The sequence below is a fragment of the Haematobia irritans genome, chromosome 2 (assembly GCF_050003625.1).
Source record: "Haematobia irritans isolate KBUSLIRL chromosome 2, ASM5000362v1, whole genome shotgun sequence".
Classification (NCBI taxonomy): domain Eukaryota; kingdom Metazoa; phylum Arthropoda; class Insecta; order Diptera; family Muscidae; genus Haematobia; species Haematobia irritans.
The window spans coordinates 1,644,091-1,894,540 of NC_134398.1; the positions used below are offsets into that span (position 1 = coordinate 1,644,091).

General features: G+C 33.1%; 11 protein-coding genes, 2 long non-coding RNA genes and 3 other non-coding genes across 17 annotated transcripts; 6 read left to right on the forward strand and 10 right to left on the reverse strand.

Annotated features, from left to right (window-relative positions):
* Positions 1-28,635: 28,635 nt before the first annotated feature.
* LOC142223188 (cytochrome c oxidase subunit 5B, mitochondrial-like) lies at positions 28,636-30,220 on the forward strand. The gene is made up of 3 exons (XM_075293051.1): positions 28,636-28,832; positions 29,606-29,779; positions 29,841-30,220. Exons 1-3 carry the CDS (start codon positions 28,751-28,753, stop codon positions 29,945-29,947), a joined length of 363 nt encoding a protein of 120 aa, XP_075149166.1. The 5' UTR covers positions 28,636-28,750; the 3' UTR covers positions 29,948-30,220.
* Positions 30,221-32,857: 2,637 nt separating this feature from the next.
* On the forward strand, positions 32,858-34,363 carry Trmt6 (tRNA methyltransferase 6 non-catalytic subunit). Its single transcript, XM_075293048.1, has 2 exons — positions 32,858-33,892; positions 33,954-34,363. The coding sequence occupies exons 1-2, from the start codon at positions 32,971-32,973 to the stop codon at positions 34,337-34,339; spliced, it is 1,308 nt and encodes a 435-aa protein (XP_075149163.1). The 5' UTR covers positions 32,858-32,970; the 3' UTR covers positions 34,340-34,363.
* A 1,213-nt stretch (positions 34,364-35,576) lies between these two features.
* Phf5a (PHD finger protein 5a) lies at positions 35,577-36,291 on the forward strand. The gene is made up of 4 exons (XM_075293052.1): positions 35,577-35,755; positions 35,814-36,004; positions 36,060-36,145; positions 36,208-36,291. Exons 1-4 carry the CDS (start codon positions 35,704-35,706, stop codon positions 36,212-36,214), a joined length of 336 nt encoding a protein of 111 aa, XP_075149167.1. The 5' UTR covers positions 35,577-35,703; the 3' UTR covers positions 36,215-36,291.
* On the reverse strand, positions 36,276-37,381 carry epsilonCOP (coatomer subunit epsilon). Its single transcript, XM_075293050.1, has 2 exons — positions 37,307-37,381; positions 36,276-37,251 (listed from the first exon to the last, which is right to left on the reverse strand). Exon 2 carries the CDS (start codon positions 37,215-37,217, stop codon positions 36,321-36,323), a length of 897 nt encoding a protein of 298 aa, XP_075149165.1. The 5' UTR covers positions 37,218-37,251; positions 37,307-37,381; the 3' UTR covers positions 36,276-36,320.
* Positions 37,382-38,259: 878 nt separating this feature from the next.
* On the reverse strand, positions 38,260-43,255 carry Daxx (Daxx-like protein). Its single transcript, XM_075293053.1, has 4 exons — positions 43,114-43,255; positions 39,997-41,715; positions 39,705-39,933; positions 38,260-39,637 (listed from the first exon to the last, which is right to left on the reverse strand). The coding sequence occupies exons 1-4, from the start codon at positions 43,153-43,155 to the stop codon at positions 38,643-38,645; spliced, it is 2,985 nt and encodes a 994-aa protein (XP_075149168.1). The 5' UTR covers positions 43,156-43,255; the 3' UTR covers positions 38,260-38,642.
* An 8,667-nt stretch (positions 43,256-51,922) lies between these two features.
* On the reverse strand, positions 51,923-52,425 carry LOC142227609 (uncharacterized). The gene is made up of 2 exons (XR_012719925.1): positions 52,194-52,425; positions 51,923-52,136 (listed from the first exon to the last, which is right to left on the reverse strand). It is a non-coding gene; the product is annotated as an uncharacterized LOC142227609 (long non-coding RNA).
* Positions 52,426-53,005: 580 nt separating this feature from the next.
* On the forward strand, positions 53,006-107,061 carry LOC142223197 (carbohydrate sulfotransferase 4). 2 transcript variants are annotated; one of them, XM_075293054.1, is made up of 5 exons: positions 53,006-53,162; positions 54,468-55,397; positions 100,603-100,782; positions 100,843-101,044; positions 105,972-107,061. In XM_075293054.1, exons 2-5 carry the CDS (start codon positions 54,490-54,492, stop codon positions 106,092-106,094), a joined length of 1,413 nt encoding a protein of 470 aa, XP_075149169.1. In that variant the 5' UTR covers positions 53,006-53,162; positions 54,468-54,489; the 3' UTR covers positions 106,095-107,061. The 2 variants fall into 2 exon arrangements, with proteins under 2 accessions (XP_075149169.1, XP_075149170.1); XM_075293055.1 differs by having other exon boundaries at positions 53,012-53,133.
* LOC142227467 (uncharacterized) lies at positions 79,670-80,523 on the reverse strand. Its single transcript, XR_012719846.1, has 3 exons — positions 80,093-80,523; positions 79,933-80,025; positions 79,670-79,862 (listed from the first exon to the last, which is right to left on the reverse strand). It is a non-coding gene; the product is annotated as an uncharacterized LOC142227467 (long non-coding RNA).
* A 1,316-nt stretch (positions 107,062-108,377) lies between the features above and the next one.
* Positions 108,378-110,757, reverse strand: LOC142223198 (zinc finger protein weckle). Its single transcript, XM_075293056.1, has 4 exons — positions 109,582-110,757; positions 109,337-109,523; positions 109,117-109,282; positions 108,378-108,956 (listed from the first exon to the last, which is right to left on the reverse strand). Exons 1-4 carry the CDS (start codon positions 110,680-110,682, stop codon positions 108,560-108,562), a joined length of 1,851 nt encoding a protein of 616 aa, XP_075149171.1. The 5' UTR covers positions 110,683-110,757; the 3' UTR covers positions 108,378-108,559.
* Positions 110,758-110,987: 230 nt separating this feature from the next.
* LOC142223199 (uncharacterized) lies at positions 110,988-113,978 on the reverse strand. The gene is made up of 3 exons (XM_075293058.1): positions 113,845-113,978; positions 113,264-113,787; positions 110,988-112,340 (listed from the first exon to the last, which is right to left on the reverse strand). Exons 1-3 carry the CDS (start codon positions 113,896-113,898, stop codon positions 111,206-111,208), a joined length of 1,713 nt encoding a protein of 570 aa, XP_075149173.1. The 5' UTR covers positions 113,899-113,978; the 3' UTR covers positions 110,988-111,205.
* A 3,713-nt stretch (positions 113,979-117,691) lies between these two features.
* LOC142223200 (uncharacterized) lies at positions 117,692-120,383 on the forward strand. The gene is made up of 4 exons (XM_075293059.1): positions 117,692-118,074; positions 118,127-119,669; positions 119,731-119,896; positions 119,959-120,383. Exons 1-4 carry the CDS (start codon positions 117,886-117,888, stop codon positions 120,152-120,154), a joined length of 2,094 nt encoding a protein of 697 aa, XP_075149174.1. The 5' UTR covers positions 117,692-117,885; the 3' UTR covers positions 120,155-120,383.
* Positions 120,384-121,428: 1,045 nt separating this feature from the next.
* On the reverse strand, positions 121,429-125,141 carry LOC142226487 (uncharacterized). Its single transcript, XM_075296541.1, has 5 exons — positions 124,768-125,141; positions 123,091-123,638; positions 122,455-122,994; positions 121,666-122,156; positions 121,429-121,602 (listed from the first exon to the last, which is right to left on the reverse strand). The coding sequence occupies exons 1-5, from the start codon at positions 124,935-124,937 to the stop codon at positions 121,462-121,464; spliced, it is 1,890 nt and encodes a 629-aa protein (XP_075152656.1). The 5' UTR covers positions 124,938-125,141; the 3' UTR covers positions 121,429-121,461.
* A 3,705-nt stretch (positions 125,142-128,846) lies between these two features.
* Positions 128,847-128,918, reverse strand: TRNAD-GUC (transfer RNA aspartic acid (anticodon GUC)). Its single transcript has one exon. It is a non-coding gene; the product is annotated as a tRNA-Asp (tRNA).
* A 10,189-nt stretch (positions 128,919-139,107) lies between these two features.
* Positions 139,108-139,180, reverse strand: TRNAM-CAU (transfer RNA methionine (anticodon CAU)). The gene has a single exon. It is a non-coding gene; the product is annotated as a tRNA-Met (tRNA).
* Positions 139,181-145,531: 6,351 nt separating this feature from the next.
* TRNAL-CAG (transfer RNA leucine (anticodon CAG)) lies at positions 145,532-145,614 on the reverse strand. The gene has a single exon. It is a non-coding gene; the product is annotated as a tRNA-Leu (tRNA).
* Positions 145,615-160,625: 15,011 nt separating this feature from the next.
* On the forward strand, positions 160,626-222,374 carry LOC142226513 (uncharacterized). Its single transcript, XM_075296571.1, has 3 exons — positions 160,626-161,458; positions 219,630-220,338; positions 221,982-222,374. The coding sequence occupies exons 1-3, from the start codon at positions 160,710-160,712 to the stop codon at positions 222,366-222,368; spliced, it is 1,845 nt and encodes a 614-aa protein (XP_075152686.1). The 5' UTR covers positions 160,626-160,709; the 3' UTR covers positions 222,369-222,374.
* The last annotated feature ends 28,076 nt before the right edge of the window (positions 222,375-250,450 follow it).

A 250,450-nucleotide genomic window follows, 5' to 3' on the forward strand; every position in this document is an offset into this window, starting at 1 on the left:
AAAAAAGATTTCACGCTTCAGCCACGAAATTCCAATCCAATCAATCCAATCAATTTTTTAATTGAAATTTCTTCAATCGCGGAAGTTATAGCATCAATCACATAATTAATTACAAATAAAAATATACTTAATTAAAAAATTAATTGATTTTTTCGGCACTTTCAGTCAATTCAATTAAAAATTTAATTGGTATTGCTAGAAAACTTAAATTTTAACTAAGGCAACCATTTATTTATTATGTATACCCGCGAAAATGATAGTATCGGTCACATAAGTAATTACAAATAAACATATACTTAATTCAAAAAATTGGTTCAATTACAAATTTAATTGATATTGCTCAAAAACTCAATTAATTTTTAATTAAGGCAATCAATTATTTTTTAACCCTACCAAAATAAACCTAATGTTAAAAAACTTTTATTTTTCTTCTGTTTTTACTTGTACTAACATCATGTAGAACAAAAATTGTCATTTTGAAAACCTACCTCAATTACTTCAAGAGCTATATGAGCTTCTTCTGAAAACTTAATTCTTGAATTGTGACCAAATGGCTTTACGGAAATAAGCGCTATTTGGCCTATATCTTTCAAAGTGTGAGAAAAAATACAAAAAAGAACCCGAAAAAGTATCAGCTATAGTTTTTGTATAAAGGGTTAATTATTTACTTAGGATAATTAATATTTTAAATAAATGTAAGCATGTTTAATTATAAAATTAAAAATGCAAACATCCCTGCAAAAAAAAATTTGGAAGTTCTTCGAAAGACACGACTTTACAAGGATTTCCAAAAATTTCCTCCCAAAGATGTTCTTCATTTTAACTAACATATGCAGGAAGTTCTTTTAATTCAATTTTTATAATTCGGGTTTTTTTTTCAAATTTTTAATAGGTAATTTTAACTGTTTTGTTTTAAATAGGGTAAAAACGGAATAAGAATCAATAAAATAGTACAAATTATTCAAATTTTATCGAAAAAAAAAAGATAAATCCATTCTAGAAAAATTTGCGAATTTTTGGAAATATTTGAGGTCAAACGTTTCAGACAAGCGTTAGGATTCATTAAAAATCATAAAAAAGTAAAAATTATTTATTTGGCAAAATATCATAACATTTTTTAATTCACATCCAAAACACTGAATTCGGATCACATCTTAAGAAATGATGCAAATTCAGTGCAACAGCTGTTGAAATCTTGTCATAGGACAAGCCCATGTTAAATTCATCTCTTCTACCCCAATTTTACACCATTTTAGCATCCATTTTCAGTACTTTTTTTTTGGCGACGGTGGGATGTTAACTGACTTTATTTTTTAAATTTTAGTATTTTTTAATTGATAACGTTTTCAACTTCAAGGTTTTTAACTGGAATCTTGTTATATATATGAATAGCGAAAATGTGACTCTTTGTTCACAAAGCGGGTCTTTGTAAACAATTCCTTTGTCTTTATTTTCCCTCAAATATTATGCATTTGGTCTAATTTGAAATGAGCGGTATACAATATATTAAAAGCTGGTCATGAAAGTAATTACATTTAATTAAAATATATTACAATTTTATTATTTGATTTTTATTTAGAATTTTATGTTGGTTGTAATTTATATTTCTTAGCGATTTGATATATTCGATTATAAGCATTTACGAGGCACTAAATGTCTGACAAAATAAATACTATTGATAACCTCACTCAATCCCACCTCCTCCATGCTCTAATCATCTGGTACAGATCGTTGTGGGATGGAGTTTAGGGCGACGATAAAAAGTTAATACAATACAACCAATAATCTCGTACATATCTCAATGATCTCTGGATATCAAATGAATGGAAATGTCGATGTAACGTGTTACCCTCGAACTTGGAAAGAAAATAACCATCCAATTACAATTGATGATCGAAAATCACCAACTATGACTGACGAAAAGGCATGCTACAAATCAACACCAAAATGACATGTCAAAATACACATTTGTGGCCGCTGTTATTCCTATTCCTTTTGGCTCATAATGACCTAAGGGCTCCCCCTCTTCTTATAGCTCAGGCATTGAATATTGGTGATGTTGAATTGAATTCGGATAGAAACGAAACACATCGATTTTATAACCGAACATATCAGTTCTAACCGTTTAAAAAATCCAATATTGTGAAACATTCAACCTATCGGCTGACTCTCGCAACCGGATTCAAAAAGAAGTTAACATGTATATGTAGATTTGATTTAGAAGAAAATTGAATGGACAGACAAATGGATCTTGTCTATGGCTTCAGGTGTTGTGATGTTAATCTATCGTTTCATTGTTGTTTTGTCATTTTATTATTATGATGATTATTTGTTACTGTAGTTCTTGTTCTTTTTTTTTTGGGGTTTCATCTTTATTGATTCTGAACCTCAGTGAAAAGAATTAATCTTAAGCCTGTTAATTGATGGTTATATTTTTGGGTATTTCTTTGTATGAGGGTTTATTCTATCGCACTCCCTCTATTCAAGCGTAGAATATACCTTTTTGTTATGTGGTTTCTAAAGGTGTTTTACCTCTTTTGGTCTTTTAAAGCATTGACATTTTCTTAGTAACGTTTTAATGCTGGCTAAGCAAACCACAAGATGGATTTGTAAAGCGCAACAAGATTTTTACTCTACCAAGAACTTTTTCACCTTTTCCATTTGTGATGGGTGACACTTTTCGTTTCTTTACCAATTATTTAAAATTTTCTTTTTTCTAGGTTGACCTTTTTCAATAAAGTATCCTATTTGTTGTATTGCTTTCTAGCGAAGCATAGGAAAGGATTTTGAGGTACACCGGAATGCTGTTTTAGGTGATATCAAAAAGGAATCAGGAATGATGTACATGGTAAATTTCAAGCGATTGCAAAGTTGTGGTAAGAATAGCCATACATTAATCAGCATAAAGTGTCTACATATTTTTGCTGGATTTAGCTTCTTGTCATTATGGCAGATTACACTTGACTCATATGCTATTGTGGCAAATTCACCAAAATGCATTTGAAGCCCTGAATTTAATAGAAGAATTTCAAGTAAATTTGATGGAACATATCCCTTTCTAAAAAGAATCGGTTCATGTGCACTGATAAAAATATTGACCTAATATGAAAGATTATGCAACCTAAATCACACAATTTACACAATATTAAGGACAATTTTTTTTTTTTTGGGAGCCACCGTGGTGCAATGGTTAGCATGCCCGCCTTGCATACACAAGGTCGTGGGTTCGATTCCTGCTTCGACCGAACACCAAAAAGTTTTTCAGCGGTGGATTATCCCACCTCAGTAATGCTGGTGACATTTCTGAGGGTTTCAAAGCTTCTCTAAGTGGTTTCACTGCAATGTGGAACGCCGTTCGGACTCGGCTATAAAAAGGAGGTCCCTTGTCATTGAGCTTAACATTGTCATTGAGCAGCACTCAGTGATAAGAGAGAAGTTCACCAATGTGGTATCACAATGGACTGAATAGTCTAAGCGAGCCTGATACATCGGGCTGCCACCTAACCTAACCTAAACTAAGGACAAATTTCTTTAACATAAAGACATTTTAATTAAAAGGAAGTTTATAATCGTTGCTTTAAAGTTTTTCCTTTTTAAATTTAGAGCACGAATCTTTATTACATTAAACTATATATTATGATTTGAATGGGATTGCAAAAAGAACATAAAAATTCGATAAATCAGATTATTAGCACAAGTTTAATTTTATATAGCCGAGATTTAAAGACAAATAACTCCCTACAAATTGACTTTATTTTGAAGAAGCCGCATATTTGCCTCAGAATGGGCCTTAAGGGAAGGTCAAAATCTTTGGATTCAAGTAAACTTTGTTTTTTGAGTGTGGTACGGTTTCAGAAGTTAAATTTGAAATTTTTAACATTAGCTTTTAGTAAGGTTTGTTTTTGTTTAATTTGTATAAGGTAACTGCTTTGGATCTAACATACGTCAAGATTTTAAATATCAAGCAAATCGGATGAACATTGTGGCTCCATATGTTCTATGAAAATATTGCTGCGGCTTGCATGGTATCGAGAATTCAAATCGGTGACCGGGGGCCTATATCAAAAAATGGACCCATACATACAAAATTTAGCATATCTCTTTACGGACCTAAAACAGGAAAGTAGCGGCGTATATATGCTCAAGAAGACAGATCGGAGGATCGGTTTATATGGGGGCTATATTGAAACATGCACCGATATTGCCCATCTTCGAACTTGACCTTCCTGCAGACGAAGAACGAGTTGTAAAATTTCAGAAAGATAGTTTCATTATTAAAGGCTATGACGAGATTACAATAGACAGACAGACAGACGGACATGGCTATCTCGTCTTTCACCTTGATCAAAGGTACATAAGCTTCATATAATATGAAATCAATATTTCTATGTGTTACAAACGGACTGATGAACTTTTTATACCCTCATCACCATCATTGGTATAAAAAGAAACTAAGAGCACATGTATCGATGACTTTAAACGCACATATGTTCCAAGGGCGACTCGGACGAAAAATACTGTTTTTTCATATGGTTCGGTGTAAAAATTATATGTTTGGAACTCAATTTTTAAGCACATCACACTAGCATAACATGTTTGCGATATATATGTTAATATGTTAGAACATATTATGTTGGGTACATAACCTTTTTTATACCCTCCATCATAGGATGGGGGTATATTAACTTTGTCATTCCGTTTGTAACACATCGAAATATTGCTCTAAGACCCCATAAAGTATATATATTCCGGGTCGTGGTGAAATTCTGAGTCGATCTAAGCATGTCCGTCCGTCCGTCCGTCCGTCTGTTGAAATCACGCTAACTTCCGAACGTAACAAGCTATCGACTTGAAACTTGGCACAAGTAGTTGTTATCGATGTAGGTCGGATGGTATTGAAAATGGGTCATATCGGTCCACTTTTACGTATAGCCCCCATATAAAGGGACCCTCAGATTTGGCTTGTGGAGCCTCTAACAGAAGCATATTTCATCCGATCCGGCTGAAATTTGGTACGTGGTGTTGGTATATGGTCTCTAACAACCATGCAAAAATTGGTCCACATCGGTCCATAATTATATATAGCCCCCATATAAACCGATCCCCAGATTTGGCTTGTGGAGCTTCTAAGAGAAGCATATTTCATCCGATCCGGCTGAAATTTGCTACATGGTGTTGGTATATGGTCTCTAACAACCATGCGAAAATTGGTCCATATCGGTCCTTAATTATATATAGCCCCCATATAAACCGATCCCCAGATTTGGCTTGTGGAGCCTCTAAGAGAAGCATATTTCATCCGATCCGGCTGAAATTTGGTACATGGTGTTGGTATATGGTCTCTAACAATCATGCAAAAATTGGTCCACATCGGTCCATAATTATATATAGCCCCCATATAAACCGATCCCCAGATTTGGCTTGCGGAGCCTCAAAGAGAAGCAAATTTCATCCGATCTGGCTGAAATTTGGTACATGGTGTTGGTATATGGTCTCTAACAACCATGCAAAAATTGGTCCACATCGGTCCATAATTATATATAGCCCCCATATAAACCGATCCCCAGATTTGGCTTGTGGAGCCTCTAAGAGAAGCATATTTCATCCGATCCGGCTGAAATTTGCTACATGGTGTTGGTATATGGTCTCTAACAACCATGCGAAAATTGGTCCATATCGGTCCTTAATTATATATAGCCCCCATATAAACCGATCCCCAGATTTGGCTTGTGGAGCCTCTAAGAGAAGCATATGTCATCCGATCCGGCTGAAATTTGGTACATGGTGTTGGTATATGGTATCTAACAATCATGCAAAAAGTGGTCCACATCTGTCCATAATTATATATAGCCCCTATATAAACCGATCTCCACATTTGGCTTGCGAAGCCTCAAAGAGAAGCAAATTGCATCCGATCCGGCTGAAATTTGGTACATGGTATTGGTATATGGTCTCTAGCAACCGTGCAAAAATTGGTCCACATCGGTCCATAATTATATATAGCGCACATATAAACCGATCCCCAGATTTGGGTTGCGGAGCCTCTAAGAGAAGCAAATTTCATCCGATCCGGCTGAAATTTGGTACATGGTATTGGTATATGGTCTCTAGCAACCGTGCAAAAATTGGTCCATATCGGTCCATAATTATATATAGCCCCCATATAAAACGTTCTCCAGATTTGACCTCCGGAGCCTCTTGGAGGAGCACAATTCATCCGATCCGGTTCAAATTAGGAACGTGGTGTTAGTATATGGTCGCTAACAAACATACCAAAATTGGTCCAATCACACAAAAATTGGTCCATATCGGTTCATAATCATGTTTGCCACTGAGCCAAAAATAATCTACCAAAATTTTATTTCTATAGAAAATTTTGTCAAAATTTTATTTCTAGAGAAAATTTTGTTAAAATTTTATTCGGTTCATAATAAAATTTTCATCATTGTCAAAATTTTATTTCTATAGAAAATTTTGTTCAAATTTTATTCGGTTCATAATTATGGTTGCCACTCGAGCCAAAAATAATCTACCAAGATTTTATTTTTATAGAAAAATTTGTCAAAAGTTTATTTCTATAGAAAATTTTGTTAAAATTTTATTTCTGTAGACATTTTTGTCAAAATTTTCTTTCTATAGAAAATTTTGTGAACATTTTTATTTCTATAGAAAATTTTGTGAAAATTTTATTTCTATAGAAAATTTTGTCAAAATTTTATGTCTACTTTGTCAACCTGAATTATATACGTATTGGATCGATCTTTTTTTTGATTTAATATATACCACGTATGGACTTACATACAATTTAGAAGACGGTGGGTTTTAAGATACCTTGCCATCGGCAAGCGTTACCGCAACTCAAGTAATTCGATTGTGGATGGCAGTGTTTAGAAGAAGTATCTACGCAATCCATGATGGAGGGTACATAAGCTTCGGCCTGGCCGAACTTACGGCCGTACATACTTGTTTTAAATATAATATGTGTGGATGCAAACAGATATTAATTTAAAAATTGCCTATAAACATATAAGGGCTTAGAAAGAGTATGCTGCAAGAAAAAATGGAAGTAACCAATTGATGCCTTAAAAATATATACACACAAAGAAAATTTCATTTATTACGCCATTCTGGAAAAATTCTTCTTGCAAACGGAAAACACAAGAGAACTAAAAAAACAATAATTGTGAAAAAAACCAAAGTAACCACCTTTAAAGTGGACACATTTTCCACAGACGAAATTGTTTTTCACAAAAATAAAATTTTTCTTTAAATAACACGAATTTTAATTTAAGACATGGCACCGGCATGCTATCCAGCTACAACTGTTTATTGTCATAGTGAAAATGGAATGTGTCTACTTTCGCCTCTTCGTTGTGAAAACATTGTTATGTTGTTCAAGCACTACACATCTGAGCGGGGATTTAACCTGTTAAGATGTGTTGCATACAAAATCCATGTAACCATTAATGAAATTATGTTAACATGCCCGATTTCATCAGGCTTCTCAGAATTTCATTCATGAAGAGCAGGTTAATATTGCCTATTGTGACTTAGGGTTAAAAACGAACCATTGCCCAATTGCCTTGGTGCTTTGGTGCGCTAGTACCATATATTCCTACATATTGAAAAATTTTATAATTTCTGTGTATTAGGATTAGACGGTGACGAACATTTGTTTACCTGTTAGGGGGTCCCTCCCTTTGTAGGAATTTATAGTGGCCATGGATATTTAACGAAGAAATTTATTAGCCTTTTCAATAAATTTATTAAGTGTGAGGGGACATTTTAAATAGAAATAAATTTTATTTGAAATTTGAGGTGGTTTTAGCGGAAACTTTTAATTAATCATTAAGAGAACATTTACTATGTTTAGGAAAACGTGTGCCATAAATATTAAAATACAAACGTTGTTTTAAGTTAAAAAATTGATAAGATTGTTTGAAGAAGAAATTTTTGAAAACAATTTTAATATTTCTCGATTTTTTTAATGATATAGATTTTCCATTCTTATTTTACATTATTTCATTATTGTTATTTACTACACTGGTAGAAAAATATGTTTTTCATATGCTCCGATATAAACAAAATGTCTTTCGGGCACAATTTTTAATCACAATATATTTAAGAGCAAACATGTAATGTTCCTAAACTAACACTAAATGTTTGGGACACATATGTTAGAATATATTATGTTTGGGACATGAATGTTTCATAAAAATAATATGTGTGAATGTAAACATATATAAATTTACAAATTTCGAGTAAACATATATATGTTGTGATGTTTCATTCAGAGAGCGACAGAGAGAGAGAGAGAGAGTATAGAGAAAGAAATAGAGATGGAAACCGGGAGAGTTGACGAAAGATATCAACATAACACAGCGAAAGAATCAAAAGAGAACAATTTCTGTGAAACCGCTTGTATGTTGTTTCGGAAAACTGTTTTATGATAAGGCCAAACATTTGATATGCTTAAGTCTAAATATTATTTAATTTGAATAAAGAGAATAGATATTCGGAACCAAGAGAATATACATTTGAAAAACAAACAGCATATGTGTTCGCCTTGAGAGCAGCATTTTATGTATGTGTGGACATGTGTTTTGTTTATCATTTTGGCATTATGGGCACAATTTTTTTCTTGGTTCGTTAAAAGAAATCAGGGGTCTTCATAAAAATAACGAAAGGGCACTATACTCTTTTTAGAGTTGGGACAGTAAAATAAAATAAGGAGGAAATAGTGAAAAATTACACAGTAAAATGTATAAAAACAAAGTTTAGTTCCTCTTTATTAATAAGTAGTCCACGAGGAGTTGACGGACACCTTCAAATATAAAAGCGGGCATTAAGTTCGAGTTTTGCAGCTAAAACAATTTAAAAAGTATTAAAGAAAAACAAAAACAGTTTTTTGTTACAAAATTGTTATTTTTGCAATAAAAAATAATATTTTATCCAAAAATCAGTCAATTTCGTTTATATCAAGCACTGTTACTGACTATAAATCTTTAATAACCCACATTTCGAAGTTTTATTATAAAAATTTAATATAGTATAAATATAAATGTGTAAATTAAAAAACAAAAAAGTGTTCGGTCGGAGCAGGGATTGAACCCACGACCCTTTGCATGCAAGGCAGACATGCTAACCACTGCTCCACGTGGCAAACAAATGTATGTTTCTGTTAAATAATGTTATGTTTGCATGGGCTCGTGGGCGCTGCAAACTATGCTATATAAATGTAACTTATAACGATAATTATCTACTGGTGACTATAACAGCTACATAGCCCAGTGGATAGTGTGTTGGCTTACAAACTGTATGGTCCTCGGTTCGATTCTCCGTGCAGGCGAAAGGTAAAATTTAAAAAATTTATAAAAGTGAATAATTTCTTCAACATTATTTGTATTACAGAAAAAGGTGCCAAGAACTAAAAAAATTCGTGGAAGTGAAAATTACGAGTATGTTAGGGAATGAGCACAATCGTCTTTGTGAAAAATTCTTCCAAGCATATACTATTTTTGGGCTCAAATATGTTCACATAAAACAAACATATTAATATTTCGGCAGTATCCAATAATATATGTGCTTCCTGCAAAATATGTTTGGAACATATGTTAAAGAAGCGATTTTTTTTGAGGGTGTACCTCAAGAAGAGCCTTTTTGAGAATGGTGTCTGAGACCACATAAACTTCAGCTAAATCTTAAAAAAAAAATTAGTAGAACTTTGGTTTATAACAAAATAAACAAAAATACTTTATAGTGTAGCATTTTTAAAATAAATAAATAAATCCAAAGATCCACGCTCAGGATCGTTCATACATTTCAAATATGTTAAATCATTTTTATATCATTCATTCATTATCATATTAAAAGTTCATAGCTCATATGAACCCGCACACACAACATTACAATTTTCAAGCATCATCCCTTACATCATGGTAATTTCCAAAGCCAATTTTTTTTTGGCCACAAACTTAATTCCGCAAGCGCATATTATCACTTAATGACTTAATTTGTTAGCCAGTTATAACCAATTAATTTTACATTAATTTTGTTTAAAAACAAAATCATTTCTAACAAAAAGTTCAACTATGAAGAGCGTGTGACAGAATCGATCGCATCGAAACATTCATAAAATTGTATATGGGAGACGCAACAAAGATGAGACTCATAAAACACATTTCAATGGAACGACAGTTATAAATTTGACCACCATCATACAAGAAATTCATTCGACTGTCACAAGAGAAACCCTGTGGAGATACACAAAAGAAGTCAACTAAAACAAAATAAGTTATGGTTTTTACATGTGGCTATCTGGGTGAAAAAAAAAAACCAACATGTTTCTTTATAAATATTATAATAAAAAATAACTACAAACGAAATGCCCAAATAAATGTTTGGTGTTAATGAAGTGTTTTTCTTCCAAAATGATTTATGAAATGATACAAAGCGCCACAAATATTTCACATAATGATTTGAGACATTTATTATTTAGGAAACCCTTGTACTAATGTCAGTATAAGTTAAATCCGATTTAACTTCTAATTACAGATACGAATATACATTTTTCAGAATTGGTGCCCAAGTATCTAAGTATGTTGTCGTGGGGCCAAAAATGTCATGTCCTTGAAATAAAGGGTGATACGGTCAAAATTTGGTCAAAGGAAAACGCGTCTAAATCGGTGAAATCGTTTATTTAAAAAATCAAATTAAATTTCTTTTTCAAGTTCAATTAGTATAAATTTCAGGAAAAATATTCAGTTAGGCTTTCGCTTTTCCAAATCCGAATTGCCGGGCCTCACGCTTGACACCTGTCATCAGATTTTGTACAGCCACCTTGTCCACCTTCTTCGCCGCAGAAAGCCAGTTTGCCTTGAACTGCTGCTCGTCCTTAGCAGTTTTTTGGTCTTCTTTAGGTTCCGCTTGACAATAGCCCAGTATTTCTCAATTGGGCGAAGCTCTGGCGTGTTGGGAGGGTTCTTGTCCTTCACACAAAAAATTTTTTTTTCCGATTCAATCACGAAATTAATTGATCCAATTAATTTTTTAATTGAAATGTCTTCAATCACAGAAATGATAGTATCAATTAAAAAATTAATTGACAGTCAATTAAAAAATTAATTGATCCAATTAAATATTTAATTGATACAATTAATTTGTGTGATAGATTTTTATTTCAATTAAAAAATTTGTTGAATCAATCAAAATTTTTAATTGAATATTTTTTTAAACTCAATTAAGATTTTAATTGGAAACATTTTCGTGAAATTTTTTCTGTGTTGGGAACCACCTGCACGTTGTTGGCGGCGTACCACTCCATGGCCTTTTTACCGTAATGGCAAGATGCCAAATCCGGCCAAAACAGTACGGAACAACCGTGTTTCTTCAGGATAGGCAGCAGACGTTTATTCAAACACTCTTTCACGTAAATTTCTTCGTTGACAGTCCCGGAAGCTATAAAAATGCTGCTATTCAAGCCACAGGTAGAGATCGCTTGCAAACCAGATATTTCTTTGCGAACTTTGACAGTTTTATGTGCTTGAAAATATCTGCTACCTTTCCCCTTTCTTTTGACGTATAAAACTCCTGTCCCGGAGCTGCTTGTAGTCGGCTTTGACGTAGGATTCGTCGTCCATTACCACGCAGTCAAACTTCGTCAGCATCGTCGTGTACAGCCTCCGGGATCGCGCTTTGGCCGTCGTATTTTGTTTATCATCGCGATTTGGAGTCACTACCTTCTTGTAAGTCGATAGACCGGTTCGTTTTTTGGCTCGATGCACGGTTGTAGACGATACACCCAGCTTATTTGCGGCATCTCGGAGAGAGGTTAGGGTTTCGCTTGAAACTACCGGCAACTCTCTTTGTCGTCTCAGCGGCTTCCGGTTTTCGATTTCCCCCGATCCAAACTTCCTGGCTGTCGACAAACGTTCCCCAAACACTTTAATTACATTTGTAACGGTTGATTTGGTAACTTTTAGCGATTTTGCCAGCTTTGCGTCCGAGTAGCTCGGATTTTCGCGATGTGCGAGCAAAATTTTGATACGCTGCTCTTCTTTCTTGGACGGCATTTTGACAACTGAAGGTGAATTCCAAATTAAAATAGGAGCAACATTCTACACACACACACCTTCAAAATGAGGGGTGTTCAGGTTTTTTAAATGCAAAATTTAAAGAAATACGTCAAGTTTATATTAACCAAATTTTGACCGTATCACCCTTTATAAAAATACTTTTTTCTCCGCAAAAAAATAAAAAAATTGAATGGTCAGGACATGATTTTCCCGACCATGTAATGGTCTCAAATACTATCATTTAAATAATAGAACATTTGAGAACCATTTAAATGCTTATTGCCAACATATATTTTTCTCCGCTCGAAAATTATTTTTACAAAGACAAAATACATGGTTTTCGCGACAATTACCTGCTCTAGATAAGCATTAAATGGATGCGGCAACCATGTCCAAACATGTTTTTTCTAAGAAGCAATTTTTAATGTTTCGTTTTTTCAGCTTTTATTCTTCATATGCTATTAAAGTCCTTTAAAAACGAGTTAAAGACAACTTTTTTTTTCCAAATTCAGACTCGACTTCCAGTAGAAAGTAAACAAATGTCTTTAAAATAAAGTGATGAAAAACATGTCAATATTTGAACGATTTTTTGCTTTGTAGTCAAGATGCAAAAAAGACAACAAATTTAAAGACAATTTCATTAATTTTAAAGAATTTTTCTGAATTATTAAAGTCAAGATGACCTTAGCCCAAAAATTGTTTCATGTTATGATACACATATTTAAGTCAAATCACTTAATTATAAGGACAATACGACTTCATTGAAAAGTTTAGCTTTATGTTAGAGAAATGCATCTTATATGCTAAGAAAAATTTGCATTTGTATTTTAAAGACATGAAATCTTTGACCTCACGACAATATTTTTTTCAGTGCACGTTTTACATATCCTAAAAGCACAGACGTCGTGGGTTACCATTTACGTGTTATGTTTGTCTATGACTACAAGCCTGGTCAAAGGAACAGCTGAATAATGATTCAGTCAAGGATTGGTCTGTATGTATTTAAAAGGGAGCACCCAATGCAAATACTATAAACAGGACACAATATGGTTGTTTGGAAAATGTATCCAGTGTCACAAAGAAGGTAGACTTGATATTATGAATTCCATTTTGTGCCTTTTTCTTTAAAACGAGCGTTTCACTTTTAACCCTTTCACTACCGATGTCCACTTAGAAGGACATTCGAAACAGACGCCAAATTCTATTTTCCCACTTAGTTTCGATTTTTTTCTCGATGTCATTTTAAAGTAGAGGCTTTAATCTAAATAAGCTATAAATATTTTCCATATTGGTGAGCACTAAAATACTTTTTTAAAAACTTCTTTAACAATAAACGAAAAATACGAAAATTTGAGACAATTTTTCCACTGCATGTTTCTAGTAGATGGACATTCATACAAAAACTATAGCTGATACTTTTTATACCCTCCATCGTAGGATGGGGGTATATTAACTTTGTCATTCCGTTTGTAACACATCGAAATATTGCTCCAAGACCCCATAAAGTATATATATTCTGGGTCGTGGTGAAATTCTGAGTCGATCTAAGCATGTCCGTCCGTCCGTCCGTCCGTCTGTCCGGCTGTCCGTCCGTCTGTGGAAATCACGCTAACTTCCGAACGAAACTAGCTATCGACTTGAAACTTGGCACAAGTAGTTGTTATTGATGTAGGTCGGATGGTATTGAAAATGGGCCATATCGGCCCACGTTTACGTATAGCCCCCATATAAACCGATCCCCAAATTTGGCTTGCGGAGCCTTCCGGAGCAGCAAAATTCATCCGATCCGGTTGAAATTTGGTACGTGGTCTAAGTATACGGTCTCTAACAACCATGCAAAAATTGGTCCATATCGGTCCATAATTATATATAGCCCCCATATAAACCGATCCCCAGATTTGACCTCCGGAGCCTCTTGGAGGGGCAAAATTCATCCTATCAGGTTGAAATTTGGTACCTGATGTTAGTATACGGTCACTAACAACCATGCAAAAATTGGTCCATATCGGTCCATAAATATATATAGCTCCCATACCGATCCCCAGATTTGACCTCCGGAGCCTCTTGTAGGAGCAAACTTCATCCTACCCGATTGAAATTTAGTACGTGGTGTTAGTATATGGTCTCTAACAACCATGCAAAAACTGGTCCATATCGGTCCATAATTATATATAGCTCCCATATAAACCGATCCCCAGATATGACCTCCGGAGCCTCTTGGAGGGGCAAAATTCATCCGATCCGTTTGAAATTGGGTACCTGATGTTAGTATACGGTCTCTAACAAGCATGCAAAAATTGGTCCATATCAGTCCATAATTATATATAGCTCCCATATAAACCGATCCCCAGATTTGAACTCTGGAGCCTCCTGGATGAGCAAAATTCATCCGATCCAATTGAAATTTAGTACGTGGTGTTAGTATATGGTCTCTAACAACCATGCAAAAATTGGTCCATATCGGTCCATAATTATATATAGCTCCCATATAAACCGATCCCCAGATTTGACCTCCGAAGTAGAGGTGTGCACGTGACACGAAATTGTCGTGACTCACGAAAATTTTCGTGGCTCACGCGTGAGCCGTGAGTCACGCTCATGGCAACGGCGTGAGTGTGCGTGAGCGTGATTAACATACCAAAATGTCGTGCGTGAGCGTGAGTCACGAAAATATTATCTTCGTGAGTGTGCGTGAGTAAAGATTTACGCTCACGAAAATAATCCCGCTCACCGACATAAAACGCTTAAGACTTAAATTCATTCACAATTTTAGTGACACCTGGGATGTTAAGAGTGTAATAACGCTCTCGATTTTAATAATGCTCGTGTTTTCAGTCACGTCGCTAAGGTAAATTACTCAAAAAATTGTTCGTGAGTCACGACATTTTTCGTGAGTCACGATATTTTTCGTGAGTCACGGTATTTTCGTGAGTCACGACATTTTCGTGCGTGAGTGTGCGTGAGTACACATTTTCTCTTCGTGAGTGTGCGTGAGCGTGAGTCCTACCAAACAATATCGTGCGTGAGTGTGCGTGAGTAAGACTTTTCCATCGTGAGTGTGCGTGAGCGTGAGTAAAATACTACTCACGTGCACACCTCTACTCCGAAGCCTCTTGGAGGAGCAAAAGTCATCCGATGCGGTTGAAATTTGGTACATTTCGTTAGTATATGGCCTCTAACAGACATGTAAAAATTGTCAAATTTTATTACTATAGAAAGTTTTGTCAAAATTTCATTTCTATAGAAAGTTTTGTAAAAAGTTTATTTCTATAGCAATGTTTGTCAACATTTTATTTCCATAGAAAATTTTGTCAAAATTTTATTTCTATAGAAAATTTTGTAAAAAAATTATTTCTGTAGAAAATTTTGTCAACATTTTATTTCTATAGACAATTTTGTCAACATTTTATTTCTTTAGAACATTTTGTCAACATTTTATTTCTATAGAAAATTTTGTCAAGTTTTTATTTCTATAGAAAATTTTGTCAAAATTTTATTTCTATAGAAAATTTTCTCAAACTGAATTATATACGTATTTAATCGGCCTTTTTTTGTTTAATATATACCCCTTATGGACTAACTTACAATTTAGAAGACAGTGTTAAAAAGTTTTACGATACCTTGCCATCGGCAAGTGTTATCGCAACCCAAATAATTCGATTGTGGATGACAGCCTTTAGTAGAAGTTCCTACGCAATCCATGGTGGAGGGTACATAAGATTCGGCCTGGCCGAACTTACGACCGTATATACTTGTTCGAGTTCTTTTTTTGTATTTTTTCTCACACTTTGAATGATATTATAGGCCAAATAGCGCTTATTTTCGTAAGGTCATTTGGCCACAATTCTAGAATTAAGTTTTCAGAACAAGTTCATATAGCTCTTGAAGTAATTGAAGTAGGTTCTCAAAATGACAATATTTGTTCTACATGCTGTTAGTACAAGTAGAAACAGAAGAAAAATTAAAGTTTTTAGCATTAGGTTTATTTCGGCAGTGAAAAGGTTAAAATGTACACATAAAATTTTGACAAAATTTTCTATGGAAATAAAATTTTGACAAAATTTTCTACAGAAATAAAATTTTGAAATTTTGGTAGATTATTTTTGGCGATATGGACCAATTTTTGTGTGATTGGCCATTGGCTATATATAACTATAAACCGATATGGACCAATTTTTGCGTGGCTGTTAGCGGCCATATACTAGCGCAATATACCAAATTTCAACCGAATCGGATGAATTTTACTCCTCCGGAGGTCAAATCTGGGGATCGATTTATATGGGGGCTATACATAATTGTGGACCGATATGGACCAATTTTTGCATGGTTGTTAGATACCATATACTATCACCACGTACCAAATTTCAACTGGATCGGATGAATTTTGCTCCTCCAAGAGGCTCCGGAGGTCAAATGTGGGGATCGGTTTATATAGGGGCTATATAAAGGGTGATTTGTTAAGAGCTTGATAACTTTTTTTTAAAAAAAAACGCATAAAATTTGCAAAATCTCATCGGTTCTTTATTTGAAACGTTAGATTGGTCCATGACATTTACTTTTTGAAGATAATTTCATTTAAATGTTGACCGCGGCTGCGTCTTAGGTGGTCCATTCGGAAAGTCCAATTTTGGGCAACTTTTTCGAGCATTTCGGCCGGAATAGCCCGAAATTCTTCGGAAATGTTGTCTTCCAAAGCTGGAATAGTTGCTGGCTTATTTCTGTGGACTTTAGACTTGACGTAGCCCCACAAAAAATAGTCTAAAGGCGTCAAATCGCATGATCTTGGTGGCCAACTTACCGGTCCATTTCTTGAGATGAATTGTTCTCCGAAGTTTTCCCTCAAAATGGCCATAGAATCGCGAGCTGTGTGGCATGTAGCGCCATCTTGTTGAAACCACATGTCAACCAAGTTCAGTTCTTCCATTTTTGGCAACAAAAAGTTTGTTAGCATCGAACGATAGCGATCGCCATTCACCGTAACGTTGCGTCCAACAGCATCTTTGAAAAAATACGGTCCAATGATTCCACCAGCGTACAAACCACACCAAACAGTGCATTTTTCGGGATGCATGGGCAGTTCTTGAACGGCTTCTGGTTGCTCTTCACTCCAAATGCGGCAATTTTGCTTATTTACGTAGCCATTCAACCAGAAATGAGCCTCATCGCTGAACAAAATTTGTCGATAAAAAAAGCGGATTTTCTGCCAACTTTTCTAGGGCCCATTCACTGAAAATTCGACGTTGTGGCAGATCGTTCGGCTATTCATGATGAAATGTCAAAGCATACTGAGCATCTTTCTCTTTGACACCATGTCTGAAATCCCACGTGATCTGTCAAATACTAATGCATGAAAATCCTAACCTCAAAAGAATCACCCTTTATAATTATGGACCGATATGGACCAATTTTTGCATGGTTGTTATAGACCACATACTAACACCACATACCAAATTTCAACCGGATCGGATGAATTTTAAATATGGGGGCTATACGCAAAAGTGGTCCGATATGGCCCATTTGCAATACCATCCGACCTACATCAATAACAACTACTTATGCCAAGTTTCAACTCGATATCTTGTTTCGTTCGGAAGTTAGCATGATTTCAACAGACGGACGGACGGACATGCTCAAATCGACTCAGAATTTCACCACGACCCAGAATATATATTGTATGGGGTCTTAGAGCAATATTTGGATGTGTTAGAGCAATATTTGGATGTGTTGTATGGGGTCTTAGAACAATATTTGGATGTGTTACAAACGGAATGACAAAGTTAATATACCCCCCATCCTATGGTGGAGGGTATAAAAAGCACCCAAATTCCGAAAACATAAAGACTTATGAAGGTTTGTTTTAATATACAAATGCTTATTAAAAGAAATTTATATTCCTTTCTTTAAATTATCCTTGAAATTTGCGTCTATCGGGTATATTCCGTCTTTAAAATCCAGAAAATATTTTTTACATTGAAGTGTCTGTTATAATTTGAATAACTTCCTGCTTCGACCGAACACCAAAAAGTTTTTCAGCGGTGGATTATCCCACTTCAGTAATGCTGGTGACATTTCTGAGGGTTTCAAATAATATAAATAAATATATTATTTAATGAAATTTTCTTTGTGTGGATATATTTTTAAGGCGCCAATTAGTTACTTCCATTGTTTTACTTGCAGCATACTCTCTAGGTCTTTCTTTCTAAACACATATATGTTTATAGGCTATTTCCAAATTAATATATATTTGCATCTAAGCATATTATATTTACAAACATTTTATGTCCCAAACATTATATGTTCTAACATATTAACATATATGTCCCAAACATGTTATGCTAGTTTATGAACATTATATGCTTGCACTTAAAAATATTGTGTTAAAAAATTTGAGTTCCAAACATATAATTTTTACACCCAAACATATGAAAAACAGTCTTTTTTGTCCGTGTGGACTTTTGAAGGTGAATTCAAATTGTAAAGCCTAACAAATTGCCCACTGGATCGATACAATCGAAAAACAAAACACTCACAAATACTTTCCATTAATATGACGAATATTTTCAATTTTATGAATGGGATACTGAAGAAAACCTACAAATGTCAATACAGACAATAGATACAACCGTCAGAAAGACAAATAGTAGTTGTACTTTTGCACATCCAAACAAAAACCCATATGTTGCGATTGTATTAGTCGAACAAGTATATGTGTGAGTCCGTTTTGAGTGAATGCATTCAAGGTAACTTCCTTTGAGTGTCATATTACACTATCTTTCACTTTGTCATATACTTTCCATTCATTCATAGATGCATATATTGCACCAATTCCTACGAATTTATATCGAAGAAAGAAATACCTTTTGCAAATGGGATTTTTTTTTTAAATACGAAAAAGGCTAATCTCTTTTAAAAGAAAAAGCCAATGGGAATGCGATCGTTATTTCAATTGAGAATCACTTGGTGATTATAGAAACGTTTATACATCAAAGATATCATCACTTTATATATAAATTTCCGATACTGAAAAAATGTCTTTATTATCAAAATTTTCGCCCCTTTCGGAAAATATGGTCGCCAAATCCACCGACCTTAACGATATCGCATGAAGTATATGTGCTGAATTTCGCACTGAATATACTCTAAAAAAATCGTAGTTAAACTAACGCTAAATTTAACTGGTTTTTATTGCAAAAATAATTTTGGACCATTCAAATCCCCCGGACCTGATGGAATTACTCCGGCGGAGTTACAAGCAGTGACTGACAGAATTATACCCTGGTTGTCGGCGATATATACAGAATGTATCAACTTAGCATATATTTCAGGAAAGTGGTGGGAAACAAAAGTCTTTTTCATACCTAATGCGGGAAAAGCCTCTCACTCGAGTGCGAAGGATTTCCGACCAATCAGCTTATCCCCATTCCTACCTAAGACTCTGGAGAGGATGATAGATATTTATCTCAGAACTAGGGTCGATTCAAGTTTGCTCTACTCGAAGGGCAGGTCTACTGAGACCGCATTACATGAACTAGTCAGCTTTATTGAAAGCTCACTATCAGTCAATGAATACACAATCGTGGCATTTCTAGACATCGAAGGGAAATTCAATAACGTCCATCCGAGCTCGATATTAAATGGACTGAGAACTCTGAATGTTGATTCAGGTATACTTAGGCTGTTAGACGAACTTCTAATGAGGAGACGTATTTCAGCCACACTAGGACAAGCAAACATACAAAGGTATGTGAACAGTGGCACTCCCCAAGGAGGAGTTCTATCACCTCTTCTTTGTAATGTTGCTATAAACAACCTTCTGGTTTCCATAGAAAAAGAAAGGATAAAAGTGATGACATACGCAGATAATGTGGCTCTAGCAGTCAGGGAAATTCCCATCCACAATCTGCTATATTATACAGAGTGCCCTCCGGATAACTGAGAAATGAGCGAAAGAAAATGGTCTTGGGGTAAATCCTACAAAGACAGAACTAGTCATGTACTGCAAAGATCGCATAACTCCCACGTTTAAGCCCGTATCCTAAGGAGTATTGGTGAGTGTGCATTTTTACTATTTTTTGGAATTGTACGAAAATTTTCATTTTCTTTAGTTCATAGTGAACTTAAGTGTGCCGTCATTGAACTATATACCCACGATTAGTTCATCAAATTTTTTGAGGGACTCTTAAAAAAAGTAAAATATCAATAAGCTGTGGAATTTTTCAAAAAAAAAAAAAAAATAGTAAAATTTAACTACTAGCAAATAAACTTTTTCCAATAAAAATAAGTTACATTTAGGGTTAGGTTAGGTGGCAGCCCGATGTATCAGGCTCATTTAGACTATTCAGTCCATTGTGATACCACATTGGTGCACTTCTCTCTTATCACTGCGTGCTGCCCGATTCCATGTTAAGCTCACTGACAAGGGACCTCCTTTTTATAGCCGAGTCCGAACGGCGTTCCACATTGCAGTGGAACCACTTAGAGAAGCTTTGAAACCCCCAGAAATGTCACCATCATTACTGAGGTGGGATAATCCACCGCTGAAAACTTTTTGGTGTTCGGTCGAAGCAGGAATCGAACCCACGTGTATGCAAGGCGGGCATGCAAACCATTGCACTACGGTGGCTCCATTTAGGGTTAGGTTTAGTTAGGGTTAGTTTAATTACGGATTTTTTTTTTCTGTGTACGAACCCGAATAAAGAGAGACAAATTGCCTCCAATGTTATTTTAGCATTAATAGAAATTATATTTGGATGTTTTTTATTAAGATGGAATTAATTCAAGTTTTGCCGATAAAATCGAAAAATAAATCTGTAAAAGCAGAATAGAATATTGCCAAAAAAGTAAATTTTATTATAATTTGATGAAGAATGATCCAAAGCAACTATAGAGTAGTATCCTGTTGTTGTATTATTATAAAAAAACAGCTGATCTCATACAAAAATTTTACTAACCGGAGGTCTATAAGACAGCTGATCCCATACAAAAGTTTTACTAACCGGAGGTCTATCCACCGGTTAAAATTAATCGGAGGATGAGAAACTGGCCATTAGTATATATATGTTAGAATTAAGAGAATTGTTTTTAGTAGTTTTTAATATGTTGTTTTAAGTAACTGACAATAAATTAAATTAAAAGTTTATTTAATTTAATTTAAAGGAAAGAAAAAGGGTTATTTTAACATGATAATGCGAACATAATCGCATATTGCCTATCTGTTATTTATCAGCAAATATTTGAACACATTTTTAGCATATATTTATATCATAATATTTTTATAACATATCTCGACATTTGAAATCCATAATAACTAAAAATTTATGTAATTGTCAATGTTTTTACCGGCAACATATCCTGATATAATTTTTGAAACAATTTCCGCTTTCAGCAAAAAAAAGGTAAACAATAATCCATTTAATTATTTCTTCCCACAATAATTTGTAGTGGCATTTACAAGCGATCCAATTCACACAGAGTCATTCCCTCGTCCCCGATAATTTTCTAAATTGGTTTGAATTTTTATAATTTATGTCGTACGACTTGTCAACACATTATTAGTACTTCACCCACATAGAAGAGGGAATGGTTCGTTTCCCCCTCACAAAGCAAGAAGAACCAAAATACCACGATTTAAAATATAAACAACATATTGGGTTAGGGTTCTCCTACATCATCCCCCATTAGTAACGAGGCGGGCGCTTAGACATTCACTTAATAAAATTTACTACGGCCGCTATACGATTTTCCTCGTATCAAGTGTATTTTGTCTGGTAGCATCTGCCATATAGGATGTATATAGCCGCACATATGCATTTAAGTGATAAACTTAAATTGATCACCTTTCTCTGGAGACTTGTTTGAAACCGAATTCTCTTAAATCTCAAATAACGAGAGAACCACATACTAAATATCGTAACATTGAAATATTGTGTGAAACATATTTTATGAAATTTCTTATAAATTAGTGGAAGAGAAAAATATTTCGGAGTCTTTCGATTATTGATTTAATATTTTCACTTCCCACAAGTTTTGAATTACGTGAAGCTTCAACTGCGATGTTCTCATGGACCATGTTTAGTTTTATTTTGTATATGGATAAGGATTAGAATGTCGACTTTAGTGATTTGAAGTAGTAGGTAGAAAAATCAAGCCGCCAGTTCATACCGAGCTTTCTAATTTTGGGAATTTATCTTTTATTTATTTCTGTGTCTACGGAATAAATCCTTACAGACTAGCAATATATACTTATTCTAAGATATATTTTGCCACCTCCAAAACTCTCCGCCCTTTAATAAAGTACGATAAAACACACATATAAAAGAGAGATATATGACGCTTCGTTCCTCTGGAGGCGGTATATTTTTAACACCTGTAGTGGTAGCTTTATGGACGAAGGAGTTCCGTTCGATATAAGCTGGTTTCATTTGAGTTACACTGTGGAAGTAGTATACATAAAAATTCAAACTCTATTCTAGCCTTCTGGTTAATAGAGTTAAATATTTTTGTGCCATTAGGTTCTATATACCAAATAACTATCGACCACATATTAATCCGCTTTAAGCTCTGCATTCAGAACTCGTAATGGTTTACCGTACTTCAAATGAATTTGAATCCAAAACACGTTAAAACAGATTGTTTTACTTTACAAAATCTAATTTATCTATACAAAAACATTTATAATTTTTTGTCATCGTTCAAAATCAGTCTGATTTTAAACTATGAAAATAATTTGAGTACTTTGACTGTCCTCCACCTTCTTCACTTCACTTTATGACAAACTAGTTACAAGGGACAAACATTGCACCAGACGGCAATGAAGAATGTGCAAATCAAAGCAAATTAGAAATTTTAGGTACGTATGCCTTTTTTGTAAAAAGTGAAATTAAAAACTTTAGTTTTTTTTTTCTATTTCATAATACATTCACACGAACTTCTAGTGAATGGAATGTCATCGAAACCATGCTATGAGGTCAGACAATTTAGATAATTTTTCCAAAATATATTAACCAGGCGCACAAAAAATTAAATTCTTGTTTCTTATAAAGTATTTTCTTTAAGAGAAAATAAAGCCAAAATTTAAAGAAACATTTTTAGCGACAAAAGAAAACTTCACTTGTCTAAAATTTCGTTAAAAATAAAAATCTTCAATCAGTGTAGAAACTGGGAGGCAAATACTTTATTATTGTTGTTTTAAAAAACCATGTGTTGACTAAACCACAAGGGTAGCTTAACCGACAGAGGAAAAGTATGTTTGTCAAATTTATTTGGGCAAAGCTCTTTCGGAACTACCACATTCTTCATCAGCATCCTCTACTTGCAGAATCAAAATAAATCCGTGTAATTCACTAAGCCCAAAATGAATTGTATTTGAACCTGCCGAGAAAAAGTTTTTTGATTGCTAACTACTAAAGTTTCAACTAATTGATTCATTAACATTTCGTCTACTTTGAAAAAATTAAACAAACAAACTGATTTGTATTCCGTCCGAAAACCGATCATTGTACCCATCTTTTCTGCCAAAAATTTGGCAATCGTCAATTGTGATAGGAAATATACTGAAAACCCTTGAAAGCATTTTGCCATTGTTATTTCGATTAAAACACAACTCTTTAAATTAATAAATTTGCGTGGTATTTACAACTTGTCAATAGTGTCAGTTTTTTTTATTTAAATCGTTTTAGTTAATCGTTACTGAGTTAATAAAACCCATAACATCAGCTTTTGAAAATTCCCAATTAGTTCACGACTGATTATACACTGATAATAAATGTTTGTTCAATCACGAAATTAATTAATCCAATTAATTTTTTTATTAAATTTGCTTCAATTATGAAAATGATAAGATCAATTACTGAATTAATTAGACAAAAAATTATTGATTTCATCGGCACTTCCAACTAAATTTTTTATCGACATGTGGTTTTCAATTGTTCTTTGTGCAACGATGTTCGCAGTCAGTTGGAATAAATTACTGCTATTTGGAGTAATTTATTCCAACTGACTTCTAAGAAACCCCCCCCCACGTCAAAAACAGTCGTACACGATATCCAAAACTCGTCGGAAAAACTCCGTCACTATTGAGAAGTTGTGTCACGCCAAGTTACTATATTAAAGGATCGTTGGAGTGCATTTATTATGTTCCTTTTTTGATACATTTAGAACGAATCGTGGTCAAGTAAAACACGATTGTTTACATGTTTATTAATTTATTTTATTTATTTATTCATTATAATACAAAAGCCTTTTGTGAATAAAAATAAATATATTCTTCATGTATCACATTAAACATAATATTTGACATTAAAGGTGGGTATTAAGTTCGAGTTTAGCCGCTAAAATCGTCATTTTTTTCACGATTACTTTTCTTTAATAATCCATTTTAAGAAATACAAACTTTGTGAAAATTTGCTTTGGGCTATTCCCCGTGGCTATTCCCAGTGGCGATTTTACAAGGAAAATGTTGGTATTTTGAACATTTTTGTCGAAATCAGAAAAACATATATATGGAAGCTATATCTAAATCTGAACCGATTTCAACCAAATTTGGCACGCATAGCTACAATGGTAATTCTACTCCCTGTGCAAAATTTCAACTAAATCGGAGTTAAAAATTGGCCTCTGTGGTCATATGAGTGTAAATCGGGCGAAAGCTATATATGGGAGATATATCTAAATCTGAACCGATTTCAACCAAACTTGGCACGCATAGCTACAATGCTAATTCTACTCCCTGTGCAAAATTTCAACTAAATCGGAGTTAAAGATTGGTCACTGTGGTCATATGAGTGTAAATCGGGCGAACGATATATATGGGAGCTATATCTAAATCTGAACCGATTTCAATAAAATTTCGCACACTTGACTACACTACTAATTGTTTTAGCCCAACCAAATTGGGGTAAAACTCTGGCTTCTGGGACCGTATTAGTCCATATCGGGCGAAAGATATATATGGGAGCTATATCTAAATCTGAACCGATTTCAATAAAATTTGGCACACTTGACTATAGTACTAATTGTTTTAGCCCAACCAAATTAGGGTAAAACTCTGGCTTCTGGAGCCATATAAGTCCATATCGGGCGAAATATATATATATGGGAGCTATATCTAAATCTGAACCGAGTTCTTTCAAAATCAATAGGGTCCTATTCTGAGCTAAAACACATACTTGTGCCAAATTTGAAGTCGATTGGACTAAAACTGCGACCTAGACTTTGATTACAAAAATGTGCTCACGGACAGACGGACATGGCTATATCGCTTCAGGAGCCCACCCTGAGCATTTTTCCCAAAGACACCATGTGTCTATCTCGTCTCCTTCTGGGTGTTGCAAACATATGCACTAACTTATAATACCCTGTTCCACAGTGTGGCGCAGGGTATAAAAATTAAATGGAAACTTTAGGGAAGTCACTAAAACCTCTTTGCAGAAACTAAAATCTTCAAAAATTAATAATTTAATTATATTTGCTTAGTTCGGCTTGAGGTCATGTGAATAAAAACAGATGTTGTTGTTTTTTGAGTTGTATTTTTATATTTAAAATTTTCCAATATTTCGAGACATCTCCGATGCTCGTCTTCAGGGAAATTACTTTAAACAAAAAGAAAAAACATTTAACACATTAACAAAAAAAATATATCATTACATGAAAAACACAGATAATTACATTTAAATTTAAAGAACAGTGAACTTCTTTACAAGGGAGTATATTTACAACTAAAAGCTAATCTGTCTTTCTATATTTTTGTACAATATTTCTATAAATATGTGCACAATGGTCCGTATCAGTCTTAAAATTCATTCGTCTTTCTGCAGGTACATTTATAATATGTAGCATCTCCAGAGTAAATCTCCTTTTATAATTGGTTTCTTGCGTCAAAATATCTACGTCCTTAAAGTTTGGTTTGTGTCCTGTTAAAGTGCAAGACCGATATGTTCTTCAATAAATTCCCCCTCTTATGAACTATCAAAATATATTGTAAATATTTTGAAAAATTTGACGAAAGATTCCAAATATAATGTAAAGGACGCAATTGAATTTAAGAATAAAACCAGTAATATTAAGATTGAGGACAATGAAACAATGATCTCGTTTGACGTAGTATCTATTTTTCCAAGTATTCCAGTAAATTTGGCGATTAAGATTATAAAATAAAAATGGGACGAAATAAAGGACTATACGAAGATACCGATGGATATTTTTATAGAAATGTTAACTTTTTGTATAAAGGACTCAAGATATTTTGTATATGATGACAAGGTGTATGAGCAACGTAAAGGAATGCCAATGGGATCACCAGCTTCACCTATTATCGCCGATATTGTAATGGAAGTACTCTTGGACTCAGTATTGGAAAAATTGACTATTAAACCAAAAATAATGACAAAATATGTAGATGATCTGTTCTGTATTTTGAATAAAAATGACGTTCAGGCCACTTTATCAGCTTTAAACGCCTTTGATAGACAAATTCAATTTACGATGGAAACAGAAGAGGACAACAAGTTACCATACTTAGATACCATAATTCTAAGGCACAGAAATGGAATAAAAATTAACTGGTATCAAAAGCCAACAGCCACAGGACGATTGATAAATTTCAACTCCAAACATCCTAGACGAGTTATAATGAATACGGCTACAAATTTTATAAGAAGAGTACACGATATCAGCGACAAAATATTTCATAAGGACAACGAAGATAAGATAAGGACCATATTGCGATTAAATGATTTCCCGAATAAGACGATTGACGACCTAATACAACATGTAAAAGAACAACAACATATCAAACATGACGAAATTGAACCCAAAATTTATAAACCCTTGACATATGTCCCCCAATTCTCGGAAAGATTCAAATCATCTAACATGCTAAATAAGGACAAATTTCAAATTGCACAAAGGACTCATAATACAGTAAATCAATTCTTCAGCAAGACAAAATCCAAAATTAAGAAAGAAGACAAGTCAAACGTAGTATATAAGATCAAATGCAATGGAAATGACTCTGATACTTGCCAAAAAGTATATATTGGTACAACGAAAACCAAATTAAAAACTAGACTCTCAGGGCATAAATCTGATCAGAAAGCCACTGATAAGCCCTTGGAGCAAAAGACGGCACTTGCAGCACATTGCACTTTAACAGGACACAAACCAAACTTTAAGGACGTAGATATTTTGACGCAAGAAACCAATTATAAAAGGAGATTTACTCTGGAGATGCTACATATTATAAATGTACCTGCAGAAAGACGAATGAATTTTAAGACTGATACGGACCATTGTGCACATATTTATAGAAATATTGTACAAAAATATAGAAAGACAGATTAGCTTTTAGTTGTAAATATACTCCCTTGTAAAGAAGTTCACTGTTCTTTAAATTTAAATGTAATTATCTGTGTTTTTCATGTAATGATATATTTTTTTTGTTAATGTGTTAAATGTTTTTTCTTTTTGTTTAAAGTAATTTCCCTGAAGACGAGCATCGGAGATGTCTCGAAATATTGGAAAATTTTAAATATAAAAATACAACTCAAAAAACAACAACATCTGTTTTTATTCACATGACCTCAAGCCGAACTAAGCAAATATAATTAAAAGTTTAAAGGTCAACTAATTAAAACAACAATTAATAATTTATACAAAATCCCCAGAGTTTGACTTTCATATAGAATAAAATTCAAAATGCAAAAATATTCGCAACAATGTTCATCTTTGTAGTTTGCCCCACATAGAAAACTGTTTGAGAAAATATTTAGTAGCGAGTTTAGTCGATAAAACCAAAACTAAATCTGAAAAAAAAAAAACAGAATAAATATTATATCTTTTAGTTGCGAATTTTATTACAAATTGATGGGGAATGATCCAATGCAAAAATTGTAAATGTTAATTTTCGGTGAAATGAATTATTGAAGAAAAGTACCGTTAAAAAATTACCAATTTAGCGCGATAATGCCAACTTAATACTGGCCTTTACAGTTGCGAAATTGTGAAATTGCGAAAATGTGTTGAATTCTACTGTTGAGTGTAATGTCTGTTTTTTGTTCAGAACGCGATTTTCTCAATTTGTATTTTACCCTAATCCTTTGAAAAAATGTTGTAAAAGTAATGAATTTTAGCATTTTTCAAACGTTTGTTTTTATATGTTCACATGCAACACAATATCAATTTGAACCACATTCTCAACACAATTCAATTGGACTTTGCTTGCCTTCAACACATCCTCTAATGTTTTAGAAGTTGTTGGTAATATATTAGGAAGTTTTTGTCAATGTATTGAATTTTACTGTTGAGCGTAATGTCTGTTTTTGGTTGAGAACACGATTTTCACTACAATTGAATATTAATTAATCCTTTGTTTGAAATAGAGTTGAATTTAAGTATTTCTCAAAGGTATGTATTTATTGGGAAGCGATGATAGAGTTTACGTTACACCGAAGATACGATACGTCTTTCAATGATTAATTAGACGTTGTAAATCTATTGAGTAATCAATGCAATAGTACTCACAATAAATATGCTATAACGAGTACTTGTAGCGAAATACTCGCTCTTTCCCCATCACTACCAACTAGTGATTTTTTCATCGTTGCCGTGATCCGTGCGTGGAAATTACGAAATTGTAGTCTAAATAATTCTTTTTAAAAAATCCGCAAAATTAGATAAAAATGGCTTCGGTCTGTGGACGCATGGCTATCCGTGCCGCTGCACGTCAAAATGTCACATACACTCCAGTTCGCTTCTGCAAAAGTAAGTTTTTGTTTTTCCGAAACAAGGTTATTTTCTCAGACCCGAAAAAACGAGGCTCTCCCACTTTCTGACGGCTTTTCTGTCGCTGGAATCTAAGGGGTGAAAGATCCAATATATTTGTTACGTAACCGTCAAGGCAGGAAAGTAGTCAGAAAATGTCAAAAGGAAAACATAAATGAAAAAGGAATCATTTTAGTAAAACTAAGAATGGCTGATTGGATTTATGTAACAATTTTTTTGTTGGCGAACAATCACTCACACTAACAGTGCTTTGTGCAAATTGATTTCTGTTTTTAGCCATTGCTGACCAAGTGCAACCATCTTATGTTGCATTATTGTTGAATATGCTTACACTCATTTTTTTAGACGTTTATGTCCACTATGTGGCATTACTATTGAGTCCTTAACAAATTTTCTGCATTTAGTATTGTATGTTTATGTAACATTTTTATCACCAGCCAGCAGATAGCGTCAAAGCAGTCTTACCTGTCATACACCGCTCATATGATCCCCATTGTTTTATTTTCCTATATTTTTTAAGAGTAACGGAATGGTATGTTACACCAAATATGGTTCCATTGACAAGAAACTTATTTGGTAAACATTTTAAATATGAGAGGAATTCGTTTAGATGTCGAACATTTTTTCAATAATGAATATGCATATGTGTGTTTCCGTGTAAGGAAACAAGGGATATTGATATTGTTTCTTTAAATAACATAACATTTGTTATTGCTTTATACTTACAAATTAAAATATTTATTGCTTTTCAGTGATGAATGATCCCATGGAACACGCTACCGGTATTGAAAAGCGTGAATTGTTGGCCAAGGCTGCCGGCAACGATAACCCCTTCGACATGAAAGTGTTCAAGCGTGGAGCTGGCACCAAGGAGAACCCCAATCTGATACCTTCCGCTTTCGACGCCCGTATTGTCGGCTGCATCTGTAAGTCTATTCAACAAATATTTTAAAAGCCAAAACTTATTTGAAAATCATTTCCTAATAGGCGAAGAAGAACAAACATATGTTCAATGGATGTGGCTGCAAAAGGGAACACCTAAACGCTGCGAATGCGGTCACTGGTTTAAATTGATCGAAAAGGCTGCTGTCTAAAGAGTGGTAGTTTGTTTGTAACATCCTTTAAATACCTAAAGTTTCGTTCTGTTTTCAAAGATATTTAAGTAAAAAGTAACCTTAAACACCAATAAAATATCGACTGGATTATTTCGAAATGAACACCCAACAACTACAACATAAAAAGGTTACTTTTTCCTTTTGTGAATCTAGGAAAGAAACAAACCAAATGTGCAACATGGCCATTATTTAGTAAAGTGAAAGAACACGCTTGTTATGTTTAAGCATAAATAAAGTAAATATCAAAACGAAGTTTGAGAGATTTATATTGAGAAAGCTCAATTGCTATAAAGGAATAAAAGTAGCCAAAGACAAAATGTATTTAATATTAAAGTGGTAATAGTGAATTAAAATTAAACCATACTCTCAGAAAATATTTTCTTTGAATTTTAAATTTTCTCATGTTCGCCATTGTATAGGGGCTGCTTTACCTTAAAAAAAAACTTACAATATTATATATAGCTCAGATTTTCGGCCAATATTTAATACAAATAATTGAACATTTTTGAAGATTATACACACACTAACGTTTTTTTTGGCAATTTTGCTTCCAAACCACGAAGCCGTTGACGTGACATGTCGTCCATTTCTGAGACGATTCTAAGACTTTCAATAGTTTTGAAATATAACAAATAATCAGTTTAATATCCGTAGTGAGTGCCGTGTAAAGCGACTTCATTAAGAATCGCACAAATATAGTTCTCATTCTCCATATAAAACAATTTTCAAATTGCTGAGATCTATTACCCAGTATTAGTATCTGATTTACCTGTTATTTGAAAAAAGAAAATATTTTTAATAATACTCTGGCCTCCCGATATCTGTCATTATGCATACAGAAATCGCATTCTTTATCCGCTTTGTCTAAAATTTGAATAAAGGCGTTCTTTGAGATTTAAGGTCGGTATTATGTTCGCATTATCGTGCTATATTGTCATTTTTTTCACGTTTACTTTTCTATAATAGATAATTTTAAAGAATATGAACATTTGTTGCTTTGGATCATTCCCCATCAAGTTATAATAAAATTTGCCAAAAAAAAAATAGCTATTTTGATTTTACAGATTTATTTTTGATTTTAGCGGTTAAACCCGAACGCAATACTTACCTTAACGACAAATTTGCATTTATAGATACAAGATTTAATTTCGGTAATAAGGGGGCTTAACTTACATTTTATATTACCCCTCTCGTTAGAAAATGTCCACTACGGTTACCGATTTTCGGCATTCAATTTGTTGAGTGTCTTTTTTTACATAAAGGTGGGTATTAATTTCGAGTTTAGCCGCTAAAGTGAAAACTAAATCAGTAAAAAAAGGCATAATATTAAACATATTTGTTGCAAATTTTATTATAACTTGATGGGGAATAGCCCAAAGCAAATTTTCACAAAGTTGGTATTCCTTAAAAAATGGATTAATGAAGAAAAGTAATCGTGAAAAAATGACGATTTTAGCAGCTCAACTTGAACTTAATACCCACCTTAATATAATATATGTACCCAATTTGACTTTATTTTCCAAGCTAATTTTTGGCGATGTTTTTCATTATGTTTTCATCCATATTGTTTAAGTTCAAATGATGCACTTTAGATTTTTTGCAATGAGGGGATTTAATGTTTAATTTATATAATTTCAAAAAGGGGATTCAACTGACAGTTTATTGATATAGCGTTAGAAAATGTCCACGTGTACCGCTTTTCAGTCCATAGTGTATCAAAAGTATAAATATTGTAAATTCCTTCAATAAATTTAGGTTGTATTGATAGCTTAAAGAATATAGATTTAATAAGTATTTTACTCTGAAAAAGTTTGATGAAGTTATATAAAAAATTGCGAAAACCGAACATTGGACAATATTGAAGGATTTTTTAATGAAACGGTTTTTTTCCAATCAGCAATACAAAGAAATGTTTATATTTGCACCATAAAGGGGAGTACTAGATTCGAGTTTGGCCGCTAAAATCAAAAATAAATCATTAAAAGATTTAAACTTGTACTTCTTTGATGCAAATTTTTTATAACTTGATGGGGAATAGCGCAAATTTTCTAAAGTTTATATTCTTTTAAATAGATTTTTAAAGAAAAGTAATCATGAAAAAATGTGGATTTTAGCGGCTAAAGGTGAGTATTAAGTTCGAGTTTAGCCGCTAAAGTGAAAACTAAATCAGTAAAAAAAAGGCATAAAATTATACATATTGCAAATTTTAATATAATTTGATGGGGAATAGCCCAAAGCAAATTTGCACAAAGTTTACATTCCTTAAAATGGATTATTAAAGGAAATTAATCGTGAAAAAATGACGATTATAACGGCTAAACTCGGACTTAATACCCACCTTAAACTCGAACTTAAAGGTGATTCTAGTTTAGCCACTAAAATCTAAACTAAATCGGTAAAAAAGATAAAATTATACCTGTTTACAACTTTTTGATGACTTGATTGCGAATAGTAAGTAATCATGAAAAATGACGATTTTTAGTCCACCCATTAGCGTATCTAAACAATTTGTAAGCACCTATCTAACATTTAGTAATAATACATAGTTGAAAATTGTAAATAGGGTTTCAAATTCTCGAGAGTCCTTTCTTCACTTATGGGTTTATCTCATTGGCGTAAGTACGAAAATTATTGTTAGTTAGACCATGAATTACAAAAATATGCCTTTTTGCTGACTTCTAATGAGTTTAAATATTTTTGTTGTAAGGTTCGAGTTTAAGATGGGCACTAAGTTCGAGTTAAGACGCTAAAATAAAGTTTATATTCTTTTAATGGATTATTAGAGAAAAATAATAAAACTTGATAACCACCTTTAGGTACATACCCCGCGTTACGTTATATAGACACCGTCAAGTCACGTTCTTTTATTCACGTATTTCAAGCAGAGTTGCTCTTTCAACACGTGTTACTGTCGGATTGTTTTGTTTACCTTTTGCCTTATAATTGATTTTTATTTCAAAGAGGTTTTCCAACAATTTAGTGTTAAGCCAAATAAAGTAACAATGACGACTATCGAAGAACAACCTAAAATAAAGCTTGGTGATTACATTATCATACAGCGCCAAAAGTACACGAAACTTCAGAAATTCGGCAATTTAGATGCAACCGCAATTTTGGGAAAAGATCAGTTGGAGTTAAGAGGTTTATTGGATCAGTCGTATGGATGCACATTTAAAATGTGCCCTAAGGAGGAGCTAGGGAAATCTCATAGAGGACGTCAACGCCTACATCATTTGGAGCTGTGTAGCGAAGTGGAAATGAGAAATATAAGAGAGGTACTAGGCATCTCAAAAAGTGGAGAAGACAATCGCCATATAACAGACGACGGTGACAGTCAATCGTTAAAGCCAGAGGACATTGAACAATTAAGAGATGAATGCAACGAAAGCACAAAGATAATTGAAAAAATTGTCGAGAACTCGAAGACGTTCCATTCAAAGACAGAATATTCTCAAGAGAAATATCTGAAGAAGAAGGAGAAGAAATACTTTGAGTTTGTGCAAATAAGACAACCCACTATACGTCTCATTACGGATATATATTACAGACAAGATGCTGAAAAGGTGATGGGCATTAGAGTTGATACACTTTCTCAAATATTATCGTATTCAGGGATATCTGCGTTCGGTAATTACCTTTTGTATGAAAGTGGGTCAAATGGACTATTGCCAGCTGCTTTCCTAAATTCAATGGGAGCCAATACTGAGGCAATGTTAGTGCACATGCATCCAGGTAATGTTCCCCAAAAGCAAGCTATTTTGGCCCTAAATTTACCAGAGGAACAATTGAATAGGTGTATATCTGTTAATATATATTCTGTACTAAGAGAGTTTTATCAGGGTACATCGGAAAATTCAAGGGAAACTGAAGTATCCGAACCAAGTAATAAGAAACAGAAATTGGATGTTGATGTTGAAGAAAAAGGTATACACTCAATTCATTTCAAAGTGATCAGACAATTTCTATTTAACTCTTTGTTTTGTAGATTCCAAAGAAAGCCAAGGCGAAAAAATTCCTGAATGTGCAGGCAAACCGCAACAACAAAAATGGCAATTGGAGAATCAACGTGCTGTTGATTTAATACATGCAAAATTTGATTCTCTGGTGATTGCTTCTAAGGAACATCCATCCAACTTGGTTAGAGAATTGCTGCCCTTCGTAAAAGCTTCACGGCCTATTGTCATATTTAGTTTATCAAAAGAAGTGTTAATGGAACTGTATGTAGAACTGAAAACAGGCTCAAAAGTTACCAATCTACATTTGACTTCAAACTGGTTGCGTATGTATCAAATACTACCAAATCGTACGCATCCCGAAGTTAATATGCAAGCAAATAGTGGCTATTTGCTGACAGGTTATACCCTTGGATAATAATAAAGTCAGTTAAAAACGGTACATGGCCTACTTGTCTATATTGAGGGTTTGAAAATATGAGATTTTAGCTACAATAAGTTTGTTCTCCATACAATACTAGACAACACAATTTGCAATAGTTATAGACGACAATATACTTTTAGTAAGAAAGTATTCCTTAAGAACTTGCATCAAAAATGTAACAAAATTTTGAGATGTGATTACAAGTCCAATATAAATTTTCTTTTTCCTATGGTATTTGCTTCCTCGTTCAAGAAGATCTGGAAAAACTAACTTAAAAACTAGGTCTGTCACCCGGGATAAATCGCGCTCCGACATCACGGGATTTTTTATTTTGCATCCCGGGATTTTTTGGGGTCCCGACAAAATAATTCGTGGCTTTTTAGCACTAATTATTAATAAATTTAATCAAAAATCGAATTAAACGATAAGGTTCTCCTTTGAACAATGAGTTCATGTAAAAGGGAATTCGTGGCACATAACATAAAAAGCAATGATAAATTGTCCGCCGACAAGATGGTGTTTATCTGATAAAAATTTGTATGCCTTGATATTTTTAAGAAGTTACTTAAAACGAGGAAAAACAAAAGGATTAACGTGTACGAAAATATACCTAATCTAATCATAATCCTTAAAATGTTTTGCCGAGTAATACGCTTTAGAGACTACCAGTTATTCCGGACGGAATGTCGGTGTTTGTAAGGAATCGGTGTTTGTAAGGAATCAGTATCGATTATGCCTTCGGACTTAACTTATAATTTGCACAATATATGGGATATGTTCGACACGAGCACTGTCGTCCGGAATAACAGATAATCTGTAAAGCGCATAATATAGCGACATGACATTGCTTTTTATTTTTTTTTTCATATTGTTGAGTTCGTTAAGTAAGATAGCAATTTGAAATTGCTTTTTAATTTACTCTTATGTTCTTTTGTTGTCTTTTGTTAATAACATTGAATTAAAATAAACAATTTTTTGGCGCTATAGATTGTTATTACATTTTGAAATCCCGAATGACAGCCCTATTAAAACCAAACATTGTCATATTCACGAAACTCGGAGATGGATATTTGAAAAACGTCAATGCTAGCTACTTCATAAAATTCAACCATGTTTTCAAAAATTTGAGCGTTGAGATTTTTGGGGAAAACTTTTTCAAATCGTGGCAATACTCATTCAGATATGTTTTTCTGACGGTGGTGCTATGTTATCAATGCAAGGTACTTTAGTAAATAGAAGACAGTGACAGATACACATGCCGTGCGAAAAACGTAAACAATAGCATTTCTACTTTCGCTTATATGTTTTGATCAAAGTTGTTTTTATTTATCAAATATTTAAACAAATAAATATATCAAATGGCGAAACATCATCCCGACTTAATATTTTGCCGAAAACAACCCGGTGTAGGTAGGTAGTTTGCCTTATTTAACCACCATCTATTCTTCAGTTATTCTATACCTTTCAGCTATTGGTCGCTTGTGTGAAAAATGTGATGGAAAATGCGTTATATGCGATTCCTATGTCCGGCCATGCACATTAGTCCGAATATGCGATGAATGTAATTATGGTTCATATCAAGGGAGGTGTGTAATATGTGGTGGTCCTGGAGTTTCAGATGCCTACTACTGCAAGGAATGCACAACGCAGGAAAAAGATGTATGTAGTAGCTATATAATTTTTCTTGCCTCTGACTAACTAATATAAATTATAGAGAGATGGATGCCCGAAAATCGTCAATTTGGGAAGTTCTAAAACGGATTTGTTCTACGAAAGAAAAAAATATGGCTTCAAGCAGAAGTAAGTAACTTTGAAAATAGTAGCCAAACGTGTATGTTTTATCACATCTTTATTCTTTTCAGTTATTAAATATCTACTGGGAAAACATTTTCTATTAAGATCTTTTATACACAAAATAAAAAGTCTAAAGTTTTTGGAATATTAAAGATTTTATTTTATTTAAAAGAATTTACATCTATGCGGCGCTATCTATGGAATATTTCAAGCAAAGCTTATCAAATTCATCCGACTTTTTGTCAAAGTCTTTGACGAACTGGCTTTTGGGATAAAATTGACGGAGTTGTTCCCAATATCTTTGTATAGTTTCTTGGGATTTACCAGTCAAATGGGCAAGGACCATCATATTGATTAATGTATCGTAATCGTTGTGTTTCTTTGTCATAGATTCACGCAATACTGATTCTGCTTCCTCGTATCTTTCTAAGCCCAAATGAACGACAGCTTGACCATTCAAAAGTAGCGGCGTTGGTTTGTATTTCTCGCAAAATTCTTGATAAATATGGAATGCATCTTGCATGGATTCTGTTCCCGATGATAATGCAACCCAAGCTTGGGCCAATTGAGTTAATGTATGGTCATCTGAAATTTCTTGCATTTTTGCTACCAATTGCTTGGCGAGGTCTATTCTATTCAATCGCAACAAACACTGTACCGACAAAGCCATCGATTCCAAATTGGTGGATCCATGTAGAATTTTAAGAGCATTTTCAAACTGTTCGTCATAGCAATAGACAATTGCTGTGGCTATGCGCCAAATGTTAGTTTCATCCTCCTCTCCGGCTACCTTATCGGTTAGTTTGTTCAATATATCCTCTACCTTGTTTGGTTGCTCAAAAGCTTCGTGAATATAACGCAGTGCCAAGAGAGGTGTATTGTTATTTTCCTTGATATCATTCGCTATCAATCTTCCAGAATCCATAGCCAAATAAGACAAATACATATAAGACAAAAGTTCGGATCCCGATCCCGATGATTCAGGCAAAACGAAATTCACAGACCCCATAAAGTTGCCAATGTAATACTCATTTCTGGCATAAAAAAGAGTTGAATTGGTATCTTCTTCCTGGGACATGTTGCTCTTATTACTTGTAATAGGTAGAATATAACTAGAAATGCAGAAGTTTACAATATGAAAAGAACAAAATATTTTTACTTGTGTACTTCTGAATAAAACGATATGACGTGACGTGTTATGTTAAATGACAGCAACGCTTAGATGTGTTCAGTGATGTTTTTATTGTCATTGATTAGTGAATTTTTATATTTGTGTAACGTTATGCTTACGTGAACAACCAAATGACGTAAATATTATACAATAATATCTCGCGTAAAAATTATTAGATCTCTAAATTGGCCTTTTAGATCAAAGCAGATACACCTGGACCTCGGTTTGCGTTGTTTCGAAGTTGCGTCGCTGTTGAATTAGACTAGTTTTCACATTGCGTCGTTAGATTTTCAAAGTTGCGTTATTATCTATCTCCAATCTTTGCATAGTTTGCCATAGAAACTCATAATTCACTTTGCGTTGTGGTTTTTTGGAACGTATCTGCGAAGCAAAGCGAGGTCTAGGTGTACACCCAAATGTGATAGAATTAGATATAATTGTATATAAATCCATACATGACGAGATCTAACACCAGTAATTAAATATGATTAGATCTTACCATTTTTTGGATCTACTCATATCTAACCGTATCAAATTAGATCACTTAATTTTTACTAGGGATGCGCTATAACTGAGGTGATGGTAAACTTGACCCCTTTAATTTTTGAAAATTTTGGCTAAAAATTAATAATATTTGCTTTTAATATGAGTTCCATAACAATTTTTTGGGTAAATTAAGAATTCAAAGCTATCAGATTTGTATTTAAAGAAAACAAGGATTTAAGAACTCGCCTAATTAAAAATCCAAAAACAGGGGGCCAAATTTACCACTATCACAGTAGTTAAAGGTTAAAAAAATTCCATTTATTTAAGTCAATAATTTCTGCACCTATTTAGCCAAAATAAAGCATCTACATCCTTTGAACGATGGCTTCAATAAATCTCAATTTACTTGATTGTTGTTTTGTTTCTTCTGGTATTTACTGCATATTTGAAAAGATAAACAAACTTTTTCCATGATAATGAGATGATTACAAAATATAAATTTTATTTATATTCATTTAGTGTCGCCGGTATACTTGCAGTTTATGTAAGTATGACTATATATAAAAGACTTCAATGATTATATTATGTACACTTAAACGCAGTTTCTGAGAAAACCTCAATCTTATAAATGGCTTAGATTGCTAATTAGATAATAGGAATATATACAGCTTACAAAGCCATACCTAAACATGATGTTAAATACGTACAAGTAAATAAAAAATATATATATATAGAACACATCTTAATTGAAACAATTATAAATACAACAAAAACTATTTTTCTAAAATTATAGTAAACAAAAATAAATAACTAAGACAACTTAGGCATAGATAAATCCAGTAAACACTATGACTCCTCGTCGGAAATAACAATTTCCTCCAAAGATTTATTCCCACTTGGGTTTGGACTTATTTTCGCATTACATTCACTGTTCGTAATAGATGTTAGATTCTCCGTATTTAGACTAGGAACAGGGACGATCTTCAAATCCGCTATAGCGGTTGTGGTAGCGCTTGTATTACCCAATATTAGGTCAGGACTGTTCGGAGAGTTATTACAAATATTTAATTTAGTCGACTCTTTTAGTTTTCCATTAGGCGGTACCATACAATCCTTAATTTCCGCGTGATTTGAAGTCTTCGTTGCTTGATTTTCGATATTGTTGTTATTCTCGACATTTGATGTTGGACATTCTATTTCTAAGTTATTTTCTTTTGTTGCATGTAAGCTATCTGTTATTGTAGGAATCAAACCTTGGTCGGTTTGATGTTGCTCCGGGACAATATTGGTTACAGTAACATCTTGCTTGTCATCCCCATTATTTTCATTATCCGATTCGTTATCGGAAACTTCGCCATTAGCCAATGTCTCTACTTGTTCCTCGAGATTTTCATAATCATCTTCATCCTCTTCGTCCTCATCGTCGCTATCGTCAAGCCCAGTTACAACAGTTTCTTTAGAAATACCATCACTATGGTCAGAAACTTCGGGCTTGTTTAAATTTAAATCCGAGACAATTCCGTCCCCTTTTTCTGTGACCTTTTCGGAAGTTGTTTCTTCTTCCTTTGATGTGGACGTTTCTTCGCCGGCTTTTGTTTCTATATTTTCAGACTTGTTCTCATCATCCTCTTCTTCTGGCATATCTTGTTTGCGGGCATATTTTTCCAAAATATCACTAATTTTCTTATGGTTCTTCTGATTTTCACTTAATTTTGCAGCTAATGCGGGATCACTTTGGGCCGGATCCTTAGCATTTCCACCGTAATGTGTAACAGTCTCATACAGTTCCGCTTTTCGCCTTGACTGTAAAAGTTTCCCAACTTTAATGAATGCATCTTCCGCTAAAATATAAAAATAACATCAGATTAAATTCCTATTTGAAAGCAATCTATAACTATATCACCTCACCTATATTTTTCATTTCGAAATTGACCAAACCCAGACTGTAGGTACGATTGCAATGTTCCAACATGCGAAGGACATCATAATAATCTGGAAATTCTTTTGTGCGGTTTATAAAAGCTTGCAATGTTTTATTGAATTGTGGTATGCGGGTCTCGTTGAATTTGATAGGTTTTTTCACTAACCGACGAGCACTTTTACTCTCTCCCGTTAAATCGCAAATTTTTTCGTAAATCTACAAGAAGGGATTTTCTATATAGTTTCAAACAACATAACTCAATGTAATTGATCCACCTACCTGACATGCTCTTTTCTTGAATCTCTCCACCTGGAGAAAACTTGAATCATCGTCATCCCATTCAACTTCCGTTTCTTCTAAAGCTTCAATACGTTTGGTCAATACGTACAAGGCTTTATTAAGTTTTTTGATTTGTTCATCCAACTTTTTACTTCCCGTTGAAATGTTAGTAATCGTGGCTTCCTTGTCACCGCTATTAGCTGAAGTTGATGGTGCTTCTGGTGTCGAATTGGTGTCATTATTAGTTATTGCCGACGTTGTATCTTCAGATTTTATTTGCGGTGTCGGAGGAACTTCTACTATCTTAGCTTTACGTCTAACCTTAAGTTCCTCTACTATAGTCTTTAAGTTATAGTATACTAGATCTGGTTCCGCTCGTATAGCTTCCACAACCTTCCGAATACTCTTGCGAAAACTTTTTGATCTCACAAAGTCTTCGTGGACATCATAGTAGTACTTGATGAGTTTGTTTTTAATTAATTTTTCCATATCATCTGACTTATCGGCTTCCCGGCAAACTTTTATGAGTTCTGCGTACTCAGGTTCGAGGGGCCGCTTTGGCGGGGGTTTCAATTTGGCCTCACTCTCCTTATTAACATCTGGGGACTGTAGGCCTTTGCCATTGGTGTCTATCTTAACCTTCTGAGACGTATTATCACCATTTTTCTGTTTATCAAGGGATGTGTCTTCCAGTCTGCTTGGCGTGTCCGTTAGATTTATAACCTTATTTCTTTCGGGACTGTCGGTAAGATCCAAAATATCAGTCGACGGGGATTTATGTGACTTAGGAGTGGAAGGTGATGTTATGGGCGTTCGTTGGGGTCTTGCTGATGATTTCGGAGATTCCATAGTCAACTCTACCGTTTCATTGCCACGTTTATCCAACTGTGAATGTAGTTTGTGCCGTTGTTGCAACCAAGCTTCGTCTGATGGCTTCAGTACGGTCGTTGGTTTTATACGCCTCGAAGGTTTATCTGTGCGTGGCACTTGTGACGGACCAAGTTGGGGCGAAGGAGTTTTTGGAGCCGCAGACGAAGCAGGTGATGCAGCCGGCGATGGTGTTGTTGCAGTTTTAGGTGGCAAATGTATTTTAAAATTATTATTAAGATTATTTTGATTTGGATTGCTATTGGAGTGAGCTGTGATTGTGGTGTTTGGTGGTAGGTTTGTATGGAACATATGAGGATTTAAAAGCATCTGTTCATTCAAGCCAGCAGCAAAAGGTCCCAAATTATGGGGAGGTGTAGCCATTAATTGTAAAGGTGGGGTAGCACCAGCGGCCATTGAATGAACGCCTGTTATCATAGGCATAATGGGTGGCAATGGCGACATGGTTGTTGCTGCTACAGCTGGCGACATGATATTAGATGCATTCATATTGGCAAAAGACTTCGGGGCCAATCTAGGAATGGGTTGAGGAGGGGTTGGGGTCTTCCTTCTTCTATGCGCTTGATTAATCGAATTCACCTGTGCTTTTGGAGGTGTTGGTGTCTGTCGTTCATCATTGTATAAATGATTGTTTGCATGATTTACCCTGGCTCCTGGTAATGGTGAAATCTTTGGTTGCGCTGCAGCATTTACTGGGATTTTTGAACTCAGAGCTACTGGGGTTGTTCGGGGAGTTACAGTTATGCCACTGGGAATTCTTTGTTTTGGACATGCAATTGCCGATGAATGTGATGTATCAGATGACTTCAAGTTAGGCTTTTTCGGTGGACTCTAGAACGAGAAATTACTTTTAGTATACCAATAGCCTATAAATTTTAAATAGCCTAAAAGTTGTTCAAATGCGAAAAAATACGTTCGATGGCCATAATTCAGGAGTACGTGGTCAAGAAAAAATTATAATTTTATTCAGACTAATTCAACAGTTGGTTTTAGTATACCTTAAATGAGCTTTGTGGATTTTTTTTTTCAAATTCGACTCCTTCGAAGAACGAGTCGAGTTATTTTCATGCAAATTTAGTTATTCATTCCGATCCTGTAATTAGTGCGACGTCTGAATTCGACATTTTTAAACTTTTAAAAAGTCGGGGATTTAATGTTGTTAGGAAGACGACAACACTAATGTTGCCGTTTGACCACACAATTCTAATGTTGTCGCATGGAGACGATAACGTTAGTGTTGTAATTTGAGAGGTAACATAATTTTGTCGCACACTAATGTTGTCGCTTCGAGATAACAACGTTAAAGTTGTCCTCTGGCAGACGACAACAACTGCGCCACAAACATTGCTGTTAAAATTGTTTATTTCAAAAAATGAAATAAAACGCGGGAACCCATCACTAACAGAGCTATGTTAACATTTTGGAGACTTTTGCAATCTCCTTTTTGTACATTTTTCTTCATCTTGGTCTAGATTCATTCATTGCGATGTCTAGTCTATTAGACACACCACCAATTGCGTGTTATTCAATCACATTTTTTGGTGTAAACTGTACAACAAAACAACTCAGAAGAGTAATTAACAATAAAAAGGCAATACTGCAAAAAGCACTGTCACACTCCGCACAGAAAACATCGCTCATTGTGAATGTGTAAGTTAGAAATATGTATAGAAATGCATAGTACACCGACACAGATTAGCACACACACTACCACAAAATAAGATTTTACATGTTTTGTTTTTATATGTTTTTGAGTTGTGTAGAGTGAGCGCGTTGTAGACTTTGGTAGCAAGAGAGCATAGTGATGTGCACACTCGGATTGTTGCAGAAGATAAAAAGTAGTCACTTATTAAAGCGCAACAATTAGACCACAAAATGTCCAACACTTTTTTCCATTTATTGGTAGTTTATTAAAATGGAAAATTTTACAATATTTGCAATGTTGTAGGCTATTGCGAAGAGTTATTGGTTCACTTTGCGCTATTTGTTTTGATGTCTAATTTCGCAACAATGACCCAGTACAATTCTTTGGGACTCGGTTGTACATCACTAAACCACTCGAAGCAATCGCGCTCTCATTTAATGGCAAAAAGTAATCGTTTTTTTTAGTTTTAAAGCACCTATACAAACAAAAGATAAACACGCACACATACTCATCAATAAAACCCCACATCATACATTAAGCTCTTTCTTTTTTCATTCATTTTCTTAAACTTTTCTTGCTTTTACCTCATCTTCATCGGAAGAATCCAGCACAATTATTGAACTCATTCTTTTATTTATACAAATGCTATAATTATCTTTTATTAGACGGACTTTTTCGATAAAAATATAGAATTTTTATTATTTCTTAGATTTTTTCTTGTTATGACGGGCGGCACTTTTATTCTACACACATTAACTTCAACCTCTTCTTTCTCATAAACTACTACCACGACGATGAACGACGGCGACGATTATCTGCATTTTTTCCACTAAATATTGAGAATTGAGCGTAAAACATGTGAGTTGACAATTCTTGACATATAATGGGTATTTTTGTTTACATACCTTCTGCACACAAGAACCGGTTACTCCACTAAATACTGTAGAGGGTTGCCGAAGCAATTGTATGTTGTGGAGAGAATGGGGAAGCACCTTACGAGGGTTGTTGTTTAAGTACATACACACAGAAAACGAAATACCTAAGTTGATTTTGTAAAACTTTGTTATATTGCTTAGTATTAAGTTCGTTTCTGCGAAAAACGAATATCTGCATCTATCTCCGTAAATAGGATCTCAAACCCAGGGATGTTAACTTATTTTTTCATTCGAAAAATCCAGGATTGTATAAATATGTGTTTGAAAATGCTCAAAACAAAGATTTCGTATTTAAAGGTGGGTACTATGTTCGACTTTCGAGTTGAAAATCACTTTATTTTCGCGATTACTTTTCCTGAAATAATCAACATTATAAATTAAAACCAAAATATTCCTGTAAAGTCTTGCCGAAATCTAGGGGAACAAGAAACTGCGCATCAATTGAATTAATTTATCTGCTTCATATTGAACTATTTTATTAAAGTAACCGTGAAAATTTCAACTCGAAAAGCGAACATAGTACTTACCTTAAGGTAGGTACTATGTTCGGTTTCCGAAGCGAAATCCCATACAAAACCAAAAATGCGAAAAACTACCGAAATATTTTTTCATTTGTGGTACTTTGTTTTTTTTCGAGTTGAAAAACTGACATAAAGTGCATAGTCCCTAATTAGGTCGGCTTTAAATCCTTCCATATGTTGAGATTAGTTAGTTTCAAAACATGGCGCCATTTGTAATGTGAATTAAGAAATAATTGATTTATTCAAATGATTTGTGTTAAATTAGAATACAAAAGTGGTTCGCGTTGTTATTTAAAAATGCAATTAGATTGACGAAATAAAAATAACGGAGTGCTATATGTATATAACATATATAACAGCATCTGGTTCTGTAGCCGTTTCTGCCACAGTAGCATCTGCCCTCACATCCCTGACACCCACAATTGCAGCCACTACATCAGCTACAGTGAACAACTCCAACATAGCACCCTCAACACCTGCCACGACCACAGTGGCTGTGACCGCAAATATTGTATTGCAACAACCAAATACAACGGCCGCCCAAGTAGTGAGTGGTCCCATTGGGGTGGCAGCAAATACTACTCCAACATTAGCCACTATTACTAATTCTTCAAATGCAATATCGACTGTTGCTGCCGTTAGTAATACAAATGCAATACTAATGCAATGGTGGTTTCACAATCATCCACAATAGTATCACCAGCAGCTGGATCGAATGTTGTTGTTCCCACCACTACAATGGCTTTAGCAGGAGCTACCGTGGGACTTAAGTCTGGTCAGATATTACAATGACATTGAACCGTATAAATACGGCAGAGAATGAAGTTGATGTGGAGGAATGTTTACCAGGTGATGTTGTTAAATTGGATTTTGCTGGCGAAGAAGTGGCCGGGTGAAATTTTACCCCTAAGGAATGTCTTCTAGGAGTTTCCAATCGGCGACCGGTGCCCGTTGGAAACTCCGCCTATTACAACAGTACCATCATCGCTTCAGCCATCAGCAACAATAGCATTCCATCAGCGTCATATTGTAGAGATACAACCAGGCCACCATTTATCATCATCCCCTGCTAATTTAGAATTGACTAATGTTATGCAACATAATGTTTGCACAGAACACGAAGAAGTAGAAGAAGCTAATTGTCATAATACTGCAGATGTAATCGATGAAGATTTCTTTTTTAAAATATGCTTAAAAACGATTTCGTCTTATCTCTGTAAACCCAGTGCTTCTACATTCAACACCCATTTTTTACAAAGAAATGAATTGTATTTTTTTTTTATTATTTTACCGCTCCTCGTAATTGCTCCCTTTTCTATTTGTTAAGCGAGCTCGTTTTTTGTGTGTAAGAGGCGTAAATGAATGAGAACTGAACAAAAGAAATGTTAATGCAATTTTAATTTTTAATGGAAACAACATGAAAGCTAAATATGAGAAATGATAATTAAAATTTTTTAAATATAACAATATTAATGAAAGAAAGCTGATAATCCAGAAAAGAAAACATTGTGTTCTAGGGTCTTTAATTAGTGTATAAATGTACAAATTAATAAAAAATCATAATAAAATTATAATCGAACTTGTTTTATTTTTATATACCGGGGTACAAGTAATTGGGTGGTCTTATACGTTTTATACTTTTTAATATAAAATTAGTAAATTTTTCTGAACAAAGTTATATCCAAAATAAATGTTTATAGCAAATAATTAAATAATTTTTATTTAAATAGCAAAATAATTTTCTTGTATTCATCATTTGTCCAAAATGATTGCGATAGGCTGGAATGAAACGATTTAATTTCGTTGTGGCTTTTAAATTTCAGTTAGCGGCATTCTTGCATTTTATCAATTCAAAACACTGGTTGAATTTCATAACGTGACTGAAATAGTTATTGGAACTTATACATTGGGAGAGTATAACATCCTTCAGTAAACCAGCCAATTGCTTCTCAATGTATTAATTTCAGTCAACGAAGAGTCTGGTATAGAACACTAACATCCCTTTGTGACGAAATATAAGTCGGGAACAGTGACTTTGGCTTAGGAACTACCCTTGAACTTGAGTTATGGGCTTAAGTTGATTGTTCCCCCCGATGTAACAACATTGGCAAATGAAATGGCGTTATTATCCTTTGTGGGAACCGTGGTGGTGACCACTGGATTTGAAATTGCTAGTGAGGCGGCAACAGCATGGTATTGCAATGCGATTGTGTAGATATTGTGGACACCAACGAATTATGTTTGTTGATGAATGAGTCCATTGCTGCGCATGATGTAAAAGTTAGCATAACACCGGAATTATATGTTTTTTTGATGTGCGTTACAAATTGACGGTATCCATTTAGAAAAGCTGAAGAAGACAATGTACCACATGTTGTAAAAGCTGTTGCAGAATGTGGTAAGACACCAGGAGTAGAGCGGCTGGAGCTTTATTCTTAACAATTATTAGTGTCCAGTGCTGTATGAGATTTTTTTGCAAAACAATCCAAAAACTGGTAGAAAAACACTTTTAAAAACAATTATCATTAATGCGTGTAAACAATCAGCTGCTGCGTATGTTAAGTAAAAATAGTATGACATTTGGCGATGTTGTCAATTAAATTGCGGAGAAATAAACGCGGAATAGCTCCAAAATAGCTGTTTTCTTCGTTCGAAATGTATTGTCAACACTCTCATTTTTCAACGCGAAAGAATGGTTAAGTGAAGTTTTTTTCGTGCCAACAAACATAGTACCCACCTTTATTCCGCACTCACGTTTTTTGTATGGAGTATAATAGTTTTTCGTGCGAAAACGTGATCTTAGTATTAGGCTTATGGAGTTCAATCGATTTATACAAGCCTATTCGAATATTTTACAAAGTAAACTTAGTTTATGCTAAGTTTTTTAATCTTTCATAATATTATGTAATTTTACATTTTTAATCGTTTATCCCTACAATGAAATAGAGAAAGAAATACAAGAACATAATCAATTGACATATTAATGATGTGTCATCTTTTCGAATTACCCAACGTCAAAAGAAACTCATTAAATTGTATAAGGCAATACACATTTTTTAAAAAGAAAAGAAGAGAAAGAACTGAAGTAATTTTGTGAAGAGTAAATGGGTTTTTGATTTTTTATTAGTTTGCTTCGAAAAAGGTAAGTTCCTTGGTAAAACAAATAGCTAGTGTCTTTGATACAAACGTCATAAAAAAACAATGTTTTACTACCGTTTTAAGACAGTACCCAATAAACACAAACGTTTGAAAAATACTAAAATGCAATAATTTTTCAAACATTTTTTCAAAGGATTAGGGTAATATTCAAGTTGGGAAATTGTTGAGAAAATCGCGTTCTCAACAAAAAACAGACATTACCCTCAACAGTAAAATTCAACACAATAGCAATAATCTCTCAATTGTAATCCTCAAATTGAAATGCATTGCTACTCAATAATTTCTCAAACAGTTTTCAATGTGAGACAAATTAAAAACTAATATTGCTGCGAATATTTTCTAACCACAATTTGCATGAAAGTCAATCCCAGTTCTTACTGAAAGTCAACACTAAATTTCTAGTGATTTTGTACATTTTATTAATTTTTTTCGTTAAAAATATAATAATATTAAAAATAACATTTACAATATATAAAAATAATAATATGTTATAATACCAATCAAAACATAATTATCTTCTTAAAGGTATTAATAACTAAAACTATCAATACAACTTTAAATAACTTAAACATTTTTCATGTATAATTTCCCCCATAATGTTGGTGTCACATAACTATTAATTAATTAATTATTAATTAATATGCTGACAATTTCAAATAATTACTATCGAGGAACTTGCTGGCCTGCGTGTTAGAATAGATTCCATCAAGAGGAATTCACAAAATATCAAACTGATGACGGAATGTAAATTGATGTAATGCACATTTTCATCCAGAAGTTCTTGATTTAGGAACTGTTGCACTTTGTTTTAATTGGTTGCACTTTGTAAGTTTTCTGGAATCTTTTCTTTGTTGTTTCCTCCATCATTTTTTCACCGGTCAACATCTTCCAAGAATATAACATCCAATGATTTTAGTTTTCTGCAAAACAATCGAGTTTTGTGATTTCCATTACGTTTTCATTTCACTTTTTATTTTGACTTACCAATTATAATTACCGTTTTGGATTAATTTCAGTTTTATGTCAATAAAAATAACTGACCACGTACTTCGTGGCACAAAATGTATTGAAACCCACAAAATTCCTCAAGAACGTTGGTGTCACAAAATTCTTGTAAAACTCATTAAAATTCGGGAAATTAGCAAGGAACTTGATGACTAGAGAGTTAGAATAAATTTCCAGCAATTTCAATTCACAAAATATCAAATTAAACCGATGATGCCATGTAAATTAAACTATAGGCGTGATGCGAATTATCACCCAGTAGTTGATATGGAAAAGCATAAATACCAAGTTTAGTTCATTGTACTTTGATTTATGGAAACTTTCTCTTTTCGATAAGCCACCATCATTTTTCATTGGTCAACCTCTTAATGTTTCCAAGAATGCAGCATCCAAATGTTTTAGTTTTCTGCAATGAGATTTAAATTTAGTGACTTCTCCAAAGTGTTGATTTAATTTTTCATATTGACTTACCAATTATTATAAACTATTTGAAGCAGTTCCAGTTACTTGTCCAACATTTTTTCATCGGTCAGCTTTTTAATGTTTTAAAGAACGTAGAATCCATAATTTTAGTTTTCGGCAAAGAGATATAATTTAGTGTCTTCCTTAAAGTTTCATATCATTTTTTTATTTTCACTTACGTATTATTAGAAACTATTTGGAGTAAATTCAGTTTTTTGTCTAAAATGTTTTTTATTTCTTTCAATTGACCACGAACTTCGTTGCACAAACAAGTATTGAAAACCACATGGTTTTTTCGTTGCATTTTAGGGTAGTGTTTTGTCAAAGTTTTCTCATATTATCTTCAACCCCTTTTCAAAGATTTCGTCAACATTTTGGCAAATTGGAAGTAATTCGCAAACAATTTGAAGATGTATTGAATATGGGCTGTTTCAAGTCAAGTTGAATTTATGTTGATAATTATAGTTACCCTCAAACTGAAAAGTTGTTGCATTTGAAAAACGCTCATCCTGTGTTTATTGGGTAGTAAAAGAATTATTGTGGTCAAGTAAAACACGTTTGTTTATGCGCTTTACAGACTCAGTTATTCCGGACGACAGTGCTCGTGTCGAACATATCCCATATATTGTGCACATTATAAGTTAAGTCCGAAGGCATAATCGATACTGCTGCATGTTTATGGGATTGATAACACATTTACCGATTATTTAGTCATCGCCGACAAGTCGTATTGATCCGACACACTGTAAGATTCTTTACAAACACCGACATTCCGTCCGGAATAACTGATAGTCTGTAATGCGCTTTATATTCCAAAGCAAATTATCCTTAAAATGGATTATTAAAGAAAAGTACACCCAAAGAAATTTGTTAGTAGGGACAGCAGAAAAGTCTGCTGAAAAAGGGACAGCAGTCACTGTTTGCTGAAATAGCAAACATTTCTGCTATTTTTTAAGCTCGATTGCATATTGAATATTTATCGAATTAAGGCATAACAGCAAACAAAATGTTTGCTGATCGTATTTAGGAGCTTGTAAGTATATTACAGTACAAAAATATACCAAAAACTACTTTTGGTTCTTAAATATGCTTTGAGGAAAAATTTACAACCCAAACATTTTCTAATTTGTTGTTCATTAGGTCCTGAAGTACAAAAATATAACAGCAGACATCGACTGCTGTTTTTAGCGGACTTTTTTCTATGAGTGTAATCGTGAAAAAATTGAGATTTTAAGGTGGGTATTAAGTTCGAGTTTAGCCGCTAAAAACGTCATTTTTACACGATTACTTTTCTTTAATAATCCATTTTAAGGAATACAAACTTTGTGAAAATTTGCAACAAAATTGTATAATTTCATGCATTTTTCTTACAGATTTAGTTTTCACTTTAGCTATTTTAGCGTGTAAACTCGAACTTAATACTCACCTTTAGCGGCTAAACTCGAACTTAATACCCACCTTTAAGGTGAGTACTATGTTCGGTTTTTTCACCAAAACACTAAGTTAAAACTACAAATATATTTATGAAGACGATTATATTTTGATCGAGTATTGCCAAATAATGGATGGAAAAGATCCAAGGAATTGATTGCAAATAATTTTATATTTCTAAATTAGTTAATTAAAAAAAGTAACCGTGAAAACAAGCTGGTTTTCAGCTTGAAAACTGAACATAGTACTCAGCTTTAAAGTGAAAACTAAATCAGTAAAAAAACGCCATAAAATTATGAATATATGTTGCAAAGTTTAACATAACTTGATAGGGAATAGCCCAAAGCAAATTTTCACAAAGTTTGTATTCCTTAAAATGGATTATTAAAGAAAAGTAATTATGAAAAAATGACGATTTTAGCGGCTAAAGCTGAGTACTATGTTCAGTTTCCATCCATTATTTGAAAAGACTTGATCAAAATATAATCGTTTTCATAAATATATTTGTACTTTTAATTTAGTGTTTTGGTGAAAACCCCGAACATAGTACTCACCTTAAAGCTGAGTACTATGTTCAGTTTTCAAGCTGAAAACCAGCTTGTTTTCACGGTTACTTTTTTTTAATTAGTTAATATAGAAATATAAAATTATTTGCAATCAACTCCTTGGATCTTTTCCTTCCATTATTTGGTAAAACTTGATCAAAATATAATCGTCTTCATATATATTTTTGTACTTTTAGTTTAGTGTTTTGGTGAAAAACCCGAACATAGTACTCACCTTAATCTCGAAATTAATGCCCACCTTAAGGTGGGTACTATGTTCCTGTTTTCGAGTTGAAAACCACTTTATTTTTACGATTACTTTTTCTTAAATAATCAAACTTATAAATAAAACAAACATATTCCTGTAAAGTCTCGCCGAAAAATTTTTTTTCTTTGAACGGTTCCATCGCCCACTGAGGGCCTCGTCCCCATAACGTAGGGACAGCGTACACCATGATCCGGACCATGGCGGAGTGGAGGCAGAGGGATGTAACCAGCTACAGAAATATAGAGGAACAAGAAACTGCACATCAATTGAGTTAATTTATCTGCTTTATATTGAACTGTTTTAATAATGTAACCATCAAAATCCCGTTATTTCTTTACGGGATTTATCCCGAATGACAGCCCTAATTAGGACATTTGTATTCCTTGGTGAAAGTACATACCCTGCCGGGTACTTCAATACACTTTCGATAGAAAATGTTTGCAGGGATATACCCTGCCAGCATTTCAAAGTTCCATTTCATCCTCATCGCTACCACAGACTCGTAAGTGACACTGCAACAATCGCCAACTGTGATAGTATTTTGGCATCACTATTCGCATGAAAGTATTTTGCCATCACTATTGTTACAAGAGCCATTTTATATTTTGTGAAACACCAAGCACAACTAGCTGCTTATAATTTATTTAAATAAAAATCATAATGAAGTGCTGAAAACATAGTTATCTGGCTTAAAATTGTGAAAGGTATATTGGTGAACAATTTTTGACTTTCAAATGGAATAAAGTGATAGTTTTTCAAATATTTTCCAGACACGCTGCCTCCATTGGGAATAAAAGCACTGGCTAATAGACCCCTGCCAACATTTTTTGAATTTGGGGACTCTTTTGAGAATCCCCACTACGTCGAAAACAATCATATACGACATCAAAAACTCGTCGGAAAAGCGCCGTCACTATTGAGAAGTTGTACCACGCCAAGTTACTACAAAAATGTTTCGCATGAGTGCAATTATTAGGTGCCTTTGTAGATCAATTTAGAACGACGCCAATAAGGGACCCTCCAAACAATCAGAAAAAGTGCATTTTAAGATAGTTGTAAAAGAATCATTGTGGTCGAGTAAAACACGTTTGTTTAGATATTTATTAATTTGATTAAACATTTACAAATTCTTAAAAATATAACATTTATACCACTATCACATTACATTTAACATAATTTTTGGAATTAATGATGATGTTGAGTTACAAGTAACGAGTTACATGTTGCTGCGTCTATCAACCAGTGTTTTTATTCCATGGAGGCAGCGTGTCTGTAAAATATCTGAAAATCAATCACTTTATTCCATTTGGAAAATCACCAAATTGTTCACCAATATACCTTTCACAATTTTAAGCGTATAATCTATGTTTTCAGAACTTTATTTTCGTTTTCATTTAATTAAAATATAACAAGCTGGTTGCGCTTGGCGTTTCACAAAAAAAAAATGGCTTTTTTAACAGTAGGGATGGCAAATTACTTGCATGTACTTTTTGATGTACCTTTTCATGATGGTTGAAGTGACATTTACGAGTCTGTGGTAACGATGAGGTTGAAATGGAACTTTGAAATGCTGGCAGGGACGCTACAACATGTAACTTGCAACTTGTAACTCAACATCAATCTTTTATTAATGCATAAAAATGTGTTAAATGTGATGTGATGGTCGTATAAATGTTATATTTATGAGAATTTATAAATGTTTAATAAAATTAATAAACATCTAAACAATCGTGTTTTACTTGACCACAATGATTCTTTTACAACTATCTTAAAATGCACTTTGTCTGATTGTTTGAAGGGGCTCTTATTGGCGTCCTTCTAAATGTATCCAGAAGGGCACCTAATAATTGCACTCATGCGATACTTTTTGTAGTAACTCGGTGTGGTACAACTTCTCAATAGTGAAGGCGCTTTTCCGAGGAGTTTTGGATATCGTATACGACTGTTTTCGATGTAGTGGGGATTCTCAGAAGCGCCCCCAAATTCAAAAAATGTTGGCAGGGTAGTTACTGGCTATGTAACGTAACAAACAGCTGACACTCTACGTCTACTGTGGAGGTGTTGTGGAGCAATCGGCGTCATTATTTGGTTAACCGGCTTTTTACTGCTATTAAACGCCGTCATTTAATTGTACCCCGGCTTAGTTTGTTTAGTTTTGCATTTCCATTCGTTCGAAATGGTTGTTTTGGTCGGGTTCGTGAGTTGGTGTTTTCGATTTCTCGGAGCTCAATAATAAAAAATTACATAAATACAATTTAATAATATTCCCATTACTAAAGTAATAGTCATATATTGATTATTTAAAAGGTAGCTTGCCAATATCGCGAAAAAAAAAAGCTCCGAAAATAGTACAAATTTGTAAATTTTATTGTCGATGGACATGATTAGGGATGACACTGCAGAACTTCGAAAATCCGATTTATTAAAAGATAGGATTGTTTTGATGTGAAGAAGTCAGTAGTGAAATCCATTGCAAATATAAAAAATTGTTGATACAATGCTATTACAAAAGTTTTGGGACATAGTACGCGAACTCTGTCTGGAAACACTAATAATTGAATTAACAAATCGTCCAATCAGCTTGAATAACATAAAACGATTTTTTAGGAGTTATGTGATAGCCCCTAGAAATTGTTGTATGAAACCATGAAAGGAAAATAAAGAATACCACACAAATTACAAGTGTTAGACATTTTTACTTCTCATCCAGTCGACGAAGCCAGTTGTCCCTACTCAATGAGTTCAGTGTGAAGTGTCAAGTCTGTTGGTTTCGAAGGACACGCTAAGAGATGTCCCGTGTATGCCGACAATTCGGCAATCATCTTGAATTTCTGGCTTTAGATATGAGATGTAGCTGTTCAAATACCTAGATATGCCTGATCTTAGCTATGATAGCAACGACCTGGTTTCCATAGGCAGTTGTCTCTCGTTGTCGCTGACATGTGATGGTTTTCCACCCAGAACAACGCTGTACTAACAGGAAGATATTGCATTGATAGGAATACAAGTATCAGGAAATTGTTCAAGCCATTCACAGTATAGATGGGGCAGTATATCTCGAATTCTGGCAATGAACTTTATGGAATTATTTCGGATTTAGATTCTACTCATCGTGCCCTAAAATTTGGTATATGGGTGTATACTGCCCCCTCTATAGTTTTTGCACAATGATCGTTTTCTTATTTTAACTATTTGTTCTTTTTAAAGTTAACTTTATTTTTCTCTGTTAAGCACTTAGCAGAGCTCTGTTAACACTCTGTTAACGTTAAGACAATGTTATCATAAATTTTAAAGTTAACTTTATTTTCACGGACATCCAATGGATGGCTATAGATTTAGAAGTTGGTACTGGGTCTTCTGACTGAAGGACGTTAGAATTGGTTAAAGGTGGAATTGTCGACATTTCTATTTTTAAACATTTTGTATAGTTGAGTAATGCTTAATTCTCTCCGGTTACGGTTTAATGCTATCATTGATTTTATCAATACTGCGAATATAAATCTTACATAATTCCATTTTAAACCACTAATAAGTCTTTTAACACAAAAACATTCGTAATACCGAAAATTTCCGATTATATTCCATTCGATTATTTCACATTCGTTTTGTTAGATTAATAAGCCCGGTGATCTTTATGAGCGCTTATGAGGAAACGGAATCAGCGACAACCTCGCTTTTGACGGGTGTGGAGTTGGATGGGAGTGCGGCAATACATAAAAAGGTATCTCTTCCGGCACGTCGATCCCAGCGTCAAGCATTGTCTGCAGGTCTTGTAACAAAACGGAAAAAAATGTCACGAAGGGCAAATGTGATTGGAATTTGTGGTGTCACTTGTTTATGTATTTTGCTGTTGATCGCTACAACTCAGCATAGGCCGATTCCTGCCTCATTAGTTTCATCTTCATCCGGTTCGGTTGGTGCTATGGATAGTAGTGGAGGTAATGCAGGCCAGTCTAATGTTTATGCTCCAAGTGGAAATGTTATTGGACCTTCATTCACTAGTACTGCCACGATTGCCGAGGTTGTTGTACAAGAAAGATCAAAAATTGCTATGGAAATGGAGAATTTTGAATACCCCGCTGGTCGGTTTGGAGTGGATGCGGAAAAACTTTCCGATTTAACACCTGAAACAGAAGGTACTCCAGTTCGGAGTATGGTTCTTACTACTTGGCGATCCGGATCGACTTTTCTGGGAGATATTTTAAACTCAATGCCTGGTAATTATTACCACTACGAGCCCCTCCTTCATCTCGGTATAAAACAAGTTCGTGAACCTGCGGAAGAAGAGGAAGCCATAAAACACCTAAAAAGTCTATACTACTGTGACTATCACAATGATATGGATGAATATCTGAACTATGGCAAAAAGAATGTGCATTTATTTCAACACAATAAGAGGCTGTGGACTCTGTGTAAAGAATATCCGCAATACTGTTGGCGGCCTAAATTTCTTACACCCATCTGTAAACTATTTCCTTTGCAAAGTATGAAAACTGTAAGACTGAGACTAAGCTCCGCTGAAAAATTATTGGAAGATAAAAGGTAAGTTTTCCCCTTTCGCAGCACTTGATATTGTAGTTATTTTAATTATGGGTTTACGTTTCATCGAATTCCCATTCGATAATATATTTCTGAAAAGGAAACTGATAAATTTCTTCATTTGAATACACAAAAAAATATATCACCAATATATTTTCAATTTAAATTTAAATTTAAACAATTCAATGAAAACAAAATAATGTCAATCAAAAAAATCAATTATATGATTTGTTGTTTTTATGGAAAAAAAGAAAATGATTCATATAAAAAAGGTACATAGAGTTATTTCTTTTATATTGTTTCAATGGTGAACAAGTAACTGTCGATAATTTCAACCAATTTTAGTATGTGTAATTTAAAATAGTGTCAGGCAGGTAATACAAGCGAAAGCTAAACATTATCAAACTAATCCAAAAATGCGACCTCTACCTATCCCTACTTATTCTATAATTTAGTTTATAAACAACTACTTTATACCCTTTACGATGTTAAACACCGTTTATTTATTTATCAATAACAACAAGAATATTTGTCACAACTAGATAAGCGAAGCCCAAGAAATACATTATGTTATAAATTTGATTGATCTGGGAATAATCAAAAAATTGGTAGGCAGTGTTTTAACATACATGTGTTCAATAAACATTGCATGAGGAACCAGCAAGAATATTCATCATAATGATAAGAATTTTGGTTTAGCTTATTTATTTCTCTTTTTAGTTTATGCAATTACATTGCAAGCACACAAAAATAATTTAAGATTTAAGAACTCGTTCTCATATTGTTGCAATTTTAATTGGAAATAATTGTGAAATAAAATAGAGTTAATTCGTACTTTTTAGTGAGTTCTAACTCTATAGTAATAATATTAGAAGAACAAAAAACCTCCATATCCCTTGATAGCGAACATTTTTTTATTATAAACTATGTACGAAGGTTGTGTGAATGAATTACAACAATTGAATTCAACTTATTCATAAGGTACACGAAACCAAGACTCTCTATTATCTCTTATTTTATACTTTGTATAACAATATGTCGATTAAACGTATAATCCCATACGAATAATGACAACTTTTCATGCGTCTAAAAAAATTAAAGAAATCTTAGCTACATTAAATCTGTCTGACTATCAATGTTTTCTGTTGTGTTTTTGTACTTTGGTTGTCCCTAGCCATATATAACTTGTATTTGGCTTCTTCAACTTTCTTTCGTTTAATGGTTTTGATATGTTGTTGCTTTGGTTTCATACACTTTTGCTCCACCATCTTTCCCTTCAGTGACAGATAAAACAAACGCTCGCACTTCTGAGTGAGAGATTTTATTCATTCAGTGCGAGGGGACATACAATTTCTCCATTTCACTTTTTCAGTAATGTTTGCTTTCATTACATGCTGCCATAAAAACATGTTTTATGCTTTATCTTTGGAAAGCATATGGTTGTGGAATGCTTTTGTTGAGAAGTTAGTCATTTATTCACATCATTTTATATCTGCAAACATGATTACTTCCATTGCAATTTTTAACTTTTGTTTTTTTTTTGGCTAGGGCTATGGTTCAATTTCAAGGAAATCGAAGGATAGGCCCACACTAATGGTTGCTACCGTTTGCTTCCAAAGAGGGTTTCTCCAAATTTAATATCCTAATATGTAAAAAAATTTATTTATTATGAATATCCTAATTTACTGTTTAATAGTGGATTTCTGGACTGCATGGTACAACTCATATTTTTTGTAGACGGCTCACTTTGTGCTTTGTTTTTAGGTATATTTTGTTAGGCGATTTTTTTTTTGAAATTAAAATCTTTTTCGTTGATCAAAATCAACTTTTTAATAATAAATTTTAATGATGAAATTTTAATGCCGCGAAAATAGAAAAATGAACTTTAATGTATATAGTTAAAATTGTAGTGTCATTTAAAATAGTAGCGTAAACGATTTATAAAGATTTAAGGGAGTAAGAATATAGGATTTGACATTAATCATGTCGAATTATTTAAACGGTAGTATAAAACTCGATTGAAATACGTTAGCCAAATATAAAGATTTGATATCGATTTGACATGTGACCACAAGTGAAAATCAAATTCAATCAAATTTTAATTAATTAAAAATATGTCACAGGAATAATTACTTATTGCGACAGAGATTTCTATTCCGTTAATGTTGATCTGACAGGATAAAATTACGTTTCCAACTGCATATGTGTTGGCTGAATGATACAACTGCATTCTCTTTTGCTCGTTGTGTTTTTTGTTTTAACAAAAGGACCATTAATGCTGGCTTCATTCTACCAAGATTAGGACATGTATTGCAAATTCAATAAGTGTTGAAGTTATTTTTTGGAGAAAAGTGAAATCACTATTCGGAATTAATCGATATTTTTAAGTCATTAGAAACGACAATATAATTACTTTAAAATGGACATTGGAATTCCAACATCAAACGTAAATAGGGAAAATTCCTACTAAGTGACAGTGTGCAACTTCTCAGTTTCGTAAATGCGTGATTAATTCTTGATGTCAAAGGGTTAAAATTAAGAAGACAGGTCATCAAAATTTTGAAATGCGGCAAAAAATACACAATGTCTGGATAATAAATGAAAATTATTTATTTATTAATGGACCTAGAAATTCATTTATATTGTTACAAGTGAGCCATTCTTCTTCTTGAACATTGTGTTCAAAGCCAGTCTTTCACCAACATTAAGATGTTTATAATTTTACCATACATTTACAAAATGTGTACTCATTGAGCTCCCACATATTTAACAAATTATCGATATGTTACCAAAATTTTCGCTAGAACTGCACACTTGCATTAAAAACACAGGTATATATGTTTGGATTTAACATTGGTTGCTAGTAAAAATGCCCTCAACATTGTGAAATAACAAGCGATTTTCTTTTTAACATAGAGGCTCTTGACCCTGTCCAACATTTCACACTTATAGCCAGTCTCAATGTGATGACATACTTTAAAGATACGGCAGAAGTGCATACATTTTATAACATACTAATAGCAACAATAATGTTAAATATAAGTATTCGTTTTTTTTGCCAATTATACCATCAAAGGTAAATGAAATCTCTAAGGGGTTACTATTTATGTAAGGCTATGTCATTCTATACAATTATAATCATGGATGTGATATTAATCGCCAGATTTTCCACCATGTCAACTTAAATCATTTATTCTGATAAAACATTTATTAAATATAAAAATTAATAAACGGTTGAATAAAGAAAATATAAAAGCATTTCAATGAGATGGAAAATCGCTGAAAACCATCTTACTTTTTTGAATGAATTAATTTCATAAGACAAAATGTTATTTAATCCATACTTTAACATTTTTCATCCATGATTTGATACGTTTTCAATAATATATAATCGTCTTCATATATTTTTGTATTAATATTTTTAAAAATATTGATGTGAATATGTGAAGCCTCATGGCTTTGACAATTATGAATTATTAAAATGGATCTTTTTAAACTCATGTGAAAAATCATGAAATTTCCATAAATTAATGTGAATATGTGAAGCCTTATGGTTTTGACAATTATGAATTATTAAAATGGATCTTTTTAAACTCATGTAAAAAATCATGAAATTTCCATAAGCGTAGATCATGAAAATACATGCAATTTGGAGAAGAATTTACCTAAAATTTTACATTTTGGTACCAAAATGGTGTTAAACGTTCTAGCTTGTAAAGGGTGATTCTTTTGAGGTTAGGATTTTCATGCATTAGTATTTGACAGATCACGTGGGATTTCAGACATGGTGTCAAAGAGAAAGATGCTCAGTATGCTTTGACATTTCATCATGAATAGACGAACGATCTGCCACAACGTCGAATTTTCAGTGAATGGGCCCTAGAAAAGTTGGCAGAAAATCCGCTTTTTTATCGACAAATTTTGTTCAGCGATGAGGCTCATTTCTGGTTGAATGGCTACGTAAATAAGCAAAATTGCCGCATTTGGAGTGAAGAGCAACCAGAAGCCGTTCAAGAACTGCCCATGCATCCCGAAAAATGCACTGTTTGGTGTGGTTTGTACGCTGGTGGAATCATTGGACCGTATTTTTTCAAAGATGCTGTTGGACACAACGTTACGGTGAATGGCGATCGCTATCGTTCGATGCTAACAAACTTTTTGTTGCCAAAAATGGAAGAACTGAACTTGGTTGACATGTGGTTTCAACAAGATGGCGCTACATGCCACACAGCTCGCGATTCTATGGCCATTTTGAGGGAAAACTTCGGAGAACAATTAATCTCAAGAAATGGACCGGTAAGTTGGCCACCAAGATCATGCGATTTGACGCCTTTAGACTATTTTTTGTGGGGCTACGTCAAGTCTAAAGTCTACAGAAATAAGCCAGCAACTATTCCAGCTTTGGAAGACAACATTTCCGAAGAAATTCGGGCTATTCCGGCCGAAATGCTCGAAAAAGTTGCCCAAAATTGGACTTTCCGAATGGACCACCTAAGACGCAGCCGCGGTCAACATTTAAATGAAATTATCTTCAAAAAGTAAATGTCATGGACCAATCTAACGTTTCAAATAAAGAACCGATGAGGTTTTGCAAATTTTATGCGTTTTTTTTTAAAGAAAGTTATCAAGCTCTTAACAAATCACCCTTTACAATATGCTTAATATATAACTCGTTAGGGTATTAAATTTTGGTATTAAAATTGAATAGGGAATGAAATAACATATTCGTCTGATAAGAGTGGATTTTTTTGTACATTTGTGCTTTCTAAATGGAACAATACACTAAATACCGAAAACAATCCCCCAGTTCTAGTTTACGAATTCGCAAAATACAAAATTTTTCTCAATCTTTATATTCTGGACCACTACAATATATAATAGAAAATTTTTAGAAACTGTTCCTACCGATAAGGAATTCAATTTATAAAAATTTCATGTCTAAAGATGTATCGGTTGTCGAGTTATTGGCAATTCAAAATTTTGCGAATGTCGGTGAAAGCATTCGGAAATTACGAATTATCGGCACTTATCCCAAACTAAAATTCTGTATAAAAAATAACAAAACTCTGTAGCCTGGAATATTTATATACAAACGGTTAGCAAAAATGAAAATGACTTAAATGACTTAGACCGGCCTAATTACAGAAAGACCGAATTCAACATGGGCTCAGCTTTCTCAAACGGCTATAACAACATTGAAATTACAGATTTTGGTTGTTAAAAAAAATATGAATCCTTTGTTTGGGTTTTGATTGGCTAAAATGAGTTGTTAGTGAAGTTTATTTTTTATATCAAACCGTTCACACATTTCTCATAAAATGTATATTTAGAGATTTGGACTGAATTTCATTAATTTCGTAAAAATTCCTCTATGATATTTATCATATTTCGAAACATTAATCACATTTATCTGTTTTGAATATGTTTGTGTGCACATGAATTGATTTTTGACAAATTAGGCTTTAAAGTAGCCTAGCCGCACGTGTATAAAATTTTGCATAATGTACACTTTATAAATTTTGTTTCATACGCCATAGTGAAAGATACTAGCCAAGTTTTGTATGTACATACATATTTAGTATCGCTGTTGAAGCAAGTTTAAGGTACAAGTTGCATAAATACTTAAAAGTTCAATTACAACCTTAATTATTGTGAATTTCTTCAATATACATTTTCGTAAGCCATTTTTTTTTTTACTATTTTCGATTTCAAATTCTGGTGTAAATTGTGTATTATGGTATTTATATGGTAGCAAATCTTTGAAACTATGATCATTCGTTCCGATTTAGAGCTTTGAAACTGTAGAAACAGACAGTATAGGTAATGTAAAAGTCACTGAACTTTAACAGTCAGGAACAAAAATGAGAGAAAAATAGCCCATAATTCGTTGGTGTTTTTAAGTCAGCTGCCATATGCTTAAAAATGCACTCATACCGGTACCGGTAAACAGCATATTTGTGCCGTATCAATATTCATAGAGGGGGAAAGTGGTATGGTGGCTGTGGTAACTGTGCTGCTACAACCAAAGCCAGTTCTATCGCTTCTTTTGGAGTTGGCCTGTTGGCTAACTAGCACTAAGACTATATTGTGTGGCTTGGATGGTGGCATTGTATTTGAATCCCAAACGTTTGGTCTTTATGGTTTTAAGTGAAAAATTGACATTCACGTCGATGCCTAAACCTCATAACGTGGTAACTTGATAGTTCAAGACTTAACTTGTTTTCGTATTGAAATACTTTTATTATAATTTTCAAATGGATTGGAAAGAATTTTAAGTATTAAATAGAAATATTTTGCGAAAATTGCGAGTCAATTTTGGAGAAATTCTCCCAAGTCGACTTAGTTTACTACAGAATTAATAAACAACAATATTTTACTTAGTCACACATGACGACATACAGACATTTTTTTATACAAAGAGGATGATTACGACGAATAATAGTGAAAGTGATTGATTTTTACATAGCCCGCTTGCGGTTATAACAAATTTCATAGCTGTTGATCCAATAAGTTCAAATATTGCTAGCTATATCTTTATTGACACACATTTGTTCAAAAGATAAGTAAAATAAATGAAAGTGTCTGAACAAAATTTAATTACTACTGAAGAGTATGACACTTCTTGTCTTTTTGAAGGAATTATGTGTGATATATTCGACAGGAGTTCAATCAATATTAAAGTATTTAAGAGCCTCAATGAGACGGCATTTAAGTGGATTTTCAAAACAAAACTTTTTACAATTTAATTGATCTTAAAAACAAGAAAAAACAACCCATATAAGGCTTTGCCGCATTAATTGGATGTAGGAATTTTTTTGTAACTATTTTAAGAGTTTTATTAGTAGGCAAAAATATTTCTTTATGATACTCATTGTTCGAAAAGTTGAAAGAAAATCTGTTCACGTATGAGAGTGGATAGATTATAGATATTAAGTCAGCCCTCCAATATTGAGAAAAACTACCGAATGTCGTTATGTATTTAAGAAATTGGCTGTTATGTACTAATTTGGAGACCTTACTGGGACCTCAATTTTTGAGTTTAAGAAAATTCTTTCCGATGTAAATTGTAACAGAAATTTTTTACACCATTACGATGATATTGTATTTTAATTTTTAATTTCAATATTACGAACTCCGTAGCTAAAGGTGCACAGATTTATGAAAAATCCATTTGTGGGACACGTATTTTTTTTTTTGTTTTGCTTGAGTCACTACGGTACAAGTGTCTATCTAATGATGATAATAGCCGGCATGTAAACAACCATAACGAGTACTCACGCTTACAAAAACGCAATGCAGTATAAGCACTTGAAATTCTCATTGACCCGATTCAAAGTTTTCCTTCTTCCATTTTAAGACAGCAGCCAATAGAGAGGAACAATTAAATTGTTGGGAATGAAAAACACTACCATCGTTTTAAGTATAAATCACATAGCTAGTTGGTGTTAGTTTCAGCTAACAGCCATTAACTGGTGTCTCACTGGGACACTAGAATGAGGTGAATTTCGGTTTTAAACGGGAAATTTGAAGCAAATGACGAAGAGAAGAAGAATGTATAAGGGAAGACCTACTATTTGAAAATGGCAAATGTTTCCGGAATATGAAACCACCATTTCCAATTCAACACTTGCCACAAATTTCATGCATACATTACTCTGTCATAGAACGTTATTAGAGTAGAAATTTGAATAGTGTTTACTTGGGCATAACAATCACAGGCGAGAAAATTAAAAATAACTATGAATGGGATACCAATGCACGGGCAGAGACAGACATTGTAGTAGTATGTATAGTTGCAAGCAAAAATTCGATGTTTGAATTAGGGGTTCCTTCTAAGGGAGTACACTTATTTATTGCAACTGTTGCTTTCTTAAACTTTTCAATTAATTCCATATTGTATCTTGCAACAGTCATTGGGGGAGTGCGATTACTCTAATTATGCATTTTTTATATTTTACACATCTTCTAAATTTCACTATTTCCACATACTGCTCTCCATTGCAAATGTAGTAAAGTTTCTACTATCTGTCCGGGTATTTAAAAGGCAATAAAAAGAAGAAAGTATCTCATTTGCTGTGGTTATTATTAAGAAAAGAAAATCTTAGAAAGCTCTTTATGCTGCATACAAAATAATACCTCATACTTAAAATAGGGATGTCAAATGGGATACCTGAAATTTATATTTCCTATTTTAAGGAAATTTGTAAACATGTCCAAAATTCGAAGGTCGAAGTCGACTCCTTTGATTTTGGCTAAAATGTTATTAATTTTTTTTTCATTAATTTTGGTTATTTTGCTACCATTATCCACTTTTGATTCTTTTCAAAATCTGTCATTTGCATAATTGATAAAAGCCCAAAATTTAAAAACATTTTCAAATGCCCATTTTTTAAACTTCGGGGACGTCCAGTGTTTGACTCTGGATGATAAAATAGTTAGGTTTTATAACACAAAAACAAAAAAACTATATGTTGTTGCCGGGTCCGATTCCTGGTCGGGTGGCACTGGTAAACAATTTGCATGCGTAAATAAATAAAAACACCAGTTTTTCGCTTGTCTGGTGATACATTTACAACTGGCCGCACTTCCATTCTATAAAACAAAAGCAAGACAAAATAGAGGGGAAATACAAAGCCAAAATCAATAAATAGAAGTAACCAGCAGCGTCTCTAATGGAAAATAGTGGCGAAATTCAACCAACACCAATTTCTTTTCACTCACTAACAAAACAGCTTTTATGTTAGTCTAAATTTGGATAATATAAACTGTGAAGTAAAAACAGGCTCCCACTATAATCGGCTGTGCTGAAGTCGGAGCTTAGTCAAAATATGAACTTATGGATTATCACATCAGTTTTCCAATCTGTTACAACAACAGGTGCATGCTTAAAGTCTCTTTATTTATTTATTTTATATTATTGTGATAGTACTTTCAACCAAGTATTCTATTTAAAACAATTTTGTTGTCTTAATTCATGTTTCATTAAAAGTTTCCATATTTTATGAAGCCCGCCTAAATGAAATAGAGGGTTAAGATCCCAGTGACATAGCCGTTAATCGAAATTTAAAAATGTTGACTTTTTTAAATAATCTAGAATGTCGAGATAGATCGTTTTAATGACAACATAACCCGGATGTATATATGGTATGGGAAAAATTAAAATGTTGTTTACTTTTCTACTTGTAGCAAAGTTTCTCTAAGTGGTTTCATAGTTAGTGTGCCACATTGTCCGTATTCGGCTACAAAAGGGAAGCAAGATGTTCGATTTTTTGTCTCTTTCTTTGCAAATGAATGGTTGACCTTAAATGTGTTTGTCGTAGAATCTACCTATCCCATTATTTGAATTCTTAATATATTCAAATCATATATCAAATTTTTGTTTGTTTTTGGGAACGTAAGTCATAAAAATACTTTAGCTTGGAGTTGTGTTGGTAATCATTTTAATGGCTTTCTGATTGAAATGGGTGTTCCTAAATTGATTTGCAGCAACAAAAAATGGCTCATATAGGGAAAATGGTGCGTATTTTTGTCGAGATGATATACATTTTGTATCATTATGGTTTTGTTGCCAACAATATCCTTCCTTTTGTAATATCGTAACACACATGAGTACTACATGTTATGACATTTTGGACACAAGTAATGGTGGAACACACATATGTAATATATGAAATATTCATTAAAGGATATCTTTTTGTTTAATGTTCTGGTCTGTTTCTATGAAAATAATCTAATCAATCAAATGCTGACATTAATACATCGTAAAAAACTTAACCCTCCTCATCTTCATCTAACAAAAGAATGCTAATTACCAATAATGGAATAGAATAAAAACACAAACAGTTTTTACATAATGATTAATTATGTATATATTTTTTTATTATTATTTCTCACGTAGTACAGTCAATAATCTTTAAAGCGGGTATGATTCGACACAGAGGAAACGCTGCAAAGATAAAAGTGTGAATATAAATTTGCGGCCAATTCCTCAAGAATGGTTTCTAAGATATAGGCGATCCAATATCGGGGCTATACATAGCCGATATCTGGTGACGCTCTATCTCAAACACTGTACATAAGACTTTTTAAGTTATTTAAGAATCTTATTTTCGTACCCATTAGATGTTTCACGACATATTGACATTTTTATACGACTGAAGAGTTAGTAGGAATTATCACTAAATTGACTTTTTATACCAAAATTGGCTTTTGGAATTTAAATTCGTCCACAAATTTGAATTTTGCTTAACTCGAGAATTTATCTTTACACCCTTACCATTGATGCTGAACATTCTTTCCAATATCTGTATCAAGTAGAGTTTTGGGCGGTGTAGAACAGAATTCAAGGGACGGATTTGTTTTACTCTCTTTCTTTTGAAAGTGAACACAGCCTTTTATGTTTGTTATTTATTTTTTTATAGTCCAAAAATGTAGGTTAAAGATTTGTAGATATCTCCGGCAACAAACCCCACTGTAGACCATGCAATCTCGTGTGGCATAATCAAGGACAATGAGTAAAGGATAAAACAGCAACAAACTTCATGTACGAAGGTAAAGTAGCGCTAAATAGTGGTATTTATATCCACAAAGGAAAAAGCCTGTACGTGATTTTGTTGATAAATTGCTGACATGCAAGGGAGGTATATGAATTTAGTTGGTAGGTAAATAGAGTTAGAGTACTATGAATTTGGCCAACCATTGAAATACAAAATTACATAATATTACAAGTTTCTTTATTTATTTTAAGAAAATGATTTTTAAAATAGTTGTGATTTTGACTCTTTATTCGAAAACAACCCCATAATTAAAACTCCCGCTTATATTCATTAACGAAAGTGTGCAATTTTGAGATCGTTTTTCTACTGTATGTTTCTATTAAATGAGTTGTCATACAAAAACTACAACTGATATTGTTTCAGCTCTTCTCCTTTATATTTTTTCTTATAATTAAGAACTCGTATAGTCGTTAAAAAATCAAAATTAATAGGCTCTTAATTGGTACAAGTAAATAAAACAGAATAAAATACACTTATTACAACATGTAATAACTGGCCAATTTGTTTTTATAAAAAATATTTTTGCTTAGGTGAAGGCAAGTCCGAGTACACAAAAATTCTAATGGGAATAATGATTCAATACTTTCTTTTTTTATGCGTTAATAGTATGAAAAAAACTGGATTTGTTTAGGACCAAATAAAAGAACAAATAAAGCGAAATATGCAATTATGTCAAAATGCAATAAGCAAATAGAATACTGGGGGTAATATAACATCAAATAAACAATGCATAAGAATACCGAATGACTTTGCATTTGATGATAATCCCAGGCAAATGACACAACACTATGTAACAATACGCCGTATCGACGAAAGCTGACGGTAGTGTTCAGTGGCATTGGCGGGGATGCAGATGTGACATAAATTTCAAAACGTTAACAAAAAAATGCTGTCGTCATCTAAAAATATTTTAGGTCTCGATGTTAAATAAATGTTTTATTATTTCAAACATACAATATAAAATCTGTAGTTTTAATATTGGCTATGTTTATGCTTACGAGACTTTTTAATGAATTTTAATACTAATATTATAGATTTATATTCTATCTTGACAACACACTTTCAATAGTAAAATCTTTCATTTGTCTTTGGTTTAAATTGTTTTGGTTTCCAAGCAAAAAAACGAGATTATTATTGTCACATATCGAAAAAACGATCCAGTATAGGGGGACTACGTAGAGAAGTAATTTTTTTTTGGGTTAAAATTTCCCAAAGGCTATGTCATAAAAATTACAATTGTGTGCAATGCATAAAGAAAGGTACAAGAGGCAAGTTTTAGGTTTACATATGAAAATTCACGTTGCCTTTTTGGATTTCAGCCAAATATGTCAAACAGGGTGAACTATACACATACACGCAGCCTGCAAATGATACATTCAATGGCACGTAAACCATACATCGCGCTAAGAAAAGGTTTGCTGTAGTCATTCGAACAAATCTCTATAACACATGCATACAGTGAATTCCATAATTTTTCAGTTAAGTTTGGATAAACAGTAAAATTCTAAGTTTATTGCACTGCTAAGCAAAGGGAATTAGGTAATGTCTTTCAGAATAGCCAACATCTCAATTGTAATAAAGCTAATAATAGAATTGTAGGTGCTTTATAGCACGTACATTCCTATTTATAGATTAGAATCTCTACACACGGACACTATCCACAGAGCCATGACTATCATGTACTTTTTCAGACAAATATCTTTATAGCCACAGTCAAGCAATTCTATTTATATACCAGCTTGTTGGGCATACACAAGCCGATTTAATTAGTGTTAAAGAAACCACAAATGATGTACCAGTACATATTTTGGATTATATGTAATTTTATATATATTCCAAAAATGTTCGCAAGATGATGTTTAGCATTATTACATATTTACTACGAAACCTCAAAATGTATCACACGTGAAGAAGAATGAAAGAACAGTACTTAATATAAAATTAACTGGATGCAACAAAAAGCATGTTTGCAAAAATAAACTGCAAAAATAAATATTTTGTAATCAAAAAATATCTTTGGGGGATATTTTAGGTTAGGTTAGGTGGCAGCCCGATGTATCAGGCTCACTTAGACTATTCAGTCCATTGTGATACCACATTGGTGAACTTCTCTCTTATCACTGAGTGCTGCCCGATTCCATGTTAAACTCAATGACAAGGGACCTCCTTTTTATAGCCGAGTCCGAACGGCGTTCCACATTGCAGTGAAACCACTTAGAGAAGCTTTGAAACCCTCAGAAATGTCACCAGCATTACTGAGGTGGGATAATCCACCGCTGAAAAACTTTTTGGTGTTCGGTCGAAGCAGGAATCGAACCCACGACCTTGTGTATGTAAGGCAGGCATGCTAACCATTGCACCACGTTGGCTCCCCTTTGGGGGATAAAATTTTAAACTTTTCGAAGTGATTCGAAATAAACTATAAATCATCGAAATAACAACGTTTGCAATGCCCGTTTTTCAAACGTTTTATTTCTTTGCGTGTATGTTTAATTGAAAACTTTCATTTTATTACTTTAAATAAGTCCCTTCTAAACTTTGATTAAACCAAGAGAACATTTTTAATTTCTAAAAGCTTATTAGGTACCATTAAAGACATTTAATCACAAAATGTTGCCATATCTGTTTTGGTTTTTAATGGATTTCTCTAGAACTGTTTTTTACATACATATATACTATCCCAAATATTCATATCTAAACCATTTTATTACGCGTTTTTGTTCTATACTCATAGTTTTAATAGCTTATCCTAATCAGCCACACGTAATCCAATATCTTATACGTCTTCTTTCTATTTATAATAAATTTAATTGCTAATTAAATCTTGGGTTTTTATACAATTTATACTACACCCAAAATATTAAAACTGCTGTTAGGATTATTCGCATTTTTTTAATATTTTTTCTTCAGATAATGAACGGATTTCAATCCGTTTTCGCGCAGCAAGCATTTGTGCCATACCCGCAGCAATACTGAATGCTTGAGAATAATGACTTATCATCTCACATCAAATTTTCATGAGTATTACAAAGTAGCCAATATATTTGTTGTTTATTTCTCAAGCATTCAATTTTTCTCGTCCACTCTTAAAATTTAGCTCTTGATAACGCTGCAGAGAGATAATTTCCATATAATAGTAATTACTAATAGTAATTACTTACAACGATTATTTGATAATCAATGGTTTTTCTGGGTGAACTAAAAAATCGAAGAATATGTACTCCAAAATTTTCAACAGATTATAAATTTTTGGATAATTTTTTTATGTTAGTCAAACCTAATTTCTTTGAGTGTATATGTTTTTTCTAACTCAAGGAAGCATTCGTTAAAAAAAATATTTCCCTTATGTGCCGTCTACCGATAAGATTGCGGGTCAACGTTTTTTTATTTTTACACCCAAAAAAAAGTGGCCCCACCGTGGAAGAAAATGTAGGTTTATTTTAGAAAATTTTAATTAAAATAGTTTTCTAATTGCAACATGTTACAAATAAGTTAATACGTTTGGTCAAATTGAAGAACATTTTTTAAAAATAATTAATTTTTTTCTATTGTTTAAGAAAATTCCATATGTTGGAAGAAAAAATTGGATTTAAAAATTATTAAAATATCTTTAGCGCTGTACGAAGTTCGAGACAGGTACAATTTTAGTAAAAGAGAGACTTATGAATTTAATTTAAGCAAACTTCTGCCATTTTAGGAAAATATGAACTATTTTATTTTTTAGTAAAATTGTGCACTATATTTGTATACAACGTTTTTTTTCTTATTTTTAGTTCACGTCATTAAAGTTAGCAAAAAATTATTCAAATAAGGAACATTTACTCATATTGTGCAAAATTTAACTAAAATCAACTAATCTTCATGAACTAAAATAAAGTTCAGTTGGCATTAGAGCCCCTTTTTTTCTGGGTGTATGCTGTGATTGGAGACATTGGATATTCTGTGGGCAATGTTTGTCGCAAAATTGCTTTTGGACTATTAGACTATTTTTGTGACCACTGTAAAAAGCCTCCAATGATAAAACAAATGTGAAAGAGAATGACATTGAAAGAAAGTCCATTTAGTATATGCGTTCTTGTGACATGAAAACGTGTTACAAATCCCAAAACTATATGGAAGGCATATCCTTGGAATCTGACATATAAAATAAAATGCCAAATAGGTAAACATATTTTGTTTTTGCAACTTTGGTATTGAAAGTAAATAGCTTTTTATGGAATGATTTGTAAATAGAAATATATTTGTACTCGCTTTTATATTGCATGTATTATAAAATGGAATTGTAAATAAGATGAGTCGATCTAGCCATGTCCGTCTGTCCGTCCGTCCAATCGACTTAAAGTTTGTCGCAAGTTTTTGGTCAGAATAGAACTTTGTTCATTTTGGAAGAAATCGGTTCAGATTTAGATATAGTTTTCATATATATGTTTCGCCGATATGTACTTATTGTGCTTTAAATAATGCAAAAAGAGTACAAATGATAGTGTCGTAAAGTGTGCCAAATTTGTTTGCAATCGGTTCAGATTTAGATATAGCTCCCATATATATCATTCACTCGATTTACACCCATATGACCGCATACGTCAAAGTTGAAATCCGATTTACATGAATTTTTGCACAGGGAGTAGAATTAACATTGTACCATATCTATGCATGCCCAATTTGGTTGAAATCGGTTCAAATTTTAATATAGCTCATTTATACTCATATGACCAGAGACAAAATTTTAACTGCGATTTTCGTGAATTTTTGCACAGGGAGTAAAATTAACATTGTAACTATACATACCAGGTTTGGTTGAAATTTATAGCTTCCACATATATCTTTCGCCCGATTTTCACTCATATGACCACAGAGGTCAAAGTCTCATAGTAATCCGATTTATGTAAAATTTTGCACAGGGAATAGAACTAACGTTCTTGATATGCATGCCAATTTTGGTTTTAAATATATGTATATGGGAAATATATATGTATATGAGATAGTACCAAAAATGTAGATCTACGAAGTGGTGCAGGGTATATTAAATAAAGACGGTCCGTCCGACTTTAGACTTTCCTTACTTATTTTATTTTATCTCTTTTGTACAGCCCAGTGCAGTTTCCTTATCCCATGAACTGAACGTGTGTATAAAATTCAATGACCGTACAAATAAGTTCAATGCAAACTAAAACACCAAAAATTGTTCGTACGATTCAACAGTACGAATGAACTTCTTATATGATAAATATTTCGTAAATGCTTATGCTTATTTTTAGAGTTTTCATTAATAAACGCAAATTTTAAATTTATTTGCATATAATTGTATTTAATTACAATTTACTGTGAGTCTGTTTTTTAATTTCGATTTTTAACCAGGCATTTATAGTTTTCTTAATACATACATATATTAGAAAAAAACTTATATTTATAAAATCATTATTATTATTTTTGAAACACCGCGGCTTTGCCTCGTAATCAAAACCATAAACCTTCATCTTCGTATCCAAATTAACAGAGTATATATTATTGTACATGTTATCACACCTATTATTGATTTTAAAATGATTATTATGTTAGCGTGGGATGCTTGTTCAACATGACACGTGACGTTTGATGTTATTTCTCCACGTTTCAGTTTAAAAAGTTCTGAAAGGAAATTCCGTTCGGTCTATTTTGCAATTCTAAATGATCATGATGAAATGAACGAGCTTGTACAAGGGTGTGTTAAAACTTGGGAAAACCTCGAAGTGTTTTAGTGTATTTTGTGACATCATTATTTGCTTGATCCCACAAATGCAATTTGTAGATTGTTACAAATTCCTTTTTCCAAAAGCTGTGCGCTCTGTCGGCGGGACGGCTCGAGAGAAGAAACCATATACTAAGATAACATTATTGCAAACAAAAAGTATAAAAAATTGTTGGTGTACATACTGAAGAAGAAGGGCCTACAAAAATTCAAAGATTTTGTTTTGAATTTATCGCCAAAGATGCGTTTTGAATGCAATAGATACATATGTATGTACGTACTCGTTGCTTTCAAGCAAATTGGGAAATGGTTATTACTCAGGTCTGAGAGAAGAAAGATGTTTGTCAAAAATTCTGTATATATTTGAAAATTGTTTGAAATAACCCATCATTGTAGTTGACCTGTCTTCGGATTAAAAACTATTTGTAACCAATTTTGTGACTACTATGCAAGTATATGACATGATTTCAGACAGTCACGGTCAATAATGTACTTGAGACATTATACTTATAGATAATTTGGAATTCATAGTTGCCACGATTATGAAGAACATTGTAGATATATGAAGGAAATAACTGATAAATTTGTATTTCCATCTAAAATATACGAAGACGATTTGAGCGTCCATGGTACGATTACTTGAGCCTTTGGGTCCAAAATATGCAAATATTTATATAAGACAAATTTTTTGAATCTGAGTACGATTTTGTAGTGTAAACAGGTTTACAAACATCATTAAACATTCAATAATTTCGGCGATCACCTATTCATTGCAGCCAAATTTTTTCCCTGCGACCATCTTTTTGAGGTCTGAGTACAAGAAAAAGTCGCTGGGGGCCAGATCTGGAGAATACGGTGGGTGGGGAAGCAATTCGAAGCCCAATTCATGAATTTTTGCCATCGTTCTCAATGACTTGTGGCACGGTGCGTTGTCTTGGTGGAACAACACTTTTTTCTTCTTCACAGAGAACTGCAACCGGTGCCTTTTTTTCGTATTGCAATCTTACCCACAAAATGTCGGTGGCAGTGAGTAAGACACCAATTACCATGCGATCTTTTATATTGATACAAATGCGAGTATAAAAACACCACTAGTATATAACAATGTATGCAGTGTCTTGCAATCTTAAACCAATCGACATCGTAACAACGCTCGGTAAACAAAAAACGACTGTGGCACTTAAGTGTGATCGCATTCAACAACAACAATTACCAGCAGTTGGCATTAGCTCAAGAGAATTGAGAGAGTACCATATAAGAGAATACCAAACTGCTGAGATATGGGTAACCAATTTGTGTGATTGCTTTACTGCGGTGTTTTCGAGAGACCAACACTCATACTAACAAACACCGACAGTCGTCGGTTGTATTGGATATTGGTGGTTGAAATTCTTTTTACCAATTGGTGTTTTAAGATTGCAAATATTGGTGTTTACTAAATACACTGGTCGGTTGCGGTAGATCGCAGCCGTTTTCTGCTTCTTCATATGGGGACGTTTTACCGCGATTTCGACCAATAACGCTATATAATAGTCACTGTTGATGGTTTTTCCCTTCTCAAGATAATCGATAAAAATTATTCCATGCGCATCCCAAAAAACATTACTTTGCCACCGGACTTTTAAGTCTTTTCACGCTTCGGAGACGGTTCACCGGTCGCTGTCCACTCAGCCGACTGTCGATTGGACTCAGGAGTATAGTGATGGAGCCATGTTTCATCCATTGTCACATATCGACGGAAAAACTCGGGTGTATTACGAGTTAACAGCTGCAAACACCGCTCAGAATCATCAACACGTTGTTGTTTTTGGTCAAATGTGAGTTCGCGCGGCACCCATTTTGCACAGAGCTTCCGCATATCCAAATATTGATGAATGATATGACCAACACGTTCTTTTGATATCTTTAAGGCCTCTGCTATCTCGATCAACTTCATTTTACGGTCATTCAAAATCATTTTGTGGATTTTTTGATGTTTTCGTCGGTAACCACCCCTTTCGGGTGTCCACTGCGTTCACCGTCCTCCGTGCTCATTTCACCACGCTTGAATTCCCTGGGGCAGAGTCCGGAAAATCATTATCAAGCCAAGTTTTTGCTTCCACCGTATTTTTTTCCCTTCAGAAAACAGTATTTTATCAAAACATTTTTTTCACAATAACAAAAGTTGCTTCACAAAAGACGCTCTATCTCACAAACTAATTGACTTACAGACGTAAAATTTTGACACGAATCATTTGAAGGTTGGTACTATATAAAAATAATATGCATTTAATACCAGCGACGCCATCTATGTGTCAGACCGGGGACTTATCAGCCAACCTGTTAAAACGGTTAACCCGTTTTATTTTTTAGCTAAACATTTTTAATTCAAAATACTAACAACTAATTATTTTGCAATGTATTACGTCGGTTACTATTTTATCAGGATATGGAATAAATTCATTAATGTTTCATATATATCTTTTTTACCCAATTTTCTACCGTAATCAATTTAATCTCTCTTTAAAAATATAATTACTAATAACTGTAATAAAAAATTAAACATTTTTTAGTTGTTGTCTGTATAATTTTAATTATTCATGTTGCACAAAAAAATTTATTCATGATTGTTGGCCAAAATGATTTAATTCAATGTTGTTTGTTTTGTACTAATAAAGTATGGTTGCTGTTTTTAACACTTGGCATATAAACCAGTATGACTATGCTTTATCTGTTATTTGACTGTGGCTCAGGGGAATTCTTCTGTGACAGATAGACATGACACACTTAACAATAGAATCTTATTATGGTTTAGTGAATTTTGGAAAGCTTTTCAGTGATTGAGGACAAAATTTAATGGTAAGGGAAAAGTAGAAGTACAGTATATGAAACTTCAATATATGAAATTAATTCATTTTTACAAAACTAAAGGGTCTGAAATGTTTTTTGTAACATGTTGTAGCAAATAGTATAAAGGATTTTTCCAGTTTGGAAAATTAAAATAACTAATGGAAAGTGCATTAATAAACCGAAGTTTAACACCTATTTTGTATTACGACACATATTTTCACCCAGCAAAAAAAGCGTCGCCAAAAAAATAGTGAATATGTTCTTTTTGGATCCGGAAGTAGTGCAAAATTGGAGCAGAAGCGATAAATTTAACATTGACTTGTCATAGGACGGATGTCCACCATTTCAATAGCCGGTGAAATGAATTCGCACCACTTCTTAAGGTGTGATCCAAATTCAGTGTTTTGGATGAGAATTAAGAAAATGTGTGATATTTTGACAAAAAAAATAATTTTTTAATTTTTTTTATGATTTTTAATGAATTATAACGAGTGTCTTGAATGTTTAAAATCAAATATTTTCCAAAATTCGCAATTTTTCTGGAAAGTATTTTGCATTTTTTTTTGGGAAAATTTTAATAATTTGTACCATTTTATTAATTCTTAATCCGTTCTTAATCTAGAAGTGCCCATATGTAATAGGTACTTTTAGTTAATGTGGTATCACAATGGACTGAACAGTCTAAGTGAGCCTGAATCTTAATCGGGCTGCCACTTTAACCTAACCTAACCTAATCTGTTTTTAACGCATTTGAAACAAATTTTTTTAAATTTCCTCTTAAAAATATGAAAAAAACGAATTATAAAAAAATTGACTCAATTGAACTTCCTCTACAGTTAAAATAAAGAACATCTTTGGGAGGACATTTTAAATTTGTGCCTTTAGAAGAACTTCCAATTTTTTTTTTTTTGCTGGGCAGTGTATGATCAATATATTAAGAAAATGATTCACGACTAAATTATAACTGTATTTGTAGTAAAACATAATTAAATGCTTTTGATTTTAGCGAAAGGGTCAAGGACAATATTATAAGATTAACTAAAAAATCTAAGTTAAATAATATTGTTTTAAGTTAATTATATTTATTTAGTTATTAATTAATTAAATAAATTTTTTTATTAAGTTGGTATATCTTAGCTCTGGCATAACTCATAAATTCACTTTGATATTTTAAAAACTTTACCCAAATCAGAAAATTCAGATATCCACGAAGACAATAGTATTCAGATCAAAATTCAACGATTTCAATTGGCCTTGCTTGATCCCTTTTTGCTTTTCATAATTATCTGGGCTGGTAATGCGAGAACCACACTTTTATTATGGTAGCATTTCAGTTAATCTTTCCATTGTTTTTAACCTTTACTTGACAGTAGTCGTACAAAAAGTATATGTCTTCCATTTGTTTTTCATTTTCGCACACTGTCAAGTCCAGTGATTTGTGCATAAAAGAGAGCACTATAATCTTTTTTCATTTATTATTCTTTAATCTTACATGTAGTTTAGTGCAGGGAAAGTTTTTACATTAGGAATAACTATTGTACACATCCCACAAATAATGATCTCTAAAATAATTAATTTGATCAAAAAATGATTCATTCACGGAATGTCTCATCTTTTTATATTTTGTTAAAAAAAAAAAAAACTTTATACTAAAATTCTTTAATTTGTCATTAGTTTACACTATCAATCCTATAAAGATTTGGATGCATTTATCATTTTTATGCATTTATCATTCTGATATGCATGCCATTTGTTTCATTTTATATTTTTTCCTAAAACCAAGATACAAGACTTGATTATGATTGATCTTATGTCATTTTCATAAATAACTAATATAACTCACATCTTTCTCACAAAAAATCGCTTCTGTAACATATACTCCCAAACATATTTTGCTTCAAGCATATACATTTTTGGCTATTGCCCAAACATTTATATGTTTGATCTCTTCCAATATATAATATGTTTGAAAGCATATTGGTCTAAACAATATATGTTTGGGTAGTCAATTTCCAAACATTTTGTATTTTTGCATCCAAATTCAATAATGTTGTCTTCCAAAAGGAAGCATTTTGCACCCAAAAATATTATATGCTTAAAAAAATTCTCCCAAACAATATTGTGCTCAAAATTTTATTTATTTATTTATATATTTACAATCATAATGAATTATGAAAATAAACAGGTAATATAGGTGCTAACAACATAGGTTTTCGACCTGAATGCTCCAAATTTTGTTTCTGCCCAATTGTATATTCCCCCACATCTTTCTCACTTCCACGAGATTTTTTAGTTCTTAGCACCTTTTTCTGTAATACAAACATTATAGAAGAAATTATTCAATTGTATGATTTTTTTTATTTTAATTTTACCTTTTGACGGACGGGGATTCGAACAGCGGACCACACAGTTTGTAAGGATCAAAGAAGTAGCTGATCAATTGCCCAAGGAAAAATAAAATGTTAATTTTGTAATAACAAGCAACAACCACCAACTTAATTCAATATCGCTCCCTGTTAAATAGCGCTCCAAGCTACTAAACACATATATGTTTATAGGCTATTTCTAAATTAATATATGTTTGCATCCAAGCATATTATATTTAAAAACATTTTATGTCCCAAACATAATATGTTCTAACATATTAACATATATGTCCCAAACATGTTATGCTAGTTTATGAACATTATATGCTTGCACTCAAAAATATTGTGTTTAAAAATTTGTTTTCCAAACATATAATGTTTATAGCCAAACATATGAAAAACAGTCTTTTTCATCCGTGTTGATAAGACATTTTTCTGATATTCTTTGACCATTTTTGACCAAGTCCAAAAATGTCGTCTGAAAAACATGAAAAGTTTTATTAATAAAAATTTTGTACTTAATTTCGAATAACACATTACCTTGTTGAATGTTTACACTCTATGATACTTTACCTGATTTGTTTTTTTTTTCATATTTCCTCTCCCTGTAACCCTTAAACAGAGAAGAAGTTCTAATCTTTTGTTCTTTTTAGGTGTAAAATAATCTTATAATATTTAAACTTAAGCATACCAATTTTTTGTGTGAACCTTATTAAAATACCAAGCCTAGAGCCAAAATGAATGCACTCATACAAGCATAGTTATCCTCAACAACCAGTTGCACTCATTTGATTCACTCACTGTATTATGTTGATGTCTTTCGTCAAGTCTCTCTATCTGTATTTCATTCTTTTTGCATTATATCTCTTTCTCTCTCTCTCTCTGAATAACATATCGGAACATATATGTTTACATCCACACATATTTATGATAAAATTGATGTCCCAAACACAAAGCATTCTAACTTATGCTCTTTTGTGTCCCAAACAGTTTATTCTAATTTGGGCATATTATCTTTTTGCACATGGAAATATTGTGTAAAATGTTTCGCCAGAAACAAACTTTTTACCCGAAACATATGCAAAATATACGTTTTTCATTAGTGTGTATTCATATTTGGAATATACTAATAGAGCGATTAATATATAAAGATGAGATATAAAAATTAAATTATTGCTGAGTATTTGTAGTAGATACTACCATTTTTATACCCTGCTCCACACTGTGGAACAGGGTATTATAAGTTAGTGCATATGTTTGCAACACCCAGAAGGACACATGGTGTCTTTGGCAAAAATGCTCTGGTTGGGCTCTTGAGTCGATATAGCGATGTCCGTCTGTCCATGAACACATTTTTGTAATCAAAGTCTAGGTCGCAGTTTTAGTCCAATCGACTTCAAATCTGGCACAAGTATGTGTTTTGGCTCAGAATAGATCCCTATTGATTTTGGAAGAAATCGGTTCAGATTTAGATATAGCTCCCATATATATCTTTCGCCCGATATGGACTAATACGGTCCAAGAAGCCAGAGTTTTACCCCAATTTGGTTGAAATTTTGCACAGGGAGTAGAATTAGCATTGTAGCTATGCGTGCCAAATTTGGTTGGAATCGGTTCAGATTTTGATATAGCTCCCCTATATAGCTTTCGCCCGATTTACACTCATATGACCACAGAGGCTAATTTTTTGCTCCAATTTAGTTGAAATTATGCACAGGGAGTAGAATTAGCATTGTAGCTATGCGTGCAAAATTTGGTTGAAATCGGTTCAGATTTAGATATGCTCTAATATATAGCTTTCAGCCGATTTACACTCATATGACCACAGAGGCCAATTGTTTGGTCCGATTTAGTTGCAATTTTGCACAGGGAGTAGAATTAGCATTGTAGCTATGCGTGCCAAATTTGGTTGAAATCGGTTCAGATTTAGATATATCTCCCATATATAGCTTTCGCCCGATTTACACTCATATGACCACAGAGGCCAATTTTTAAGTCCGATTTAGTTGAAATTTTGCACAGGGAGTAGAATTAGCATTGTTGCTATGCGTGCCAAATTTGGTTGAAATCGGTTCAGATTTAGATATAGCTCCCATATATATGTTTTTCTGATTTCGAAAAAAATGGTCAAAATACCAACATTTTCCTTGTAAAATCGCCACTGCTTAGTCGAAAAGTTGTAAAAATGACTCTAATTTTCCTAAACTTCTAATACATATATATCGAGCGATAAATCATAAATAAACTTTTTCGAATTTTCCTTAAAATTGCTTCAGATTTAAACGTTTCCCATATTTTTTGACTGACATTGTGTTCAGCGTTGCCACACCGAAAAAAAAGTTTACTATTGTTTACGAAAAATGAACTAACCCATAGTAAGAATGACCATGATTTGGCGCCAAAGATTTTTTTCATCTAGATAAGTTCATGATTTTCTTATAAATAAGTTTATGTATTGCATCGTATTTTAGTTCATTCTTACTACGCTGTGGGAAGAATGTACTTACACTCATTCAAAATATTCCTGCTATCCGGAAAAATGAACAAGTTTTTGGGAATCCTATATTTAGAAATTGGTTTCAAATAAACTGTTTATCAGTATAATTTTCAAAGAAGCAAATAAATTGAGGAATTAAAGGTACAACAAGCCTGTATACAACTAAGAAATTTTTCGTACAACATAAGACAATTTTTCATAACTACCAGTATTTTATTTCAAAAAATTATTATTATATTACATAAAACTATGGCTTATGATATACAATAAAAGAAATGTTTTTATTCGTACGCTGTATGCTGTTACTTTTCGGTAGTAATTGCTTCTTCAAAAGAGTAATATTCTATGTTAGTAGAATGAAACTAATTAATATCAATTTCCATTTTCTATCCATATGAAAGATATATGCCATAAGTTGCTATTTTCATTTCATTTTTGTCCAATTTCACCGATTTCGCTAGGTTTTGTTGTGTGGATTTGCGTCATAAGCCTCTGAAGTTAAAAAGGTATATAAAATATAAAAATATTATCAAATTCTATGGTATTTTGATCTTTAACTTACAAGAGAATTTTCTTAGAGCAAATAGGGATATCAGCTTAGTTAGCATTAAACAGTAAGAAGATTCCAAAAAATACCATTAGATTTGCTGTCATCCTGCAAATGAAAATTATTTTTAATAAATAGAAATTTTGGCTTTATTACAAATGGACGAAAAACTTACCACATTGAAAAAAATCATCCAATTACTACATTAGTGGAATCATATCCATGCACAAATGGGACATTTTTGAAATCCTTCTCAGAATATAAATGAAATAAAAATATTATAAAATTAGATATAATTTCCACTTGTCAATATAGCATTTAGTATTTATGGTGGATATTAAGTTCGAGTTTAGTGGCTAAAATCCCAATTTTTCATGATTAGTTTTCTTTAGAAATACATGGGAACAAAATTGAACCGTTTTTGTGTTCATTTAAAATTTATATCAAATTTTTAGTAATTTGAGGTCGCTGAATCCAAATTTACACTTGTTTTTTTAAGAGCTCGACTTTTTGAGATATACGGTTATGTTCAAAATTAAGGCACTTCCGCTATATATATTGGAATAACTTGAAAACAATTCATCATATTAAATTAAAAAAACAGCGTTCTACATAAGCTTAAAAACGAATTTCTGTTCTTAATCGTGTAATCCATTTAAAGAATATAAACTTAATAAAAAACTTGTTTCGAGCTATTCTCCATCAAGTTATATTTAAATTTGCATCGAAGGCGTATAATTTTATACTTTTCTTACTGATTTATTTCTGATTTTAGCACCTAAACTCGAACTTAGTACACACCTTAAGGACTCGCTATAACATAAAAATATAGACTCAAAAAATTGTACTGTGATCCAGATGTAGAGTAAATATAGATCATTTTATTACCACTCATTATGAATATTTTTATGTAAACCAATTTAAAACCGCACTAATTTTAAATTATTAATAGAAATATACAGTTTCTTAATATGTGATTTATTTTAGAGTTATTTATTTTTTATCAATATAAAGTGTTTTTGTTTTCTCTAACATCACACCATTCACTTATCAGTTTCTAAAATGTTACGAAATAAATGTATTTTTATTAATAAACACAAATACCGCACGCAAGCGCACCACGTGTGCGCTTCATAAATGCATCAACAGAACTGAATGCACCAATAAAACTCAAAGCCACAAATAGTCATAAAGGACACATATGTAAAGAAAAACAACTCCACACACACATGATCCCTTTCTGATCTCGCTATTGCAACAAAACAACTATCACCACAAAAGATACCAACAACACACATTCCATAACATCATCGCAATAACAAACACAAACAAAAAAAAAAGATGATGCAATAATTTCATAATTTCTTCTCACTTCAATTTCCAGTATCACGTTTATTGATTAGTTGGTATTCTATCTATAGGATAAGGTAAAATATATTCAAAATTTACGAGGAATCCATAAAAAATTATAACACCCGTCAAGGATTAAATTAACTACTTTTTATTCTACTTTATCTAAAATTTTCAATGTGAGGAAATATACTCCAACTTATAGTAAAAACCGAAATAAGCTGTAGGAAGCCGCCATACGAATCGGTACTGTGGTTAAGTTAATTTTTACTACAAAAATTTTTTCCATACAAAAATTTTTCTTAGTAAATTGTCCACATTTCGTAGTAAGATTTTTATATTGCCTATGTCTTTTTATAATACAATCAACGATGCATTAACTATTGTATTGGAAATTTATTTAAGGAAAAATCCGTCCCATTCCGTAGTTAGTGAACTAAAAAACATTTACTGAAGTTTTATAAGTTTTCCTTTAGCTAAGTTAATTTTCGCAGTGGTTACGAAAAATGAACTATATTACAGTAAATTTTTTGAACTATGTGGAAGTTAAACTGGTCCTAAAATTAACAAGACACCTTTTTTTCTGTGCAGAATTGTTTCACCAAAAACCGCTAGATTTGCCCAAAAAAATAGCTAAAGAAAGCTAACAAATGCTAAAAAATAGCTAGAAAAAAAGCTAAATTTTTTGTATTGAAATTTAACAAATTTAAAGGCTTTATTTTACTTACAATGCATATTATTTTCATTTTAATTCCACTTCTGTGAGACTGTAATAATATCTAAGGCATATTAGATCTGTTTGCGTATTCGATACATTTTGATTACTATCACAAATTTTTTACTGGAAGTCCTTCGTTTTGTGGGAGCTACCTTCCCAACACCTCTATTTTATTTACTTGTTATTTTAAAATATTAAATAATCTAAGCATGCTTTGGATTTGGTAAAAAAAAAAAATGATTTGTCATTTTTTTAAATAAAATTTTAGTTTGGATTTGAAATTGTGAAAAATTCGAAATACATTACTTTTATTTAAATTGTAGAAAATACCTATAGTTTACATTTCCCAGTAAAAACATTTTCCTTTTCTTCATGAGCTATCAAAGTGCTTTAAAAACGTGCTAACGCCAACTTAAATTTCCAAATTCAGACTCGACTTCAAGTAGAAATTATTGTATATATACGTTTTTAAAATAAAGTGTTGAAAAACATCTTCTATTTTTGAACGCTATTTTGGTTTGTGGTTAAGATGCAAAAACTCCTCACATTTAAAGACTATTTCATTAATTCTTCCTTCTTTCATGAAAACATACCCATTTTTAAGTTGAATCACTTAATTATAAGGACAAAACGACTTCATCGTCTTTTGGACAAGGAAAACAGTTTATATAAAAGAAATTCACAAATGCTATTATAACCAAAATTCGCGTTCGTATTTTAAGGAGACGACAATATTTTTTCAGTGCACAAAGCTATTCACATCTACTATTTTAATTTAGTAATATCGTAATAACTTTAGAATATTATAATAACATAAAAAGGATAAACGAGTCAAATGATAATATTCCCAATAATTTACTGACAGTTTATCTAACAAATTTGTATGGTCATAGTAGATTTAAAGTTTACGATAACTTTTATGTATATAATGAGAAAACTTTACAACAAGGTGTACTTGCTACAAAAATGCCCGCATAATGGCTGGACTCATTATTAATGTTTCAACTGAGCTTTGAAATATGTGGAAACCCTTATACTTGCAGCAAGGCTTAGATAAAAACGCCGATTTTTCCATATTTCAATAGAAACATGTCGAAAATAAAAAAGCCAAAAATAGCTAAAAGGGTCATGAAAAAAAGCCAGAAAAAAAGCTAAAAGCTAAATGCATTTTTTTCCCGCTAAACGTCTTCAAAAAAAGCCAAATCTAGCGGGAAAAAAGCTAAATTGGCAACGCTGATTGTGTTCCACCCTAGTGCATTAGCCGACTTAAATGTTGAGTCTATAGATTTTGTAGAAGTCTATCAAATTCTTCCAGATCGAGTGATATTTAAATGTATGTATTTGGGACAAACCTTTATATATAGCCCCCAACACATTTGACGATGTGATATGGTATCGAAAATTTAGATCTACAAAGTGGTGCAGGGTATAATATAGTCGGCACCGCCCGACTTTAGACTTTCCTTACTTGTTAAGAAAAATTTTAGCTTAATGAGGCATAGATTTTTTTAGTAGTTAGATTAACCTGTTTATTAAGTCAATATTTTTATATATTAGTTGTTTTATTTTATTTTTTTTTAATTTGAACATGTCACATGTCTTGTCAACCACGTTATGCCTCATGTCAAATTATTTTCATATTAAATTAGGAAATGTAATGCTTAAATAAAAATCATTCATGTCAACCTTTATCAAGTTTTCCCGCCATTTTCGTTCCGTATCGAAACCCTTGTCATTATATGTAACACAATTCCATGCCTTTCACATGTTTTGGTGAAAGTGCTGCTAATGTCCTTTGATTTGGTTAAGATTTCTCAAGCTGTGATATATTAGGTGTAGTTAAAAGGAATCTATTTTATATTAGCATTGTAGAAGTGTGATCGGGTTTCGCTAGATGGCGTTCGAAAGATTAAATTCCTTTCTAAAAAAAATGTCTCAGTCCATACGGACACTAGCAAAGAAAAAAGAAGTGCAGGTTGTCTTCGTTCAACACGATTGTTTTGGCTTGATGTTGTAGTAAGTGACCAATCTTTCATCACCAGTCACCAACCGCTTCCATCTATTGGAAACATAATGGATTTCTTTTTACTACACCGAATATTTCTCTCTATATCTATTTAAAACTTTTACTTGCACTATACAGCAATTTTAGGCATACAACAACGTGAAATTGATGTACTCCATTAAGAAAATATATCTATATCTATACATAATGCTACATATAACTATATATGGAGGATGTATTGATTTTATTGTTTTGTTTTCTTTCCACATCTATAAAAACGTATGTTGGAAACATTGTGCAGCACATGGACTGCAGTGTTATGTTAGTAACGAATGTTAGGATGGTACGATTTCATATAAAGGTAAGTACTATGTTTGGGTTTTCCACAAAAACACTAAATTAAAAGTGCAAAAATAAATATGAAGGCGATTATATTTTAATCAAGTCTTGTCAAATTATGGATGGAAAAGATCCAAAGCATTTTATATTTCTAAATTAATTTAATTTAGTTAAAATATAACCGTGAAAACAAGCTGGTTTTCAGCTTGAAAACTGAACATAGTACTTACCTTTACGTACAAAACCCTAGTTTTAACCAAGAGAAAAGTTTCACTAGAAAAACTTTATTATTTCCTTTTGTCATTGAAATTTTGTATTTAAAGCCATGAAATATATATTTACTTGGAATTGATTAATTGATATTCTACACCCTCTCACTATCGGACATTTATTATTTACGAGCACGCAATAAAATCATTTGCACTCGTATAATTACCAATGAAAATAAAATAAGTAATAGATTTCACAGCCGTTTAAGTAAATTCTATTGAAATCTTCATTTTTTAAATTTATGAGTAGTAAAAAATAGTTTTTTTGTATTAAGTTTTTATTTCACCTTATCACGGTTATTTCCATCGTATTCTACAAGCCAATAGCGCTTGGTACGTAGTTGAGGTGAAAAACAGCATACTAAGAGCATATATCACTTACAATTTAGCTCTAGGCATGTTGAAAAGTACGTTCCTAAAGTAAGCAAGATTTCCATTTAATAGTAATAACTTACTAAGTTACCTACAAGATTACTTGGTAATGAGAGATTTTGCTGAGTGTATCAAAACAGTGTTATATGTGCAGCGATATTCTGCATGAAGAAACCATGCAGTAGAAGACATTCACTACTACACGGATGAAAAAGGCTGTTTTTCATATGTTTGGCTATAAACATTATATGTTTGGAACACAAATTTTTAAACACAATATTTTTGAGTGCAAGCATATAATGTTCTTAAACTAGCATAACATGTTTGACACATATATGTTAATATGTTAGAACATATTATGTTTGGGACATAAAATGTTTGTAAATATAAAATGTTTGGATGCAAACATATATTAATTTAGAAATAGCCTATAAACATAAAGGGTGATTCTTTTGAGGTTAGGATTTTCATGCATTAGTATTTGACAGATCACGTGGGATTTCAGACATGGTGTCAAAGAGAAAGATGCTCAGTATGCTTTGACATTTCATCATGAATAGACTTACTAACGAGCAACGCTTGCAAATCATTGAATTTTATTACCAAAATCAGTGTTCGGTTCGAAATGTGTTTCGCGCTTTACGTCCGATTTATGGTCTACATAATCGACCAAGTGAGCAAACAATTAATGCGATTGTGACCAAGTTTCGCACTCAGTTTACTTTATTGGACATTAAACCAACCACACGAATGCGTACAGTGCGTACAGAAGAGAATATTGCGTCTGTTTCTGAGAGTGTTGCTGAAGACCGTGAAATGTCGATTCGTCGCCGTTCGCAGCAATTGGGTTTGTGTTATTCGACCACATGGAAGATTTTACGCAAAGATCTTGGTGTAAAACCGTATAAAATACAGCTCGTGCAAGAACTGAAGCCGAACGATCTGCCACAACGTCGAATTTTCAGTGAATGGGCCCTAGAAAAGTTGGCAGAAAATCCGCTTTTTTATCGACAAATTTTGTTCAGCGATGAGGCTCATTTCTGGTTGAATGGCTACGTAAATAAGCAAAATTGCCGCATTTGGAGTGAAGAGCAACCAGAAGCCGTTCAAGAACTGCCCATGCATCCCGAAAAATGCACTGTTTGGTGTGGTTTGTACGCTGGTGGAATCATTGGACCGTATTTTTTCAAAGATGCTGTTGGACGCAACGTTACGGTGAATGGCGATCGCTATCGTTCGATGCTAACAAACTTTTTGTTGCCAAAAATGGAAGAACTGAACTTGGTTGACATGTGGTTTCAACAAGATGGCGCTACATGCCACACAGCTCGCGATTCTATGGCCATTTTGAGGGAAAACTTCGGAGAACAATTCATCTCAAGAAATGGACCGGTAAGTTGGCCACCAAGATCATGCGATTTGACGCCTTTAGACTATTTTTTGTGGGGCTACGTCAAGTCTAAAGTCTACAGAAATAAGCCAGCAACTATTCCAGCTTTGGAAGACAACAGTTCCGAAGAAATTCGGGCTATTCCGGCCGAAATGCTCGAAAAAGTTGCCCAAAATTGGACTTTCCGAATGGACCACCTAAGACGCAGCCGCGGTCAACATTTAAATGAAATTATCTTCAAAAAGTAAATGTCATGGACCAATCTAACGTTTCAAATAAAGAACCGATGAGATTTTGCAAATTTTATGCGTTTTTTAAAAAAAAAAGTTATCAAGCTCTTAACAAATCACCCTTTATATGTGTTTAGTAGCTTGGAGCGCTATTTAACAGGGAGCGATATTGAATTAAGTTGGTGGTTGTTGCTTGTTATTACAAAATTAACATTTTATTTTTCCTTGGGCAATTGATCAGCTACTTCTTTGATCCTTACAAACTGTGTGGTCCGCTGTTCGAATCCCCGTCCGGCAAAAGTTAAAATTAAAATAAAAAAAATCATACAATTGAATAATTTCTTCTACAATGTTTGTATTACAGAAAAAGGTGCTAAGAACTAAAAAATCTCGTGGAAGTGAGAAAGATGTTGGGGAATATACAATTGGGCAGAAACAAAATTTTGAGCATTCAGGTCGAAAACCTATGTTGTTAGCACCTATATTACCTGTTTATTTTCATAATTCGTTATGATTGTAAATATATAAATAAATAAATAAAATTTTGAGCACAATATTGTTTGGGAGATTTTTTTTAAGCATATAATATTTTTGGGTGCAAAATGCTTCCAAACATATTATATGTTCACATAATAACATATTGCAAAAATACAAAATGTTTGAAACTTAGACTACCCAAACATATATTGTTTAGACTAATATGCTTTCAAACATATTATATATTGGAAGAGATCAAACATATAAATGTTTGGGCAACACCCAAAAATGTATATGCTTGAAGCAAAATATGTTTGGGAGTATATGTTACAGAAGCGATTTTTTGTGAGCGTGTATATACTCCTAGTATATAATGCAACGAAGTATTCTAGCTCATACAAAAGTTGCTTCCATTACTAAAACTCCAGAGATATTTTGGTTTCTACATTGAAAAAGATATTAACCAAATAAATGGTTTATATATTTTCATTTTTTATTAAAAAAAATGGAATTTTAATTTACATTAACGGATATTGACGTATTGTGTAACAGGTAGGCTGATAAGTCCCCGGTCTGACACATAGATGGCGTCGCTAGTATTAAATGCATATTATTTTTATATAGTACCAGCCTTCAAATGATTCGTGTCAAAACTTGACGTCTGTAAGTCAATTAGTTTGTGAGACAGAGCGTCTTTTGTGAAGCAACTTTTGTTATTGTAAAAAAAATGGAAAAAAAGGAATTTCGTGTTTTGATAAAATACTGTTTTCTGAAGGGATAAAATACGGTGGAAGCAAAAACTTGGCTTGATAATGATTTTCCGGACTATGCCCCAGGGAAATCAACAATAATTGATTGGTATGCAAAATTCAAGCGTGGTGAAATGAGCACGGAGGACGGTGAACGCAGTGGACACGAAAGGGGTGGTTACCGACGAAAACATCAAAAAAATCCACAAAATGATTTTGAATCAAAGGAACGTGTTGGTCATATCATTCATCAATATTTGGTTATGCGGAAGCTCTATGCAAAATGGGTGCCGCGCGAGCTCACATTTGACCAAAAACAACAACGTGTTGATGATTCTGAGCGGTGTTTGCAGCTGTTAACTCGTAATACACCCGAGTTTTTCCGTCGATATGTGACAATGGATGAAACATGGCTCCATCACTACACTCCTGAGTCCAATCGAAAGTCGGCTGAGTGGACAGCAAGCGGTGAACCGTCTCCGAAGCGTGGAAAGACTCAAAAGTCTGCTGGCAAAGTAATGGCCTCTGTTTTTTTGGGATGCGCATGGAATAATTTTTATTGATTATCTTGAGAAGGGAAAAACCACCAACAGTGATTTTATATGGCGTTATTGGAGCGTTTGAAGGTCGAAATCGAAATGAAGAAAAAAGTGTTTTTCCACCAAGACAACGCACCGTGCCACAAGTCATTGAGAACGATGGCAAAAAAGCATGAATTGGGCTTCGAATTGCTTCCACACCCACCGTATTCTCCAGATCTGGCCCCCAGCGACTTTTTCTTGTTCTCAGACCTCAAAAGGATGCTCGCAGGGAAAAAATTTGTCTGCAATGAGGAGGTGATCGCCGAAACTGAGGCCTATTTTGAGGCAAAACCGAAGGAGTACTACCAAAATGGTATCAAAAAATTGGAAGGTCGTTATAATCAATTGACAAAAAAATGTGTTTTTCTTTATTAGACCGGGGACTTATCAGCCAACCTGTTAATGATCAGTTGTGCGATTGAAGTTCGATTATGCTTTTCTTGATACGATAGTAGTTTCTTCCTGCCGGGATGATGTTCATCAACCAGTTTCTGCACCGTCTGCATTTACGAAATACATTCGTTGCATCCCAAACCACAACTATTATCTTCCTTTGCTTGAATCACAATAGCCCCCCGTTATAAAAGCCCATTGTACCTTGCTTTCGAAAATATACAAAAGATATATTTGATTATAAAATCTATGAAAGGTTCTCTGTATTGCATAGATAACAGCTAATTTCCAATTATTTAGTTTATGTGCCGCAGTCAATGTACCATGGAACAACAACACTCAGGGTATCGCAGCGTATCGGAATTTCGTTGCTTTTTGTAATGTAGCGGATTTTTTTGAGATGCTGAAGAGTGCAGTCACCGTTCATATCTGACAGCATCGGTAAAAGAAAATAATATGGACATTATTCTATTAAGGTGCATTGTGTAGTAAACCTTTGGGGTTTCTGCTTGGCACTTCACCATAGACAGTACGCCAGAGTGAATTGTAAGTCCGTCGTTCAGTCAGCTTGTCATGCCCACAGTTGGCATGTCGAGATTCAGTCAACAGCCAGAAGGTATATCCATACTTTGGCCAAGCATAGCTAGCACACAATGCACTTTCGAGTCTTTAATGTGGAAAGTGAAGAGTACAAAACCGTATAAAATATGTATCAATGTTAGGCTTATAGGTGAAGGCACGAGTATACGACCATTACAATCCTAAAGCATTTACTGAATGAATCACTCAAAGCACAGTGGTTAATTTAAGGATTTAGTCCCATAGATGTTGGCCTTAACTGTAAATTTAACAATACTTCTAAGTTAAATTTAACAATACTTCTAAGTTAAGTTAATCAATCTTAATTCCAAGGAATGAAAATCTCAGTTATATTAGGGATATTTCTTTAAACCACAAATAGTTTTCTTTACATCAATGATCATTGACTTTAATTTAAAATTATACGATATTTGTCAGAATTGATTTTTTATTAAAAAAAACTAAGGGTTTGAAGATAAACTCGAGAGTTTAATTCGTTGTTTGTGTCTTAAAAAAATTTGAGACGAATTTGTCTTTGTAGGATGAATTTAACTTGTAGAACGCATTCCACAAACCATGCCTTTCTTAAAAATAGACATTTCAATGTTGCAAATTGTTTTAATTTGACTTTAATATTGCGTAACATTTGTGTCAATAATTTTTCCGTGATTAAGAAATACAAATGGCTGTCTTTAGAATGATTTTGGTATTGATTCCTAGCGAAACCTCCGGATAATCGCACAAAGGGTGCATATATAATGCAATTCTCTTTTGAGTTTTGCATACTTGATACTTTGCATTTATTTATTTTAACCGAATTTTTTCGAATTTAAGGACGCTTTCAATAATACCGATGATATTTTTCCGATTTTTTTTGGACTAATCAATTCGAAGGACAAGAAATCCTTGAACTCACGACAATATTTTTTCAGTGAACCGACTTTAACGCTTCCATTACCACTGTTTTCGCACGTGTTTTTTGTATCCCCATTGCGATGATGAAGTCGAAGCTTTGTACAGCGAGCCTTTTAAGTTCACCGTGGCACATAATTGCAAAGCATAACTTAATAAAGCAATTTTCCATTAGAAGGGGAAAACTACAAAGGAAACAATTGCACCTACCCTACATACCGCAATTCTAATTCCTTAGTTCACAATAGCAGAAGAACGTTTCCGTAATCAGTTGAACTCTAAATTCAATCATCACAAGTTACGCAGTATAAATGAAAAAAATGGCATAACAAATTCGTTAAGTGTTTTTTTGTTTAGCGCATGTACATTGCGTTATGTTCGTTCGTTCTTTGATAATTTTTGTACATTCTAACCAATTCAAACGGAAGTATTTTTTTATTTTATTTTTTAGTTTCCTTGTTTATTAGGATGGGGTGTACTTTATGATTTAAAAGAGATGTTCGAAACAAAAAAAAAAAAAAAAACAATAATCGAAGGGAATAAAAACATTATTTTAAGTTTTTTGTTGAATTAAGCAGCAAAATTGGGTCTTATATGTTAGAATGAGGGCAAAATATTTGAATCATTTCTGCTAGTTTTAATCCTGCAAAGACTCAAACCAAAGTTGTCTTGAATAAAAATATTTTGGCATTGATTCTGTTCCTTTAGTCTAGATTTAGTTAAAATAAAATTAGGATACAGATCTCATTTATCACATTTTCAAGTTTATTTTTAAGATATAATAGCAAACTATTACACAGGAAAGAGTCCGTTGTTTAACTGATTGTAAAAATAACTTATTTTTATTGGAAAAAATATTTTGTTGTTTGTTTTTAACAATTTTTAAGAAATTTTCCCCAATCCAATGAAATTTTCTTTATTAAAAGAAACCTTCCAAACATACTAAACAGGGTATAAAATTCAATGACCTTGTGCGGTCGTTGAATGCTAACTAAAGGTGGGTGGTTTGTATTCCTTAAAATGGATTATTAAAGAAAAGTAATCGTGAAAAAATGACGATTTTAGCGGCTAAACTCGACCTTAATACGCACCTTAAAGCAGAATAAAACTTTAGACGCTCCTCAAAAACAGTAAGAATGAACTATGAATCTGTTAATTAAAATATAATTTATTACGGCCATTTTCATGTAGTTCCGTTAGGCTTTAACTGCCAGTTAAAAGAAATTAAATTGCAAATATCTTCTTTCCCGTTAACTTTAACCGAACAATTTTCAACTGTAAGGTTCCTAACTGCCATATGGAATATATACACTGAAAAAGCAGTGAACCCTCCAGGAAGAAAACTTTCGGTTAATTTTAGAAAATTTTGAATACTTTAGAAAATTTTAACTAAATAGTATTACAAACGCTGGCATCACGCCAATATCATAAAAAAAGTAATTATTTTTCGACAAATTCAAGAAAATTTATTAGACATAATTAAGTTTTTTCACTTGTTAAAGAAATTTTTGTACTTTGAAGGAAAAAATTGGAGTTGAAAATTGCAAGAACATCTTTAGTGACATACGAAGTTCACGATGAACGCATTTATAGTAAAATTTACAAATTTAATGAAATATTGAACTATTTTGTAGAAGACACGAATTTAGTTAATGTTTATGCTTCATGTGTGTATATTTTTGTCCTCGGTGTTAGTTAATTTAACTAACGTACGCAAAAAATTATTAGAGTAAAGGAAACTTTCTCCAAACATAATAATTCCATGAACTAAAATAAAGTTAAATTGGCTTTAGTGAAATAGAGAGTTCACTTTTTTTTTGAGTGTAGAGAAAATGACAGATATGTTCATAGAGCGGTTTAAAAGTGCGTTAGCTAACGTAACACTAACGGAGCTTCATGAAAATAGGGGTTAGAATCAAAAATATTTTCTTTAATTATGAGCACTCTGCCTTATTTCATTGATATATGACACGCAAATTTCTAAAACAAGTATCCTACACAGAAAAAAAATATTGTTTGTCTTCAATCACGAAATTAATTGATCCAATAATTTTGTAATTGAAATGTCTTCAATTATAGTATCAATCACCAAAGTCAATTAAAAAATTAATTGTTCCAATTAAAAAATTAATTGATACAATTAATTTTTGTGATAGATTTTTGTTAAATTCAATTTTTAATTGAATATTAAAATCAATTAAAATTTTAATTGGAAAAATTTTTGGTTATATTTTTTCTATGCACATTTATAATTTTACATTATATTTTTTGCACGAAAATCATGAATTTGGGAATACACGTCCATTCAAATTTTGTGCTTCCGTTAAAATCTTATGTCTTTCTAATAAGTCATTTCATTTCATTATAATTAACCCAACCTAATATTGAAATTTATTTTTATAATACCATTCCAATTTTGTTAATAATATCCACGTAAAAGTTGATGTATTATTAGCTTATCTACTTCAATTTCAGTTTAATCTAATCTTTGTTCTTTTCTGTGTTATATGATCTAGTTAACCATATTAAATTAGCAATAGGAATGTGAAATAGGCTACTGTTTGATTGTTACGATGAAAATACATGATATGGGAAATCTTCAGAAGTTGATTGGTACTTTGATAAGAGCTTGTATATTAATTGTTCCTAAATGTTTTTTTGTTTGTTTTTGGCATGTATAACAAGCAAGTATTTGATAGTACAATAAATGTGCATTGTAAAATTAACAACCACTGCTACCAACCAATTTATTAAAAAAAACGTTATTCGTACCCGAATTCACTATTGTGACTGTGCAACGCACCATATATAGTTTTAAGTATACTGCACGCAAAAGGATTTGAAACAATGAACAGTCACCCGAATTGATTTTTCATCTCTCAGTCCAAAAATCATCGAGAAGACGCCGAAACTATTGAATACAAATGTCAACAATTGTATGAAAGTCCATAATGAATTGGATTAATTGAATCAATTTCAATTAACATTTAATGGTAAAAATATTACCCATTCAGATTATAAATTTCAGTTCAACATTTGGGCTTCTTCAACATTGTATATTTACTCAGTTGTTTTTTCGAGTCTACTTCTCTTTACTGTACATGCCTATAAACAGTATTCAGACTTGTCTAAATATTTATAATATTTGCTTAATTTGGCCTTGTATTTCCACAAACTCATAAGTACGGATGTCTTTTCTTCAAATGAAATAAAGAATGTATGTTGTTACGTTATAAATAGTAAGGCTATTATTCTCCAATGACAAATATGAAAATAAGGCCATACATTTCATATTTAAAGCTTCAGGATTGCCCACAAATGCTGAAGGCAAATTAAATTATAACATCTTTGACTAAAGAATAAAAGTAATATAACAATATCATAAAATTTAACAATTATTGTCCAAAGGACATGTTTTCTGCCAAGGAAGTAAAGAGAAACAAGCCAGAATGTGAGAGCGAAAAGAAGACAATAATTTAACACACAAAAAAATAAAGGATATTTGACTACATAGGTTTGTTTTGTGTTCGCTATGCTCTTGCCACTAATGTCTTTTATGGAACATTTTTTCCCTGGAGAAGTACATAGATTCAAGGCTGGACAATAGCGAGCTTTGATTACCGTACATTTCAAATGTTTGGACAGACATTAAGGTTTGAGGCCATTAATATCTACACCGCCATTAAGGCATACCGCCATTAGGCTTCTCGAAAAGCATACAGACGTACATACACCAGTTAATACTAATTCTATGAGTCTCTTTGCATATACAAATAAAACAAATGGATTATTCAAAAAATATTGTCTGATTTACATGATACAACTGATTGACCAGGTCAGTGAAAGAGTATGAAAATAAGAACAAATTTCTTACATGCAAAAATGTTTTTAATAAAAAATTATTAAAGTATTAAATAATTTTGCAATATATTTTACTTCTGTTAAGGACAAACAAATTTCCGTAATGTATTCCGCATCAAAAATCCAATATAAAACTTATCGATATTTCCAAATTTGGGTTGTAAAAATACAATATTGAAAATAGTTGACTATTACAAAATCGATAATTAATGCTACTTGTACAAACCACACCCATTTTCTCTTAAAAATTGCAATCATATATCTTATATCAATTATGATTACTGAAAAATAATTCGCTATTTTAGCGCTACTCAATTAAAATTTTTGGACATATGGCTATTTTTTTTACTAAAAACTTTCAAGCGTTTATATCTGAATTGCATCTCCCACCATGGAAATTTTCCACAGATAGATATTTAACACTTCACATTATACAGTTTCTAACATTTGTTTAGATTATATTAGAGAAATGTCTTACCAACTATTATTTTTCCAAAGAAATTTGCACACATTTGATTTGAGATAGTGTGAAAAAGTACATATGAAATCAAGATAAGAGTGTTGTAAATATGCAGCAAGTTTTCAAGTACACTTCATTTATATAATATTTGAATTCAAGGTCTTTTGAAAATTGTAAGTGAAAGAGTTTAAAATGGTACTATTGACATTTAACAGTCTTCACAAGTTAAGCCTTTTCGTCCGATGGCAACTATCTATACCACTATACCACACAATTACGTTCCATATTCAATGGATCCACTTGAGATATTTGAGTGTTAAGAAGAGGAAAGATTCATATTGTAAGTAAAACTTTTTAAATTTAACTCATCAAAGCCAATTGGTTGAAAGGGACAAAAACAAACAATAGATTTTAGCCTTTAATATATTAGGGATTCCATTCTTGATAATTTTTTTATTTTGCTATATAGTCATTGAAATGTCAATACATCACATACACCATAAATTAACTGAAATTATGAATACATGGATGCGCTTCAAATATAGGCTAAGATTTATTTTAAGGGTGCTGAAACACAGAGTTTTTTTAATTTACAATATTCTTATACCTCCAAAACATTAGGCTCGTAATCTATTAAAAGTGGATTTGAAATCCTCTATTTTTAAGGCTAATGACAGTTGAAATCTAGCTAAAGTGGATTTTGGAAGTATAATGTGAATGAGGATTAACTGAAATTTTTCTGTTCGTGAATAGTTTTGTTTGTAGTAATATATCAAAACAGAATTGGAAAAATGATGATATAAAATTATAATAAATGATATAAAATTATAATTTTAAGATTTGTTGCGTCCCCATTTTTTTAAGTTGCGTGCTTGGCTCATAACCGATGCCAATTGATGCCTTAATTGAGGGTCAAAATCTTTGTATCCAAGGCTATTTTTTCGCTATTCATTTAAAAGTTTTGTTTTAATACCTAAAGTGGAGGTTTCGTCGAACCCGTTGAATCCGAAGTGCAAACCCTAACAACAAATACAAAGTAAAGAAAAGCGGTCTACTGTAACATTTCCATATATCCTTTTTAAACGGGAGTTATAGTTACTTTCAATGAATTTGCAAATTATTTGGGCGACCTACATTTAAAATGTAAATTTATACATTTTATATGGTTTAATTAAGTACATTTTGTTTGTTGTTTTGGAGTGAGTTTGTTATTCCTCCCTCTTATAGAATCGTAAACCTGGGGTTTTCATCCTACATATTTAATTAACCCATGTTGACACTAAAGTTACTATGAGCAAAGTGTTCAAATACTGAACACAGATTAACCTCATATGCTTGTATTTTCAGTGATTTTAAGTGAAAAGCTAACGAAAATGGAAACCTTGCACTGAGAAAAATATTTTTCTAGGCAAAAAGATTTCTTGTCCTTAAAATACAAATGCGATTTTTGCTTAGCATAGAAGACGCATTATTCTGATACAACGATTTTTTACGTGACCAAAAACTGATAATCTTCTAAATAAACGCGCTTTGTCCTTAGTGTTATTGAATTCGGCTGTCAGCTTAAACAATTCTTCAATATTATTGAAATTTAGACGAATAAAAAAAACATACAAACATTTTAAGGCGTCTTTCAAAACTTTGTTTTAAAAACGCTTTTTATTATTGTAGTTGTAGTCGATTTTTAATTTATAATTTTAAGTTGAGGTTAATACTTTTAGGTCTTTTAAGAACTGTGTCCTAGTAGCAAGTACGCTAAGCTTAGATTTAAAAGTGATTTGGATCTTACAAGGTATCCTTAGTGTAATTTCTTCTTCGTCTTCTTAGCATCGGAACCAACACCAAAATTATTACATTACAGACTAAATCATTGGAACTATCTACGCTTTTTTCATTACAGATAAAATCATTGGAACTACACACGCTTTTTTCAGTGTGAATTTTCTCCAGTTTCATAAATACAAATAGTAAAAAATTTCATCGTTTTGAAGGTTAACTGCTGCTATCAACTTAAATATTTTCTATATATTGTATTATACACTTTGCATGACAATATCACCAAATCACAACGACTATCTAAAATCTATTCTGTGCTAATTTTTTAATTAATTGTTTGAAATCATCATCAATAATTGTTTTTTTAGTAAGTAGTTTGAGGCGATGTGAGAAGAATGACGCACCCATCTTACTATCTTCACGTTGAAAGATTCATTCTACCTACTTAAGTTTTAGATAAAAATAATGACTATATGTATGTGCAATGTCTTTTGGCGCAGTAGTACTTATACACATACAATCGCCCAAGTTAAACAGTCGGTTTCACATATTGGTCTTTTGAACTCGAGATTATTTTACAATTGATTTTATGAAATAATACTTTATACATTTGGTAATATGTAGGTACACAGCAAACATTATTTATGAAGGTTCTGTATGCACCAGAGATAGTCCGAGTAGCATTCTTTTTGGTTTTCTACCGTCAAAAAGTTGTAAACGTCGAAAATCATATACTTGTATAAAACGTGGTAAATGTCAAAAATACTTACAGGATAATTAGATTTGATTTCGAACTATTTTTAATATGCCTTAGTATGAAAACGACATATTAAAGAACTTTTAATACAAAAATTTTGAAATTTTTATTCAATGGTAATTTGCAATTTCAAATTGTTGAAACTGTAAAAATTGTGTAAATCGGATTTAGATACAAAATGTGGGCATACAAAATACCACAACATATATTTCGTACGATTTTCATTCATATGGTTATGTGAAATCAAACTGACAATAGTACGTACAAATATAAAATTTGACACAAAGTTTGCCTTTGTGTATTCCAATATTCGACTCTGGCCGATATTAGCATTTTCTTTCTAAAAAGAAAAGGTATTCGTAAACACAAAAACTGTAAATGGAATAAATACTTCTAAAAAACTTATACTATTCAAATTCTTAGTTTGTTAAAAACTAAGTAAAGGGTGATTCTTTTGAGGTTAGGATTTTCATGCATTAGTATTTGACAGATCACGTGGGATTTCAGACATGGTGTCAAAGAGAAAGATGCTCAGTATGCTTTGACATTTCATCATGAATAGACTTACTAACGAGCCACAACGTCGAATTTTCAGTGAATGGGCCCTAGAAAAGTTGGCAGAAAATCCGCTTTTTTATCGACAAATTTTGTTCAGCGATGAGGCTCATTTCTGGTTGAATGGCTACGTAAATAAGCAAAATTGCCGCATTTGGAGTGAAGAGCAACCAGAAGCCGTTCAAGAACTGCCCATGCATCCCGAAAAATGCACTGTTTGGTGTGGTTTGTACGCTGGTGGAATCATTGGACCGTATTTTTTCAAAGATGCTGTTGGACGCAACGTTACGGTGAATGGCGATCGCTATCGTTCGATGCTAACAAACTTTTTGTTGCCAAAAATGGAAGAACTGAACTTGGTTGACATGTGGTTTCAACAAGATGGCGCTACATGCCACACAGCTCGCGATTCTATGGCCATTTTAAGGGAAAACTTCGGAGAACAATTCATCTCAAGAAATGGACCGGTAAGTTGGCCACCAAGATCATGCGATTTGACGCCTTTAGACTATTTTTTGTGGGGCTACGTCAAGTCTAAAGTCTACAGAAATAAGCCAGCAACTATTCCAGCTTTGGAAGACAACATTTCCGAAGAAATTCGGGCTATTCCGGCCGAAATGCTCGAAAAAGTTGCCCAAAATTGGACTTTCCGAATGGACCACCTAAGACGCAGCCGCGGTCAACATTTAAATGAAATTATCTTCAAAAAGTAAATGTCATGGACCAATCTAACGTTTCAAATAAAGAACCGATGAGATTTTGCAAATTTTATGCGTTTTTTTTTAAAAAAAAGTTATCAAGCTCTTAACAAATCACCCTTTATTTTACGAAGGTTTACGACGTTTCTGGCGAAATACCTTACAGTTTACGACATTATGTGTGAATAATTTAAGGAGAAACTATCCAAAAATTATTCTTAGATATACAAAGGCAAGATCCTTTGGTGGGTGCTAAGTTCGAGTTTAGTCGCTAAAATCAAAAATGAATCAGTAATCAGTTAGAAACTAAACTACAGTACAGTGAACCCACCAGGAAGAAACATTTTGACTAATTTTAGAAAATTTTAACTAAACAGTATTACAAACGCTGACATCACGCCGATATCACAAAAATAAATAAATATTTTTCGACAAATTCAAGAAAATTTTTAGGCATAATTATTTTTTTTCACTTGGGGAAGAAAATTTTGTAGTTTTAAGGAAACATTTTTGAGTTCAAAACTGCAAGAATGTCTTTAGTGCCATACGAAGTTCAAGATGGGCGCATTTGTAGTAAAATTATAAAGTGTACTACAAATGAAACAATTAACCATTTTGTGAGAATTGCGAATTTTGTAAATGTTTATATTTCATTTGTGTATAATTTTTTCTCGTTTTTTGGTTCATTTAACTAACATAAACAAACAATTATTAGAGTAAAGGAAGCTTTCCCCAAAGATAATAAATTAATGAACTAAAATAAAGCTATATTGGCTTTAGTGAAATAAAGGGTTCGCTTTTTTTGTGTGTAAGTTTAAAACATCTATAATTTAGGTTTTTTCAATTACTTAATTTATTTATTTCTATATATGAACATGTATATATAAATTTCGTCCATACTAATCCATATAAAGGGTGGTTAAATTTCAAGAGCCGATGTTGATTTTGAATAAAACACAAACTATTTAGGAAATTATTGTAATTTTATTTTATTATGATATATTGGTATTACTCAATTATGTTTCGGCCAAATGGGCGCCGCGACCTCGGTGGCACACCTTCATCCGATGGTCCAAATTGTCGATGACGCTGAGGCATAATGGAGGTTCTATGCCGTTAATGTGCCGAATTATCTCATCCTTTAGCTCTTAAATTGTTGCTGGCTTATCGACGTACACCATTTCTTTCAAATAACCCCAAAGAAAAAAGTCCAACGGTGCCAAATCACATGATCTTGGCGGCCAATTGACATCGCCATTACGTGAGATAATTGCGCAAAAGAGCCATTGTTTCGTTAGCTGTGTGGCAAGTGGCACCATCCTGCTGAAACCACATATCGTCCACATCCATATCTTCCAATTCGGACCATAAAAAGTTCATTATCATCTCACGATAGCGATAACCATGCCTGACCGGCCTCATTTTGGAAAAAATACGGCCCGATGATGCCGCCAGCCCATAAACCGCACCAAACAGTTACTCTTTGTGGGTGCATTCGCCCAAAAGCGGCAATTCTGTTTATTGACGAATCCACTGAGGTGAAAATGTGCCTCATCACTGAAGATGATTTTCTTCGAAAATTGATCATCCACTGTTGCCATTTCTGCCCATTCACGACGTTTGGAATGGTCAAGAGGCTTTAGTTCTTGAGCCAATTGCACCTTGTAAGCGTGTAAATGCAAAACTTTATGCATAAAGTTCATCAACGACGAGTGTGAGAGGTGCAATTGTTGGGCACGACGACGAGATGAGGTGGACGGCTCTTCAGCCACACTATCGCGAACAGCAGCAATATTTTCTGCAGTACGAGCTGTACGAGCATGCACTGGTGTTCTCACATCTTCTACAGACCCGGTTTGCTCGAATTTTTCCACGATTTTTGCGTTTGTACGCACATTTGGACAATCAAATTGACCAAAAAAATCACGAAGTGCACGATATGCATTTTGATTTGAACGCCATGGTTCAAATTGAGTATGTCTGAAATAGAGAAATGTCAAATAAAATTCGGAAAAAAACTTGGCGTTTAGGTGTGGTTCACATTCAACATCGGCCCTTACAATTTAGGTATTTTATTAAAGTCTTCTTAAGATACTCTCAGAACTATTTAGTATTGAATTTAGGCTCATTAGCGTCAGCAGTTATAAATCCATCTTTAAATATATAATTTTAAATACATCATTCTAATTGCTTTTTATTTCTTTAAAATTTCAGCCTAAATATACATATTATCTTGTTGGTGCGTGATCCAAGAGGTACAATGCAATCCCGGCGACATAGAACTTGGTGTTACGACAACGCTGATTGTGATGATCCAAAAATATTATGTCAAGATCTGGAAGATGACTATAATTCAGCGGTAGATTTATTAAAAAAATATCCTACAAGATTTAGGTAAGTAAAATCGAAAATAATGTCGCTATGAAAATGATCTAATTTATGGCCGTTTTGCAGGACTTTAAGATACGAAGATTTATCTCTTGATCCTTACGATATGAGTCAAGAGTTATTGCAGTTTTATGGCTTGCCTTTTGATCCTTTAGTCGAAGAATTCTTAGATACCCATACTAAAGTAAATATAGGAGGTGTCAGCTCCACATTTCGGGATTCCAAATCAGCACCATTCCATTGGAAGCAGGACTTGAGCACAGAGGATGTGAGTATTTTCTAATATTTATAGTGAAACCGGAAAAACAAATACCATTTTAACAACAGAAATGCTCGACTTTTCAAAAGTTTGAAAATTTATTCCGAAAAAAAATGTGACAGACTGATCAATCGAAATGTTGTCCATGGTTAGCCACTACTTTTCACATCTTTCCGGCAACATACGGAAACCATTTGGGCTATAAGTCAGGCGCGGTAGGACGCCATTTGATAGTTTCCACATAAGTTTTTATGGGTTTTGCGGTCGAGCGTTATCGTGCTTACGCCTTGTCGTTCCTTTCCAAATATTGTGATCGGCTCAAACGCATCAACTGAGTTCGATACAAAGCTTCTGTGATCGTTTCACTCCGTTGCAGCATAGTATCCCACACCCACCCAGCAAAAAATGGAGCACTATTTCAGCAAGATTGTAAGGGAGAGAGGCAGTACCAACCAAAGACAATAAACTCTAGGAAGATAGGAAATCGGCTACTGAGGAGATCAAACCATTTACCGTGTTAGTTTCATACTCGAACCAAACGCGTATACGACAAGACATAGCATTAAAATGCAAATAAAAAGAAATACATTTCCATAAAGGGGAAAATGTAATTTTTTTGTTGTTGCCTAAAATTTAACACTGTTTCATTAAGAAATTTAAGTTTTTCATTTAAAAAATAAAAACGAAAAACAAATAAAAAAAATTACGCAACATTTGGTATGACGCAAGCCAATTTCCTATCTTCCTAGAGTTTATTGTCTTTGGTACCAACTGCTTACAAAACAACCGAATCAACGCTGATTTTTGTGTGAGTCCCGATTTAGAGCAGCTTCTACATAGCGCTGATATAATTGCTCATTTTAATAGAAATATTGCCCAGAAGTGATATTATATATCACTCAAGATTATCATGCCTGTTCTGGGTCACACCGCATTGTGCACCACACTATACACTTTCTACACACCACACACAAAGTTAGTTGTTCTGAGTCACACGTGTGAACACTTTTTTCGGACTTTTAATCGAAAAATGTGACAGCTGATTTTTTCTGCAAGCCATATTATTTGCAGACAGAATTTATAAACAAAACATATTTTGCCGGTATAAACATAAAAAATTAAAAGTAAGTGCGTAATTAAAAGCCATAAAATGCCTGCCGGATTTTTGTTAGCAGTGAATAATGTAAGGACAAGAGCAATTTATCAAGAACAAATAAGAAGGCGATTTCTACCTTTGTTTTGATTTGTTTTTTCTATCCCTCCTCAATGTTACTCATGAACAAACGATCGCCGTGTCGTTCTCGTTTTTGTTTTTGGCGGCGGAGAAGTTTTTATTTTGGTTTTGGTCAAACAGTTTTTAACATCCATACATTAAAGGAAATTGAATTATAGTGCGCATAATTAACTATTCTGTTAAGGTTTTTCTCATTTGTATTGCTTAAATATTTACAATAATATTGAAAACAAATTTTCTATCGTGGCGGCCTCCATGTGCAGAAAGATATTGGCGGCGTTAGTTTTTTTTTAATTTGCTCAGTGATTTGTGCACCAAGAACACTTTGCAGAATTGAAAATGCCATATTTTTCATGCAATAAATTTGGTAAAATTCACTTTTCTTAGCCCATTGATTTTGTAAAAGTTATAATTTAATTGCCTTACATTTTCAAAAAGACCTTTGATTTGTTTAGGAAAGCGGATAGTATTCACAAAAATCAAAGATAATTTTGCTTAAAACTTTTTTGTGTTAACTTTTAAAAATTGTGGCAACATTATACTTTCGAACACACTGAAAATCAGCTGATTAAAACAACCCCAAAATTTATACACCAATCAGAGGAAATTTCGGTTCAAATTTTAGATGGATTTTTAAAATCGTGGTTTCTGCCATATATAAGTGACTTTCCCAATAAAATTTGCAAATATTTATAAAAAACATATTAAAGTTTCAGAATCTGTTATTTATTTGTTATAAAAACTTCTAACTTTGCATACGATGGCTGTACACTAAGCCTACACAAAAGAAATGTTCGTGTACATTTTCAGGTCTATGACGGTGTATAGTGTTGGCCAGAACACCTTTTAAGTGTGACACCATACGTAACTTGTACATGTGTGTACCAGAACAGACACGTATATCTTGAGTATAGCATTTTTGGCGTGAAGTAAAACAGCACAACCTTTCATGTGTCTATACTGAATGAATTGGTTGTAATAACGTAAACGAATGATCATAGACTAGTTTGATTACTAGTTTACGTTATTGCCACCGATTCATGCAGTGTGGATGCACTGCCTACTTTATTGTATACCAAAAAGCGCAACTAAACTTTTACTGCTGAAGTATTTTTTGCTGGGCAGCTGATCTCACCAAATGGCAGCATAAGCTTCGTTCCATGAATATTCGGTTTTGCCGTCGATATTGAGTCAAGACCGGGGTAATAATAATTTTACGATTTTTTTCGCTTTTACTACTAAGCAAACTTCTTTCTCCCTTTTAGAATGCAAAAAATTCATATTTTTTGGTATTATGATAAAGAATTCAAATCTTTAAATATTGACTATTCGTATTCGTCAAATGTGTCACTTAAAAAAATATTGATGACATTTATACAAATTCTTGCATATGTGATAAATAATTTAATACTAAACGATATATTTAATACTAAACGATATATTTGTCTGACCAATTAACTATTCGACTGCTTCAAATGTGCCGCTTAAAAACAATATTGATAACATTTACAAAAATTATTGCCTACGTGATAAATAAAATAATTTAATTCTAAATATCTATCACATATAGTTGGTTGGCCAATATTTGCCAAAATGAGCAACTGTTCCAAACATATGTTTTACTATTTTATTTTTTGTATACATATCATTTGAACTAAATTGAATATGTATTTGTTTAATAACATGTTTACAAATTAACATTTAGAAAAAATATTTCCTATATGGTAAATAAAATAATTTTGTTCTAAATATCTACCACATACATTTGTTTGGCAAATATTTGCCAACACGAGCAACTGTTGCAAACATATGTTTTACTATTTTATTTTTATATCATTTGAACTAAATAGAATATGTACACATTTAATAAAAGTTTTGCAACTAAAGGGTGATTTGTTAAGAGCTTGATAACTTTTTTTTTTAAAAAAACGCATAAAATTTGCAAAATCTCATCGGTTCTTTATTTGAAACGTTAGATTGGTCCATGACATTTACTTTTTGAAGATAATTTCATTTAAATGTTGACCGCGGCTGCGTCTTAGGTGGTCCATTCGGAAAGTCCAATTTTGGGCAACTTTTTCGAGCATTTCGGCCGGAATAGCCCGAATTTCTTCGGAAATGTTGTCTTCCAAAGCTGGAATAGTTGCTGGCTTATTTCTGTAGACTTTAGACTTGACGTAGCCCCACAAAAAATAGTCTAAAGGCGTCAAATCGCATGATCTTGGTGGCCAACTTACCGGTCCATTTCTTGAGATGAATTGTTCTCCGAAGTTTTCCCTCAAAATGGCCATAGAATCGCGAGCTGTGTGGCATGTAGCGCCATCTTGTTGAAACCACATGTCAACCAAGTTCAGTTCTTCCATTTTTGGCAACAAAAAGTTTGTTAGCATCGAACGATAGCGATCGCCATTCACCGTAACGTTGCGTCCAACAGCATCTTTGAAAAAATACGGTCCAATGATTCCACCAGCGTACAAACCACACCAAACAGTGCATTTTTCGGGATGCATGGGCAGTTCTTGAACGGCTTCTGGTTGCTCTTCACTCCAAATGCGGCAATTTTGCTTATTTACGTAGCCATTCAACCAGAAATGAGCCTCATCGCTGAACAAAATTTGTCGATAAAAAAGCGGATTTTCTGCCACTGATTTTGGTAATAAAATTCAATGATTTGCAAGCGTTGCTCGTTAGTAAGTCTATTCATGATGAAATGTCAAAGCATACTGAGCATCTTTCTCTTTGACACCATGTCTGAAATCCCACGTGATCTGTCAAATACTAATGCATGAAAATCCTAACCTCAAAAGAATAACCCTTTACTATGAATATGTTTTTATCTTATGCTTAGTACTAAGTTCGTTTCTGCGAAAAACGAATATCTTCATCTATCTCCGTAAATAGAGTTTCAAACCCAGGGATGTTAACTTATTTATGCGAAATAATATGCCTGCCTATTTTTTCGTGCGAAAAATCCAGGGTTGTATAAATATGTGTTTGAAAATGCTCAAAACAAAGATTTCCCATTTATTCCGCACTAACGTTTTTTGTATGGAGTATAACAGTTTTTCGCGCGAAAACGTGATCTTAGTACTAGGCTTTACGGGCCAATCGAGAAAAATTGAAAATTGAAAGTTCGATCGATGAACCAAATTGTGGACTTTACATAAACTCAATGAAAATAAGATGTGCGCTAGATTTATAGTATGTAATTTATTTTCACCATGATTTTATGTGAAGAAAAAAATTAAAAGCAATGCCTAAACATGTACAAGAGTCTGAAGAAATGTTTGCTCGAATTTTAAATATTTTCTAAATCGTATTTCGCTCCATATGCATTTTATTGAGCAAAATCGATAAAATGTGCAACAAATAAAAAATGCACATTAGAGTTTCAGAATCTGTTTTTTATTTGTGTTAAAAATGTTCTAACTTTGCTGTACACTTGCTGCCCCCGCAGAAAACATGTTCGTGTACATTTGTGAAGTGTAGTCCGGAACACTTGACACCTCACGAAAGCAATACATGTGTGTACCAGGCACGAATTATTTAAATTATTTTTAATGAGTATAGGTTCCATAAGAAAAACGATTCATAAGTAAAAGAAAAAAGCTTTCATACAACACATTCTATATGTATATACTATGCACATTTACATTGGTTCAATTCCTAAGAGAAATACTAACTTCAACTTTTTATTTACAGATAATACATATACAAAAATCATGCACAAAAGCTATGGATTTGTGGGGATATCGAAAAATTGAAAACTTCACCGATTATGCCCGCAGTTTCGATCCAATTATAATGCCGCCTCCATTTACGTGAGATTCTTATGATACATTGACGTTAACAGCGATAGCACATTAATTAATCACTTACTACACTTTCTCTTTGTCTAACTACACGTTCGTCGCAAAATTGTGTGTGTTTGTTTTTAAAGAACGTTGGCAAGTATGAACTCTTGCGTAGTTATTGTTTGTTTAGTTTTGTCAAAACGGATTTTCATTTTTTGTGACAAGTATCTCAGATTTATTTACAATGAAAGAATTTAAAAACTACTTGCAAAAAATATATATCACAACATATACACGTAGTAGTGTATATGTGCCCATCTGTAGATTATTCTACTTATGCTATAATTATTTTATAGCACTTCCTTTTAAATTAAAATATAAAAGCAAATGTAATTTTTACGCAAAACGTAATAACTATAAGGTGTTGATAAATGTGAAATACATCACATAGAATGATATACTAAATAGGTATTAACAATTATAAAGTTTTAATTTAAATAACACTTAGAATAGTAATGTTATAAACGAATTTTAAATTATAAGCTTTTAGATATATATAGCGAACTAATAAAATACCTTACATTGTCTAAACATAGGGCTTTTTACACTTTTAGTATGTAATTTTTTAGACCGATAGATATATGTGAGTATATTATTTGTTTATTTGGATGAAGTAATAAGTTACCACTCATTGAAAAATTCATTCGTTATGTTTTAAATACGTGTACATAAATTGCATACATATTTGTTTTGTATCAAGATAAAAATTTATTTGTAATATAAAAAATCGATTGTCTAGAAATAAGGTCCACAAAATAGAACACAGATATTGTTAAAGAAAGTATATACCAACCACACTGTGCTTATATTTGCAAAAATTAATTGATTTTGAACATTATTAGATATGGTATTTGTTAAAACGGCAAACTTGAAAGAAAGCAATGCGATACTCACATTTCAAATTATATCAAAATAAATTTAAAAATTTTAATCTGCAACTTTTGTGTATTTTTGTGAAATGAGTTTATCTAAAGGTAAGTTAAAGTAATTTCGTTATACCCACCATCATAGGATTGTAATGTACCGATATCCGCTTTTATGTCAGCGAGTCTTATTCACCCAATTCCCTTCAACCCATGGCTCCTATCAATTCATGTTTTGATTAGGTCCTATATAAGCCGACCGCATCTTGATTATGCATTATTTGCTCGAAAATACGAAGTAGATTGTATTTAATTTTTATGTACCCTTCATATACACCAATCTCCTAGCTTTATGTGGTTGTCGTGATTTGTTTGGATATAGGCTCTATATAGTCGGGTATAACGATGTAATTTCTTGAGAATAACATTAAGATTATTAAAATTTGTAGGGCCGGTTTCTCGTGTGGATAAAACAGCTGATCCCATACAAAAATATTACTAACCCGCGGTCTATCCTCCGGGTATGAGAAACTCTCCATTAAATTTATAGACTGAAGGTATTTTATATCGGTAATTTTTTACACCCATCTTGATCATCTATAAACTGACATTTATATGTTGTTGTTGTAACAGTTTTTAATGTAGTTTCATCCATGAATTGAACTACATAAGCATAGAACAATGCTTATGTAGTTCAATTCATTTCATTTATTATCGTACAAAGTGATACAAAAGTCAATAAATAGACCTAAATCCTGCATCACACAAAATTGTAATAAAATATAAACTTCAACATTTAGTAACTTCAGTAATTAGTAGCCAGCTCAAGGAACTCTGCGACAAGGATGGGGTGTGTCCAGAGTGATCTGGTGGTGAGACGGGTAGGCTTAGCTGGGCAAGCGAAAAGGTGACGAGTGTCACGTGTTGTTTCGTCCTGACATTTTTATCAGCATTCTTAAATAAAACTGGACTATACTTTTTACATTTTTTTTAATTAGAAAAAAGTTAACAAAGCGATATTACTACCGTTAATGCAAAGTTGCAAAGGATTGGAAAATAGGATTACATTGCTGGTTCTCAAAAAAAAAAAAAAAAAATCGCGAGATCAGTACATTTATGTGCTGTATCAAAATAGGTGAGTTTTAGGATGGAAACGATATTATTCTTAGCAACGTGGAAACACAAGAATTCTTCGAATTCTTGAAATCATCATAAAATATCCAAATCACTTTCTCTCATGCATGCAGTGAACAAGTCGTAAGGTAATAGAAAAAAATGTGTAAGATTTAACGTTATTTAGTCTTTCTAATATTTTTTGCATTGATAGTCAATTTATTAGACCACATTTCTTTAAGTAATTGGTTTACATTAAAGGAATAAAAAAATAGTAATAAAGTCCAAATTGCGGACTACGCCAAACATCATTTCATTCTCTTTATTTTTCTGGAAAATCATAAAAAGTCGTTCATTAGGACATTTTTAGAATTATTAAAAAAATAATGAAACAGAATTTTGAGCCGATTTCTGTACTTCATCGTTGGCAATGTTGTTGCTCCTCGGGTGTTAAATTATTTTATTGGGCCATCTCTTCGTTAACATATGATGAATGGCTTGCAGAAAGCGCAGAACTATTTGGAGATGACGAGTGTGAAAGCGATAAAGGAGGTCTTTTTATATGTACTTCATCACTCGCCATGTTATGCTGTTTCATTAATAGGTGCTGATAAATGTTATCAAAATTTGGTATTGCTGCTTCTGCGTCAATTTCTATGGAAGAAAATGGTGGCTTACTCTTATCGGCCTGCGATGTGATTTGTGAATCTGATGTTTTATTGCCTTTTTTGGACTTTTGGAAATTATTCGATGGTTTGGACATCTTGGATTCCGAATACAACTTTGGCTTACGGCCAAATGCAAAACATCCACTGAATTTTGTCACTACTGGTGTTAAATTGTCTACCGCTTTTGTCCTAAAAAAATTTGCATATTAATATTTTATTTGAATCTTCTATTTTATTTTGAGAGGGGTGATTTCTTACATTACATATTACTTCACACATAGTTTCGACATACATGCAAAGAAGAAATAACCACTTTCGAAAAAATAAGAAAAAGCTTCGTTAAACTCACACTGCTTTCAATGTTTCCAATTTTGGTATATTTGTAGCAGGCATTTTATTTCCAGTAGCTTCTAACTGGGCCAATTCCTCGGGATGCATTTTTTTCATATGACTTCGGCAATTTGACCCATTCGCAAAAGTCCTATCACAAAACTCACATGAATATGGTTTCAGTCCTGTCAAGATACATAGTTTAAGCAAGAGTACTTTGATTTCTGCAAACATTTCACCTGTATGTAAAAGTAAGTGATTCTTTAAAGCCTTGGCACGTTTGAAAGCCCTGCCACAGTAATCGCAGTTATGTTTCATTCTATCGTCGTGAACTAAAAAGTGTCGATTTAATGTGGCTCGCGAATTTAATTGCAGTCCACATTTTGGACAAATGTGCTTGTTCGGGCTATGTGTATCCATATGAATCTGTAAAATGAGATACATTATGAGTGTTCCCAAAAAGAGATCGGACTGTTGAGCAAACCCTTAATCGCGAATTATTTTTGAATTTCTTGTTGCAAACTTCACATTCGTATGGTTTGAGATCGGTGTGGGTTAATAGATGTTGCCTCAAATTAGAATTCGTCCTTAAACAAAGGCCGCATTCCTCACATACAAAGTTTTTGTCATTTTTGTGCTTAAAATTAATATGAGCCTCCAGCTGGGCCTTTGATGAAAACCGGGAATCACATTCATTGCATTTTATAGTTCTTCGCTTCTCCACCGGCATGTGTATTCGAATGTGTCTCTCAAAATTATACCAGCTTTGAAGAGTACGATCGCATGACTGAACAGGACATTTCCATTGTTTATTCTCGTTCTTAGTGCCATGTTCTTGTTTCATGTGTTGGCAACATATAGAATATGATTGAAGACTTTCTCCACATTCCTTGCAATTTCCATCCAAGACAAAATCAATTAGAACAATTTCCTTTCTTTTGCAAATTTTGTCTTTATGGTTCTTTCTTTTCCGTTGGTTATTGTTTTTAGGTTCATCGTTGCCGAGCGATACGATGTCCTCGTCTGTGTGATCTACACACGGTTCGCCGCTATCAGAACAACCATTATCATGTTCGAAATCAAAAGGGTCACCTTTGCCCCTTTCATTATACGCAATCCCACCAGAGTACATACTGTTGCTTTTGGGCGATTCAATGAAACGTTCTAAACTAGCCTCAGAGATGCACTGGTTTTCTGGTTCTTCTTTGATATTGTTTCCATAATCCGCTATAGAGTGAGCTACTATACTAATTTGATCAAACCAATTTCGATCTTTTTCAGCCACACCAAACTTCCTTCTTATATCCTTTAAATCGTATGATTGTTCGTTGATGAGAAATTCATACATTTGCTGCACTTTTTCCACACGTTGATTGAATTTTATTATTGTTATTACCAGTCGGTAACAATATTGGCATAAAACTTGTGGCATATCTTCTAATGATGTGTGATCCAAGAAATATTTCTCCAATATTTCATTTAATGCTACGTAGCCTTTATCATGAATATTAATGGAATTGTCATTTTGTTCATTGGCACACAAGCGACACCAACTACTCCATGGCTGATATTTGGAAGGTTCCATAATAAATCTGTCTAAAAAGTAAACTTTTGATATATGGGAGGTATAGAATCCGTTCCTTAGAAAAAATAATTGTTTTGATAAGTAAACAAAGCTGGTCTAAAATCAGCTGTTGAGCATTGGAAATCAGAGAAGTTGGGTATTGGTATTTAGGCTATAGAAAAGTTAGCAAAATGCTCGAATTCAACTTAACTTCACACAACCATTCAATAGAAATATTTATAAATTTAGCATTGTTTGGTTAGAAATGTATATTCTTCACCAATATATTTACAAACTAAAAAGGAAATAACAATTTGCACTATGAATTCATGGAAAACAATTCATTTCATTTATTAAATAATTTCCTAATGCATCGCATTTTCAATGTACTACTTGATACTTTCTAATTCAGCCTAAAAATAATTTACAACAATTTAACCTATAACTTATGCTATATTACGACAATAAATATTAATTTATTTTTAATTGTTAAGGAATATAAAATCGAATTATATACTTTCATGTTATAAAACTATTCACATGTTCATTTAAAAATGAACTCTAGTTGCCAAAAACAGTACTTCAGTTTAAAATTGAATTTTTTCACCAACATCATGGATGCATCATCCATATGTATACTAAACAGTTCATTCGTGCAAATCGAAGAAACGCGTTTTTCACCTTCCTCTGGCGAGAGTATCTTCCTATTTATTACACTCCACATCGAAGTATCGAGATTTGAATTCTGTTTCTCCAAAAGATCAAAAATATCAAGCAATTTTTTAGAACTGGATATCATAGGTATAACGACTTCGCATAGATTTCCTTCGTTTAATGATTTAATGTTGTACGTTTCTGAATATGTATGCAAACATGATGTCACCCAATCGAAGGCACTTTTATTTAAACAACATATCCATATTTTCCCCTCAAAGATATTTACAGCATCATTATTAAACTTTAATTCGTTAGTCCCGGTTTGTTGAAATCTATGGAAAAACCAATCCAGCAGTTTTTCGCAATGGGAATGGTTGCTGATAGGGGAGGAATCACGAGATAGAATTATTATAAATTTGCGAATTTCGGGATTTACTTTATAACAGGGATGGGAGATTTCGGTAGTTGTGCTAGAAGGGGAATTTTGATTATTAGCAGAAAAAACATTTTGAGATGAAATGTTGCCTGTTGCGACTAAATTGTTTTTTTCATTATCTTCAGATGTGGGAAAAGAATTTTCTTTTGATTGAAAAATTTGTATGCGCAAGGATTTATCTTTTTGGGGCGTGTTAGTAGTTTCAGTTACACATTCCGATTTCTTAGGCGTATTATCAGATTCTCCATGGTAGTCATTGGAATTCGTAACTCCATCTAAGTTCTTGCGTATTATTTGAGGAGGTCCAGGAATAACATTTGAAGATGAACTGTTGCCACCATTTTCGACGCCTAAAGGTCGAACACTTTTTCTTGTAATTATATCATTGGCATCCTCATCTTCAGACGTAGATGAGGAATTCTCATTTCTGCGGGTGTTATGCATTGACTGTTTTTTAGTAGTTTCATACATGCAATCAAAGTTCCTAGATTCGTTATTATTTTGACAATCGTTTGTATTTGGAAATTCGTCCAAGTATTTGCGCATCGTCGAAGAAGGTGTATCCATAACTGGCGTAGGTTTTAATCTATTAAAAGAATTTTTATTAAAAAATTGTTGAATGTGGTGTCGGAATAAATAAAATAAAATTCAAAGTATTTTCCAGAAAAAAATTCCAGAAAATTTCCAGAAAAAAAAATTAGCCGAGATACAAACCACCAACAAAAATGTTTTTCGAATTTGTATTTTTAGTATCATTAGAAAGGGCTTGACCTCAGTCTTTATAAGAAAAGTATTTGTGAAAAGCGCAAACTTGAAAACAACATTTTCAACAAATTTTTACAACGGGCCCACTGTGTCAAAACTAAGCCGGGTGCGGTATAGAGACTAGGTTCATTGGAAAGGGCTTGAGCTCAGCTTTCATAATCACAAAAGTCTTCATTAGAAAAGTATTTGTGAAAAGCTCATATTTAAAAATCAAATTTAATCAAATAAAAAAATAAATTCCAATTATATATATAATCGAAAGTTTCATAAGGTAAAATTCTTCTTAGATACTAGTGGTCTATTTCGTAAAACTTTGTTTTCCTATTGTATGTATTGTAGTCGTCCGTTGCCGTAAACTAACTTTGGGTATTAATCCATAGAGAATTTTCGAAAGTGGTATAGTATTTGTTCCACCATATCTAATAACACAACCAGGGGGATGTACTGTGTTTGATACCAACTACATAATTATAAAATAGTTGGAAATAGGTCAAGGTACCAATTTTCGGCATGATCAGCAGTATGTAACATTTTTAAACCATTGTGGCTACTTATGTAGGACTGTAAGCTGATAAATTCCCATATTCTCCGTATTCCAATTATAATTTCATTCTATGTGTAGGCCATGTTCACACCCACCACAGTATGTTATATAGTATCACAATTAATTTCTGTAATCTTAAAGTTTAGTTCTAATACAAACATGGTCTTGACCATCATATACTTTCCAAAATAAACACTTACCTTTTCGGATTGTTTGGACTTTTAAAGATTTTTTTATGCTTTCTATTAAACTCCCCTGATGATTGCGATATATTTGAATCATCACTACTACTACTGCTGCTTTCGGTTTCACTCCCTGTTTCCGAATTGGAATCTGAATCGGACTCATCCAATAGAGATACTGTTGATGTTGGCTTCGAAAATTGTTCACCCATTTTCTGATGTGAAGGTTTTATAACTTGTTTTTCCATCTCCTGTTGCCGTAGCCCATCTTCGTGACTGTAAATCTGAAGAAAACATACAAACTGAGGACTCTCATAGTCGCAAAACTCATCGTATGCTGCATACAGCATCAAAAGTGAAGAACCATTCTGGGCTTTACAAATATCATGAACTTTCATGTAACCTCGACTTTCATAGGATTCTGCTACCGCACGTATTATTTGTCTTTCTGGTGGCAAATTAACATACGGTTCTATCTTACGTTTCAATTGACTAAAAGTAATGTCCTCCTCGATCGGTATAAATTGATTAGTTGTATTTTTCTAAAATAGAGATAAAACAAAAGTTATGCTTTTGATACCCAATTTTTTAACACTAACCTGTAGGGAGGACTCTGATGAGGTTTGAGGTTCCAATTTAATTTTTACGAACATTCTATGGAAACTTAATTTCTTCAATTCCTCGTTGTCCGTTTTCTCAATTTGTCCGTTATTCCATAAAAACAAAAGGCGTTCCATCACCACCCCGTAGTGTTGGGAAAGTAAGTATATATTAAGGCCGGTACTCTGTTCGGTTTTCGCGTTGAAACTCCATACAAAATTAAAAAATGCGAAAAACTAGCGAAATTTTTCCATTTGTGGTACTTTGTTTTTTCGAGTTGAAAAACTGACGTTTATAGCATGGCGCCATTTGCAATGTGAATTAAGAAATAATTTATTTATTAAAACTATTTGTGTGGGTTTATAACACAAACACGGATTATATTTTTGTTCCGAAACTATACAAAGGATCAAAGGAGTAGCAGATCAATTGCCCAAGGAAAATAAAATGTTTAAATGCTAAAAGGCCGGTACTATGTTCATTCTTGCGAAAAATTTTTATGGAAACCATTATTTCGCACATAGAAAGCGGCGTTTTTTAGGTAGCTTGGAGCGCTCTTTTACAGGGAGCGATATTGGATTAAGTTGGTGGTTGTTGCTTGTTTTTACAAAATAACATTTTATTTTTCCTTGGGTAATTGATCTGCTATTCCCCTGCCAGCATTTCAAAGTTCCATTTCATCCTCATCGCTACCGCAGACTCGTAAGTGACACTGCAACAATCGCCAACTGTGATAGTATTTTGCCATCACTATTCGCATGAAAGTATTTTGCCATCACTATTGTTACAATAGCCATTTTATATTTTGTGAAACACCAAACACAACTAGCTTCTTATAAGTTATTTAAATAAAAACAATAATGAAGTGTTGAAAACATAGTTATTTCGCTTAAAATTGTGAAAGGTATATTGGTGAACAATTTTTGACTTTCCAAATGGAATAAAGTGATAGTTTTTCAAATATTTTTCCAGACACGCTGCCTCCATTGGAAAAAAAGCACTGGCTGATAGACAACATGTAACTTGCAACTTGTAACTCAACATCAATCTTTTATTAATGCATAAAAATATGTTAAATGTGATGTGATAGTCGTATAAATGTTGTATTTATGAGAATTTATAAATGTATAATAAAATTAATAAACATTGTGTTTTACTTGACCACAATGATTCTTTTACAACTATCTTAAAATGCACTTTCTCTGATTGTTTGAAGGGGCTCTTATTGGCGTCCGTCTAAATGTATCCAGAAGGGCACATAATAATTGCACTCATGCGATACTTTTTTGTAGTAACTTGGCGTGGTACAACTTCTCAATAGTGACGGCGCTTTTCCGAGGAGTTTTGGATATCGTATACGACTGTTTTCGACGTAGTGGGGATTCTCAGAAGCGCCCCCAAATTCAAAAAATGTTGGCAGGGTCCTTTGATCCTTCGTATAGTTTCGGAACAAAAATATGGTCCGTGTTTGATTTATAAACCCGCACAAATAGTTTTTAATAAATAAATTATTTCTTAATTCTCATTGCAAATGGCGCCGTGCTATAAACGTCAGTTTTACAACACGAAAAAATAAAGTATCACAAATGGAAAAAATTTCGCAAATTTTTCGCATTTTTTGGTGTTGTATGGAGTTTCAACGCGAAAACCGAACAGAGTACCGGCCTTTAGACAAAAAACAAGTGAGGAAAGTCCGGCGGGGCCGACTAAATTGTACCCTGCACCACTTTGTAGATCCACATTTTCGATACCATATCAAATCCGTAAAATGTGCTATATATAAAGATTTTTGTCCCAAGTACATATATTTAAATCTGACTCGATCTGGACGCAATTTATTAGGCTCCTACAAAATCTACAGACTTAAAATTTAAGTAGACTAATGCCCTGGGGTGCAACACAATGTTAGTAAAAAAATATAGCAAACATTTAAACCTGAAGCAATTCGATATATATGTATTAGAAGATAGGAAAATTTAAGTCAGTTTTACGCGTCTTTGATTTTACAAGAAAAATGTGGATATTTTGGCCAGATTTGAAATCGAAAAAATATATTTATCTGAAATGATAAACTATAAATTGCACTCCTTGTGCAAAATTCAAAGCATATCTGTCTGAAATTCTGGCTTTTGGGGCCGTATTAGTAGATATCGGGCGAAAGATATATATGGGAGCTATATCTAAAACTGAACCGATTTCAACCAAATTTAGCACGCATAGCTACAATGCTAATTCTACTCCCTGTGCAAAATTTCAACAAAATCGGAGCAAAAAATTGGCCTCTGTGGTCATATGAGTGTAAATGGGAGCTATATCTAAAACTGAACCGATGTCATCCAAAATCAATAGTGTTTTATTCTGACAAAAACGATTGAACTAAAATTGCGACCTTTCAAAGTTGTTACGCCGTTTATCAGTGATGTCAACACCCGAAATGCAAAAGGCACCAATGCATTGAACTGTACTGTTTTGTTGAGGTCGTGATTTTCAAGAATTTTTCAAATTGAATTCTAATGATATGTTCCCACCGACTTGTTTTCCTCATTCGTTATTCCAAAACATTTCACCGTTCACACCGGGTTGAGATGTTTTAGTTTGACAGTTACCATGGAAACTAGAAATTCACATTTATTCGAAATTCACATATATGCAACCTATGTCCAAATAATTACCGCGAGCGCAAAGGGAAAAAATTGTTTGTTATTTTCACATGTCCATGTTCTTGAAAGCATTTGTTTATTCTTTTTTTCTATGAAATTTATTTCAATATTTTGACATATATTTTGAATGGGGTATGTTATTCGGGGTATATTCCAAATTAGGTGGGTGCACATTCTAAAATTGGCGTGTTTTGGAGGAAAACTTGTGTTTTGAACTTGTTTTTTAGTATGGCGAAAACGACTCGTTTTGAAGTGCTTATAAACGGAAAACATTTCAAACCCTAATGCTTGGGGAGAACACCGTATAAAGGTGGGTACTATGTTCGGTTTTCGAGTTGAAAATCACTTTATTTTCGCGATTACTTTTCCTGAAATAATCAAAATTATAAATTAAAACCAAAATATTCCTGTAAAGTCTTGCCGAAATCTTGGGGAACAAGAAACTGCGCATCACTTGAATTAATTTATCTGCTTCATATTGAACTGTTTTATTAAAGTAACCGCGAAAATTTCAACTCGAAAAGCGAACATAGTACTTACCTTAACTTTTGGTTATAGCGATAGATTGGTTATAGTACGCGCGCAATTCGTGTTTATTTAGGTATGTAATACATTAACTGTACTAAATTTTATAATGCGTTTGAGTTCTAAAATTTGACTCCAAATGATTGCTCGCCATTTGACATTTCATTCCCAAGTGTTGCCAGAAGTACGGAAAATTCCCTACATGTAGGTTTTTTTATGCGTGTAGAAAATTTTGTCAAAACTATTATTATGGAAAATTTGGTCAAAATTTTATTTTTCAAACTCTATAGGAAATGTTCTCAAAATTTTATTTCTATAGAAAATTTTGTAAAAATTTTATTTTTTAGAATTTTGATCTACCAAAACAACAAGAATTCTACCAATCTGCCAAACAGAAAAAAATCTACTATTTTTGGTAGAATTCTTCCAACTGTGACAACCGTGGTGGTAATACAAATTTATTTTTATGTACTATACGATGCATTTTCATATGTGTTAAGATAATAAAGCACATAGAACCATTTTTGTTTTGTAAATTTTGTTTAAAATTTAATGAAAAATATTGTAGGAGAAATTGTAGGAAAAAATTTTTGTGCATGTGGGGGAAAATAGGGAACTTTTTTGTCCTTGTAGAGTAAACCGAAAATATTCGCTGGCAACACTGTACCCAAAGCTATAATTTCATTTGTTTGCGAAAGGACAAGAAGAATACTATTGATCAACAAACTCTTAATACAAGGAAACTCAGACCCTTAGTAATAGTAAGTTCTGCCCGAGCACCCTCATTAAAAACTGCATCCTGGAATGATAACAAGGGTTAACAGGCAACAAAATATATCGTCGCAAAATTAAAGAATGAGTGGATCTAAGAAAGCAAATGCTGAGATTGCTGAAACCAAGCATAATCAATACTCGTGGCTTGCATGGTGCCGTTTATGCGCCCGGCAATGTGGTTATGAGAAGGAGAATGAGATTTTTCCCAAGAATGATACTGGCCAAGCGACAGCTCTTACAACATCAATAGGAAAATATTTTTGGGTTAACGTGAGTACCAAGTTATGCTTTTGGACTTCTCTCTGATATGCATTAATTTCAGATCAAAGTGGAGGATGAATTATCGAAATGTATATGCAAACAGTGTAGGATACTGATAGATGAGCTATGTACTTTCACTGAACGTGTAAATAAAGTGCAGACGCTTTATTGTCTTCTGCAGAATCTTAAACCGGAATCCGAGGAGGAAGCTAATAAGTTACGGAGCCAATGCGGTCTATTAAAAGAAGGTTGGGAGCATATAATTAAAGAACCAACAGTGAAACCAATTTCTGTTAATCAAGAAGTTCAAACAGATTTGGTTATTTTTTTCAATAATGGATCGGACGGCATCCATAAGAAGAGCAAAACGGAACAAAATTCTCCAAAGCATTACGAATTGGAAAATATTGAGGAAATATTGATGGCAGTGGAACATGAAGACGAATCAATGGTGGAATGTACTACTCCAAATTCGAAATACAAACTTCTAGATGTTACTATAACCCGAACAGGAAATGAATCGAAAAAGAAGAACTCAAATAAAAAGTTGCGGAGTGAAATTGAGCTAGAAAGAGAAGCTGAAAGAAATTTTGAGATGATGGTAAATGATGATGATAGCTTGGTTGAGATAGACGAAAATGATTTTCGGGGTGAAATCGTCAAATGCGAGGATGTGGAAGATAGTGACCTATTCAAGGAGCTGAAATTTAATGGTGACGTAGGCGAAGATGTGTTGGAAAAATCCGGAAAGCATGAACCACAAGACGAAAACAATGCCATGGAATTTGAAAGCGCAGGGGAAGACAACGTTACTGAGGACGATACTGAGGACTACGTAGAAATTGAGGAAGAAGAAGAGTGTGAAGACAATTTTGAAGAAGACTCTAACCAAGTTGATGGAGAGAATTCTAATAATGATAATGCTTTGGAAGGGCTCACAAGAAAAAAACGTGGAAGGCCTCTAGGAACGAAACCCAACAAGAATGTTGCATCACAATATCGATACCAATGTTTGGACTGCAAAAGAAAGTATAAGAATCCCAATGTGTATCGAAAACATATGCTAGTGGTACATAGTACAACTGTCGAAGAAATTCACGATTTTGAATGTCCAGTTTGTCAAAAAGATTGTCACACAAAAAGTCGTTTGGAAATGCATAAAAGGCAACACATGACACTTGAGGAGAAACTAGTTATACCCTGCCCATACTGCGAGCGTAAATTTTCGTTTGTGGGAGCAATGCGGCAACATGTCAGGGGCTTTCATCAGAACTTAAAGCCTTATATATGTGATCAGTGTGGGCGAGCTTGCAAAACATTGGCTGCACTAAACGAACACCAACTGGTGCATACCGATAAGAAACCTTTTGTATGTAAATTGTGCGATAAAGCTTTCAAAACTAATGCTAGGATGAAAGCTCACATGGACACACATAACGAATCGGAATATGTTTGTCCAGATTGTGGCTTAAAATTAAACACACGGAGAACATTGCTTCAACATCGTCTCGTCCATACGAATGTTAAACAGTTCAAATGCGAATTTTGTGATTCTGCATTTAAAAGATCCAAATCGTTAAAGAATCATCTTTTAATCCATACAGGTGAGATAAACTTGAAACTTAGGTATCTTAGACAACTATAAAACGTTTTTTTTATTGTTAGGTTTGAGACCCTACAAATGCCAGTTTTGTGATAAAACCTTTTCGAATGGTGCTAACTGTAGGTCGCACAAACGTAGAGTGCATCCCACAGAATTGGCAGAAGAAGAAGCTCTTGGGAAGAAAAATGAACCAGTGGCAGTACCAAAGCTAGAAGAACTCAAGGCAGCGTAAGTTTAATTGACTAGATAGTAAAGCAAATTAAATAACTAGATAATTGTGTATTTCTTAGTAAAACAGCGGTGGTGCAACCCCGAAAAATTCGCCGCCATGTTCCCGCAAAACATAGTGGTGAAGATTCCAATGAGTCATACGAAGTAGGAGATATTCATTACGAGATTAGGGGAGAAGGCGAATCATTGTCTGAAAACCAAGATGAGGATGGATGTGAAGAAACTGTTATATATGAAATAATTGATGAAATCTAAACGATATCTTCATTAGTTATTTGTATTATACATTATTTAAACACATATATTTTAACTTGTATTTTAGGGGGTTTGCACCCCCATCAACCCTCCTCAGTTTTCATACCACTAGCTTGTTATTCCATACCAATTAATACCATAATCGTAAGTTTCCAATTTTTTTTTAAATTTTATTTTTACCTTTATTATCAAATAAAAAATGTTTTAATGGTAAGTTAATATCGCAAAACTAAGCAGTTTTTAATGACAAAATAAAAATAATAGTGAAACATCAAATTCCAATGGAAAGAATGGGGGTGATTTAACATCCTAAACGTTAAACATTCTACACAAGCAACCCATTTTGGTTGCTTATGTAGAAAAAAAGCAATAAAAATTTTCGTCGTTTGCGCTGATTTTCTGTCAAATCTTTTATAGTGATATATAGAATTAAGATTTACTAAAATGGCAGTACACTATTATTGGCCTCATTTGGCTTATTGTATTGTCTCAATAAATTGAAATTGAAGTACTTGAAAAAAAATTACCTCATCGGATATTCTAACTAGGGGAATACTGTCTTGTTCCACAAAATGATCTTGCGGCATATTAAATTTCATTTAATCTATTGAAGAAAAAACTTAATAACGGACCTCGGCAGTTCACCTCAGGCTTGAACAATTAAAAATGTCACGTCTTTTAGGTCAACATATTCAAGAGCTGATACGATATTCGTATTTCCATTTGGATATAACGCCATAAATGTTGTCAGTAAGGTCTTTCTATAGCTTAATGGGGTTTTTAATATTTTGGTTAAGGGGTTGCAACATGATAGGAGGCAACTGGTTTAACTAAAACATTGTTTCCTTTCCTTAAAAAAGTCTGTTTTTTGCCAATATTGTTTGGACGATCTGTAATATAGAGGCAAACTACATTTTTAAAACACAGATTTTTTGATATTCCAAACATTATTAGCTCAAGTTTATGGGTTACATTTACGGCATGTTGGTATCCCTTTGTTTCATGGCATTTCACTCAGAAGTTCTCGGGTTCCTTCAAAGAACTATATTAGATTTTTAAAAGATTTCAGTTTTACTTGAAATGTAAAAGATAGAGGAAACAATTGTTCCAAAGTTGAAATGAAATCCGTTAATATGTGAGAATTACGTGACTCTTGTTAAGCAGTGTGGACGGGAAATATAAATTCTTTGGTAAAATAACTCGCTTATATCAATTTTCGACCTCTAACTGGCAAACAAAAATTAGATAGGGGACGACGTAATAAAACAAACCGATTTTGTAAATTGTATTTATTCTATTTCCGGGTATTAGCTTAAATGTTTCCTTTGAAATTGTTCTATTTTCTCCATAACCGAGAGAGTAAGCTGGTTAATAATTTCTTTATGGTTATTCGAAAGGTTATAGTTATCAACACTTCTTCGAGAAACATAATGGTTTGGCAAATTTACCTGTGAATAAAAGATATTGAAAGTATACAGACTTGTCCACAACAAAGGTATTCATATACTTACCTTATGTCTAGCTATGGATTTCAGAATCAACCAAAGAACATAGAAACTGAACCAGACGGTGAAGTAAAGTGGAATGTACCATAGCTTACGACCTATATAAAAGTAACTATACTTTTTAACACGGGGCTCTGGTGGAGGTTCCGGTGGAGGAGGTTCAGTTGTTGTAGGTGGTGGGGGTTCAACATGATGGTGGTGATGATGATCATCGTATATTATTTCCGGATAATGAGGATATATAGGATATGAAGGAAATGAATGATGGTGATATGGATATGTATCGGAATCTACTATTATGTCGGGATGTCCATGGTGATCGTGATCTTGGTCATCGGTATGATGATCGTGGTTATCATTCTGCAAAGGGTGGTCATCCATCGTTTCATCGTGCGGTGGGTGATCATGTAATGCTTCGGGATGTGCTTTTAGCCACTCAGGAGGAGGCGTCGGATATTCTTTTTCTGTGTCATAAGCGTGATCGTCATTTGAATGAGCTGTAAGAAGTAGTATTTACATTAGTATTGCATCATGCTCTAAGTGCGTATGTTTTTATACTCTAAATAACTTTGTTTTGCGTGCAATTTTTTTAATTATCCTACAAGCTAATCAAGTAAACCCCTGACTTTGGGCATTTAAGACACATTTTTTTATTTTACTTTACAATTTCATATAGGCGAAAGCATTTGGTCTTGCATTTTATGTTAGGCCGTGAGTTATATGTGGTTGACTTTGTATTACCTTGTGGACCATCTTTAATTTAATTTGGTTTATATGTATAATTTTGAAACCTACTATCTTTCATAGACATTTGATCCATAGCATCCATATCCATAGAACCAGCAGTGTTGTCATTACCCATTGCGCTAGCTGGCAGAACTCCAATTGAATCATCACCATTATCTGCATCTCCGCTATCCGCATTTTCATGATCCTTGGTATCACTTCCTCCATTATCATTATTTATCGACGGTAAATATCCCAAATTTAAGGGTCCAGTATATTTGTAGCCATCGTCATTAGAACTGGCAGTATCCAAGGAAAAACTGCCATCCTTAAAAAGACCTGATGGAAGTGGTGAGTATGAATTTACTATGCTAGTTGGCATTGCAGCCTTATTGTCCTGTGTGGGCAAAGGATAATCTACATTATTGGGTGGAAAGGAATACAGATTTTTGGGTGGTACATAGGTGTTGACCACATTTGAGGCTGCTGGAATTTTGCCACTTGTCGTATAAGTCGGTGCATGATTGTGATGCTGATGATGGTCATGATTGGCTTTGATTTGATGAGATGCCACAGCCTCACTAGGTGTAAATCGATCCCTAATAGCCCCTGTAAATAGAGATAATGGTGATGTGAAAATGACAATAAGAAATTCCTAAAACGATGCTGTAGTGTGATAGGTAGCAATGCATTTTAATCACTTACCTCGACCGCGTAATTTATCAATTTCGGCTTGACTTGGCGGCTTTCGTTGATAAACAGCCTGGGGATATATTTTGCCAACATTCGAGGGTTTGGCTTTATTGCTTACTGAGTATACAGGACGTGGTGCATTTTTGATTAATGGTGTGATAAGTTGACCAAAGGGATATCCAGTCTGATAATCGACAGCACGACCAGTAGCTGTATTTTGCTGCTCCTTTGCAGCGCTATTGTGCCCATTATCATTCTCTTGTGATTGTTCTTGTCGCTGAATATTTATGGGATTTTGTGTCACCACTTGTGCATAGTTGTGCTTGCCGTGGGTGTTGTCATTGCTATTTGTGTCCTGCGTTTGTTGATAAAGGATGGCAGCCTCATTAGGTGACGGTGTAATATATAGCAGTTGTCCACTCTCATTTGACTGCTCTAACATTGGATTGTGTTGTTCCCCCTCTATACCTCGATTTACATCTGTCGCCAGTGACCCTTTCGATATGGTGTCCAAAAGACCAAAAGGTGTAGTGGATATTACATTATCGCTAGAATTAAAACTAGAAGAAAAATAAAAATAAATGAAATTTGTTCCTCCATGAAGCTACAAAAGTCGGTTTATATGGGGGTTATATGTATTTATGATCCGATGCGGACCAGTTTTTGCATGGTTGTAAGAAACCATATACTGACATCACCTACAACATGTCATCCGGATCGGATGAAATTTGATCCCCGATGGCTTCGGAATTCTAATCTGGCGATGGGTTTGTTATAATGGGGCTATATATACTTATGGATATTGATATTGATCAATTTTTTGATGGTTATTTGAAGGTATGTACAAACATAACGTAACAAATTTCAACCGCATCTGATTAAGTTTACTCCTCCGAGGGACTCGGCAAGTCAAATATGGGGATCGGTTTATATTGGGTTGAAGGTTATGTTAAGTATAGTGGTAAACTTCTCTCTTATCACTGAGTTCTGCCCTATTCCATGTTAACTTAATGAAAAGGGACCTAATTTTTATAGCCGAGTTTGAACGTCGTTTGAAACGCTCAGAAATGTCACCAACATTTTTTTGGTGCTTGGTCGAAACTGGGATTGAGCCCATGACCCTTTGTATGCATGCCGGGCATGATAATCGTAGGGTTATATATGAATATGGATTAAATGATATGGATTGTATGGCTGTTAAAGGGCATACACTTACATAACGTACCAAATTTCAACCGGATCGCACGAAATTTGCTCTTCCAAGAGGCTCCGAAAACCAAATCTGGGGGTCGTTTTATATAATGGCTATATCTCAAAATAATCCGATATTCCCCTTTTGCAATACCGTCCGACCTATAACAATAACAACTACATGTACCAAGTTTCATGTCTATAGCTTGTTTCGTTCGGAAGTTAGCATGATTTTAAAAGACGGACAGACGGAGGACTATGTCTGGGTCGACTCGGAATCTCACAGCGACCCACAATATATAGATACATTATGGGGTCTGAGACCAATATTTCGATGTGTTATAAACGGAATGACAAAGTTAATATACCCTCATCCTTTGGTGACGGGTATAATAATATTCATATTTTTAATACTTCGATATTGCGGTTTAAGCAGACTTATATATAATGTTTCAATCCAAAGTACGTGAACAAGCAATTTATTGATTGTGGACATACCTTTTTGGAAATACTAAATCCAAATTTAGAGCCTTGTATATTTTTGGTCCTTCTCCACTATGACCACTACCGCTGGTTGACACTTGAGTGTATCCTTGGCATAAAGAAAATTGACCAAGTAAAAATATTACACTAACGAGCAACACCTTGGCTGCCTTTTGATTAAACATAATTTTTTATAATAAAAAAAATTCAATTTGTAATTGTTTCTGTTAACTTTTACACCTTATTTGATGATAGTATTTGATTGAATGCAATAAAATCACTTCCGTTTCCTTTACGAAGCTTACAACGCGTTTCCGTTAAATTAGCATTGCATTTTTCCGATTGATTTCATTACAAGCGTATCGATGACCAGGCACGTTCGCACTAGGCTCGAGTTTATTTACAACTGAAATATGATCGACAAACTGAAATCGATATAATGAATTTGTTTTATTTTTTTATTCTTCTGCAAGTGGACGAGTGTGACTGTCTGTTAGACTTGTAAGTAACGACAGATTATTTTCTCCGTTTAACCAATTGGAAATGCAGTAAATGCCCTGATTTTACCACTAATTTCTATATAATATGAGCATAGATGTATATGTATGTGTTTACTATTATGGGCTATTTATCATAATTCGTGCTTTTCATTTTCGTATTTTGCTATAGCTGTATTCTGTCTGAGAGAGAGATTCTTAGTCTTCAGTTTCTCGATCACTTTCTTCGTAGACGTGCTAATGAATCTATGGCGTTTTAGTGAGTACACATACATGTGATACTTTCATATATGGGTATGACAGTATGTGTGTTGTTTTGTGGAATATCATGAAGAGTTATGTAGGTCCTTTATTCGCTAGTAGTTGTTTCGTTTAGGGATACAAAAGGCGAAAATCTCTGTCATGCGAACATTTTTGCATTTGTGGTTCAATTCCCAAGTTTGGTATTTTTGGCATGACCGAGGTTTGTCAATAAGCCCCTAAATTCTACGACCTTAGTAGATATCTCAGAGTTAACCTTCAAAACTTCAAAGAATCATTGTTAACATTTCACAAATATCAAATTTTTTCTCTGTTTGTCATATAATCTCAGTGTGATTATATGATCGATGAGCTATAGCTGTGGTCCTACAAAAAGAAAACCAAAAACCTAAAAGGAGGTATTATTTATAAATATATATTTTCTCCAAAATTATGTACACTTTATCCACCAGTAGTTAACCTGCATTATTTTTAAAATTAAACAAGTGAGTAAAGTAGAAAGTCGGGCGGGGCCGACTATATCATACCCTAAACCACCACTACTAAATTAGTAAACATTGTTTGTGGGGTATCAATGGTATAGGTTTGGAGGATAAACCGCATTTCCATTTTTAAGAACATTAGTACATGAGAGTTTTATCACAATCTGAACAGAAATATCGGATATTAGGAGCTATAATTGATTCTGAACCTACAGAGTTAGTATGCCACTAATATTGAGTCCATTATTAAAAAAGAGGAAATCGCTCAATTAGTATGGGTAATAAATCCACATTTGTGAAAATAGGGCAATATATTTATGTAAGAGCTACATGTAAGACTAAATACGATCGGCTAATACATTTACATTTCAATTTTGAGCAACATTGGTTAATTAATAAGTGTATTATGGCCAACTTTGGGAAAATCGAGCGATGCATATATATGGGAGCTATAGCTAATTCTGAACCGATTTCGAAGAAATTTAGCACACTTAAAGAGTGGTCAATTAGATTACCTTGTGGCAAATTTGACGCCGATCGGTTTGTAAATGAATTCAATATGACCCCACTTATCGAAATCGGGCGATACATATATATGGGAGTTATATCTAAATTTAATTCGATTTTTTCCAAATTCAAGAGCGTTCGGCCTTGTACAAAAAAAATGCATATACCAAATTTTATCAAAATCGTTTAATAATTGCGACCGGAATTCTGCGAACAACAAATACATGGACGGACGGACTGACTACAAGCGCTAGGTCTACTCGGGAGGTGATTCCGAGTCGATCAGTATATATTCTATGGGGTCTAAAATCAATACTTCTGGTAGGCACATTTTTTGGCGACATTGGCCGTAGAAAATTGTTTAAAACTAAATGTCCTAAATAGCTTCAAAGCTGGTATTAAGTTCGCATTACCTCGCTAAAATAACCATTTTTGCGGTTATCTTTCTTTAATAATTCATTTAAAAAATTGCTTTGCTTTGGATCATTCTCCATCAAGTTATGAGAAAATTTATCAAAAAAAGGTCAAATTTTGTTGGCGGCTAAATTCGAACTTAAAACCCACCGTATCATTTTAAATATAAATTTAATGTGATTGCAATAGAAAGGACACATATATTTGTTTTCATATATGTATATGCAATAAAAATATTTTGAGTACCACTGCTCTAGAAGGTGAAAACAATTAAATTGTAAATGAAACCACATAGAAATAACAATAATGATAATATGAAATATTTAATAAATACTACCATTGTAACATAAACATACGAATAGACCTAATGAAAGTATAAATATAAAATTTTAATTAAATACGAGTAATTGCATAAAAATACAACTGCTTTTTCCATTTTCTCCAAATGAAACATCATTTGAATTAGACGGACATTTGGGTAAACCATGAAGTTCCATTAAATATAAAAAAATAAGTGACATTTTACATGCAACAGAAATTAAAATATTTACATACAAAGCTTAACATAATACATAAAAAAAACGTTTGAAAATTATATGAAAGAGGTATACAGGGACACCAAGGGCATTCCTAAACTCCACTGATATATAATCTTGATATAAAAATCGGCTATTTCTAATTACAAATTATCTACAATAGGAAATTTTAATGAGAATGTTCATTAATAGTATGAAAGGTTTCACTATTAAATAGAACAATTATTAGAACAAAGAAATATTACATTGTAATTATGAAATTTTTTAGTTGGCTCAATTTTAATGACAAATTTCGTTAATATTTGTTAAGTATTAATGTATATATTCTCATCGTCGTAGCCTTTTTCCCTCCGATTTGTAAACATAATTATGAAACTATACACAAATTCATCTACTGAGTAGCCTAAATCTCCATGGCGCTCAGTTCAATATATAATTATATTTGAAATTGCATTGAGTTCAAAAAGATTTCAAGCGTTATTTTAAGGCAAATGTTTAATTTGGTATGTCATTCATGGTAAAGGCTATTAAATCTTGGACCTGACTCAATAGATATTTTGTTGCTGTAAATTCAAAAAAGTAATTGTAAATTATTGAATGGTTTTTTACTTATTCCTTAAGTAAAAGTGTTATGAAAATTACATTTGATATTTATTTACACTTCAATTTAATGCGATCAAATAACAAAATATCTGAAAAATTTAATCTAGAATTGTACTTACGCCTGTCGATGTTAAAAAAGAAAGTTGTTTACTTACCATCATGACCCATATAGAGATCTTCCGTGCTAATTGTTTGTGTCAATAAATAAAACATCAAATAATTTGGGCACGAGTGCAAGATAACGGGAATAAATGAATTCATGGGATACCTAAGGCAAAGCGTGATCTTCATTTGTGATTCATATATTACTAGTTTTGTTTTTTTAATTAATAGAAAAAAAGTTCAATAGAAATATTAAATAAGTAACTGACCTATACTTTTAATATAAAAATTGTCATGTTTATACGATTTATTCTATGTACAAAATATAATGTCAGTATTGGCAAGTAAATAATTTTCCTATCATATAAATTTGTTCTCCATATTATGAAAATATAGCATTCGCATTTTCAAATAATATTTTATATACCGGAATCTTTTCAATGCAAGCTGTATATTTTTACAGTAAATTGGAAAAAAAGAAAGCACATATTGCAATATTTTGACATAAATAATCGTATTAATATTAAAATATATGTATATAACCATTAATAGATACAGAGCCAACTATGTATGTATATCATGTAAATTTAATCATTAGTTTTTGATTAATTTTTATGTTTGATTTAGAAAGTTAATCGTGTGTTTGGAATTAGTAATATGTTATACTATCAGATTTTTCAAAAATTTCTAACCTCCCCGACGGGGAATTGAACCCCGGTCTCCCGCGTGACAGGCGGGGATACTAACCACTATACTATCGAGGATGTTGGTATAGCTAGATGAAATAATATATAAAGGGTGATTTGTTAAGAGCTTGATAACTTTTTAAAAAAAAAAAACGCATAAAATTTGCAAAATCTCATCGGTTCTTTATTTGAAACGTTATATTGGTCCATGACATTTACTTTTTGAAGATAATTTCATTTAAATGTTGACCGCGGCTGCGTCTTAGGTGGTCCATTCGGAAAGTCCAATTTTGGGCAACTTTTTCGAGCATTTCGGCCGGAATAGCCCGAATTTCTTCGGAAATGTTGTCTTCCAAAGCTGGAATAGTTGCTGGCTTATTTCTGTAGACTTTAGACTTGACGTAGCCCCACAAAAAATAGTCTAAAGGCGTCAAATCGCATGATCTTGGTGGCCAACTTACCGGTCCATTTCTTGAGATGAATTGTTCTCCGAAGTTTTCCCTCAAAATGGCCATAGAATCGCGAGCTGTGTGGCATGTAGCGCCATCTTGTTGAAACCACATGTCAACCAAGTTCAGTTCTTCCATTTTTGGCAACAAAAAGTTTGTTAGCATCGAACGATAGCGATCGCCATTCACCGTAACGTTGCGTCCAACAGCATCTTTGAAAAAATACGGTCCAATGATTCCACCAGCGTACAAACCACACCAAACAGTGCATTTTTCGGGATGCATGGGCAGTTCTTGAACGGCTTCTGGTTGCTCTTCACTCCAAATGCGGCAATTTTGCTTATTTACGTAGCCATTCAACCAGAAATGAGCCTCATCGCTGAACAAAATTTGTCGATAAACACATTTCGAACCGAACACTGATTTTGGTAATAAAATTCAATGATTTGCAAGCGTTGCTCGTTAGTAAGTCTATTCATGATGAAATGTCAAAGCATACTGAGCATCTTTCTCTTTGACACCATATCTGAAATCCCACGTGATCTGTCAAATACTAATGCATGAAAATCCTAACCTCAAAAGAATCACCCTTTATTATAAAACTCAGAGTAATATTTTTTTTTTATTATTTTTTAAATGGCAAATTGTAATGTCATTTAAAAACGAATATTAAATAAAAAATAGTACAATAATTAAAATCTAATATCTCCAATAAGTAAATTATACAATGAGTAAAATAAGTTTAATCTCCCCGACGGGGAATTGAACCCCGGTCTCCCGCGTGACAGGCGGGGATACTAACCACTATACTATCGAGGATAGATATTAAGATTGTAAAAATTTGTAAATTTTAAGATACACGAATTCTAATATTAAATCTGAACATGTATTGCAATATTTTTAATTAAGCGGCATAAATTGTTTGCCTCAAATAATATTAGTTTCAATTTGATTGGAATTTTCAGGATGTGTGAGGATAATGATGGACACAAAGTCCTATAAATATAATATTAATAATTTTTGGCGCCCGATCTGAAGCAATATTGAGGAATTTTCGATGAAGGTCGGTGAAATTATATGTATGTGTAAACTGGAAAAGTGGTGTTCAAGAACAAGTATATTCCTAGAAAATGCATTAATCTGTAAAACGGGTAATCAAATAAATCAGATTCGTAATATTTTCTTCATATGTGATTATTCATCCTTATTCATCTTTATATACAACTTGTGGATGCCAAATATTGAACAAACTTTCAATGACGTTAACTCCAGTTTAATAATTATGGGAAAAAATCCAAACAGGGGAGCACAACATCCACTCTTTGTTTTTCTTTAAAGAAAAAAAAAAAAAAAAAAAAAAAATATATATATATATATATATATATATATATATATATATATATATATATATATATATATATATATATATATATATATATATATATATATATATATATATATATATATATATATATATATATATATATATGCAGATGGTGTGTCTCTAGTAGAAGATTTGACGTAAAATCGCCACAGGACAACGAAAATCGCAGAAAGGACAACGAAATTAGTTCCAAATTGAGGGGTTAAACAAACGAGTATGGCGTAGTGGGGCTAGTTTAAACAGCACCGGCAGAGGTATACAATAGAACGCAATATCTGTGTATTATAATATACATTGTATTTGATTATACATTGCCGACATGTTCCATATAAACGTAATGCTTAAACTAGGTTGATTACTATCCCCAGCATGTGAATTATAACCACTGATATTTGAGACATTGGTATCATTGATTCCCTTATATTTTATTGATGTGGAATTTTAACGATAATCAATCAAATCAAATTCAAAAAATCCTGTACTCCTTTAGACCTTGGGAACCTAAAGAAGTCTCAAACCAATCACTCCCCGACGGGGAATTGAACCCCGGTCTCCCGCGTGACAGGCGGGGATACTAACCACTATACTATCGAGGATTACTGGAGAACTGGAAGTGTTCTAATGCCACATAATTTGATATAATAAAATCTATCTATGCTATGATCTATGTATCCGCCACTCCCTCCCTCGACTTAAAAATAGACACTCGCACACTATGGCTGGTTGTGGGCGATATGGTTCAAAGATTCTAAAATAGATTCCTTATGCTATCCATAACAAATGGAATCTCAGCTGACCGTAAGATCTTTCGAAGTGATCATAAACAATAAGCAGAAATTGCCAAGCAATTAGAATCATAATGAGTAGGTGTTGAAATTATTCTCATGCGCATTGAAAGCAAAAATATGCTAACTGCAAGTATATGAAACAACAAAGTAATAATGCTACGATTAATATTCATTTATATTATGTCACTAGTGCTGTGGTTGGTTGATATTCTGGAAGTTGTCCTAGCATTGAGGTAACTTGTTTTTGATTCTCCTTGAGAAATCCCTAAATGTGCCGTAACGCAGAGAAGGAGTATGATAACCCAAAACATGTTCAAAGAGCACGAAGAATATGGAGTATGTTTTGTCGCAAAAATGTTGTTTTCTCCCCAAAAATGTACATGGTTGCCAAAATCAGATACATAATTTCTGAGAAAATGACATGGTTACATGTTTCCCGTCCAAAAATAACATTTTGCTCTTGGAACATGTTTGAGGTGATCATATTCCTTCTCTGCGTGTAGTAAAAATTCTCTCTCTCTCTAAAACAGAAAAAAAGTATTTTTTGTTTATTTATTAATCCATTCATTATTTATTATCTTTTGATTTAATCTTAAAATTAAAGTTTACGTAATTTTCTTTAATTCACATCCACAAACCAAAAATCATTTGGTCGCTATTTAGTTTGGAAAGAATCCAACAAGAGCAGACAGACATTATGTTAGTAAATATTACACTCAAATAGAAAATAATAGAACAAACAAATATAAATAGGGAACTTAAAAAAATCTAATTGAAAACCAAACGGAAAAACTTTTTCAATTAAAATGCAAACACAAGTGTGAAAATGCCGCAATAGACCATAATTGAAAATGAAAAAAAAACGAAGGAATCCACTATACAATGAATAGCACAAGGAGCAGATATAACTGCTCCGGTTCGTCGGGAACGGGAAAATTCTTCATAGAATAGGGAAAAACATCCTTACCATCGTCACTATCTGGGTGAGGAATTCATTGGAAAATCTACAAATGTAGTAAGACAGATAGCTAAACCTAACCCACATACAGGATATGCACATAGAAACTAATATCAAAAAGAGTAACAAAGTTATACACTTTGAAAAATTTATTTATTTAAGAGAGATTTGTGCAAAAATTTCCTAATACTTGCTACTTGTATATGACTGTCTGCTTGAAAATTGTTTTATGGAGTAAAGATATGTCGGATCAAAAGTAATTATCAGATGACGTTTAAAATTCTATTGGGAGTAGTACACGAACCTTAATCCGAAATGACTCTGAGTGTAAAAAACATACTGCAAATGTCAAAAATTGCTCCGATGTATCATGAATGGTTGAACGGATGTTTTTGGGAGAATACGTGATGGATACAAGCATGGGCCTATGCAAGACGGATATGCCATCAATACTTGGTTTTAAAAATTATATAAAACGACTACACATATATTTTCCGGGTGTACAAACCATCGTGGTATATTTTGATGAAGTTATATGAAATGTTTAACCAACTTCCGGTCAGTGGTAAAGGGGAAATAAATTGTTTTTAACATAAGGAAATGATAGAAAAACTATCTGAAGTCTTATTCAGCAGAGAACAGGTAAAATGGAATAAAAACCAAACTAACCAAAGATAAAGATGAGCACATTAACTAATAGAATTTTTATTCCAAGTGAAGTTGTGAATGAGCTACACCGCAAACTATTGGTTAGTTGAAGCAGACCACTCTTTAGATGGTCTATTGGTTATGTGTATTTTCAACAAAGAACAATAGTTTATCAGTCAAGAGATTCAAAGGCAAACTTCAAATGGATATCAAAATGAATTATTAATTGTGGCCAACAGACAGACACAAGTTAAAGATAAAGGTCGATGTATTTAAAACTAAGCGGCAGTGAGGTACTCAAGCTGGAATCCTTATTATTGCAAACGTATCCATAAAATACCCCCACTGAATATTGGATTGAGCTTACTCTACCAAGAAGGAAATTACAATTTTTTGTTAAGGGGGAGGGGATACCGCAAAACTATACCATTACCAAGATAGCTTGTTTAAGTACGACTACATGAGTACTCCTAAACTTTATCTCTCGAGGATTATTCATAACAGGGTTATAGGAAATGTTTACTAACATTTCTTCAAAGGCGAACGAACAAATTATTTACGTTTGTTCACATATACAAAACAGTTCTGACCAACCAGAGTAAATACCTTGCTTGGCATTACATAATTACGCTATCTGATACGTGGTTGAAATAAAGAGTTATGTACACAGAAAAAAAATTCACGAAAATTTTTCCAATTAAAGTCTTAATTGAGTTTTAAAAAATATTCAATTAAAAATTTAATTTATTCAACAAATTTTTTAATTGAAACAAAAATTAATAGTATCGATTACTTTTTTAATTGGATCAATTGACTTTGAGTTAATTTTTTAATTGATTCTATCATTTCTGTGATTGAAGGCATTTCAATTAAAAAATAATTGGATCAATTAATTTCGTGATTGAATCAGAAAAATTTCTTTTTTGTGTAGTATGAAAGTTTCAGACTAGATGATGGTCTATTGTGTTACCTTATCAATACTCAGATGAATACGATAATGCGAGATTCAGGGATGAATAGTATTGTCACGCTACTTATGTCGATAATACTGGAATCATAGATGGGAAATTGCCAGCGGTAAAAGTTGACTTCTAATTGGATCAATCGATTGGTGTCATATCCTTGGTAGAGGCAACATCAATTATACCTCAATTGGATGACATCAGACGAGAAGAAGAAGATTTAATTTTTGATCTTGCGAATGAAGCCCAAACAGTGTTTTCTGTGTGCCTTCGTAATAAACTAAAGCAAAGTTTATTCGCGACATAAAGCAAGTCCAGATAACACTAGTCTACACTAAAAATGTACACTTGTTATTTTTTGAATCTCTTAACTTAACTTACAGAACCAATTATACACGATTGTTCGTCATTTCCATACCTTTCATTTAAGTATCAACAACGATATAATCGGACATTTCTAACTCGAGATATAATTTGTTTAGTGAAAAAAGAGCAAAAAACTAAAAATAACGGGATATCTCAAAAACAGTTCCATAATTTTTTTTTACATTTTTTTTTTCGAATTCAGCAGATCAAAATATATAAAAAAGTCACATCTCATCAAATGTACATGAAAAAATTGTATTTTGTAAACTAGTGTAATTGGTTGATAATCTAGTTGATACTAATCTTGAGTTATGTTAGGTAGACCATTTTTTCCGACCGGGTATTAAATCCCAGCCTCCCGAAATGTGAAAATATTAACTACTATACTATCGAGGACTACATTCTTGGATTTTCCATATGATATCAAACTATTTATTATTTATATCCTTTGGAACGACCCTTTGCCCACTTCACCGCAATGCTAGCCACTAGGATTTCTGTTGTATTGCACTAGAATGATACGAATCTAAATTACATTTGTTGTTAAACAATAATTTTATGTAGTAAGCAAAACAGAAGAGAGGAGTTCTTTAGAGAACACACACTTGAGTACTCCTCTATTGGTGATTGTATTCCGCAAAGTGGATTCCAGGGAAACACTAAATTGCTTGACGCCTCCCTTTATTTTTTTGAGGTAATGGGCCAAGTATTAACAAACTGACTCACTTGTAGGCTGAAATTTATGTACTATAGGGTTGGCTTTCGAATCATTTTCCTTTTCAATTACTTCCTTTGTTTATGGGAGTACTGCCAGGATGGATGCATGGATGTAGAAAGTTGCTGTTCTAGTTGCTGTACTAGTTTAAATTAGAATTTTCCCTAAATAGATAAGGCTAAATGAAATTTAATCCATCTATATAGCTTACAGAATAATCGCAAATACCTCCTAAGTCAGTGAGAGAGGTGGTGTCTTTTCATTGCTACTGGTGGGATAGAAAATTGTTTGATTGGGTCTTTCGTTTCTGTGGAAGTTTAAGTTGGCTTTTGCCTTTGTTGTTTGCGGTTTCAATTTATTTTCTGGGAAGCAGATTAAATTTCATGCATAAGAAGATTTCCACTGATATTAAGATTTTAATTAATTTTCTTAAAATTTTTTCTTTAGATGTTAGCCTCCTTATTCTCTGACTATTTGCTTTCTTATTTAATTGGACTTGGTCAAACTCGGCATTTTCAAGAAAAGAATGATTTAATTCAAATAGAATTTCCAATGATGTCGTTGGTGGCACAATTGTGTTACAAGAGAAACCAAATTGGGTGGCTTAGATAGGAACAGAAAAGTGTTTCCAAATAATTAGATATTCTCCGTAATCAATTGTGGCATATTTGAAATTGAATCAGCAGATCTAATAAAAGAATAACGAACATTTCCAGTACAAATTGGAAGAGTATCCTCAGTGTTATATTAGCTAAATCTGTACGTTATTAAAATTCGATTCATTAATATATACATTGCATGTACAATGAGAAAATATGCACTTAATAAGAAGGAAATTTGTTATAGTGATCTTTTTCAATAAACATGGGGATTTTGGAATTTTCGTCCTTCCATTAAAGTCGAATGTCCTTGAAAAGCGTTCGTGGTTTAATGCAATACTAAATATTTATAAATATACCAACAATTTATAAATATCTCCGACGGGGAATTGAACCCCGGTATCCCGCGTGACAGGCGGGGATACTAACCACTATACTATCGAGGATTATTGTAATCGAAATAATGAACTAAAAATAAAAATAAATAATACATACTTAATAGCCGTTATGCCGTCTAGTTAGAGCGTAGGTTAAACAGTTGAGAAATTTTTTAAAAATGTTCTTAATTATAACATATCATCACGGACATTAATTAAACACTTTGTTTAAGATACTCACAACACAGAAAAACATTTCACGAAAATATTTCCAATTAAAGACTTAATTGAGTTTTAAAAAATTTTGAATTAAAAATTTAATAGATTCAACAAATTTTTTAATTGAAACAAAAATCAATCACAAAAATTAATAGTATCAATTAATTTTTTAATTGGATCAGTTAATTTTCTAATTGACTTTCAGTTAGTTTTTTAATTGATACTATCATTTCTGTGATTGAAGACATTTCAATTAAAAAATTAATTGGATCAATTAATTTCGTGATTGAAGACAAAAAATATATGTTTTTTGTGAAATAGCTTCATTATAATGAAAAAATGCCTAAATTTCAACACAACACCCATACAATCTCCGTCAATTGAAAGATCTCATATGCGTGTATTTGTTGAATTTTCTGTTTAATATATTCCTGGAATTTCCGTTTGTGAATGGTCCTATGGTTCTTATGAATGTAAATGCTTTTCCACTTTTTTATTGGTCCTTTCGTAAACTGGTTCATTGGATTAACTTTTTCCAATTGGAATTTCAATCTTTTGGTCGTTTTTTGTGTGGCCTTTTTTTACTATAATATTATTATAGGACTATGGTATTCTGTATGTAGTGGCAGTTTAGGTGTCAAAACGATTTGCATAATAATAGGATGGTGACGAAAAAAACCAAATGTTTTGATCATGTCCACTTTATTTTTTTTTTTTCACAGGTCGATTTGTTGGCGTACCGCTCAACATGGGTATTAACCTTTATTTTAATACCTTATTTAGTTTCATGGTGGTGTTCGAGTAATAGTATGTATTGGAATAATATTTAGTTTAATGATTTTTACACACGGGGACAAGATAATATAACCTTAAAATGATTAAATTACTTCTTAGATATAAACTGATTTCCTAATTGTAGTTTGCTAAAAAATATATTTCCTTTTACTTAACTTTTCCCACTTCAAAAACTGGTCCCCTGTGCAAAAATCATATTTATTAGCAGATTTGACTAAGATTTGACAATTTTACAATCGCAAATAACGATGAATAAAAGATGGGCAAGATAAGACCATCGTTTGTTTTGTTTGTGTTTGGCATTCGAAATGAAACCATAATGAGAATTTGCACATTCCATTAATCCTCGATAGTATAGTGGTTAGTATCCCCGCCTGTCACGCGGGAGACCGGGGTTCAATTCCCCGTCGGGGAGTATCGTAGATTTTATTAAGTTGGAAAATTATTCTTGTATCAAAATTTAGCACTATGTAGGGTAGATAATCCTATTATGTCCCCAGATCCCCCAGGCGAACCTACCGTGGAAACTATTGACCACATATGCTAAGCTTTTTTTTGGCATTTTGCGCTACAATTAATTTATGTCTTTGGTATTCTCTTCCAATGCAAAGCATAATGAAAATATATGAACTCTATAAATCCTCGATAGTATAGTGGTTAGTATCCCCGCCTGTCACGCGGGAGACCGGGGTTCAATTCCCCGTCGGGGAGAGTATTGCAGATTTTATTAAATTGGAAATTACTCTTGTATCCAAATTTATCATATCTTGTCCACATCAGGGTTGGCCTGTCACAAACTGTGACTTTTGCGACGTACATTTGCGACGGTATAATACGTATGTCGCAAAAGTCGTAAACCTATTGTAGAAAACCAAATTTTGAATAGAAGAAATCCTGAACATTTTTTAATTTAGTTTGACAGCATTCGCTGTGAGTTTCTGCAGAAATTTGCGAAAGTTTGATACAGACCATCTCTGGTGCACATCAATTGATAAGTAGTCGAAGAAGTAGTGTCAACGAATATTTCCATGTGTTTAAAATGCGTACCTGCACAGTTATACTGGCATAGGCATTTAATTTTTTTCCGCAGGAGTGTAAATTTCCACCATACCTGGCATAATATTATTCATTTAGATTTTTAATTATTCGATAGTATAAAATTATACTATCGACACAATCCTCGATAGTATAGTGGTTAGTATCCCCGCCTGTCACGCGGGAGACCGGGGTTCAATTCCCCGTCGGGGAGAGTATTGTAGATTTTATTAAATGTGAAAGATGATATAATTAAAAAAAGAAACAATTTATTGGTTCCAATTTTGACATAATTTTGATAATTAATCTGATGAATCATAAAATGTCATCATATCAATATGAAATGACAACAGTTCTTAAGCATGACTATATACCTACATCCAGCTATAATGATGGGATAATTAATATTCACATGTAGAAAGGAAGACATGCTTTCTTTCAAATTAGTGAATTTCTAGGGTTATGGCAAGCTCTTAGGGTAAACGTCGATGACGGATACATATGTATTTTATCTGTACAGTTGTTGTACAGACAAAAGCACTTAAATATTTCGTATAAAAATTAACTGACATAATCCTCGATAGTATAGTGGTTAGTATCCCCGCCTGTCACGCGGGAGACCGGGGTTCAATTCCCCGTCGGGGAGAATTCTAAATCTTTTTTTTTACTTATAATAGTGATATTAATTCTTATGAAGAAGGAAATTTCTTTCCTGTCTAAGAAAGTTTAAAGTGAATAAGAAAATTGTCTATGGGTTGTGGTAATTTTATATCAAAGTATAATATTTGATGTAGAAAGTAGAAACTGTGCCTAATTTGTAATAAAGTCCTCGATTGGGGTTTGTTGTTTTCTATCATCTTTTCGTTGATCTGGTTTCGGGGATCTTAGATAATAAAAAAATGCAAACGTAATATAGGTTAAAAAAGAAAGAATTAAATATTTTAAGTACCTATTAATTTAGAAAAAAATCAATGCCCCGGGTGAGGCTCGAACTCACGACCTTAAGATTATGAGACTTACGCGCTGCCTACTGCGCCACCGAGGCTGTATGAAGAAATGTTCTATTCATACAAACATATGAATAGAGCAAAGGCAAGGCAAACCAAAACAAAATTTGCAAAAACCCTTAAGTGCTACTTTCCAAACTTAATTTCCAATTAAACATCCTCACTTGAAAATTGCAATGATTTGGTATTTCAATCAAATAAGCCATTCAGGTCTTTTCGTCTTTTTGAAAGTGCATGAGTGAATGAATGATCCTTTTTTCTAGGCTGTTTTAATGTTTTTGTGCAACCCTTCAATTCGTAACTAAGAATGTCATTTGTAAACCTTTAAGATAGAAAGATTAAAAAAAAATTCTATGGGAAATGTAATATAATAGAGTAGAGTTTTCTGGGAATTGTTGTGAGGAGAAACACACCAATTGCAGTCTCTAACTGAACACCAATCTTGGGATACAGTAAGTCTCATAATGAGTAGATGGGTGCATATCCACATGCACTGAAAAAAATATTGCCGTGAGGCCAAACATTTCATATTCTTAAAATACGAAATGCGAATTTTGCTTAGCGTAGAAGAATATCATTTGCTTTATATTATCTTAAATCCAAATATCCCATGTACTAAAAAAAATTTACCTAATTTGAAACATTATGCAACTTTAGGACAGGTAATGTACAAAATAATAAGGAAAAATTTCTTTCAAAAAATGACTTTTTAACTAGAAGAAAATTCAAAAATTTTGTTTAATTAAATTTAGGATACGAATTTTTGAAGTGTTCGTCCCTCCGTTAAACCAGTATGTCATTTAGTTAAGGCAATGTTTCCTTAAAATAAAGAAAAACGCTTTTGACTTAAAAATACAATCATGTAACTAACTGAGATTGAATCTTTGGATTAAACTTATTTTATGGATTTTGAAAATTTGGTTTATAACCCATTCAGTCTCTAACTGAACACCAATCTTGGGATACAGTAAGTCTCATAATGAGTAGATGGGTGCATATCCACATGCACTGAAAAAAATATTGCCGTGAGGCCAAACATTTCATATCCTTAAAATACGAAATGCGAATTTTGCTTAGCGTAGAAGAATATCATTTGCTTTATATTATCTTAAATCCAAATATCCCATGTACTAAAAAAAATTTACCTAATTTGAAACATTATGCAACTTTAGGACAGGTAATGTACAAAATAATAAGGAAAAATTTCTTTCAAAAAATGACTTTTTAACTAGAAGAAAATTCAAAAATTTTGTTTAATTAAATTTAGGACACGAATTTTTGAAGTGTTCGTCCCTCCGTTAAACCAGTATGTCATTTAGTTAAGGCAATGTTTCCTTAAAATAAAGAAAAACGCTTTTGACTTAAAAATACAATCATGTAACTAACTGAGATTGAATCTTTGGATTAAACTTATTTTATGGATTTTGAAAATTTGGTTTATAACCCATTCACATTACACTTCTCAAATCCACTTTAACTAGATTTCAACTGTCATTTGACTTATAAAAAGCGATTAAAAAGCGAATGAAATTAAGGAAACAGCTTTTACTTTGAATTATTTTTTAAACTGGATTTATTAACTGAATTTTATGTTTAGCCGAGTAGCTTTGGTAATATATCAGTATGCTTATTTTAATTTTATATAGTATAGATTTAAAAGGAATCAATACCAAAATGGATCAAAGTAATCTTTTTTTCGAGTGTATAAATAACATTAATCTTTGTTTGATAATTAAAATAACCACATTTATTGCAAGTTTAAAAGAGCAAAAACTTAGTCGTCCATACATAGTAAAATAATCAATGAATCCCTTTTGAAGTTACATTTTAATTTTCCCATGTGACTTATCCAATTCCCCTGCCTAGTCCCGTCTCTCTTGTAGTACACTTACACGCCACATAAAAACTCTTCTTAATATGTCAGTGTGTTTCGACTTACACAGATTGAATTTTAATTGAACTTTCCGGATAATCTCAGCTCAGCATAGTGGATGCACTCAGTATATCGTTCTTTTCACCTTACCTTTCATTCTTGTTACCCGCTGGGTGCATTTTGTTGTTGCTCATCCTTATATGACATCAAGGGCAGCAATACAAACTGCATAAAATTCTCTTTCCTGATTTATTTAAATACACATTTACATTTATAAAAAAATGGACCAATACTGCATAAATATTCAAAACTATGTGATGTGGTAGGAGAAACAATACTACGAGTGATGTCTGTGCTAATAAAGCAAAATAGCTTATATCAGTTTTTGAGGAAATTACTTCAGGGACTATGTGTTCAGAATATAAAAACTTTAATCTGCTTGAAACCAGAAATATAGATCTTACACGGATGAAAAAGACTGTTTTTCATATGTTTGGTTATAAACATTATATGTTTGGAACACAAATTTTTAAACACAATATTTTTGAGTGCAAGCATATAATGTTCATAAACTAGCATAACATGTTTGGGACATATATGTTAATATGTTAGAACATATTATGTTTGGGACATAAAATGTTTGTAAATATAATATGCTTGGATGCAAACATTTATTAATTTAGAAATAGCCTATAAACATATATGTGTTTAGTAGCTTGGAGCGCTATTTAACAGGGAGCGATATTGAATTAAGTTGGTGGTTGTTGCTTGTTATTACAAAATTAACATTTTATTTTCCCTTGGGCAATTGATCAGCTACTTCTTTGATCCTTACAAACTGTGTGGTCCGCTGTTCGAATCCCCGTCCGGCAAAAGGTAAAATTAAAATAAACAAAAATCATAAAATTGAATAATTTCTTCTACAATGTTTGTATTACAAAAAAAGGTGCTAAGAACTAAAAAATCTCGTGGAAGTGAGAAAGATGTGAGGGAATATACAATTAGGCAGAAACAAAATTTTGAGCATTCAGGTCGAAAACCTATTTTGTTAACACCTATATTACCTGTTTATTTTCATAACTCATTATGATTGTAAATATATAAATAAATAAATAAAATTTTGAGCACAATATTGTTTGGGAGAATTTTTTTAAGCATATAATATTTTTGGGTGCAAAATGCTTCCAAACATATTATATGTTCACATAATAACATATTGTTTTTTGGAAGGCAACATTATTGAATTTGGATGCAAAAATACAAAATGTTTGGAACTTAGACTACCCAAACATATGTTGTTTAGACCAATATGCTTTCAAACATATTATATATTGGAAGAGATCAAACATATAAATGTTTGGGCAATACCCAAAAATGTATATGCTTGAAGCAAAATATGTTTGGGAGTATATGTTACAGAAGCGATTTTTTGTGAGGGTGTAGATATTAACTGATTGACTCAGAGTATCTGATTAAAAATCGCTTGGGAGTAGTCCAAATCGTGAGTGAGATTGGCATTGTGAGCCTAAAAATGTTCGTGAGCGCGACATTGCTCGTCGGCATGAATAGTTTCATGAGAGCAAAATGGTTTTCGTGAGGGAGTTTTTCAAAATATTTTCACAGCTCACTTATGCCATTCGTCGGCTTTTGTGTCATGGACATACTTCTGGAGTATGGTATAAAAATGTCTCTTTCTTGCAGTGAATTATATTTGTACAAACACTCCACAGTTTTTCATGTTTTATTGCAATACTTCATGATTTAATCACTGTTAACGTAATTATTTGCTATAATTTTAAGAATTTTATAAACTGGTGTTAAGTCATATGGCTAAAAAAGCAGCGGAATATTGTCATGTTCATGCTGTTGATGGCTGGCCAGAGTCCTTTGACAACATTTTGATTTTGCAGTCTGACGATAGATATGGTCGGTCTCCGTTTCATCATTGACTTTTGTGTTTTCATTTTGTGGCAACAATACCCCGTAAGTAACCATTTGGAGTCGAGTGATTTTATCTACAGATTATTGCAGGTAAAACTTCATACATACATACATGTCTGTGTATATACGTATGTGAGTTTGAAATAGTCCATGTGGATTGCTTAAAATTTTTCAAAACGTTTAAAATGTTGGCCACAAGAAACACACACAGAGGCTTGGTATAAAGCAGGACAGTTTCAGAGAATCTTTTCCGAGTCTTTTATCCTCTTAGTAGTCAGTTTTTGTAACCTGCTGCTCGTATTCTCAGTCTCTTGGAGGACGTTTTTTTCCACATTTATTTATTTTTTGTTTGATTTAATTTTATATTGCTGCTGATGCCAATACCATTGATGCTACTGGCTATGCTATTCCTTGTGACCTTTCCGACCCTGCAAGGATTATGTGTATGCGTGTGTGTGCATGTAGTACGTGGGTTTGTGATGCTGAAACTGTGGGATTTACTTTTTAAAATGTAATTTGCATATGTCGCACATATAATGGTTGAGGGGAGTTCTGTATATATGTGTGTGTGTGTGTGTGGAGGCAGGATATATGTGCAAGTTAAGCTGCCAACGCTGGTCATGGGGAAGCATAACCTTTTTGTTGCTGTTGTAAACCAATCTCATGCTGATCACCCCCAAACCTTCTGTTTTCCTCCGCTCCATCGACACAATGTTGCAACAGCAGTTGCAGCTGCTGTCATCGTTGTCGATGTTCGTGTCGTACATGTACCACCGGAAGCGGATACGAAAAACAGCTTGTTATAGACAAATGCGACATGCACATGTGCTGAGTGTATGTATGTGTGTAAAAGGACTTTATTTGTGTTGCGACACATACGAACATACTCATGACAAAATATGGACGTAATATCCAATAAAGTTAGCATACTGGACAGGTGTTTATTGAGTATTTGTATGTGTAGACATGCTTCCTAATAGAAAATAATAGTGATTTGAAAAATCACTCACGTCTCTCTCACACATTCCAGCTCTGCCAAATATAGCAGAGTGGAGTGGCAAGCAAAAATTCAAAATGAAATAAAAATGCAAATACAAAATCAAGGTGTGATTTTCAATCTCTTGGCATTTTAATTAATTGAAGTATTATTGATTCTAAGTGGGTGATAGGACAACGCCAAACACCACCCGTGAAAATCCAGGGGAGAATGGAATAAATGCACAATTAAGTATTGTAAATTTGTGCAGAATTAAATTTTTAAAAATGATTTTTTTTTTTCACAAAAAACTTGTATACGTTTGTATGCACTGTATTCTCCTAAAATCATCTACATTTTTTTTATTTCCTAATGAGTCTTATAATCATGTGCCATTTTAATTACCTGGAAGAATAGTTACACTGAAAAATATTGATCTAATATGAAAGGTAACGCATCCAAAATTTACACCACATTGAAACAAAATTTTGTTGCTATTATAATTAAAAGAAAGTTTATAATATTTATAATATAAGGAATTGATTTCTTAAACTTTAGGACATGAATCTTTGAAATTCTCGTCCCTTCGTTAAAATCGTATTTCTTTGAAATAAGGCAAACTTCGCTTCAATTAAGGAAGAGAGCAGAAAAGAGAGCTCGGAATCATTACCAAAATCCTTAAGGGAAGTTAAAAAGCTTTGAATTAAAGTAAACTTTCTTTGAGTGTAGCATTCAATCAAGATTTTCTTCTGAATAAAATTTTATGAGCACATTTAGTACTTTGGAGATTTTACTTGGGATGAGGAAAATTGAATTGGGCTTTGGAAAATTTCGAAGAAAATACTAAAATTAAACTAAAAACAAATAATTTGTTTGCAATAAAAATAAAATTAGCATCATTGACTTTTTTATGTGTATTATTATTCAATCTAATTAAGATAATATTTTGTTCCTTTATAAAAAATCACTACTTGAAGTAAAAACAAATTTTATATTTTATGTTATTTCATGAAATTCAACTTTTTGCTCCCACACTCACCCATTTAATTCTGGTGCCATGATTCTTGGGGTGAATCTTAAAGTAGCTTCTAATGATTTTATTTTCTTCTCCACATTTTGGAGAATGCCACTTATTTCACCTGGACATTACAATGATTTTATGCCTCTAGGACTTTGTAAACAATTTCTTCTACACTTTTCTCATTTTCTTTTTGATTTTTTTTGCAATGTCCATATATATTTCCTTATCCAAGGTAAAGAATACTTCAAGATAGTTACCATGGTAGAAAATGTGTACATTTTGCTGCGAGGAGTTTCAAGTGGTTTTTGTTGAATAAAACTTTTATAATTATATATAATAATATAATCTAGGCTATGCATAAATCGGACAAAAGCACTTGTAATTGTTTTCTCCTGTTTTTGGCGTGTGCAAAGACAACAAACTTTTCAACTACAACCAACGCAATAATGTTAAACACAAAGTTTTGAAAAAAAAACGCAAATAACTACAACTACATCAAATTAAAGGTATGTTAAATACTTTTTATCGTTTAGATAATAAAATTGAAAATATTAAAAAAAAAACAAAAAATATTCATTTGTCAGAAGTGGGATTTGAACCCACGCCTACAGAGTAGACTGCGACCTGAACGCAGCGCCTTAGACCACTCGGCCATCCTGACGAGATGCCGGTCGTTTTAAAAGGCACTTGAAAATTATCCATGGTTTGAAAAAAAATACATGGATTATTTTGCAATTAGAGATGGGATGGTGAATAAAAAAGTAAAAATGAATGATAAAAAAAAAAACAAAAATAAAAAAAAAATTGTATGTATTATAATATCGTGAACAGAATTACATTTATTTTCAATTCTGATCGTAGCTACTGAAAACGAATTATCAACGGAATATAAGAACATTATAGTTTATTGTAATTTTTTTGGCTCATTTTATTTCTTTTGTTTTGCATATTCCAGATTCTCCCTTAATTTTTGTATTTCTTAGTGTGCTAGAGATCCAATATAAATGAACTTGTACATATTTTTCGCCTTGCTTTAATGCTTTATCGCCCTAAAATGGTGCTACTATCATATATGTAAATATATTTTCGACAAAATGCAGGAAGACATTTTAGTATTTTTCACTTTGCCATAATGTTGAAGCTATTGAGTGGTAGTAAAGCGTCTCAACTACATATCGACTATTAGCCTTTGGCACAACAAGAGATATTTCAAACGCCTTGGTAAAACACAAAACACACGACAGGTGTGAACGACATGATTGTATACTTTTGGGCGTACAGTTGGGACCATATTGTGTTGCCTACTGTTATGGTGTGTGGTTCGAACAAATTGTAGTGAACTTTTGGCATTTCGCAGCAATGTACTTCGTTTAAGTTTTGGCGGAAATTTCGATTTGCAAAATGTGAATTAATATCCATTCATACTAAACTGTGTGCACGTCGAACAAAAATGCCAGTAAACAAAAGCATGCATACCTTTAGGCGATGAAAATATACTTTAGTTGTATATGTGGAGAATTCTTAAAGTAATCTTGAAAAATTGGAATTCCAAAAGGAAAGGAATCTATCTGAAAATATTCTTGCCTTGGGCTGAAGAGTAAATTGTGCTTCTTTCATTTTTCAATATGTAATAAAATTTAAATCCCATAGTGTTGGGGATTCATAGTCATACTATTTTACTGTGGCCACTCAACTCCTCTACGACTTATGATGTTGTATTGTGGTTTTTGTCTGTGATAGTACAATGGAATATGAGTAGCAGTAATAGGGAAGGCGTAGCCTTTCCATCTGGGCGAATATATTAATTGGTTTTCAGCCAATTTTTATGTGAAATTCATATATTGCGAAATCTTAATAGCATACCTTTAGGGTGTAGGAGATCCATGTTTCTGGGTTCACATAAATATCCGAAAATATCACAGTGAGCGATAGATCCATGTAGCCATTTTTGCTTGTTTGTTGTTATTGCTCTATTTGAATGTGGTGGGTGTTGGTTTAATAAAAGTTTGCGGTTTATGATTTGCTGTTGTGACACAGCAGTAGGGATTGACACATTATTTAATTAACCATCCGATAGTGTATATGGAAAAATTAAAAAAAAAAATATCCATACTGTTTTTGTAATAATCAAACCTATAAATAACAAGTAATAACATAACAAAATTGTAAAAATATCTATAGATGGCATTTTAAAGTATGGGAATATATTTTCGAAAATTTTTAATCCTTAAACCTGCAAAATATAAAATAAAGAGTGATTTGTTTTAGCAGTTGACGCACGTTTCTTATTTTGTTTCACTCTCAAACATCTTCAGTTTCGTCTATAATTCAACCATGAATCGTCTTATAAACCAAAACTCTTTATTGTCAAAATGTGTGCTCTGTTAAGAAAGTTCATCATCCTAAATTTGAATGTTGAGCATAAGCGTAGGAAGGCCTCTGGGTAGGGGGCTTAGACCCCCCCAGAAAAAATTTAGCCCCCCCCAGAATTTGAAAACCTATTTACGATTTTATATTTTTATAAAAATTAGACAAGTATATACAACCGCACAAAGTTCCGCTAAAGACTTTCATGCACAATCGAATTACTTGGGTTGTGTTAGCAGTTGCCGATGGCAATGTTTGAAGTCTGATATTTATGAAATAGGGCTGTGATTGAACTTATGGTTTAGTTGAATAACTAACAGCCTGTTTCTGTATGTCGAACGAGTTCAATTGATCGACTGAAATGCATAGAAACAGCTGTTTTTTGGTTATAAATTCAGCTGTTTGTTTCCATTTTAGTCGATCCACAGAGCTCATTCGACATACAGAAACAGGCTGTAAAGCTCCTTTATTATATTGTTTAGTCTGGTTTAGTCATCTTAATTAAAAAATAGCAATTGGTATTAAAACTATTCTTTCATAAATTAATATCTTAATAATGCTGCAAAAAAGCGTCGCCAAAAAAGAAGTCAAAATGTTCTTTTTGGGTCCGGAAGTGGTGCAAAATTGGCGGAGAAGCGATGAATGTAATAGGAACTCGTCATAGAACGAATGTCCACCGTTTCAACAGCCGTTGCAATAATTTTGCATCACTTCTTACGGTGTGATCCGAATTCAGAGTTTTGAATGTGAATTAAAAAATTGTGTGACATTTTCCCAATTAAACAATTTTTATTTATTCGTTTTTTTATTTGATTTTTGGTCGACCTTTTGTTAGAATTATATAAATATTTATAAAGATCTTGAGCTTCAAGAAACATTAATTTATAATAATGTTTATATTTTTTTATGATTTTTAATGCATTCTAACGCTTGTTTGAATATTTTCAAAAATTAGCGATTTTTCTATAATGGATTTAGTATTTTTGTGGCAAAATTTGAATAATTTTTACCATTTTATTTATTCTTACTCTTTTTTTAAACTATTTGAAAAAAGAAAACAAAAATTACGCATTAAAATATGAAAAAAACTGAAGTAAAAAACTTCCTGTGTAGTTAATAAAGGGTGATTCTTTTGAGGTTAGGATTTTCATGCATTAGTATTTGACAGATCACGTGGGATTTCAGACATGGTGTCAAAGAGAAAGATGCTCAGTATGCTTTGACATTTCATCATGAATAGACGAACGATCTGCCACAACGTCGAATTTTCAGTGAATGGGCCCTAGAAAAGTTGGCAGAAAATCCGCTTTTTTATCGACAAATTTTGTTCAGCGATGAGGCTCATTTCTGGTTGAATGGCTACGTAAATAAGCAAAATTGCCGCATTTGGAGTGAAGAGCAACCAGAAGCCGTTCAAGAACTGCCCATGCATCCCGAAAAATGCACTGTTTGGTGTGGTTTGTACGCTGGTGGAATCATTGGACCGTATTTTTTCAAAGATGCTGTTGGACGCAACGTTACGGTGAATGGCGATCGCTATCGTTCGATGCTAACAAACTTTTTGTTGCCAAAAATGGAAGAACTGAACTTGGTTGACATGTGGTTTCAACAAGATGGCGCTACATGCCACACAGCTCGCGATTCTATGGTCATTTTGAGGGAAAACTTCGGAGAACAATTCATCTCAAGAAATGGACCGGTAAGTTGGCCACCAAGATCATGCGATTTGACGCCTTTAGACTATTTTTTGTGGGGCTACGTCAAGTCTAAAGTCTACAGAAATAAGCCAGCAACTATTCCAGCTTTGGAAGACAACATTTCCGAAGAAATTCGGGCTATTCCGGCCGAAATGCTCGAAAAAGTTGCCCAAAATTGGACTTTCCGAATGGACCACCTAAGACGCAGCCGCGGTCAACATTTAAATGAAATTATCTTCCAAAAGTAAATGTCATGGACCAATCTAACGTTTCAAATAAAGAACCGATGAGATTTTGAAAATTTTATGCGTTTTTTTTAAAAAAAAAGTTATCAAGCTCTTAACAAATCACCCTTTATAATTAACTTCTTTGTGAGGACATTTTTGGAAGTGCTTATAAAGTTGTGCCTTTAAAACAATTCCCAATTTTTTTGCTGGGAAAAGTGTGGAACTAATTTTAGTTGCTTTATTATATATTATTTTGATGTCTATTTTTGTATTCTTTTTTTATGAAATTAAACAATAATTGAACCTATAAGTTCAGTCTATAACTTTTTAGCTAGGGGGGCTATAGGCCCCCCTAGGAAAATTGTCTAGCTACGCTAATGATGTTGAGAGCTACCATGAGATGATATCCAATTAGTTTTTGCCCAAAATCCTAGAGCTTGACTTGCATGACAGCTCGCGTAACAATTGAGTTATTGAGAGACCAGTTCGGTGAACATTTTATTTCACGTTCGGAACGGCTTCCTAGATCGATCATAACTATGTTAACGCTCAAATAGTTGCTGGAGGCCATACGAGTATATGGAGAAATTGATGGATACGGAAGCCATTTAAATTCATGAAGTTTTGCCATCGGTTTCTCTGACTTATGGGTGTGAAATTATTATTCAACTTTGACGAATTCATCTTTGTAACAAGCAGAGAAGGAATATGATCATCCCAAACATATTTTAAGAGAAAATGTTATTTTTGAACGGTGAACATGGAAAATTTGTGCCCCCAAAAATGTTGTTTTCTTGGCAAAAATATACAGGTTGCCGCAATCAGATACATAATTTTCGAGAAAATAACATGGTTGTGACAAACATGTTCTATGTTCGCAGTCCAAAAAGAACATTTTGCTCTTAAAATATTTTTGGGGTGATCATATTCCCAGCAAAAAAGCGTTGCAAAAAAAGTAGTGAAAATGTTCTTTTTGGATCCGGAAGTGGTGCAAAATTGACGCAGAAGCGATGAATTTAACATGGACTTGTCAAAAAAAAAATAATAATAACTTTTATAATTTTTATGATTTTTAATGCATTCTAACGTTTGTTCTAAGCGTTCGAACTCAAGTACACTCAAAAAAAATTTTACTTGGATCCAAAGATTTTGACCTTCCTTTAAGGATTTTGGTATTGATTCCGAGCCAAAGATGCAACTTCTTTAAAATAAAGACATTTTTTAACGACCTATCTGGATTTAAATTTAGGATCACAAAATTAAAATTAGGATACAGATCTCATTTATCAAATTTTCATTCTCTTTTCGCGGTTTATTAATAAAGGTACTCACGTACAAACAAATGCCAGTTTAAAAATCTAAATTATAGCGGATACTTCAAAGTAAAAAATGTTTTCTTAATTCCAAAAAACTTTAAACCAAAGACGCTAAATCCTCAAAATAAGTATTAGCCTATATTTGAAGCGTTTTTATCTTAAATCTGAAGTTTCAATATTTCAGTTAATTTAAAGACAATTTCTTTAAATCAAAAATGTGTTTCTTTACTTTAAGGAAAATTAGCCTTTGTTCAAAGACATGCGACTTTAACTGAGGGACGCAAATTTACAAAATTTGTGTCCTACATTTAATGAAAAAAATTTTGAGGGAAAGATTATAAACTTTATTTTAATTAAAATTTCATTATTTTAAAGAAATTTGTCCTTAATATTTTGTAAATTTCGCATACTAAAATTTGGTTGCGAAATTTTTAATATCACGTTAATATTTTCTTCAGTGTATTTTCAAAAAATTCGATTTTTTCTAGAATGGATTCAGCATTGTCTTCGACAAAATTTGAATAATTGCACCATTTTACTATTTTTTACTCGCTTTTTAACTTATTTGAACCAACAAAATTAAAATTACCCATTAAAAATACGAAAAAGCGAGTCACAAAAAATTGTATCAAAGGAACTTCTTGTGCAGTTAAGGTAAAAAACATTTTTGGGAGGACATTTTTGAAGTTCTTTTAAAGTTGTGCCTTTAGAAGAACTTCCAAATTTTTTTGCTGGGATTCCTTCTCTGGGTGTACGGTTCAATAACGATATGTAATTGTTTCGACTGATGGTAATCAAGGTACCAAAATGTGCATTCCAAAAGTAAAGCCTCGCAGTTCTGACTTTAAACAGAGCTTTCTAATACACACATATTTTTGAATGATATGAAATATAAGTTCGTTTCATATCTTTACGCCGGCAACAATCGTAATCGAAATATCGTATATAAATCACTTGAAATTGTTTATGAACTTTTTCTTAATTATATGCAGATTAGGCACCCTTGTTCACCTTCGAATTCTATCTTTCTTTAAATTTCCATACAGTTTTCTCACTTGTATTTGTTTGTGTTTGTATCAGTTAAATTACATTGGGTTTTATAAGCCACTGTAATCCAGAAGTTATCTCATTTTGATGTCTTTAATGAAAACATTTGATGGATTTCCCATCTGAAACTGATATCAACGTATTAGTGTTTCTTTAACTTTGATAAAATTTTGTGAATTGCATATGCATTGCTACATATTTTCTATTTTATCATAATTAGCCAGAGACTGAAGTCTAACAGAGTATTCTCAGTTTACATTATTTTGACTCTAGTTTTCAGGCGAAGAATATGTTTATAGTCCTCTTAGGATTTACATAATTTTCTAGTAATATTTCGGTATATCATGCAAAGTAAAAACAAATTCAACCAACAACGCTTATATGCTAAGATGAAGAAAATCCTCTAAGAAAACACTTAGAGATGATTTGATTGAAGATATACAAAGGGTAGATTGCAAAAGAGCATAAGTAAATAATTTAGAGAAGTCATATTGACTTTGTGAATAATAAGTTTCGGAAAATGTCCCATTATAGATATTGTGTGTAAAGCATACTTTGATTTTTTTGGATATTTGTTCCATTCTATAATTGCCGCACAGCATCTAGTATTCATGTTATCATGTTGTTTTTATTACAGATTTATGAAATTTAGACCCTTAACAAAATCTAATGAAAATATACTTTAGTAAGTTTGTTTAGTAGTTTGTTGCTCTATTTATTCCAAGAATCGAATTTACGAATCACTTTATTCTAATACTAAACTAGTAATAAGGTATTTACCTTTTTACCAGAGGACATCAACATGGTTATTTTGTGTATTTCTAGTAGGACATACAAATATACATATATACATTTTTATCTCCATCTGCATCTTTATTCCCCTTATACTTTGTAGTACTTGTAAGAGAATCAGTATCATGTGTGTTGTAGTACCAGATAACACTTACGATTAGACGAAAAGTATCTTCAAGTGCGACAAGTAAGACGCCAAACATATTCCAACTAAAGAAACTACATTTTTAAAAGTAGTTGGTTGAATTTCCTTATGGTTTTAGTTGCATGTATGTACTTCCTTGGAGAATATTACATATATAGCCACAAAGAGAAAGGGAGAGTAAGTGAGAGAGATAGGGAGGAGAGATTTACACATTCTTACCAATGTCTCTTATTGTTTAGTTAGTTTTGAATATTTGATAATCTTCCTGGACACACATACATAAATGTATGAAAAATCATAGGGACTATGATTAGACGGATGAAAAATGCAGCAAATTATAAACAAAAATTTTTGTTGCTTAAAAGAATCAAAATAAAAAACAAGTAAGTAAAGTCTAAAGTCGGGCGTGGCCGACTATATTATACCCTTCACCACTTTGTAGACCAAAATTTGTGATACCATCTCAACTCCTTCATGAAGGTTTACATTCCCATATACAAATATTTATATCTTAACCGATTTGGAGACAATTTGTTGTACTTCTACAAAATCTCTAGAACTAAAATTTAAATCAGGACATCAGCCGGTTTAAATTTAAGTTCTAGAGAAGCACAATGTTACTAAAAAATATGGGAAACATTTAAATCTGAACCAATTTTGAGGCAACTTCGCAAAAGCGTATTTATGATTTGTCGGTCGATAGATGTGTATTAGAGTGGTAGGAAAATTTGAGTCATTTTTACAAGTTTTCGACTTAGCAGTGGCGATGTTATAAGGAAAATGTGGGTATTTCGGCCATTTTTGCCTAAATCGGAAAAACATATATATGGAAGCTATATCGAAATCTAAACCGATTTCAATCGCATGCATAGTTACTATGTTAATTGTACTCCCTGTGCAAAATTTCACGTAAATCGAATTACAACTTTGACCTCTGTGGTCCTATGACGGAAAATCGAGCGAAAAATATCTGTGGGTATATGAGTCTAAATCGGTCGAAAGATGTATTCGGGAGCTATATCTAAATATGAACCGATTTAAACAAAATATAGCAAGCGTATTTAGAATGTTAATTCTACTCCCTCTGCAAAATTTCATGTAAATCAGAGTAAAACTTTTAGCTCTGTGGTCATATTACTCCAAATCGGGCGAAAGATACATATGGCAGCTATATCTAAATCTGAACCGATTTTAATAAAATTTACCACACTTGACTATTAATTGTATTCCTAGTGCAACATTTCAAGCAAATTAGGGTAAAACTCTGGCTTCTGGGGCCATATAAGTCCATATCGGGCGAAAGATATATGAGAGCTATATCTAAATCTGAACCGATTTCAACTAAATTTGGCACAATTAACGATACTATTAAACATACTCCTTGGGAAAAATTTGAAGCAAATCAGGACAAAACTCTGGCTTTTGAGGCCATATAGGTCCAAATCGGACGAAAGATATATGTGGCAGCTATATCTAAATCTGAACCGATTTCAACTAAATTTGGCACAATTAACGATACTATTAAACATACTCCTTGTGCAAAATTTGAAGTAAATCAGGGCAAAACTCTGACTTTTGTGGCCAAATCGGACGTAAGATATATATGGGAGCTATATCTAAATCTGAACCGATTTGGCTGATATTTTGCATATCTGAAGAAAGCCCCAAAATATTTGGCTACCCGAAATTTTGAAAAAATACGTTGATAAATACGTCAATTGTGACCAGATCGGTCATAAATATATATGGCAGCTATATCTAAATCTGAACCGAAAATCAATAGCGATTGTCTTCGAGCCAATGTAAAACTCTGTGCCAAATCTAAGTACGATCGGACTTAAACTGCGAGCTGTACTTTGCACACAAAATTACATATACAGACGGACGGACGGACAGACAGACAGACATCAGAATTTATTTCTAAGAATTTATTAAACTGCGAGCTGTACTTTGCACACAAAATTACATATACAGACGGACGGACGGACAGACAGACAGACATCAGAATTTATTTCTAAGACGATCGGTATACTAAACGATGGGTCTCAGACTTTACCTTCTTGGCGTTACATACAAATGCACAAACTTATTATACCCTGTACCGCAGTAGTGGTGTAGGGTATAATAATAGTGCTAGTACTATATTTATAATCACTGTTTTTTTTTTTCAAATATGAAAAATATTTGTGTATAAGTACATGCTTATCAGCGTAGGGAGACTCTAACAAAGTTTACTTGGATCCCAAGATATTGACCCCAGATATTGAATCGATCGAGATACTTTTTTCAATTAAATTTCAATGAAATTTTTAATTGATAACTTTTAAAATTCAATTAAAATTTTAATTGGAAAAATATTGGTGAAATATTTTTCATTCCGATATATTAACAAATATAGGATATTTTTGAGGTGTGTAAAATTTCCTTTTTTTTTTTTAACTCGTATAATTGAACTGAAAAAGATTCGATATAAACTAAGATCAGGCGGATCCCACTAGGCAAATGTTGATCATTGGCATAATAAGGGTATTTTAAAAAATATAAAAAAATGAAATTTTACTATGCATCATAACGTTTTTCGTTATAAACTTAGAATCTCTATATATCGTCTCTAATTTAGGAAAGTTCTATGAATAATTTGTAGTAATTCTATTTTTATCGTTAAAGTTTTTGTTGTCATTTATGATAATTAGCTAAGTCCACTTTAGCTTTTATTATTTCGTTGATTTGTACCCAACAATTTCTATTTATGGAACAATACGCTGTGGGCAACACCACACATCCATTCATCCATCCACATCGTATAGCGACTGATTTGTAATCGCTTAAATGTTTGGCTTGGTGATTGTTGTTTTATTCATTCGATGTTCTTATCATGCCATTGTTTTACCCCCTTCATACTTCGTCGTACAAAGCATGGCAGCTGGCCGTGTTTATTTAAGTATTTTAAAAGCGTTGCGAAATTTACTCCAATGGTATAGTAGGTAATGTCTTTGAATAAGAACCATAAGATTATGAGTTCAAATCCTGTTTGGAGAATTTTACTTAACTCTTTGACCGAGTTTTTGTTTTTTTCTATTATTTTGTATTTTTTTAACATCACAAAATTACTTAAGTGAGTATTAAAAAGAAATAAAACAAGTATATACAGCACTAAGTTCGGCCGGGCCGAAGTAAAATCTGGAAATTTTACATTGAGTTTCAAGCAATTTTCATGATCAGTGCGCCTTCTACACCCTCAAGAAGTGAAGTCGGTCTATATGGAAGCATTACCAAATGGACCGATAAAAACTTAATCCGATACACGTTTTTGTGAGCCTAAAATACCAGAATATTTACAATTTCAGGCAAATCAGATAAAAACTACGGATTCTAGAAACCCAAGGAGTTAAATCGGGAGATCGTTCTTATGGGGGCTATACTAAAATATGGACCGATACTCACCGTTTTGGGCACACCTCTTTATGACCCGAAAATACCTCTAGATTTCCAATTTCAGGCAAATAGGATAAAAACTTTGGATTCAAGAAGCCCAATAAATAAAATCGGGAAATCGGTTCTATAAGCCCAAGAAGTAAAATCGGGACATCGGTCTATATGGGGGCTATACCAAAACATGGACCGATACTCACCATTTTTGGCACACCTCTAGATTTCAAATTTCAGGCAAATTGGATAAAAACTTCGATTTCTATAAGCCAAAGACTCCAAATCGGGAGGTCGGTTTATATGGGGACTATATCAAAACCTGGACCGATATAGCCTATCTTCGAACTTGACCTGCCTGCAGGCAAAAGACGATTTTGTGCAAAATTTCAGCACGATTGCTTCATTATTGAAGACTGTAGCGTGATTACAAAAGACAGACAGACAGACAGACGGACATCATTATATCGTCTTAGAATTTCTCCCTGATCAAGAATATATATACTTTATATAGTCGGAAATCGATATTTCGATGTGTTACAAACGGAATGACAAACTTATTATACCCAGAGATGGTCTGTATCAAACATTTTAAGGTTTGCGACTGTCGCAAAGTTGTAAACGTCGTAAACGTCACATACACGTCGTAAATGTAGAAAAAGTAGCAAACGTCGCAAACTCCAAATACTTCAGACCCTTCAGATAGGGAGCGAATGATATCCATGATGATGATATATGCGGAGAAGTTTCAATTCTCAGGAATGTTCATAAAATTATTAACGAGTTTAAAAAAGCTTGAGAATAGTTAACCTTTCACAAATTACTGCAGAAACTGGAAGGAAGGAAAACTACTTAAGTCTTATATAAGTGAATTGCTGTTTAGAGAAAATTTTATAAAATCACTTTTTGGCTTATTAGAGCCAATTTCCATACTAATTAAAAATTTCAAAATTGTAGCTAGTCATTCGTTGATGCAGCTAAAGCTTGGACCACGAAGACATTTTTTGCATACCTTTTATCGGGGAGCTTAACTAAATTAAATTAAAAAATATTCACAATTTCTTTAATTCCAAATTAGGTTTTCTACACTAGGTTTACGACTTTTGCGACATACGTATTATACCGTCGTAAACGTATGTCGCAAAAGTTACAGTTTGCGACAGGCCAACCCTGATTATACCCCCGTCACCATTCTATGGTGGTGGGTATAAAAATTATTGGAATTGTCATAGAGTGTCAATGATGGACTTTTAATTAGACATATCGAAAAGAGAACCCACCATGAAATACAATTTGGGTTTATTGAAGAAAAATTTGATTAAAATTTGATTAATATTAGTCATATAAGTTAAAATTTTAGTTAAATTGAAGAAAATGTCATAAAAAATAAAATAAAAATAAATTGCTATTGTTTAAGAAAAGTTCATACACTGAAAATATATTGTTAAGAGGCTAAAGATTTCATGTCCTTAAAATACAAATACTTTTTTTCTTAGCATATAAGACGCAATTCTCTTATACAAAGTTTTTTCCTTGTCCAAAAGACGATAAACTTTTGTACAAAGTCGTTTTTTCCTTATAATTAAGTGATTCGAATTAAAAATTGGTATCTTAAAATGAAAGGAAATTTTGTTTGACTAAGGTCAAATTGTCTTTAATAATTTGAAAAATTCCTCAAAATTAAAGAAATTTTCTTAAAATTTTTTCTGTTTTTGCATATTGACAACAAAGCAAAAAAGCTTTTAAAAATAGGAGATGTTTTTCAACACTTTATTTTAAAGACGATTTTAACTTGAAACATAGCATAATTTCTACTTGAAGTCAAGACCTAATGTAGGGTTTCGTTAACACGTTTTTAAAGGACTTTAATTGCACATGAAGAAAAACACAGTACGCAAAACTTAATTTTAAAAGACAATTCTGTCTTAAATGTATTCTTACTTCAATTCCCCGCTTCTTTGGCTCGGAATCAATACCAACATAATTAGTATAAAGACAAAATCTTTGGAACCGGACATGCTTTTTTCAGTGTATTTTGAAAAATTGGAAAAAATTGGAGTTAACAATTTTTCAAATGTCGTTAGTACAAGATTTACTAATTTCAAAAACTTATGAAAAGAATTTAAGTAAAATCAATTCATTTAAAACAAATATGATTTACTACATTTTAATACAATAATAGGTTTTAAAGTATATTGTATATGTATACTATAGTGTCTTTCTAATTGAAATGCAATTATTTTGTGCGTATTTCAAATTCAGTAATATTGAACAGTGTTGTCACATTAAGGGATTTTTCCCCAACCTGGGTATTTTTCTCGTGGTTGGGGATATTGTTTTCACTTTGGGGATCTGGGGATTTGGCTGGGGTTAACGTCGTGATTTGCGGATTTTTCTGGGGATATTTCCACTTTCAATCATAATCACCGCATTAAATTTGTTATAGAAAGTGTAAAAGCGTACGATAACGCTTATGGGCTTTAGTAGATTTTGCAAAATATTCCTCTTCAACTAAGCGTACTTCACAAACTTTCTATAGAAATACAATTTTGACAAAATTTTCTATATGTTAAAATTTGTTATAAAAATAAACTTTTTAAATTTTTTTATGGAAATAAAATTTTGACAATATTTGCTATAGAAATAAAATTTTTACACAATTTTCTATAGAAGTAAATTTTTAAAAAAAGTTTTTTTAGAAATAAAACTAATAAATTTTTAAACAAATTTAAACTAATAAAATTTTGAGAAAATTAAAAATATAATTTTGACAACAATTTTTTTTTATAGAAATATAATTTTGACAACATTTGCTGCAATAGAAATAAAATTTTTACCATATTTTCTATAGAAGTCCAAAAAATTTTCTATAGTAATAAAATTTTGACAAAATATTCTATAAAAATAAAATTTTGATATAATTTTCTACAGAAATAAAACTTTGACACAATTTTCTATAGAAGACAATTTTGACAAATTTTTTTTTAGATATGAAATGTTGGCAAATTTTTTTAAATGTATAAATTTTTGAGTGAATTTCCTATAGATATAATATAATTTTGACAACATTTGCTGCTATAGAAATAAAATGTTGACAACATTTTCTATAGAAGTAACATTTTGATTAAATTTACTATAGAAATAAAATTTTGAGAAAATTTTCTATAGAAATAAAATTTTGAGAAAATTTTCTAAAGAAATAAAATTTTGACAAAATTTCCTTAGAAATACAATTTTGAAAAAACAATTCTTGTTTGGATTTTCTCCAATTTTTGCTAGAGTATTTTGGGCTGGAATAGTATAACTTCCGGAAAAAAACTCCGCAATTTTTATTGCAAAACACATATCGATTGCAACATTTGACCAGCTAACAGATATGCTGATGTCCTTACCTATTAATGAATTCGATATTAGGTTAGGTGGCAGCCCGATGTATCAGGCTCACTTAGACTATTCAGTCCATTGTGATTCGATATTGTAAGATTATTTTTTTTTTCATAGAATAAAATTTATACACATACAATAATTATATGAATTTTCCTTTGGGGATTTTGCATGATGAAAAATATTTATGATGAAGATTTTTTGGGGAAATAATTTCGAAATTTTGAGAACTTCAATTGTATAAAATTTATTTTCTCATATTTAGTTCATGTCATTAAAGCAACGTTACATCCCTTCAAATAAATCGCTACACAATTTCCCTTCGCTACTTTTCAGTCATGCAGAGGGCCCATTTGATCCTACGAAAGAATTTTCTTTATTCAAACTAAGTCATAGGTTTACTAACATTTGGTTTGGTAAAACCTTATTTGTTTTTAGAAATTGTCAGGTAGGAAGTCACGTTGACATTAGCTTCTCCCGCCCCCTCTATTGATTACGAAATTAATAATTAAAAATAATTAATATCAAGTTTATGAATGCCCATTTAAAAAATAGTAATATACCAGCTTTTTGAACATTTTAAAACATTGCTAGTTCGCCTGTCATAAAAAAGTCCACATAGTTACCTTTCTTTGAAATACCGGTCTCATTCTTTAGATTCGTAGAAGAAGTAAACATATCCGATTTATCATAACTTTCACCTTTCCATCAATGTGTTAATTCTAATAATTGTCGATAATATTCCAATAGAGATATTTCCCCAGATCTATGTTTCTAGTATGAATGTGTATGGTCCAGAAATCGCTGCCCACCAATTTTGAGGCATTCCTATACGAGTCTGTGTAAATATGAAACACATGCCATTAAAAGAAAAGTTGCTAATTGGCAAGGTTTTGTACTGGAATCACAAGAACGGATCCATAGCTTTGTTGTTATCGCTCTGTCTAAAACTGGAGCAGTGGAACACCACCGTTGTTTGTTGGTGCCCTGTACTCATAGCCTTCATACTAATTGGAAAAACATGATGGTAACCGAAAACGGAATCATATTCTCTGAAGAAGAGCACATCACAATGCAACTACTCCAGTTTTGTTTGCCACAACACCGATTTTACTCTTCACATTATGTATCAGAGCTTCTTTTGGTTTATCCAAATCTTCACAAATTCACACCTATTTTACGTCGAAGTTAAAGAAAAGAAATGGCCAAGAATTTTACTTGACTTCGAAAAATGTTTTCCAAATAGTCCGCGATTTGTAACGAAACAATAAAGCACGCACCGGAGACACTGTAAAACGTATTGGCTGACGAAAAAGTAATTGCATTTGCTTGAAATTGGGCTTCATTTTTTAGACATGGCCAATTATGAAGCATTTTCCTCATCCAAAGGTTCCACAAAATGCATTTTGTGGTGTTTAATTCTCATATTTCTTACTACTCTGACTACCTTTACCATACTGGAGGTAAGGTCTTTGAGTGAGGAAGAACCTTCTGTTATTCGCATTATATTGAACTCCATTAAGAAGAGTCCTACAAATATGGAAAATGAGTTTACCAAATTTGATTTGGTCGATATGGGAAATGTTCAACAGGATAAAGATAATTTAGTGAAGGCAATTATAACTGAAGTAAAAGATTCCAGTCTCCAAGAGTTGGAGAGAAAAGTTCGTGATACCGTGGAAAGCAATTCATCAAAGGAGAAAAACAACACATATTATGAAGAACAAACACCTGTGGTGGTCTATTCCAAAACTGATCAACAAACTCCACTCTCCTATCGACAAAGTGCTCCTGTTCCTTTTGTCCAGGGTTCCCATGAAGAAGAGCCCTACTATGATGGTGAAGATAATGATGGTGAAGACTATGTCAACGATGATAATGGTTATTATCGTCCACAATATGATGATGATTCTAGGGAAGATTTCGCTGGTCCTCAGGATTATACAAACAAAGATGATTCCAGCGAAGCTAGATCTTCACAAAATCGTCCAAATGATAATTACTATAGGCAATGGTACTATGCAACACCATCTCCCTCATCAGTTTCTGTGGAAAGTTCCAAGGGAAATCGTAAATTACAAAATATGGGAGGAAGTCAAAGCAGGTGAGTTCGCTTGTGCATTTATGGAAGTGTGTGTATGTGTGAATAGATTGATGGTGATTAATGAAAACTCACGCGAATTAAGAGTGAGCCACAAGAGAAACTGGAATTTAAATATATTCTATATAAAAAACGGTGACGAATAAAATTTCCACATCAAAACTACATATTTTCTGGAAATAACATATGCCATAAATTCGATAAATGCTGTGTTCTAATTTTAACCTATTAACAGAAGTTGCGTCTTTGGCTCGTGATGAATAGATTACTTGGATCCAAACATTTTGACCGTTCCTCATGGGATTTGGTATTGGAAAGCAAAGATTATGAACTTATTTAATAATTATTTATTTTAAAGAAATTTGTCCTTATTATTGTGTTAAATAAGTGTACTAAAATTTAGGTTGCATAATATTTCACTTTAGGTCTATATCTTTTTTCAGTGCGCGGATCACTTTACCAACAGTTTGTAAAAACAATAAAAACATAGCAACATATTTACATTAATAAAATTTTACTACCATGTCATTAGATTTCTTTTGTCCACTGAAACGGACAAAATCTTCGGAACCGCACATGCTGTTTTTCAGTGCGATGTCCTCTCAAGGGGTTAGCTTCGTTAATTAATAGCAAAATACAAAGACAATTCTATAAAGAAGATCAGCATCCCACTTCCAATTTTATAGGGCCCAGATTTAAGGACAAATAGTTACGTACAAAATGTCTTTATTTTAAAGAAACCTTACTTGGAAAATGACTCGGAATCGATATCAAAATTCCCAAGAAAAGGTAAAAATATTTTGAATCAGCTTTTCTTAGAGTAGTTAAAATATTTAATAATTTTCAGCCTCTTTTTCAACTTAAGGCCATATTAGAAAGCTATCTATTGTGAATAGATAGCTTCCTTCAATTGAAATAATTTGATTGAATGAAATAATTGATTACGGCAAAATTATTAACCAATTGACCAACATTTGTTTCCTTTACTGGTAAAGCAACTTTTGTACACTGACAAAAAAAGGATTTCTCGTTTCTGTAGATGGTTTTGGTATTGATTTCGGGCCAAAGATGGGGAGAATTGAAGTAAGTATACATTTAAGTCAAAATTCTCTTGGAAATTTGCGTTTTGCATACTTGAAACTAGGAGACAAATTTGAATTTATTAATTTTTGCTGCTGTTTTCTTCGTGTTCTATCAGAGTCCTTTAAAAACATATTAACGACAATTTAAATTTCTAAATTCAGAATTGACTTCAAGTAGAAATTTTGCTTTGTTTTATGTAAAAAAGTCTTCAAAATAAAGTGTTGAAAGTCATCTCCTATTTTTGAACGAATTTTGGCATTGGAGTCAAGATACAAAAGGCCAACAAATGTAAAGATGATTTCATTAATTTTGAAAAATACTTCCAAAATATTAAAGCCAAATTGACCTTAGTACAATAAAATTTTCTTTCGAGTAAATATGCCCATTTTAATTCGAATCATTTAACTATAAAGACAAAATGTCTTCATTGAAAAGTTTATCGACTTTTGGACAAGGTAAAACTTAGGGAAATGTGTCTTCCATGCAAAGCGAAAATCGTATTTGTGATGTAAGGGTTCAACCACAATATTTTTTCAGTATGCTGAAAAAAAGCATGTCCGGTTCTAAAGATTTTGTTTTTACTTTATTTTGGTAATGATTCCGAGCCAAAGAAGCGGAGAATACCAGTAAGGATTCTTTTAAGACACAATTCTCTTTTAAATTTAGGTTTTGTGTACTTGCTTCTAGGAAGCAAATTTTAATTTTTCGATTTTTCAGCTTTTTTTCTTCATATGCTATCAAAGACCTTTAAAAATGAGTTAACGACAACTTTATTTTCCAAATTAAGACTCGACTTCCAGTAGAAATTATGCTGTGTTTCAGATAAAAAACGTCTTTAAAATAAAGTGTGAAAAACATGTCCTATTTTTGAACAATTTTTAGCTTTGTAGTCAAGATGCAAAAAGACAACAAATTTAAAGACAATTTCATTAAATTTAAATAATTTTTCTGAACTATTAAAGTCAAGTTGACCTTAGCCCAAAATTTTTTTTCTTTCACGTTATGATACGCATGTGTAAGTGAAATCACTTAATTATAAGGACAATACGACTTCATTGAAAAGTTTATCGATTTTTGGACAAGGAAAAAACTTTATATTAGATAAATACGTCTTCTATGCTAAGCAAAATTTGCATTCGTATTTTAAAGACATGAAATCTTTGACCTCACGACAATATTTTTTTCAGTGTATAGTTAGGTTAGGTTAAAGTGGCAGCCCGATTAAGTTTCAGGCTCACTTAGACTATTCAGTCCTTTGTGATACCACATTTAACTAAAAGTACCTATTGCATATGGGCACTTCTAGTTTTAACCACTGAACCTTCTCTATTACTTTCTTTTGTTGAACCAACCAGATTGTTTCAGAAACATTAACAGACTGCTTAAGTTAACTTTTTCCAGGTCCGCCAGTAATCTAAAACTATATGCCCCTAAAATTTGCTTACGCCTTACACAAAATGCAGGACACTCACACAAGAGGTGTTTAATTGATTCCTTTTCCTCCGCATCACGACAGATCATACAATAGTCATTATACTTCCCGCCAATAGTTTTTGCAAAATCGCCTATCAGGCAGCGACCCGTTATAGCAGATATCAGGAGTGATATCTGACGTATAAGAGAACACTAGCATACCTAGTGTGCGGTTCAAGTTTAAATGGGGCCATATTTGCTTGGTGTCGTTACAACCCTTGCAATTCTCCCATCCCCTTGCAATTTGCCATCATGACAGCCTTCTCACGCAGTGAGAGCTTGCAGGTAGCCAGAGACATACAAACAGATTCTAGTTCGCCTGGAATATGTAAGGTAGTTCCTAGCCTTGCTAACTCATCCGCTTCCCAGTTCCCCGATATGTCCTTATGAGCAGGCACCCATATTAGTTGAATAGTGTACTGCTCAGCTATCTCGTTGAGAGATTTGCTGCAGTCGATGGCCGTTTTCGAGTTAAGGAACACAGAGTCCAAGGATTTTATTGCAGGTTGACTGTCTGAGTATATCTTGATGCCAAAATTTTTTGGAACATTACTTCTCAGCCAATTCGCCACCTCTCTTACTGCTAATATTTCAGCCTGAAAAACACTTCAGTGATTAGGTAATCTTTTCGCTATTCGAAGTTCCAGATCTTTAGAATATACTCCGAAACCCACTTGTCCATCCAATTTGGAGGCATCAGTGTAGAAATCTATATATCTTTTATTCCCCGGGGTCTGTATACACCACGCATCACTGTTGGGAATTAGAGTTTCAAACTTTTTGTCGAAAAGTGGTTTCGCCAGATTGTAATCCACTACGTTAGGCACATCTGGCATTACTTTGAGGACCGAACTGTGACCGTACATTTTTTCCGACCAAAGCGATAGCTCGCGCAACCGCACAGCCGTTGTTGCAGCTGACTGTTTGGCCAAAATGTCTAAAGGCAATAGATGCAGCATGACATTAAGGAAATTTGTTCCTGTCTTACTGAAAGCGCCCGAGATACACAAGCACGCCATACGCTGAACTTTATCTAAACCCGTCGGTTGCTGAAGTGCCGGCCATCAGACTACAACACCATATAGCATTATAGGTATAACCACTGCCGTATAGTTTACTCAACATACACACGCAATTTTTTTCTGATTCAATCACGAAATTAATTGATCCGATTAATGTTTTAATTGAAATGCCTTCAACCACAGGAATGATAGTATCAATTAAAAAACTAACTGATCCAATTAAAAAATTAATTGATACTATTAATTTTTGGTTCAATTTAAAAATTTGTTGAATCAATTAAATTTTTAATTGAATATTTTATAAAACTCAAATAAGACTTTAAGCTGAGTACTGTGTTCCATTTTCAAGCTGAAAACCAGCTTGTTTTCACGGTTTCTTTTTTTAATTAACTAATTTAGAAATATAAAATTATTTGCAATTAATTCCTTGGATCTTTTCCATCCATTATTTGGCAAGACTCGATCAAAATATATCCGTCTTCATAAATATGTTTGTACTTTTAATTTAGTGCTTTGGTGAAAAAAACCGAACATAGTACTCACCTTTAATTGGAAAAATTTTCGTGAACTTTTTTTCTGTGTAGGGTTCATATTGTTGAACATCCTTGCAAAATACCTATAGATTATTAAAAAAATGCTTAACTAATCTCGCAATTATTATTTCAATTCAAACAATTTTATATTCACAATAGATAACATTCTCTGGTGACGTTGTATGTACCTTTAACCTGGTGTAAATGCATCATTATGACCCTTTAGAGACTACCTACGTCAATTACAGCTGCTTGTTAGTTGGGTTTTGTTTCTAACCAAACACGATGCATTGTTGTCAGTTTATCTATTTTTCTAAGTAGCTTTATAATACTTTTTTGCTACTCGACTATAAAGGAACGCATCACGCATCTCTCTGCGCTATCCCCTCACACCATGATGGTTTTGTTTTCCTTTTACAAAAGATGAGCATAAATTTACAACAATTACCGATGCTAAACATACAGGAGGACCATATGGTCTCCATACATGAATGGAAGCTTCACAATATCCTGTGAATGCGTTTAAAATTCTAACAGGATGTTTATTGTACACAATGGACAACGTATGGCTATGCACATCTTTTGTACGGTGATTTAGTTGAATGCAAGGTGGATTTTAGTGAGAACAGTGGAAACATTTCAGTCGGCTAATTTTGAAAATAATATAATATTTGGCGAATACTAAAGAATTGTAAAAGACAGTAAATTATGTCATTTATTTGAAAAATATTATTTTTTATGAAAAATATTAACAAATGTAAAAAATATTTTTTTTCGGTTTTTTTTCGGAAAGCAAACATTTTTAATTTTATAGTAAAAGCCATGCTCACCACAAACTATTTTAAAGGGTGGTTAAAATTTCAAGGGCCGATGTTGATTTTAAATAAAACACAAACTATTTAGGAAATTATTGTAATTTTATTTTATTATGATATATTTGTATTACTCAATTATGTATGGAACAAAATATCGGCCAAATGGGCGCCGCGACCTCGGTGGCACACCTTCATCCGATGGTTCAAATTTTCGATGACGCTGAGGCATAATGGAGGTTCTATGCCGTTAATGTGCCAAATTATATCATCCTTTAGCTATTGAATTGTTGCTGGCTTATCGACGTACATCTTTTCTTTCAAATAACCGCAAAGAAAAAAGTCCAACGGTGTCAAATCACATGATCTTGGCGGCCATTTGACATCGCCATTACGTGAGATAACACGGCCATTGAATTTGTTGCGCAAAATAGCCATGGTTTCGTTAGCTGTGTGGCAAGTGGCACCGTCCTGCTGAAACCACATATCGTCCACATCCATATCTTCCAATTCGGGCCATAAAAAGTTCGTTATCATCTCACGATAGCGAACACCGTTCAAAGTAACTGCCTGACCGGCCTCATTTTGGAAAAAATACAGCCCGATGATGTCGCCAGCCCATAAACCGCACCAAACAGTCACACTTTGTGGGTGCATTGGTTTTTCGTCAATCACTCTTGGATTCTCATTCGCCCAAATACGGCAATTCTGTTTATTGACGAATCCACTGAGATGAAAATGTGCCTCATCACTGAAGATGATTTTCTTCGAAAATTTATCATCCACTGTTGCCATTTCTTGGAAACATTCTGCCCATTCACGACGTCCATGGTTCAAATTGAGTAAGTCTGAAATAGAGAAATGTCAAATAAAATTCGGAAAAAAACTTGGCGTTTAGGCGTGGTTCACATTCAACATCGGCCCTTACACTTTAACCACCCTTTATAACCTAACAAATATGAATAGTGGGTCAGGCCCAACATTTGGGGAGGATTGAGGATTTTCAGAAGAGTTGTTAATCAATAGGCCCATAGCCATAAGCGTAGGAAGGCCTCTGGGGAGGGGGCTTAGACCCCCCCAGAAAAATTTTAGGCCCCCCCAGAATTTGAAACTCTATTTATGATTTTCCATTTTTCAATAAATGTCAATAGTTTTTTTATTTTTTATAAAAATTAAACAAGTATATACAATCGCACAAAGTTCCGCTAAAGACTTTCATGAACAATCGAAAAAGTAGTGAAAATGTCCTTTTTGGGTCTAGAAGTGGTGCAAAATTGGCGGAGAAGCAATGAATGTAATATGAGCTTGTCATAGGACAAATGTCCACCGTTTCAACAGCCGTTGCAATGAATTTGCATTACTTCTTAAGGTGAGATCCGAATTCAGTGTTTTGAATGTGAATTAAAAAATTTTGTGATATTTTCCCAAATAAATAATTTTTATATTGTTTTATGATTTTTAATGCATTCTGACGCTTGTTTGAAACGTTTTTCCTCGAATAATTTCCAAAATTATCGATTTTTTTATAATGGATTTAGCAGTTTTGTGGCAAAATTTGAATAATTTGTACCAATTTATTTATTCTTAGTCTTTTTTTTTAACTATTTGAAAAAAGGAAAACAAAAAATTACACATTAAAATATGAAAAAAATGAAGTAAAAAAACTTCCTGTGTAGTTAAAATAATTGAGGACATTTTTGGAAGTACTTTTAAAGTTGTGCCTTTAGAACAACTCACAATTTTTTTGCTGGGAAAAGTGTGGAACTACTTTTAGTTGCTTTATTATAAATTAATTGTCGAGTTATTTTGATGTCTAATTTTTTATTCAATTTTATGAAATAAAACATTAATTGAACCTATAAGTTCAGTCTATAAATTTTTAGCTAGGTGGGCTATAGCCCCCCCTAGGAAAATTGTCTAGCTACGCTAATGCCCATAGCTAAAGTCCTGATATATACTCTGAAATAAAAAATATTGCCCTAATAGAGAAGATTATACAACCTAAATTTTTGGGGCACACGATTTTCACAATATTAAGCATAAATTTCATTTGATTTAAACTTTTTTCAATTTACGACGCATATCTTTAAAATTTCCACCCCTCCGTTAAAAACTTATGTCTTCGAAGTTATGTACATTTTCCTTAAAGTTAAGAAAAACATTTTTATTTAAAGAAATAATCGTTAAATTAACTTTTCTGGTAAAATAAAATTTAGACCAATGAAGGTTCGTTGAGGAAAATAAAATTTATTTGCCTTTAAAGAATTAACTTTGTCAATAAAAATAATGCCAGATTCAATAAAGATACCATCCTTGAAGAAGCTGTAAACACCCAGCGAAACGTTGAAACGTTTGAAAAGAAAAATTTTTAAATACCACTGTCACGTGGGCAATAGTTCCTTCCCTTTTTGCCCGCTTTACATTTCACTGTCTATATCAGTATTGGCATAAGACTCTCAATCTTTTTTGTTATCACGGCAGCACAAAATATTCTCCTTTTGCTTCCGTGAAAGTGTAATAATGCATTTAATAAGCTTTTAAAGGGTGATTCTTTTGAGGTTAGGATTTTCATGCATTAGTATTTGACAGATCACGTGGGATTTCAGACATGGTGTTAAAGAGAAAGATGCTCAGTATGCTTTGACATTTCATCATGAATAGACTTACTAACGAGCAACGCTTGCAAATCATTGAATTTTATTACCAAAATCAGTGGCAGAAAATCCGCTTTTTTATCGACAAATTTTGTTCAGCGATGAGGCTCATTTCTGGTTGAATGGCTACGTAAATAAGCAAAATTGCCGCATTTGGAGTGAAGAGCAACCAGAAGCCGTTCAAGAACTGCCCATGCATCCCGAAAAATGCACTGTTTGGTGTGGTTTGTACGCTGGTGGAATCATTGGACCGTATTTTTTCAAAGATGCTGTTGGACGCAACGTTACGGTGAATGGCGATCGCTATCGTTCGATGCTAACAAACTTTTTGTTGCCAAAAATGGAAGAACTGAACTTGGTTGACATGTGGTTTCAACAAGATGGCGCTACATGCCACACAGCTCGCGATTCTATGGCCATTTTGAGGGAAAACTTCGGAGAACAATTCATCTCAAGAAATGGACCGGTAAGTTGGCCACCAAGATCATGCGATTTGACGCCTTTAGACTATTTTTTGTGGGGCTACGTCAAGTCTAAAGTCTACAGAAATAAGCCAGCAACTATTCCAGCTTTGGAAGACAACATTTCCGAAGAAATTCGGGCTATTCCGGCCGAAATGCTCGAAAAAGTTGCCCAAAATTGGACTTTCCGAATGGACCACCTAAGACGCAGCCGCGGTCAACATTTAAATGAAATTATCTTCAAAAAGTAAATGTCATGGACCAATCTAACGTTTCAAATAAAGAACCGATGAGATTTTGCAAATTTTATGCGTTTTTTTAAAAAAAAAAGTTATCAAGCTCTTAACAAATCACCCTTTACAATGGTGAAATTGTTGTTAACATTGTTCGCACAAGGCTGCTTCCGTTTGCAAACCCCCTAGGTAGTGGCTGGCATTGGGAGAGGCAACATGTGGGGAAGGATGGTGATAAGCTTACATCCTCTTTTACTTGCCAGCAACAAAGTTTACCTCAGGAAAACACACTCTCTTCCCACAACAGGGGCCATATATATAACAAACGCACAAAACCATCCTATGCATCCCGACACAGTTTTAGAAGTTTGCCTAACTCCATGGCATCACATCAGGAGCAATAACAGTAGCATTTAAACAGCAGCCCGGAGCTGGAAGCGATGGCATTACATAAAAGCTTGTTATGAATGCAAGCATTTAATTTCCGGAAGAGCGTAAAGTTGTTTGTGATGGAGAATATGATTAATGTCTTAGAAAACTAGGAGTGTTAAAAAAAACGACATATAGATAAGCTTAGTGTTATTATATACCTCAAAGAATGAAATATTTTCGAACTTTTGATGATATCTCAAAGATTTTTCATCCGGAAACTGTGAGAATAATGGAAAAGTAAGTTAGATGAATGGATAAATCGAAGTATATCAAAAGGTTAAACTAGGGAATTATCAATGTCAAAGCTTATTTGATAATTTATGTTCGGGATATGCGAGTGATGGTAACTGCAACGAATAACTGTACTAAACAGAGATGGTCTGAGCAGCATTTTTTTTGGAGTTGTAAACGCCATAAACATGTATAAAAACCCAGCAAAAAAAAAATTGGAAGTTGTTCCACAAACATTTCTTTTAAAGCCCATCCCAGGATCCCCCATCGAGTTTTTTCAACTTCCGATGCAGTCCTTTTGGACAAGTCCACAAACATTTCTTCTAAAGCGCATCGTGGGATCCCCCAATAATTTTTTTCCACGTCCGATGCAGTCCTTTTGGACAAGTGCACAAACATTTCTTCTAAAGCGCGTCTTGGGATCCCCCAATGATTTTTTTCTACTTCCGATGCAGTCCTTGTGGACAAGTATTAGAAAGAACGAAATCAGGCTATTTTAAGTGCAAATTTTGTACAATTAAATTTTACAAAAAAATAGAAAACTAATAAAAAAAACTAAAAAAAGATAGAAATTAATAAAAAAGTAAAAAAAAAATAATAATAAAAAAAATAAATTTCATCCCCGCTGGGATTTGAACCTGTGCCCTTTGACTTTTTCGCTTCCATGGAAGTTCTTTTGAGAAGGTTTTGCAAATTACGAGAATTTTTAAAATTTTCGTTGATTTTTAATGGAAAATATATGCCGAAAATAAAAAATAAAAATGCTGCATGACATAAAAAAATATTTTTTTAGAAAAATAGTTGATAAAAGATATTGCCGCTGGTGGGATTTGAACCTGCGTATCTTATTTTTTCGTTCATACTAATAAAGAACATCTCGAGAAGCAATTAAAATGTTATTCCTTGGTGTCGTATTACGATCATATTACAAACATTTGAATTGACCTTTCGACGCTTTATGTTCAATGGCTTTTGTGGCTGAGTGTGCTAAGGCGTTCTGTTATGGTGCCAGCTAGAGGTCTGCGCAATTCCATTTGTAAATGCAGAGTACACGTGTACTTGCTACATGAGTACATCTATTTGAGAGAGTCACAAAACAATTGGTACACATTTTGATGAACATCAAAAGCCACGAGTAACTTCTTGTTGCTACTCTGATGTCTTCACTACCAACAAACGCATATTCCTCTTTCTCTCTTATTGAAGTGTACTCAGAGTGATCACGTCGAGTATGTTGCGAGATAAAAACTTCATAGAGTACTCCATGTACCACGTGCAGTTTCAGAAATACAAAAAAAAACAGTTATTCTCCGTAATATATGTTTTCGGTTTGTTTTAAAGAACGGCAAACGCTAAGGTAAGTGTGTGACATACATAAATATATGAAATATGTGACATACATACATATCTCTGATTAACAATAATAGAAAGTTTTGCTTCGCACATAACTGAGAAATACTTGTGGTACCACGTGAAGTGAAGAAAATCCATGTTGTACTTTTTCTCAAGTACTTACATTTTTATTGTTCCTTTTTATCGGAACACATATTGTTTCGGATAAGTACTTGGTGATATTTGACAAGCAAGTGTTCTCTTCACTTCACTACTTGCGCTCTGAGAGAAGACAGTGTATGTACTATATTCGACAGCGAATTTCATACATGTAGTGAAAAGTTATTCGATGCAGACCTCTAGTGCCAGCAAACCCAGGTTCAACCCCTGTCGGAAAAGTTTTTCAAATTGTAAAAATTAGATAATAGGAAAATAATTGTGTAATAATAAACATATGGATGAAAAAAAGTGAAATTGGTTGAAAAAATTTTTTTTTTTCGCTTTTTAAATTTCTTCATTCAAATTAACTTCCTGGGCACAACTTCTAAAGCAATGCAAAGGATCCAAAAAGGGAGTACTTCCGTCCTATGACAAGCCCATGTAAAATTCATTGGAGATGATCCAAGTTTGCACTACTTCCGGATCACAGATTGGGGATCCAAACTACTTTTTTGGAAGCTCTTTTGTTGCTGGGAAGTAAAAAACGTGGTAAATGTCTGAAATACTTACAGGTTCCTTATATTTGATTTGAAATTTGAATGTTTGAATTTTAGATATTTTTACTCTATAGTAATTTGTAATTTTTTCCCAGAGAAACAGACATTTGTAAAACGTGAAAATTGTTGCGGCGAAAATCGGAGATAGCTGCAACGTGTGGGCATAAAAAATACCAATCACATCCCTTTGGACTTATATAAAACACAGGAATCTCAGCGGTAGAATTATTCTTAATTATCTGAATTGTAACATTATCCAACATTGTTTTGAAGAGAACCACATATATAATAAGCATTTGCTATTACTTTAAATATTCTATTATATTCTTTCCAACATTTTAAATAGATATTTAAACTTTAAATTTCATTTTGTGGAGAGAAGAAAATTTCCATCCTCCCCCTCCAAATTTAGACTTTCCGAACTTAATTTTATACGATTGTACCTTTGGCTATTTAATGACATGTTTATTTTCCATGTTTTGAGGTATTTCACCCAAACCAAATACATCTATGTCTCTGTAGAAATTAAAGTGCTTCGACAGCAAAATCATTCCACAAAACAATCGATTTTCCCGTTGGACCACATAAACACAAGAGCAATTGGACAATTGCTGCAGTACTAGATGTCATGAGTAGTGTCCTTTCATGCCATTGTGGCTTTCCCTGTTTTTTTGGTACAGTGATTTTGTTGGATGCATAATTGGAATTGAGTGATCAAAGCTATGCAGGACATATGCTACGGTTAGCATGGTGTGAATGTAATGACCAAAAATGTTGGGAATGTTCGAGTGTGGGAACTGATATGCTTTGTTCGTCACTTAATGCATTCGAACTGGTATGAAACGAAACGACTGTTTAATTATGACAGAATGTATTGAAACTGGAAGCATAACGAAATATTAGAGGTGGAAGAAGCAGCTGATACACCTAAACGATGTTCTCCTTTTTTATAAAGTATTTTCTTCATGATTATAAACTCGAAGTTATGACAAACTCGATGTTATGATTATAAACTCGAAGTTATGACAAACGTTTCAATCAATATTTTAACGTCAAAAGAAATCTTTGCTTTTCAAAAATAATGCTGCTAAGAATAGAAAACTCTTCATTCAGTGTTCATAAGAATCAATACCGGAGGCATGTAAGTTCTTCTAAAGGCAGAACTTTAAAATTCCTAACAAAAGTGTCCTCACATATACGAGGGCGGTTCGGAAACTTCTTAGCCTGTCAATGAAAGAGAATAGTTAGTTTTTCAAAAATATTTTTGTTTTTCAATATCATCTCCTGAAACTTCAATACACTTAGTTCAACGCATTTCTAGCTATTCTATTCCTTGATTAAAATAGTTTTCCTCAAGGTTTTCAAAATAGTGGTTTACAACTGTAATTGCATCTTCATTTGAGGTAAACCGCTTGTCAGCAAGGAATTTGTTTAGAATTGGGAACAAGTAAAAGTCACTGGGAGCTAAATCAGGAGAATAAGGTGAGTGGTCAAGCAACTCGTACTTTAATTCGTTGATTTGAGCCATTGTTAAAACACTCTTGTGCGCTGGTACGTTGTTGAAAATTTATTTTTTGTGTTGTAAGCCAGGACGTTTTTCTCGAATTTGTACATTAATTGATCCAAAAGGTTGCAATAGAACTCTGAATTTATTGTTTTACCCTTTTGCAGATAGTCAATCAATAAAATACCTTTGAAGTCCCAAAAAAACCGTTGCCATAACCTTACCAGCCGATTGAATTGTTTTTGCCTTCTTTGGGGCATTTCCTCCAGCTTCAGTCCATTGTTTGGATTGTTCTTTTATGTCTGGAGTATAGTGGTGGATCCATCTCTCATCAACAGTTATGAAACGACGCTTAAAATGCATTTTATTCCTTTTAAAACGATCCAAACAAGCTTGAGAAATGTTCATACTTATGCGTTTTTGATCGACTGTTAAATGCCGCACCCATCTTGCAGAAAGCTTTTTCATCAGTAGTTCTTCATGCAAAATTAAATGGACTCGATCATTTGAGATGCCCATGATATTAGAAATTTCACGCACTTTTATTCGTCGATCATTTAATACCATATCATGCACTTTGGCTACAATTTCTGTTGTTGTTGCTGTTTTTGGACGTCGACTACGTGGTTCATCTTCAATGCTTGTACGACCACGTTTAAATTCAGCAACCCAATTTTTTACTGTTGCATATTAAGGAGCACTTTCACCTAACACATTCACCATATCATTATGTATTTCTTGTCCCGATAAACTTATTTTATGTAAATATTTAATGACAGCACGCATTTCTAATTTTTCCATTGTAAAAAAATTGCGGATGCGTCTTTTTGAACACCTGTTTCTATATTAAGGAGTTACCAGATCAAAACAAAATTTAACATGCGTTCATAACAGAGATGGAAGTTAAGCGTTTTAACTTTTTTCTGTTTATACCGAGCTTTTTGTGGTAGGGTAAGAAGTCTCCGAACTTCCCTCGTATACTCCTTATTTTAACCAATTAGAAAATTCTTTTGATTAAATTGTGTATAGTTTGTTTTGTTTTGTTTAAAATTCCTTACAATCACAGTAAGAATTAATAAAATGACAAACATTATTAATATTTTCTCGAAAAAGGTCCTAAATCTCTTCTAGAAAAATTGCGAGGATTTTGAATTATTTTGGGCTCTTTTCAAACATGCGTTAGAATGTATTAAAAATCACAAAAAATATAATTTTTTTGTTGGTAATATATTATAGAATTTTTAGTTCACATCCATAACAGATGCAAATTCAGTGCAACAATGTGCATACAATAGGTGTTACAATTTCTTATACTCTCCACCATAGGAAGGGGGGTATATTAACTTTGTCATTCCGTTTGTAACACATCGAAATATTGCTCTAAGACTCCATAAAGTATATATATTCTGGGTCGTGGTGAAATTCTGAGTCGATCTGAGCATGTCCGTCCGTCCGTCTGTTGAAATCACGCTAACTTCCGAACGAAACAAGCTATCGACTTGAAACTTGGCACAAGTAGTTGTTATTGATGTAGGTCGGATGGTATTACAAATGGGCCATATCGGTCCAATTTTACGTACAGCCCCCATATAAACGGACCCCCAAATTTGGCTTGCGATTGCTCTAAGTGAAGTAAATTTCATCCGATCCGGCTGAAATTTGGTACATGGTGTTAGTATATAATCTCTAACAACCTTGCAAAAATTGGTCCACATCGGTCCGTAATTATATATAGCCCCCAAAATAAACCGATCCCCAGATTTGGCTTGCGGAGCCTCTAAGAGAAGCAAATTTCATCCGATCCGGCTGAAATTTGGTATATGGTGGAAGCATATGGTCTCTAATGACCATGCAAAAATTGGTCCACATCGGTCCATAATTATATATAGCCCCCATATAAACTGATCCCCAGATTTGACCTCCGGAGCCCCTTGGAAGAGCAAAATTCATCTGATTCGGTTGAAATTTGGTGCGTTATGTTAGTAAAGGGTGATTCTTTTGAGGTTAGGATTTTCATGCATTAGTATTTGACAGATCACGTGGGATTTCAGACATGGTGTCAAAGAGAAAGATGCTCAGTATGCTTTGACATTTCATCATGAATAGACTTACTAACGAGCAACGCTTGCAAATCATTGAATTTTATTACCAAAATCAGTTGGCAGAAAATCCGCTTTTTTATCGACAAATTTTGTTCAGCGATGAGGCTCATTTCTGGTTGAATGGCTACGTAAATAAGCAAAATTGCCGCATTTGGAGTGAAGAGCAACCAGAAGCCGTTCAAGAACTGCCCATGCATCCCGAAAAATGCACTGTTTGGTGTGGTTTGTACGCTGGTGGAATCATTGGACCGTATTTTTTCAAAGATGCTGTTGGACGCAACGTTACGGTGAATGGCGATCGCTATCGTTCGATGCTAACAAACTTTTTGTTGCCAAAAATGGAAGAACTGAACTTGGTTGACATGTGGTTTCAACAAGATGGCGCTACATGCCACACAGCTCGCGATTCTATGGCCATTTTGAGGGAAAACTTCGGAGAACAATTCATCTCAAGAAATGGACCGGTAAGTTGGCCACCAAGATCATGCGATTTGACGCCTTTAGACTATTTTTTGTGGGGCTACGTCAAGTCTAAAGTCTACAGAAATAAGCCAGCAACTATTCCAGCTTTGGAAGACAACATTTCCGAAGAAATTCGGGCTATTCCGGCCGAAATGCTCGAAAAAGTTGCCCAAAATTGGACTTTCCGAATGGACCACCTAAGACGCAGCCGCGGTCAACATTTAAATGAAATTATCTTCAAAAAGTAAATGTCATGGACCAATCTAACGTTTCAAATAAAGAACCGATGAGATTTTGCAAATTTTATGCGTTTTTTTTTAAAAAAAAGTTATCAAGCTCTTAACAAATCACCCTTTATATGGTATCCACCAACCATGCAGGAATTGGTTCATATCAGTCTATAATTATATAAAGCTCCCATATAAACCGGTCCCCAGATTTGACCTCCGGTGTCTTTTAGAGTAGCAAAATTCATTCGATGGTGGTAGTATATGATATTTAACAACCATGCCAAAAGTGGTCCATATCAGTCCATAATCATATATAGGCCCCATATAAACCGATCGCGAGATTTGGTTTTGGAGCCTCTTGGAGGAGCAAATTTCATCCGAGTCAGTTGAAATTTGGTACATTGTGGTAGTATATGGCCGTTAACAACCATGCCTAACTAGGTCCATATCGGTTTATAGTTATATATAGCCCTCAGATAAATCGATCCACAATCACACAAAAATTGTTCCATATGAAGTTCATAATTCTATATAGCCATGGGGGCTAAGCGACCCCCATATTTCAATTCTGGCTCTCTACGTACTGTGCCAAAGTCCATGTCGATTCGTAATTATTTGTAGACTTACCTATACATAACTTTTTTGTCTAATATACACCACGTGGACCATATACTAATTCACAATTTAGAAAACGATGTTAAGAAGTTTTAACAAGTTGGGTTAATACCACAACCCAAGTAATTCGATTGTGGATGACAGTCTCTCGTAGAAGTTTCTACGCAATCCATGGTGGAGGGTACATAAGATTCGGCCTGGCCGAACTTGCGGCCGTATATACTTGTTTTATTTTGGTATTTAACACTCAAACCTTTTTTTAATAAACCATTTTATCATGGCTCTTCAAACTACAGTCTCCGCAATAAATAGTATCATTCAAGTCATTGTCATAGTTTGTTTTGTGGGTATTTGTGGTTTTCTAAATGTATTTGGAGTTTGATTATGTTTAAAAGTTGTTGTTGTTGTTGTTGGTTTTGTAGTCGTTGGTGTTAGTGTTTATAGCCATGGGTTACATTAAAAGCACTTAATTGTATTTTGTTGTTAATTGAAGCCACATTTGACCAAAAAGCCTTTGAAATTATTGTTGAATAAATGTTCGAGAGCTTGAAATATTTATTAGCCTTGGCCCAACGAAACATGAATACTTACATACACACACACAAATACATGTCAACGCTCAATTGCCCCAGCAATGAATCAATTAATTTGAAAATTACAAATTTATAATTGCTACAAGAGTTTCTATGTAGTGGTATTCTAACCAATATGAAATATGCAGACTATGTAAATGACAAGTGGTCCGTCCAAGTGGCAAGGATACTTAATAACTAGCTTCAATATTATTCCATCTATAGAATAATCAAATGTATATCTATGTAATATATGCCTCTTTAGTTGAATTAATTTTGCGGTTATTTTTATTATAAAGGTGAAATTAGTATTCAAGCAGAAAATAGGTTTTGCAATTGTTATTTGATAGTTGTTTTTGTTTGCAGAAAATCCAAACAAAAACTACACAATAACTCTTTGAAATGTTTATAATTGAAAGAACTCAATTGGAAATATTAATCATTTGACCGATTTGAAATTATATTGGGTTTGTAATTCCTTTCCAATAGTTTATCAATTTTTATGTATAAAAAGTCATTAGCACATTCTCTCATATTGTACACTTGGAGAATTTTTTGTCATCGTTTTATATGAGACATCAATTTTTTTCCCATTATATACACTTTATTTTGGCTCGTTGAATGATGAATTTCAAGAGCTCCCTATAGAGGTGTCCCAACCTTGTACTGCAAATGCTGGATTACTGAATTTATATGCTCCCATTCCTCTTAAATAAAAAATTCCCATATTGATGTATTATTATCAATTTTACCAGGAAATTACCAGTTTCCAATTCTCTGGGCGGAGTTATACTAAACATTATTTACTATTTAAATATTTCATTTCAAGATAATTTTTCCCAGTATTCACCCCATAACAAAAAACATCAATGTAAGTTTTCGTTTTATTTTTGTGGTGATTTTTATTCGCTCAACAATAAAACTACAATCCGACACATAGGCCATTTTCAAAGAACTGCCAACGAATTTTTATGTAAGTCAACAGAACTTCTGACATTTGAAACATCACTCGACGAGAAAATTGTTCATCTGACATTGTTTATGACAACTGTAACATATCAATTTTTATTTACAGAAGATAAATTCATATAAAATCATACCAACTAAAAAGATTGACATTTAAATGAGTTCAACTTTTCATTTCTCGAGGACAGCGACATCAATCAAACAAATCAAATGGCCAATTTGTTTTGTTTTTTCCTCTTCAATAGTATTAAATAAATTCCAAAATTAAAAACATGCTTCAATGAATTCATAAATTCGGTATTGTACATTTAATTGCCTTATATTCGTTTAATTATTTTTGGTTTTTGTTTTATGTAAAACAAAAATAATATTCGCGTGAAAATTTTTTTTATTAAATTTATTGCATTTGTGATTCATTGGTGGGAAATCTTTATTCTGTAGACAATTGGCTTCTTCATTTCATGACCAGAGTAAAAAAAAACTATTTGAACATTGCCATAAAATGTAGGCATATTGCTACTGAAGAGACGATTTGCAGGAACTCAAGGACTGGTAATTAAGGAAAGATTGCCAATAGGGGACATTTTCTTATATTTTTACAAACGCCCATCTATGAAAAACTTTTAGCGAAACTTTTTACGTGCAAGGCAAGATACTAACATATGCATCAGTGTTACTATTTGCTAAATTTTACACTTTTTTACAAGCAGTGGAAATTGTGCGGTTTTTGGGTTTTCCAATTTTGTGCCATTTTTTAAATACAAATGTATAGTGAACAAGTAAGTAAAGTCTAAAGTCGGGCGGGGCCGACTATATTATACGCTTCACCATTATGTAGACCAAAATTTGTGTTACCATCTCAACTCCTCCAAATTTGTTGGGAGTTATTATCAAGGTTTATATTCCCATATACAAATATTTATATCTGAAACGATTTGGAGAATTTTTGTTTACTTCTACAAAATCGCTAGAATTAAAAATTAAATGGGCTAACACCCTGGGATGAAACACAATGTTAGTAAAAAAATATGGGAAATATAAAGTTAGAGCAATTTTGATGCAATTGTACAAAATAGCATTTATGATTTATCGGGCGATACATATGTATTCGAGATATAGGACAATTTGAGTAATATTTACAATTTTTGCTACTCAGCAGTGGCGATTTTACAAGGATATTGGTTAAATCTCGCCAAGATATGTGGTCAATTGTGGGTTGTGATATATTATTTGGCCAATTCGGGCGTAATTTCCACAAGTCGGAGCTTTATTTAAAATTCTACCATTCTGTGGAAAGTTTGGCTTTACAGTGTGCAGAATATGACTACGATATGGGGAAATCATCACAGAATTTTGTATAAAATGTGGCTATTGTTGCCATGATGGCACACTTAAATAGCATATTAAATGTATTCTCTGTGGAATCTATCGAGTCAATTGGAGGAAACTCCCATTGAAAATGGGTCTAAAATATGAAACATTCTACCATATTTCCCCTACTCTGGCGTACATATATATGGGAGCTATATCTAAATATGATCCGATTTTGACCAAATTTGACATGCATAGTTAGAATAATAATCCTGCTATCTCAACAAAAAACGTAAATGGGAGAATAATTTTGGCCTCTGTGGTCATATGGGTGTAAATCGGGCGAAAGATATATACGGGAGCTATATATAAATTTGAATCGATTTTAACCAAATTTGGCACACTTAACGATACTATTAAACGTACTCCTTATGCAAAATTTGAAGCAACTCAGGGCAAAACTCTGACTTTTGAATCCATATAAGTGCAAATCGGATGAAATATATATATGGGAGCTATATCAAAATCTGAACCGATTTGAACCAAATTTGACACGCTTAACGATACTATTAAACGTACTACTTGTGCAAAATTTGATGCAAATCAGAGCAAACCTCCGGCTTTTGAGGCCATATGAGTGTAAATCGGGCGAAAGATATATATGGCAGCTATATCTAAATCTGAACTGATTTTAACCAAATTTAGCACACTGAATGTTACTCTTAAACATACTGCTTGTGCAAAATTTTAAGCAAATCAGGGCAAAACTCTGGCTTTTGCGGTCATATTAGTCGAAATCGGACGAAAGATATATATATGGGATATCTTTCGTCCGATTTGGCTGATATTTTGCATATCTTACGAAAGCCCCAAAATATTTGGCTGCCCGAAATTTTGAGAAAATACGTTGATAAATACGTTAATTATGACCAGATCGGTTATAAATATATATGGCAGCTATATCTAAATCTGAACCGATTTTTTTCAAAATCAATAGCGATTGTCTTTTAGCCAATGCAAAACTCTGTTCCAAATTTGAGGACGATCGGACGTAAACTGCGAGTTGTACTTTGCACACAAAATTACATATACAGACAGACGGACGGACAGACAGACGGACATCGCTAAATTGACTCAGAATTTAATTCTAAGACGATCGGTATACGAAACGAAGGGTCTCAGACTTTTCCTTCTTGGCATTACATAAAAATTCACAAACTTATTATACCCTGTACCACAGTAGTGGTGAAGGGTATAAAAATTTTTATACATTTTGTCCCTAAATACCACAACACTCAGTCACAAAGTAATAGAGTTTACAAGTCGTATATTATATTTGTGAGGGATTTTCTTTTTTTTCATAATGTTTTTAGTTTGGAGACATGACAAACAGGATTAATCTCCGAATATTAAATTTGAAGAAATGATTTCCTATGAAGTTGAGATAAAAAATAACCTAGGCTAACTGTATGATTTATATTGGAAAAAGTTATTTCACAATTCTATATGAAACGCTGATAAAAATGCGTTTAATTGTTAATTTTCCCTTACGAAACAGAGTGCCACTAAAATGAGAATGCCGTTTTAGAAGTTCTCAGATTAACGCTGATTGTAGATGCAAACGGAATTGACAGCTTTAAATTTAAGCCAACGGGGTTATTGCGATGGCTGAAATTCCAATATTTAGCCTGCCACTATAGCATATGGGAGACTCTGGCGAGAAACAAAAATTTTTTTCAAGGTGCTCCCCCTCAGTTAGCTCCCTAATTACGCTAATTGTCGTGATTACATTCCTTGGCAATACTGGCTATATATATTTATAAGAAATGTTCTCAAACTCGCTCATGCTCCGTCCGAGGATATATGGATGGTAAATATGATTTCAGTATTTACGTACAACATAACTTAGAAACAGATTCAGCCCAATTTTATAGATGCCATATATTTTTATTTAAACAAAACCCCAAGTAGTAAATCATTGGCTACATTGTTTTCGTGTGTTGCAATTAAATTTTGTACATAACACTATCAGTATTTTAATTAAATATTAGATAATAACATATTCTCAAACAATTGCTTTAATTTCACCCTAGTGATTTGACATTGGAAAAACTGGATGCTAATCATATTCATTGTTCATAATTGCCACTTAAGGTTGGCTCTAGCAATCGATACGTTCATATCATTTTGTAATTTGAGAATTTTCAAATTGTTAAAGTAGAAATACAGCTTATAACCCCAATGGCAATAGATAGTATGTCCGGCCAAACGAAATTCAAATAATAACCGGATATTAGGGTGGATTGCTACAAATAGAAATTTTATACGAAAAAAATTCTTATACGGACCATGAGGATGGTCAGTTATTGGGGTTATCATTAAAGCTGTGTAAAGACTTCGAAGCATTTTATTTTGCTTTTTTTTACAATTTATTATTAGTTCTGTAATTTGAGAGAATTAGAGAGATTCCTCTCTAATAAACACAAACTACTATATGTGTAGAACACATCGTATGCTGTACTTGAATGCTTAATAAGGATTCATAAATGGACACACACACACACAAACTGAACCAAGTCTTCCAGCCAATAATAATAATAAACATTATCCCATAAATATGGAGGACTGTGTGCGTGTGTTAGTGTAGGATTTTATTAAATACTATTTCATTTATCTGGTCTTGAATGTATAGCAATATGACCAATAAGCAAAATCACAAATACACAAACACTTACCCAAATTCTGATAACTCGCATTGAAGCCAAATGCATGTACATTATCACGTTTTAAGGTAAGGCACAAACTCTATGCATACATATATACACACAAACACAATCATACACAGCTATAATGATTGTATCTCTAAATATTCACTATTTCAATGCTTGTATCTGCACTTCTATATTGCTCGGAGGCTGTATTAAAGCGTACATTTATGAGTGTATATAGAGACAAATTATTTATGTTAGTATGTGCAAATTTGACCTAAAGCTATCTTTAGTTCATACTGTCAGCAACGATGAATGCAATCAGGAATGCAGTTGCCAGCAAAATATAGGTGAGAAAATTTGATACATAATAAACGAAATATATTTTTTTCTGAGAACAATATGAATATTTTTAATAAAAAAAAAACAAATACAATAACAAAATAAATACAAAATTGAAATAAATTTTAAGAAATCCGTAAAAACAAAGATTCAGATCAAGAGTGTTGTGTATTATGATTAAAAATGAAAATAACAAGGCCAACTATAAATATACAATATATGGGAGATATTTAAGATTAAGTTTTAAAGATTATTCTTGTTTCGAAAATATTAGTATAAGTAATTTTTAAAAAAATATTAGTGTAAATAATTTTTTAGAATTTTGTAATGAATATTTTCTATAAAAATATTTTCAATTTATTTGTTTATACAAAAAAAAAAAAAAAAACAAGTAAGGAAAGTCTAAAGTCGGGCGGTGCCGACTATATTATACCCTGCACCACTTTGTAGATCTAAATTGTCGATACCATATCACATCCGTCAAATGTGTTGGGGGCTATATATAAAGGTTTGTCCCAAATACATACATTTAAATATCACTCGATCTGGACAGACTTTGATAGACTTCTAAAAATCTATAGACTCAAAATTTAAGTCAGCTAATGCACTAGGGTGGAACACAATGTTAGTAAAAAAATATGGGATACGTTTAACTCTGAAGTAATTTTAAGGAAACTTCGAAAAAGTTTATTTATGATTTATCGCTCTATATATAATTATTAGAAATTTAGGAAAATTAGAGTCATTTTTACAACTTTTCGACTAAGCAGTGGTCCTTTTACAAGGAAAATGTTGGTATTTTGACCATTTTTGTCGAAATCAGAAAAACATATATATGGGAGATATATCTAAATCTGAACCGATTTCAACCAAATTTGGCACGCATAGCAACAATGCTAATTCTACTCCCTGTGCAAAATTTCAACTAAATCGGAGTTAAAAATTGGCCTCTGTGGTCATATGAGAGTAAATCGGACGAAAGCTATATATGGGAGATATATCTAAATCTGAACCGATTTCAACCAAATTTGTCACGCATAGCTACAATGCTAATTCTACTCCCTGTGCAAATTTTCAACTAAATCGGAGCAAAAAATTGACCTCTGTGGTCATATGGGAGATATATCTAAATCTGAACCGATTTCAACCAAATTTGTCACGCATAGCTACAATGCTAATTCTACTCCCTGTGCAAAATTTCAACTAAATCGGAGCAAAAAATTGGCCTCTGTGGTCATATGAGTGTAAATCGGACGAAAGCTATACATGGGAGCTATATCTAAATCTGAACCGATTTCAACCAAAAGTGGCATGCATAGCTACAATGCTAATTCTACTCCCTGGGCAAAATTTCAACCAAATTGGGGTAAAACTCTGGCTTCTGGGACCGTATTAGTCCATATTGGGCGAAAGATATATATGGGAGCTATATCTAAATCTGAACCGATTTCAACCAAAAGTGGCACGCATAGCTACAATGCTAATTCTACTCCCTGGGCAAAATTTCAACCAAATTAGGTTAAAACTCTGGCTTCTGGGCCCATATCGGGCGAAATATATATATGGGAGCTATATCTAAATCTGAACCGATTTCTTCCAAAATAGGGATCTATTCTGAGTCAAAACACATACTTGTGTCAAATTTGAAGTCGATTGGACTAAAACTGCGACCTAGACTTTGATTACAAAAATGTGTTCTCGGACAGACGGACATCGCTATATCGACTCAAGAGCCCACCCTGAGCATTTTTGCCAAATACACCATGTGTCTATCTCGTCTCCTTCTGGGCGTTGCAAACATATGCACTAACTTATAATACCCTGTTCCACAGTGTATAAAAAAAAAAAAAACACAAAATATTTTCTGTACCAAAAGTCACGGCGGGAATTGTTGTTAATGTTTGGATTGATCTTTGAAATATGTGGAAATCTTTATTCCGACAGTAAGGGTGAGTAAAAAACACAGTTTGTCCATATTTCGATAGAAACATGTCGCAAATAGAAAAGGCCAAAAACCGTTAGAAAGGCCATGAATTGATTTTTTCCACTAAAAGACTTAAAAAAGGCTATATTCAGGGGGAAAAAGCCAAATTGGTAAAATTTGTTATTAGGGGGGAATTTTAAAATTACCTTTTTAAAAACTTCTTAAATTAATTATATGCAGATGCATAACACTTCAAAATTTCGTACAAATTGGCTTGAAAATTTCTTTGATGCTCAAGATTTATTCTTAAAAAGGTTTTTAATCTTTCTCCTATTGTTTTAATCTACTTTGCTGTTTCTTGATTGAGGAGATCCCATTTGTTTCCTTAAATACATTAATCTGTGACGTATGAGTACTTGTAATTGAATTCATATATTTCATACGCCCAACCGTACTTTGAATTCAATTAAAAATACTCATACGCACTCTAGACAACTACACATTCAGAAGAAAACAAAAAGTTTTTCTTTATCAATTAATACTTACATTGGTATATGTTAACAAGATCAAGGTTATTATTATTATTATTTTACCAACACACATAGTACTTTTTGTTGTTGAAAATTTCCAGAGGGTGTGTTCAATAACAAAGTTTTGACATATCTACTTTCTCACATATATAAGAATCTGGAGAACTTTGTTGCTGGGTGCTTCTTAGAGGTGTAACATGTAAAGTAACTTTTCCCTGCATGTACGCGTGAATAAGAAGAAAAGCCTTCTCAAAATGTTAAAGGGTTTAATGGTTCGTTTTTTCTTTTAAATTATTGAATTATGTTTGTTATTTTATCAACCCTTCTCAGATTGCAGTATTATTACGGCGTCGTTGTGTATAAAAAACAACCTACCTAGGCACTTTAACATTTCTGTAAGTTGTTGATGTTTTCCTTTGAAAAACATTCACATCCGTGTGTGCCGTCGAAAGAGTGTAAAGTACATGGAAACGTGGGCCATTTTGCAAGGATAAACGAGTTTGTACAATCAACTCGTAAATTAAGCGTAAGTTATGCTTCACGACAGATTTTATTAACAACTTAACAAACGATGGGTGTTGAAATTATTACTTCCTACAATATTTACTAGCATCATATACACGTGTGTGTATATACACCCAGCTATATAATAAGTATATGTTTCTAACTACTACGATGTATCAGTGGCGGGAGGAAAAATGTGTCCAAGAGGATGTCGCCAGAATACAAGAAAATATCAAAATATTTGTTTTAATTAAAGTGATGATTGAAGTTTCAAAAATTTGTTAACCACTTAATATTTGTAGAGAAGGGTATACGAAGAGAAGTATATAGTGATTATAGGACAATACTATGCTAAATCGTTATGTATTTTTGAGGCCGAATTAAAGTAAAAACAGACCAGGGCTACGCATTTCAGCCCCCATCCACGATATTTTCCTCATTGGGCCTTCTTCCAATTCTTTCTGTTTCCAAACTATATTTTTCTACAGTAAACATTTAGCGAAGTACACTGGAATTAACTCTTCGACAGACGGTTTTTTTAATTTGACTCATTTATTGTAATATTCATCCACGTTGACTAGAACTTCAAGTTCATGATAGATCCATGCCAGTTTTTTTTCTGGAACCGTCTCTGGCAAATCGCATAGCAAAATTTTTACAATGACATCCAAGTCTCTCACCAATACATAAACAAATGATATAACCCATAACCCAAGTAGCATTCATAACCGTCTGTACAATGTAATACAGAGACATATGTTTTTGTGTGCGTGTGTGTTCTTATATAGGAAGCAAACTTTTCTCGGTCCCTTTCCTTGCGATAAGCAAGCAGTGAAGCATAAACACAAGGATGAGTTAATATGGTGGAGAAGTATCAACTCATATTTGTTGAATGGCTAACTTTTATTCCGATATTGTACAACTACGCTATCCGTGCTTTATGATGCTGATGAGGCTTATTTATGAGTCGTTGCTTGTGTGTCGTTGTATTATTGCAGTTTCTGCTTCTGTTTTTTGTCTTTGATGTCGCATTAATTTTTGTGTTCTTGCTATCGCTATAACTTTTTCCTCTATTATTTTATGGCTTGATAATGAATTGTTATTGTAATTTATAATGAGCTATATTAAAGGATTCCCATTCATATATATATATACACATGTTTATATTGTATATAGACTTGCAAAATGCACGTAAATATAAACATATACAGCAAACACTTGTAATACATACATTTATGTTTCTTATGGCATAATAGGATACAACAAGATTGCTAATAGTACTTGATTTTGAAAAGGAGACAAGCGAATAAAATCAAAATTGTAAACATATTTTACATGTCCCACCATAGATTTGATGTGAAAATTAAAAAAATATAAATATCACTTCAGTTTTGGTTTCAGTCTCAGATCCCCATGTTTAGGATTGAAATTCCGTTATAGGGAAACACAGTTTTGCAGCGAATGTACTTTTTACGATTTAATAGTTCAGTTTTCAGACTGGTAAAATTTCTTAAATAAATTTCTAATTCTTTTAATTATACTGGGAACGTTTCTTCAATAGTTCTCTGAAAGTAGTGTCTATAAATTGTTCGTAAGCCGTTACCGGTGAGAATTTTTAAAAAATGTCACAAAAAGTGACATATTAGTTAAAAAAATTAAAAAAGTGATACAAGAAAATATAGGAATTAAATAAATTTCATAATTTTTTATGCAATTATAAAGTCTCGTTTTTTCAAACAAGATTTAAAAAAATCAACAATTTTCTCCCCAAAGTAGTGTCTATAAATTGTTCGTAAGCCCTTACCGTTGATAATTTTTCAAAAATGTCACAAAAAGTGGTATATTAGTTAAAAAAAAAACTTAAACAAGTATATACGGCCGTAAGTTCGGCCAGGCCGAAGCTTATGTACCCTCCACCAAAAACTTCTACTGAAGACTGTCATCCACAATCGAATTACTTGGGTTGCGGTAACACTTGCCGATGTCAAGGTATCGTAAAACTTCCTAACACCGTCTTCTAAATTGCAAGGTAGTCCATACGTGGTATATATTAAACTAAACAAGTCCGAAATAAAATAAAATTTTGACAAAATTTTCTATAGAAATAACATTTTAACAAATTTTTTTATAGAAATAAAATTTTGACAAAATTTTCTATAGAAATAAAATTTTGACAAAATTTTCTATAGAAATAAAATTTTGACAAAATTTTTTATAGAAATAAAATTTTGACAAAATTTTCTATAAAAAAAATTTTTGACAAAATTTTCTATAGAAATAAAATTTTGACGAAATTTTCTATAGAAATAAAATTTTGACAAAATTTTCTATAGAACAAAAATTTTGACAAAATTTTCTATAGAATAAAAATGTTGACAAAATTTTCTATAGAACAAAAATTTTGACAAAATTTTCTATAGAAATAAAATTTTGGTAGATTATTTATGGCTCGAGTGGCAACCATGATTATGAACCGATATGGACCAATTTTTGTGTGATAGGGGATCGGCTATATATAACTATAGACCGATATGGACCAATTTTGGCATGGTTATTAGAGGCCATATACTAACACCACGTTCCAAATTTCAACTGGATCGGATGAATTTTGTTCCTGCAAGAGGCTCCATAGGACAAATCTGGGGATCGGTTTATATGGGGGCTATATATAATTATGGACCGATATGGACCAATTCTTGAATGGTTGTTAGGGACCATATAGTAACACCACGTTCCAAATTTCAACTGGATCGGATGAATTTTATTCCTGCAAGAGGGTTCGGAGGTCAAATCTGGGGATCGCTTTATATGGGGGCTATATATAATTATGGACTGATATGGACCACTTCCTGCATGGTTGTTAGAGACCATATACTAACACCATGTACCAAATTTCAGTGGGATCGAATGAAATTTGCTTCTCTTAGAGGCTCCGCAAGCCAAATCTGGGGATCGGTTTATATGGGGGCTATATATAATTATGGACCGATGTCGACCAATTTTTGCATGGTTGTTAGAGACCATATACTAACACCATGTACCAAATATCAGCCGGAACGGATACAATTTGGTTCTCTTAGAGGCTCCGCAAGCCAAATCTGGGGATCGGTTTATATGGGGCTATATATAATTATGGACCAATTTGGACCAATTTTGGTATGGTTGTGGGAGATCATTTACAAACACCATGTACCAAATTTCAGCCGGATCGGATGAAATTTGCTTCTCTTAGAGTCCCTGCAAGCCACATTTGGTCCGTTTATATGGGGGCTATATGTAAAAGTGGACCGATATGGCCCATTTGCAATACCATCCGACTTACATCAATAACAACTACTTGTGCCAAGTTTCAAGGCGATAGCTAGTTTCGTTCGGAAGTTAGCGTGATTTCAACAGACGGACGGATGGACATGCTTAGATCGACTCAGAATTTCACCACGACCCAGAATATATATACTTTATGGGGTCTTAGAGCAATATTTCGATGTGTTACAAACGGAATGACAAAGTTAATATACCCCCCATCCTATGGTGGAGGGTTTAAAAAGGGATACAAGAAATATAGGAATTAAATAAATTTCATAATTTTTTTTTGTAATTTTTTATGTAATTATAAAGTCTCGTTTGTTTTCAAACAAGATCTAAATAAACCCAACATCGAAGTCAGTCCTTGAAAGTCGAATCCGGCTTACCTACTGCATGAAGTTTTCGTTGCATATTTTCCATTTTCCACTTGGGTTGGTTGAAAAAGTGATCCAAATTAATTAAACGCATTAGTTTGAAGTTTATGGGAGACCCGGCTTACCTACTACACGAAATTGTCTTTGTCTATTTTCAGGTGGAACAACAGAACTGGACGCATTAGTTCGATTTTTTAGGGATCCGGGAACAAAATTTATGAAAACTATTGCACTAAAAAAAAGGGGTTTTTTAAAATGAGACTTGACATGGCGAAAAAGTAGCACAAAAATGTAATTAGTAGTGGTATTTAGTGGGACAACAAAAATGTGGTACAAAAGTGTTAAATTTGCCACTAAAATGTCATAACGGTAACACTGGCCGTTACGAATTCGACTATAAGAAGAAAGGACTGACATGAAATTCGAATCAATCACCGGTAATAAAGATTGAATAGATGCTATTATATCTTCAAGCCCACCAACTTTGTAATTCTTGGGTAAATAGGAAAGACTTTCAGACTAAACGAGGCCTTCTATATAGACTTAGACCACTTTGAAAATAATTACTTGACAATAAACAACGGCTCGCCCATTTGTATTTCAACAAATAATACGTAACATTGAAAGGTTAAAGAGGATTTAACTTTGGGTTTTGCCGCCACACCATATCATGTATGTTAAGAAAGTTGCTGCTAGGCTAAATAATCACTCACACACACACGCATAAAGAAATATATAGATATGTGTGTATGTATATATTGAGATATGTTTCTGATTAAAATTGGTGTTGTTTTCATCCTATGGTGTTGGATATTTACGATCCTTATATGATGTGTGTGTGTGTGTGGGTTTGAGGTCATATGTGCATATGTATGTGTGAATGTGCTTGTGCCATTAATATCTAGTTAATTATGTTTCAAAAGATTAAGGAAAAAGTTTCTTTGTGTTTTGTTTTTTCTTAGGGTGTCAGTCAATCTTATTTAAATGGGCCGTGAAGAATGGGAAAAAGGATTAGATCAACTATAAGCATAACAAATTATAGAGGCGACATCTTTAATTCTTCATTAATGGGCGCGGAAATATATCATGAATTCCAAGTGTCGAAAGACATAAACCATTCGTTTAAGAGAGATTAGAGGAAATTATTAGCTATCCTTATGAAGGTTAAGGCAAAACAATATAGTTTTATTGAATTGAATACTTGGCAATGAATCTAATATTTGAATGTACTCAGTCAAGAACCAATCCATCTTCAGCCAAGGGAAACCGTATCATTATCCTTAAAACATGGCTGTCAAAAACTAACGACTAACGGCAAGTGCTGAAGACATCCATAAAGCAAATTGGGATTCCAAAAATTTGTGACTCAAATTATTTAAAATTTTAAAAAAAGGCCAAAGTCGACTTTATATTTATACCCTGCTCCACATGTGGAACAGGGTATTATAAGTTAGTGCATATGTTTTTTATATAAAATATGTCAATTAGTAATTATTATCGAAAGCTGCCACATTATACATAGAGAAAAAAACATTAGCTCAGGCTACCGATTCGCCAAAATCGAAGTCGGTGAAGGTTTAGATACCACGTGCGTACATGTATATCATCCCATTTAGGCAAATAGGACAATTATACTCACAGTATAGGAGACCTTTTGAAAGTATATTATTTTTATTTATAATATTTATAACCATAATAAATTATTAATATAAATAATGACGGAATGTAGGGAATGTACTAACTACAAAGGTTTTCGACCCATTTTGAAAGTTTATGTTTAACAAAAAATAAAATACCACTACCCATCTAAAATTGCAAAAAAAAGTAATCAAAGTATTCTTTTCGTATTTTGATACACTGAAAAAAGCTGTGAACCCTCCAGGAAGAAAAATTTTGCTTAATGTTAGAAAAGTTAGATTATTTTTAGAAAATTTAACTAAACTGTATTACAAAAGCTGTCATCACGCTGATATCACAAAAAACAAGTAAATATTTTTCGACAAAAAAAAATTATTAGGCATAATTAATTTTTTTCACTTGTTAAAGAAGTTTTATAGTTTTAAGGAACAAATTGGAGTTAAAAATTGCAAAAATGTCTTTAGTGCCACACGAAGTTCAAGATGGGCGCATTATTGGTAAAATTTACAAATTTTAAGAAATTCTGAACTATTTGTGGGAGGCACGAATTTAGTTAATCTTTATTTTTCATTTGTCTATAATTTTTATACCCTCCACCCATAAGCGTAGGAAGGCCTCTGGGGAGGGGGCTTAGACCCCCCAGAAAAATTTTAACCCCCCCCCAGAATTTGAAAACCTATTTACGATTTTACATTTTTATAAAAATTAAACAAGTATATACTCGTAGAACGCACAAAGTTTCACTAAAGACTTTCATGCACAAACGAATTACTTGGGTTGTGGTAGAAGTCTGATATTTATGAAATAAACTTATGATTTAGTTGAATAAAAAATAGTAATTGATATTAAAATTATTCTTTCATAAATTAATATTTAATAATGCTGCCAAAAAGCGTCGCCAAAAAAGAAGTGAAAATATTCTTTTTGGGTCTGGAAGTGGTACAAAATTGGCGGAGAAGCGATGAATGTAATATGAACTTGTCATAGAACGAATGTCCACCGTTTCAACAACCGTTGCAATGAATTTGCATCACTTCTTAAGGTTTGATCTGAATTCAGTGTTTTGAATGTGAATTAAAAATTTTGTGATATTTTCCCAAATAAATAATTTTTATACTTTTTTATGATTTCTAATGCATTCTAACGCTTGTTTGGATTTAGCATTTTTGTGGCAAAATTTGAATAATTTGTACCATTTTATTTATTCTTACTCTTTTTTTTAAACTAAAGGGTGATTCTTTTGAGGTTAGGATTTTCATGCATTAGTATTTGACAGATCACGTGGGATTTCAGACATGGTGTCAAAGAGAAAGATGCTCAGTATGCTTTGACATTTCATCATGAATAGACTTACTAACGAGCCACAACGTCGAATTTTCAGTGAATGGGCCCTAGAAAAGTTGGCAGAAAATCCGCTTTTTTATCGACAAATTTTGTTCAGCGATGAGGCTCATTTCTGGTTGAATGGCTACGTAAATAAGCAAAATTGCCGCATTTGGAGTGAAGAGCAACCAGAAGCCGTTCAAGAACTGCCCATGCATCCCGAAAATGCACTGTTTGGTGTGGTTTGTACGCTGGTGGAATCATTGGACCGTATTTTTTCAAAGATGCTGTTGGACGCAACGTTACGGTGAATGGCGATCGCTATCGTTCGATGCTAACAAACTTTTTGTTGCCAAAAATGGAAGAACTGAACTTGGTTGACATGTGGTTTCAACATGCCACACAGCTCGCGATTCTATGGCCATTTTGAGGGAAAACTTCGGAGAACAATTCATCTCAAGAAATGGACCGGTAAGTTGGCCACCAAGATCATGCGATTTGACGCCTTTAGACTATTTTTTGTGGGGCTACGTCAAGTCTAAAGTCTACAGAAATAAGCCAGCAACTATTCCAGCTTTGGAAGACAACATTTCCGAAGAAATTCGGGCTATTCCGGCCGAAATGCTCGAAAAAGTTGCCCAAAATTGGACTTTCCGAATGGACCACCTAAGACGCAGCCGCGGTCAACATTTAAATGAAATTATCTTCAAAAAGTAAATGTCATGGACCAATCTAACGTTTCAAATAAAGAACCGATGAGATTTTGCAAATTTTATGCGTTTTTTTTAAAAAAAAAGTTATCAAGCTCTTAACAAATCACCCTTTATTTGAAAAAAGAAAACAAAAAATTACGCATTAAAATATAAAAAAATGAAGTAAAAAACTTCCTGTGTAGTTAAAATAGTTAACTTCTTTGTGAGGACATTTTTGGAAGTGCTTTTAAAGTTGTGCCTTTAGAACAACTCCCAATTTTTTGCTGGGAAAAGTGTGGAACTACCCTACGGGAAATGGATCAACCACAGAACTGGTACAGAACTAGTCCCAGTGTGTATGGATCAGTCGCAGTTCTGATCAAAACGTATGGAAGGGACCGTCCACTTTAACATGGGTTTGTCATTGACGGAGTAAACTTACATTTTAGGACGCGTCTTGGACTCATCCCAAAGGACACGTCCTGGGACAATTTAGCAGGAGCAACCCATAAACAGGTCCTCAGGAACCAGTCTCGGACAAACTCTTAGAAATCTCTTTCAATTTGGGCTCCTAATCGAACCCGAAATGAAAAAAAAACTTTTGAAATATGTCGAACAAATATACCCCCACCATAGGATGGGGGTATATTAACTTTGTCATTCCGTTTGTAACACAGCGAAATATTGCTCTAAGACCCCATAAAGTATATATAATCTGGGTCGTGGTGAAATTCTGAGTCGATCTGAGCATGTCCGCCCGTCCGTCGGTATGTTGAAATCACGCTATAAACCGATCCCTAGATTTGGCTTGCGGAGCCTCTAAGAGAAGCAAATTTCATCCTATCCGGCTGAAATTTGGTACATGTTGTCAGCATATGATCTCTAACAACCGTGCAAAAATTGGTCTACATCGCTCCATAATTATATATAGCCCCCATATAAACCGGTCCCCCGATTTGGCTTGCGGAGCCTATAAGAGAAGCAAATTTCATCCGATTCGGCTGAAATTTATTACATGGTGTTAGTATATGGTCTCTAATGACCATGCAAAAATTGGTCCACATCGGTGTGTAATTATATATAGCCCCCATATAAACCGATCACCAGATTTGACCTCCCGAGCCTCTTGGAAGACCAAAATTCGTCTGATTCAGTTGAAATTTGGTACAAGGTGTTAGGATATGGTCTCTAATGACCATGCAAAAATTTGTCGAAATCGGTCCATAATTATAAATAGCCCCCATATAAACAGATCCCCAGATTTGACCTCCGGAGCCCCTTGGAAGAGCAAAATTCATCCGATTCGGTTGAAATTTGGTACGTGATGTTAGTATATGGTATCGAACAATCATGCAGGAATTGGTTCATATCAGTCCATAAGTATATATAGCTCCCATATAAACCGATCCCAAGATTTGACCTCCTGTGCCTTTTGGAGAAGCAAAATTCATCCGATCTGGTTGAAATTTGGTACGTGGTGGTAGTGTTGTATGATATTTAACATGCCAAAAGTAGTCCATATCAGTCCATAATCATATATAGCCCCCATATAAACCGATCCCGAGATTTGGTTTTGGAGCTTCTTGGAGGAGCAAATTTCATCCGAGTCAGTTGAAATTTGGTACATTGTGCTAGTATATGGGCGTTAACAACCATGCCTAACTAGGTCCATATCGGTCTATAGTTATATATAGCCCTCAGATAAATCGATCCCCAATCACACAAAAATTGCTCCATATCAAGTTCATAATTTGTATGTAGCCCCCATATAAGCGACCCCCATATTTCAATTCTGGCTCTCTACGAACCGTGCAATAGTCCATATCGATTCGTAATTATTCGTAGACTTACATACACATACCTTTTGTGTCTAATATATACACTCAAAAAAAAGTGAACCCTATATTTCACTAAAGCTGATTTAATTCTATTTTAGTTCATGGAATTATTACGTTTTAATAAAGTTTCCCTGACGTTAATAATTTTTTGCGTACGTTAGTTAATAAAACTAAAATAGAGGAAAAATTATACGCAAAGGAAGTATAAAGATTAACTAAATTCGGGTCTCCCACAAAATAGTTCAGAATTTCTTAAAATTTGTGAAATTTACCAGTAATTAGCCCATCATGAACTTCGCATGGTACTAAAGACATTTTTGCAATTTTTAACTCCAATTTTTTTCCTTCAAACTTCGAAATTTTCTTTAACAAGTGAAAAAAATGAATTATGTCTAATAAATTTTCTTGAATTTATCGAAAATAATTTACTTAGTTTTGTGAAATCGGCGTGACATCCGCGTGTCTATTACAGTTTAGTTAAAATTTTCTAGAATTAATATATTTTTTCTAAAACTAACTAAAATTTTCTTTCCTGGTGAGTTCACTGTTTTTTCAGTGTACCACGTATGGACTAACTCACAATTTAGAAAACGATGTTATGAAGTTTTAAGATACCACAACCCAAGTAATTCGATTGTGGATGACAGTCTTTCGTAGAATTTTCTACGCAATCTATGGTGGAGGGTACATAAGCTTCGGCCTGGCCGAACTTACAGTCGTATATACTTGTTTCCTCTGTTTTGGATAATTTAACTAACGTACGCCAGAAAATATTGAAATCATGGAAATTTTCTTAAAACGTAATAATTCCATGAATTAGAAGAGAGATAAATCGGCTTTAGTGAAACATAGGGTTCACTATTTTTTTGAATATATGATGAATCGCATCAGATGCAATGCATTTGGCATGGCTCGTTCAGTGAAAGTAATTTTTTAGACATTTACTGCATTTAGTTTGCATTAGATCTCCAGATGTGATTCTACTTCCACTTGAGTATATTTGACTCAATGACATGAGAAGAACTTCCAAATTTGTTTGCTGGGTCTCTCTAAAGGGCGTTTTTAAGATATCTTACAATAGCTCTCAAAATATGTTCACTCTTGTTTTTCTTTGTATAAGATCACAACTAAATGATTTAGCCCACTATTGAATGAAGATATCGATATAATTCGCATTGAAGTTCATTTGAACTTAACGAAGCTTGCTAACGATTCCTCGAATTGCATTACAATATCGAATGACTATAATCCAATGAATAATTTTCAAACAAGAAAATGCTTTCTTATTCCTCTCTCGGTTTTTTTTTGTACTCAAATGCATTTGTCACTACAATCACTACTATGACCTTTTCAATACAGGACAGACTCTTTTGAATATATCTACATAGTTATAAAATAAAAAATAAATAGATAAAGAAATACATTGAATTTTTATTAACAATTGTAACATTTGTTATCCAGATCTTCTGGTGTTGTTGCTGCTATTGCCATACAATAAGTTCAGGTTAAACCAGGATAAAAGCTGGCATTAACTATCGCAAATAAAGTACAAAGTGACACATTGAGGCAACCTAGTGGCAGTTGTAGTTCGTAAACGCAGCAGGTTGCTTTTCCATTTATAAAGACATTCTATTTATATGCGACGAAGAGGGGGAAGGGCTGGGGAAGAATAAAAAATAACTTCTCGACTTAACAACTAAACTAAAACGACCTCATACCCTCCCGATACTTTGATATATATACTCTCTCCCTCTCACCCGTTCACCAATCCCATAGCCTCTTGTAGTTTTAGCGCCCTTAAAAGAGTGTGAGATGGAGATTGGGGAAAAAGTTGTTTCAATAAACAGCAGGTATTCGAATAAAAGTTATTGTCACACGAATGAATGGCAAACAACACTGGAGTTTTATATAAGTTAATTTGTGTAAACGGAGCTAAGCTATTTCCGTTCCATATCGTGTCCTACAAAAGCAAATAGTAAAGGCATTTATAGGGATTTGTGTGTGCTTGTGTGACAATGAAAAAATATACTTGGATAACGATATCATAGACCATTTGTTTCAGGCCTTAATTGGCTGAATATATGCAATGTTGAAATAGGATTGTAGAAAGTCAATAGAGATATAGGAAAACACAATATTTATTAAAGATGAATGATATTTTTTGAAGGAAAAAGACATTTTTTCTAAATTCTAATTTTTTTAAATTCCACCCGTGGCGACCAAAATTAGCCACATAGCTAACAAAGATGTTTGGTGGGTATTAGCCAATATTTTATTATTTCCTGAGCACTTTATTTATCCATATTATCGTTGTATCAAATCACATCTGCATAAAACATTGAGGCAAATTGGCCACTTAACCAACAAAAATGTTTGCTGGGTATTATCCAATATTTGATTATTTCCTGAGCACTTATATTTATCTATAGTAACGTTATCGTTATCATCGAATCACATCTGCATAAGACAGCTTTGATTATCATCATCGTTCATTCAATTGACTTTGCAAGTCCATTCTAATTTTATCTACCTGCCATATCACTTGAATATTGGCAGTCGAATTTTTCAGTTCATTGACTCCGTCATGCATTTATTTTGACTTCTTCCATTTTAATATCCTTTACACTGCCCGGTTATTTGTTTACAATGTTTCACAACATTTTATTGCTCTGCAGGATATCAAGGAGAGCAGGATGCCATATATGCGAACAAGACAGAGAGAGAGAGAGAGAGAGGGAGAGAAAGATAGTTATAGCTCAATGTAAAGGGATATTTTGCGTACAAGGATGAGTGTGTTGTGCTTGTTGCCATTCAATTTGCACGTGATGTTATTCATTTGAACATAAATTACAAACAGAAACTTTTTAAAAACAAATTTCGGTTGATTTTATTTGACATCAAAAAGTTATTAAACTTTTCGTTTGCTCGGTTTTCATTTTTAGTGGGCCATGTGGCAATTTATGCCATTTTTATTCCATGGCATTTTGTAGCAATTGCGGTTTCAGCTTCAATGCTCTCTCTTCCGGCTTGTTATGGCCGTTTTAAGTGGCTGTTTATGGCCTTTTATGGTTTTGTTTATAAAATAAAATGAATGAAACTAAGTTGTCTCGAGCTTATGCTGGAACAAAACGAAAACGAAAAACCACAGCAGCACAACTACGATGTTATGGTGAAGTTATAGTGTTCCATATTCCAAATTGAATAAAATTTAAATGTCATTGTTGTTGTTGTTGTTGTCGCTGTTGTTGTTAAAAGAATACTAGGTTTTAGATTAGATTTAAGTGGCACTACCACGAGATGAAAATTTATAACTTAATTTCATAGTATGCTAAGTCGATTTATTATGACTGCTAAAATGTAGACATTAATTTAATGTCAGCTATATACGAAGACGACAAACGTTTGTTGTTGGCAATATAATAAATCCTATCAAATTAGTAAACCAGCATATTTGAGAAATATTAAAACCAACACTGTGCAAAATTATAAACAACAAGTGAGGAAAGTCTAAAGTCGGGCGGGGCCGGCTATATTATACCCTGCACCACTTTGTAGATCTAAATTTTCGATAGCATATCACATCCGTCAAATGTGTTGGGGACTATATATAAAGGTTTGTCCCATATATCTATATTTAAATCTAAACCGATTTCAACCAAATTTGGCACGCATAGCTACAATGCTAATTCTACTCCCTGTGCAAAATTTCAATTAAATCGAAGTAAAAGATTGGCCACTGTGGTCATATGAGTGTAAATCGGGCGAACGATATATATGGGAGCTATATCTAAATCTGAACCGATTTCAATAAAATTTGGCACACTTCACTACACTACTATTTGTACTCCCAGTGCAAAATTTCAACCAAATTGGGGTAAAACTCTGGCTTCTGGGACCGTATTAGTCCATATCGGGCGAAAGATATATATGGGAGCTATATCTAAATCTGAACCGATTTCAATAAACATTGGCACACTTGACTATAGTACTAATTGTTCTTCTTGTGCAAAATTTTAAGCAAATTAGGGTAAAACTCTGGCTTCTGGGGCCATATAAGCCCATATATGGCGAAATATATATATAGGAGCTATATCTAAATCTGAACCGATTTCAACCAAATTTGGATCGCATAGATGCAATGCTAATTCTACTCCCTGTGCAAAATTTCAACTAAATCGGAGTTAAAAATTGGCCTCTGTGGTCATATGAGTGTTAATCGGGCGAACGATATATATGGGAGCTATATCTAAATCTGAACGGATTTCAATAAAATTTGGCACACTTGACTACACTACTAATTGTACTCCTAGTGCTTCTGGGGCCATATAAGTCCATATCGGGCGAAATATATATATGGGAGCTAAATCTGAACCGATTCAATAGGGTTCTATTCTGAGCCAAAACACATACTTGTGCCAAATTTGAAGTCGATTGGACTAAAACTGCGACCTAGACTTTGATTAGAAAAATGTGTTCACGGACAGACGGACATGGCTGTATCGACTCAGGAGCCCACCCTGAGCATTTTTGCCAAAGACACCATGTGTCTATCTCGTCTCCTTTTGGGTGTTGCAAACCAGCGTTGCCAATTTAGCTTTTTTCCCGCTAGATTTGGCTTTTTTTGAAGACGTTTAGCGGGAAAAAAATGCATTTAGCTTTTAGCTTTTTTTCTGGCTTTTTTTCATGACCCTTTTAGCTATTTTTGGCTTTTTTTATTTTCGACATGTTCCTATTGAAATATGGATAAAACTTCGTTTTTATCTAAGCCTTGCTGCCAGAATAAGCTTTTCCACATATTTCAAAGCTCAATTGAAACATTAATAATTATTCCAGCCATTATGCGGGCATTTTGAACCAAATACACCTTGTTGTAAAGTTTTTTCCTCGTATTCATAAAAGTTATCGTAAACTTTAAATCTACTATTGCCATCCAAATTCCTTACATAAACTGTCAGTAAATTATTAGGAATATTAGCATTTGACTCGTTTATCCTTTTTATGTTATTATAATATTCTAAAGTTATTATGATATTACTAGATTAAAATAGTAGATGTGAATTGCTTTGTATACTAAAAAAATATTGTGGTGAGGCCAAAGATTTCATGTCCTTAAAATACAAACGCGAATTTTGGTTATAATAGCATTTGTGAATTTCTCTTATATAAACTGTTTTCCTTGTCCAAAAGCCGATAAAGTCGTTTTGTCCTTATAGTTAAGAGATTCAACTTAAAAATGGGTATCTTTTCATGAAAGAAGGCTAGGGTCAATTCTAAAAATTCTTAAAATTAATGAAATAGTCTTTAAATTTGTAGAGTTTTTGTATCTTGACCACAAACCAAAATAGCGTTCAAAAATAGAAGCGGTTTTTCAACATTTTATTTTAAAAACGTATACATAGAATAATTTCTACTTAAAGTCGAGTCTGAATTTGGAAATTTAAGTTGTCGTTAGCACGTTTTTAAAGCACTGTGATAGATCATGAAGAAAAAGGTGAAAAAACGAATAAATTCAAATTTGACTTGGAATCAATACCAAAATCATTAGTGTACAAAATCATTGGAACCGAACATATAAATAATTAAGGAAATAAAGTTTTGAATGTGGTATTATTTTTTTTAACATCAAAACAACTCAATAAAAAATTCGTAGTGATAGGATCAAAACAAATCTGCTATATATTAATGGAATGGATTTACATTTACGAATAAAAGTTATTCAATATAAACTTGCAAGACAGTTAGAATGGGTTTTATTCTCTTGGGTAATATTAGGAGAAGTGTATACGTTCACGAATTTATCATTAATTCAGTTAAAACGAAATATATACGCAAATAGAGCTAATATGACTTAGATTTTCTTACAGTCTCACAGAAATTGAATTAAAATGAATACAATTAAAATGATATGCATTATAAGTGAAATAAAGCCTTTAAATTTGTTAAATTTCAATCAAAAATGTGACTTTTGATACAAAAAAATTTAGCTTTTTTTCTAGCTATTTTTTAAAACTTTTTAGCTTTTTTGGCTAGTTTTTTGGACAAATCTAGCGGTTTTTCGTGAAACAATTCTGGCAACGCTGTTGCAAACATATGCACTAACTTATAATACCCTGTTCTACAGTGTGGCGCAGGGTATAAAAATATTTCCTTTCAGAAGTAAAAGAAGTAAAAAGAAACTTAAACTTTTATCGAACTTGAAGACGATCAGTAAAAAATAGATAATAAAATAAAGTAGGTTCGTTAAGCCTAAAACAGCAACAAACACTTTGGTAAAGTGGTTATTTTGGTTATCTAAGGTCCACAGAATTTGAATAAGATGGGTAAAAAATTAATGACATGAACAAAAAATAAGAAGAGGTTTACAAAAAGTGCCATTTTCAGCATAGTCTTCTTTATGCGCTGTTTAAAAATTGTTAACAAGCCTGCTCGAGGCATTCAAGATAGACTTTCGTAGGTACGATGAACTCCTCCATGGAGTTATATTTGTGACCATTACCTCACATTTTGAAAATACAAAGAAGGGGCCAAATACGGCAAAATGAGGCAACGGTTTGCAGCTCAATTTGATTAGGGAGAAGTAGGAGGTGTCTAAAATTTCGTGCATAATGTGATCCAAGTGGGCTTTTGCTGTTTCTGCTATCTCGTTCATCTTCAATCGATGGTACTCCAAAACGAAAATTTGGATCAATTTAATTCTTCAAGCTAGCAGTTTTGAGGACACCTGTCCCTGACTCACCAAAAAATTAGCGACCGGTTTTTAAATGTAGCTATTGAAAGACAAGATTACACACCATCCAAATGCTCTTTGATTTTCCCTTCAAAATAGGAAGCAAACCACCGATCGATTTAATATTTTTAAATGTTTCTATAATCTGAGAAAAAAAAAAATAAAAATTGGAGTCAAATCTGAAAAAAATTTGGAAATTAGTCAGTATTGATATTATTATATAATCGTTAGAATTAATAAAAGAACGCTCTCCTATAGGGTCTGACTGAAATTTTAACAGAAGCTTTAACTAGCAATGATTCTTGTATTTTGCCACCCATATATTGAATCTATATCTAAATTCTATTCGATTTTCAAAGTGACCAGATCGGCCAAGGCCGTGATTTTAAGTCCAACAATATATAAAATATGGGGTCTTCGATAACGCTTCTGATAGGCACATTTTCCCGCAAATTAGTATGATCCTAGAGCAAAATGTTAAAAAAATAATATTTTGCTCTGGGAGGTGATCATATTCCTTCTATACGTGTATACGGGGATAAATGTCTTAACTTAACTTACTATGAAATACAGGTGTGGTTTTCTGGCAAAATGTGAAAATGATCAACTAAACTCAATTTCTTCATCAATAGGAAAGTTTTCTAAAGGTATTGCGAAAATCCTTTGACAAATATGATAATAGACAAAGTAAAGAAGTTGAAAGTTTTTAACTCATCCCCTGTCTCTAACACTCCACATATCATAAAGAACTGAAAATGACGATACTTGGAAGTTTTCGCATGTGTTGTTCACCGTTGTGACACACATATTATCCTTGAGATGCCACAACCATACAATTGTTAGAGCTTTATTCCGTGGTGGAGCTGTAAATTTGATGCCTACATAATAATACTAACGAACACAATCATTTGCCTTTGTTGGGATATCTAAAAGGATATAACTTTTATGTATCGACTGGTGTGGGTGTGCTTATGAAAACTATTTATAGGCAATTTAGCTGTGTAAACAAAAACTATTTCAAAGTATGTAAATTACTAAGAATATTCTATCATTTGCTGGCATACATTCTCATAACCAGGCAGGCAAATAGATGAGCAAATCTATACCAAATAGCAATAGATTGGTTCACTTGAAAATTTTATAGAATTTTATCATATCAAATAAATTGAGAATGTTAAGGTAAACAAATAAGGTCGAATGGATACTATTTGAAGTGATTTGATGATGATCGTCGATTAGTTTATATAAAATTGAAATAAAAATAAGCATTTTATAATTTTCTCTTCTCTGAATTGAGAATACTCAAACATGTCTATTGACTTAATTCTGAAATTTCGTATAGCATAATAAATCCCATCAGTTTTGTTATGCGATGTCTAATGAATCATTTTATCCAGCGGCAAAAATAAGAAGTTCGAAGGCATAGTATCATGTCATAGTTTGGGTGAGAGTGTAGTTTTGATGAAAATTGTCAAAGTGTCGAGATACCAAATAAAATTTGTAATACAATTATTTTCATCAAACTATGAACAATGTAGTCATTTTAATTAATGAACTTTATATTACGATAAATTTGTGCAGTTCTGACTACTCGATGTCTTTCACTTTTTAGCAAAAGTAAGAAAAACGAAGTATAATTCCATTACAATAGAATAGAATAAAAAGCGTGGGTATTTACCGTTGACTTTAAATAGAATAGAAAGCATTCTTTGATAAAAAAAAAAATACCAGTTTCGGCTATAACCCTTAGTTACCCCATACAAACTGTTTCCCAGTCAACTTAACTTCTGGAAGCGTATAATAAGAAATGAAGTTTTATGGATGAATTTAGGTGTAGTGCACTAAGAAACAGCTTACACAGTTCCATAGATTTTGCCTTTACTTAAATTATTTTGCTATTGACTCCATGCCGAGAAATTGCACATTGTTACAACTTTGACCCTTGGACGTTTTGTATGCAAGACGGGCATGCTAACTATTGCACCACGGTGGCTTCCACAAAAAAAAAACTCCCATTAAAATATTTTTCTAAAAAAGTATCAACTGCGTCTTGTATGCTAGACAAAAATTACATTCGTGTTTTATAGAATCCTGAAGTCTTTGTACTTATAACAATATTTTTTTTTTCTGTGTGGGAGTCCCTCATTTTCGTCTTACTTATAATATTGATTGTGATGCCACATGCACCCTCAAAAAAAATTGCTTCTTTAACATATGTTCCAAACATATTTTGCAGGAAGCACATATATTATTGCATACTGCCGAAACATTAATATGTTTGTTTTATGCGAACATATTATATGTTTGGAAGCATTTTGAGCCAAAAATATTATATGCTTGGAAGAATTTTTCCAGAACACGATTGTGCTCATTCCCTAACATACTCGTAATTTTCACTTCCACGAAATTTTTTTGTTATTGGCACCTTTTTCTGTAATACAAATAATGTTGAAGAAATTATTCACTTTTATAAATTTTTTAAATTTTACCTTTCGCCTGCACGGAGAATCGAACCGAGGACCATACAGTTTGTAAGCCAACACACTATCCACTGGGCTACGTAGCTGTTATAGTCACCAGTAGATAATTATCGTTTTAAGTTACATTTATATAGCATAGTTTCCGGCGCCCACGAGCCCATGCAAACATAACATTATTTAACAGAAACATACATTTGTTTGCCACGTGGAGCAGTGGTTAGCATGTCTGCCTTGCATGCAAAGGGTCGTGGGTTCAATCCCTGCTCCGACCGAACATTTTTTTTTGTTTTAATTTACACATTTATATTTATACTATATTAAATTTTTTTAAATGAAACTTCGAAATGTCCGTTATTAAAGATTTATAGTCAGTAACAATGCTTGATATAAACGAAATTGACTGATTTTTGGATAAAATATTATTTTTTATTGCAAAAATAACAATTTTGTAATAAAAAACTGTTTTTGGACAAAACTTTAAAATTTGGAAGGAATCCAAAAACTCTAACAAAAGAAGAACGTGTAGTCGAGTATAAACATACATACATAATTTTATAATATAAACATAAATTTATTTAGGAGTGAACAGTTTTTTACTAGCATTTAACACCATCGCTCTAAAATTCCTTTTATTTTTCTTTAATAATTCATTTTAAAGAAAATAAACTTTTTAAATTGTTTTAGCTGTAAAACTCGAACTTAATGCCCGCTTTTATATTTGATGGTGTCCGTCAACTCCTCGTGGACTAGTAAAGAGGAACTAAAGTTTGTTTTTTTGCATTTTACTTTGTAATTTTTCACTTCATTTTTCACATTTTCATTTTACTGTCCCAACTCTAAAAAGTGTATAGTGCCCTTTCGCTTTCGCAGACCCTTGATTTCTTTTACGAACCAAGAAAAAAATTGTGCCCATAATGCCAAAATGATAAACAAAACACATGTCCACACATACATAAAATGCTGCTCTCAAGCGAAAACATATGCTGTTTGTTTTTCAAATGTCTATTCTTCCGAATGTCTATTCTCTTTATTCAAATTAAATAATATTTAGACTTAAGCATATCAAATTTTTGCCCTTATCATAAAACAGTTTTCCGAAACAACATACAAGCGGTTTCACAGAAATTGTTCTCTTTTGACTCTTTTGCTGTGTTATATTGATATCTTTCGTCAACTCTCCCGTTTTCCATCTCTATATGTACAACATATGTATGTTTAGTCGAAATTTGTAAATTTATATATGTTTGTATTCACACATATGATTTTTTTGAAACATTCATGCCCCAAACATAATATATTCTAACATATTAACATAGATGTCCCAAACATTTAGTGTTAGTTTAGGAACATTACATGTTCGCACTTAAATATATTGTGGTTTAAAATCGTGCCCGAAACACATTTTGTTTATATCGGAACATATGAAAAACATATTTTTCTAACAGTGTGTGGTTAGCTGCCAAATTAGGTCAAGCTCAATGACAAGGGCCTTCGTTTTATAGCTGAGCCCAAATGGTGGGTCAAATTACGTGTGAAACCACTCAGAAATATCATCAGCAATCAGGACTTGAAGTAAACCATCGCTGATAAATTTTTTGGTATTATTGAGAACCTGGAATTGAAAACATGACATGACAAGATGGACACTCTAACCATTGCACACTCTCTTAATTGCGTACTAACACCACTTTAAGAAATTTGGAAATGTCACAAATGCATTCGGTGTTAGAATTAATTCCTTTAGAAATTATTTATACAAATTTTGAGCCGTGCAATAGTTTAGAGCAATGTGACTTTATACCCGTTGTACAATTTAATTGCCATTGAAAACAATTGCAGTGAACTTTATTTGAAATCCCAAATAAACAAAAAAACATTATTTTCTGCTTGAGTTCCAAACGAATAATAATTTCTTTATTGAATAAGAACTTACATCTGGAATAATGGAAATCTAATCTAGAACTAGATAACAACAATCTGTTATCACTCTTCTAGCACCCTTATCACCTGACAAACGATCCCAAGTGAACATGCAGCACACATGCACTAGAGTTGTAGTTGCAACACTTTGAAAGCACCCTCACACTTATGTATTTCTTACAATTTGGGTGGTTAACATGCAACATGTTTGTCGCAAACATGTTATTTTCTTGAAAATGTCAAGAAAACAACATTTTTGCGACAAAAATGTTCCATATTCATTGTTGAAAAATAACATTTTGCTATTGAAACATATTTGGATTGATCATATTCCTTCTCTGTGTGTATAAAGCCTTTACAAAAAATTAGCTCCATAGGTTTTAACTGAAAGATTTGCAGCATAGAGACAAAACCTGCCAAATTGTTATTCTCTCTTAAAAATCGTAATTAATAGTAATTTTGGTGTAAAAGCTAGCTACAAGGCCTGCAATGATAAGACATGGCCAATTTGAATTTGCTCAAGTGCTATCCTTGTTGTAGTTTCACACAAACAATTATCTAGATGGAGGCATTATAAATCCAATGTATGAATTCCAACATATATGTATAGTGTGTATTTACTTCATATTTCCATGAGATGAAAATATTTAGTTTTTCCCCCCACAAGTTTTTAAATAAAGACGACTTCTCATAGCAAGTAATTTCCAAAGGATATATATGTCAGCTTGAGTGTTAGTGTAGTTGTGTGTGTGTGTATTGTGTGCAAATAAATAACTTTGTATTATTTGTGTTCTAATCCTTGTAGAGATAATATTTACAAATAAAACTTTATGCAAGAAAAATTGTTGTTCTCATTGGACAGTTGTATTCCATATTTTCCCTGAAAACAAAATTGATACGAATTTATATGTATGTATATGTGTGTCTTTATCTATTGGATACCTATATCCATAGAAGCTCATATGATTTTGAATGATATGCGTATTAATTATGCTACTATCTATGTTAGTAAAAGGATGTAATGAAGAAAACATACTAGGAGTGGGAGACATAGAATAACAAAATATATTATATATATTTTTATCATTCTACCCTAATTTGCTTATTAGTTATTTAAATCTATATTACACTACTTATTAACTTGCATACTATAGACAGGGATTTAGCTCAACTGATGCAGTTCGAGTGAATAAAGCTTGGAGAATATTTTAGAATTTATAATATTTGGTATGTGTGAAACACGATAAGGAATTATTTTATTGAAATAATTTCATTGATACCGAACAAGGCTTGATTATTGCTATTGTCTTTAATAAATTCAATTTATTATTTATTTTTACAGAATAGTTATGTTAACTATTTTCTTACATTGATGAATACAACAAAAATATTCCAATATTCCAAGTTTATGAAACTCATATTTCCCATTTTACTTATTAGATTTCCCCCTTTTGCTAGAATTCAATTTGCTTACAATATAATTGCAATTTAACACTTAGTTCCTATCCTTTTTGTTTGCAAAATTTAAAATTCTGCAAACGTTATTTGATCCAATATTTTCGAAAGCTTCCAATGAGTGAATCTATTTGGTCCAGAAGAATATAACCTGTCAAGCAAGCAACAATTCTTGCTACATGACATGACACAGAATGGGCAGGAAATGCTGTAAGGAGTCAACTCATATCTTTGACTTGTGGCAGACACATTTGAAAACCTGTCAAGTTGACTGAACCCCCATATCGTATGGTGAACATTGCGTAAAATGATCAATAAACTTTCGATAAGACGGGTAGTATATAACTCTAGGCATAGCCACAGGCATAGTGTGTATGGACAATAGAGTGAAACGATAAAATAAAATTTAAATTTAATAAACAAAATAAAATAAATTAAAAATACTTTCGATCAAATTAGTCTTAAATAAAATATGTAACTTATTAATTATTATGATATTTTTATTTAAATTTATTAAATTGATATATCTTAATGATAAATGTAAGGATGGATTATATAAAGGTAAGCAAGAAACTTAAGTTCCGATATGGCTTTGGGAAGACTATTGAAGAAATCACAAGTAACTAGGCTCAGCCTCCCTCGATGACTTTGATGATCAGGTAATGAAGCCGCCGAGTTGCGACGCTGATTTCAGTCGCCACCGATTATGTCGACTAAGGAGAGATTATATGGATGAACGAAAATCGTTTTTAAAAGTTAAACAATAAACTTAAGTTCCGATATGGCTTTGGGGTCAAATTAGTCTTAAATAAAATATGTAACTAATTAATTATTATGATATTTTTATTTAAATTTATTAAATTGATATATCTTAATATGGATGAACGAAAATCGTTTTTAAAAGTTAAGCAATAAACTTAAGTTCCGATATGGCTTTGGGGTCAAATTAGTCTTAAATAAAATATGTAACTAATTAATTATTATGATATTTTTATTTAAATTTATTAAATTGATATATCTTAATGATAAGTGTAAGGAGAGATTATATGGATGAACAAAAAAGTTAAGCAAGAAACTTAAGTTTTGGGAAGACTATTGAAGAAATCACAAGTAACTTGAGCTCTTTTTTTTTATTTTTTAAAACTTTTTAGCTTTTTTGGCTAGTTTTTTGGACAAATCTAGCGGTTTTTCGTGAAACAATTCTGGCAACGCTGTTGCAAACATATGCACTAACTTATAATACCCTGTTCTACAGTGTGGCGCAGGGTATAAAAATATTTCCTTTCAGAAGTAAAAGAAGTAAAAAGAAACTTAAACTTTTATCGAACTTGAAGACGATCAGTAAAAAATAGATAATAAAATAAAGTAGGTTCGTTAAGCCTAAAACAGCAACAAACACTTTGGTAAAGTGGTTATTTTGGTTATCTAAGGTCCACAGAATTTGAATAAGATGGGTAAAAAATTAATGACATGAACAAAAAATAAGAAGAGGTTTACAAAAAGTGCCATTTTCAGCATAGTCTTCTTTATGCGCTGTTTAAAAATTGTTAACAAGCCTGCTCGAGGCATTCAAGATAGACTTTCGTAGGTACGATGAACTCCTCCATGGAGTTATATTTGTGACCATTACCTCACATTTTGAAAATACAAAGAAGGGGCCAAATACGGCAAAATGAGGCAACGGTTTGCAGCTCAATTTGATTAGGGAGAAGTAGGAGGTGTCTAAAATTTCGTGCATAATGTGATCCAAGTGGGCTTTTGCTGTTTCTGCTATCTCGTTCATCTTCAATCGATGGTACTCCAAAACGAAAATTTGGATCAATTTAATTCTTCAAGCTAGCAGTTTTGAGGACACCTGTCCCTGACTCACCAAAAAATTAGCGACCGGTTTTTAAATGTAGCTATTGAAAGACAAGATTACACACCATCCAAATGCTCTTTGATTTTCCCTTCAAAATAGGAAGCAAACCACCGATCGATTTAATATTTTTAAATGTTTCTATAATCTGAGAAAAAAAAAAATAAAAATTGGAGTCAAATCTGAAAAAAATTTGGAAATTAGTCAGTATTGATATTATTATATAATCGTTAGAATTAATAAAAGAACGCTCTCCTATAGGGTCTGACTGAAATTTTAACAGAAGCTTTAACTAGCAATGATTCTTGTATTTTGCCACCCATATATTGAATCTATATCTAAATTCTATTCGATTTTCAAAGTGACCAGATCGGCCAAGGCCGTGATTTTAAGTCCAACAATATATAAAATATGGGGTCTTCGATAACGCTTCTGATAGGCACATTTTCCCGCAAATTAGTATGATCCTAGAGCAAAATGTTAAAAAAATAATATTTTGCTCTGGGAGGTGATCATATTCCTTCTATACGTGTATACGGGGATAAATGTCTTAACTTAACTTACTATGAAATACAGGTGTGGTTTTCTGGCAAAATGTGAAAATGATCAACTAAACTCAATTTCTTCATCAATAGGAAAGTTTTCTAAAGGTATTGCGAAAATCCTTTGACAAATATGATAATAGACAAAGTAAAGAAGTTGAAAGTTTTTAACTCATCCCCTGTCTCTAACACTCCACATATCATAAAGAACTGAAAATGACGATACTTGGAAGTTTTCGCATGTGTTGTTCACCGTTGTGACACACATATTATCCTTGAGATGCCACAACCATACAATTGTTAGAGCTTTATTCCGTGGTGGAGCTGTAAATTTGATGCCTACATAATAATACTAACGAACACAATCATTTGCCTTTGTTGGGATATCTAAAAGGATATAACTTTTATGTATCGACTGGTGTGGGTGTGCTTATGAAAACTATTTATAGGCAATTTAGCTGTGTAAACAAAAACTATTTCAAAGTATGTAAATTACTAAGAATATTCTATCATTTGCTGGCATACATTCTCATAACCAGGCAGGCAAATAGATGAGCAAATCTATACCAAATAGCAATAGATTGGTTCACTTGAAAATTTTATAGAATTTTATCATATCAAATAAATTGAGAATGTTAAGGTAAACAAATAAGGTCGAATGGATACTATTTGAAGTGATTTGATGATGATCGTCGATTAGTTTATATAAAATTGAAATAAAAATAAGCATTTTATAATTTTCTCTTCTCTGAATTGAGAATACTCAAACATGTCTATTGACTTAATTCTGAAATTTCGTATAGCATAATAAATCCCATCAGTTTTGTTATGCGATGTCTAATGAATCATTTTATCCAGCGGCAAAAATAAGAAGTTCGAAGGCATAGTATCATGTCATAGTTTGGGTGAGAGTGTAGTTTTGATGAAAATTGTCAAAGTGTCGAGATACCAAATAAAATTTGTAATACAATTATTTTCATCAAACTATGAACAATGTAGTCATTTTAATTAATGAACTTTATATTACGATAAATTTGTGCAGTTCTGACTACTCGATGTCTTTCACTTTTTAGCAAAAGTAAGAAAAACGAAGTATAATTCCATTACAATAGAATAGAATAAAAAGCGTGGGTATTTACCGTTGACTTTAAATAGAATAGAAAGCATTCTTTGATAAAAAAAAAAATACCAGTTTCGGCTATAACCCTTAGTTACCCCATACAAACTGTTTCCCAGTCAACTTAACTTCTGGAAGCGTATAATAAGAAATGAAGTTTTATGGATGAATTTAGGTGTAGTGCACTAAGAAACAGCTTACACAGTTCCATAGATTTTGCCTTTACTTAAATTATTTTGCTATTGACTCCATGCCGAGAAATTGCACATTGTTACAACTTTGACCCTTGGACGTTTTGTATGCAAGACGGGCATGCTAACTATTGCACCACGGTGGCTTCCACAAAAAAAAAACTCCCATTAAAATATTTTTCTAAAAAAGTATCAACTGCGTCTTGTATGCTAGACAAAAATTACATTCGTGTTTTATAGAATCCTGAAGTCTTTGTACTTATAACAATATTTTTTTTTTCTGTGTGGGAGTCCCTCATTTTCGTCTTACTTATAATATTGATTGTGATGCCACATGCACCCTCAAAAAAAATTGCTTCTTTAACATATGTTCCAAACATATTTTGCAGGAAGCACATATATTATTGCATACTGCCGAAACATTAATATGTTTGTTTTATGCGAACATATTATATGTTTGGAAGCATTTTGAGCCAAAAATATTATATGCTTGGAAGAATTTTTCCAGAACACGATTGTGCTCATTCCCTAACATACTCGTAATTTTCACTTCCACGAAATTTTTTTGTTATTGGCACCTTTTTCTGTAATACAAATAATGTTGAAGAAATTATTCACTTTTATAAATTTTTTAAATTTTACCTTTCGCCTGCACGGAGAATCGAACCGAGGACCATACAGTTTGTAAGCCAACACACTATCCACTGGGCTACGTAGCTGTTATAGTCACCAGTAGATAATTATCGTTTTAAGTTACATTTATATAGCATAGTTTCCGGCGCCCACGAGCCCATGCAAACATAACATTATTTAACAGAAACATACATTTGTTTGCCACGTGGAGCAGTGGTTAGCATGTCTGCCTTGCATGCAAAGGGTCGTGGGTTCAATCCCTGCTCCGACCGAACATTTTTTTTTGTTTTAATTTACACATTTATATTTATACTATATTAAATTTTTTTAAATGAAACTTCGAAATGTCCGTTATTAAAGATTTATAGTCAGTAACAATGCTTGATATAAACGAAATTGACTGATTTTTGGATAAAATATTATTTTTTATTGCAAAAATAACAATTTTGTAATAAAAAACTGTTTTTGGACAAAACTTTAAAATTTGGAAGGAATCCAAAAACTCTAACAAAAGAAGAACGTGTAGTCGAGTATAAACATACATACATAATTTTATAATATAAACATAAATTTATTTAGGAGTGAACAGTTTTTTACTAGCATTTAACACCATCGCTCTAAAATTCCTTTTATTTTTCTTTAATAATTCATTTTAAAGAAAATAAACTTTTTAAATTGTTTTAGCTGTAAAACTCGAACTTAATGCCCGCTTTTATATTTGATGGTGTCCGTCAACTCCTCGTGGACTAGTAAAGAGGAACTAAAGTTTGTTTTTTTGCATTTTACTTTGTAATTTTTCACTTCATTTTTCACATTTTCATTTTACTGTCCCAACTCTAAAAAGTGTATAGTGCCCTTTCGCTTTCGCAGACCCTTGATTTCTTTTACGAACCAAGAAAAAAATTGTGCCCATAATGCCAAAATGATAAACAAAACACATGTCCACACATACATAAAATGCTGCTCTCAAGCGAAAACATATGCTGTTTGTTTTTCAAATGTCTATTCTTCCGAATGTCTATTCTCTTTATTCAAATTAAATAATATTTAGACTTAAGCATATCAAATTTTTGCCCTTATCATAAAACAGTTTTCCGAAACAACATACAAGCGGTTTCACAGAAATTGTTCTCTTTTGACTCTTTTGCTGTGTTATATTGATATCTTTCGTCAACTCTCCCGTTTTCCATCTCTATATGTACAACATATGTATGTTTAGTCGAAATTTGTAAATTTATATATGTTTGTATTCACACATATGATTTTTTTGAAACATTCATGCCCCAAACATAATATATTCTAACATATTAACATAGATGTCCCAAACATTTAGTGTTAGTTTAGGAACATTACATGTTCGCACTTAAATATATTGTGGTTTAAAATCGTGCCCGAAACACATTTTGTTTATATCGGAACATATGAAAAACATATTTTTCTAACAGTGTGTGGTTAGCTGCCAAATTAGGTCAAGCTCAATGACAAGGGCCTTCGTTTTATAGCTGAGCCCAAATGGTGGGTCAAATTACGTGTGAAACCACTCAGAAATATCATCAGCAATCAGGACTTGAAGTAAACCATCGCTGATAAATTTTTTGGTATTATTGAGAACCTGGAATTGAAAACATGACATGACAAGATGGACACTCTAACCATTGCACACTCTCTTAATTGCGTACTAACACCACTTTAAGAAATTTGGAAATGTCACAAATGCATTCGGTGTTAGAATTAATTCCTTTAGAAATTATTTATACAAATTTTGAGCCGTGCAATAGTTTAGAGCAATGTGACTTTATACCCGTTGTACAATTTAATTGCCATTGAAAACAATTGCAGTGAACTTTATTTGAAATCCCAAATAAACAAAAAAACATTATTTTCTGCTTGAGTTCCAAACGAATAATAATTTCTTTATTGAATAAGAACTTACATCTGGAATAATGGAAATCTAATCTAGAACTAGATAACAACAATCTGTTATCACTCTTCTAGCACCCTTATCACCTGACAAACGATCCCAAGTGAACATGCAGCACACATGCACTAGAGTTGTAGTTGCAACACTTTGAAAGCACCCTCACACTTATGTATTTCTTACAATTTGGGTGGTTAACATGCAACATGTTTGTCGCAAACATGTTATTTTCTTGAAAATGTCAAGAAAACAACATTTTTGCGACAAAAATGTTCCATATTCATTGTTGAAAAATAACATTTTGCTATTGAAACATATTTGGATTGATCATATTCCTTCTCTGTGTGTATAAAGCCTTTACAAAAAATTAGCTCCATAGGTTTTAACTGAAAGATTTGCAGCATAGAGACAAAACCTGCCAAATTGTTATTCTCTCTTAAAAATCGTAATTAATAGTAATTTTGGTGTAAAAGCTAGCTACAAGGCCTGCAATGATAAGACATGGCCAATTTGAATTTGCTCAAGTGCTATCCTTGTTGTAGTTTCACACAAACAATTATCTAGATGGAGGCATTATAAATCCAATGTATGAATTCCAACATATATGTATAGTGTGTATTTACTTCATATTTCCATGAGATGAAAATATTTAGTTTTTCCCCCCACAAGTTTTTAAATAAAGACGACTTCTCATAGCAAGTAATTTCCAAAGGATATATATGTCAGCTTGAGTGTTAGTGTAGTTGTGTGTGTGTGTATTGTGTGCAAATAAATAACTTTGTATTATTTGTGTTCTAATCCTTGTAGAGATAATATTTACAAATAAAACTTTATGCAAGAAAAATTGTTGTTCTCATTGGACAGTTGTATTCCATATTTTCCCTGAAAACAAAATTGATACGAATTTATATGTATGTATATGTGTGTCTTTATCTATTGGATACCTATATCCATAGAAGCTCATATGATTTTGAATGATATGCGTATTAATTATGCTACTATCTATGTTAGTAAAAGGATGTAATGAAGAAAACATACTAGGAGTGGGAGACATAGAATAACAAAATATATTATATATATTTTTATCATTCTACCCTAATTTGCTTATTAGTTATTTAAATCTATATTACACTACTTATTAACTTGCATACTATAGACAGGGATTTAGCTCAACTGATGCAGTTCGAGTGAATAAAGCTTGGAGAATATTTTAGAATTTATAATATTTGGTATGTGTGAAACACGATAAGGAATTATTTTATTGAAATAATTTCATTGATACCGAACAAGGCTTGATTATTGCTATTGTCTTTAATAAATTCAATTTATTATTTATTTTTACAGAATAGTTATGTTAACTATTTTCTTACATTGATGAATACAACAAAAATATTCCAATATTCCAAGTTTATGAAACTCATATTTCCCATTTTACTTATTAGATTTCCCCCTTTTGCTAGAATTCAATTTGCTTACAATATAATTGCAATTTAACACTTAGTTCCTATCCTTTTTGTTTGCAAAATTTAAAATTCTGCAAACGTTATTTGATCCAATATTTTCGAAAGCTTCCAATGAGTGAATCTATTTGGTCCAGAAGAATATAACCTGTCAAGCAAGCAACAATTCTTGCTACATGACATGACACAGAATGGGCAGGAAATGCTGTAAGGAGTCAACTCATATCTTTGACTTGTGGCAGACACATTTGAAAACCTGTCAAGTTGACTGAACCCCCATATCGTATGGTGAACATTGCGTAAAATGATCAATAAACTTTCGATAAGACGGGTAGTATATAACTCTAGGCATAGCCACAGGCATAGTGTGTATGGACAATAGAGTGAAACGATAAAATAAAATTTAAATTTAATAAACAAAATAAAATAAATTAAAAATACTTTCGATCAAATTAGTCTTAAATAAAATATGTAACTTATTAATTATTATGATATTTTTATTTAAATTTATTAAATTGATATATCTTAATGATAAATGTAAGGATGGATTATATAAAGGTAAGCAAGAAACTTAAGTTCCGATATGGCTTTGGGAAGACTATTGAAGAAATCACAAGTAACTAGGCTCAGCCTCCCTCGATGACTTTGATGATCAGGTAATGAAGCCGCCGAGTTGCGACGCTGATTTCAGTCGCCACCGATTATGTCGACTAAGGAGAGATTATATGGATGAACGAAAATCGTTTTTAAAAGTTAAACAATAAACTTAAGTTCCGATATGGCTTTGGGGTCAAATTAGTCTTAAATAAAATATGTAACTAATTAATTATTATGATATTTTTATTTAAATTTATTAAATTGATATATCTTAATATGGATGAACGAAAATCGTTTTTAAAAGTTAAGCAATAAACTTAAGTTCCGATATGGCTTTGGGGTCAAATTAGTCTTAAATAAAATATGTAACTAATTAATTATTATGATATTTTTATTTAAATTTATTAAATTGATATATCTTAATGATAAGTGTAAGGAGAGATTATATGGATGAACAAAAAAGTTAAGCAAGAAACTTAAGTTTTGGGAAGACTATTGAAGAAATCACAAGTAACTTGAGCTCAGGTTCCCTCGATGACTTTGATGACCAGGTAATGAAGCCGCCGAGTTGCGCCGCTGATTTCAGTCGCCGCCGACCATTTTTTGCCAGTCGACACCGCCGCCGAATATGTCGACTCATCACGACTTAAAATTTACCCGCCAATTAATCGAAAATATCGATTTAAATCAGAAAAATATATTAGTAATTGTCATATTTTTTCCAAAATTTTGATTCTTCCACCCAAAATCAATCAATTTCAAGCTGTTATAATAGTTTCGCAAAAACTTCGCTCAGAAAATGTTAATGAAATGTAAATTTGATGTTAATGAAATGTAAATTTGATTAAAATATTGGTTGTACAACTAATCTCATTACCATTCGAATAACTTCAAATTGATTTTATAATGGATGATTGTCCGCCGCCGAGTGGATAAATTTATATCGGCTTAGCCGTTAAGCCGCAGCCGCCGGAGGCAAAAATTTAGCGTCAGCCGTCGCACAGTGGGGTTTTTGATGTCAAAAGCGGGAATTAATTCGAAGTAGCTTTCCCTGTTTATAGTTTTAACTTTTTTCGGCCAAATTCACTAAAAGACATAAAACCAATCAAATTTTAAATATTTTTTAGTCCACATTTTATTTGTTTTCCATTAGTTAATTTGCAACAAAAAAAAAGAGAATGAATATCTGCTTTTTGATCTGATTCTTAACAATTATTATCATCATCATCACAATCATCATCGTCAGTAAAATTACTATATGGATCATTATCATCAACACTGGCATTTTGATCACCATCAAGATTTGACTCAAATATCAACATTTGAATTGCTTCCATAGGCAAATTGTGGGGTTTCTTCTCTTTTAATTTCTCATTTCTGATATAACTGGATCCGAAGTATGTTAATTAACAGTCTTTTAAATATCTCTTCATTTGATTTTTCCATAGAACATTTTCGCAAAAAATGCTCTCTAAAATTTTTAAAATCTTTGTTTCGAGCTTCTTGCGCTTCTTCCGACAACTGTCCAATTGGAAGTAAAGCGTGGTTAATTATTTCTGCTCCAAGTAATAAATATTTGTGCACGGTTGGGAACATATAGTACCAGGGGTTGAAAAATGTATTTCCATTTAATTTCAAAATGTGCAAAAAAGTGCAGACAACTTTTGCATCTATGCTTTCAAAAGAGTTTATTGTTTTAGAAAACATAAACTTTTTTACTTAATTTGGCTTTATTCACAACTATTTGTCGACATATTTCTCGAAATCCTCTAATTTAAAGACTTACGAGCGAAACTAAATTTCAAATAATAACACAAGTCACATATAAAAACAAAAAACACAAAAATAATCTTATTAACCTGAGGATGAAGGTTCCACTATTATTTTTTTAATTATCGCTTTAGAAAACACTCAAAACTAATTTTTAAGACACCAATAATTTACATTTATATCGCACGCAAGGAAAACGTAAAATAACTCCAACTTCAAACATATATAGTGACACAACGGTACTTGTCAAAGACACAATTTTTGCGCTAGTGATGTGGAATTTTGTGTACTTTTACCGACTATAAAAATTTTTTCGGTTCTCCTAAATTTCATTTTTCAATTAATTCCCATTTTTGGTATCAAAAACCCCAATGTGCGTCGTATGCATTTCGTACAACACATGGATTTTTAAGGCATCCTAGGAAAAGCACTGTGACGTTAATTAAAAAAGAAAACAACAAACAAAGTAATTTAAATAAAAATATAATAAAATAAATTAGACTGATAAAAAAAAAAAAAATAAATAACATAAATAGAATTTTACATTTTTAACGATTTTTAATTAAGTTTAATTTAATTTTTAATTTAAGTTTACACTGAAAATGTACAAGATCAAAATTTTATAAGACCAACTAGAAGAAAAACGACCAAAAAATTACAAAGTTATAAGCAATTGAGTGAACAAATCCGATGTCAAATGATGCAAATATGAGCAACTCACCCACACAAAAATGACACTCGGCATGATTTGTTCACTCAATTGCTCATAACTTTGTCATTTTTTGGTAGTTTTTCGTCTAGTTGGGTTTATTACTTACGATAGAGTATCATCTATACGATCATGAAGAGGACGTTTTTTCAGTGGTTTGTACTGTTCCGGCGGAAAAGTGTCACTGGAAAACAATTTTTTTTTTAAATTTTCCTTTTTGCATCGATAGTTTTTGAACCACTTAACTTATCACAGATCCAATTATACACGATTATTCGTCATCTCAATACCTTTCATTTAACTCGAGATATAATTTGTTTAGTGAAAAAGAGCGAAAAACTAAAAATAACGGGATATGTTAAAAACTGTTCCATAAAAAAAATTTCGAATTCAGCAGATCAAAATACATAAAAAAGTCGCATCTCATCAAATGTATATGAAACATTTGGAAAGAGGCCGCTTATGCTGGATTTAGATGTTGATGCAGTTAAAGTAGAATGTTTTTACTCGTTCCTATTATTGCCAAATTAGTCAACACTAAGGAAATAGGAAATGCGTATGTATGAAATTCGATTCGACACATATATAGGAATAGATACACATCACGGTGTGCAATGTTATCATTTCCCTTTTCCATGTCTTACTAATGGGGTGTAAAAACTAAGGCTTCGTAGGAAAATACATAAAATCAAAAACCCACACATACATACATATGTATTTAAGGATTCTTATGGTGCATATATGATAGTCAATAAAATATTTTTGAATATACTACTAAATTAGGCTTACAAAGTAAATATTCTATTAACTATAAGCGACAATAAAATTTAAGATTGAATTTATTTCAAATTTGAATAATCTTTTAAAATTTTAGGCAACCCTATCCTCTCTATGGAGATGATTATGACTACATGGGGACCACTCATCAGCATTCCACGGCTATGTCAGAAAAATATCCACAGCAACAATTACAACGATATCGACCACAAGCCTCTAGCCAAGCTATGGAGAAACAACAGGATGTGGGATCCGAAATGAATTTCTTAACAATTTTGAAGACTATAAAGACCATGTGGGATTTGTATCAGTCATTCATAGCTGCTTGGAATTCCATGGCAGAGAAGCACAATCAACAAGAAGAGTTGGCCCAACAAAAACTAAAACAAAAACAACAAGAACAACGTATTAACTCGAAGAAGCCACCAAAAATGGAAAACAAAAAGAAACCGGAAAATTCCACAAAAAATCCCAAAACTAATTCTAAGCAACCTGTAAAGGCTTCTACCTCCACTACAAGTAGCACAACTGAGAACAGTTCTTCTAGTGAAGAGGATGAGGTTACATTGAAGCCGCAACAATTACGCAAAGCTAAGGATGAGCCTCGCAAGGGTACGAAAGGGGATAAGACTTTGGTTAACCTTGCCGAGAGTTTAAGAAAGAAGAGGGGAACTGAGAAAAATGATGTTGCCGTTCAAAGTGCAACAGATGTTGGAGAGGGTCGTTACATAAAAGGTGATCCTTTGAAGGGCTATTATGATTTTGTTATCACCGAAGGATCTTATAAATTTTGGGCTGCTTTTCAGGTAAGGAAAAGATAGGATCACATCCTCGGTAGAGTATGGAATGGTGTCAATACTTGGTTTCATTACCAAAGTAAAAGTTAAGATATCAAAAGATCTTCACTTCCTACGTTTAGAGTAGAAATATGATCACCACAAATAACATCAACACAAATGGATGTTTAATGTTATCTTTGTCAAGAAAAATTATGACCTAAGTTGTAATAAATTATTTATAAATGCACCTAACAATTTCTGGCAAACATTATGTGTTCGCCCATGAACATAACATTTAAAATTACATCCATTCATATTTCTAAATATGGAAAGGGGAGCTTTTCTTATATAGCTCTATAATATTTTCGTCTTAATTATAATGGACCTATTATATATGAATGGATGTAACTTGCCCTTAACATGCATAAACTACAGTCACTGCATACCACACTATCATTTGCACTTGGTTTCAGCGTCACTCGGGTAGCGACTCTACCGAAAACGGATGTGACAACGGGAAATGACAAATGCTTCATATTGGGTTTCGTATTCACATCATTCATACGCTCCCCCTGTTTTCGTAAATAATATCACTTATACGCACTGTAGGCGCCGTCGGCTAAATTTCTATAGACAAAAAGTTTACAATCCATACCATTGTTTATGGGTCACTACATGGAGAGTAAACTCCATTTTTACAGTATTTGGTCTGACATATTTTTCATAAATCTTACATTGGAGTGACTGAGTGGCGGTGAGTTTATGTAACGTCAGTTCAATTTCCTTCACATTTGCTTCGTTGTTTTTATGCTCTTCGCACCGATTTGTTTTCACAATAACCCACATATTATGTTGTCTGTTTGCCTGCATGTGATAGCTATACAGACACACATACACACTAGTATGACCGAATCCTCGCAGGGGTGAACAAATGGATGAATGGTTGAAGAACATGAAGTATGGTCAACACTGATTTGTGACTTGTTGTGCAAAAGTAGGAAAGAGTGTCAGGTGCCAAGTGCTATTTGAGTGCAGAGAAAAACTCTAGCCAATGTTCGCTGGCACCTGGTGGTTGAGAATTACACTGGAGGTAAGTTGGTACAACTGTGCATCTGATTGCATCAACCAAAGCGAGCTGTTGAGTTCAGGAAGAATCATTTACTCTACAATCCAGTCATTTCTTTGAACGCAAAGTTGTCGCCACCAACCACCCGCATTCATGACCGACCAGAGTAATAATTATTTTCGTGGTTGTTGTCAGTTATGTTGCCATTTAAATGAAATCCTCTCTGGTTTATGTCATCACCATTGTTCTCCTTGTTGTTACAGTATTTTGTCACTTGAAGCGACACAGTCAGTAAGCGTGTGTGTAGAAAAGGCGTCGATGTGTGTGTAAAAGGGGGGAGAAACGGAAACTTATTTTGACATTAACTGTCATCATAACGTATATTTTTCATATATGCTTACATATAAAGCCTTGAAACATAGTGGCGGAATTTTCAATGAATTATGACAATAATCCTGAAGGTAGTTGCTCCTTCCCGCCCCCACTGCCTTGATTTCTAACTGTAAAATTGGTTTATTGGCTTTTAATTGTTGTGACTATCAGTCTATCTGTCCCTTCTCACATTTTGCATTTGATTTTATTTTTCTCATTCTTTGTCTTGCAGGTTGGCACCGCCTTATTGATTATTTATTCAACATTTGCTGCTATTTACTATTCAAAAGTAAATCCTCTTGTAAGTGATTACGATTACACGGATTACTTGGGTGGTGCTCGCTCCTTATCGGGTGGTGATCTGGATTTTGTTGACGATGAGACAGCCGAAGGTAGTGAAAAGAGTTACACAAGGAAGACCCCGCAAGGATGGTTCGATTGGTTGCCACGTACCGGCCATTCACTGAAGTTTATATTGGATGCCATCGATAAGCTTCCTGTAGATCATGACGACCCTGAAGCTAACAGCGGCAGGGGATTTCTTGATAGTCTAATCGATGCAAATCGAAATGTCAAAGAGGATTTGAAGGAAAGCAAAAGCGAAAATAGGGCCATGTAAATTGAATAAAGCATTTTATTACAACGAAAAAATATATATCTGCTCAATGGGATGGGATACGGTGAAACATGGGTATATTAATATGGTTTTATATGCCACAGAAGTAAGTGAGAAACTAAATCAATGGTGTTACTTGAATAATGAAATGATTATTGTGATATGAAAAAAATTCGCTGGAAGTGATGTAGTGTATAATTTTATTTTTTATATATTATATACTTAAAATATAACTAAATGGACAACGTTTAGGTAATTGATGTTTTTCCAAAGAAAACTATCTTTAACTTTTGATGAAGTTAAGGGTGAGCGGTAAAACTTTATTAATATTAAGTAATTCATTAAATGTTAATAAGTTTTAATATATTACTTATAAATATCAATTATAAAATAGAAAGCTAATCTTAAAAACTAAAAAAACAAAACCAAAACAAAAACAAATTTTGCGTTTAAAGCCACTTCGGTTCTCTATATTTCTACACCGTCTACACCCTAACCTCCATGAAAATGTGTCTACCAGAAATATTGGTTCGAGACACCATATTAGTCATCTCTATTTATTCTGTCTATAAAGGTAACAATTTTCGATCGGCATAAAATTTAGTACAAACAAGTATATACGGCCGTAAGTTCGGCCAGGCCGAATCTTATGTACCCTCCACCATGGATTGCGTAGGAACTTCTACTAAAGGCTGTCATCCACAATCAAATTACTTGGGTTGCGATAACACTTGCCGATGGCAAGGTATCGTAAAACTTTTTAACACTGTCTTCTAAATTGTAAGTTAGTCCATAAGGGGTATATATTAAACAAAAAAAAGGCCGATTAAGTACGTATATAATTCAGTTTGACAAAATTTTCTATAGAAATAAAATTTTGACAAAATTTTCTATTGTTGTTGTTTTTTATTTCAGCTTAAAACCATACATCGACTAAACTACAAGAGTAGCTTAACCAACAGAGGAAAAGAATGTTTGTCAAATTTATTTGGGCAAAGCCCTATAGACTGCAAGATGGTTGGATGGACGCACGTTTCGGAATTACCACATTCCTCATCAGCATCCTCTACTTATAGAAATAAAAACTTGACAAAATTTTCTATAGAAATAAAATGTTGACAAAATTTTCTATAGAAATAAAATTTTGACAAAATTTTCTATGGTAATAAAATGTTGACAAACATTGCTATAGAAATAAACTTTTTATAAAACTTTCTATAGAAATGAAATTTTGACAAAACTTTCTATAGTAATAAAATTTGACAATTTTTACATGGCTGTTAGAGGCCATATACTAACGAAATGTACCAAATTTCAACCGCATCGGATGACTTTTGCTCCTCCAAGAGGCTCCGGAGGTCAAATCTGGGGATCGGTTTATATGGGAGCTATATATAATTATGGACCGATATGGACCAATTTTTGCATGGTTGTTAGAGACCATATACTAACACCGCGTACTAAATTTCAATTGGATCGGATGAATTTTGCTCATCCAAGAGGCTCCCGAGTTCAAATCTGGGGATCGGTTTATATGGGAGCTATATATAATTATGGACCGATATGGACCAATTTTTGCATGCTTGTTAGAGACCGTATACTAACATCAGGTACCCAATTTCAAACGGATCGGATGAATTTTGCCCCTCCAAGAGGCTCCGGAGGTCAAATCTGGGGATCGGTTTATATGGGAGCTATATATAATTATGGACCGATATGGACCAATTTTTGCATGGTTGTTAGAGACCGTATACTAACATCAGGTACCAAATTTCAACCGGATCGGATGAATTTTGCCCCTCCAAGAGGCTCCGGAGGTCAAATCTGGGAATCGGTTTATATGGGAGCTATATATAATTATGGACCGATATGGACCAATTTTTGCATGGTTGTTAGAGACCGTATACTAACATCAGGTACCAAATTTCAACCGGATCGGATGAATTTTGCCCCTCCAAGAGGCTCCGGAGGTCAAATCTGGGAATCGGTTTATATGGGGGCTATATATAATTATGGACCGATATGGACCAATTTTTGCATGGTTGTTAGAGACCGTATACTTAGACCAGGTACCAAATTTCAACCGGATCGGATGAATTTTGCTGCTCCGGAAGGCTCCGCAAGCCAAATTTGGGGATCGGTTTATATGGGGGCTATACGTAAACGTGGGCCGATATGGCCCATTTTCAATACCATCCGACCTACATCAATAACAACTACTTGTGCCAAGTTTCAAGTCGATAGCTAGTTTCGTTCGGAAGTTAGCGTGATTTCCACAGACGGACGGACAGCCGGACAGACGGACAGACGGACAGACGGACAGACGGACAGACGGACGGACGGACGGACATGCTTAGATCGACTCAGAATTTCACCACGACCCAGAATATATATACTTTATGGGGTCTTAGAGCAATATTTCGATGTGTTACAAACGGAATGACAAAGTTAATATACCCCCATCCTATGGTGGAGGGTATAAAAATGAGCGAAATCCATTCAGATTTCAGAATATCTCCCATATGTATGTATATGTCACCTGATTTTCATTACAGGAATTTCCAATGCAAGTTCGAAGCATCAGACTGAAAGAAAAGTATTCCTTTCTGAGGAGCGTAATTTTTGGCAAACAAAGATATTCTTTGAACTTAAACAATTTCCTTAAAAAAAAAAAATAAATAAAAAATATTAAAGAAAATTGTTGCATCGTAGCTATATGCTATTAAAGAAAATCGTTTACTTTAAGGTGAATTTCGGTTGCCTAAAATTTTGTTCCGGACAAACGTATTTTTTCTTTGGATGCCGTCAAATCTGTTAAGATTGAGATTGAATCCCTATTACTATTTATCCCCCGACCTCGAAAATTATCAATAATAAACCCAAATCGGTACATATTCCTTTCTTTCCAAAAGTTTAGGAAGCAATTCAGTACACGCAAAATGTTTACAGTTCTTCACGAACCTAAGTTTATGTACGAACAAAGCTTTCTCTTGTTGTAACAGTAGTTTCTTTAACCATTTGACTACCGATGTCCACTACAGACGACATTTGAAAATAACTTCACAATCTATTTTTGCTCTAAGTTTCGATTTATTGTTTTTAAAGCAGGATCTATTATGTAAATGTTTTCCATATTTATGCATTTTATAAATATTTTGTCGTCAACGAAAAATTTCCAATTTCAAGACGTAAACCGATCAAGAATGAAAGTGGCTTATATACACTGTAAAAAACAGCATGTCCGGTTCCAAAGATTTTGTCTTCACATTAATAATTTTGGTATTGATTCCGAGCTAAAGAAGCGGAGAATTTAAGTAAGGACACATTTAGGAAACAGTTCTATTTTAAATTTAAGTACTTGCGTACTTGATTCTAGGAAACAAATTTTAATTTATTCGTTTTTCAGCATTTTTTATGTATTATCAAAGACCTTCAAAAACGTGTTAACGAAAACTTCAATTTCTAAATTCAGAATTGACTTCCAGTAGAAAGTATGCTATATTTCAAGAAAAAGTCTCCTATTTTTAAACGCTTTTTTGCTTTGTAATAAAGATGCCAAAACAAAACAAACTTAAAGACAATTTCATTAATTTTGAAGAATTTTCCCAATTATTAAAGACAAGTTGACTTTAGTCAAACAAAATTTTCCTTCATTTTAAGATACCAATTTTAAAGTCGAATCACTTAATTATAAGGACAAACTGACTATAATGGAAAGCTGACCTTGTCTTTTGGACAAGAAAAAAAAAATTATAAAAGCGTCTTCTATGCTAGGCAAAAAAATGCATTCGTATTTTAAGGAAATTTTTGGCCTCAGGGCAAGATTTTTTTCAGTATAGGCATTTAATCAGCCTTTTTATACCATCCACCATAGGATGGTGGTATATTAACTTTGTCATTCCGTTTGTAACACATCGAAATATTGCTCTACGACCCCATAAAGTATATATATTCTGGGTCGTGGGTCGTCGATCTGAGCATGTTCGTCTGTCCGTCTGTTGAAATTATGCAAACTTCCGAACGAAACAAGCAATCAAATTGAAACTTGGCATAAGTAGTTGTTATTGATCTAGGTCGGATGGTGTTGCAAATGGGCCATATCGGTCCACTTTTACGTATAGCCCCCATATAAACGGACCCCCAAATTTGGCTTGCGGGGTCTCTAAGAGAAGCAAATTTCATCCGATCCGGTTGAAATTTGGTACATGGTGCCAGTATATGATCTCTAACAACCATGCAAAAATTGGTCCATTTCGGTCCATAATTATATATAGCCCTCATATAAACCGATCCCCCGATTTGGCTTGCGGAGCCTCTAAGAGAAGCAAATTTCATCCGATCCGGCTGAAATTTGGTACATGGTGTAAGTATATGGTCTCTAACAACCATGCAGGAATTGGTTCATATCAGTCCATAATTATATATAGCGCCCATATGAACCGATCCCCAGATTTGACCTCCGGTGCCTTTTGGAAAAGCAAATTTCATCCGATCTGGTTGAAATTTGGTACGTGGTGGTAGTATATGATATTTAACAGCCATGCCAAAAGTGGTCCATATAAGTCCATAATCATATATAGCCCTCATATAAACCGATCCCGAGATTTGGTTTTGGACCCTCTTGGAGGAGCAAATTTTATCCGAGTCAGTTGAAATTTGGTACATTGTGCTAGTATATGGCCGTTAACAACCATACCTAACTAGGTCCATATCGGTCTATAGTTATATATAGCCCTCAGATAAATCGATCCCCAATCACAAAAAATTGGTCCATATCAAGTTCATAATTGCATATAGCCCCCTTTTAAGCGACCCCCATATTTCAATTCTGGCTCTCTACCACGTATGGACTAACTAACAATTTAGAAAACGATGTTAAGAAGTTTTAAGATACCTCAACCCAAGTAATTCGATTGTGGATGACAGTCTTTCGTAGAAGTTTCTACGCAATCTATGGTGGAGGGTACATAAGATTTGGCCTGGCCGAACTTACGGCCATATATACTTGTTTAATCTAACATTGCCTCCATACCTACATTTTAGAGGACAACGTTAAGAAGAAGGACTATTACCACAACCCAAGTAATTTCATTGTGGATGATTGTCTTTAGTAGACACAATCCGTGGTGGATGGTACATAAAATTACAAACAATTTTCTATATGTTGTTAATACAAGTAAATAAAAACGAAAAACGTTTTTAACCCTTTCGACCCTAAAGTTGCCTGTGGACAACATTTTGTGTTTTGAGACTCACTGTCAGCGTTGTTTTTGTTTTTGTTCATAAAACTGTAACAGTATCGAAAGCTACAAGCGTTTTCTTCAAGTTGAATAAAAAATCAGCAAATTTGGCTACCAATTACCAACAATTTTTTCATTAATACGCACTTGTCTCAAGAAAAAAATATTTGCGAATTTAAAAAGAGGTTTTTATACATGTGACTTTTTTCAAAAATTACAACTAAAATGTTGAAAGTTTTTATTAAATCTGTTGTAGTACATGTCAAATAAAATATTTCTGGAAGTAAAATCTTAGAATTGCAAAAAAAAACAACAGATGAGAAATTTTTAAAATTGAAAAGTTGCCTGTGGGCAACTTTGGGCAATTGTGGTAGTAAAATTACATATTTTTGGACATAAGATCTGGAAAAAAAGGTTTGAAAAACAATGATTTTGAACAAATTTTGAACTTCGATTGAGATGTCCCAGTGACGAGAAATGCGGCGATGATGTGGAAAACATATCTACAGTGCAGGGGGGAATATGGAAGGAATCGTAAAAAGGGAGGAAATCATAGATATCGACCTTCTTGGCAACATACTAGTGGATTAGTACGAATATTAACGTATTAGAATACTTTGGTTTTTTGCACTGCCAGTTAAATTGACATGGTTTCAAAACAAAACAAAAAAACAAAACAACATTTTCGTGAGTCACGCGTGATTCAAGCGAAGTCGTGAATGAAATTTAAACGAAATCTCGTGCATGTGCGGGAATGGGATTAAACAAAAATGTGTGGCGCGTGAGCGTGAGTACAAATCAAATTAATGTTCACTATAAAATACACACTCATGGTAAAACAGAGACACAACAAGTCACAATCACGAACAAATTCACATTCACGATTAAATTCAAGCTGACCGATTTTAATCATCTTTACTTATTTAATCACGCTTAAGATTTCAATAGCGTGAGTCACGAGAAATTTCGTGAATTATGAGAATTTTATGGAGCCACAAAAATTGTCGTTTTCCGAAAATATTCGTGAATCACGAAATTTGCCGTGAATTTCGAAAATTGTCGTGAATCGTGCGAATGCGTGAGGCATAAACGTTGTTAATGTGTGAGCGTGCGCGAGTATGAGCGTATATTTACTGTAAAATAACAAAAACCTTTAACAAAAATCCAATAAAACGTAATACGTCTATCATTACAGAACAAACAATTTTGTAGTCACAATTGCCCAAAGTTGCCCACAGGCAACATTCTCTACCGCCTTAACAAATGGGCGTGGCGACCCGGAATTTTGGCTAGACGCTTCTTACATGACTTCAACATGATTAAAAGTAAAAGAAAAAGAAAAAGAGAGAAAAAATTCGGGGTCCAAAGGGTTAAGAGAAGGTTTAATTCGGTAGTGAAAGGGTTAAGGTTGGTCTGGTATCGAAACATCAACGTCCAAATGCATGACTTCTAATTTCTGATTAATTATTATTCGAGCTTTATGGGCAAAGAAGATTAAGGATTTTCCGAAAATATCTCAAAAGTTGTTTCGGACGAAAGCATAATTTTTTGTGTGCAAGTTAATTAGTGTCATATAGACCTTTCCGAGCTTTGTAACTTAAATTTAATTATCACAAGTGTCGAAAATGGTAGACGCTTCTTCAATATTAGTAGTAATTGTTCTAGTTCGTTGTACAAACTGTTCCAATGAACTGAAGGTCGATCCAATCTCAACTGAACTCACTACACTCACTTGAAATACCCCATCATAACATTTCGATTCACACTTGTTAGAGGGTATCCCATATGTACACACAATTGAGTGTAAAAAGTCCTTAGCTTTGTGTACCTTCTCAACAACAATAAAGCAATGATACTTTCAAACTTCACTCGACTAGAAGCCTTCTTTGAGGCAACAACATCATCGTCCTTGCACAATAAATGACCATTTATGAACTCAAACATAACTGGTGTTTGCGGCAAACTTTTTTCGAGAGCTCTTTAAACGACTCAAGCGACCGCACAGCGTGTGTGTGTGTGTATGGCTGTGTTGCTTTGGTCGGACAAAGCGAAATGTTTACACAAAAATATGTTCATGCTGAATTAAGCAGCAAAATTTATTTTTTAATTAAAACAACATTAATGGAGTGTTTTCATACGCTTTGAGTTACTGCAAAGTGCACACAAAGAGGACTTAATATTTTCCTTTTGGATGCGCTTTCATGGTGGCCGGGTGGGTTGGGCGGTTAGTGTATGTTTGTGTTTTACAACTAAATGGAAAATGGATGGCAAGCATTTGGTCTGTAGTGAATATCATTGAATGAATCGGCCATCATGTACTCGTATGTACGGCCAATCCAATGATTCCTTTAGAGTATCTGATTTTTTTTATCTATGCCTCTTAGGCCAAAAGTAGTGCAGATCTGTGTTCATGTCCATCATATGCTTGATTTCATTTCCAACTGATCTGATCCCATTGATTGGGACTATGCCATGGATGAGTGACGGTCAGTATCAATCGTTGAGCTGAAGAGGGAGATGGGGGTATACATTTTAATTTTCATCTTGCCAAACCCTATGATGTTCCTTTGGTCCTTGTATTGTTATTCTCTTTCTCATTTTCATGGTAATCAATACGAGTTTTATTGAAATTAAAAAAGAAACATTTGTTATATTTTTTTTTGTTTTTACTTAAAGCGGTTGCTTTCCCCACATTCCCCTTTTATTTTATGGTATTTTACTATTTTGGCAATGTTTCGTGTTTACTCTCGTAACAACAAAAACAAAATGTTTCAATGAAAAGAATTTCAATTAAAATATAATATGAACATATAAAGTAAAAAGGTTTCCAGCTGGTCATGATGTCTGCAACAGATGTAATGAACAAATGTTTTCTGTTTTTATTTAAGATCCCAGAGTACATGATATACATATTGCAGAAAATTGATAGTAGTTCGAAGATTAAAGTATTTTTAATTTTGTAAAAATATTTTATTGATAATAAAATTTGCTTATGCAACTTTGATCTGAATGAAGTTACCACTACCTGAAATATTCGTCTTAAAACCCAAGCAATTTACTACATTTCGTACATTAATATTTAAGTACGAAAGTATAGATTTAAGTTTTCCACCAAGCGCTGCGACTAGATACTTATCGCTCAACCCTAGTAATCCGGATGGGGGTTGACAAAAAATGTATCTATTTTCCACACCAAATAATTTTTCCTGATGAAAACCATCTGTCCCAAAAGGAGAGTATGCCTTAGCAAAATTTCAACATTTTTATGAATCAATTCACAGGCAATCTCAAACCACTTGAAAAACTTTCTTCGCTTGCAAATGTATATGAATATAATAAATAGCACTATCCACTTATTTGTATTAAGCATAAAACATTTATGCAGAATGTATTACTTTTAATTCATTTCAATCAACTTTAAATATGCCTGTATTGTCGTTTATTGTTTGCTCTTAATTTATCCGTTTTTTATTTCATTTCGGAAAATGACTTTAAGCCATCCTCCGTCTGGCGGTACTTGAATCTGCTTTAAATGGAAAAAAATTTTTAATCGCATTTAAGAAACTTTTCACCAGCGTAACCACACCACAATGAGGGAGCCAGGGCGGAGCTGCATCAGCAATGGCATCAACATCAGGCAACAACATTGCAGCATTAACGACAGCTCTCTTAACCACATTAATAAGCAACACAAACGGATGGTGGATGGCAAGTATAGGCCAGAGATACAGACACGAATGCGCACTTTTACAAACGATACAAAGGAGCAGTAGAACAAGCTCTGCTCTCATAATAACACCATTACACATATAATTTAAAACTTGTGAATGGCTATATGAGAGTGTGTGTGTGTGTGCATGTTTCCGTATGCATATGAGCAAGGCCGTATTCAGGGGGGGGGATGTGGGGGATCAAACCCCCCCCGAAATGAATGAATATTTTTATATAAATAAATATATATTTTTAGCTGCATAGAAAAATCTTATCGAAGATGTTGAAGAAAAGCTGGAGCTTTTATTTTGAAAAACGCTTACCTATAAAACTTGCACAAATCATAGAATACTAGTTGAAAGCCCGTCAAACGATGGTCGAAAAAAACAAATTGTTTTTGTTCTCGCACCACAAATTTCACTTTTGGAAAATGTCTTTCTGCTTTTTATTTGTGTTTGTTGTTCTTTTTGTGAACATGTCTCGCTTTGTTTGGCCATAGCAACAACAACGAAACAGCCAAACACACATGTGTAAATGAAATGGCGCAAAACCTGCGAAAAGAACCTGCCTAATTCAGCGATGGAAGCACTTGGAGAGTGCAATAAAGAGATATTTCCAAACGTGCATATTCTTTTAAAAATTTTGGTCACTTTGCCAGTTACTCAGGGATGGAAAATACAATTTACTAAGAAAGTACAAAAAAGGTATTTTTTGAGCGGAAAGGTACTTTTTACTAAATTTCAACAAAAATTTCACTGGAAAATTATTGTCAAGAGACTAAATTTTAAAGAAAATAAAATTTTGACAAAAGTTTCTATATAAATAAAATTTTGCAAAAATTTTCTATAAAAATAAAATTTTGCAAAAACTTTCAATAGAAATAAAATTTTGCAAAAAAAATATGTAGAAAAAAAATGTTGCAACATTTTTTCTATAGAAATAAAATTTTGCAAAAATTTCCTAAAGAAACAAAATTTGTACAAAATTTTCAATTGAAATAAAATTTTGACAACATTTTCTACCGAAATAAAAAATCGATAATATAGAATCGCATTCTTTTTTCGACTAAAACATTCTTGAAGTTCAATAAAATCCTGTTTTTGACTATGTCTTTTACAAAATCGAGATTTTCTTCCCACATGAACATGTCTGTTTTGCCATATTTGTAAAAGACTATTACCAAATAAGGTTGATAAAGACTTTTTCAAAATATTAAAATATTTTGTCAAAGCTATTGTACCATAAATCTGATATCGACTCAAAAATGTCTACAAAAAAGGTACTAAATCATTCGCGGGGGTACTACGGTGCTGACCGGGGTGAAAAAGTATTGAAAAAAGTACAATAGTACTGCATTTTCCATCCCTGCAGTTACTACGTACTCATCCGAACTTTCATTTTCAATAATGAAGAGATTAAAGACGTATCTTAGAAATTCGACTAGCGAGAGTAGACTCAATGGATTGGCATTAATGTCGGTTCATCGCCGAATAAATGTGCCGACTGAAGAAGTAATTGATTTATTTGCTGCCCAAAAAGCCCGTCGGCTCAATTTAATATTATAAAACAAGTAAGTAAAGTCTAAAGTCGGGCGGGGCCGACTATATTATACCCTTCACCCCTATGTAGGCCAAAATTTGTGTTACCATTTCAACTACTTCACATTTGCTGGAAGCTATAAAAGGAGACAATTTTTTTACTTCTACAAAATCTCTAGAATTAAAATTTAAATCGGCTAACGCTATCCAGTTAATAGGAGGAAACTTCTATTGAAAATGGGTCTAAAATATGTAACAGTCTACACTGAAAAAAAAGCATGCCCGTTACCAAAGATTTTGTCTTTACTTTAAAAATTTTGGTATTGATTCCGAGCCAAAGAAGCGGAGAATAAAAGTAAGGATACTTTTAAGACACAATTCTCTTTGAAATTTAGGTTTTGTGTTCTTGCTTCTAGGAAACAAATTTTAATTTTTCGTTTTTTTTCACCTTTATTTCTTCATATGATATCAATGTCCCTTAACGACAACTTTATTTTCTAAATTCAGAATCGACTTCCAGTAGAAATTATGCTATGTTTCAAGTAGAAAACATTTATAAAATACCAATGTGGTATCACAATGGACTGAATAGTCTAAAAGAGCCTGATACATCGGGCTGCCACATAACCTAACCTAACTTATCTATAAAATAAAGTGTTGAAAAACATATCCTATTTTTGAACGATTTTTGCTTTGTAGTCAAGATGCAAAAAGACAACAAATTAAAAGACAATTTCATTAATTTGAAAGACTTTTTCTGAATTTTTAAAGTCAAGTTGACCTTACCCCAAAAAATTTTTCTTTCATGTTATGATACCCATTTTTAAGTCAAATCACTTAATTATAAGGACAATACGACTTCATTTATTTCAGTGTACTTCCCAACTCTGGTGTACGTATATATGGGAGCTATATATAATCTGAACCGATTTTGACTAAATTTGACATGTATAGTTAGAATAATAATTCTGCTATCTATGCGAAATTTCACGTAAATGGGAGTATAACTTTGGCCCCCCTGGTCATATGAGTGCAAATCGGACGGAAGATATATATGGGAGCCATGTCTTAATCTGAACCGATTTCAACCAAATTTGGCACAATTACCGATACTACTAAACGTACTTCTTGTGCGAAATTTGAAGCAAATCGCGGCAAAACCCTGGATTTTGAGGCCATATAAGTTCAAATCGGACGAAAGATATATATGGGAGCTATATCTAAATCTGAATCGATTTTGACCATATTGGCACATACAATAGTATCGTTAAAAGTACCGCTTGTGCAAAATTTGAAGTAAGTCAGGGCAAAACTCGGGCTTTTGGGACCATATAAGTCCAAATCGGGTGAAAGATATATATGTGAGCTATGTCTAAATCTGAACCGATTTTAACAAAATTTGACACACGTAACGATACTATTAAATGTACCCCTTGTGCAAAATTTGAAGCAAATCACGGCAAAACTCTGGCTTTTGTGGCCATATAAGTTCAAATCGGACGAAAGATATATATGGGAGCTATATCTAAATTTGAACCGATTTCGATCAAATATACCAAGCATTGGTAGAATGTCAATTCTACACTCTGTGCAAAATTTCACGAAGATCGGTAGTAAACTTTGGCTTCTGTCGTCATATGAGTCTAAATCGGACGAAAGATATATATGGGAGCTATATCTAAATCTGAACCGATTTGGCTGATATTTTGCAGGAATTTCGAGAATCATAAAATATTTGGATGTACAGTATTTCAAGAAAATCGGTTGATAAACACGCTAACTACGACCAAATCGGGGATAAATATATATGGCAGCTATATCTAAATCTGAACCGATTTTTTCCAAAACCAATAGCGATTGTCTCTGTCCCAAAAAACATCCCTATGCCAAATTTGAGGACGATCGGACTTAAATTGCGAGCTGTACTTTGTGCACAAAATTACATATACAGACAGACGGACAGACAGACAGACGGACATCGCTAAATCGACTCAGAATTTAATTCTAAGCCGATCGGTATACTAAAAGATGGGTCTATGATCACTATTTCTTGGCGTTACATACAAATGCACAAACTTATTATACCCTGTACCACAGTAGTGGTGAAGGGTATAAATATTGTATACATACCTATGCCTAAATAAAATTTTTTACACATGATATTATATGAATATTTTTTTTAAGTTGAACCCCCCCCGAATTAAAATCCTGGCTACGGCCTTGCATATGAGTGAGAGGGCTTGGTAGTGTGCACGAGTGCATTTACATATTTTTAAATTTGTTTTGTTGTTCTTAAAGCTTTTCCATATCCTTATTCTGTCTGTCTGTCTGTCGCAACGTCTGCTTGAAAATATGTTTATATAATTTTATTGTCATTTACGTACATCAAGACCACAATGCAATTGTGAAAAAAACATGTTGTCTTTGTTGTTGGTCTTTATCCTCGGCCAAAACCACCAGCTTCGAAAAAACTCATAATACAGCCAACAATACTACCACATTATAACACACACAGATCGCCTACATTGGGGATAGCCAACCATTGAGATCATACCATTTGTGTGGGTCCTTTCAGACGAATGTGAAATGTGAACATGGCATGGCATAATGAAATACTCTATTATTCACAGTGGTATAATTAGAGCTTATTACGCATACTAATACTATTTGCACCCTAATCCATTATCTGAAATTTGATATTATAAGAATGTTTTGTGCCACTTAGTGCACTCAAAAAAAAAGTTTACTTGGATTCAAAGATTTTCACCTTCCCTTAAGAATTTTGGTATTGATTCGGAGCTAAAGAATTGGCTTCTTTAAAATAAAGATTTTAGAGAGGCTCTATAAAATTAAAAATTGGACACAAATCTCACTTATCGAAATTTCATGTTCGTTTTGCGACATTTAAACAAAAGATATACATGTCCAAACTAATGCCAGTTGCAAGTAAAAAATGTTTTATTAATTAAAAAAAAAAAAATTAAATCCAAAAATGCAAAATCCTTAACCCTTCAACAATTCGTGTCCTAAATTTAAAGAAAATTTTTAAAAAATGTTTTATTAATTTAAAAAAAAAATTAAATCCAAAAATGCAAAATCCTTAACCCTTCAACAATTCGTGTCCTAAATTTAAAGAAAATTTTTAAACCTAATATTATGAACTTTCGTTTGATTAAAATTTTTGGTTGCGGTGGTAATCAAATATTATCTAATATTGCGGTGGTAACCAAATATTATCTAATATTGCCTTAGGTGGTTGGAGAGTCTAATTAGAAAAAATATTCAACTTACCAAATCGCCCTCATATTGGTTGACAGCAAACACTCTGGAAAAAATTTCATGCCTTTAAAATAGGAATGCAAATTTTGCTTAGCATGGAAGACGTATTTCTCTAATATAAAGTTTTTTCCTTGTCCAAAAGTCGATAAACTTTTCAATGAAGTCATAGTGTCCCTAAATTTAAGTGATTTGACTTAAACATGCGTATCATAACATTAAAGAAAAATGTTTGGGCTAAGGTCAACTTGCCTTTAATAATTCAGAAAAATTCTTTAAATTTAATGAAATTGTCTTTAAATTTGTTGTCTTTTTGCATCTTGACTACAAAGCAAAATCATTCAAATATAGGACATGGTTTTCAACATTATATTTTAAAGACGTTTTTTACTTAGGTTAGGTTAGGTTAGGTTAGGTGGCAGCCCGATGTATCAGGCTCACTTAGACGGTAAAAATTTGGTCAATATAAACTTGACGTATTTCTTTCAATTTTGCATTTAAAAAACCTGAACACCCCCCATTTTGAAGGTGTGTGTGTAGAATGTTGCTCCTATTTTGATTTTGGAATTCACTCTTCAGTTGTCAAAATGCCGTCCAAGCAAGAAGAGCAGCGTATCAAAATTTTGCTCGCGCATCGCGAAAATCCGAGCTACTCGCACGCAAAGCTGGCAAAATCGTTAAAAGTTGCCAAATCAACCGTTACAAATGTAATTAAAGTGTTTGGGGAACGTTTGTCGACAGCCAGGAAGTCTGGATCGGGGGGAAATCGAAAACCGGAAACCGCTGAGAGGACAAAGAGAGTTGCCGGTAGTTTCAAGCGAAACCCTAACCTCTCTCTCCAAGATGCCGCAAATAAGCTGGGTGTATCGTCTACAACCGTGCATCGAGCCAAAAAACGAGCCGGACTATCGACTTACAAGAAGGTAGTGACTCCAAATCGCGATGACCAAATACGACGGCCAAAGCGCGATCCCGGAGGCTGTACACGACGGTGCTGACGAAGTTTGACTGCGTGGTAATGGACGACGAAACCTACGTCAAAGCCGACTACAAACAGCTTCCGGGACAGGAGTTTTATACGGCAAGAGGAAGGGGAAAGGTAGCAGATATTTTCAAGCACATAAAACTGTCAAAGTTCGCAAAGAAATATCTGGTTTGGCAAGCCATCTGTACCTGTGGCTTGAAAAGCAGCATTTTCATAGCTTCCGGGAAAAACATGTCCTATATTTGAATGATTTTTTGCATTGTACTCAAGATGCAAAAAGACAACAAATTTAAAGACAAATTCATTAAATTTAAAGAATTTTTCAGAATTATTAAAGTCAAGTTGACCTTAGCCAAAACATTTTTTCTTTCATTTTATAATACCCATTTTTACGTACAATCACTTAATTATAAGGACAATACGACTTCATTGAAAAGTTTATCGACTTTTGGACAAGGAAAATAACTTTATTTTAGAGAAATGCGTCTTCTATGCTAAGCAAAATTTGCATTCGTATTTTAAAGACATGAAATCTTTGACCTCACGACAATATTTTTTCAGTGTTGGAAATCTGATTCATCGAGAATGGTTCGAACTTCTTTTAATCTGTAGGTATCATAATTGTTATTTATTATTACTCTTAAGGTTCTACATAAATGCATCTGTCATTTTTACCATTTTTTTGTTTTTTGGTCATGGACATTTTCATTTACTTAAAATGTTTTCATGGCACTGTTGATGTTGATGCCCGATATGATGTTAATATCAACGATGCGAGGAAGTGATATGATTTGTGCAGACATAAAAAAGGAAGTTATACGACAGTCTTTCTGCACACTGCTCTTCATGAAATTCTGTCCTTGGAAAGTTGTTTTCTTCTTCAGAAAATATGTAGAGTTTCATCACCAAGAACAAAGTTTGTTTTTTTTTTTTTTTTTTGAAGACGTCATTTCATGTGTGACTTAATTTGGATTATTCCTTTTAATATTTAATTGGATTGAAAATGTTTGATTCGTCAACTTGTTCTCCATTTAAGTGAATGATTTACGCAGTCCAATATAATACTACTGATTGGTCCCATAAAAGAAGTTGAGATTTATAAAGCCTTGGATTGTATGAAATGAATTAATTTATCCACAGAGCAATACAAATATGAGTTGATTTAGAAAACTTCCACTATAAGTTATCAGGCAAGGATAACTATTACAAATAGGCTATTGTCAAAAATCATTTGATTTTATGCCAATAATAATGATAATTTTCGATGCAATTGCGAAATAAGTATTTGATGAGTTTTTCACTGGATACGACAGTAAGACTCCGTATATATTTATATGCCTACCACTAATAGCGACAATGGACCACCAGATACACAACAATTTCGCCTATAGATCTTCCCCATTGGGGAAATGTTTGTGTGCTTGTCTATCGCTATCATTGTTTCGCTATGAATACTCGGTACTTACTACTCATTTATTCCAAGAGCGATACAAGTCTTTTTTATTTTGTAGCTGTATTTTTAGATGCATACTTTTAGGCTTGAATATTAATAATTTAGTATGAGAAAGTGAAGACTAGGTTGAAAACAGAAATAATCTATGAAAAATTTACCAAAAAAACTACCAAACAAACAATCTTATTTCGCAGAATTTTATTTCTATAGAAAATTTTGTCAAAATTTTGTTTCTTCAGAACATTTTGTAGAAATATTATTACTATTGAAAATTTTGTCAAAATGTTATTCCTATAGAATATTTTGTCAAAATTTTATTTCCATAGAAAATTTTGTCAAAATTTTTTTTCTATAGAAAATTTTGCCAAAATTTTATTTCTATAGAAAATTTTGTCAAAGTTGTATTTCCATAGAAAATTTTGTCAAAATTTTATTTCCATAGAAAATTTTGTCAAAATTTTATTTCTATAGAAAATTTTGTCAAAATTTCATTTCTCTAGAATATTTTGTCAAAAATTTTATTTCTATAGAAAATTTTGTAAAAATTTTATTTCTATAAAAACTTGTAAAGTACCTCTTAATGCGAGAGTAATATCACTAGCCAACAGTCGTTTTGTGAATTGGTTCTAGCTTACTTTTTCCCTTTGATTTTGACCTACTAAACACGAAAATGAGTTTTAAATTGTTGAACTTTTTTTTTAATTTTTGGAGGTACACTTACAATTTTGAGCATATCTTTCGTCTTCTTTGACCTATCAAATTAAAGAAAATTGAGCCGTCTACAACTCACTCTCATTTTCAAATCAGGTAAGTAGTTTGGATGTTGGCGGCTTAAAATGGTTAAAAAACGGCGTTTTTTAGTAAAAATGTGGCAGAAAAAACCATATAAAAATGCATATAAAATATAAAACACGATGCTAACAGCAATTTTGGTTTTTTACGTAAAATTAAATTTTTCAAAGAAAATAAGCCCTTACTTAACAAAATCTAACAACAGATAGCGGATTTATAATTTTTTTGGTAAAAGACCGAAAAGACCAAAAAAACCAAAATTGCTGTTAGTATCGTGTTTTATATTTTATATGAATTTTTATATTGTTTTTTTTTTTCACACATTTTTACTAAAAAAACGCCGTTTTTTAACCTTTTTAAGCCGCCAACATCCAAACTACTTACCCTTACTTAATTTGAGTAGTAGTAGGATCAAATAGGTCAAAGAAGACGAAAGATATGCTCAAAATTGTAAGTGTACCTCCAAAAATTAAAAAAAAAGTTCAAAAATTTGTATCTCGAAAACCAATCGACAGAAAATTTTTTAAAACTCATTTTCGTGTTTAGTAGGCCAAAATCAATGGGAAAAAGTATGCTAGAAACAAATAACAGAGAAAATTTTGTTATTTGTGACCTAGTGTATTTTGCAAAATCTGCCAAACCTTAATGAATTCTACCTATCTACCAAACAATAAAAAATCTACCATTTTTGGTAGAATTCTACTAATTGTGGCAAACATGGTGAGAAATCCTTTGAAATGAGGACTGTTATATGAACTAAAAATTTTACCCCCATTACTAAAGTTGGGAAATTTACTTTCAGTTTCGGGCTAGTTGTATGGTTAGTACGCCATCTATACCCTCAAGAAGTTTATTCGGTAGACCGGTGTGTATACGGGCTACGTCAAACACTTACCGATATAAAGTTGATATATCATTTTCCACAAATTCTTCTAGATTTCCAATATCAGTTAAATCGGAAAAGAGTCGGGAGATCGGTTCATATGAAGGTTATGCCAAACATGAATTGATACACAACATATTCGGCACGCCTAATTTTGGGCTTCAAGTACTTCAAGATTTCCAATTTCAAGCAAATTGTGGCCCAAATCGGGGGTTTAGTCTACACGGACCGATACACACAATGTACGGCACACCTATTTGTTGACTAAAAATAGTCCAGATTTCTAATTTCATGCATATTCGAAAAAATTAAGGAGTCTGAAAACCCAAGAACCCAATCGGGAAATATACCATGCCTCCATTATTGAAGGCTGTATCGTGATTACATTAGTCTACTGATGAACATATGTGGATTGTCTTAGAATTTATCCTTCTTGATATTAGATGTATTTACATATCAAAGTCGAGAAATTTGAAGACAAGGTTTATATTTCTACTGCAGTATAATACCCCAGCAAAAAAATTTGGAAGTTCTTCCAAAGGCACAACTTTAAAAGCACTTCCAGAAGATGCACTCCCAATGATGTTCTTTATTTTAACTATCCAGGAAGTTCTTTTAATTCAATTTTTTATAACATACTTTTGTCATATTTTTAATGGGTAATTTTAACTTTTTTTTTGTTTCAAATAGGTTAAAAACAGAGTAAGAAGTGATAAAATGGTAAAAATTATTTAAATTTTGTCGAAAAAAATGCTAAATGCAATCTGAAAAATTGTGAATTTTTTAAAATATTTGAAGTCAAACGTTTCCGAGATGCGTTTGAATCTATTAAAAATTATAAAAAATTATAAAAATTATTTATTTGACAAAATATCACAGAATTTTTTAATTTACATCCAAAACATTGAATTCGGATCACACCTAAAGAAGTGATGCAAATTCAGTGCAACGGCTGTTGAAATGGAGGACTTCCGTCCTATGACAAGCCCATGTTAAATTCATCGCTTCTGCGTCAATTTTGCACAACTTCCGGATCCAAAAAGAACATTTTCATTACTTTTTTGGCGACGCTTTTTTTGCTGGGACGTTGATAGATTTTTCCACTGTAACCTATAATTGATCCATTTATGGGTGTTTCACATTCGACAAATTTTAATTTTTCTCCTTTAAGAATAATAAAATATTTCATACAATATATGAATTGTTTCTTCCTGGCATCTGTTGGTGTATAACCCCTAAAAATATGCCGCATTTTTTAATGTTTCCTTTTGGTCTTCTGCTTATAGTAAAACAAATAGGAAATGTGCGTATCTCCTTGAACTTTTATTGTGGCGTGAGGAACTTACATATCCTGTTCTCATATCCGGCGACAACCTGTCTGCCTGTCCGTGCCCTTTCTGTATTCATTTCAATTGTATTTGTGAGCATCATTTTTTATAGCATTTATATTTCATTTTTATAACAGTTTTTCTCTGCTAACCACACTCACTCACTCACTCTCTCTCTCTCACGTGCAAACACTTACCCGCACACCAAAGAAGGGACAGACATATTGAATTCAATTTACTTTTGACATTTTATCTCTTGCTCACCTCCCTGTCTGTGCTCTGAACGTTTTAGTGCTGATACCTCTCGTTGAGAATCGAACAATGTTTGTTGCCAGCATGTTCACATCGTTATTTTGTTTATTGTTGATATTGTTGCCAGCAATGTTGTTGGTTTTGCTGGCATATTTACGTTTGACTGTCGTTGTTCCTTTTCCTGTTCCATTCTAAAAATTTTCATAAAGTTTTTTTGGCTACAACCCATATAAAGAGTGAGAGCGTTCGCTTGCTCGTTAAGGATATTTGGATGTTCTGTTATTTGGTACGTGTAACACATCATAGAAACTTCAGCTTATCACACGTTTGTTGGCATGTTAAATGTCGAAGATGCTTCTTGTAGTATATCGAACATTGCTGGTTATGGTATCAGGATAGGCAAGAAGTTGTCAGAGTATTTTTTTCCTGCTTATCCCAACAAAACGTTTTCATACACACTATACAAAGCATTGAGAATTTGTTTTCTTTTACCTACCTCATCATATTGAAGTGGTCAATTGACACCAACTTCTAGTTTTCCAAAAGATGGAAATACCAAGTTCGAATATATCTCATATCCAATCTCCCAATTGGTATACTTCAGAGCCTCAAAAGTATTTTTAAACGATTTTCATGGATATACAAATTATGACGACAACTTCATACAAAAAATGACATTGACAGGAGACATATACATATTTTATTAGATATGATATGAGCTTGAGAATTATTGAGATTTCGTTCTGCATTAGCTACAACTGCAGTTCAAAATCTGAGATTTCGGATTTCAGTTAAATTAGTGTTAACAAGCACCATCCTTTAAAGATTGAGCGCAGAGATGGTGTGGCATATCCGTCATGGGTTCTATTCTAGTTTCGACCAACATGTGTTTGGTATATTGGGTATGTGAAACCTTCTTTTAGTGGTATCGCTCATACCGTGGCTAGTATTTTCGGCTATAGGAAGGTCGTTCCTAGTCCTTGGGATTATCATTCATAAATTCATTTATCATAAATTCATCCAGCATAACATAATGGGAAAACGAGTGCAGGGGTGTTTCACACCTAGTGAAAAGTTAAAAGCTCGTTATGTTGCACAGATTCATTATCTAATACACCTTGACCTCGCTTTGCGTTGCAGATACATTCTAAAACAACATGACGCAAACTGAAACGACGCAAAGTGAATTATGAGTTTCTATGGCAAACCATGCAAAAATTGGAGACAGATAACAACGCAACTTCGAAAATCCAACGACGCAAAGTGAAAACTAGTACTAATTCAGCAGCGACGCAACTTCGGAACAACGCAAAACGAAACGACGCAAAGTGAGGTCTAGGTGTATATATTTGCCTTTCCAAATTTATACTTGGCAAAATGAACTGGCATCTACTGATATAACATATAAAGGTAAAATGTGTAATAACTTGTATAGTGGAGGTTTCTTTGGAAGTCAGATATTGAATTCACTTTACCTAATTCAAATTCCTAAGGGGTTCATTTTCGTTAGCTGGCCATTGGATGTAGTTGTCATAGGTTTCATATTGATAGTAACGTATACATATACATTTTCCTATATATCTGCCATCTTCTCTTTCTCTTTTCATACATACTGATATCTTTATTGTTCATATTCGAAGACTTTTCATAGAAATATGTCAGCATAAACAATAGAGTCAATAGGTTCACAAAATCCACCATAAGATGTGTTCGATGTTCGACACTTCTCTATAGAAAGCCCGAGATGTCTGTAAAAACAAGTGAGTAGATCTTTATACGAGACCATAGAACAGCAAAAGAAATGGAACAATCATCAACCATTGAAACAGGCAACCATGTTACACGTTTTTAGTATACGCTCCAAATGATATTATATAATAGAAATAGAAATAACAATAATAATAATTTCTGTTTATAGTGTTCCTTCTGTGTTTTGTGTCACGCTCTTGTATACCATGGAAATGTTCATTGAACTTTTGAAAATTAAATCACCTAGAAATTGGAAGTACGTGCAAAATACAATACGAAATGGGAGGAAAACAAAACTAAATATCAAGTTGTGAGTTCTTTTGTTCAATGAATTTTCGATATACTATGATGGGGATATTAAAAGAAATTTGATTTTGAAAAATTGATTTATGCCAATAGAATTTAATCAAGTCTTCACCTTGATACACATACAGATTAGATAAGTAGGTCCAGACGAGACGTGTTGCAGGGGATGCAAGATTAAACATATAAAACAATTTGGCTGTAGAGTTCAATAACACAGCTTTAGAGTTAGCTTTCGGGAGCCACCGTGGTGCAATGGTTAGCATGCCCGCCTTGCATACACAAGGTCGTGGGTTCGATTCCTGCTTCGATCGAACACCAAAAAGTTTTTCAGCGGTAGATTATCCCACCTCAGTAATGCTGGTGACATTTCTGAGGGTTTCAAAGCTTCTCTAAGTGGTTTCACTGCAATGTGGAACGCCGTTCGGACTCGGCTATAAAAAGGAGGTCCCTTGTCATTGAGCTTAACATGGAATCGGGCAGCACTCAGTGATAAGAGAGAAGTTCACCAATGTGGCATCACAATGGACTGAATAGTCTAAGTGAGCCAGGGACATCGGGCTGCCACCTAATCTAACCTAACCTAACCTAGAGTGATTAACCCTTTCACTACCGAAATAAACCTAATGTTAAAAACTTTAATTTTTCTTCTGTTTTTACTTGTACTAACAGCATGTAGAACAAAAATTGCCATTTTGAAAACCTACCTCAATTACTTCAAGAGCTATATGAGCTTGTTTTGAAAACTTGAATCTTGAATTGTGACCAAATGGCCTTACGAAAATAAGGGCTATTTGGCCTATAATATCCCACAAAGTGTGAGAAGAAATACAAAAAAGATCCATTTACTAGAAACATACAGTAGAAAAATTGTCTCAAATTTTCGTATTTTTCGTTTATTGCCAAAGAAGTTTATAAAAATGTATTTTAGACCTCATCAATATGGAAAATATTTATAGATTATTTAGATTAAAGCCTCTACTTTAAAATAACATCGAGAAATAAATCGAAACTAAGTGGGAAAATAGAATTTGGTGCATTTTTCGAATGTCCTTCTAAGTGGACATCGGTAGTGAAAGGGTTAAGAAGGGCCAGGCATGTAACTTCCTTGGTCTTCAAATTTATTCCTATGTAGCTATGTTGGGATCGGAAGCCAAATGGTCTCTCCAACAGACAGTCTGGATAAATTTCCTGTTCTCACATCTCAAAGTAAGGGAGCACCCACTATTACATACCATTGCTTCACCGTCTAATGGACAAAATAAACGAAAAATGAACAAGTATATACGGCCGTAAGTTCGGCCAGGCCGAATCTTATGTACCCTCCACCATGGATTGCGTAGAAACTTCTACGAAGGACTGTCATCTACAAATTTCAACTCACATGGTTGTTAAATATCATATACTACCACCACGTACCAAATTTCAACCAGATCGGATGAATTTTGCTTCTCCAAAAGGCACCGGAGGTCAAATATGGGAATGGGTTTATATGGGAGCTATATATTATTATAGACTGATAGGAACCAATTCCTGCATGGTTGTTGGATACCCTATACTAACATCATGTACCAAATTTTAACCAAATGGGATGAATTTTGCTCTTCCAAGGTGCTCCGGAGGTCAAATCTGCGGATCGGTGTATATGGGGGCTATATATAATTATAGACCGATATGGACCAATTTTTTCATGGTTGTTAGAGACCATATACTAACACCATGTACCAAATTTCAGCCGGATCGGATGAAAATTGTTTCTCTTAGAGGCTCTGCAAGCGAAATCGGGGTATCGGTTTATATGGGGGCTATATATAATTATGGAATGATGTGGACCAATTTTTGCATGGTTGTTAGAGACCATATACTAACACCATGTACCAAATTTCAGCCTGATCGGATGAAATTTGCTTCTCTTAGAGCTATCGCAAGCCAAATTTGGTGGCCCGTTTATATGGGGGCTATACGTAAAAGTGGACCGATATGGCCCATTTGCAATACCATCCGACCTACATCAATAACAACTACTTGTGCCAAGTTTCAAGTCGATAGCTTGTTTCGTTCGGAAGTTAGCGTGATTTCAACAGACGGACGGACGGACATGCTCAGATCGACTCAGAATTTCACCACGACCCAGAATATATATACTTTATGGGGTCTTAGAGCAATATTTCGATGTGTTACAAACGGAATGACAAAGTTAATATACCCCCCATCCTATGGTGGAGGGTATAAAAACATTGATCTGTTTTTTTTTTGTTAATCGTGCTTCACGATCTGTCTTCGCAGCAACTTTTCCTTCCTTCACATCTCAAAGAAAGGTTGCAACATGGGAAAAATTTCGAATAAAGAAGTGATAGCCGAAGCTGAATTTAATTCAATCAAAATAACCGGTAATTCAACATAAATAGATTCCAATATATACAAGCCTAACTATACATGTTTCAGCATGGACTAGTGCGCATTTCCATAATCTTCAGTATAAAATTGGTGGAGGGGATGACTCAGTTTGCTAACTTCTAAAGGAGAAAGCACATGAGAACTTTTCTTCTCAAACTGAACCACGTCAAAACCCAATGTATATCATCATTTCTTCATCATCTTTGTACTGAAAAGCTTGAGAATAATAATAATTATATTACATACACTCCTTTGGAAGGTAAAACCATGGCATGAATTTATATGGGAGTATTCCAATACAATTTTAGCACATTATTAAAAAGATTAATATGATTTGTCGTCTTGAAATTACATCTCGATCATGACAAGGCATTCCATACTATATATGATTGAATTCCTTCAATATTTTATAAACGGCATTCCATACTATATATGATTGAATTCCTTCAATATTTTATAAACGGAGTCAAAAATTCAATACAGTGAAAAGTGGACACCTCCGGTTGCTACAATTTTGTCCACATTTGAAAGATGATTAATTGTTAGCTAATAATATAGAAAATGTCTTAAGAAAAAAATTTCACCATTCAGAATATCCAAGTTTGAGATGTCTCACTGTTTACTCTCCATAGTGGGTAGGCCATAACTTATTTTAAAATCTTTTTTAATATATTATTTTTTTACAAACAAGAACAATTATATGTGTTAGTTACGCATGCGCGCAAATCTTGATGCCTATACTCCAAACACGATGCTATGGCTTAGTTCAAATCTAAAGTATGTTACCTCACCGTTTTAAAGAAAAGAAAATACGAAAAAGAATGATTATGTAAAGAATGAAATGAATAGAAACAATGCTTACTTCTATTCCGATTGTATTTTATTATCATTGGTTCCAATTCATATTCAAAACTAAACCATCAACGCATTAATTGGAAAGCGATTGTGTGAATTGATTGTATTTAAATAGAATAAAATGGTGATGATAATTAAGGTCAAAATGGTATATAGGAATATGTTGTATAAAAATATAGGATATCCAACTAGAGTTAATCAAAGATAAAAGTAATAATGTAGGGTTCCTCATGAAAATTCATCATTTGAGTCAAATCATTACAAAAATATATTTAAAATTGAGACCCTTGAGTTTTTCTTTCAGTACATTAATTTTTTCTATAGTTGATAAGTTGATAAGAAATACGTTATGTTTTGTTCTAAGCCTTCTTCAACAATATTTAAATATTTAGATGGAATAAAATATTTTGCAAAATTTTAGACTATTTGCTACAACATATGTTTCCTATTCATTTGCTTAGAGGATAGCGAACTTTGGTATAAGAAAATATCCAAAGCATGCTAGTCATTAGTAAATTTTCTAAGGCTGCAAATTGGATACAACTAATGATGTTTATGTTTGGTGAGAAACGGTTACATAAATTATCGTATTCAAGAAAATAATCCCAAAGAAAGTCATCAGTTAATGCAACAAATTGCTTTTCTACAACCAATTAGAATTTTAACCTTTGAGAAGATAGATGGGAATCAAAGCAGTCCTAATTAGATGAATTTTAAATATTTCAATGACTTGTTCACTGAAGATAAGTTGAAGACAAATATGAGTATTCTTGCATTTCATTAGAACCTTGTTTTGAGTTGGCTTGTTTATGGAAATGGATTTGTTTACAAATTTATTGCATGCTCATTCATACTTTACTTTTCTTATGCTGTGGAATTTTAATTATTTGCCATGTTAATTAATCCAATTGTTTAAGGCAAGAAGAATGAAGATAGTTAAGCGTAACTGATGAACGAGCATAATTGGGATTCCCGCATTGAGAATGGCACGCACACTAAAGTCACTCTACAATTTCTTATCTTGATCTCGATATTCGTTAAGAGAACGCTCTCGTGTTCTCTTAATCATAGATTCTCAAATAATTGGTGTTATACTACATTCACACTATGATCGAAATCTCAATTTTTGTCATTTGAAATGTAGCCTTTGTAGTCGACTTGCAAGCAATATTATCTGTTTTTCGAAAAATTATTGAAAAGTTTTGTTCTACATTATATAAATAAATACATAAAATTAAAATATAAGCTCTAAATTTTTATTTTCAACACCAGCGTCTTTAACCCTAGACAGTCATCCTTCGTCAAAATGACGAAGCGTAATTTCATTTTCGATCTAAAATGCATTTTAGTCGATTGGGAAATGATAAACTTAAGATATACAAATTGCACCATTTTAAGAATTTTTGTGTTATACTAACAAAAAAAACAAATTGAGTAAGAAAATAAACTCAATTTTGGTTCGCATTTCTGCTCACAATAGAAATTATAGCGTCATGAAATATACCGTAGTCAAAATGACGAAGAATGACGTCAGTGTACAAAAAATAATTTCATTGATTGTAAGTGCATTGATTTTTAAAGTACCACACCTAACGGCGTCCGTCTATCAATTGTTATTACGATGTTGACTTGGCAGTCAGTTCAAGTCCGAAGATGGGCTACATAGCCTTCAGATTTTATAGTCTGATTTTAGATTAGCATCTAGAAGACGAAATTGTCATTGTCAATTTGTATTCGATTTGACCAATAATGTATAAAATTATTAGCGGAAAGACCAATTCGTTGTGTTTCTACTCCAGGCTATTGTGCATTCGAAACTGTACTATACAATTACAACGGTTTAGTTATTCTTCTCTTTTTTCTCTCTAGACATTAACTCTTGCAAAGAAAATCTATCTAGAAATTATGTTTTGAGTTGTATACACGGCTAAATGTGTAGGTAATGCTCTTTTCTAAACTCTTCTGTAGCAATGCACTGTTTTACCGGAAGATCTTCCCTGGCCTTGTTAACATGGCTCTCTCGCGCTCTTGGACCAATTCTAGTTGGAAGCAGTGTTGCCAGGTTGGGGGTTTTCCCCCAAATTTAGGGGATTTTTACACGTTTAGGGGGATTTTTAGGGGTAACATTTATTTGGGGGCATTTTTGGGGGTAAAAAAATCTTAGACTTTATAAAGTGGAGCAATTCTCGACAAAATTTGGAACAATTTTGGCATGAATTTTGAGAAAAAAATAAAAATTTTGAAAAAAAAATAATAAGTCAACCCATGTTCCTAAATACAAGCAAGTATGCAATGACATTCCTTTTTAAACGCATCCGTTGAAGGGGCATTTTCAATATTTTACACAATTAAAAACAAGGTTAGGTAGCAGCTCGATGTGTCAGACTCACTTAGACTATTCAGTCCATTGTGATACAAAATTGGTGAACTTCTCTCTTATCACTGCCGGATTCCATGTTAAGCTCAATGTAAAGGAACCTCCTTTTTTATAGCCGAGTCCGAACGGCGCTCCACATTGCAGTGCAACCACTTAGAGAAGCTTTGAAACCCTCAGAAATGTCACCAGCATTACTGAGGTGGGATAATCCACCGCTGAAAACCTTTTTGATGTTCGGTCGAAGCAGGAATCGAACCCGAATTTGTGACAAGTGGTGTAATGATTTTATCTAATGATTTTTATTTACTTCAAAAGAAAAAGCTTAGCATCAAAACAAAATATTTTGTCTACAATGTTGTTCCTCAGAAAAAAATCTTCTTTCAAGTTTATATATTTGTGTTAAATTTAATTTTTAAAGTGTATCACTACAGGATTTTTTTAACGAAATTTTGGGCTTTTTTTGTATATTTATATATTCTTAAAAATTTTGGGGGTTTTTGAAAAAAGTCTAGACCAATTTGGGGGTTTTTTTCTTAAGATTTGGGGGGAAGAATCAAAAATTACCTGGGAACACTGGTTGGAAGACACTTGGCCGTTTATTGACTTTTTATTACTCTTAATTTGCTTCCCTCTCTCTCTCTCGCTCTTACACACACTCTCTGCGAGGAAATACCTTAACTATCTCTTTACCTGTGCATTCGAAACTGTACTATACAATTACAACGGTTTAGTTATTCTTCTCTTTTTTCTCTCTAGAAATTAACTCTTGCAAAGAAAATCTATCTAGAAATTATGTTTTGAGTTGTATACACGGCTAAATGTGTAGGTAATGCTCTTTTGTAAACTCTTCTGTAGCAATGCACGGTTTTACCGGAAGATCTTCTCTGGCCTTGTTGACATGACTCTCTCGCGCTCTTGGACCAATTCTAGTTGGAAGACACTTGGC

Bases quoted from the DNA above. Each gene is read 5' to 3' on its own strand.
- LOC142223199 (XM_075293058.1), bottom strand. From the start codon at position 113,898: ATGTTCGTAAAAATTAAATTGGAACCTCAAACCTCATCAGAGTCCTCC. The intron at 113,788-113,844 runs GTTAGTGTTAAA...TCTCTATTTTAG, and splicing joins CATCAGAGTCCTCCCTACAG to AAAAATACAACTAATCAATT. The intron at 112,341-113,263 runs GTAAGTGTTTAT...TTCTTTTAATAG, and splicing joins AGTCCAAACAATCCGAAAAG to ATTAAAACCTACGCCAGTTA.
- LOC142223188 (XM_075293051.1), top strand. From the start codon at position 28,751: ATGGCTTCGGTCTGTGGACGCATGGCTATCCGTGCCGCTGCACGTCAA. The intron at 28,833-29,605 runs GTAAGTTTTTGT...ATTGCTTTTCAG, and splicing joins TCCAGTTCGCTTCTGCAAAA to TGATGAATGATCCCATGGAA. The intron at 29,780-29,840 runs GTAAGTCTATTC...ATTTCCTAATAG, and splicing joins CCGTATTGTCGGCTGCATCT to GCGAAGAAGAACAAACATAT.
- LOC142226487 (XM_075296541.1), bottom strand. From the start codon at position 124,937: ATGTTTAATCAAAAGGCAGCCAAGGTGTTGCTCGTTAGTGTAATATTT. The intron at 122,157-122,454 runs GTAGGTTTCAAA...TACTTCTTACAG, and splicing joins TCAAATGTCTATGAAAGATA to CTCATTCAAATGACGATCAC. The intron at 121,603-121,665 runs GTAAGTATATGA...TTTTATTCACAG, and splicing joins AATCCATAGCTAGACATAAG to GTAAATTTGCCAAACCATTA.
- Daxx (XM_075293053.1), bottom strand. From the start codon at position 43,155: ATGAGTTCAATAATTGTGCTGGATTCTTCCGATGAAGATGAG. The intron at 41,716-43,113 runs GTAAAAGCAAGA...TTCTCGTTCTAG, and splicing joins ATTCTTCCGATGAAGATGAG to AGTCCACCGAAAAAGCCTAA. The intron at 39,638-39,704 runs GTGAGGTGATAT...TTTATATTTTAG, and splicing joins TTTCGAAATGAAAAATATAG to CGGAAGATGCATTCATTAAA.
- Phf5a (XM_075293052.1), top strand. From the start codon at position 35,704: ATGGCGAAACATCATCCCGACTTAATATTTTGCCGAAAACAACCCGGT. The intron at 35,756-35,813 runs GTAGGTAGTTTG...TATACCTTTCAG, and splicing joins CCGAAAACAACCCGGTGTAG to CTATTGGTCGCTTGTGTGAA. The intron at 36,005-36,059 runs GTATGTAGTAGC...TATAAATTATAG, and splicing joins GCACAACGCAGGAAAAAGAT to AGAGATGGATGCCCGAAAAT.
- LOC142223200 (XM_075293059.1), top strand. From the start codon at position 117,886: ATGAGTGGATCTAAGAAAGCAAATGCTGAGATTGCTGAAACCAAGCAT. The intron at 118,075-118,126 runs GTGAGTACCAAG...CATTAATTTCAG, and splicing joins GAAAATATTTTTGGGTTAAC to ATCAAAGTGGAGGATGAATT. The intron at 119,897-119,958 runs GTAAGTTTAATT...TGTATTTCTTAG, and splicing joins CTAGAAGAACTCAAGGCAGC to TAAAACAGCGGTGGTGCAAC.
- epsilonCOP (XM_075293050.1), bottom strand. From the start codon at position 37,217: ATGTCCCAGGAAGAAGATACCAATTCAACTCTTTTTTATGCCAGAAAT.
- LOC142226513 (XM_075296571.1), top strand. From the start codon at position 160,710: ATGGCCAATTATGAAGCATTTTCCTCATCCAAAGGTTCCACAAAATGC. The intron at 161,459-219,629 runs GTGAGTTCGCTT...TTAAAATTTTAG, and splicing joins ATGGGAGGAAGTCAAAGCAG to GCAACCCTATCCTCTCTATG. The intron at 220,339-221,981 runs GTAAGGAAAAGA...TTTGTCTTGCAG, and splicing joins AATTTTGGGCTGCTTTTCAG to GTTGGCACCGCCTTATTGAT.
- Trmt6 (XM_075293048.1), top strand. From the start codon at position 32,971: ATGACGACTATCGAAGAACAACCTAAAATAAAGCTTGGTGATTACATT. The intron at 33,893-33,953 runs GTATACACTCAA...TTTGTTTTGTAG, and splicing joins TGTTGATGTTGAAGAAAAAG to ATTCCAAAGAAAGCCAAGGC.
- LOC142223197 (XM_075293054.1), top strand. From the start codon at position 54,490: ATGAGCGCTTATGAGGAAACGGAATCAGCGACAACCTCGCTTTTGACG. The intron at 55,398-100,602 runs GTAAGTTTTCCC...TTAAAATTTCAG, and splicing joins AAATTATTGGAAGATAAAAG to CCTAAATATACATATTATCT. The intron at 100,783-100,842 runs GTAAGTAAAATC...GCCGTTTTGCAG, and splicing joins AAATATCCTACAAGATTTAG to GACTTTAAGATACGAAGATT.
- LOC142223198 (XM_075293056.1), bottom strand. From the start codon at position 110,682: ATGGAACCTTCCAAATATCAGCCATGGAGTAGTTGGTGTCGCTTGTGT. The intron at 109,283-109,336 runs GTGAAATGTTTG...GTATCTTGACAG, and splicing joins TCACTTACTTTTACATACAG to GACTGAAACCATATTCATGT. The intron at 108,957-109,116 runs GTGAGTTTAACG...AAATTTTTTTAG, and splicing joins TTGGAAACATTGAAAGCAGT to GACAAAAGCGGTAGACAATT.